This window comes from Chrysemys picta, chromosome 13, assembly GCF_011386835.1.
Source record: "Chrysemys picta bellii isolate R12L10 chromosome 13, ASM1138683v2, whole genome shotgun sequence".
Classification (NCBI taxonomy): Eukaryota; Metazoa; Chordata; order Testudines; family Emydidae; genus Chrysemys; species Chrysemys picta.
In genome coordinates this window covers 54,861,569-55,113,196 of record NC_088803.1, presented here as the reverse complement: position 1 = coordinate 55,113,196, position 251,628 = coordinate 54,861,569, and the positions used below count along the sequence as shown (strand labels likewise).

The 251,628-nt window shown below is 59.8% G+C and overlaps 8 protein-coding genes and 2 long non-coding RNA genes across 37 annotated transcripts; 6 read left to right on the top strand and 4 right to left on the bottom strand.

Moving 5' to 3' along the window:
- Positions 1-25,046: 25,046 nt before the first annotated feature.
- CD40 (CD40 molecule) lies at positions 25,047-32,828 on the bottom strand. Of its 3 annotated transcripts, XM_024108846.3 has the most exons (9): positions 32,670-32,827; positions 30,338-30,419; positions 29,979-30,104; positions 29,618-29,764; positions 29,262-29,355; positions 27,586-27,647; positions 26,890-26,997; positions 26,259-26,284; positions 25,047-25,711 (listed from the first exon to the last, which is right to left on the bottom strand). In XM_024108846.3, exons 1-9 carry the CDS (start codon positions 32,715-32,717, stop codon positions 25,535-25,537), a joined length of 870 nt encoding a protein of 289 aa, XP_023964614.2. In that variant the 5' UTR covers positions 32,718-32,827; the 3' UTR covers positions 25,047-25,534. The 3 variants fall into 3 exon arrangements, with proteins under 3 accessions (XP_023964614.2, XP_042698450.2, XP_065422488.1); XM_042842516.2 differs by lacking the exon at positions 27,586-27,647; XM_065566416.1 differs by lacking the exon at positions 25,047-25,711 and having other exon boundaries at positions 25,737-26,284; positions 32,670-32,828.
- Positions 32,829-45,234: 12,406 nt separating this feature from the next.
- On the top strand, positions 45,235-67,713 carry NCOA5 (nuclear receptor coactivator 5). 3 transcript variants are annotated; one of them, XM_005304830.5, is made up of 10 exons: positions 45,333-45,486; positions 51,040-51,226; positions 51,786-51,893; positions 56,045-56,111; positions 59,762-60,112; positions 60,378-60,493; positions 60,951-61,077; positions 62,948-63,147; positions 64,175-64,495; positions 65,489-67,713. In XM_005304830.5, the coding sequence occupies exons 2-10, from the start codon at positions 51,064-51,066 to the stop codon at positions 66,151-66,153; spliced, it is 2,118 nt and encodes a 705-aa protein (XP_005304887.1). In that variant the 5' UTR covers positions 45,333-45,486; positions 51,040-51,063; the 3' UTR covers positions 66,154-67,713. The 3 variants fall into 3 exon arrangements, with proteins under 3 accessions (XP_005304888.1, XP_005304887.1, XP_042698451.1); XM_042842517.2 differs by lacking the exon at positions 51,786-51,893; XM_005304831.5 differs by lacking the exons at positions 51,040-51,226; positions 51,786-51,893 and having other exon boundaries at positions 45,235-45,486.
- On the bottom strand, positions 66,406-170,007 carry SLC12A5 (solute carrier family 12 member 5). 3 transcript variants are annotated; one of them, XM_005304829.4, is made up of 26 exons: positions 169,844-170,007; positions 127,019-127,113; positions 126,780-126,911; positions 124,584-124,730; positions 123,021-123,075; positions 118,956-119,086; positions 118,191-118,432; positions 117,884-118,095; positions 107,342-107,509; positions 105,811-105,909; positions 104,749-104,806; positions 101,149-101,323; positions 96,245-96,363; positions 95,674-95,772; positions 95,032-95,151; positions 94,221-94,325; positions 93,671-93,839; positions 90,323-90,518; positions 83,380-83,549; positions 80,592-80,723; positions 80,214-80,321; positions 79,014-79,136; positions 77,459-77,646; positions 76,863-76,877; positions 76,099-76,232; positions 66,406-73,495 (listed from the first exon to the last, which is right to left on the bottom strand). In XM_005304829.4, exons 1-26 carry the CDS (start codon positions 169,980-169,982, stop codon positions 73,404-73,406), a joined length of 3,423 nt encoding a protein of 1,140 aa, XP_005304886.1. In that variant the 5' UTR covers positions 169,983-170,007; the 3' UTR covers positions 66,406-73,403. The 3 variants fall into 3 exon arrangements, with proteins under 3 accessions (XP_005304886.1, XP_065422458.1, XP_065422457.1); XM_065566386.1 differs by lacking the exon at positions 169,844-170,007 and adding an exon at positions 148,693-148,843; XM_065566385.1 differs by lacking the exon at positions 76,863-76,877.
- Positions 157,386-165,653, top strand: LOC135975105 (uncharacterized). Its single transcript, XR_010592136.1, has 2 exons — positions 157,386-157,591; positions 165,216-165,653. It is a non-coding gene; the product is annotated as an uncharacterized LOC135975105 (long non-coding RNA).
- Positions 170,008-173,480: 3,473 nt separating the features above from the next.
- MMP9 (matrix metallopeptidase 9) lies at positions 173,481-201,597 on the bottom strand. 6 transcript variants are annotated; one of them, XM_005304833.5, is made up of 13 exons: positions 201,495-201,597; positions 180,447-180,682; positions 179,833-179,981; positions 179,437-179,565; positions 179,163-179,336; positions 178,832-179,005; positions 177,973-178,146; positions 177,261-177,416; positions 176,405-176,609; positions 175,979-176,118; positions 175,327-175,477; positions 175,063-175,166; positions 173,481-174,398 (listed from the first exon to the last, which is right to left on the bottom strand). In XM_005304833.5, the coding sequence occupies exons 2-13, from the start codon at positions 180,656-180,658 to the stop codon at positions 174,289-174,291; spliced, it is 1,878 nt and encodes a 625-aa protein (XP_005304890.2). In that variant the 5' UTR covers positions 180,659-180,682; positions 201,495-201,597; the 3' UTR covers positions 173,481-174,288. The 6 variants fall into 6 exon arrangements, 5 of the variants coding, with proteins under 5 accessions (XP_005304890.2, XP_005304889.2, XP_042698460.2 ...); XM_005304832.5 differs by lacking the exon at positions 201,495-201,597 and adding an exon at positions 181,062-181,370; XR_006172691.2 differs by lacking the exons at positions 175,327-175,477; positions 201,495-201,597 and adding an exon at positions 181,062-181,354.
- On the top strand, positions 189,042-190,623 carry LOC135975389 (uncharacterized). The gene is made up of 2 exons (XR_010592416.1): positions 189,042-189,426; positions 190,099-190,623. It is a non-coding gene; the product is annotated as an uncharacterized LOC135975389 (long non-coding RNA).
- A 237-nt stretch (positions 201,598-201,834) lies between the features above and the next one.
- On the top strand, positions 201,835-217,265 carry ZNF335 (zinc finger protein 335). Of its 17 annotated transcripts, none has more exons than XM_065566397.1 (29): positions 201,976-202,099; positions 203,731-203,819; positions 204,675-204,897; positions 205,423-205,696; positions 206,187-206,264; positions 206,663-206,992; positions 209,142-209,276; positions 209,361-209,513; positions 209,607-209,865; positions 209,954-210,131; positions 210,219-210,331; positions 210,617-210,635; positions 210,864-210,980; positions 211,068-211,144; positions 211,255-211,415; positions 211,501-211,730; positions 211,813-211,921; positions 211,999-212,093; positions 212,177-212,457; positions 212,689-212,824; positions 212,897-213,283; positions 213,365-213,507; positions 213,786-213,925; positions 214,551-214,654; positions 214,757-214,834; positions 215,145-215,228; positions 215,403-215,468; positions 215,697-215,781; positions 216,465-217,265. In XM_065566397.1, the coding sequence occupies exons 3-29, from the start codon at positions 204,694-204,696 to the stop codon at positions 216,581-216,583; spliced, it is 4,155 nt and encodes a 1,384-aa protein (XP_065422469.1). In that variant the 5' UTR covers positions 201,976-202,099; positions 203,731-203,819; positions 204,675-204,693; the 3' UTR covers positions 216,584-217,265. The 17 variants fall into 17 exon arrangements, with proteins under 17 accessions (XP_065422465.1, XP_065422461.1, XP_065422469.1 ...); XM_065566398.1 differs by having other exon boundaries at positions 204,671-204,897; positions 212,900-213,283; XM_065566400.1 differs by lacking the exon at positions 201,976-202,099 and adding an exon at positions 202,263-203,055 and having other exon boundaries at positions 204,671-204,897; positions 212,900-213,283; positions 215,700-215,781.
- Positions 217,266-233,907: 16,642 nt separating this feature from the next.
- On the top strand, positions 233,908-237,142 carry LOC135972158 (ankyrin repeat domain-containing protein SOWAHC-like). The gene is made up of 5 exons (XM_065565242.1): positions 233,908-233,922; positions 234,858-234,944; positions 235,887-235,959; positions 236,183-236,275; positions 236,599-237,142. Exons 1-5 carry the CDS (start codon positions 233,908-233,910, stop codon positions 236,778-236,780), a joined length of 450 nt encoding a protein of 149 aa, XP_065421314.1. The 3' UTR covers positions 236,781-237,142.
- A 2,354-nt stretch (positions 237,143-239,496) lies between these two features.
- LOC112060131 (iroquois-class homeodomain protein IRX-3-like) lies at positions 239,497-243,751 on the top strand (the record flags this gene model as incomplete). Its single annotated transcript, XM_065565241.1, has 1 exon — positions 239,497-243,751. A coding segment is annotated over one exon (798 nt), but the record flags the coding sequence as incomplete, so codon positions are not given.
- On the bottom strand, positions 242,801-245,969 carry LOC101937577 (E3 ubiquitin-protein ligase RNF182-like). The gene is made up of 2 exons (XM_005304837.4): positions 245,679-245,969; positions 242,801-244,933 (listed from the first exon to the last, which is right to left on the bottom strand). The coding sequence occupies exon 2, from the start codon at positions 244,875-244,877 to the stop codon at positions 244,146-244,148; it is 732 nt and encodes a 243-aa protein (XP_005304894.1). The 5' UTR covers positions 244,878-244,933; positions 245,679-245,969; the 3' UTR covers positions 242,801-244,145.
- Between the last annotated feature and the right edge of the window lie 5,659 nt (positions 245,970-251,628).

Below are 251,628 nucleotides of genomic sequence, written 5' to 3'. Positions count from 1 at the left end.
CAACTGGCTTAATTTAAAAAAACAAACTTCTGCAGGAAGTCAATTAAATCTAACAGATGGTGAGGAACATCTCGGCATCAGCAGATCTCACCATCTGCCATGGCGGAGTGGGACGGAGCTGCCAGATTGGAGGGACCGAGTGCCACTCATCGAGGACAGCTGCTGGGGAGCTGGGGCAGCCAATGGAGACGACTTGCCGGTACCTGTGCTCGCCAGGTGGGCGCTGGGGTCTGTGTGAAGCCACGGCCATGCGCGCATGGGGCCAGCACTCTGCCGCCTGCACTGGGGACTCTGGCTGGAGCATGAAGCTGCTCGAGCCGGGCGCCCAGTTCCCAGCTTGCCATGTGCCTGGGGCAGGAACCCGAGGCCTGAGCGCCACGAGGGTATGGACCTTCTGTCGCTGTCCGCTGGCTTCCAGCATCTGGGAGCGGGGGGAGCTCTAGTGAACCTTGGGCCTCGGCGGGACGCCTTGGTGTCTGCAACTGATGCTTGGCTCTGCTCTCCCCACTGTGCTCGGAGACAAGGCCGGGCTGCCCCAGGGCGAGGGCAGTGCCCCCACTGCTAGCTTCACACCTGCCTCTGCCTTCGGCCCTGGGGAACCCAGCGGCTGCCGTCTTCCCCTGCAGCTCACTCTCCCAGCGGAGAGTGCGGCCGCCAGTGCACGAGGGAGCCCCAAGGGGGCTGAGCAGCTCCCCGGACGTGAGCGAGAGCTCACGCCCCCCACAGGCAGTGGAGGAGGATGCTCTGATTTGCTTCCTTCTCCATGGCTGTGCCCCCCGGCTGCCCCCCAGCTCCCTCATCTCCTGCCCTGTCTCTGTCCTTCCGGCCCGTGTGCTCCCGGGGGAGTTGGGTGTGTGACTCTCCCACCCTCCTGGCAGCTCCTACACCTGCTCCTCTCGCGCAATCAGGATGCGCAGCTCCTTGAGTCTGGCACTTGCCACAAGAGACTTCGCTCTGATTCCTCTTCCTCAATCAGCCCCTCTTCAGGCCCAGCTCCGTTCCACTCGCTGCTGATTGCCCCTTTGTTCCCTGCGATGCCGCCACCGGGGCTCGCCGATGCACTCAGGATGGTGGGTTTCCGCACAAGGCGCTTCCGGCTGGATGTGTTAACCCTTCTCTGGTGTTCTGCCGCCACCGGGGCTGGCCACTCCCTTGGGTTTCTCTTCGCTCCTTTGCTGGGCCTGGGAATGGGAATCCCAGGGAAGGACACTGGGGAGCCCAGAGCCTCCCTAGGCCCTCCCCAAACCTAGGGCTACACACAAAGGCACTGAGCAGGGAGGGCAGCAGCCTCTGACCCAGCCCCCACCTTCACCACCCTCTTGGGCTGGAGTGACAGGACATGGGGCTGGATCCAGGCCAGTGGGACCCTACAGCTTTTCGCATGTGCCCAGCCTGGTGCCAGGGCTTGGGGCCACCCTCTGCCTGCAGCTCCCGCACTGGGCAGAGCGCAGGGGATGGGCACTTGCTGGGGTCCCTCCGGCTCATGCAGCAACTCCCTCGCTCCCTGGCGTGTTGCCAGAAACCCAGGGCCAGGCTGTCTTTGCTGGTGGCCCTGCGCGTGGTGGGAGACGGCTGGACTCGGGGCTGTGTTGGTCTGGCCATGCCTGTACAATGGACACCCAGGAGAGCCTGGTGCCGGGGCTGGTATGAGGCAGGCGAGGGGAGCGTGGCCATGAGCATACCCTCCCAGAGCCAGGCTGGGTGAGGCTGATCTCCCAGAGAGCTGCGGGACATGCCAGGGATTGCTGGGGAGTGGGACAGCTACGTCCCGCTGGCCAGGCCACTCCAGCGCTGGCCCCCTGCATTCACAAGTTCCTTTGGTCCATACAGCGGGCGGGAGCCTGGCCTCGGGGCGGGGGGGGGGATGACTGCGGAGGCAAATAGCCACTTCTCGGCACAGCAATGGGGATCTGCAAACCTGTCGCCTACCAGCTGCACTGACCTGGGCACAAATGAGATCCTCGCTCCTGGGTGCCCTCCTCTGGCCCCTGGCTTTGTTCTCACTCCAGTTCCCTAGGAGCCAGCTCCCCTGGGCACTGCACGGCACTACGAGCCGCGGCACCGGCGGAGGAGGGTAACAGAACCCGCCCCCAGCCCAGCTGCCAGAAAGGGCAGAGCTCAGCGCTTTCATCACCCTGGGAGACGGCCCTTTCCTCCCGCGCCCCCCACGTAAGTACCGCCGGGGCGCCGGCCTGCAGGCTGGGGGCAGGGCACTGCTCCGTGCACGTCTGTCGGCAGGCAGAGTCAGTACCTACGTGACGCTGGGGATGGTTAGAGCAGGATTAACAGTGAGAAAGGGGGTGGAGGGGAGACCCTGCATTCTGCAGGGCTGGGGGGGACCTGGGCACTCTGCATTGTCGTGGGGGGGAACCTGCACTGTGCAGGGCAGGGCTCCCTGGACTGCAGCCTGCTGTGCAACCCCCGTTGGTGGTGTTGCCCGTACTCACAACGCAAGGTAAGACGGCAGCTTTTCTCCTCGTGCTGATGCCCCTGTCGAGGTTGGAGACTGTGCCCTGGTCTCCCCCCTGTTCTGAGCCATTCGAGACCCCAGTCCCAGCAGGCTACGCTGGCCAGGCCCCTCCTGTCTGTTTGCTGGTCAGTGTCTGGGAGATGGCTCGCCCTGCAGGGCCGGGGCAGACCCCGCGGGGGTCGGGGGGGGGGCACTACGGCCAGCCCAGGGGAGCGACAGGCAGCGGCTTTCTGCTGCTGTCCCAGCTGCACCCCAGTGTAGCTTGGGGGGGGAGGCCCCATGTGCTGATCTGCCAGGCTGCGAGGCCCCAGCTCTCATCCAGGATCTAATCCCCAAGGTCCAGTTTTCCACCTGGCCCTGCCTCCTGAGGTGGGAGCACTGCTTGAGCACCCCTTCCCCTCGCTCTGGCAGCTGGCCCTGCTTCGTGGCCACAAGTCCCTCCCGCTTTCCTTACAGCTGCCAGGAGTGCCGTTCCAGGGCTGGGAGCCCAAGGGGTTAACTCCAGGTCACAGCGTGGGGAGGTTTCAGGCAGTAGCAAACATGCAGGGGAAGGGGCTCTGGCTGTTGGTAGCACGGAGGGGAGGGGTTTAGCCTGAATACACCCAGATAAAATCCTGAAACTTCCTATTAACACAAGAGAAGTTCCGAGTCCCGCGGGGCTGAAGGGCTGGTTAAACCCCCTGCGGCAGGGTGCCTGGAGCCGTCCCATGCACACTGCCACGGGGAACATGGCCCGGCGCTGCGCTGGCGGGAGCAGCTGTCCATCAGGCTTCAGCCACACAGCAAAGGCAGCGTGGTAAAGTGCTAATGACGTGCGAGGCACGGGGCGCCAAGGGGCCATGAGGAGAGCGCGGCAGCGCCCCGGTGCCCGGGCAGGCTGTGCTGCTGTGCCAGGGGCCGTCGGACGCGGCCTCTCGGGGGGGCCACTGGGGGCACAGGAGCGAATAGTGCACATGGTGCAGGCCCGGCCTGAGGTGCTGGAGCCTGGCAAGCCGCCCCTGGAACGGCTCCTTGCCCCAGAAGCAGCAGCGGGAGCTGCCAGCCGCACGCAGAGACTGAGGGCCCCCGGGAGCATCGGGGGCTAATGAAGGGGAGGGGCGGGGGGGGAGCTCCGGCAGGGCTGGTATTGACCTGTCCAGCTAGCCGTGAAACGCTCGCTGACCCGCTCCCCCGGTGCGCTCGCTCCATGCTTGAACCGTTGGCCTAACGATCTCAGGCGTCGCCCCATTTTCTGGTATTATTCTTTTCCGTTGTTCCTGTCGCAGTTCAGTAACCATGAGTTATTGAATGTCTGCTCCCTCACTAACTCTTTATTTCCACCTCGGTGCATCGGGGACAGCAGCGCTCCGCTCCGCCCAGACAGAGCATGCGGTGCAGTGAGAAGCCAGCAGGGCTGAACCCCCCGTGAGGCGGAGACGCGCACACGGGTCCCTGCCCCGCTGCCTTCCACACCCGCGCAGGTGCTGCGGGGCATTGCCCAGGCAGAGGGGCTGCCCCAAAAGCTACAACACAGTAAAAACTGGCTAACTCATCGGTCTCAAAATGTAACTAAACAGAGACTAGCCCTGAAGCAGGCTTCTTTCCAGTGGGCCCCACAGGAGTCTTTTCTTGGCCCTACGTTCGTTAACATTTGATATCAGAAACCTGGAGAAAACATATACTCACCACTGGTTACATCTGGCCATGGCACAATAAAGAAAGAGAAGGTTAGGGGGTGACTTGATCACAGTCTATAAGTACCAACCTGGGGAGCAAATATTTAATAATGGGTTCGCAATCTATCAGAGGAAGGTCTAACACGATCCAATGGCTGGAAGTTGAAGCTAGACACATTCAGAGTGGAGATAAGGTGTAAATGTTTAAGTGAGAGTAATTTACCATTGGAACAAGTTACCAAGTGTCCTGGTGGATTCTCCATCACTGACCATTTTCAGTCCAGACTGGATTTTTTTCTCATACATCTGCTTTAGCAATTACTTCAGGGCAGTTCCCTGGCCTGCGTTATCCAGGAGGTCAGACTAGACCATAATGGTCCCTTCTGGCCTTGGAATCGATGACTCTCAGATTTTGCATCCTGCCCTGTCCTGTTTGTTTGTTTGTTTGGGGGGGGGACCCCTGCAGGCTCATGGCTGCTGCCCTGACGGTAATGGAGCGAGTGGGCCTGCTGTCTGGAAAGGCAGCTCTCTGCAGAGCCAGTCAAGCTGCTAATGCCCAGCGGGAGGTTGAGGAGTTGATAGCAAGATGCTGGCGGCTGCACCTGTTCCAGGCTGCGTCACCCAGGTCCTTCCCTGCAGGCAGCAGCTGATGCATTGGCACCATGGCAGCACCCCAGCCCTCTCTGAGCTGTGCTGTGCTGTGCTGTGCAATGACCCTGAGCTCTCCTGAAACAGGCCAGCACATGCTGGGAGCATAGGGCTGGGAGCCAGGACTCCTGGGATCTACTCTTGGCTCTGAAACTTATTTCCTCTGTGTGGGCAAATCTCTCACCACTCTGCCTTGGCTCCCCATCTGCCCAGGGGAGCTCCCTCACGCTGCCTGGCCCAAAGGCAGGGCCCGGGGCAGTGACTGGCTGTGCAGGTAAAGCCTCGAAGTGCTGCGCATGGTGGGCCTGACCCAAACCTTAACCTGAGGCCAGTACATTGGACTGCAGCCCCCAGGGCGCCTGGTCGCTGAGCGCAAACGCCCGGCACAGTGCTACCGCTAGCAGGGCCTGACATGGGGCGCCTGGGCGGGGGATACCCACAGGAGTGGGACCATGGCCGCTGTACGCAGTGCAGCGAGCCCAGCACGAGACGCTGAGCTCAGGTCTGGGGCCACCCTTCCAAAAAGCTGTTGAAAGATGGGGAAGGTCAGAGAAGAGCCACAGGAAAGAGTCGAGGGCTGGAAAACCTGCCTCCCAGAGCGAGGCCAGCAAAGTGCCACCTGCCCAAGGCTGGCTAAGAGGGCTCAGTCCTGGAGCCCTGCGGGAGCTCGCTATGGTGCCCCGGGGTGAGCGGAGCCGTGGGAGGCTGGGTGACCGGAGGCTTTGGTGGGGAAGGCGCTAAGCCGCCGTCTGTGGTGAACCAAGGGAACTGGCCTCGCGGGCAGCTCAGGGACTGCTGGGGCACTGGGGTAAAGTGCAGGGAAGTTTGGGGTGATTCAATGCTGATGGCCCTGTTGGGGAATGGAGGGAGAAGAGCTGGACACTGAATGCACCTGGGCTCACCCTGACTGCCCGTGCAGGGAGGCAGGGTTGGGCGAGGGCGCCTGGCACAGGAGCAAAGGGCTCTTGGATGCTGCTACGCGTGGCTGCTCCATTGAGGTCCCAGGTGCTACGGATCCCTCTGCAGAGAGCTGAGTGGCAGCTGATGCAGACCAATGGGCAGCACAGAGCGGAGAAGGCGGGTGCAATGTGAGGTAGGTTTCCCTATCGACAAGACACTCACTGCAGCTGGCAGGGCCCTGACCTGTCTGCAGCCGAGTCTAGCAGCCCTGAGTGGGGAGAAAGGCATGGGACTGTCCAAGTACCGGGGAAGCAGAGTCTTACCGACACTGTCAGTCTAGCAATGGCTGTTCCCCACAATAAAACTCTCTCTGGTTTAAAGCCCCAGGCCCGGTGCTGGCGAGCCCGGCCTGTCAGGTGCCCGAGGTGGGATGTCCTTTCCCAGGTTTCCGGGTGGGGGGTGTTTGAGTCTGGAGAAGGAGCTGCAGACAACCGCTGGCAGACGGGTTACGTGTCCGTAGCTACGTGCGGAGAGCTGGGCAGGCGGCGCGTGAGTTGAGCAGACAAAGGCAGAACGAGATCCAGTGGCTGGAAGCAGAAGCCAGGCAGCTGAGATGCAACTTTTACCAGAGATTGGCACAGCTGAGCTAGGGCCTGGCTCAGTCCTGCGCAGATAGGAACCGCAGCGGCGAAAGGAGCAGAACATGGGGCTGCTGCTCCCAGGAGCCAGCGCCCCACACCCGGAGCTCCACCAGCGCAGCTGTACCACCCCCAGCCCTGCCCACTGGGGTGGACACCAGGCTCACCAGCAGCTGTCCCTGGTCACGCTCTTGTGTTAGCCGTGTGCACGCCCCCAGTTGGGAGATGCAGAGAGCTGCGTGGCAGGGCTGGGGTGGGGTTGCGGGCGGTACAGCTGCACCAGTGGAGCTGCCGGTGCAGGGCGCTGGCTTCTGGGAGCGGCAGCCCCATGTTCTGCTCCTTTTGTCGCTGCGGATTCCAGGAGAGCCCTGCAGCTCCACAGATACTGATTTATCTCCACGAATATCCGTGGCCACGCAGGGCTCTAGCCATGGTGGATTCGCTGTTGTTTGGAGTCTTTAAACTGGACTGGATGCCCTGGAACGGAAGCTCTGGGGTGGCTGCAGGAGTCCCTGGGTGACGTTCTCTGGCTGGGGTTTTGCAGGAGGTTAGACTGGACCCCTTAGGGCCTTAAAAATCTATGAAACCTGGAACTGCCCCCCAAGTGGTGCGGACCTTTGGCTTCAGCTTGGTGAGCGATGGCTGAGGCCCCTCTCCGTCGCTCGTCATGCCTGCGTTTGCACAGGCAGAGCCCCAGGCCAGATTGGGTACACTTAGCGGGACGTCCTTCCACGCTTCAACTGGGGTTTGTGCTGCCCATGGCTCAGGGGAGACGAGGAACCAGCTCTGCAGCAAGCAGAGATCTTGCATCCCGTGGCATGGAGCACTCGTGGGTCCACTAACCTGGCTGCCCTGTAGCATTTACAGCAAGATCCTGTGCCTGGTTGTAGGAGATTAATATTCTTGTGTAGCTAACAGGGGTTAGAAGCTCACCGATTAATTTGATCAGAGGAAATACGGTTCTTGTCCCAGAACCAGGCTACACGGGGTTTTCTAGGACCCCTGGGATGTATGGTGAGGACACTCACACTTATTAGGGTTACCATCCGTCCGTATTTCCCCAGACATGTCCGGCTTTTGCATCTCTAAATAGCCGTCCGGGAGGAATTGGTAACAAGGTTAAAATGTCCAGGGTTTTTTTCTCCCTCACCTCCCTCCCATGCAGAGTGTGGCTGCTGATTGGGCGGCTGGGCCGATTGACCCGCTCCCATTGGCCTCCAGCAGCCAGAGCCCTCCCCTTCGCCCCCCTCCCTCTGTCTGCAGCCCTGTGTAACACACAAACCGACCCACCGGGCAGCGTGTTTTGTAAACACGTGGAGCCAGAATGGTAAGGGGAGTCGGGGGGGAGGGGCAGTCAGGGAGCGGGGGAGTGTTGGATGGGTCCCCGGCCTCCCTCCTCCGCGCGTCCCCCCCCGTGAGTCCCCCCTTGTCTGCTTGTACTGCCAGAGCCAGCAGCAACTGCTGTCTGCTGCCCCCAGGTCCTAGTGCCCCCATCCACTAATGGGAAGACAGGCTGCCCTTACCCTGCCCTTCCACCCTAGCCCCGAGCCTCTCCAATGCCCCAAACCCCTGAGCCCCAGACCTCATCCCCCCACACCCTAATCCTCTGCTCCATCCCTGAGCCCTCTCCTGCATCATGAACCCCTCATCCTCAGACCCACAGCCCTCACCCCTGCATCCCCTCCTATCCCCAAACTCCCTCCCAAACCCCCTCCCCCTTCCCACACACCCCCTCCTGCCCTCAAACTCCCTCCCAAAGCCTGCACCCCCTCCCTTTGCAGCACCTCCCACCCCCAAACTCCATCCCAGAGCCTGCACCCCTCACCCCCTCCTGCACACCCACCCCCTGCCCCAGCCTGGAGCCTGCACCCAGCACCCAAACTCTATCCCAGAACCTGCACCCCTCCTGCACCCTAATCCCCAGCCCAGGACCTGCACCCCAGACCTCCTCCCCCCACCCAACCCCCCTTCCAGAGCCTTAGGCAGGTGTGGGGGGGGTTCTGGGCACCACCAAAATTTCTACAACCCTGCCACCCATGCGAGTGGCTAAGGGTTGGGGCAGTCAGGGGACAGGTAGGGTCCCAGGGGGGTTCTCAGCAGGGGGCAGTCAGGGGACAAGAAGCAGGGGGGTTGGGGTTCTGAGGGGGGCAGTTAGGGGGTGGGAAGTGGGAGGGAGTGGATGGGGGCAGGGCTAGGGCGGGGCTTCCCCCCATGTCCTCTTTTTTGATTGTGGAAATATGGTAACCCTAATTTAATGCAGCTTTAAAGACTTTGATTGAGCTCAATAGGCTACAGTCCTTGCCAGCCCATGCTTTGGGGGTGCAGCTCTAGGCCACGTCAGACAAGCTGCAGTCATTGATACGGCATTGAGAGAGTAGGGCTACCATATGTCCGGATTTCCCCGGACATGTCCGGCTTTTCGGTCTATAAATAGCCGTCCGGGGGGGATTTTTAAAAATCTAAAAATGTCCGGGATTTCCCCCCGGTCGGCTATTTATAGATAGAAAAGCGGCGGCCAAGCGCCGCTGGGCACCCAAAGCCCCTTCCCGGCTCCCCCCATCCCCTGCAGCCTTACCATGCCGTCCAGCCCCGCAGCTGTCTTCCCCCTCCTCCCCTCCTCTGAACGCTCCGCCCCCTGCTCCTCCCCCTCCCCTGCTTCCTGCGAATCAGATCTTCGCAGGAAGTCTGAAAAGAAGCAGGGGCAAGCCGGAGGCAGCAGCAGGTAAGCTGGGGCGTGAGGAGGAGAGCTCCGGGGAGGCGCCGCCCTGGCCGAGCGGCTCCCTTCAGCCCAGGCCGAGTGGCGCCCGGCTGCCCCAGCGGCTCCGGCCCAGCTCGGGCCCCAGCACCCCCAGCCCGGACCCGGCTCGGGCCCCAGCAGCGCCGGCTCTGTCTACCCAGCAATCAGACACCCGTGGCTGGCCTGTGCCAGGAGACGGCTCGTGGGGCGTGGACTAAGGAGCTGGTTAGTTGTGGTGTAGACATTCTGTCCCACGCTGCAGCCCAAGCTCTGGGACCCTCCAGATCCTAGAGCCCAGGCCCCAGCCCAAGCCCAAATGTCTACACAGCATGAAACAGCCCCTCAGCCCAAGCCCCGTGAGCCTGCGTGGCAGTGTAGACATACCCACAGAATCAACCCTAACCTACAGCTTCTCCCCGGGGCTGGCTTCTGGCTAGGCCTCCCAGGGCACAGCCACTCCCGGGACACGGGTATCAGCCTGGCATCCCCCGGCTGCCACACTGGGACATGTTCAAAGTGCTGCCACAAGATGCTCTGTGGCAGCAACCACCCAGCAGGGGGCAGCAATGGTGAGATGCCAGTCACGGCGTGTACCCGTGCCGTGTACAGCTGCTTTGGGCCCCCGGCGTGTGCACTATCGGGAATGTTTCAGAGTAGCAGCCGTGTTAGTCTGTATCCGCAAAAAGAAGAACAGGAGGACTTGTGGCACCTTAGAGACTAACAAATTTATTAGAGCATAAGCTTTCGTGGACTACAGCCCACTTCTTCGGATGCATATAGAATGGAACATATTGAATCTATCTCCCCTTGTAAGTATTCTCACACTTGTTATCTAACTGTCTGTCTGTACTGGGCTAGCTTGATTATCACTTCAAAAGTTTTTTTTCTCTTAATTAATTGGCCTCTCAGAGGTGGTAAGACAACTCCCACCTGTTTATGCTCTCTGTATGTGTGTATATATATCTCCTCAATATATGTTCCATTCTATATGCATCCGAAGAAGTGGGCTGTAGTCCACGAAAGCTTATGCTCTAATAAATTTGTTAGTCTCTAAGGTGCCACAAGTCCTCCTGTTCTTCTTTTTACTATCGGGAATGTTGGCCAGCCAGGCGCCACCCTCACTGCACAGCCCTGTCCTCGGCCCCACCTCCGCCCATGCCCAGCAGGGCCGGGAACTGCAGCCGGAGACCCTGCTCCCCACGATGGTCTGCAACGGGACAGCTGCAGTCAGTGCCAACCGAGGAGCTGCCGAGCCCTCCGGTGTGGGCACACATGGCACGGTGGCACCTCCCCCCTCCTCCTCCAGTCTGTCTCCTGGCCCCCACCCCAGGGAGTCACACGCTCTGCTCTAGGTGGGACCGTCTGGTACATAAACCCGGTCCCTGGAAGACTCAGTCCATTTTTTTCCTTTAACCTTGAAATGCAATTTCCTTCCCCAAGAACCCTTTCCCTGTAAACAACATCTCTTTAGTGAGATTACAGTGAAAAAAGCCTGCACTGCCCGGCCCCTGGCGCTTTATCACCTGGGGAGCCCCATCCGTCACGCAGCCGGTGCATTCCTGTGCCCCTCCCCCACCGTCAGCTGATGGTCTTTTCATCGTTTTTACAGATTTATTTTACAATAATTTAATTTCATCCTCAGCCCCGGGAAGACGGATCAGCCCCTGATGTGACTGGGGCTTCAGAGCTCGATCATATATTTCCTTCTTCCCCGTGAAGCTCTTTCTGAGGTTCCCAGAGCAGCTGCGGATGAGAGTCTTTAAACAACGAGGGATGGATGGGGTGTAAGTCCGGCCGGGCTGGTGGTGGAGGGGTGCTGCGCTGACACCGACAGGGAGGCGGCACGTCCCTCTCCGCCTTTGCCACAATCTCACCCGTTCTTCCCTTGCCCACCCCCGAGCAGCAGCCAGCACCAGCCCATGAACTCCAGTCCCCTGCCAGCAGGAGGCGCTGTAGGATGCGGGGCAGCATTACTGGCGGCAGCTCCCCCTACTGCTCTCTCCGCAGGGGACTGTCTGGGCTTGTGCCTGTGGCCCAGGGCCTGATTCTGGGGGTGCTGAGCACCGCAGCCCCCACTGGCATCTGTGGGAGCCAAGGGCGTTTAGGGCCTGGTGTTTGCGAGCGCGGGTTGCTGGTCTGTGCCAGGGCCACGTGAGCTGGGGAGTCGGGGTCCGGCTGGGCCCGTGGGTCTGCCTCAGGGCTCTGTGCACCACACAGCTGCCCCACAGCCATCCCGCCCCTGAGCCGGCTGCTTCCCGCTGCGTGCGCAGCCTGCCAGCTCCAGGGCAGAGCCCCGTGGGCACGCTCGCCCCCCCAGCGCGGCCCCGCCTTTCCGTGAGATGTCTGTCTAATTTATTGCAACAAGGCTGGGTGTTGGCACAGGCTGGGAGGGCACGGCTGTGTCTGAGGGCTGGGGTGAAGGGAAGGGGGGCAAAGCACTGGCTGAGCCCCGCCCTCACCCCCAGATCCAAATCAACCCTGTCCCCCACCTCGGTCAAGCCCTCCGTCTGCCACAGGTGCATGAGCTGGGGGGCAGCCGCACCTCTGGCTTGACATGGTTTTCATCACATCCAGGGTTACAGTCTGGGTCAGTGGCTCTCCGCACCCCCACTGCACACATGGTTCTAGCCCCACATCTGTGCTTGCAGGAAGTCAGGTTGATGAGATGCCCATTGGGCCCATGGGCTTCAACCCCCCCACCCCTGCTCGGCCCAGACCCCTCCCTGCACACGAGGGGGTGCATTCGTCTCCTCCCCCCCCTTGCTCGGCCCAGGCCCCTCCCTGCATGTGGTTGGGCGGACTGGGGGCATCTGAGGAAGGAGGTTTCTCCTCTTTCTGAGACTCCCTGCAGACAATGTGACCTCGCTGGGAGCCGTACCCGTCTAAAACCAATGCACGGCCAGGGAAGTGCAGCGACTTCCCCTCGGCCCCAACAGGAGGGGGCACGGGTGCCAAGTTCCCGCAGGGGACAGTGCTTTGAAGGGAGTGAGTCCCTTGTGCCCTGCAGCAGGACAGCCCTGCCCAGTGAGAGCAATTTCTACAGGAAGCCCCGTGGTGCCCACACTGCCAGCAGGGCCTGCAGCTCGGCTGGCAGCACCGGATCCGGCGCGAGCCCACGGAGCAGGGAGACGACCAGCTGTTAGGAAAGCACAGCTTGGAGCTCACCCAGCCGCTCTGGTCCACAGGGCATGTGCAGCGAGTGCCAGGCCTCGGTCCCTGCGTGCCATTGCCTGGAGTCCCTGCGTGCTGCCTGGGCACTGCCTGGAGTAGCTGCATCTAGCACAGTGGGGCAGGCGCGGGCTCTGCAGCCCCCTCTGTGGTGCCGCCTTAGTGGAATGAACTGGTTTCTATGAACAGCCGGTGGTACCCGGTGCTGCCCGGGGTCCTGGCGTCTCCTCCAGTCCTGGCCACCGACAAAGGAAGCACAGAGCGATTTGCTTTTCCAGCTTGGGAAGCGGCTTCTGCAGCGAAACTTTCCGTGCTGATGGCGGCTGTTTGATTCTTGCCTTTGAACCTTGGCGGCCGCCTCAGCCTCCTGACCTTGCTGTTCCCTGCTTCAATGGGAACCGTGGCGACGAAAAAGCCGAGGCGGGCTCTGCGCCTCCCAGCCGCGGGGTCCAGACCCGCCTCGCCAGGCAACTGCCCTTGAAACTCTCCTTCCCGTTTAGCCTTGAACGAACTGACGCAGCCTTGCGACCCGGCGGGCAGCGGGCGCGGGGGCCCCTCTGTGCAGGCAAACTGCTGAGCGATGGCTCATGCACCACCGGCCCTTTCGCTCGCTCGGCTGCAGCTTCCCTGGCACCTCGGCGGGCGTGGGGTAGCTGGGGAGAGCTGCTGACTCCTTGGCACCGGTGGTGTCTGCGCAGGAGGCACGAGGGCCGTTGGGCGTCTGGCTGCCATGCTGGGCCAGTGCTAAGGGCCACAGGCTGCCAGATGGCCCAGGGCTCCTGGCCAAGCCCATGGGATGTGGGAGCCTGCAGGTGACAGGAACATGGAGACGGGTGGAGGTGCTGTGCAGAGCTCGGTGCTACTGAGGACAGGTGTGTGCGTCCAGGCCATGACGAGGCCTCACTCCTTTTGCCCTTCTAGCCTTCACCAAATCTGCGTGAGATGAAAACACAAAGGCTGCTCCCTGGCATTCGGCCCAAAGCGTCTCTGTGTGGGCAGCACTGCTCAGCTGCCTGGCCCGGCTTGGAGCCATGGGCACTGGATGGCACAGGGCACCAGCTGGGGAAAGGACCCCTTGCTTCTCCCCTTCTGCTGATTGGTTTGAGTGCTGCCGGGCCCAGAGTGGCTGGGAGACTCTGCTGCCAACATCATGGATGAGTCCCGGGCATCACCAGGCAGGGTCAGCCCTGAGGCCCATCCATTGCGGTCTCTGCTCTCCGACAGGCACCAGCTGTCTCGGAGGCCGATGTAACACTGCTGTGGGCAGATGTGCTGAGTGAGCTGTTCTCTTTCTGATTCCCTGGCTCGGGGGGCCACATTCCACCCCCCCACCCCCCGTTTGCTCTAGCTGGCTGCCTGCCGGGGAGCGGAACAGGCCTGGAGGCTGAGCCGGGGAGCTCGCGTGGCAGGGCAGGGGAGCTGACAGTCCTGTCTCCCCAGAGCTGTCAATCTGGCACCCTTCACCAGAGCCAATTCCTCAGCCATCCCCTCCTTGCTTGGTGTTTATTAGAGCCGTAGGAACCGGTGAGCTGCTTTTCCCAGCATTCAGTCAATCCCCAGACCAAAAGCTTTGCTAGCTGTGCAATCTGAGCAACCTTAACTCTGCCCCTGCAGTGATACCAGCCACCTTCCCTTGCCCCATCCTTAACTCTGCCCCAAGGCAGAGGCTGCCAGCTCTGATGCATGTCACTGAGAGCAGCAGGGCCAGGCCTCTGCTGCAGAAGGTCCATTCTTGGATCAAAGCCGTCTCCTAGCGGCCGTCAGGAGCAGCCAGTCTATGGCTGCGAACACCCTAATCGTAGCGGTCAGCATCCGTGACCTTGCCCTGGCTAGCCCTCGGTGCTGCCGACGTAAGACGGCTGAGTCTGCGGCTGCGGGGTGCTCGTGGGGAGACGCGGGCTCTCTGTGGCTCAGAATGAATTCAGCTGTATGTCTGATTGGCCAGTGCGCTAACATTGGCTCTGTTCATGGCAAGAGTTATAATTTCATGATCTGGGCCTAGGAGGTTTGGATACATAGAGCCATTAGCTTTGTATTTAGTGATACTTGAATAATTGGTGTCACATCAATTAGAGCAGCTCTCAGACACTGCAGTGATAAGTGCTTTACAAAAAGCTCCGGCTGATGTAGACAAGGAATCTTAATGAAGAATGGGGTCTGATGGCCGCCAGCTTGCTGCCTGTCTGAGCAGGGCGGCACCCACCGCGCTCTTCCTGCGCATTGTGGGAGGGCACAGAACGCAGGCGCTGGCAGAGCGGCAGCGGGACGGCACCGCTGCCGTTCTGGGGGGCTGCGCTGCTGAGATGAACGAATGGCGAGGCAGCGGATGGTGGTTTGAGGGTTTTTCCTCTGGCAGGGTGTAGGGAGATGTTTCGGCAGGGGATGGGCAAAGGGTGTTTCGGGTTGAGACTGGGTGTGTGGATCGGGGTGCAGCCTAAGGCTGGAGAGTTCCTGGAGCTGGCGAACGCCCTGGGGGGTTGTGTGTACTGTGAGGTTGGGTGCACACGTACCCTGCTGCTGGTTAGCTAAGGGAGTGGGGGGTGGGCATGGGGCTTTGTGTCCATCTGGGCAAGGGGAGACTCCGTTCTAACTTGTGCTGGCTGGTCGTGGCTCTGGCTTGGGCTGCGGGGGCAGCTTGGGGAGCCTGTGTAGAACTTAGGAATTCTGGCTGATGATAGGAAATTGCTGTCTCATTAGATGTGCTGTCAGCCATGTGCTGTACCACATGTTCCTCAGCCCAGAACAAGGCGAGTCCTTAACCCTAACGCCTGTGCCCTGGGCACCGAGCAATGGGTTTGCGAAGGAGGGAACCCAGCCTGACCAGTTTGTCTGCAGGGCTGGGGCTGGGCTCAAGCTGCTAGTGGCTGGATTTGAGACGGGGCGGGGCTCACGGAGCAGGGGAGAGAGGCAGGGTGGCCTCCTTAACTGGGGGACCAGCTGAGGTCCAAGGAAGCTGCCTTGGAGGAGAGCAGGAAAGTGAGACTTCCTGGTTCGAGGAGAAGCTGTGAGCTGCAGGAGGAGGACCCCGGAGAGCTCTCCCCTGCACCCGGAGGGGTGAAGAAACTGAGGCAGGTTTATGGGTCTGTCTGGCTCTGTGTCCTGTGCTGTCACAGTAGAGCTTGTGCCACGTCTGTCTGGGTGTCTGGGCTTCACTCTCACGTGCCCTGGCTGGAGGGGAGACGTGCAGACCCAGAGTGGCCCTCGCGGTCGGAGCTCTGGCAAAGGATGGGCATGAGCTAGTGGGGAGTCTGGGGGTCAGCACTGGTCCTGGAGGCCTGGTGAAGGGGGGACAGAGAGATCTTGTGCCCAGGCAGCTTGCCGGGGAGACAGCGCTGCAGCCCGTTGAGCGCCAGGGAAGCCAGCGGGTCCAACATGTTGGGAGCCTAGTGCCCCAGCCGGAGGGAGCTCGCCCAGGGCTGGGTGACAGCAGGTGATCGGGACCCTCCACCCTGGGTCAACAGGGAAGAGCCCTGCACAGACCCTGACTAAGGTAGGGAGGTCTCATTGTGCCAGGCTCGGCTGAGATCGGGGGCGGAAGATGGGCCCTTCCTCAGAGACAAGGGAAGGGAAGGCAGGATTCTTATCCGCGTGGTGCAAATGGCTTGCTGAGTCCAGCCTCTGAGACTTACCAAGGGCCGGCAGAGAGTCTGCCAGGGTTGGGACTGACCCCATCTGGCCTGATCCCAGGCCAGTGCCCCAAGTGCCAGCCCCTCCTTCCTCTCCTTGCGGCTATGATTCGGGTTGGCGGGGCTGTGTGTGGAGTTAACCTTCCCCCTCTCCCTGGGCACTGCCCTGCCGGAGAGACCCACCATTCCTTCAAGCTTGGCTGGAAGGTGCCTCAGGCAGCGAATGTGGCCCTGCCTCTTGAGAATTTTCCTCTCAGCTTTAAATTCCAGGCAATTGCACCTTGGTGCTTTCCCAGGCACACCCGCACTGGGACATCTCCTGCTGCGTCACCCCGTGCGCCAACAGCCACTGCTTCCCGGTCACCGTGCGCTGAGACTCCGCCTGAAGGAATGTTCCTCCCCGGCGTTGGGAGAGGCTGGGTACGCCAACACCCCCTTCGCGTCCCCAGGCTGGTCCCGTTCAGGGGCAGGGTGTGGAATCCCAGCCACCATGATGTCTCGGAAATCTTGGTCAGGTTTGTCACTTTCCAGCCCTGCTGTGGATTAGAGGCAGAGGTAATCTGCAGATGACAAATATTCCCAGCAGTAAATATTTTCCCCACCCTCATCCTTCTACAAGCAGATAAGGTGGCAGCGCAGAGGCAATACAGTTACTGTAGAGAGAGAAACTCTTCAGCAGCCTTAAAAGTCTATTGTGTCCCTGCAATTATTTCCAGATAAACAGAAGAAAGCCAATAAGCAAAGAATGGAGCTGCATGCTGCTGCATTGGGTCTGACGATGTTATCTCCCACTCACACACATCTCCAGTGCACGGGAAGAGGGGCTCTCACTGCTGGCAACAATGAAATCATTGTCCAGAGACAAAGCTGGGTAGGGGCGAGATTGAAGTTTCACAAAACAGCAGCATTAACCACCCTGCATTTTATTTGCTTAAAATAAACCTCGCCACATTGAGAACAAACCCCCAAACTTGTCTCCTCCGCTTGGCTTCCCTCAGCAGTTCTCAGACATGCCCCCCGTATGCGTGCACAAACCCAAGCGCCTGTGTGCACCCCCGTCCATCCAGTCAGTTACTCCTGGGGCGGGGAAGGGAAGGCAGAGGGAGAGATGGTGATCCCACGTGGGGAGGGCTCAGACAGCAGCCTCGGCCAGCCCACAGCCGGGAGCCATAGAATTGGGTGACTCTCTGTAAGAAATGGGAGACCAAGGCTAGAGCTTGCCAAAGGGGCCATCAGTTTTGGTGCCTGATTTGAGACATGAGCTCGGCACCCGGATGCCAGCCGTCACCTCTGAATCTGGGCCCAGGGCCCCGTGAGAACGGTCAGAGTCCCCGGCGTTAAGGGGAGTGGTAGCTGTGTTAGTCTGTATCAGCAAAAAGAATGAGGAGCCCTTGTGGCACCTTAGAGACTGTAGCAGGGTGGTCACCCCGCTCTTGCCCTGAAGGGCTTAAAACAGCCCTTGGAAAGGCCTGGGGCAGGGGAAAGGCTGGGCTGATTGGGAAGCAGTCACAGCTGTGGCTGGCTCAATGAGGGCCCAGCTGGCCCTTATAAGAGGGCTGGGGCCAGACGCCAAGACCCCCTCTCTCTAGCTACATGGAGAGAGAGCAGGACCTGGCTGCCTGGGAGCTGAGGAGGGTATCTGGGGTGGAGCAGTGCCGGGGAAGGGCAGAGGGCGCTGGGGAGCTCCAGCCTAGCAGAGCCCCAGGCTGCAGACCGAGGTGAGGGCCCACGAAAGGGTCCTAGGGTTAGGGTTAGGGTTAGCCTCTGCTGGTCTGACCTCCCCCTGCCTTGCCGATGAGGAGTGGTACACACTGCCGTCGGCCCCAGGGAGCGGGGGCTAGACGATGACTGACAGTTGCCACTGAGGCAAGGGAGGGATGGGGTGGGGGTTCCCTGGGGAGGGGAGACCCAGACTAAGGGGGTACTGCCAGGGGGCAGAACCCTCATCTAGAAGGGCACTGGGGTCCGGGAGGGACATGGGGCCAGCGGCAGGCGAGCCGGCAGAGGGCACTCTGGGCTGAAAAGAGCTAATTCCCTGGACAACCAGCAGGAGGCGCCGCACTGGTGAGTGGTCACTCCGCCACAGACACTAACCAATGTATTTGGACATAAGCTTTTGTGGGCTAAAATCCACTTCATCAGATGTATGCAGTGAAAAATACAGTAGGAAGATATATATGCACAGAGAACATGAAAAAAGGGGGTTGCTGTACCAACTCTAACAAGACTAATCAATTAAGGTGGGCTATTATCAGCAGGAGGAAAAAAAACTTTTGTAGGGCACATTCTGATCATCTCGTTGGAGCTGCACAACAGGCCAGGGAACCCCCTGCATCCTCCAGCCTTCCCAGCTCCGCCCGTCACATCTGATCGAGCTACCGTGGAACTGACCGGCGCGCAGATGCCATGGAGAGAGAGGTACAACTGGCTCCCGCGAATGAAGCTGCCTGTAGGTAGGGGCTCTGGGAGACACCTTGTTTTCCCTGTTTGATAAACGCTTGGGAGAGATTTCTCAACATTAACTCACCCTGAGGCTGCGGATTTAACTAAAGCGAGTGCTGCTGGAAAGGGGGGGGGGGGGGAGGCTGACAGAGTGTCTACACAGCAGCTAGGGCCGGGGGTGAGCCTAGGCTGGAGAGTCCTAGCCCAGCCCCAGATGCAATGTCCACATGCTATTTTTAGCGCACTAGCTCACAGCCCCCCAGGCCAGGGGGTTGCTCCCCCCTGCAGGGTAGCCATGCCCAGGAGTGCCTGCAGGCAGACAGCTGAAGCGGCGCACCTGGGGCTCACTGCGCCTGCCCCCTTTCCAGGACTGGGCAGGCTGTGGGGCCGCGGTAGGAGGCCCTTGATAGTGCCGGGGAGGGGGGGGGGGGCAGTGGGCAGGTTGTAAAGGCTGTGCATGGCCCAGTGGCCTCCAGAAGCACAGCACCCAGGTCTCTGCAGGGCACCCCCGTGGGGTGCCATGGGGCGTGGCGGGAGCCAGCATGACTGTGCTGCAGCCTTCAGCATAGCCGGCAGGGGAGCTGGATGAACGGGATGTACTGGGGCCCAAACGTCTCTCAACAGGCCTGGAAGGTCCTCGACCTGCGGCTGGAAAACCCTGTCTGGCTCCTGCAAGCTCCCAGCTTGAGTCAGTGCGTCCTCCCTGCCCCTCCTCCAAGGGGAGGTGTTAAGTCAGAGAGGCCCCACCCTGGGCTGTTTGCAGAGACTGGTTCACACCCAAACAGATACAAGGATGAGTTTAAATAGACTCAGTGTCTTCCTTGGGATTGGGGAAAAACAGCCAGGAGCTTTGGTCCTCCAGGGCCCAGCCCTTACTCCTTGCTTGGAGCCATGGCACTGCTGGGATTTCTGGTGCCTCTTTGGTGGGCATGGGACTGCAGTGGTGACTGTTGGGGTTTCTCGGCCTTTCCCCTAAGACTCCATGTGCAGAGCTGGGTGGGCCCTTGGCGCTGCTGGTGCACTCTGGGGGAGCCGTAGGAGGGACAGCGTAGCGCAGGGAGACTGGCGTGCTAGGGAGAGCGCAGTGTAGGGCAGGGGGCTGGACAGGAGGGAGTGGGACATGGGTCCCTGCCCAGAGACAAGTGACGGCTGGAGACCTGAGACCTGCCTGGGCAGGGGGACCCTGGACCCATGGACCGCTGGGCAGGAGGTGATACAGGAGGAGAACGCTCCCCCCGGGCAGCCAGCGCTGGGCGTTGTTCCCTGGTGCATCTCTCCTGGTTCGGGCATGGGTATGTGGAGGCTCCCGCTGGCTCTGGCTCTCCTGGCCACGTGTTCCTCGCGCGTGGGCTGGCTGCTGAGCGATCTCCGTGGGCCAGCGGGTCTGTGCTTGCTGTGGAGCGTGGCTGCCATAGAGGCCCAGGTCTCCCGGGGAAGGGGGGCATGCTCGTCCAGGGGAGGGGGTAAAACCTTGGCTTGGCCCCAGGGGTTGGCAGAGAGCTGCATGTGGCGTGTGCTCTCAGCCTGAGTGCTGCGTGGTGCCGGGCGGGGAGCTGATCCCCTCCGGCCCCATGCCGGTTCCTGGGGCTACGTCCCTGCAGGCTGCACTGAGTTGCTCTGATCTGGGGCCAGCGACTGCGCCTCCCGGCATGTCACTTTGAGCTCTGGGGAGAAGCCCCGGTAGCTTCCTGCGGTGTGCCAGCACTGCAGGAAGGCCTGGGGACCCCTCCCACTCCCCGTTTCTGGGGCTGCTGCCGGGCGGGGCTGTTACAGTTCTCAGCCCTTTTGGTGCCATTGCTTTTCACTGACTAGTCAGGGTCTGCCCCGCCCACCCTCCATTGCCCACCCTCGCTCTGGGCTCCCAGCAGCGCTGCCCAGAGCAGGAGCTGAGTGACAAGGCCTGGGAGCCTTTAACTACATAGGAACGAGGAATCATTTTTCATTGCTTCCTAATAACAGCAGGACAGAAGTAAGTGACTGGTACAGTTCGTTCGCTCAGTAAAGATTTATACAATCACTTTATCCGGTAATTGGTATTCTGGGGAGAGCGGGAGCTGCGGCTCCACAATCCCCTCTATTTGTTTTCTCTCTTTCTTTCCCCTTTTCAGAATGAGTAATTCTGTCCCTCACAATCCCATTTAAACTGAACGGCTGCAGAGTGAATAATTAGTTACATTCAATTAGGTCTCCTGCGCGCTCCCTTCTCACTTCAGGGGACAGACGCGCTAATGAGATGGCACATGTCTGACACGCGGGAGCGGGTATTAAACACACCGTGCCTGAGGAGAGATGGGGCAAGGTGGGCACAAGCTGCTCAGACAGCAGTGGGGGGGCAGGGCCCTGCCGACCAGCTCAGGGGGGTAAACAGGGACGCTGCATTTTCTCATTCCCTTTCTCCCTGCCTGGCTCACTAGGAGGCTGCCACCCTCCTTCCCCCAGCAGTAGGAGAGGAGCCTGACCACAGACACAGCTCCCCCCGTCACTGGTGCTGTCTCTTGGGTGATCTCCTGCATGGCTGGCATGGGCAACAGCCCTGGTCCCTCCCAGCCCCTGGCCTGTTGGCCTGGCCAGGGGCACTAGAGGCCAAGTGTTCCCCTGACCTATGGGTGGCAGAGCCTTCGGGGTCACTGGGGGCCTGGACTCGGGCTTCTCTCCACAGACAAGGGGGCAGGAACTTACTTCTTTCTTGACACAGAAGCTCAGGCTCTCCGTGATCACCTGACTCCGGAAACTGGAGCTTTCAGAAAAACACCAACCCTTGCAAGAGCTGCCAGCTGGGGCAGTCCAACCTGAGAGTTCCCCGGGGCAGGCCAGGTGCCACCGTTAACAGATAGTCCCCTAGGTGGTGAGAACAGGGGCTGACCTTTCACCCCAGGGTCACCAGTCTGACCCCAGCCCAGTCCCAACAGCTGCTCAATGCTGTACCACCTGCTGCGAGCCAGCCCGGCACCCGTGTGAAATTCACTGGGATGGACGGAGTAGAGAGGACACGAACCACAGGTGGAAAGCAGGGCCTGTCACGCCACCTGCACTGCCCTGCAGCCCCAGTGTGCCAGTGCCCTCCACCCCGCCATGCCAGCCCCCCAGCCGCAGCACCCCCAGGGTCTCTACCCAGTCTGCCAGCGCCCCAGCCGGGATGGAAAGCGAATGCCTGCTGCCTGTCCTTTTGAGTAAGGCCAGAGCACCGGATTGGCTGCCCTCCTCTAGCCACGCCCTCCTCGAGGCCACATGACCCATCACACCCACAGGCTTGTGCCAGCAGGGTCCGGGTGATGCTCCCCTTAGTGCGCACCGAGGTGCTGGCAGAGCCGGGAGTGCAGACGCCCAGCTGGCTGCAGTGGACAAGGGGGGCCCAGGTGTCAATTCCAGGGCCAGGGGCCAGGCAGGGAGTTCGCCTGTGGCACCCGGACTGGGTGCTGCTACTAATGTGCATTGCTACTAATTCGCCATCCCAGCCTGGGGCAAGCTCCCAGCTGGAGAACATCCTTCCCCGTCATAGGCCAAGACAGTGACCTCTGAGGGGCAGAGACTCGCCCGAGGGCACGGGCCTGGCAGCGGGGTGGGACCAGCAGTCAGCGGCGAGGGGTGTGGCTGGCTGTGTTAGAAGGGGGGGGCTCCGCAGGGGACAGAGACAGAGGGGCGAAGGCCTGTTCTTGGGGCAGTGTTGAATTTGTCATTTTCCTCCCTGAGTCCAAGCCATGTTTGTGCCTGCTGCCCAACCCCCTGGCTGGATCCTGCCTGCTGCCCTGGCGAGCCGTAGCTGTACTGCTGGGACCTGCCTGCTGCCTTGCCCCAGGTGAGAACCCAGCTGGGCAGCGTGCCCCTGAGGGCAGCCCTGTGTCCCCCCCGGCACTGGGCTCCTGGCCTGGGGGAGGCGTGTGGAGAGCAGGCTATGGGTTACCCCTTTAAACCAGGAAAGCTGCCAACAGGCTTTTATCTCCCTTATTACACCTCACATTAGGTTTTAAGAGGGGCATTAAATAACGTGCCGCTGCCTTTACCGTCCAAGTCATTCTATGTTCCAGCTGCTTCTGGTGCTGTGATTTACGGCCTCTCGTATTGTGCACGCTCGGGCACGGCCAGGTCACGTGCTCCGGCCATTTCCCCGCTAACTTGGGCCTCCAGCCAGGGAGGCGGGGAGACGGGACTCCATTAGAAGCCTTCTGGCGCAGGGCCTCGGCTAAGCACCGGGCGCCTCGGGCTCTGCCTGCAGCGCCCTCAGTCGGGCCATGCGCTCCCCGCAGGCAGGCAGCTGTAAGCAGGGCACCGGCCCAGCTGCACGGGCGGCTCCTTGCAGCCCACGCTTGGCAGGAGCCACAGGTCTCTTCTGGCAACGGCCAGCTGGGGCAATTTCTCTCTCCTCTCCCCCCCCCACCAAAGGCACAGCCACCAGCCCGGCCCTGGCACCCCATCTCCCCCGCGGGGCCGGCCTGCGTCACCTCCAGACTCGGCTTTTCTAAACACACCCTGCAAATGAGGGGGAGCACCAGGGCTGGCTTTAAGCCGATTCACCCGATTCCCCGGAATCGGGCCCCGCTCTGGGGGTCTTTGGCAGGGGGGTCCTTCGGTGTCGCGGAAGACCCGGAGCGGATCCCCCACTGCGAAGTGCCGCTGAAGCCCCAGACTGCCGCCGGGTATTGGAATCGGGCCCTGTGGGTCATAAAGCTGGCCCTGGGGAGCACATCACCTCCCCGATCCAGCCCCACACCCTGGGCCCTGCCCCGCCCTGCCATGCAGGGACAGTCTGGGGGCAGCTCCCCAGCAGCTGGAGCTGGGGGGGCAGCCAGTAATGCCCTGTATGGCTCTGGGGAATGGGGGCGTGGGTGGGAGAGCCGGGGGAGCGTGGCACACTGCTGGAGAGCTTCCTTCCTGCCGTGGGTCTAGTTCCCAGAGCTGGGCTCGGACGCAGGCTCCTGCCAGCCCCCAGCCCCGTGCCCAGGCCCCTCTCACCTAGTGCCTCCTCCCGACATATTCTGCTGCCTGTTGGGCATCTGTCACTCCTGGGGCAGCCACTGCTCCTGGCAGGGCCACACTGGACTTTGCTCCAGTGCTCGGCAGGCCAGACCCTGCAAGTCCTGTCTCCTGCTGAGCAACTCCAGGAGTGGCCTCGAACCGGCCAGGGGCAGGAGGGGCCTGGAGCAGGGGCTGAACGCCCTGAGGGTCGCTCTGTTCAGCTGGGGGGGGGGGGGAGTCTCAGGGGAGGGGTGCAGGCCCCCAATCTATCCTGCCTGGATCCAGAGAATAGCAGGGCATGTTCATGTCTGGCATGGGGAACGTGGAGCTCTGAGTCTGCTCCTGGCCCCGGTTCCGCGAGCTGGGCAGCAGGTCTGCTAATGGGCTGAGCAGACTCCCAAGGAGAGACTGAAGGAGACCCTAATGCCGGCAGTGGGCCGCGGTGCTCACACACTGTGAGGATAATTATCGTTTAAATACCAGCTTTTTGTCAACGGTGTGGTGGAGAATAATTGAGCATAATTGTTCCCATTGTAACGGCAACAGCAGAGTGAGGAGACGGAGAGGAGCAATAACCACAGAAATGTCAACCTGTCGGCCATAAATATACCGGCTCCTTCTGAAGGTTGGCTCCACGGGGGGTGGAGAAGGAGGGCTCGGCCCAGCTGGGGGGCAGCAGTGGAGAGCCAAGCACCTGGCGTGCATGCATACCAGCATCCGCACGCATGTCTGCATGTGTTTACGTGCATGGCAGTATATTGTGCACGTGCATAGGGGTGAGTGAGCACGTGTATACCAACAGGTGTATGTGCACGGGGGGGGGGGGGGGGGAGTGTGTGCACACAGGTGGGGGGGTGCATGTGTGGGGCCATGAGACTGGCTTTAACTAAAGCGAGTGCTGCTGGAACAGAGGCAGGTGTCAGGCATGGGGGGGATGCACTGAGAGGGGTGGAGTGAGCCCCCTCTCCGCCATCCCTGCCAAGCTCCTGTCTCACCCCCGTTTGGTGCGTGCCGGGCCCTGGCCCCTCATTGAGCTCAGTTAAAGCCCCTCGTACGTAGCAAGGCAGGAAGGATGTAAGCACAGAATCGGCGTGCAAAGGCTGTATTCACAGGGGATGGAGGAATCAACAGCTGTGAGCAGTGCACGGTGCTGGGGTAGGGGGTGCTGCCCCGCCACTGCCCACAGTGGCATCCCCTATGTCACGGAGTGTGGGGGAGTTAGGGCCCTGCACCCCCGGCTTCCTGCGATTCACTGCGACTCTCAGCCAGCCAGTAAAGCAGAAGGTTTATTTGGATGACAGGAATACCGTCCAAGACAGGTCTTGCAGGCACAGACAACAGGGCCCCCCTCAGTTAGGTCCATCTTGGGGTCCCAAGGCATCCCAGCCCAGCCCCCCTTGGGAGGTCAGAGCCATCTCTGCCTCCCAGCCATCTCTCCAGCCTGCTTCCCACACTCTGCTTTCAGCGACCCCTCCCACAGCCTTTGTTCAGTTTCCCCGGGCCCCGGAGTCACCTGACCTCCAACCCCCTCCTGGGTTCTCATGTTACAAGCTCAGGTATGTTCCCCCGGGCCGACTCCCATCCTCCGATGCAGACCATCCTAGTCACACTCCCCTGTCAGCATTCCCACACCCCAGCAAGAACAGTCCCAGTTCGTCACACCCTACACCAGGGGTTCTCCACCAGGGGACACGTACCCAGGGGGTTACGTACACAGAGACTGCTGGGGGTATGTCAACTCATCGAGATATTTGCCTAGTTTTACAACAGGTACATAAACAGCACTAGCGAAGTCAGAACAAACTGAAATGGCACCGTAACAAGGACTTGTTTATACAGCTCTATGTATATACACTGAAATGTAAGTACAATATTCCTATCCCAGTCGCTCTCGTTTAGAACGATATGGTCCCCATGAGAAAGTCAGCCGTTGTGCAGTACTAGTGCACTGTGACGCTTTTGGGTTTCTATGTCTGATTTTGCAAGCAGGTCATTTTTATGTGAGGTGAAACTCGGGGGTATACAAGACAAATCAGCCCCCTGAAGGGTACAGGAGTCGGGAACGGGTGAGAGCCCCTGCTCCACCCCGCTCTCTGTACACGCCCCTGAATGCTCTGCTCCTGGGTGTGCTGGGCCCCGTCTCACTGCCCCCTGCCTGGGGCCGAGCCAGGGAGGGGAGGAGGGCGCTGGGTTGCCCCATGGCACAGCCCGCTGGGCTGGGCCCTGCTGTGTGCCAGGCGGAGGAGGCCAGCCCTGGCTGTGTGCTGGGCAAGGCAGATGCTCCCCACGACAGGGCTTCACAGCCTCTCCTGCTCCGAGATGCGGCTCTCCTTGCCGTCCTCCTGGGCTACAGGCTGGCGCCCCAGCAGGGTCTCCTGGACAGGGAAGTCTTGGCGCTCGTCATGCTCCTCGCACACCACCACGACTGGCGCCTGGCGCTGTGCCAGCACCACGGGATCCAGCCGCTCCGGGCCCTGCCAGGCGGGGGGAAGGTGAGGTGGGGGGGAAGGTCCTGCCGCAGCCCCTCGAGCTGGCACAGTGTGGGGCTGGTGGAGACCCACGCCTCTCCTGGGCTCCTGCTGCCCCCTGCTGGGCTGCTGCGGGATAACCAGGGCCTGCCCTCTACCGGCACAACCCCCCCTCCCCCATCTCCAGGGGAGACGCTCGGACGCTGCCCCAGCCCCCGGGAAGGCCCCACTGCCCTCACCCCACCGCAGGGCGGTGTCCCCTCGGGGCAGGGTTTGGGACAACACCCCTTTTGCCCCATGAGGACAGGGCCCAGGCTGGCTCCCACCCCAGGGCATCTCGCTCTCCACTTGCTCTGTCCTCCCCTCTGGCCCGTCCCTGCCCCTCCCACCCCAGCGGGCAGCAGAAGTGACCCAGGGCCCGGTGTGCCGGGTGCAGCCTGTCCCTGTGGGCCGGGAGGGGGAACCCCCTGCTTGGGGCCAGGTCCCTGACTGCTCGGGCGCATGGCAGCTGCTTTTCTGCCCCGGGGAGTGGGGGCGGCGCAGGGTGACGTACCTGCTTCAGTCTGTGCTGCTGGAGACCTAGACAGGGAATGGGGAGAGTGAGACTCCGGCCAGGCCCAGCCCAGACACCCCATGGCTGGCGGGGGGGGAGAGCCCCGGCCAGGCCCAGCCCAGACACCCCATGGCGGGCGGGGGGGGAGAGCCCCGGCCAGGCCCAGCCCAGACACCCCATGGCGAGCGGGCCTTGGGGGCGGGGGGGGAAAGAGCCCCGGCCAGGCCCAGCACGGCGTGAACACGTGCTCACGATCTGGGCTCTGCCATTGTGCCCCTGCTGCCCAGGGTGCTACAGGCCAGAGCCATGGTGGGAGCCTTGACTCAGCCTCTCAGAGCGCCCAGCCAACGCTGGCGGGTGGGTGAAGCAGCAGGACGCCCTGCTGGGGGGAGCCGGGCCAGGCTGGCACTGCCATGGCAGTCTGGCTTTAGCACACGTGGGCCCCAGGACCGTGAGGTTTTCCCCCAGAACAAGCTGAACTGTGATGCCTCGAGCCTGGGCAAGTGGTGGGCTCGGCCGTGAGTGGTGGAGGACGAGCACCCTGCTGTGCCCAGGCCCTGGCCCAGCCCAGGAGTGGAGGGAGACGCCTGCCCAACCCTCCCTCCGTCCAGCCAGCGCCCCCCATGCTCACCTTTCTGATACAGGCAGAAGAGAATGAGCCCCACGAGAGAGGCTGCAATAATGGCCATAACAGAGATCAGCACTGGAAAGCGGCCGCGGCTGTGGCCAGGGCCAGGCTCTGACAAGAAAAGGGAGATGGCTGCTCAGCCCTGTGCTCCCAGCGTAACGCCCTCCCCCCCCACACTGAGCCCCTCTCAATCACACCCCAGCTACAGCACCCACTGCTGGGGAGACCCCACCACCACCACCAGGAGCGGCAAGGACCCCATATCTTCATCCAAAGGGAGCCTGAAGCTCCTTGCAAACTGTATTGTGTCTGCGGGAATCAACGTGTCCACCAGTGAAATGCAGCCAACTCTGGGGAGGACCTGGCAGCTTTGTTCAGCTGCACAGCACAGACGGGGACTGGAAGGGGGCAGAATGGACTCGCCCATCCGGCGCAACATGCTCGCTCTGGCAGAACGTGCTGCGGAGCGTTAGCCGCCACACGTGGCCAGGCCCTCGGTTCTGTCACCCACGGGCAGCAGGTGCAGCAGCGCCGCACGCCTTACCTAGGGTAAGCACAAGGGCAGACTGGCACAAGGTTTCCCTCACCAGAATGCTGGCTGGACTCGGGCACCCTGGGGTTCCCCATCCAAGAACTCATCCACCTGGGATCTGCACAGCTTGTGCACGCTGACAGCGTCACAGGCTCCTTGGCACTTACCACAAGCCACATCCAAGCGGTTTGTCCCAGGCACCTTCTGCACCAGCCCCAGTGTCTCGCAGCTGCAAAGAGGGGCAGAGCTGCGTTCATATCCAGAGCCAGGAGGGCAGCAAAGCACCCTGCATGCGGGCACTGGGGAAGCATGTCACACAGGGAGCAGAGCTGCTGCAGTGAAAAGGGCCCAGAGCTGTGCGCTGGTAATGCACTGCAGTGCATGGGGTGAACAGCATGGACCAGACCCCAGGGAACTCTATGGGCTGGACCCCAAGCCCCTTCCCAGCGGTGTAAATCCAGAGCGAGTCCCTGGCTGCAACTGCATTCACACCTGGTAGCCAGGCCAGAGCTGAGGAGGCGGATGTGGGGAGCTACCTACAGGGAGGGAGGGGCCCAGCTGGGAGCCTGTGCACCCAACCACGGGATTGGGCCCTGCCCTCTGCTTGAGTAGCAGGGAAGGGAGTGTGATGCCCTCCCTCAGGCATCTCCCCGCAGCCACCCATCAGCTGTGGGTGTTTGCCCACTGGCCTGCTGCTGAGATGGGAAATACCTGTGAGCTGCAGCAGCTGCCCCTATGCCTGGCCCCAGGCGCTCTCCTTTGATCCCTGGGCCACAGGGACATGGAGCATGACGTGCACAACAGGCCGCCTGGGAACCCCCAGAGCACCTCAGCAAGGTGCTACTGGTACAGCCCGCGGGCTCTTAGGCTGCTCCAATGGGGCTGGCCAGGTGACGTGAGCTCACAGGTAACCCCACCTCTCCAGCAGTGCGCCCGGCTCTGGGGGGCTCACTTCAACGAGGAGGTTGAGCAATTGGGAAGGGCTCGGCAAAGAACTTGGAAACTGACTCGGTGCTGCCTCCAGGAGAGCCTGCCACAACGTGATGGGGTTAGTAGGGCCAAGAGATGGCTGAGAGGTGACTTGGTCGCAGTCTCAGGCCCTACGTGGGGTGATGTCTGCTAGCAGACCGAGGCCAAATGAGATCCAGCTCGGGGGGGGCGGGGGGGAGCTGCAACTTGACAAACGCAGCCAGCAATCAAGGTGCAAATTTCAAGCAGAAAGTGTCATTACCCTGGGAGCAGCTTTCTGAAAGACAGGGGGACACGCAGCCCGGGGACTCTTCAACGCAAGACCAGCTGTCAGGTTCCCAAAGATCCCCCAAGTGGTTATGGGGTGTGCCATGCAAGGGTCAGCTCTGCTCCCCCCCAGTGGTTATGGGGGGTGCTATGCGCGGGTTAGGGTTCTTCTGGCCCTTGCGTCTCTGCTGTGCAGCTGGAGTGGCGCTGGGCTGGAAGGGCAGCTCTCCAGGGCGCATGGCCAAGGGACGGGCCCTGCAGCCCAGCTCCACTCACCCATGTGCTGCACACTGCCCAGCTCCAGTGGTGGCGAGCGCAGTAAAGGGGAGGAAGGCAGTTGCTGGGCATGGCAGCCGAGATGACAAGAGGGCTGGTGTGCTCTGCTTACCCCTGCGCCCGCTCTCCCGCCCTGCGCTCACAGCCCGTGCCATCCCACCCAGGCCCTACCAGGGCTCATGTCACCTGCTGCTGCACCCCCACCCCACTCTGCCCACGCCCCCTGCAGCAGGCGCTGAGCTGGCGTGAGCAGCACGGGCTGTGTGGTAGAGAGAAGGCCGGTATGGGCGCAGCCTCAGCTGCCTTTGAATCAGGGGTGTCGGGTCTGTACCTTGTCCAGGGGCGGCACGGCTCGGAGGAGGAGGAGATGTTGGAGAAGGTGCCATGTTCACACGGCACGCAGACGGTGTCTGAAAAGTTGTCGGCTGGAATGGAGCAGAGTGGGCAATGAGCAGGTCAGTGTCATGCCAGGGGAAGGCAAGGTGGTTTGCAGGTGCCAGGCTGCAGCAGCTGAGTGATTGCAGCCTGTGTGCATCTCCCCCTTGATGGGGAAGCCTTGGTGGGACTCTGATCTGGGGGGGGGGGGGGGAATGATCCTGGGCTGGGCTGCGCTGGGCTATGGTGAATCAGCTCCAGCCCTGGCCCCCAGCAGGGGAGCTCTCTGGCTGGCTCGGAGCATCACCTCACCTTTCCAAGCAACTCCTTCGCCTGGCCTGCAGGCCGTGATATTCAAGCAGGTCTGGCAGTCGCGGCTGGAGCAGTACATGCCCTGCTGGCACTGGCACTCGGCATTGTGCTTGGTATCCCCGGGGCTCCTCGTGTCAAGTCCAGCATCTGGGCAAAGGGGATGAGAAACGTAGACAAGGGATCAGCACTCCAGGGAGTCGGTGTCGGCAGCACCTCCTGCCAAGCAGGTGATGAGCCTAGGATGGCAGGTGAGCAGGGGGTGGGTGCCAGGCTGCACGGACCCCGGGAGCCCCTGAGCATTAGCCAGGAGGCCTGGTTTCACCCCCCACCCCCAAGAATGAACACCCCCAAAGGCACCTACTGTGATCGCAAGATCTGTGGGGGGTGCAGTGTCTCTCCTTGGTCCAGCTGGACTGGAAGTGTCTCTCCTCGCACTGCTCGCACTCAGTGTTCCGCGAGGCAGTGCAGTCAGACCGCACCTTGAGTCCTGCAATGCAGAGCACAGCAGGGTTTGCTGCAAGCCAGGAGGGAGTCTGTCAGCGAAGAACAAGCAATAGACCCTTCCAGAGGTACCCAGCACTGCCAGACCCAGCCTCTCCCAGCAGGAGGTGCTGTAGGGACGAGGTAAGACTGAAAGCCCGGCTCCACCAGGAGAGCGAGGCAGACAGTCATGTCCATGCCCCAGCCATGGCTGCCCGGAGATGGGACACTGTTCCATACCTGGCGCACAGCGGTGGCAGCACCTGCCCTCGTGCGGATACTCCTGTGGGGTGCAGTTCAAGTCGCTGCCAGACGCCCAGTGCTGGAATAGAAGAGAGCAGCGAGCTCAGCCAGACGGGTCCGTGCTCCATGACTCCCCCCATCCCCCGTTCTTCCTCGCCCCCCTCGCTCCTGCATGCAGCTCGCTTGGCCTCTGCGTCCCAGGCACTGCGCAGATGCTGCTCCCTGCACTCTCACCAACACCCACTTTAACCACAGACCGTTGCACAGCTGGGTTCAGCCGCCTCCGCGGTGCCAGGCCTCCCTTGAAGTGGGATCCCACCAGTTCCGGTGTGGTATCCGGGGCACAGCTCTCTCTCCTGCTTCACCTCGCAGCTAGTGAGCACGGTGCCGCCCGGGTGCGGCCAGGCCTGCAGTCAGAGCCCTGGCCAGGCAGCTCCAGCCTGTGCCAACAGGGCAGGCCTGGGCGCCACTGACAGGAACTCCTGTCCTGCCTGCCCCTGCCCACGGGCTGCCAGCTTCAACCCCTGCGGCGGGGGCAGGGCACAGAGCAGACCCAACTGCCCCTTCCTCCCACAACCGCGGGCCATCCTCCCAGGTGAAGGGGGGCTGAAGGGAGGAGCCTGTAGGCACTGGGGCAGCCCTGGTGTTCCTGGGGACTCGCCAGAGTCTGCCCCAGGGGAGCCTCTTCTCCCACCTGTGACACAGCAAGCCCCAGCCCTGCACTGGCTCACAGGGTGCAGCGGGGCTGGTGCCCAGGAGTGGCCAAAGGGCGCATGCTGGCAGAGCCCGGGCTGCCCCGGGGAGCTCTCTGAGAAACAGGATTTGGGCTGAAAGGGGAACCGAGAAGAAAGACTCTGACATCCTGTGTCACTAGCAGCCTCCATGTTGGGAAGGGGAACTGAACGGGGCCCCAAACCCCAGCCTGGGCCGGGCCCCTGGTTTGCCAGCTCTCCAGGATTGCCCTGGAGTCTCCAGGAATTACAAATGAATTGTTAATCAAAGATTATGTCCTGTGCTGAAACCTCCAGGAATACATCCAACCAAAATTGGCAACCCTAGCCCCTGCGTCTCCCCCACCCCCCAATGCCTAGTTCAGGCCCATGCTGCAGGCCTGGCCCAGCCCCTCCCCACATTTGGAGAGTGGAACCCGGGAGCCTCTGCTTGGAACCTGGCAGCGCCCGCCCCAGTGTTGCGTGTTCAGCGGGTTGGGGAGCACCCCAGCGTCCTTGGGGCATGCCCCGCTGCCTCAGGCCGGTGTTTGCTTTTGCTCCCTTGCAGGCCCGGGGCTGGTGCCTGTTGCATTCCTGGGCCCGGTCACAGCTTGTATCCTCCCCCAGCACCTTCTTTGTTACCCAAAGCTGCCTCTCCTGCCCCTGATGTCCCTATGCCACAGTTACGCGCCCGGACCGGAGCCGGGGGCCCGGAGCAGCACAAGGGCAGTGGCTGGGTGTGGGCTCAGCTCTGTCTCTGTCTCTGGTGGTTGCTCCAACCCCCTAGTTCAGAAAGAAAGTGAAAGTGAAGCCAGCAGCCTGGCTAGAGGGGAGCAGGACAGCAGCCTGGCCCCGGCTCCGGCTGGGCCCTTTGGACCGGGAGTAGGGACGCCAGATCCTGCCCTCCCTCCCCAGTCCCCACTACATCCCAGTCAAAACCTGGAGCCCCTGGCGTGCCAGCCAGCAGGGGGGAGAGTCTGGGGGGCAGGGAAATCAAAGCAGACAAAGGGAAATTCCCAGCCACAAAAATGAGGAACCAGCAAACTGCCAGGCCAGAGCAGGAGCCTTGGCTCTCACAGATTGTGTGAGCCCAGGTCCCCCTCAGGCAGCTCCCCGAGCCCAGGACAGGGCTGGGGGATACGTGCTCCCCTCCCTCCCCTCGGGGCTCTCTCCCCCACCCCAGGGGCAGAGCCTGTAAACGCCCCTGGGCCCGCCCCGCCCCACACAGCTGGGTATATCCTGGCAGCTCCAGGGCCAGGGATGTAGGGCAGGATCCCGCCCTGTGCGCTCCCGTCGAGGGAGCGGATCCCGGCCAGAGGGAACCCCGCGTCTCGCCGCCACGCCCCAGTCTGTCGCTGGAGCTCCCTGGCCCCCTCCTCCCATCGGACCCCGACCGGCCCCAGGCTCGGGACTCGCTCTGCCAGCGAGGGCCCAAGGGAGGGGACGCGGTGCCGGCCCTCTCGCCCCTCGCTGCCTGGCCAGGGCAGTTGGCTCGTAGCCCCGCCAAGCCCCCCGAGCGCCCCGCGGGAGCCGGGCTCTGCGCGCCGGGGCTCTGCGCTCCGGGGCTCTGCAGCTGGGGCGCCATCGCCGGCTTCCCAGGAAAAGAAACTGAACCTCACCCTGAGCAGGCAGCCCCCGAGCAGACAGACCAGGCAGCCGGGCAGCATGATGCCGCTGGACCGTCCGCGAACAGCCGGGAGGGGGGCGCGGCGAGCCGCTATAAACTTCTCAGCTCCAGACCCGCCCAGGAAAGGGGCTGGGCGGCCGCTCCCCGAGCAAACTCCTCCTCGGCATCCACCCCCGGGGCTTGCCTGGGCCAGGACCTCCCCTGGCAGCCGTGGCCAGGGCCCCGGGCAGGGCTGTGTGGGCAAGGCAGCCAGGCCCTGGCCGAGCCCGGGTCCCCAGGGGTACAGTGGGGTGCTGAGAGCCATTAGGCCGAACGGCAAACCCCGGCTGTGATGGAAACCAGGTCAAGCCAGGGGGTGTGACCCCCCTACCCCCCGCCAGCACCCGTGTCCCCAGGGCAGACCGGGCCACCGCCCCCACAAGGCCCTGGGGACAACAGCGGGGTCCATCAGTGCCGGGGGCCGCTAGGGGCTGGGGCACACCATCACTGATGGGGAGCAGCAGAGGTCAGTGCACTGGGGTCCCTGGTGACCTGCCCCTGAGGAGAGAGGGCGCAGGCCGTCTGGCCCACCCAGAGAGTGTGCGGGGGGCGAGTGGGGCGAGCGCACGGCTGCCCCTTCTGCCCGTGCTAAGAGTCAAGCTGCCAGGATGACTATGAATCACCAACGTAATGTGGCCGTGAAAAAGGCCAGTGCGAGGCTAGGATGTACCAGGCGAAGCAGCTCCAGGCGCAAGAGAGGAGCATTAATGCCATTCCACGGGGCCTGGTGAGCCCACAGGTGGAATCCTGTGTGCAGGGCTAGGCACCCGTGGTCAAGAAAGATGAATTTACACTGGAGCAGGGGCACAGCCAGAGAAGAGCGACTAGGTGCCCAGGAGACCGGAGGGCCGATTTTATGAGAGGAGCCTGGAAGAGCCTGGCTTGGTTAGTCTAGCAAAAAGCAGGCTGAGCGAGGCTATGAGTGTGCCCTGGAAACACGCTGGGGGTGAACCCAAGCGAGGGTGAAGAGCTATTGAGACTAAAGAACAAGGCAGGCACAAGACTGAACAGCTAGAAACCAGCCAGGAACAAATTCCAGCTGGAAATTAGAAGGTTACTGACCATCAGAAGCTGAGTTTCTGGACCAGCCTCCCAGTAGGAGTTCTGGAGGCAAACAGTTTTACGAGAGAGCAGGACCAATGTATGGTGTCCCTAGCCTCTGTTTGCCAGAAGCTGGCAATGAGCGACAGGGGATGGATCACTTGGTGATTCCCTGTTCTGTTCATTCCCTCTGGGGCACCTGGCACCGGTCGCTGTCAGTAGACAAGATACTGGGCTAGATGGACCTTTGGTCTGACCCAGTCTGGCCGTTCAACACACTTGTACAAGGTGGCTGCTTGCGATGGGGGGCAAGGCTCGGCAGCTCTGGCCTCACTTTGGGTTTATGTCTGATGTTCCTAAAGCTCATGCTTCAGGGTGTCAGCCAGCCACCGGCAGGGAGCTCCCATCCCCGTTGTTCTAGGAGGTTATTTTTTAATTTCCTTCCTCTGAAGCATCCAGGTTGGCCCCAGCTGGAGCTGGGACATAGGGCAGGGAGGGCCGAGCTTGGAGGTGGCACCGAACAGTCTCTCTCAGTTGCGTGGCTGGCTGGGTCTTGCTCACCTGCTCAGGGCCTCCCTTATCACCGTGTGGGGTGGGGAAGGAATTTCCCCCCAGGTCAGACTGGCAGGGATTCTGGGCCTTGTTCACCTTTCTCTGCGGGGGTTGTGGGGGGGTCACTTGCCAGGATTAGCTGGGTTTAGCTCACTGAATTCCTCGCCACAGCAGGGACCTCCGACATGGGGCCCCTCACTCCCGCCTATTCTCCGCCCGTGCACAGAACAGTCTAGGCCCCCAGGGGCTGGGATCCTTCGGGCTAATTCCGGTTGCTGGGTCAGTGTGTGGGTGCTGGGTGGTGTTGGTAGCCTGCGATAGGAGGTCAGACTGGATGTCCGGTGGCCCCTTCTGGCGTTAGACTCTGTTCCAGGAAGCCTGTTCAGTTCCTCTTGGGCCTCTCTGTGCCGTCAAGCCCCTCACAGACCCCCCGAGATCGCAGTTGGGCCCCACAGAGTCAGCCTCTCTCCACAGAAGCCAGCCCTCCAGCCCTCCTCAGGTCTGTGGCTTTTCTCCCTGTGCCCTGGCTCTCAGTGAGAAGGCACCTCGGGTTGGATAGTCTGGCTCCCAGCTCGGCCTGTTTGCTGTACCCCTCTCCAGCAGCACAAGGTGGGTGGGAAACCAGGTGTGTTGGGATTCCCCAGTGTAGGGGAACCCCACTGTACAGTCCCACCACAGTTAGCTCTGGCCCCTGGCATGTTAGGGGTGTAGCCGAAGCACAGCTGCACTCCAGCAACTCCAGCTGGCAAACCAGCCACAGGGAGCCACTACCAGTCGGCCCTAAGGCTGCTGCTCGGGGTGCTGGGGATTGTGCGGGACCCACGGCTGAACCCAGACCAATTCATTGCCTCCAGCTGAGTCAGCTCTTGAACTTGGTCTCCTGACGGGCTGCTGACTCCAGCCGCCCTGGCTCCCTGAGCCGGTACCATGCCTGCAGCTGGGCCCATTTCCTGCTCTCGGCTGCCTGCTGCTCCTGCCTCTGTGGTCCTGGTCTCCTGCTCCTTGGCCCAGTTCTCATCTCCAGGGTTTGGGCTCGGGCACACTCCCTAGAATTGGCATTTGGCTTCTGGCCCCCGACTCCGGCTTGCTCCCGGGACTTGATAAGTTGGCTCCCGACTCAGGCTGCTTCCCATCCTGACCATTAGGCAAGGCTGCCCACAGCCCGGGCCTTAGCAGGATAAAGCCCCCTTAGCCAGTCCCAGTGGAGGGCTCCATCCGGTATTGCAGGGTGACAGCCCTAGAGCTGCCATGGGCAGGCCCTTGTCTCTCCGCTCCAGGACTGATGCTCCTTGCATTCAGCCCATACTGGTGCTGGCCTGCTTGGCTGCCAGACCCACCCTGCAGACTGTGCCTGTCCCCGTCCTGCTCCCCAGTGGATGGCTGGGGTTGGATTAGTTGGGTTCCCTGGACTGTCTCTCTAGGCCAGGGGTCGGCAACCTTTCAGAAGTGGTGGGCCGAGTCTTCCTTTATTCACTCTAATTTAAGGTTTCACGTGCCGGTAATACATTTTAACGTTCTTAGAAGGTCTCTTTCTAGAAGTCTATAATATAGAACTAAACTATTGTTGTATGTAAAGTAAATAAGGTTTTTAAAATGTTTAAGAAGCTTCATTTAAAATTAAATTAAAATGCAGAGCCCCCCCCGGACCAGTGGCCAGGACCTGGGCAGTGTGAGTGCCACTGAAAATCAGCTCGCGTGCCGCCTTCGGCCCGCGTGCCATAGGTTGCCTACCCCTGCTCTAGCTCTCTCCAGGGTCCTTAGGATCATTCATCTCCAGTCACAGGGAGTTGTGACTCCCTCCAGGTTCCTATCAGCTGTGTCAGTCACCTGCAGGTCCTGCCCCCCTCTCTGGGCCAGAAGGAGTCTGTAACTATGCCTGAGCAATTCTGGGAAATCCAGCAGCTGCCTGCAGGCTGGGATCCTGGGGCCCACATGCAGGAGGGGGTGTTTGTGCTTTTCCTGCTAACTCAGCCTGGAAGCAGAAGCTCGAGGTTTCAGTTCAGTTTCTTGCTGTGGGTTTCAGTAATTCCCATCTGGGATTAAGCTGTGAAGACAAAATGGAGACCCCCATGAGGGCACAATATCCACCCATAGGGCCCCCCCAACAAGGGGATAGTGTCTCCCCAGAGGACCCCCCCTCCCCGAAGGGGGCAGTATCTGCTTTCAAGGGCCATGAACACAGAAAGAGGGGAGGACAGAGACTCCAGCAGCTCATGGTGAGTGTGGGAGACTCCTGTACTGCCTCCCTGCTTGGAGAAATTCCCAGGGGATGTGGCGAGGGCCCTGTGGGTTCCAGACTCTTCTGCTTTCTGCAGAGGAGAATGTCCCAGGGAGTTCCTGTTGCTTTGTGCATTTCCCACTGCACATTCATTGTAGAGAGGAAACCCTGGTAACAAAGGAGAAGCTCGTGCAAAGGTTTATGCCTCAACGCCCCTGTAAGAATACTCAGGACACATGAACACAGACCAAGGTTACAGGGAGCTGTCTGGCCCGCGGCTGCGCCGGTGCAGCGTGCCCCTTTCCCGGGTGCCCGCGGCTGCGCCGGTGCAGCATACCCCCCTCCCGCGTGCCCATGGCTGTGCCGGTGCAGCGTGCCCCTCCCCTCCCGTGTGCCCATGGGTGTGCCAGTGCAGCGTGCCCCTCCCCTCCCGTGTGCCCATGGGTGTGCCAGTGCAGTGTGCCCCTCCCCTCCCGTGTGCCCCCCTCCCGCGTGCCCATGGCTGTGCCGGTGCAGCGTGCCCCTCCCCTCCCGTGTGCCCCCCTCCCGTGTGCCCATGGCTGCGCCGGTGCAGCATGCCCCCCTCCTGTGTGCCCCCCTCCTGTGTGCCTGCGGCTGCGCCGGTGCAGCATGCCCTGTGCTGAGGACCAGTCCCAGGGCTCACAGGTGACATGAGTGGTGCCTAGGCCTCATGCTGCTCTGAGTGCATTCAGCATGGCTCACTGCGCTCCACGGAGGCATAAAGCCAGTGCCCCCCACCACCCCACCCAGCCGCTGCTCCTCTAGTGTTCTCCTTTGCAGAGCTGGCCAGGGAGAGGAAGTCGAATCGTTCTGGCTGTTGTGGGCGGTGGCTGGGAGCCACGTGACTGGACACTCACCCCACCCTCTGCCGTCATTTCCCAAAAGTGACTCTTGCTCACCAAATATAAACTGCCCCAGGGGAGATCTCTTGAGAGCCATCATGCAAACGGCAGTCGGGAGGAAGGGGATTTCTGGGCTCAGTGCCCTGGCCTTGGAAATCCCCTGTGGAAGCCCCATGCTCACTGCTGGGGAGGAAATGTGGTGGGCCTCATGTGAAGTGACTGCTCTGAGTAGCTCAGGGACCCCTCACACCAGGGGTCTGTGGAGGGCTCTCATCCTTCAGTGCCTGTAATTTCCCAGCACACACTCCTCCCAGCCTCTGAATCCCAGACACCAATTCCCATCAAGGCAGTAAATATCTTTAGCACTTAAAGTTATTCCAATGAACTCAGGCTCTGGATCAGGGCCTCCTGGAGCTGACAGCAGGAACTTCTAGGCCAGGCCCCTTTGAGCCAAAACAGCAGAGGAGCTCTCGAACTAGGGCAAAGCTCATTGTCTCCTCTCTTGTTCCTGGGAACACCTGGGCTGGGGCTGACGGGCTTTGCCGGGCAGTGGTGTGAGGGGAAGGTGTCAGGTCTGGGCGCACGGGATGATGGAAAAGTTCATAACCTGCTGCCGTGTTTATTCATTTACCCACGTGACAAAGCTGCCATGGCTCTTTAGCCGTGTGCTTAGCTGACATCACCTCAATGCACGGGCTGGTGTCGGTGTAAGCGGGGAATGGCCCCGCTGTTGTGGGGAACTTTCCTGGCGTATGCACTACCCCGGTGAAATGGGCTAGCGAACGGCTCTGAGTCCTCGCTCAATGCACGGGCTGGTGTCAGTGTAAGCGGGGAATGGCCCCGCTGTTGTGGGGAACTTTCCCGGCGTATGCACTACCCCGGTGAAATGGGCTAGCGAACGGATCTGAGTCCTCGCTCAATGCACGGGCTGGTGTCGGTGTAAGCGGGGAATGGCCCCGCTGTTGTGCGGAACTTTCCTGGCGTATGCACTACCCCGGTGAAATGGGCTAGCGAACGGATCTGAGTCCTTGCACCCACTCCCTTCACCCGCAGGCCGGCCTGCCCTCGCGGACTCCCCTTCCTTCCTCCTCATAACCCCAACACGGCTGGGCCCAGGATTCCTGGGGGGCTCGACCCCCAACCTTGTCGTGGTCACTTAGGGCAGGGACTAGGGTGGCCCCACTCTGGGGTGCTCTCTCCACACTGGATGCTTCCCTGACCCACTGATCATTACATACAGTTCAAAGCAAATACAATTTATTAAACAGCAACCAATTAAAAAAAATGAGGAAAAAATGGGAAAAGTTAAAGGAAAACCCATCACCTCGCTCTGTGGTACGGGGACACCACAAACAGCATCTCTGGAGGACAAGGGAAGTTCAGTCTGTTCCTCACCTGTCCCAGGCCCTGGCTGTGCTGCAGGGACGCTGCGGGTCAGACACTTGCTCTGGCGGTGGCCACACGCCTCAGGCTTTAGGTGGCAGGACCCTTCTTCGCAGTGTCAGCCTCTCCCCTTCCCCCCCACCCCCCCCGTTGGGGTTACGATCCCCCTCCAAGTCTGGCCTGCAAGGCCTCTTGGCTGGGGGTGTCTCCCTGCACTGCGCCCACTGCCCAGGGTCCCCCTTGCTCTCCCCAGCTGCTCACTATACCCAGCTCTGGGGGCTCCAGCTCCACTCTGCCATAGCATAAGAACATAAGAACGGCCGTACTGGGTCAGACCAAAGGTCCATCTAGCCCAGTATCCTGACTACCGACAGTGGCCAATGCCAGGTGCCCCAGAGGGAGTGGACCTAACAGGCAATGATCAAGTGATCTCTCCCCTGCCATCCATCTCCATCCTCTGACAGACAGCGGCTAGGGACACCATTCCTTACCCGTCCTGGCTAATAGCCATTAATGGACTTAACCACCATGAATTTATCCAGTTCTCTTTTAAACGCTGTTATAGTCCTAGCCTTCACAACCTCCTCAGGTAAGGAGTTCCACAGGTTGACTGTGTGCTGTGTGAAGAAGAACTTCCTTGAATTTGTTTTAAACCTGCTGCCTATTAATTTCATTTGGTGACCCCTAGTTCTTGTATTATGGGAATAAGTAAATAACTTTTCCTTATCCACTTTCTCCACATCACTCATGATTTTATATACCTCTATCATATCCCCCCTTAGTCTCCTCTTTTCCAAGCTGAAAAGTCCTAGCCTCTTTACTCTCTCCTCATATGGGACCCGTTCCAAACCCCTAATCATTTTAGTTGCCCTTTTTTGAACCTTTTCTAGTGCCAGTATATCTTTTTTGAGATGAGGAGACCACCTCTGTATGCAGTATTCGAGATGTGGGCGTACCATCAATTTATATAAGGGCAATAATATATTCTCTGTCTTATTCTCTATCCCCTTTTTAATGATTCCTAACATCCTGTTTGCTTTTTTGACCGCCTCTGCACACTGCGTGGACATCTTCAGAGAACTATCCACGATGACTCCAAGATCTTTTTCCTGACTTGTTGTAGCTAAATTAGCCCCCATCATATTGTATGTATAGTTGGGGTTATTTTTTCCAATGTGCATTACTTTACATTTATCCACATTAAATTTCATTTGCCATTTTGTTGCCCAATCACTTAGTTTTGTGAGATCTTTTTGAAGTTCATTCCAATCTGCTTTAGTCTTAACTATCTTGAGCAGTTTAGTATCATCTGCAAACTTTGCCACCTCACTGTTTACCCCTTTCTCCAGATCATTTATGAATAAGTTGAATAGGATTGGTCCAAGGACTGACCCTTGGGGAACACCACTAGTTACCCCTCTCCATTCTGAGAATTTACCATTAATTCCTACCCTTTGTTCCCTCTCTTTTAACCAGTTCTCAATCCATGAAAGGACCTTCCCTTTTATCCCATGAGAACCTAATTTACGTAAGAGCCTTTGGTGAGAGACCTTGTCAAAGGCTTTCTGGAAATCTAAGTACACTATGTCCACTGGATCTCCCTTGTCCACATGTTTGTTGACCCCTTCAAAGAACTCTAATAGATTAGTAAGACACGATTTCCCTTTACAGAAGCCATGTTGACTATTGCTCAACAGTTTATATTTTTCTCTGTGTCTGACAATTTTATTCTTAACTATTGTTTCGAATAATTTGCCCGGTACCAAATCGCACTGCTACTGCTGCTCTGCCTCCAGCTCCCTGGGCTGCTTCTCTGGCCCCTCTGGCGCTGGTTGCTGCAGCTCTGCTCCCAGGGCAGGTCTGCTCTCTGGGCTGCTTCTGTGGCTCTGCTCCCAGCACTGACCTGCTCCCTGGGCTAGCCAACCAAAAAAAAATCCACTGAGTTTTAGTAAGGGGCCAAAAGTCCCCTTACATAGGGTTACCGACTGTCCCACACAGCTTCCATAAAGGAGGCTCACATGTCTCTAACTCGCTCACACAACATTATCCGACTCTCATGAGAGCTGGTCTTTTCCTAAAAGCCCCAGCTCCTGGAGTCAGGTGATGGTGGCAGAATCTCTGCTTCCATTTACAGTTAAGGAACTTATCCTGACCATCCTGTTCACTGAGTAAAGCTCGACACTAGGCCCCTGAAAGGCTCTTGCACCAGGCACCAGAGAAAAAGGACCCAGCAAGTTTTAGTTTGAAGCTGGTCTCATGACTGTTTGGAACCTGGCTCATGATGCTCGAACCCTTGGGAATGCTGCTGCTGCCAAATGCAGACTGAGGGCCTGACTCTGGGCCGATCTGGGGGTAAGGGCGGCTGTTAGCCGCATTGCACATATTGGATTGTTGTAGGGCTGGCGTAGCACTAGGAGGAGGTTAGCCCTGTGGACCATCTTAGCCTTAGAGATTCTCCCACCTCCCCCTCTTGCCTCAGCACACCCCTGTGTGTGTCCGTGCTAGGCTGCTCCTACCCCAGAGCAGCGTGAAGGGCCCGCAGCAGGGGGCCGAGATTCCCAGTTAACGAGGCTAGGCAAGTACTCGGCTGCCCATGCTGGTTCCAGCTCTGAAGATTTAGGGCAGTGGTTCCCAAACTGGAGTTCATGAACCCCTGGGGGTTCACGAAATGTTACAGGGGGTTCTTGGGAAAACATTCACTAATGGCGGACAGAGCTGTCCATAGGGACCCCATAGGGCCAGCAGCCCAGAGCCCCTGGACTTCCAAGACCTAAGCAGATCAACGCAAGCCTATCACACTGAGGAGATTTAAACTTCAAGACTCCTTATAAGAAATGGAAAGGGACGTGGATATTTTTTGCTGTTTTTAAAATTAAATAGGTAGCTAGTGTGCTTCATAATAATTTTAAAAACAATAAGTTTAAGCTTTGTTGTAACGTGCGTTGTTTATCTGGACTGCTTAAGACCTGAATGCTTGTGAGGGGGGAACTCTTCAAGTTGTCTTCTTAAATACCTTCATGCTGTTTCACATCTGATACTCCTTGCTGAAACATAGGAGCCTTGTCTTATAACAGGCTTATTCAAAATGATACAAGCTACGAAAGGAAAGTGAGATCTTGAAAGAGTGTTGCCGTTTTCATAATGTAATAAAATACTGTAATGATGAATAATAATGAATAATAAATAACAGGAGTACTTGTGGCACCTTAGAGACTAACAAATTTATTAGAGCATAAGCTTTCGTGGACTACAGCCCACTTCTTCGGATGCATACCGAAGAAGTGGGCTGTAGTCCACGAAAGCTTATGCTCTAATAAATTTGTTAGTCTCTAAGGTGCCACAAGTACTCCTGTTCTTTTTGCGGATACAGACTAACACGGCTGCTACTCTGAATAATAAATAGTGTGTAATAAGCATGTCATAAAAACAAATTTTATATTTCCAAGATCACTGCTTTTATAATTTATACTCAGGTAAAGGAGAAAATCCCTGGATATATTCATTTTTACGAGGGGGTTCGTGAGACTTGACATTTTAGTGAAAGGGGTTCACAGGTTGTTAAAGTTTGGGATCCACTGATTTAGGGTCTTGTGGCACCATCTAGTGGCCACTGGACGTTTCAGCTGCTCCATGTCTGCCTCACAAACACGCTTGCTTTGTAAGTATTTGCTGTGAAAACTTCAGTGTGGCTCTGTCAGCAAAACCAGGAGAAAATCTCATTTGCCCCCATTCCAGTGGGAATGGGCCACTGGGTTCTCACTTCCCTGGAAACAAATCCGCATCCAGCGAGGCTCCCTGGATAATGCAATGGTGTGGCTTATTGTTAAGACTACATTTTAGTCACAGATACTTTAAATAAAAGGTCATGGTCAGTAAACAAAAATTCACGGCCCATGACCTGTCCATGACTTGTACTATATACCCCTCACTTGCCCACTCCACCTCCCCCATAGACGTAGCACATAGGTCGATGCAGTGTCCGTGGACACTGTGTTGCTGACATCGACTGTTGCTGCCTTTCAGAAGCCGGCCCACAATGCCCCACACTGGCAGTTAAAGCGGTGCAAGTGCTCCTGGTGAGGACGTGCACCATCAACACAAGGAGTGTAGTGTGGACGTGCAAAAGCAGTTTAATGACTGTGGTGGTTGTAAATCGACATAATCTAGGTCGACTTAATTTTTTAGTATAGTCTTGCCCAAGGTGTCACAGCTAAATACAAGGTGGAACAGATTGTTTAGCAGAAGTAGTTAACACATATTCTAGTGTAAGGGACCATGCAAGGTGAAGTGGCCTGTCAACACCCCTGCAGTCATAGGACAAAAAACGGGGTTAGTGAGTTACAGATTGTTGTAATAAGCCATAAATCCAGTGTCTTTCTTGAGACCATGATTTTGAGTGTGAAGCAAAGCTTGAGCAAATGTACACGTCTTTTCAAGGTGTTGTGCAGGTTTCCTTTGAGGACGAGGACTGAGAGGTCAGATATGGAGTGATCACGTTGTGAAAAGTGTTCGCTCACAGGCGATAGGATGTTTTGGTCCAACAGAAGTTAGATCAGTAAAAGATATGACCTCACTCACCTAGTCTCTCTAATATCCTGGGACCAACTTGGCTACCACAACACTGCAAACAACATAGCAAGCTTGACTGCAGTCTGGAAATACCTGCAGAGTGTGAACTTGACGTTTAAGGTGCATAGGGTATCACTGAGGAGTAATGGGATGAAATTAAGAGCAGGGAGCCCTTCTGCCCCGTTTTGGGGATTACCCAAGAGGCACAGGGTGAATAACTACCACCCTGCTCACAGTGTGAGGGAGCCTTGTCTGTGCCCACGTGAGGAAACTCATTCAAAACTACCAGCTGCTGCCAACACAACTGCCCCATTCCGGGCTCGGCAAGCCCGCTCTTGCCCTCTGCAGGCTAGCAATTTGCAGACCCAAACCCGTAGGTTCCCAGAGTGAGGCCTTGGACCAGAGAGAACTTGTGGCTAAATCTGGGGGCTAAGTATCCCCACAGAGTTCTGCTCTGGCTCCAGGGCAAAGGACCCTCCAACCTGTCTGGACACCCCAGTGTGTTCTACATGAGTGCCCAGTCCCTCAACCTGTGGACACCCACAGTGCGCACAGATTTACTGCCTCTGTGGAAGCAGCACCCCGAGTTCGCTAGCTTCACCTCAGTTCACTGCACTCCTTAGCACGCAGCACTTAGGGCATGTCTGTGTTTTAATGAAATTGCTGTACGCCGATGGGAGAAAGCTCTCCTGTCAGCATAGTTAACCCATCTCTCCAAGAAGAGGTAGCTATGTTGACAGGAGAAGCTCTCCCGGGCCGATGACGTAGCACTGTCTACACCAGGGGTTAAGTCAGTATAACTGCGTCACCATGTGGTGCTCCTGGCTCGAACCGTCCTGACAGAGAGATGCATTGGGTTGTGGAAGCCCTCAAGTTGGCATGGCCAAGCTCTGGAGAACGGGCTGGGCATGGTCAGACCTTAGATCCCAGGGTAAGGTGGGAACTAAAGAGGCTATTCCAGCTCCACCAGCTGTGATCCCCTGCATGGCCCTGTCTACATCCCTGTTATTGCAGTGGCTGTGGGAGTGCCAGTGTAGACAGGCCGGTGTCTTTCTGCCGCTTTGTCTAGCCCTGTTCAGAGAAAAGTGTAGGTTATGTGGTGATAAAACCACATGTGCCCTGTCTGCTAGTGAGCCCCCACAGGTAACACAGGTGGGGTCCCACTACTGGTAGCGATGGTGGCAGATTTCCCTCGAGAACTGTAGTGTAGCAGGCCAGGCTTCGTTCCAAGTGCACGGGCAGCGACTGCTAAATGTGACATGGGCAGTGCCAGGCTGGCTCAACAAGGGCCCAGCCCAGTGCAGCACCACATGCCTCAGGAGAAGGGGCAAGAGCCTGCAGTTGGAGAGGAGGCTGGAGGGCTGTTTGGGGCGGGCCTAAGGAGGATAGAAGTTAAATAAACAATAAGATATGGCAATATACCTATCTCATAGAACTGGAAGGGACCCCGAAAGGTCATCAAGTCCAGCCCCCTGTCTTCAGTAGCAGGACCAAGTACTGATTTTGCCCCAGCCCCCTAAGTGGCCCCCTCAAGGATTGAACTCACAACCCTGGGTTTAGCAGGCCAATACTCACACCACTGAGCTGGGGATAGGCTGTGGGGGATGGAAGGGAGGTTGGGCCAGGGGAGGAATTGGAGGAGGTGGTTGGGAGGTGACCTGGGGGAGGGGAGGGGAGCTGGGCCAGGGGACCGACTGGAGGTGACCTGGTGGGGGGAGGGCAGGGCCAGGGGGGAAGGAAGGGGGTGCTGGGGGCGTGGCCCTTGGAGGGGGGGGCAGACTGGGGGAGGAGGGGGGGCTGGGGCAGAGAGCCCATCGTGGTGACTACAAGTCCCCCCAGCATGCACCGGGGCTCGCCCGAAGGCCAGGGGTTGCCGCGTTGCATGCTGGGATCCTGAGCGGGTTGCCATTTCCTTGCTGCCCCCACGACGTTGCCTCGGCTGTCATGGCGGAAGCGGCACGTGACTGTCTCTGGGGCCTGCCGTAAATCGCGGGGCTGTCGCAGCGCCACGCCCCCCCTTCCGGCACGGCAGCGCCTCGCTTCGCCGTGCGGTCCAGTGGCGGTTGGGCGGGTCGGTTGGCGCCTTTGTCCTCGCGGCGGAGCTGAGCGGCGGCCTGAGGCGGAGAGCGGGCTCCGGAGCAGCGGTAAGTGCAGGGGGTGGGGAGAGGGGCCGGGCCGGGCCCGGGGCCTTCGCTCCCTCCGGGCTGGCGGCGGCGGCGCCCCGTGGCCTGGCCAAGGCCCGGCCGCCTCCTTGGGCTGCCGCCGCTCGGGCTGGGGGCGGCTCGCCAGGCTGCCGCCGTGTCCGGCCGCCGCTCGTGAGCGGCCCAAGCCGGGCTGGGCCTGGCGGCGAGTGGCCGGAGGTCTCCGGGCCGCGGGGCCTGTGAGCGCGAAGGAACCCGCGGCGGCCGCGCCCATCCCCGCGGCGTCGGGCTCTGGTCGGGGAGCCGCGTGGCGGGGGCGGCTCGAGCTCGGCGAGAGGCAGGTTCCGAACTTCGCCCGATGGAGACTCGTGCGGGCGAGGCGGCCTGGCCTGGCCTGGCCTTGGCGGGGGGAGCCCCGCGCTGCCCGGAAGATGCTGGCGAGTGAGACGTCTTTATACGCACGTGCCAATATTTGAATAAAAGTCTGTATTTAAAAATAAACTTCGGGGGACATGTGTTAATTTTTCTGGCCTTCCTGCACTGCTAATTTCCCCTCCTCCCCCCCGCTGATGTAAAACTGCTCAGTTGTGTCAAGCTTTTTATACACACCGATTTGTCCTGGTCTTTGAACTCTGCTAAACATTGGGGTAATGTTTCAGGATCAATATGCTGAATCTTGTAATCAAATGTATTTGCTCCTGAATCCCCTCGTGGACAGGGGCAGGTTTAGTAGCAAATAGGGAAACTTTTTCTAACAAATAAAAAGTGTCCAATTAATTGCTGTGGAATTTGTTTTGACTTCAAAAAAAAAAAAAAAAAAGGTTTCTAGTTCTTTTACCTTGGGAGGGGGAAAGACTTCCATATGCAGACTGAATGTGATTAGTATCATGAATTCTTCCTGGAGGTGTGGTTTTCAGTTGCTTAGGGTTGAGTTAGTTTAACGCAATTGGAAAAACACCTTTTTTCCCATCAAGATGTGGCCTTAGCATGCAAAAGGTAGCTCCATTACCTCTGCTCCTCAGAGCTTTGCAAAGCAGCATGAATTTAATACACTTTGGGTCAGTTTCACTGAAATGTCAACTTTGTGTCTTACACTGTGCTGCTTGGAAAAGCCATGAGCAGGAGCAGGGCCAAAGAGACTGGCATTAGTCACAGGTGAGGAGGGCACCAAAAAGGGTGTAGGCAGGGATAGACTGTGGCTGTGTCTACCCTAGAGACCTTACAGTGGCACAACTGTATTGCTGCAGCTGTGCCGCTGTACGGTCTCCTGTGTAGCCTCTCTATGCGGATGGGAGAGTGTCTCCCGCCAACACAGTGCTGTTTACACCGGCACTTCTGTCGGTGCAATTTACATCGGGCAGGGGTCTGTTGTTTTCACATCCCTGAGGGGCATACGTTTTACTGACAAAAACGCTAGTGTTAGACCTTCTCCCCAGTCCCTGCAACAGCCAGGAGGCTTTGGATAGGAGATCCCTCCCAATGGTTAATTGGATGGAACTTCAGATTTAAGATCCCTACTAGCATAAACCTCATACAAAACGTGGAGCCCCTAGCAAGGTCTGGGGGTGGCACTTCATTAGCAAATACAGAACTCTTTTCCCACATTCGTGACAGTTAAAAAGATGATGAAGGATGAGCTGGACTTCTTGCCATGGCATTAGCCTGCCCTGAGGCCACCATCGCTATTAGCTAGAAGTAGCCATGAAAGTTATGGTCCTGTAGCCAGTTGGTGTCTAGTAATTTTTTGTAGCCGTGCTTTTACAAACTTGCATATGTTATTTCAGTGATATAGAATATGGTATCATATCCAACTTTCTCCTCTGTCACTAGGCCAAAAAGTGTGAAGGTGCTTGTGAAATGCTAAACCCTTAGTTTTGTAAACAGATTAGAGAGATTTGCCATTTCTAACATTTTACTGCTTTCTGTCTAAAGGCAGGGGCAAAAAAAAGGGGGGAGGGGAATGGGGAAGGTAGGGTGTATTTACTCGTTCCATCAGTAAGAACAGAAACAGCTGAGTACAGTGCTCTAGGAGAGTGAAATTCTCCCATTCAGCGTTCTTCCCACCTGCTCTTTTCCTTCTCCTTTGGCTTGTCTGACCCAAAGCCACCTGTCTGGAGGAAGAGCTGCTTTTCCTAGGATAGAATCAAATTCCTGCTATTTACTTTCTGCCGGTACATCATAGACAAGTTTCCACTCTCTCTAGCAGAGGATTGGGTTCAGTGCATTGCCACTCTGAGATTTATTTTTTTTAAGCTTTCTTTTCAAGTGACCTGTGCTTGTGCCCCCTATCAACACTGGGACTCCTTCCTTAGCCTCCCTTAGTTGGATTCTTAGAAGGAAGCTGAATGGGGAAATCGTTCATTTTCCTGAAGCAGTTTCCCTGCAGCTGGGACATGACTCTGATAGTCTCAGTATTAAGAAACTGACCTTACCCATGTCTTCAACTAAGAAGAGAAGACAGCAGCTGGGAACAGTAAATAGTCTCTCATTGAAACCCTATACTAACTACTTTTTAAAGTAGAGTTTAACATATGGGACATGCAGATTTCAAAGGTTACCTGAAAAAGGAAAAGTGTGTCCTTTTTTGCTGCTTTATGATGTTGAAAGAACAGGATTTTTCATCCTAAAGATTTTCTACGTGATTTTTATATTAGAAATCAAGATCTTTTCCAGCCCGCTTTTGCTGTAGGACTATGGACACCTGGAGATTAGTAGGGTTATGACATCTCAAGAGACTGAAACTTGGACAGTTGAGTAGGGGGAAAGGATTTTTACTTTGACTATTTAAAACTCTTGTTTTATACCTGTTTGTTTAAAATGCCTGAAAACAGTTTCAGGAAAAACTCATTAAATATTCACGCCACCTACCTCTTCAACTGATGAGTGTCAACACTCAGCTAGTCTTCCTGTAAAGACAGGGTGCACAAGATGTGGTATTTCTGATATTGAAGGTAAATAAACAACCCTTTCAGGCATTCTTTATACATTATAAAGAAGCAAAAATTGACACAAGCACATCTTTTCCCTTTGCAGTTCACTTGTGTAAGTGAAACAAATATTGTTACTAGCCTTTCAAACTTACTATGAATATAGATGCGAATAAAGAACAGGAGTACTTGTGGCACCTTAGAGACTAACAAATTTATTAGAGCATAAGCTTTCGTGGGCTACAGCCCACTTCTTCGGATGCATATAATAAATTTGTTAGTCTCTAAGGTGCCACAAGTACTCCTGTTCTTTTTGCGGATACAGACTAACACGGCTGCTACTCTGAAACCTGTCATAGATGCGAATGACCTTCAGAAAAGGTCCCTTGATATTACAAATTCTGGAGTGGTTTTGTGACAGAATGCCACTTTTTTTTTTTCTGGCACAATTATGTGGCACTAAAAAAAAACAGTGCAAACCCATTTTATCTTTTAAGGAGTCTAACTTGCTTATCCAGAGGCTAGTCTTAAAAGAAAACTACACTGATTGTAATTAGGATTTGTGGTTGCAGGACTAGTCAAACTATGACTCATAACTAAATATAAAAGGATTTTATTGGTGTGTTCAAAATTATTTTCCCAAGTAATTTCTTAATTTTCACCCCTCCTACCCCCAAAATAAACTCCCATCCCAGCAAAACCCCCACTCTTCACTCCTGGGGGTGAACTCTCCATGTGAGAGATGGTTAAAATCCCTCTATTAAACAACTACCTATTTGCAGAGACTAACATTTAGTGTCTTTAAGCCTATTCTGAATTTTTTGCTTTAGGGTTTTACTGATTTTTTTTTTTTTTTTTAACCTAAAGTTTTAAACCCTGCCTATACGTTAGCGGTGATAGTTTCAGTATCTCTTAGAGTGAGAGTTTAATGCCAGAAGGGACCACCAGATCATGTAGTCTGACCTTCTGTATATCACAGGCCTCCAACACCACCCAGCACCCCCACCAGGCTGGATAAAATTCAACAATTTTATTTGAAAATAAAAAAAATCTGATTTTTTTAATTTAAATTGGATTTTTAAGTTTGTGATAATAAATTTTTCTTTTAAAAATTAAACTTGTTTCAGATGAAATCTGAAATAATACAGTATGTTAGGGCCTAAACTACTTATACTCTCTTAAAACATTTAAATAAAAAATAAATATGTGGAATCTATGAGCAGCTATCAAAAACTTGGAGTTAAAAGCTGCTTTTTTTTATATAAAGAGAGAATCTGGGAAAAACTTAACTTTTGTGGTCAAGGTTTATAAATATGGCACAATAGGTTATACTGTATTAAGGGCTTGTTTTGTTTACTAACATACATTTTATGTGCTGTTTTGTGCATTTAATTAAATTCCAGTTATTCTAATACACCCGGACATAATTTATGTGCAAAAAGTTAATTATCTAGTAAATAAACAATATATCACCATTTTCTAACATACTAAAAATATACAATTAAGATTAAGAAAATAATAAGCTTAATAATTGCTTAAATGTCTATTGTTATAGTATACCCACCTAGGTAGTAGGAAGGTATATAGAATCTAATGTAAAGGTTTTTAGTTGTAAATCAACATGTTTTAATGATTATACCAACCAATGCAAGTGCACTTTTCTTTAGAAAATAACTCAAGTACAAATGGAAAAGTTCATTAAAATGGAGCTTTCCACTTGATTTAAATTAATCCAATCTGACCCACACGAAACCCCAAAACCAAAATTAGGCCAATGTATCATAGTCCCAAGGAGATGTTGCTGGTATCTCTAGATTTGTCTACAGTAAAGAATGTTTATAAAATTCTACTGTAGATATTACTGGTGGAGATGAATAAGTGGAGAGTCTTTGTACACTAGGGAATTTTTAGACCCGGCTTCAGTAGTAGATGATTTCTTGCTGAGGAAGCAGATTGGGACACAGGAAATGAACCTCGGTGTTGGTATGAATGGGAGATCAGATTTTCACTTATTAGATCATTCTACTTTATGTATTTTGGTTAAGTGATTCAATTACTGACAATTCAAAATATTTTTTTAATTAATTGTAGATTTTTGAAAATCTTTTTTCATTCATGCTAGTGCTGTTATATTTGTCTCATTTTACACTGCTACTGTGAAGATGTCTGTTTCCTGTTTGTTTTCTCTATTTAATTAGTATTTTTTACCAATGTACTGAATTCTTAGATGCTGCAGTGGTGGGCCCTGTAGAGAAGCCTAAGATAGTTATTCACTAATTAGATTTACTGATTAGGATGTTCCTATATAAAGTTACTGTTTTCTTAGTTTGGAATTGAACTAATGAAAAAATATCCTTAGAGGGATCAATCATGGATTTAAAATTAAGAGTTTAGGCCAGTAATTTCCTTTTAGCAGGACAGGAAGATCAAACCCAACACGACGTAAGATACAGTTTTCTGCCAAACTTCCAAATCATCTGTGTAAGGATTTCTCTTGAATGCAGCTTGCTTAAGGCAGACCCTATTGGCCTCTAGTCTGCAAACATGTTAACTTTAACCTTGTTCCAATGTAATTGTAATTGTCGTGGATGTGAAATGATATGCATGGCCATTTTTCTTTTTTGCGAAGAGTTGCATTTGGAACGAAAACAAAATGGCTCGAGGACGCACGAGCAATAGCATCAAACAGAGCGACTTCACTAACAGCACCAATCCACAGGATTTAGAGAGAAGACTTTTTGTCGGCAATTTGCCCACAGACCACATGACCCGTGAAGAAATGGAAGAGATATTTTCAAAATATGGCAAAATCAGGGGTTAGTATTTTATTTTGTTATGGCTGGGAAATCATAGTCAGAAACTTAATTTTCATGCCACATCTGATGATAATGAGAAGGGTGACAGTGAAAAAAGTGACCTTTAGTGACATTTCTTTATCTGCATTTTCCCTGAAAACTAACTTCCTTTAGTACAACCGAAGCCTAAGGCATGTTAGAGCTATGGCAGTTTCTCTTTTATCCTTTTGGGTTTGCAGTATGGGACTATACCAAACAAGTCTATACTTTCTAGGGCTCTCGTATTCTCTTAATTGGATCTTGGTCACTTTAGTGCCTTTTGATCACTGTCTTGTCAGAAGAAGTTGGGCTGTTATATAGCATTTCATAATCGCCTTAGCAACATTATTTTCCATTTTTTGTAAATTCTCCTTCGTTTTGGTCCTGGTTAACTTATTTGAGTGTTCCTATTAAGCTTGGATAGATGTTCTTGGGTAAATCCCTTTGCTTGTTCAGCCCTGTGGGGTTTATATAATGGCCTGCATGTGGTAGTACTGTCCCTTAGTTGTAACTGGTCTTGCCCTGCTATTAATTTTTCCAGCCCTCAGCATGTTCCATGGCTATGGGTTCGTGCAGTATGAACGTCTAGAAGACGTCCAGGCCGCTCTGGACGGTGAGAAGGGTCGCCTTTTTAAAGGGTATAGATTAGGTAAGGAAAACTGCTCCATGCTACTCGTACTGATGCCAGCATGCATTTGGGTAGAAAGAAGGCTTTTTCTTTTAAAGATCTATGGAAAGACCATTGTGTGAAACCTGCCTTGAATATTAATCTAAATTTGTATTAGGCACTGTATATTTTTTGAGTTTTGTTCTAGTCTTGTGTGTGGTACTCTGCTCCCTCTTGATATTTTGATCTTTCTCCAAATTTATTTTTATATTTTAGTATTTAAATAGCACTATAAGCATATGTAAAGCACAGCATAACAAGTAGTTGGTGCTAAACCAAAAAAATCTCTAGTGTTCACCGGCCCTTACTGAACTTCATTTTTTAAATCCTTTGTTATTGTATGTTAGACGTCATCTTGATAGATAAAGGGAATTGATCACATAACTAAAAGTTAGTGTGGTTGCTTAGGTGAAAGTGATCATGACTTGATTATATTTATGTGCAAACAGAATAAATTAATATAAGTCAACTGGAGAGAGAATTTAAACAGAAAAATGTGAATTAAAATTGATGAAGGAAGCAAGAGAATACAAGGAGAAATCTATGGCCAGCAGAGTTAAGGACAGTAAGGAGGAGTTGAAGATATTAGGAATGAAAGGAACCCTGACAGTGGTATTGGCCCATTTCTAAATGGAAATGGTAGAATTGTCAGTTATGCAAAAAAGACAGTTCAATGTTCAATAAATATTTCTGTTCTGTATTTGGGGGGAAAAGCCAGATGTAATCATCATATAGTAATAAAGAAATACTTTCCATTGTAGCTAGTAGTTGCTGTTTAACATCCTCCTTAAGGTTAGATGCTTTTGAATCAGGGGATATGGATAACTTGCATGGCTGAGGAGCTCTTTGGACCATTAATGTTGATTTTTTTTTTTTTTTGGATGTCTTGGAAAACTAGAGAGGTTCCAGAAGACTGGAAGAAAGATAATGCTGTGCCAATATTTTAAAAGGGTAATTGGGATGACCAGACTAATTATAAACTTGTCAGCTGAGACTGATCCAGGCAAAATAATGGAACAGTTGATACAACATTTGAATATACCAAATTAAAGGAGGGCAGTCCAATTAATGCCAGTCAGCATGAATTTATGGAAGATAGATCTTGTCAAACTAGTTTGATATTTTTTGATTAGTTTACAAGTTTGGTTGATAAATGCAGTAGTGTTTATGTAATAAACTTCTGAAAGACCTTTGACTTGGTTCCGCACAGCAATTCTAGTAAGAAACTAGAACAATATTAAATCAACATGGTACACATTAAATGAATTAAAAACTGGGTAACCAATAGTTAGGCCTCAAAACATAATTGTAAATGGGGCATGATGGTTGAGTGGATGTGTTTTATAGTGGTGTCCCACAGGTATAAGTTCAAGGCCCTATGCTATTTAATATTTATATCAGTGATCTGGAATAAAATATAAAATCATTATTGATAGTTTGTGTCATCTGCAAAAATGTGGGGAATGGAATAATTAAGGCTAGGTCACTGATATGGCGTGATCTGGATTGCTTGGTAAACTGGGCACAAGCAAACAATGTGTTTCACTACAGCCAAATGTAAGGTCTTAGAGGAACAAAGAATTAAGGCTGTACTTACAAGGATGGGGGTCTCTATCCTGGGAAGCAATGACTCTGTAAAAGACTTGGGGGGGCAATGGATAATCAGATGAACATGAGCTCCCAGAGTGAAGCTGTGGCTAAAAGGGCTAATGCGGTGTTGAGGGAAATACTGTGTAGGAGTTAGGAAGTTAATATTATCTCTATATTCAGTACTGGAATACTGTGTACAGTTCTGGTGTCCACAATTCAGATGATGGAGAAGGTTTAGAGAAGAGCCAGGAGAATGATGAAAGGCTTGGAAAACATGCCTTTTGGTAAGGCCCAAGGAACTCAGTCTAATTAGCTTAAAGAGAAGGTCAAGGGGTGATCATCGCAGTCTGTAAATACACCTACATGGGGAACAGAAATTTGATAGAGGGCTCTTCAGTCTGGCAGACAAAGGTATAACAAGATCATTGGCTGGAAGATGAAACTAGACAAATTCAGACTAGAAATAAGGTGCAAATTTTTAACAGTGAGAGTAATTAACCATTGTGACAACTTACCAAAGGTTGTGGTGGATTCTTCGTCACTGTACATTTTTAAATCAAGATACATTTTAGAAAAACCTGCTATGCTGTAGTGCAACCACAGCTATTGTATTTGAAAGCAGAAATTAAGTCAAGAACATCCTATGGCCTGTGTTGTGCATAAGGTCAGACTAGATGATCACAACGGTTCCTTCTGGCCTTAAAATCTATGAAAATCTTCCAAAACACAAGATTTTAAGTTTTTTTCAAAAGGTGTTTTGTAAATGTTAAATATTTAATCTGTAAATGCTGATGGCACCAAATAAAGTTTTCTTGAAAACTGTTCATTTTTCAGAAGAGAAGAATCCTTTAAATGTATGTCCAGTTTGAAGACATAAAATCTTAAACTAAGGAAGCAGATAGTGTTGCACTTAAAGGGTTACATTTGGTAAAAGAATATCCTGCAATGAAAAGTCAAAATGCAGTGAAAACAGTACTACGTTAGATATACATTTTCTGTGTGCTAAAGTCGAATGTCATGAACACATAGGGACCTCTTAAAAGAAACCAAATAATTTAACCCCATTTTTGCATTGCACTAAAATACTTTTACAAATACACTGAAACTCCTTTAATTGTCTCCCTGATAAATAGATCTGTTCAGAGAATAAATGTCCAGCATACCTAAAGGTAAATACGGTAGAAAGTTGCCACGTTAAATAGACAAAACGCCCATCCATTTCTTAAACTAATGTATCTGTCTCAAATAATATCCTGTGAATTTTTATGCCACTGGTTTCTTGGGTTACCACTACTTAATGCACAAATGGTATTTGCCTTTTCATTCACTGTCAAAAGAGAGAACACATCCTTTCTTGTTTAGAGTAAGAATGAAGATTGAAACTAGCATCTTTGTTTTAATTTTAACTAAAATTCAGCATGAAAAGCTTGGGAAATGAAGGTAGATAGTAAAGCCACCATGTTTCTGCCTCCAGAACTCTACATGCCTTGTTTTTGTTTGTTTTTCCAAATGCAGGAAAATTGAAAGCTATACATTATTTAAATACCTACTCATTACTGTTATTTACACTGTTAAATCCTCAAACAAGTGGTACATGTAGCATTTAGGTGACTTTCTTTTTTTAAAGGTTCTCATGACTGAGAACAAAACGTCCTAAACCAGCCATTACTCTGGAGTGGTTTTGTTCTTGCCCACATTCAGATAATAACCTCATCATCTCTCTGCTACCATGGATGTTTTCATCATTTCTCTCCAGACTAATATTATCAGCTGTTTTGGCTGAACTTGTGTTCTTGGGCTCCCTAGTTCTCTTGTGTGTTCCACTCTGAACACTTCAAGGAACATTTTCTGTGCAGTTACTCAGACATTAACAATTTTAAAATGTCTGATGTCTGCATTTATTTGCATCACATTGACTTGATGGTGTTATGACTGCATGAAGTTCACTTCATGGGGTAGTTTTTACTTCAAGTCCCTTGGATCCTTCTGCCTGAGAGGTGGAGATTGTGCAATTTGATGTCACAACAGTCCCTTGGAAGTCAATTGAACTTGTTTTTGAGAGCCCTTGGGTTCTTTTCCAGAAGGATGACAGCATCCTCCATCGAACAGGACTGGCTTTGAATTTTGAGATGAAGTGTACTAGCCAACAGCTTTCCATTCACGAAGGATTGTCTGACTCTTTACTTTTTCTCCTGGAATCCATGGAGCTGCATGCTGTTGGTCCACAGACTACAGGAGAAAGAGGTGGTGTTCTCTTATGGGACAAGGAGTCTGGACATGGGTCTAAACATGATAAAGGGATAGAATTTCATACAAACTGTCCACTTCTTTTAGCTGGAAATCACAGTAATCCATGACCAACCCGTTGCATTGTACTATCTTAATTTTAATAAAAATAATTAAAGTGACAATGCCTCTTGGCTGAATGGATTTCCTTGCACCATATGGCTGTCTTTGAACTTTTATTGCTTTAATTTAAAATGTGCTGACGATCTCTTTTTTGTTCCATAGCATTGAACAGATGGGTTGATTATTCTTTTCAGATATTAATAAAGCAGCGGAAAGAAGAAATATGAATAAGGCTTCATCAAGGTCCAGCCCATCACGAAGGTAAAGTACCTGGAAGCAGTGAGTTATACTAGGAAGGTTAGGCTTTAGGGTATGAGCCCTCCTTCCTCTGCTAAATGTCTAGTTTTCTTCCCTCACCACCACCTCCCCAACAGAATGGAGACACTCAAGTGAACAGTTAGAATGTGTCCATCCCTTCCATGTGCGAAGGGCCTCACTGGTTCCAACAGCTCAGGAGGCACAAGGGAAACCTTGTGTTTGCTGCTGTGACTACAACTGGATGCTGCATTTTGCAGCATAGGTTGTGTGAAATTTGTTGGGGAACGACTGCTGTTTGTTCCTGACTCTTAAGTGTCAGGGAAACAAGGCGTCTATAGAGAATACAATGGGTATATAGCATTCGCCATGCTGTGCAACAGAGAATACCAGCACTTTACATCTTCTGATGTCGAAGGCTTCCAGTGCTCACATGAGCCTGGAAAATGATTATGCAGACAACGCACACTACAGGGAGAGAACTTCCCTTTCTGCATGTGCACTTGTATCATACCGTCATCCTTCTCTGTACAGTTACATTGGGGATACTGGGCATCTGCCTACTTTTCCCACGCATCCCTCCCCCAATAAATAGGCCCAATGTGTACAGTCCCTGTGTGTCACTCTTCTTGTGCAGTCACACAGCAGATTGAGAAGAGACACATGAATTAACTACATTGCAGGAGGAGACTCCTGAATAATGTCCATGTTTTACTATGGATTGTGGGTGAACACTGCAGTTACATTCTGACGCAGTATGCATCTTCTCTGGCTATACTACAGAGCTGTGTACACATAGGGAGAAATGTCAATGTTAGTACTGAGAACTGTACGAACACTACATGTAACCAGTCTCCAACATCCATGTTTCACAGCTACACTGCAAATTGTATCGTGTCTGTGTCAGGAGAGATTCCATGTTCCTGTACATAGATACAGTGGGCCACAGCTGGCTCCCGTTTATGGCTATGTCCAGTTACAGGGGTGTCCCGGCAGATACTGTGTATCCCTGTTTGTCATTGAGTGTGGTCAACACTATCTTCAGTTACACTAGAGATCTTGGGCGAATACGTTCCTTCCTGGACCTTATAGAAGGAGTAAGAAGTGTATGGGGTTTCCCGTGTAAATCCTGAATGTCTGGGGATACAGAATGCAGACGTATACTGTAAAATTTGCTGCATTTATACTACAGAGCACAAGTGGATTTATAGAGCCCGCTGCCACTTGGCGTCGGGCAACATTGCAGGAGCATGCAAGTGCAGGCCGCTGCCTCTGGGCATTGGGCAATGCTACAGGAGCATGTGAGAGCAGAGGCCGAAATCACTGGGCATCAGGGTACGGGTGATGCCACAGCAGCGTGTGCGAGCACAAGCCAATGCCGCTGGGCATTGGGGTTCAAGCGATGGCGCAGGAGCATACGCGAACACAGGCCGATGCCACTGGGCATTGGGGTTCGGGCAATGGTTCAGCAGCGCGTGCAAGCACAAGGCCGATGCCGCTGGGCATTGGGGTTCAGACGACGGCACAGTAGCGCCAGCAGATTTGCGGAGGCTGATGCTATGGGCATCAGGTAACGCCGCAGGAGCGCGAGCGGAGGCTGATGCCACAGGAGTGCAAGCAGATTTGCAGAGGCCAATGCCTTGGGCATCAGGTGAGCAGGAGTGTTTGAGCAAGCAGCAGCTGATGCTATGTGTGAGTGTTTGCATCACCGAGGGCAAACAGCTGTTGTGCATCCTTGTTCACGATGTCTCACTCCACATAATGGATGGATGTGGCCTGTATACCTGTTTAGGTAAACAGAGTGGGAATTAATACCATATACAATGCAATTACATTGCAGTCTTGGGTGGTTGTATTGTATTCTACCCTATGGCTTACAGCAGGATATGGGATACTCTGTATCCCTGTGTCTGACTGTACTGTAAATTCCAGGTGGATGCAGTGGTATCTGCTCTGGTTTCACTGCAGATTACAGATGAGAATACAGGATGTATTTCCTCTAGTTATACTGCAGAATGAGTGGGGAATACTGTGTGTATCCCTAATCTAGTGTGTGATTACACTACACATCGTTGGTGAGGATATGCTCTATATCCTGTCTGTATAAAGTGTAAAGCAGGAGGGGAAACTGTTTCCCTGATATTGAGGATGGTTACACTATAGATCATGTTCAAATATGGTGCATCTTCTCGTATATCACAGGGAGACTGTATCCCTGGTGCAGATACATTCTGATCACTGGAAAACACTGTATATATTACCTGTGGGTAAAACAATAGTTCATGTTACAGGATACACACTGTATCTGGCTTATAAAGAAAGACCACAGGGAATACTGTGTATCCCTTGGAAGCAAATGGTCAAAGTTATTACATGGAATCCACATAACTTCCTCACTGCTCAGAGAAGAGGGGCATAGGAAAGTAATCATCAGCTGGGTTTGGGTAGGTATCTATCAACTTGGTATTGAAGCCTGAACCTCTAGCTGGCTAATCCTGATACTCACTCTCCAACTGATTCCGAAATGAAATTGTCAGCCATGTAGAACTTACGGGAGGGACTTGCCTTCGTCTTGCTGTGAAAGAAACTATAGTAATGAATAGCATGTTCTGTACTTCCTTCAGGACCTAGGCTAGTTAGCCAAGGGGAATTTAGCAATTGGAAGTGTTGGTTAAAAATCTCAATGAAATACTTCCTTTCAAGTGTTTCTCTTCTCACAATTGTAAGTGGCCTGCAGATGTTTGCCATGTGAGAGTACATACTGCTCTGCTCGAAGCTCAGCACTTCCATTCCTAAGGCGTACTATATGTTTATGGCTTAGAGTGGATTGAAGGCTATGCTAGATCTGGAAAACAGAGCATTATCTGGGAAACATTTTATTTTGGAAAAAAGAAGCATGCAGTCTTTCACCTCTCTTTCTGTGTACTTCTGACTGAAGATGGCATGCTGCTGTACTACAATTAAAAGCCTGAGTGAGAGGAGACATTCAGGTACCATTGGGAATCATGATCCTGCTGATGATACAGACCTGGCTCGGTTAGTACTGTCCTAACATGGGGCATCATGCAGTCACACTGATTTCCTTCAGGGAACATCTCATCACTGTACAGAATCCAGCCATATGGTCTTCATGATCACAACACACATTTTCATAAACGTGGCAATATTGATGGAATTGTTTCAGGGATTCTGCTCTCCTTTTTCAATTCAATGAATTAAAACGGTCCCTTTGACATTTAACTACAGTGTCCTAGTGGATGGGAGGACGACACCCGGGGTTCTGTGTACCAGTTGTCTGAAAAACAAATGTTTTGCTTGAAAATTCCTCACTGGCTGTGAGGCTTGACATCTTTGAGTGATGGTTTCTTAGCTGCCTGCCTTTGTCTTGCACAAACATCCTGCACTTCTAGTGGTGGTCCAGATAGGGTGTTTTCTGGAGCTTGCTGGGCTGTGCAAGGCATTTGAATAAGAAACCTTTTCAAAATGCCTTGACACAACCCTTTGGACCTGTCTCGCTGCTTTTGTTTTGATGGGGAATAGGAGGGGAGGATTCCGCTGCTGAGCAAAAGGTTTCTGTGGCCACCCCAGGTAAGAGGTCTAGGGCTGACAGTGCTCGTGCTTTTTGTCTAATGGCATTTCCCTGGTACTTTCCTCAGAGAGCCATATGCGTATGGGGATGGCCGAGATGCGAGACGTGATCGCTCCCCTATTCGGGGGAGCCCACGAAGAGAGCCAAGGGATGGTAGAAATGGCCGAGATTCCAGAGACGCTCGAGATATTCGAGGTAGAGATGTACGTGATCCCAGAGATGCTAGAGACCACCGGGACCCTAGAGATCTGCGAGAGCCCCGGGACATCAGGGATCCTAGAGATCTGCGAGAGCCCCGGGACATCAGGGACCCTAGAGATTTACGGGACCCCCGGGACATTCGAGACCTGCGTGACCCACGGGATCCTGTGTATGATCGATATCGGGATGTGAGGGAGCCACGGGACCCCGTGTACAGGTATCTTATACTACTGGATTGGAGCTCTAGTGATTTGCTGCCTCTCTTGTGGTGATGATACTAAATTGGGACCTGTTGGTCCTCATACAGATTGTGGTAGTTTGGCCATCTGGAGGATAGCCAGGTACGTATTTTAATGATTAACCTGGAAGAGTGTTTGCATGCATTATGTTGGGAAGAGTTGGGGTTGCATGAGGGGATGATGTTGGTGCCTGGAATTTTCACTTCTGAACATACAGCAGGCTGTGAATCGTTTGCTTTGCAGAAGAGATGATTCTTATGACCGTTACCTTCGCCTGGAAGACTATTACCGGAGGAAGGATGACCCTTATTATGATCGTTACAGAGACCACTTTGACAGAGCCCCTTTGAGTGCAGAAGGTCAGTTTTCTTCTCCTCCCTGCACCCCCTGCCCCACCCCTCCAATACAATTTTTTTTTAACAAGTATAGTGTTATAGGCAGGTTTTCATATTCTACCACCTGAAGATGGTGGAAGGTTGCATCCAGCCCTGAAACGAGTAGTGCAGCAGATCTACCTCTGAAACGGTGGATTGCTGTGGGGGTTGGGCAGGCTGGCAGGGATAGCTCAGTGATTTGAGCATTGGCCTGCTAAACCCAGGGTTGTGAGTTCAATCCTTGAGGGGGCCACTTAGGGATCCTGGGCAAAATCAGTACTTGGTCCTGCTAGTGAAGGCAGGGGGCTGGACTTGATGACCTTTCAGGGTCCCTTCCAGTTCTATGAGATAGGTATATCTCCATATATTTATTTATTTTAATTCTGAGTGGCTAGATTGACATTATTCACTTCCTCCATTTCCATGGCTGGCTTTCTTTCAGAGCGTCTGAAACGTGAGGAGCGACGCAGGGAGGAGCTATACCGGCAGTACTTTGAGGAAATCAAGAGGCGCTTTGATTCAGAGAGGCCTGTGGACTGTTCTGTGATTGTGGTTAATAAGCAGACAAAGTAAGAAGCTAGTTGCTGTGACCAGTTGTGAGCCTCTGAATAGAGGGACGCTATTTGCTTTGGAATAAAAATTACCCTGGATTTTCAGGGCAGTTTCCATTGTAGCTGCTATTCGGGAGAGTAGCTTTTGAGCATTTAAGAGTGTTGCAATCAGTTTCTTTAATTCTTTTGACAGCAGATATTCTATTTTTGTTGGGGTGGGAAAAACTAAGTGTTTTGGCCTTGAAAATCTATTATTCTGGGTTTCCCACACACACTTCCTGTAACAGCCTGGTACTTCATTGATATAGGGCTACCTGAAATGGCCTGTGGTTACGCTTCTCTTCATTATTAATTGAATTATTAATTATTGATTAAAAATTAGCACTATGCAGTAGCAATAAGGGCACACATTAGATGGATTTAAAACTGGCTGACAGATCCCCAAAAGTATTTGTCAGTGGGTAACCATAATTAAATGGGGCTGTTTCTAGTGGGGGTCTGAAGGCAGCAGTAGTAGGCCTGATGCTAGTTGATATTTTCGTTAATGATCTGGACGTAAATATCAAATTTCTGCAGATTATGGAAAAATTGGCAGAATGGTAAGTAATGATGGCAGGGCAGACATGCAGAGCAGTCTGCATCACTTGGTAAGCCGAGGGCTTGTTTTAAAAATGTGTTTTAATACAGCCAAATGTGAGGCATACACACAGGAACGAAGAATACAGGCCATACCTACAACTACATCCCGACTCTGACAAGGGTCTAGGTGGGCTAATGGACAAACAACCCAGCATGCGCTCCCGGTGTGTCTCAGAGCTAGTGCCAACCTTTGGTTGTATAAACGGGAGTAGTGAACTGGGAGGGGATGGTACCTCTGTGTACAGCATTGGTGGGACTGAGGCTGGCTACTGCGTCCAGCTCTGGTGTCCATATCGTCAGAAAGATGTTGAAAAATTAGAGGGGAGCAGAAGAGAGTGACAGAAATGATTCGAGGGCTAGAGAAAATACCTTACAAAGAAAGACTTAAAGAGCTGGGTCTGTGTAGCTCATCAAAAAGAAGTTTGAGAGGTATCTTGATTACTGAGTACTAAAGGGCAGAACAAAAGCCAGTGGCTGGAAGCTGAAGCCAGACTAATTCAAATTGGAAATAAGGCGCAAATTGTTAACGGGGTGATTAACCGTGGGAACAAACTCCCAAGGGAAATGGTGGATTCTCCATCTCATGATGTTTTCAAGACTGGATGCCTTTCTTGAAGATGCTTTTAGTTGTATACAAGTTATTGGGCTCAGAACAGGGGGAACTGAGTGAAATTCTCTAGCCTGTGATATACAGGATGTCAGACTAAGATGTTCTAATGGTCCCTCCTGGCCTTAAAATGTATGAATCTGAAGGGCTGAGACGGGATTGTAAATCTTAGGTTCTGAAGCATTTGTGTTCTTTTCTATAGCTTGTTGATCAATGGTTCATGCTAAATTAGTCGTGTAGTCATGCTTTTAGCTCAAAAGAAGTGACTAAGGGAAGATCTACAAAACCAGCCCTCTTTTGAACAATCCAGACAGGCAGATTCCAATTCCTCTCTGATCAGTAATCGACCCATACTCCCTATTTTTGGTTGCGCTTAATATGGTTTTTGGTGCATGCAGATGTCAACAGGCTTCCAATTCCTGTTGTCCAAAGACACTGAATGTAGCTGGACTCGGTATCTGCTCTTCTGGAAGCTGCTGGGCCTTGTGCACATACAGAAGTTGCATCATCAGTTTAACTTAAATTCAGTTTTGAACAGAGTTAAACTGATGCAAAAAATGAGCCTGGAGGTGATGGAAGTGAACACACGAGGGTTTCTGTACATTGCTGGCATATAACGTGCACTGCTTTTGTTTTGTGTAGGGAGTATGCCGAGTCAGTGGGGCGGAAGGTGCGGGATCTGGGCATGGTGGTGGATCTGATCTTCCTCAACACAGAAATGTCACTGACTCAGGCCCTGGAGGACGTGGGCAGAGGAGGGTCTCCTTTTGCCATTGTCATCACCCAGCAGCACCAAGTTCACCGCTCCTGCACCGTTAACATCATGTTTGGCACACCACAAGGTACAGAGGCCACAATGGCCTGCTGGTTCAGATCACTCAGAAGTGCTAGAAGCACTTCCAGTGCTGCCTCAGAGATTCTTCTCTCAAGCAGAAAACCACACAAGACAGAACACTTCCTTGCTGTGACATAAATAGCTATTAATGACCGAATGCCTGTATGAAACAATGTTGAAGTGAACCTAGATTTCCCACTGTGAGGGAAAAGAGCAGTATGGCTCCGTGCTCTGTCTGCAAATCCCAGTATTTCTGGTGTGAAGCTCTGGGCAGCTTTTCTTTAGATGCTGAAGTCCTTCTCTGCAAGTATTATTCAGAGTGTGCGCCAATTCTTAGATCTATGCCCTGGTCCATTCACCTTTCTTCTTGTGAGACAGAATGAATGGCCACAACCTCCTTAAAGGTGCCCCCAAAGGAGACAGTTGGGCTTGTGCTCTGTTGTTTTATGATGTATCGTGGCTCAAAAGACCTTTTTTTTTTTTTTGGCTGCTTATTGCTCCAGTACTGCTGCTGATCAGAGCTTTGCCTGGAATCAGCAGAGTGAAATTCACAAGTGTGGCTTTTCCCACTGTTTCTATTAGAACTTGTGGCAGCAAGGAAGTTGAGAAGAATCAGGTGAGTGATATTCTGCTGTTTGGGAAAGCTCTGAGCAGCAGCAGAAGAGAGGCAGGTACTGGGGCTATTCATGGGGAGCTAGGGGCGAAGTAGCAGAGACCATCCCCTGGTAGTGGTTAGATGTATTTGTATGCAATGTAAGGAAGAGAGCTGCTTTCTTCCTACCAATAGGGGAGTTTTGAGGAAGATCATCTTATGTATCAAACACCTAAACAGGCTAATATGAAAGGTGTTACCCTGGTTGAGAACCACTTCTGTAGTTAGTGGTGCTGGAAAATGTTCCAAGCCCAAGCTTGGATACTAAGAGTTGCTCCTGCCTGTTCACTCTGATCTGCTGATCCAGGTCAGCAGAAGGAGCACCTAATATTTGCACCTACTATCAGTGGGGTCCAAATAGTGAAAGCCTCTCTTTGTGCAGAACATCGCAACATGCCCCAAGCTGATGCCATGGTGCTTGTGGCAAGGAATTATGAACGCTACAAGACAGAGACCCGAGAGAAGGAGCGTGAAGAAATAGCCAGACAGGCTGCCAAGATGGCAGATGAAGCAATTCTGCAGGAACGCGAACGCCCACCACCCATAGAGGAAGGTGTCAGAGGGGGCCATCCGCCAGGAATCCAGACTCTCTTGAACCTGCTGGCAGACAACCGCTATCTAACTGCTGAAGAGACCGATAAAATCATCAATTACCTGAGAGACCGGAAGGAACGAGTACTTAGAAGTACTGACTCTCTGCAGGGTAAGTTATCTGTCATGTTCACTCCAATGCTAGGTACCTTAACAGGCCTTTGAGGCAGAGATGTCTGTTAGTCCGTGTCTACGCTACCAGACTTTGCTGGTTCAGCTGTTGGTTGGGTGGGGGGTGAAGGTGTGATTTCTGAAGGACCGCTACGCTAGCAGAAACCTCTAATGTGGGCACAGTTACACTGGCAAAACTGCGCTGTTCCCTGTGTAGCTTGTTTTGCTTGTGGGAGGTGGCTTTACGACAGTGGCAGAAAGCACAGCTTTGACGGTACAGCTGCGCCCACATGAGTGCGTTGCCAGTATGACATGCCAGCTCTCCCTTCTCAGTCGAATGCTCTCGGCATAGACATAGCCTTAGAGTATTGAGGCTGTCCTGATCATTCAGGGATCTCCCTGGGGTGTTAGATTCTCTCTGTGAGATTGCAGGGATACACCAACTGAATAGACTTGTCATGTGAATGGAGATGGTTCTGTAAGTGACATGGCCTGTGTTCTGCTTCCATCCCACTCACCTAGAGTAGTTCAGTCCCACCCGTTTAGAGGAAAGGGCAGTAGTTGACTTGCATGGCTTGGTAACTATACCCCTCGGGGCTCCTCTAGGATGCCTGTGTGACGAAGTGGGACTGTTCTTAATGTTTCCCCTAATACTGTGTGGGTGCCTCAGTTTCCCCTATGCATTCCCCTGTGCATTTCTTAAGCCTCTAGGTGGTGGGATAAAGGCCAGTGTGCATAAATCACCGACCCTCTGAGACAGGGGGATGCACACTGGAGGGTCGGTGCACACCTTTATGCACACTGGAGGGTCGGTGATTTGTGCACACTGGCCTTTATCCCACCAGCTAGAGGCTTAAGAAATGCACAGGGGAATGCATAGGGGAAACTGAGGCACCCACACAGTATTAGGGGAAACATTAAGAACAGTCCCACTTCGTCACAGCCTGTTCAGATGGGCCTGCAGAGAATTCACCGTTTTCTTTTCTCTTTCCAGCTCCATTGTCGAGACAGTCTCTCGGGGCGCCTTCGGGATCGTCTATGACCAGCCAGGCCAGCCTTCCAAGCTCTCAAACTCATCAGAGCACTCAGCCCCTGGTCTCGGCCACCTCTGCTACAGTGTCCTCCACTAATCCCCAACAGGAGCTGCAGGCAAAAATCCTCAGCCTCTTCAACAGTGGGGCTGCTGCTGCAGCGGCAGCAGCTGCTGTAGCAAACAGCAGCTCTGCAGCTTCCACAGCCGCTTCAGGTGGCACTCAGAACCAAAACTATGCCAATGTAGCCAGCAATCAAGCTCGGGCAGTGCAGCTCAGTGCTGCAAGCTTAAACCAGTCTCAGCAGAGAACACAGGTCCCTGGTCCACAGCTTCCTGCCCTCCCAGGCTCCACAAGGAACACCGGCCCAAGACCTGGAGCATCTCAGCCAGCCCAGGTACATTATGGTCAGCACCAAAATCGTCTGCCTACCCCTAGCAACATAGCTGTTCAAAGGCCCGTATCCTCGTCAGGTATCAACTTCGATAACCCCAGTGTGCAGAAAGCCTTGGACACCCTAATCCAGAGTGGCCCTGCGCTCTCCCATCTGGTGAGCCAGACAGTGGCCCAGGGGCGAGCAGGACCCTCAGCCCCGCAACCCATGGGCTCCTACCAGCGACACTATTAACATCTAGCTGCCGAGCCAATTTCCCTTCCCTTCGCCATTACCATACTCGTAGCTGTTTGAGTCTTTTGTCCTAGACCCAGGGCAAATGCCCTTGAAGATGCATGTCCTCTCCCTCTCTGGGTCCTTTGCTGTCCCTAGGCCACTTCTGCCTCCGCAGTGGCTAGAGCACTCACTCCAGTAGGATTGCTGTTGAGTGTGTTGCTAGTGCCCCTCTTCCCCTTGGTTTGGGTTAGCTGTTTTTGGAGACGAGAGCTCTGCTCTGTCAGTGACAAAGGAGTTCAGAAGCTTCTGTGGGTAGTTGAATTTTGGCCTCGATGGAAGTTGCTGCTATTCCAGCCCACCTGCGTTTCTCGCTCTTGGTGGTTGCCACTACAAGTAATGTTTGCACAGCATGTTACACCATGCCTGCAGTCTGTAGTCAAGTCTGGAGAGAATTTCACAAGGAGCGTATCAGAACAAAGTGGCTTCTTGAACTGGGTTTGTCTGAGACTGATTCCCCTCCCCCTTAGAAGCATCTCTTGCAGGGGTGTGAACTCTAAGATGGTTCTGGGTTGGGTGGCTAGTGGTTAGACCTTCCTCAGAGGTTTGGGTGGGCAGTATTTGTGTGTGGTTTAAAAAAACCAAACCATATGAGCCAGATATGGGGAGAGCTCCCTGGTGGTGCTGTAGCAGCTAAACTCAGGGAGCATGAGCAAGACTTGACCCCCCAGGTAAAGCTGGGCAGTGAGTGCAGTGTGGAACTCCCACAGCAGGGACAAAGACTTCCTGGCTTAGTGAGGCCAGCAATGATCTGCTTGCCATACCCAGGAGTGAGGAGCTTTCCAGCTTTTGTTCTGGGTACAGTGGCAAATCCAAACACCAAAACTTCTTACTCAGGCCAGAATAGGGAACTAAAAGGCTCTGTCAATTCTCCTGGACTCAGCAGCCAAGTTTACAAGCAGTTTATTACATGTGACACAAGTTTTTGTTTGGTTTGGGGCAGTTGACTACTGTAACTTTATCAACAGCCCAACCACAGAAGCCCTAGTCTGTGTGCAGCTCCCCCTCCCGGAATTGGGTACCGCAGGCTCCCTGGTGGGGAGTGGGGTCTCTACGCAGTGCCGGAGCTTTGCAGACTCCATTTGATTGCTGGTTAGGTTGGGTTCTGTCGCAGGTCGGGGAGGCAGTGCTGAGAGGGCTCCTATGTTTTTTATAAGTTTCCAAACATTTTAGTAGCAGCACTGGATGCTTTTGTGGAAAATCAGGCGGAGATTCCTGATCCAGTTTTTAACCAGTGATGCGTGTTGTTAGGGCATGTGGCTTCTCTGGCTAGATCATATCTAGTGCAAAAGGGAATGCATAGCCTCTGGGGCTTCCTGGGGGAGGCAGGAAGAAACTGTTTAGAAAACAAAGTTCCTGGAGCAGCAACTCTCTCTGTCCTGAATGGTTTGTGTTCTGGAGCGTTTTTCTTTCTGTGCTGTTAACAAGAGGACATTACTTTTTAATAAAATTGGCAGGAAAAAATATGATGTTGCGTGTTTGACACTAACCAGCTTGAGCATTAAATTGAAATAGATCTTCCCTAGGAGTTGCCAGTGGTCTGTTTCCTCAGGTAACCTGCTTTATGGCTTGTCTACATGGGGAATTCACAGGGAAGCTAGTGAGGGTGTAGACTGAAAACCAATAGCTATTCCTCACTTGTTCTCAGGTGGGTGATCTTATTCTGCACTGAGTGCCTTTCTGTAATGGAGCTTGATCCACTATTAGCATGGAATAACAATATCCACACAGGGAGCTTTCTGGGCTTTTTCCTCTGCATCGACAAGCCTGCAGCCACTGGCCAGTGCCAGATGCCAGTGAGAAAGTGTGAAAGCCCTTTCTTGCACCTGACTCTGTAATCCTATTGCATGGGGCAGGGGAGGTTATGGACTTGTCTCAGATTCTCAAAGTGCTTTTCAAGTATTTATCCTCACACCATCCTTGTGAACTCCTGAATTCACATTGCCAATCTGTAGAAACCATTGGTCTGTGCCCACTTCTCAGCAGAGTGTGAGTGGGTGTGTCAGCAGCATGGAGGCCCCCAGTGCACTGCTGGGGAACTGAACATAGGGCATTGGAAGATGGGAGGCTAGTGATACCAGTGAGAGTCATTTGAAATGTCCAAAAGTTCTCTCTCCAGGCTGCTGTACCTGCGAGCCCCTCTGGTTCCTGCTACCAGGCATGCAGCTGCCACATGGAAAACTAGTGAAGTGTTGGTCATGTGCTGCAGCACCCACAAACAAGTGACAATTCCCCACTACAAGTGGTGAAGGGTGTAATAAAATCATTTTATTGCATTTTGTGCAGACAGGAGTCTAAAAAATTAATACAATAAAAGCTGTAAAGCATTAACGGGAGCATTCAACAAGTGAGGAGCCACTCCTCTGTTAATATCCACAGAGAACACAGGGGGGCGATATTGAGGCGGCCCAATACAGAATACTGAAACACTCGCACAGAAATTAAATGCAAGCCTATTACTCTTTTCTTTTGGTTTGCAACCTATTTTATTTACAGAGTTTAAACTTCTTTGCATTGCTCTGCACACAGATTCTTTAAAACACAAAGCATACTAGGTCACTACATGTCTATTGAAATATTGCACTTGGAATAAAAGTCATTGGAATGGATGTAAAACATCTAGGTACAGTGACTATAAAGTTTATTTAATGAATTGACTTTGTTGTGGTAACATTCATAACAAATATATTGCACATGTAGCACAGAAAAGTGTTTTGCAACCAACAAAACCTCAAACCTCTGGATCCTTCCACTACAGGTCAATCCTGCTATGCAGTGGAGTCTTGACTCTTCTAGTGCAACTATTGTACCCTAAGCAGTATCTATAGTCACCTGAACCGCAGGAAGGATGAACACCATTGCCCAGTGCAGCCTCTGCCTACATCTGTAAACATGTTCTCAGAGGGTTTGTAACCTGGACCAGGGAATGCTTGGACTGGGCCTAACCCCCCAGCTTGCACTGGGAGGCCAGGTAGCGGGCTGGGGAGTGGAGGTTGCCCCCGTTTTAACTTGTGAGGAACTAAAGAGCTTTCCTCTGCTCTGGCTAGAGTAATTAGAGTGGTTCCCTGAGCAGGGGGCCGAGCCTTGCACCCAGAGCACCTGCTCTGCTGGGGGGGGGGGGGGGGGGGGGGGCTGTGCTCATCCTTGCAGCTGCATACAAGGGCTCGCTGTAAAACAAGCCCCATGGGTCAAGACCTTCCTGCCCGCTCTGAAAACCCTGAACTGTCTCCACATGTGCCAGAAAGAGACTCCGGTTTCTACCACAGGACACGATCTTTACCAAGACGGAACAGTGGAAGGGTGCTCCAGAGGGAGCTGCACACTCACAGAGGCCAAACGTGCAGGGGCAGAGCTGGGTTTGTAAACTAACATGCAGTGCTGTCTGCTAAAACTGGCTCTCCAGCCCCGGGCATGGGGGACTTGCTGAGGAAACCAGCACCCTCTGCTTGCCCCCGAGGAGTTTGGCCAGGCAGTGCTTTTGAGAGGCAACAATGCACATGTGTGTTCAGAGCTGTAGCACTGGTCTTGCTGAGCCAGGGCCGGGGATGGGGGCTCCTTTGCCTTTCACTGTCTCAATGGGGTCACTTGCCAAGGGGATTGTGTGCTACCCCCCAGCACTGGTGGAGCGATGGCTTTCCAGGAGGAGGGAGGGAGGGAGGGAGAGGGCCCTGGCTGCCATGGCTGGTTTGAGCAGTGGATGTAGCCCTGCTCTGAGCGGGTCTAATGGATGCTTTGTTTAAAAGGGGGCTGGCAGCCTGTCTGCACTAGGGTTTCCAATGCCACAAGGCAATGCAGGGATGGGGGCAGGGTGTGACATGCCCACGCGTGAGCTCAGTGCTGCCGGCGGTTAGTGCTAGAGGAATCATGAGACAAGAACTGTTCAGTCCTGATTGGAGGGAAAGAGCCAGGACTGAAGGGCATCTGCGCTGAGGGAGGGGGACAGCACTGGGGGCAGAAAGGAGAGGAAGGCGGGCCGGGGGGCAGCTGGGGGACCTGCAGGCAGCAGCAAAAGCCAAAGGAGAGTTTTGCAAGTAACATCTATGACTTCTAGCCCTGGGCTCAGTCTGCTCTTGGGAACCTTGCTGCTATGGAATGCTGTGAGAACCAAGCCATGGGAAGGGGCCTGGCTTATGGGGTTTTCTCACAGCAGCCCCTAACTAGCCCAAGCTCTTGCTGTGAGAAGCAGCCATGACCCCCTGACCCAAGCTTAAGGAAACCCTCCTCCAAGCAGACACCTGCCTGTTCATTTCAACGCAGCGGCCTCGGGGCTGAAGCACTCAGCAGAGCTGCTGGTCAGTAATTGTCCAGGGTTGGGCTGGGCCCCTGCATCACCCACTTCCCGCCAGGAGCTGGGCCCAGTGCTCGGCATCGATTCCCCATTAAGAGCGCGTGGGCGCAGCAGCGGGCACACATCCTCTGCCCGGGTTTGAAGCTGGGGCTGCTGCACAGAATAGTTCTGCCTTTCCCAAGCAGTTTGGCCGCCACTGGGGATGAGCCTGAACTGCTGCTGGGCGGGGAGGGGGGCGGTGGCACTTTGAGGGAGCCGGGGCCTAGCAACAAATACAGATGTGAGGGCTGGGGCCATCACCGAACCTGGCCTAGGCGAGCAGATGCTGGAGTGTGAGCAGGGAGCTTCAGCCCAAATCACTTCCTGCTCCAGTGCCCTCCCCTCCTTCCCCATGGGGCCAGTGCTGGGGTGTGATGCCAAGGGCCCACTGGAGGAGGATTTAGGGCAGGTGCCCACAGAAGACCTTGTTCCCTCTCGCTGTTTCAGTGGGAAGGAAGTTGAGGGCTGGCAGCTCTGTGGGAGCTGCCGCCGGGGCCATTCACGCCCACAGGTTTGAGTCTATTGCCAGGGAGCGCTGGGCACGGGATGCTCTTCCCTAGAGAGCATTGAGCAAGGGCAGCAGGATAGGAAAGGAAGGGGGCCTACGGGGAGCCAGCACTGTCTGAGAAGGGGCCCAGCTGCCTTCTCCAAGGGGAGTCATTGTACGAGACGTTAGCCCTTTACTGGCATCAAGCCATGGGCCTCTGAACCATCTCCCGCCTGCAGAAGGCACAGGGCTGCTCCCGTGGCAATCTGCACGGGCCCATTCCCAGTGCTGCAATGGAGGCTAAGAGGTGGGTCTGGGGCTCAGCTCTGGGCCACACGTCTGAGCAGTGAAGCTGCTCCGTCTCGGCTGGGGGAGAGGCCGGCGCAGCACGGAGAAGGCCCGCCGGAGCAGGCTGCACTCAGATTGGAAGCTCAAATCTGCTGTGAAACAAGTTCAGAAAATTCTGTAACTTCTTTTCCCTGAAAAGACTAAGCAGCAAAATTCAAAGAGAATGACCCCATGAGCTGGCCCTCCCCATGGGACGCGCTATAGGCCAGAGACGCTGCAGCCTTCACCCCCGCACGTGAACGACGAGGAAAAGCCGCCCTCTCCAGGGGGAGCAGCCTCAGCAAAACCTCTTGGAGCTCACGGGCCTGGGCCCCAGACTGAGCCTAAAAGCTGGAGCCAGAATTCACTGGCGCTAGCGACTCCTTGCATCTCTCAGCATAGATATAGATCTCTAGATATAGACTTCATCTGGGGCTAGGAACATAAATATGATCACTTTAAAAATACACATACAGTATTATGTACATTATATACAGCAGGGCAGGCGCCCGGGCTGGGCGAACCCTCTGCCCTCCCGGCCTCCACGTCCGCTGTGGTTCCTAGAACTATTCACATTGGTTAAAAGCGCCTCAGTTTCTCAGTAAAGTGAGAGATGCTGAGGGGGGAGGAGGGACTGGGACCAAGGTTTGACATGTCTAAACAAGCCCACAGCCATGTGTGCAGGTGCAGAGCTGCTCATGGGCCCATGTGACCTGGGGAGGCTGCATCCCAGCCGGGGACTGTCAGTGACCTGCTGCTGGTACAGGGGTGGGCCAGGGTGGGGGGTGAGATTGAGCTGATTTGCATATTTATAAACTTTGAATACCTATGGTCTTTACCCAGCAGCCCCTGAAGCAGCAACATGGCTTGGAGGAGGTTGCCATGGGGGAGAGGACACAGGGGGCACGAGGCTGAGGAGGGTCACAGGGAGGCTGTTCATGCCCATGCCGTGGGCGCTGGACTCATGCCCGGTCCCATGCATGGTGTGGGGGGAGGGACACAGGCCTCCCGTCTGGAGCTGCTGTGCAGCATGGCTGTGCATGGCACTAGCCAGACGTGCGCCCCTGCGTTCCCAGGGCTGTGCAGCGCGTGCGAACAGCATGCAGTGAGCGCGCTGCCCCAGCCCAGCTCAGGCACCACACCCTGGAGCAGGTGAGTCAGGGTGGGGCAGCCACGTGGGCCTGTGCTGAGCGGGGGGTGGGGGGAGGAGAAAAACTTTGTCCATGTCCCCACTGACACCCTCCCTGCCCCCCGCTGGGATGCAGCCCCTGGCCAGGTCAGGCCCCTCTCACCCAGCCGGTGGATCTAGGGCACCTCACGACAACGGCAGCGTGGCGCTGTCCTTCGCTCCGACGCACTGCAGGACCTGCCTCCTCCCTGCCCAGCCCTGCAGCACTCACCTGTCCCAGCCAGCACGGGGGGGCCACAGAGTGTGGCTGTGGTTTCCAGGGACGGGCAGCAGGAGGGCTGCGCTTTGCTGAGCCCACCTTGGCAAGAGGCCTGTGGCTGGCACTGCAGGTGCCTGGGAGCGGTGGGGCGAGGCGAGAATGTGGGTGGCCTTGCCCAGGCGAACGGGCTCCAAAGGACACGTCAGCAGGCGGGGCAGGGCAGCAAACGTGTCCCACAAACCTCAATGTGTCCAACTATAGCAGAGCGAGGGGGAGGGAGCCTTGTCCCAAGGGCCCAAGGCACCCACGCCAGCCATCCGGGGGCTCCGCGGAAGCACTGACTGAGAGCCTGGCCAGCCCCCCTTCCTGCCCCACACGGAGGCCAGCGGTGGTGGTAATGCTCCAGGCCCTGGGGCTCAGGCTCAGAGCTACTGTCTCTATTTATATATAAACAACCACCGCAGGGCTGTGCTGGCGCGATGAGGAACAGCGGCGCTGGTGCTGGTTGCTCCTGGAGTATCAGGGGCTGCAGTTCGAATGGAGCGAGTGGGGGGCATGGTGAAGTTTCTGAGCACCAAGCACAAGCAGAACCACCCTCCTGCCCCCCCGGAGCCAGGTGCAAAGAGGTCGGTGGGGGTCTCTCAGGGTGCAAAAAAACTTCTTCAGCTCAGCAGTTGGTGTTTCAGGAGTAGATGGTGATGACTTCCCGGCCCCCGCCGCGCACCAGCATGACCCGGTCCAGGTGCTCCGTTAGCACCTCCAGGAACTCCATGTCTGCAGGGACGTGGCTGTCAAGGCGGAAACCAGACCCAGCTCCGGGCACGGCTCAGCAGACACCATCTAGGGGACCAGATGGCCCGATTTTATAGGGACAGTCCCGATATTTGGGGCTTTTTTTAAATGGATGCCTATTCCCCCCCCCCCCCGATTGTTCACACTGTCTGGTCACCCCGCACCATTGCTGGGCCCACTAGAGACCGAGGGGATGGGGCAGACACAGGGCCTGCCCGGCTGGCTTGGCCTAGCCACCTGGCGGCTGCAGGAGCTGAAGGGGCAGGACCCGGGCTCAGGGAAGCACTGGGCTAATGACCTGGGCTGGCTGCCCCACCCCTCAGGGGGCACCTCAGACTGAGCGTCAAGCACTGGGTGGTGGGCAGGGGCGGCTCTATGTATTTTGCTGCCCCTAGCACGGCAGTCAGGCTGCCTTCGGCGGCGTGCCTGGGGGAAGTCTCCGGTCCCGCGGATTCGGCAGCAAGCCTCCGGGACGTCCGCCGGTCCCGCGCCTTCGGCGTACCCGCTGCTGAATTGCCGCCGAAGGCGTGGGACCGGCGGACCTCCCGCAGGCATACCGCCGAAGGCTGCCTGACTGCCGCCCTCGCGGTGACCGGCAGGCCCCCCCTGCGGCTTGCCGCCCCAGACACACGTTTGGAGCGCTGGTGCCTGGAGTCGCTCCTGGTGGTCGGGGCTCTGCATGCGCAACCCCCCGCCTCAGGCCAGCAGATTGGCTGAGTTAGCTCTGCTGTCACAGGCCTCCACCAATCAGCTACGCCACACCTGCCAGTGCCCGGGCCCCCACAGTGCAGGGCCAGGGACTGGGACAGCCAGGTGCCACTGGAGCTGGTGCTGCCGGAAACTGATGGGTGAGGGGGGTTGCACGCGCACCCACGGCTGTGTGTGTGTGTGTGTTTGTGTCACTGTGCGCGCACCCACAGCTGTTCGTGTCACTGTGTTCGCACCCATGACTGTATGTGTGTGTCTGTGTCGCTGTGCATGCACCCATGGCTATTCGTGTCACTGTGTTCGCACCCATGGCTCTGTGTGTGTGTTTGTGTCGCTGTGTGCGCACCTACGGCTGTCTGTGTGTGTCTGTGTCACTATGTGTGCACCCACCGCTGTCTGTGTGTGTTTGTGTCACTGTGCGCGCACCCACAGCTGTCTGTGTGTGTCTGTGTTGCTGTGCACGCACCCACAGTTGTTCGTGTCACTGTGTTCGCACCCACGACTGTATGTGTGTGTCCGTGTCGCTGTGCATGCACCCACGGCTGTGTGTGTGTGTCTGTGTCACTGTGTGCGCACCACAGCCGTGTGTGTCACTGTGTGCGCACCCACGGCTGTCTCTGTGTGTCTGTGTGACAAAGTGGGGTTTTTTCTTGTTTTCTGTGGAGTTTCAATGGTTTGCATGCAGAGGGGGTGGGACTCAGTTTCCCTGGGTGTTACTGGTTTAACGAGGGGAGGGGAGAGGGAGTTTGTTTTGTAGAGGACCGGAGAGAGGACTTGGGGACCCAGCCGATGGCTGGGAGGATGGATACCCCAGCGACCGGTGACCTGGCGACCTGGTGACCCAGAGGCCCAGCTGAGGAGACACAGCCGGTTCTGGCCAGTGGGCGGACAATGGGCTGCAGAGTGAGGACCTAGTGACCTAACCAGCTGGTTCCAGCCAGAGGACAGAAGCGAGGAGAGGAGGCCCCGGTTTACGACCCTGTTTACCTGGAGAGAAGACAATGGACAGAGGCGGGGCTTGAGGCTGGTGATCTCAGATGCCCAGCTGGGAAGCAGAGCGACTTGGGGCTGGAGAGGGGGAGCAGGCAGCGCCCACCTGGATGCAGAGAGACCGGGATGTGCTGTCTTTTGCCAATGTTATAGCCGATGCTTTATCGCGGGGCAGGGACCCTGAACTTCCCCAGGTCACTGGCTAAGTGACCCTGCTCCGTTCAGCCTCGAAGTGGGGAGAGATGTGACGAAGTGGGGGGTTTTCTTGTTTTCTGTGGAGTTTCTGCACGCACCCACGGCTGTGTGTGTGTGTCTGTGTCGTTGTGCGCGCACCCACGGCTGTGTGTGTGTTTCTGTGTCGTTGTGCGCGCACCCACAGCTGTCTGTGTATGGTCTGTTCCTGGCGGGCACATGGCACTGCTCTTCCTGTGCCCATGACCCTGCCTCTTCCCAGCAGGGGGTGTGGTGCTAACGGCTGATCCTGGTGCTGAAATGCCCAGGGGTGGGTGTTTCCCATGCAGGCAGCGGGCAGGGGCCGCCAGGGCCCAGCCACAGCCCTGTTGGCCCAGCCTGTCTCACCAGCCTAGCGAGGCTGGAGTGGGGGAGGGTGGGAGAAGCTGCCAGGCGGTGGGAGTGGGCAGGCACTGCCATGTTTTGATGGCACTATCCCAGCTGCTGGCGGGTGGGAGGAGGCATCGGGCAGGGCAGGGAGGTGCCACTGAGGCAGCCCCTCATCCCTAGCACCCCCTGCCCGCCCACACCTGGGCTCCCCCTTCAGCCGCACTCAGCCAGTGCCAGCAACACCCACGGCAGGAAGATGGGGCCTAGCAGGGGGCCTACAGGGCACATGGCTGGGTTTGCGGCTGCCAGCGGCCAGCAAAGGATACAGTTCTCATCCCCCTTCCGGTTGCGGGGTGGACCTGGCATGTTCAGCAAGACCAGCTTGGCGTTCTGTGACTTCTTGACGATGACCTCGTTAAGCTTGACGGCTGTGTGCATCCGCCGCACGTTGGACTGGTTCCTGGAGGAAAAACGGGTGGGCAGGCTTAGGGGGCGGGGCAGGGCCCAGGCCCTTAGAGCTGGGGGAGGGACACAGAAAGCCCCACCCACACAGCTGTGTCAGATGGGGGAGGGGCACAGAAAGCCCCACCCACACAGCTGTGTCAGATGGGGGAGGGGCACAGAAAGCCCCACCCACACAGCTGTGTCAGATGGGGGAGGGGCACAGAAAGCCCCACCCACACAGCTGTCAGATGGGGGAGGGGCCTTCCAAGAACAAGCAACTCCTGCACGTCTCAAGAGGTGCCCGAGGCAGCGCTGGCCCCTGGCTGCCCCCGCCAATGGGGCACGCTTGGGGCACTGGCCAGTGCTGGGGCTCTGACCAGGCTCAGCCAGACAGGTTCAGTCTCTTCCCCCTGTTGGCAGAAAATGCTGTGTGGGGCAGGCAAGGACCCCCGGCAGGGGGCGGTGTGTGGGGCAGGCAAGGACCCCCGGCAGGGGGCGGTGTGTGGGACAGGCGAGGACCCCCGGCAGGGGGCGGTGTGTGGGACAGGGGCGCAGACCCCGCACTGGAGTGGCAGGATCCCGCAGCCCCCACCTGCTCCCCTCCGCACTGGGACATGGAACACACACACACACAACTCAGACTTACAGGTTCTCCCACTCCCTGCGGCAGCACAGGGGAAAGAGAGAGAGAGCTCGTCAGCACCGCGTTGCCTCGCCCCAGCCCCCACCTCCTGGAGCACATGCTCCTGTTCACCGCTCAGCTCCCATGTCTGCCAGCCTCCCCCTTCCAGCAGCCCTGGGCACAGCGCTGTGCTGGTCTCCACCAGCTCCACACCCACCCTGCTCAGCCCAGATCTGCCAGGAGCAGGGCCGGCTCCAGGCACCAGCTCAGGAAGCAGGTGCTTGGGGCGCCAATGGAAAGGGGCGGCACGTCCGGGTCTTCGGCGGCAATTCGGCAGCGGGTCCCTCAGTCCCTCTCGGAGTGAAGGACCCGCCGCCGAAGAGCCGCCGATCGCGGCTTTTTCTTTCTTTCTTTTTTTTTTTGGCTTCACCGCTTGGGGCGGCAAAAAAGCTGGAGCCGGCCCTGGCCTTGAGCTCCCCGGCCTCCGTCCGCCAGCTGTCAGGCTCAGCTCTAGTGCGGACACAGGCAGGCCCATGCCAACGCTGCCTGGCTCAGCTGGGGACCAGTGTCTGACGGGGGGTGCAGTGCAGGGGTCTGGGGCCACCCCGGGGGCAACTTACGGCTTCATGTTGAAGAAGTCCTTGATGCTTTCGGGGCTGACGGGGCTCTTGCTCTTGTTCTTCTCCGCAACAGACTTTTCCTTGGTCCAGGTGAGATGCACCTTCTCAGGGGCCGTCTCCACCTCGTCACTGGGTGACTGGGGGCTGCTGGCGAAGGCCGTGGCGTTCTTATCGTGGATGAGCTGCACCTGCACAGAGAGAGTGGGTGAGAGCGGTGTAATGTTATGAGTATAATAGAATATCTCATTGAAAGGGGACAGGGCCAGAAAGACCTTTAATTAACTCACAGACTGACCTGACCCATGCGTGAACTTTAAGGACTGGTTAGGAAGATCTGTAAATGACTAGAGCTTTGAAATGCGAGTCTGCATTGTTAGAGATCTCAAGGGGAGGTGTTTGCTCAGGTCTTGTGATGTAAGCAAACAAGTCTTGTCTATTGCTATAACTTTAATTCAAAGATCAAAAAAGGAATATTAACATTTATGATGATACTTGAGTGAAATAGTATTATTGTCTATATGTCTCTTTGAAGGTTGTGGTAACCTGTATCTGAACTGTTTAATGGATAAATTACCCTGTGCTAATTGCCTGAATGTTTGGGAGAAGGAGAGTTAAACCTATTGTTTTCTCAGACAGAAAGGCTGCTGGAAATGTATAAGAACCCTGGGACATGATCCTACTTCATCTCAGATCTGCTTTGGGTTTCAAGAGGGGGAAACTTTAAGCCACAAGGATTGAGATCCCCAGTCACTGACTGGAGCCACCCTGAATATGGACATTGGACTATAACCTATGGACTATATCTAAAAGGACTTTTGGCAACTACAAGATCACCTCTGCTATGTATCTGAACCTCAAGAATTAAATTCAAGTCTGTCTGTATATTGATCTTTTAACCAACTCTCTCTCTTTTTTCTTTTTTAATACATTTTAGCTTAGTTTATACGAATTGGCTATAAGCGTGTATTTTGGGTAAGATCTAAGTTATAATTGAACCTGGGTATGTGGCTGACCCTTTGGGATTGGAAGAACCTTTTCTTTTATATGATGAGATAAGATTCTCAGTAATCATCATCACATCTGACAGGTGTGTCAGGACGGAGGCCTGAGGCTGGGCACTTTAAGGGAACTGCATTGTTTGGACTTCTGAGTAACCAGTGAGGTACTATAGAAGCTGTTTTGGGCTGGTTGGTAAATCTAAGTATTGGAATAACCACCAGCTTTTGGGGTTTGTCTGCCCCGTTTTGTTTGCAGTTCACCCTGATTGAGTGACCTCAGCTGGCTCCCACGGGCAGCACCATCAGAAGCAGGGAGGGGTCTTCCCAGCCCCCCATCCTGCCATATCCCTGGGCCCCAGGTCCATGTCACTTGGCCCTGCCAGCCCAGACCCCGCAGTACTCAGCCCCACCCTGCAGTTCAGTGCCTCCATAGTGCCCCCAACCCCCCAGCACATGGCCCCCTTCAGGTGCTCGCTCCCCATAACCCCCCAGTTCTGCAGCGTCAGACCCCCAGCTCCCCATCCTGTGGGGCTCGGCCCCCCAGCATGCAGCCTTACCTCCTCCTCCGGCTTCTCCTCGCTGTCGCCCACCTGCTCCTCCGGGACGCTCAGCCGCAGCCGGGGGTTGGCAGGGTTCTTGCGCCGGATGGAGCCGCGGGACTCGTCCGTGATGCTCTGGATCTGCGTGGGGAGGGATGGAGATGGGAGGTCATTGAGCAAACCCAGCATGCCACGGGCCAGAGACCAGCAGCACAGAGCAGCATATAGCCCACTCAAGCTACTCTGTCCCTGCCCCACCCAGTGATGGGGGGCACTGGGGGGGGGGGCACAGCCGAGGGCAACTCAAGGCTGGCCGGAGGGAAAAGAGTTCAGGTCTGGTTTGGTGGGGCAGGGGGTCACTGCTGGGGGGAGCTCAGGACTGACCGGGGGGGAGGTCACTGCTGGGGGGAGCTCAGGGCTGGCCGGGGGGGGTCACTGCTGGGGGGAGCTCAGGGCTGGCTGGGGGGGGGTCACTGCTGGGGGGAGCTCAGGGCTGGCTGGGGGGGGAGAGGGTCACTGCTGGGGAGCTCAGGGCTGGCTGGGGGGGTCACTGCTGGGGAGCTCAGGGCTGGCTGGGGGGGGGGGAGAGGGTCACTGCTGGGGAGCTCAGGGCTGGCCGGGGAGGGGGGGGGGAGAGGGTCACTGCTGGGGGGAGCTCAGGGCTGGCCGGGGGGGTCACTGCTGGGGAGCTCAGGGCTGGCCGGGGGGGGGTGTCACTGCTGGGGGGAGCATAGAGCTGGCTGGGGGGGGAGAGGGTCACTGCTGGGGAGCTCAGGGCTGGCTGGGGGGGTCACTGCTGCTGGGAGCTCAGGGCTGGCTGGGGGGAGCTCAGGGCTGGCTGGGGGGGTCACTGCTGCTGGGGAGCTCGGGGCTGGCCGGGGGGGTCACTGCTGGGGGGAGCTCAGGGCTGGCCGGGGAGGGGTCACTGCTGGGGAGCTCAGGGCTGGCCGGGGGGGTCACTGCTGGGGGGAGCTCAGGGCTGGCTGGGGGGGGGAGAGGGTCACTGCTGGGGAGCTCAGGGCTGGCCGGGGGGGTCACTGCTCAAGGGTCTCAGGCCCAGCCCCAGCTGCGGAGCCTGCACCATGGTTACTAGCAGCCCCCCATGGCTCAAAGGGCCCAGCTGGCTCGGCAAAGCTGCTGCCCCGTGGGGCGCAGGCCCCAGCGTTCTGGGGCAGGAACCAGCCCAGGGCAGAGACAACGCCCAGGGAGCCCAGTTACCTCTCGCTCCCGCTCGGTCTTGGTGAGGTGCATCTGCTTGAGGATCTCCGAGCGCTGCTCCATCACCAGGGTCTTCTCGTAGGTGTAGGCCGAGATGTCGCTCTCATGCTGCAGGGACAGGACGCGCCATCACCCAGGGAGGGAGCTCGGCAGCCCTGGGCCTCAGAACCACCAGGGACATGGGCAAGTGCCCCCCGTTACCCAGGAAACACCTGGCTGGCCCTTCCCCTGCAGCCCCTCAGGGACCCCAGCGCTGGGCCTGGGCAGCTCCGCACCCACCTCTCAGGGCAGTGACTACGCACAAGGTCCAAGCCAGCGGCCAGCCACAAGGCCAGGGAGCCAGGCTAGGGAGGGGCTGGGCCGTGCGAGGGCTCTCACCATCTCCACCACCTCCACCTCGGCTGTGATGCGCAGGTGGTACAGGAATGTCGTCAGGTCCTTCTTCATCTGGATGCTGTTATCGTCCATCTGCGCCACCGTGAAGATGCGCATCTTACATTTACGCCAAACCTGCCAGGGGAGACGGAGCGCTGGCAGCCTGCCCTGCATGGAACCCTTCCAATTCCAGCCTGGCCGGTCCAGCAAACAGGGAGAACTGGCCCCCAATCTCAGCCCGGTTGGCTCACCACAGGGGGGAAACGGTCCCCAATCCAAGCCTGGCTGGCCCACTGTGACGACATGGGGGAGTTTCTTGTTTTTCTTGTTTCCTATGGGGGATTCACTTGGTTTTCCTATGGTTGGCACACAGAGGGAGTGGGATTCAGTTTCCCTGGGTGTTACAGGTTTAATGAGGTGATGGGAGAGGGAGTTTGTTGGCACACAAGACCAGCAAGGGAACTTGGGACCCCAGCCACTGGTGGGGAGAATGGATACCCCAGCGACGGGTGACTGGCGACCTGGTGACCCAGAGGCCCAGCTCTGGCCAGTGGAAGGACAATGGGCTGCAACGAGAGGACCCCATGACCTAACCAGCCAGTTCCAGCCAGAGGAGGGGCGGAGGGTGGAGAGGAGGGGAGGCCCAGGTGACCCTGTTTACCTAGAAAGAAGACAATGGACAGAGGTGGGGCATGGGGCCGGTGATCTCTAATGCCCAGCCGGGAAGCAGGGGGGCTCGGGGCTGGAGAGAAGAAGCAGGCAGGGGGCCAACTGGGATGCAGGGAAGACGATGGGGAATGTGCTGTGCTGAGGGAGGCCAGGCCTGAGGGTCAGAGTTTTTCCTGTGCTGGGTTCAAATACTCAATAAACCCTCCTGTGTTACGCTGGCTGAGAGTCGCGCCAGTCTAGAGAACAGGGGGGCATCAACCCCTTTGGGGGGTGGAGGCCCCGGGGGTCCAGAGCGAGGGGACTCCCTGAGGGGGCCCACGGCAGAGACAGACGTGCTAAGGCTCAGAGAGGTGCGGCTCCAGGAGGTAGAGGGGCCTGACCCTGAGAGAGAGTGGACCCCCGAGAAGGGCTGTCGCACTGAAAGGGGCACCCCCACGGACCGCACGGGGCCAAGAGTGGGCACGATCTGTGAGTCCGTGACAACTATAAAGGCCGGAGAGTGTAAAGAGGGGGTGGCCAAGGTGTTGTACCTGGGTCACAGGGTGGGGAGCGGCTGTATATGGCCAGAACTGGCCAAGTGGTACTACCGGAAATTTATACCCCCAGCTGCTCACCGCTCCCAGCGTCGCAGCGACCAGGAAGGGTCAGCCGGACAGCATGGGCTGTCTGCACGGGAAGGGGCCCTAAGCCAGGACCCAGTTTGTGTGAACTCGGTACCAGACAAACCCTTCCTGGGGTCCGGTGCCGCAGGGCTGCGCGCGGTGCTGCTGCAAGCCAATGCCAAGGGGGAGACACACCCGACTGATACCTGACCAAGACACCCCTCCCCAGGGACTGGAACGGGCCACAACTGAGAGCAGGCCTGGCCGCTGGGTGGGCTCCTGGCTCCATCTGTGTCTATGGGGACGGGGCTTTACCTGAGCCCTCGCCTCTGGCATGGCTGCAGCTGCTGGAAAGGGCTAAGTCTGCCCTGCCAGGGTTCTGTTAATGGGACTGCAAATGTTCTCGCTGATCCTGTGCCACGAAAGGAGCATCCGCACTGTGCCAGGCCGGGGGAAGCAGAAAGGACTGAGCACCCGAGGGCACCGCCAAGGACTGAGCACCCGAGCGTCAGGGGCAGCGTTCAGCATGGGCTGCGGCAGGACACTGGAGGCTGTGCTGGAACTGGGCACGCAAAGACCCCGCAGCTCCCGCCTGGGCCTGACAGAGACCGGGCGGGGGAGGTCACAACTTTCATTGGCCCTTTGCTTCTCTGTGCCGCACACGGGACTTCCCAGCACCGTGGCCGGGGATAACCCAGCCGCCTCGGGCTGAGTCCTGGATCCCCGAGGGGGTGAAAGTCTCTGACCAGGGCTCTGCACCATGGGGCTCCCTGGCAGAGCTTACGGCGTCAAACCGGAGGGCTGGAGCCGGAGGCGTTGAAGCCACATGGCCAACCCTTGTGGAACAGTGTGACCCCGTTGGGTGCTGCCAGGAGACGGTTGACAGGCCGCAGAGTAGCACAGATCCTGTGAATCATGATGGGGCACCCAGCCCCCCGATCCCAGCCCGGCTGACATGCCAAAGGGGGGGGACACCAGCCCGGCTCCCCACCCTGATCTCCCTGATCTCCCCACCCTATCGATCTCAGACGGTCGACAGGCCACAGAGTAGCACAGATCCTGTGAATCATGATGGGGCACCCAGCCCCCCGATCCCAGCCCAGCCCGCCCGATCCCAGCCTGGCTGACATGCCAAAGGGGGGGACACCAGCCCGGCTCCCCACCCTGATCTCCCCACCCTATCGATCTCAGACAGTCGACAGGCCACAGAGTAGCACAGATCCTGTGAATCATGATGGGGCACCCAGCCCCCCGATCCCAGCCCAGCCCGCCCGATCCCAGCCTGGCTGACATGCCAAAGGGGGGGGGGACACCCCCCTGATCCCAGCCCAGCTCCCCACCCTGATCTCAGCCCCCCCAATCAAAGCCTGGCTGTCATGTCAAAGGAGGGAAAATCCTCCCCCTGAGCCCAGCCTTGCTGGCATATAAAAAGGGGGACACTCCCCCGATTCCAGCCCAGCCCCCCCCTCCGGTCCCAGCCCGTGCCCCTGATCCCAGCCCAACCCCCCCTTCCACAGTACCTTATGGTGCCGCAGCAGGAAAGGCAGCAGCATCAGCATCCCCCCGTCGTGGACGATCCACCAGACGTCAATGTGGCCCTCGGAGAACCGCTCTTGGTTGCCCGGGAACATGGCAACATTCTTGGTGACCAGCAGGGCCAGGTGGCCGGCCGTGGTCTCCCGCACCAGCTCTGTGGGGAAGGGCTGTGGGTCAGGGCAGGGGCCGTGCAGAGACCAGCCCCGTCCCAGCAGCGTGAGGGGCTGCTGACCCACCAGTGCAACGTCCTCCCGGCTCCCACCAGGAGCGCCAGGTGCGTCCCAGAGCACTGCATCCCCAGGGAGCACGGCAGGGGCTTCTGGACTTCATCCTCCGTCCCTCTGCAGTGCCCAGCATTTCCCTGAGGGGCCTGCTGCCAACGGGGAGAGGCCGCCAGAGCCCTGGGCCCCTGCTCAACGCCAGCTGGGGGCTGCATCCAGCTGCTGCCTGGCCCCCACGCGCCCGGTACAAGGAGCATGTAGATCCATGGCGGGGTGATCACACCTGGCATGCACACGCATGCACACGCATGCACAATCCACCGCTTCCTCCCAGCCTGCAGGCAACACCGCGGGGGGAGCTTCTGGGTGGCTTTGCTTTTACTCATTTGGGGGTCTGTGGGTGTGCGCAGGTGTGTGTGGCTGTGTGTGCACACAGACCTTACTGAGGGGAGTGGTGTCTCAGAGTGGAGCTCTGCATTGAGCGCTGGATGCGGTAGGGCTGGAGTCTCTTCTCTCCTGTGGCAGTGAGTTCCACAGGCCAGGTATGACCCCCATGAGGTTCTGCCTCCCGCACGCCCTCTTGGTCAATAGCTTCCTGGTCCCAGTGGGATGTGGCTGTCATGGGACGCCGAGGGAGCCGGGGCGGAGCCCAGCATGGCAGTGGCCCAACGCGAAGCAGGGCCTAGAGGGCTGCGCGGCTCGGGGTCCCCAAGGAGAGGAACGAGCCAGTGCGTTCGCACAGGAGCACAGCTGGCGGCCACGGAGTGATCCCAGGAACGAGACTGACCCCTCTGCTGTTAGCGTGAAATGAAGAGGGGCCCCATAGTAACCCTCTGCAGCTGCAGCAAGGACTGGGCTGGCTCTCAACAGTGTCCCACTTCCTGCTTTGGCCCACGCAGCCGCACCAGAACCAGAACCTCGCCCTCCCGGCCCACAGCCCTGCTGCTGCCCCCACCCCCCGACCCACAGCCCTGCCTCTGCCCCCGCCTCCCGGCCCAGAGCCCTGCCTCTGCCCTGTGACGAACTGGGACTGTTCTTGCTGGGGTGTGTGAATGCTGACAGGGGAGTGTGACTAGGATGGTCTGCATCGGGGGATGGGAGCCGGCCCAAGGGAACATACCTGAGCTTGTAACATGAGAACCCAGGAGGGGGTTGGAGGTCAGGTGACTCCGGGGCCCGGGAAACCGAACAAAGGCTGTGGGAGGGGTCGCTGAAGCCAGAGTGCTGGAAGCGAGCTGGAGAGATGGCTGGGAGGCAGAGATGGCTCTGACCCCCCAAGGGGGGTGGGCTGGCATGCCCTGGGACCCCAAGCTGGACCTAACTGAGGGGGGCCCTGTTGTCTGTGCCTGCAAGACCTGTCTTGGACTGTGTTCCTGTCATCCAAATAAACCTTCTGCTTTACTGGCTGGCTGAGAGTCATGGTGAATCGCAGGAAGCCGGGGGTGCAGGGCCCTGAGTTCCCCAATACTCCGTGACAACTGGTGGCAGCGGTGGGATCTACTGCACCCCGTGGACGGCGCTTCCTGCAGTAAGTGACTGGGGAGCAGTAAAACGAAGGGGGATTGACGGGGACCAGGCACGCTGAAGAGTGGGAGAGAGACGGTTATTACCCCTGGGAGTGTGTGACCAGCGAGAAGGACTTTTGCAGTAACAGGGTCCCCCGGGGGGATCGCAGCGAGTGGTCCCAGGGGCGGAGGAGTCTGCAGCTCGACCCTGGCAGAGAGGTGGTGACCTCGAGAAGGGCTGGCACACTAGGGGTCCCCCTGGGAACTGTGGGGAGCTGTGAGCACACAGGCCGGTGAGTGGCCAGCAGGAAGATGTATGCCCAGCGGCTTAAGAGCGACCTGGTGGAGCTGTGCAAGCAGAGGCGGCTGCGCATTGGGAGGCTCACCAAAGAACAGCTCATTGCCCAGCTGGAGGCGGAAGATCGCGCGAATGAACCGATCCCTGTGTCTCAGGGAAGCAGCCTGGCAAATGCAGCGCAGGCACCAGTGTCTGTCCCAGCTGGGAGTGGTCAGCCGGCTGCTGAGGGCTTCCCGAGACCCCTCCTTCCTATGCCTAGGGGAAGGGTGGGGAGGAGCCCAGCAAATACTGAAGGCGCCGTGACCCCCCCGGCCAGCAGGGGGTCCCCCCGGCGAAGCTCGCCGGCCAGCAGAGGATCCTCCCGGCGACGTTCAGCATCCGGGGAGCGGAATTGGCTGGAATGGGAGAAAGAGCTAAAACTGAGGGAGCTGGAGGATCGTGAACAACAGAGACAGCATGAAGAGAGACAGCGTCAGCATGAACGGGAGGAGAAAGAGAGACAGCATCAGCGTGAACGGGAGGAGAATGAGAGACAGAGACAGGAGAATGAGAGACAGAGACAGGAGAATGAGAGACAGCATCAGCGTGAACTGGAACTGGCGAGATTGAAGGGCAGCGAACCCCCGGCTGCGGTGAGTGAGGGGGGACCCAGGACTGCACGGAGCTTTGATAAGTGCATCATGGCCCCATACAAGGAGGGGGAGGACATGGATGACTTCCTGGAGGCCTTTGAGACGGCCTGCGAGCTGCACCGGGTGGATCCCGCGGACAGACTCCGGGTCCTTACCCCCTTACTGGACCCCAAATCCGTGGCATTGTACCGCCAACTGGGAGAGGCAGAGAAAGGGGACTACGAACTATTCAAAAGGGCCCTGCTACGTGAGTTTGGGCTGACTCCTGAGATGTACCGGGAAAGGTTCCGGAGTCAAGATAAAGCCCCTGAGATCTCCTATTTGCAACTAGCCGTCCGCATGGAAAGATACGCCAGCAAGTGGGCTGGTGGGGCCCAGACGAAGGAGGACCTGATTAAACTGCTGGTACTGGAGCAACTGTATGAGCGGTGCCCATCCGACCTGAGGCTGTGGTTGGTGGACAGAAAGCCAGAGAACCCGCGACACGCCGGGCAGCTGGCCGATGAGTTTGTAAAGAGCCGGGCAGGGGGTGGCAGGGAGGAGCCCCAAAGGAACAGGCCCGCCGCGATGCAGAGAGAGAGTCACCCTGGGACCTACCAAAGGGGGAATATGGGGAATCCCCTCCCACGGGGAATGCCCAGCGTCAGGGACAACCGACCGGCTCGAGGGGACCCACAGGACATGAGCTGCTATTACTGCGGCCGAAGAGGCCACGTTCGGGCCCAGTGCCCCAAGCTCAAGGACAGACTGAGCAGACCGAACCCGCATAGGGTTAACTTGGTAGAGGCCCAGACGGACGAGGGGCAGGCTTCTCACGCAAGAGGGGCTGGCAGCTTATCAACTGCTCAAGAGAGAGAAGGGCCCCAGGCCAGCTCCTCTAGGGGGCTGGATGCCCCAGACTCAGGGTTTTTGGTTTATACGGTGGGCGCGGGGCTGTCCCTCCGGAGAGAGTACCTTGTTCCCCTGGAGGTGGATGGGAGGAAGGTCAATGGATACTGGGATACGGGCGCAGAGGTGACGCTGGCCCGGCCCGAGGTGGTGGCCCCAGATCAGGTGGTGCCCAACTCCTACCTGACCCTGACGGGGGTGGGCGGAACACCAGTCAAAGTGCCCGTGGCAAGGGTACACCTGAAGTGGGGGGCCAAGGAGGGCCCCAAGGATGTGGGGGTACACCCGTATTTGCCCACTGAGGTATTGATGGGGGGGGACCTGGAGAACTGGCCAAGCAACCCCCAAAAGGCACTGGTTGTGACCCGCAGTCAGAGCCGGCGAGGGGCCCTGCGCCCTGGCCTTGGGGGGGGTGCCTTGCCTGAGGCGCAGGACCCTAACCTGGTGGGGAGGGAACGCCCAGGGACGCGGCTCAGGGAGGCTGCAGCTTCGGACCCAGCGGGCGAGAAAGAGCAGGTGGCCATCCCTGTCCCAGCTGCTGAGTTCCAGGCCGAGTTACAGAGAGACCCCTCCTTGCGGAAGATAAGGGACCTGGCCGACCTCAATGCGGTACAGACCATGGAACGAGGTGGCCGGAAAAGGTTCCTGTGGGAGAAGGGGTTCCTGTACCGAGAATGGGCTCCCCCAGGGAAAATGGAGTCAGGGGGGATCAGGAGGCAGCTGGTGGTACCCCAGAAGTATCGCCGCCAGCTGCTGTGCCGGGCCCATGACATTCCCCTCTCAGGGCACCAGGGAACCTGGCGTACCCAGCAGAGGCTGCTACGGAGCTTTTACTGGCCTGGGGTCTTTGTTACTGTCCGACAGTACTGCGGATCCTGTGACCCCTGTCAGAGGGGGAGGAAGGCCTGGGACAAGGGGAAAACAGCCTTAGGACCCTTGCCCAGCATAGAGGAGCCTTTCCGGAGGGTGGCCAAGGTAAAAAGGGCGGCTCTGAACCAAGAGAGCCCAAAGCACAGACCTCCAGACTGGAGCGCTGGGAGAAGACCACAGCCCAGTTGGAACCCCAGAGGTATGGGGGTGGAAAAAGGGCACAGGCCGCATAAACCTTCCCACATGCGAACTGCGAGTGCCATCAAGCACCCCCGACCTAAGGGGGGGCGTGGAACGGAAGGGGCCTGGTGTGATTCTCACCAAGGAACTGGAGGGATGCGGGGGCATCCATGGGAACGGGGGTAGGTTCGAACTTCCCCGGGTCACTGGCTAAAGTGACCCTGCTCAGTTCGGTCTCGAAGGGGGGAGAGATGTGACGAACTGGGACTGTTCTTGCTGGGGTGTGTGAATGCTGACAGGGGAGTGTGACTAGGATGGTCTGCATCGGGGGATGGGAGCCGGCCCAAGGGAACATACCTGAGCTTGTAACATGAGAACCCAGGAGGGGGTTGGAGGTCAGGTGACTCCGGGGCCCGGGAAACCGAACAAAGGCTGTGGGAGGGGTCGCTGAAGCCAGAGTGCTGGAAGCGAGCTGGAGAGATGGCTGGGAGGCAGAGATGGCTCTGACCCCCCAAGGGGGGTGGGCTGGCATGCCCTGGGACCCCAAGCTGGACCTAACTGAGGGGGGCCCTGTTGTCTGTGCCTGCAAGACCTGTCTTGGACTGTGTTCCTGTCATCCAAATAAACCTTCTGCTTTACTGGCTGGCTGAGAGTCATGGTGAATCGCAGGAAGCCGGGGGTGCAGGGCCCTGAGTTCCCCAATACTCCGTGACATGCCCCCGCCTCCCGGCCCACAGCCCTGCCTCTGCCCCCGCCTCCCGGCCCAGAGCCATGCTGCTGCCCCCCTCGACCCACAGCCCTGCTGCTGCCCCCCTTGACCCACAGCCCTGCCTCTGCCCCCGCCTCCCGCCCCACAGCCCTGCTGCTGCCCCCCTCGACCCACAGCCCTGCCTCTGCCCCCGCCTCCCGGCCCAGAGCCCTGCTGCTGCCCCCCCCCCGACCCACAGCCCTGCTGCTGCCCCCCTCGACCCACAGCCCTGCCTCTGCCCCCGCCTCCCGGCCCACAGCCCTGCTGCTGCCCCCCCTCGACCCACAGCCCTGCCTCTGCCCCCCCCTCCCGGCCCACAGCCCTGCTGCTGCTCCCCTCGACCCACAGCCCTGCCTCTGCCCCCCCCTCCCGGCCCACAGCCCTGCTGCTGCCCCCCCCCGACCCACAGCCCTGCCTCTGCCGCCCCTCCCGGCCCACAGCCCTGCTGCTGCTCCCCTCGACCCACAGCCCTGCCTCTGCCCCCCGCTCCCGGCCCAGAGCCCTGCTGCTGTCCCCCCCCCCGACCCACAGCCCTGCCTCTGGCCCCCCCTCCCAGCCCACAGCCCTGCTACGCCAGCCCTGCCCCCCCGACCCACAGCCCTGCTGCTGCCCCCCCGCGACCCACAGCCCTGCCTCTGCCCCCGCCTCCCGGCCCACAGCCCTGCCAGGCCAGCCCTGCCCCACCCTCCCGGCCCACAGCCCTGCCTCTGCCCCTCCCTCCCGGCCCACAGCCCTGCCAGGCCAGCCCTGCCCCACCCTCCCGGCCCACAGCCCTGCTGCTGCCCCCCTCGACCCACAGCCCTGCTACGCCAGCCCTGCCCCCCCGACCCACAGCCCTGCCTCTGCCCCCCCCTCCCGGCCCACAGCCCTGCTGCTGCCCCCCTCGACCCACAGCCCTGCCTCTGCCCCCCCCTCCCGGCCCACAGCCCTGCTGCTGCCCCCCTCGACCCACAGCCCTGCCTCTGCCCCCCCCTCCCGGCCCACAGCCCTGCTGCTGCCCCCCTCAACCCACAGCCCTGCCTCTGCCCCCGCCTCCCGGCCCAGAGCCATGCTGCTGCCCCCCCGACCCACAGCCCTGCCTCTGCCCCCCCCCTCCCGGCCCACAGCCCTGCTGCTGCCCCCCCCGACCCACAGCCCTGCTACGCCAGCCCTGCCCCCATCCCAACCCACAGCCCTGCCTCTGCCCCCCCGACCCACAGCCCTGCTACGCCAGCCCTGCCTCTGCCCCACCCTCCCGACCCACAGCCCTGCCGCTGCCCCCCTGACCCACAGCCCTGCTACACCAGTCCTGCCCGCCACTTCCGACCCACAGCCCTGCCGCTGCCCCCGCCTCCCGGCCCAGAGCCATGCTGCTACCCCCCTCGACCCACAGCCCTGCCTCTGCCCCCGCCTCCCGGCCCACAGCCCTGCTGCCCCCCCCTCCCTCCCCACAGCCTCCTGGGCTAATTGAGGGTTTACACAGCACCAGGCACTGCTGGTTTGTCCCCTCCCCTCCTGCTCCCCCCAGCTCCAGATCCGCACGTGCGGGACCGGGCGGTGGCCGTGAACCCTGCTCAGAGTCACGGGCCCCCAGGCTGGCTCATACCAATGAAGTTCCTCCAGGTCTGGTGATCTTCCTTCTGCCGCCAGTTGCGTGGCCACCCCACCAGCACAGTGTTGTGCTGCAGGCCACCGAGCCCGCTGGACTGGATGAGGTGGGACACGCCATCCCGCAGGTTGGACGAGATCACGACCTGGCAAAAGCCTTTCACCTTCTCCGCTTCCATCAGGCGGCGCAGGGACTGCCCCGGGGAGAGACAGGGAGGGGAATTAGCGACAGCAGAACAGCACAGCGTCCCGGGGCCGTCCCAGGAGCAGCGGGGACACCGCAGATGCCAGCTGCACCCAGAACCCTCCATGAGCAGGGTCCCCTCCCCGGGTCCCCTGGAGCCATGGGCCTGGGCAGCAGGCGAGGCAGGCAGGGGTGTGGGCAGAGGGAGGGCAGCGTGCTGGGTAGAGGGCACATGCCAGAAGTTCACAAATCCCCCGTCAGCCAGGAGCATGGGGGCGCTGCCTTGGCACTGCCAGGCAGCATGCTGAGTTAGCGCGTGCCACCCTCACTGTCTGTGCAGCGCTGAGGGGCGTCCCTGTTGCAGGCCCGACGGGCAGGGAGCGCAGCACTTAGAATTATTTACTCACAAAAATTATAACATGTCACCAAGAGGAGAAATTGTTTGATTACAAGCTCCTAATCTTATTAGGGGGAAGCCCAGCCGTGCGCTCCCCCGGCAACCCAGCAAGCAGGGCACGGAGCAGCCATTTCATGCTGCCACTGGACACATCCCCTCCCCCTATGCTGAGCCCCACGGCTTGCCCCGCCCCCCCCGTTCACATCCCCCCCACTCTACGCCTCGGCTCCCCCCCCCCAGTTCACATCCCCTCCCCCATCTCTCCCCCCCATGCACATCCCCTCTCCACACTCTACGCCCCAGCTCCTCCCACGTGCACATCTCCTCCCCCATCTCTACACCCCAGCTACCCCCCCCCCATGTACATCCCCTCCCCACACTCTACACCCCGGGTCCCCCCCCATGCACATCCCCTCCCCCATCTCTATGCCCCAGCTCTCCCCCCCCATGCACATCCCCTCCCCACATGCTACGCCCCAGCTCCCACGTGCACATCCCCTCCCCACACTCTACGCCCCAGCTCCCCCCGTGCACATCCCTGGCATTCTGGTGATGCACATGTCCGCTGTCCCCCCCCCCCCCCGACCCACAGCCCTGCTACGCCAGCCCTTCCCCCCCATCCCGACCCACAGCCCTGCTACGCCAGCCCTTCCCCCCCATCCCGACCCACAGCCCCGCCGCTGCCCCCCCACAACCCACAGCCTTGCTACGCCACTCCTGCCCGCCCCTTCTGACCCACAGCCCTGCCGCTGCCCCCCGCCCTCCCTCCCCACAGCCTCCTGGGCTAATTGAGGGTGGGCAGCGTGCTGGGTAGAGGGCCATGCCAGAAGTTCACAAATCCCCCGTCAGCCAGGAGCATGGGGGCGCTGCCTTGGCACTGCCAGGCAGCATGCTGAGTTAGCGCGTGCCACCCTCACTGTCTGTGCAGCGCTGAGGGGCGTCCCTGTTGCAGGCCCAACGGGCAGGGAGCGCAGCACTTAGAATTATTTACTCACAAAAATTATAACATGTCACCAAGAGGCGAAATTGTTTGATTACAAGCAGGCTGGGGTCAGTGAGACCTGGCTCAGTGCGGACGCCGGAGTCCCAGGGCTGTGCTCCGCTGGGGCCGTCCGGTGCCAGCTGCTGTGAGCCAGCTGCGACCCATGGCAGCCAGCAAACCCGACAGTAGTGCCAAGCGGGGGGCGGGGGCAGGCCAGGCTGCTGCGGGTGTGGGGAGGGGGATCTGGGGGCTTTGCGAGGCCCTGGGAGGGAGTGTGCAGCCAGGAAGTGTCCCAAGAGGAGGCTCTGCGCCCAGGCCAGCGCACCATGGCACGGAGCTCCTGTGTGGGCTGCAGGCCCTTGGGCGGGAGTAGCCTGGAGACGGGGGCGCCAGTGACTGAGGAAGGGAAGCGGCACCGGGGGCGGGTGTGACGTTGTGCACTCTATATGATTTTATATAAATATGCTAACGAGTGAATATAATGTAACTGGAATATGCTTCATGCAAAAGGTCTCTTGTGAGGTATTATTACAAAGCTTATCATCTACTGAGTGTGATCATCCTATTTGTATGAATGTATCATTCTTGAATTTGAAGCTAGAAATATGAAGTATAACTCTGAGTCCTATTGTAATTATGCAAAGTGTGGGTCATTAATGGTGGTTTGGAATCTTGATGACTCCCATTAACCAGGACAATTGACTGGATGCTCTGTTTGCAGGCCGGCCTTCCTGTGAGTCAGGCTGGAGGAATGAAGGCTTGGGGTCTTACAGTGACATGTGATCATGTCACCTGAACTGGAATCCATCTTTAACCTGGTATCTTTCCATTGAGAAGGAGGGGTGGGAACCCAGAGAGGGACAAAGGATTCCTGCCTTATGCAAAAGATATATAAAGGGGTGGAACAGAACAAAGAGGAGGGGCCATCATGAAGTATCCCCTAGCTACCACCTGAGCTGGAACAAGAGCTGTACGAGGGGAAAGAATTGTGCCCAGGCCTGGAAGGTGTCCAGTCCAGGGCCGGTGCAACCCATTAGGTGACCTAGGCGGTTGCCTAGGGCACTACAATTTGGGGGGCAGCGACCATGGCGGTATTTCGGCGGCGGGACATTCCACTGCCTCTGTGGGAGGTGGCATTTCGGGGTGGGACCTTCCGCTGCCTAGGGCAGCAGAAAAGCTGGCGGCGCTCCTGGTCCAGTCTGAGGAAAAAACTTACTGAAGCATCTCTGAGAGTGAGATTATCTGTATTCAGTTTGATTAGACATAGCTTTGCGTGTTTTATTTTATTTTGCTTGGTGACTTACTTTGTTCTGTCTGTTACTACTTGGAACCATTAAATCCTACTTGCTGTATTTAATAAAATCACTTTTTACTTATTAATTAACCCAGAGCATGTATTAATACCTGGGTGGGCAAACAGCTGTGCATGTCTCTCTATCAGTGTTATAGAGGGCGAACAATTTATGAGTTTACCCTGCATAAGCTTTATACAGAGTAAAACGGATTTATTTGGGTTTGGACCCCATTGGGAGTTGGGCATCTGAGTGTTAAAGACAAGCACACTTCTGTTAGCTGCTTTCAGTCAAGCCTGCAGCTGTTAGGGAACGTGGTTCAGACCTGGGCTAGCGGGTCTGGCACAGCCAGGCAGGGCACTGAAGTCCCAAGCTGCCAGGGCAGGAAAGCAGGGGCAGGAGTAGGTTTGCACATGAGGTGGCAGCTCCCAAGGGGGTTTCTGTGACCCAACCCATCACAGCGGGGGTCTTACTGCTGGTGCTGCCCTCACCTCCTCCGCCCGCTGGGCCTGCAGGTGATTATCCAGGAAGGTCCCTTCCAGCACAGAGCCCACGATCGTCAGCCCCTTGCCGGCCTTGAGCTGGGAGGTGAGAGACAGGAGCTGCGGGTGCACCACGTTCTGCTCCTGATCCACTCGGACCAGAACCAGCAGCTGAGGCCTGGGAAGGGAACACCCTGGGGTTAAACACTGGCCACGCTCAGCCCCCACACCCTGTACCACACCCGCCCCAGGGGATCAATGAGCCTCCATCCAGTGCCTGCCATGCGCCCCGGTCACACAAACCTTACGGCCCCTAGAGGCAGGGCGCCCCCCGTCCGTCTGCACCCCGGAGCTCAAACCCTCTGCCCCATGCACCCCTCCCCCTTCCCCCACCAGTCCCAAGCCGCACCGACCCTGCCCATGCCCCAGGATGTGAACTCCTGGGCAGGTCTCTCCTCTGGAGCTTCCTAAGTGCCCGTCCTGCCCACCGCCCACTCCCTGCTCTTCGCCCCGTTACTGGCTAGAGGCAGCTCCAGCCCCTCGGCCGCCCCGCACTCACCTCCAGTTCTTGGTGTGCGGGGGTCCCTCCTCCAGCCGAAGCAAAGCGTAGCGTGCCGCACTGAGCGACAGTCCTCGGATGCCATCGCCCCACTCCTTCTCCGCTCTGCCAGGGGAGGGACAGGGGCACTCAGCGCCGGGCAGGATTGGAGGCCAGCCCACGCTCTGGGGGCCAGCTCCCCTCTGAGGGCAGCTGGGGGGTCCTGGGGCAGGCTGCAAAGGGCCAGTGGAAGGCCCTAAGCACTAGAGCGCTAGTTTCCTGTCCCAGGGTGCCACCAGCTCTCGCCAAGGCAGCTGGGCTTAGAGGGGGGAGCCAGAGGGCACCAGGAAAGGCAGAGAGCGGGGGGGCTCCCTAGGAGGGGGGACCCGCTGGGAGCTGGGTGGCTGCTGATTGACTGAAGCTCGGACAATCCAACAGCCTGACAGAGCCTGTGGCGGCTTGTGAGCTGGGCAAAGCCCTGCCCTGCTGCGCCCCATCTCCCACTTCACTTGGGGCCAGCGTCAGAGCTCCTAACATGGGCCTATGGGGAGGGGTCTGGGGACTCCCTGAGCGCCCGGCAGCAGAGCTGGGACTAGCAACCAGGGCTCAGGGCTCCCAGGGCTTGGCTCTTTTCCAGCCCAGGCGCCTGCTGTTTCCCAGCACGACGGAGCTTAGCGGGCGCTGGGTTGACCACGCTGCCGGCAGGGCTCTGGGGAACTCCTGCCCTGCCCTGCCCTGCCGCGGGCTCCGTTCAGCCCTGTCGTGGCGGATGCCTGAGCCCAGGAGCAGCTCCCCCGCCCCACATGCCCCGAGTCCGGGGTGCCACACTCACCCCCTGTATTCGATGTACTTGTAGATGAGGCCGGCGATTAGCATGGCCACGAGAGCGTAGTACCAGGAGCAGATGAACATCAGGGCCAGGCAGAGGCTCATGCCCAGGAAGGAGAGTGTCCTGGGGAGCGAAGGGAGCTCTCAGCCCAGCCCCACGACACCAGCCTCCCAGCACGCAGAGCCCTGCCCCGGCAGCTCCCCAACCAGCGCCCCAACCTGCCTCTGAGGTACTCCATGGCCCTGGCCGCCAGGAAGGACCTTAGGGGAAGGGACGCTGCTCCGGCTGGGAGTCTGGCTGCCTGGGCAAAGCGCAGGTCCTGCTAGCCCTGCCCAAGCCAGGCCCAGGCGAGACCGGCCTCAGCTAGCATTGCGCCTCCTGGCCTCCATCAGCGCGGGAGCTGCCTGCCCTTCCCTACTGTTCAGGTGATCCAGCCCCTGGGAACCAACCTCCACACTGCACACATGGGGAAACTGAGGCTCCGAGTGGGCCAGGCCTGTTCCACATGGCCCAGTGGGAGCAGCATCCTGAACTCATGCTCCCGCTCCCCTGCATGAAGCAGCAGGGCCCATCCCTGGGCGGCAGCAGCGCCTGTCAGGAAGGGCAGGGCCCCGGGACGGGATCCTCCTGCAGGCCAACACCCACCAGTGGTAATATCGGAACCGGGGCCGCCAGTTGGGTGTCCTCAGCAGCGTCTGCACCGCGCACGCCAAGTTGACAAACATGTAGCACATCAGGAAAAACCTGCAGGCGAGAAACAGAGACGGTGCCTGAGCCTTTCACCTCAGAGCCAGTGGCGGCCTGGCCCCGGGAACCCCAGGGATGGGTGCGGGGAGGTACCATGCCCGCGCACTGGCTGTCCCAGGGGGCCCTCGGGGATCCCAGCTGCTGCCAGGCTCTCTGGAGGAAACGGCAGCTGGCAGAATGGTGGCCAAGAGACAGGGGCCGCATCCCACGTGGGACTGTCCTCTCCTGCCAGCGAGGGGCGCGCTCGCCAGTGCCGGAGCGGGCACATCTCCCTGGCACCCCCGGGCGGGGCGCTCCTTCAGCCAGGGCCTGGGCAAGCCCAGGCCGTGCCATGCAGGCACAGACATCACACAGCTAATCCCGATGGCACCGGCCGCAGGACAGGGGGCCGCATCCTGAGTGGGGGAGTGTCCTGGCTGGCCCAGTCTCGGGGCGGGGGTGGGGGGCGCAGCCAGAGCGCGCTGCCTACATGGAGAGGATGGGGGCGACCTCGTCCAGGGAGGCGATGAGGATCCCGATCTCGCAGATGCAGGCGGTGAGGAGCAGCGCCCAGGTGGGCTCCCCGTTGGCTTTGCCGTGGCCGAAGACCTGGGTGGAGAGCGAAAGAGACGAGCATTAGGGTGCCTGGGAGGGGAGGGGATGACCCTGCCCATTTCCCATCTAACGCCCACCGGAAGGCCCTGGCATGGGGCAGGCACCCCTAGCAGCTAGCACAGAGGGGCCCCTGCTGGTGGCGTCTGCCCCACAGCCAAGGAGACAGAACGCCCCAGCTACCCCGGGGCAGGGCCAGGCTGCCCCACCTGGGCACCGGGCAGTCAGCCCCGGGGCTGCCGCAGGGACGCCGAACTCAGCTCCGGGACAGGCACGAGACTCGGGGGCTGGCACAGGCCCACCCCTGCAGGACGCATGTGTTCACGGGGACGTGGCTCGCTCTGGGTACCAGGGCCTGACAAGTATAGAGCGAGGCAGAGCCCCTGCCGAGGAGCCTGCAGGCACTGGCACGGGTGGGAGCTGACAGCGCAGGTCAGGGACAGACGAGCGAGGGGCCACGAGAGGAGACGGAGATGGAGACAGGGCATGGACTGGGGGGCCCAGTGGTCGGTGGGTGCCTTGGCTGCGTGTGGGGACCTGGGGCAGTAGCTATGCAGGTGTCTTGTGGGTGTAGCCATGGCAAGGCCTGACCTATGGCTGTGGAGCAGGCCCTCCAGGCTGAAAGCAGGAGGCTCTGGGCCCGGCTCTGGGAGGCCACGGCCCGCAGGGGATGGCACAGCCTGGTCGGCCCAGCCATGCAAACTTCTCCCGGCCCTGGGCAATTCTGGCAACAGCCAGGCCCGGTGCAGGTGCCACCCATCCCCCACACACACTGCCCCAGCTTAACCTGTGCCTGCCTGGGGGGCTGGGGGCTCGCCCCCTCCACTGGCCACCCCAGCACTCAGAGCCCTTCTCTGCTTCCCGCCCTGCCCCCTGCATTCGAACACCCGATCGTACTGAACAGAGCGCGGGGCAGCGCTTTGGTCACTGCCCATCCCCCATACATAGGGCCCCCACCCCCCGACATTTCCACTCCATTTCCACTCCTAGCTACACCACTGGCTGTGCGGCTCCAGCAGCACCTGGGGGTTGAGGTGCCATGGGGAAGATGGGGGCTGAGGCAGAGCCGGGGGTCGAGGTGCCATGGGGCAACAGGGGCTGAGGGGGATGAGGCAGAGCCGGGGGTCGAGGTGCCATGGGGCAACAGGGGCTGAGGGGGATGAGGCAGAGCGTGGGGGTCGGGTTGCCATGGGGAGGTGGGGCAGAGCCGGGGGTCGGGGTGCCATGGGGCACAGCCGGGGGTCGGGGTGCCATGGGGAGATGGGGGATGAGGCAGAGCGTGGGGGTCGGGGTGCCATGGGGCACAGCCGGGGGTCGGGGTGCCATGGGGCGACAGGGGCTGGCACCACACACTTCCCAGCACCACACGGTTCTGATGCCCGTCGACTGGCAGCACTGCTGGGCTCCTGCTGGGGACAGACCAGGCCATATGGCCGATGCTGCTCTCCGCTCCCCAGGGAAGCTGGTGCCCTGTTAACGGGGCGCAGGGGTGGAAGGGACCTGAGCGCAGACGGCTCCACCCAGCACACTGGAAACGGCTGGGACGCTCCCAGGGCAGTTTCCTGTCCAGCCACAGGAGCAAGGCCCCCCAAGGAGGCACCAGGTTGTCCCTGCCCCCCGGGCATCCCCCGTGCAGCCCCACGCTGTCCCGCAGTGGGGGCCGTGTCTGAGAGGAGGGGTCCCGGGGAGGCAGAGCCGTGTGAGCAGGGAGCTAGAGGACACGTCTGCTTGCATTAGCAGGAGAGGCGGGGTTCCTCAAGCGAATGCTCAGAATATGGCTGGCAGGGCGAGGGAGCGAGTTTAAAATTAGCCTGTTCTTCCCTGGGGGGAGCTGTCGGTTTGGATTTGGAGAGATGAGGTTCTGGGAACACATCTTCAGCGAGCAGATGAAATATTAACCAGCACAACAACAGCGCGCTGGGCACAGGCTGACCTTCCCCAGCACGCTCCTCTCCTGCCTCTCCAACCTGCCAGAGCTCTGCGGCTCCCAAGCTGCCGGGCCTCCCGCCCCAGGACTCCCGGCCAAAGCTCGGGCAGCTGCCCGGGCCCGGGCCAGGAGCAGGCACAGGGAGCAAAGCGGGAGCCAGGCTCGGTCTCCTCAGCCGCAGAGATCAGTAGCTCTGGTTCTGCCGGGCCAGGGAAACGCCAGGTGCCAATGGGCAGAGGCTGTTCCTGGGGTGCAGGCAGAGTGATCACCCACCCGGCACCTGCTCCCTCCCACCCACCATTCCCCATTCCTGCCCCCTCCAGCAGCCTGAGGGCAGCTCTCCCCCCAAGCCTGGAGCAGCTGGTAGCCTGCTCTTCCCTTCTGGCTGTTCCAGCCCGAGGAGCTTAGCTCCTTGCCCAAGTGCCTGGGGACCCGCCCGGTGAGCTCCCCGAGCTCCCCACACCAGCCCAGTGCGGGAGCGGCCATGCCGTGTGGATGGGGAGCTGGTATCTCTGTGAGCAGGGGTGGGTTGCCCCATCCAGGGCTGGCTTTAAGCCAATTCACCCGATTCCCTGGAATCGGGCCCTGCGCCTAAGGGGGCCCCACTCCGGGGGTCTTCAGTGGCATTTCGGCAGCGGGGGGTCCTTCAGTGCCGCGGAAAACCCGGAGCAGACCCCCCGCCACCGACTATTCCAGTCGGGCCCCGTGGGTCATAAAGCCGTCCCTGGCCCCATCACCGATCTCCCTCCCAAGCTGCTACGTCAAAGCCAGTTCCAGCAAGATCCAAGCCAGGGTTGAATCCCAGCACCGCGTCCCCGGACAGACCTCCAAGCTCACCCAGGTCACAGCAGCTGCGAGGCAGGAGCTGCCCTGCAAGTGGGCCCAATCCCCAGCTGCCAGGCAGCTCTCGCACAGGACCGGGCCTGCTGCACGAAAGTCTCGCGCAAATGGGCCACGGTGCAAGCTGGGAGGGACACAGATGTGCTGCGCAGACGCTGCCAGACCATGCGGGCTACTGCTCGGCTGGGCACGCTGGATCGCCAGAGAGCCAGCCGGGGGCTCAGCCTGCCGGGGGCTCAGCCTGCTGGGGGCTCAGCCAGCCGGGGGCTCGCTCAGGGATCCGGCCTCGGAGCAGCACTTCCTTTGTCACAAACCGTGTCAGCAGCCCAGCCGCCCTGCAGAGACCCGGCCCACGCCGGCGGAGGCACATCTGAGCTCAGCCACTCATGAGGGATTCAGACAAGGGCAAGGTGACTTTGCTCCTGCAGGAGCCAAGAGCCTGCCGGTTCCCTGTGCAGCTACGTTTCCACTCCCAAGCTTCTGACAAGGCCCCAGTACGACAAAGTGGGAGTTTTCTGTCATATTTTTATGAACCCTGTGTGTGCCTCAGTTTCCCCTGTGTTGTTACCGGGGTGGGGGAAGGACTGTTGCTCTCAGGGCAGGCTAAGAGACATAGGTACGAATGATGTCTAGCTGTCTGAGCTTGAATGAGTCATTAAAAAGGACTGGATGAGGCTGATCCCATATTAATGGAGAATGGCAAACCCAATCACCAGGATATGGCCACCTAGGGCCCTCGGCCCAGAGGGAGACGGGTCCCCACCTCTCAGCAGCACCGGGGCCAGGGGGGGAGCTCACAGTGGCCCTCGGCCCAGAGGGAGACGGGTCCCCACCTCTCAGCAGCACCGGGGCCGGGGGGGGGAGCTCACAGTGACCCTCGGCCCAGAGGGAGACGGGTCCCCACCTCTCAGCAGCACCGGGATCCCGCAGGGCCGGTCGGGGGGGGGGGGGGAGCTCACAGTGGCCCTCGGCCCAGAGGGAGACGGGTCCCTACCTCTCACCAGCGCCGGGGGGGGGGGAGGGGGCTCACAGTGGCCCTCGGCCCAGAGGGAGACGGGTCCCCACCACTCACCAGCACCGGGGCCGGGAGGGGGGGGGCTCACAGTGGCCCTCGGCCCAGAGGGAGACGGGTCCCCACCTCTCAGCAGCACCAGGGCCGGGGGGTGGGGGAAGGGGGGGAAGCTCACAGTGACCCTCAGCCCAGAGGGAGACGGGTCCCCACCTCTCAGCAGGGAGGCTGGGCAGACCCCAGCTCGAGAACACGGGATGGGGATGAAGTGAGGAGGGGCTCAGCGTCGGCTGCCGGAAGGAGTCGGGGCTCTCACCTGGGAAGTGACCCAACAGCTCCGACAGAGACCCAGAGTCTGAGCACGGAGGTCTCTGCAGCGTGCCTGGGCTTGGGGCTCACCAGAACAGTCTGTGCTTCAGTCTCCCTCTCTCTGGGCCACCCTACGGCCTCCCTGTGCCGTGTCCAGGGGACAACAAACCCGCCTGTTGTGCCAGCGCCGTGCGAGTGTCACTGAAAGGCGGGGCGAGGTGCAGTCACCCCGGCAGGGCGCACAAGGCTCTGCCAGGGGCTGGCTCAGTGGGACTGGCTGAGCGGAGCTCATGGCGCCGGGCAGGAGCCTGGAGGTCCTGTCTAAGGAGGTGGGGAGGCTGCATGGCCTGCCCGGGGCAGGAAGAGGGAGACCCTGGGGGCTGGGGGGCCTGGCACTGACGGGGCCTGTCCTAGAGACTGTTCCACGGCTGGGGGCGTAGCACCGATCCTGGGCATCCGACACCCCGTCTCCATCCAGGCAGAGGGAGCCTCTGCTCGGAGGACAAAGGGCCATGGGGAGAGACCTGGCGACAGGGCAGGATGCCCTCTGGCGATGGGCATGGCAGTGGAGGTGGTCACTGCTGGCAGCCTGCAGCAGGTCAGCCCCAGGCGAGGAGGGCATGTGCCAGCCCCTATCCCGGGCTCCTTAGGGAGTGGGACAGAGCCGGCGTTAGCCGCAGGGCAGCAGGTCACTTACCCTCAGGAAGGGGACGATCCCGTCCCGGGAGATGGCCTGGAGGAGGCGGGGGGCTCCTGTGAGGCTCTGCAGACCTGCCCCACACGTGGAGAAGAAGGATCCGATAACAATCACCCATGGAGACGGCCAGGCGAGGGTGCCAACCACCAGGTTCCCATTGACAGCCTCGCCAAACCTGCAAGGCACCAAACGTTACTGGGGCAGGTGCTCTGACCTCCAGCCCTAGGGTCGCCCCCCAGAAAGCAGCAGGGACAGTCCAGCGCGACCAGCTGTAATTGGCTTGGCGAGTCAGTCCCCTGACCAGTCAAGTAACGTCAACTGACCGCCTGTTATCACCACGGTCAAGTATCATAAAGTACTCCAGTAAGAATGCCCTGCTGCTGCAATGCCCTTCCTCTCGGCTTGCATCCCAGTGCCTCCCTAGCTAGCCCACTTCAGCGTCCTGAGCACTCAGCCGGCTCCCGGCTCCCGGCTCCCGCCGCCTGTTGGGACAAGGGGGAGCCCACGCACTGGGAGCTGAGCAGTGCATTGCCTGGGCCTTCCTGGAAAAACACTGCCTGCGGGAATGTTCATTTTTGTCTGTGGATCAGGCCCTCCCCCCAGGGGGCTTTGCAAAGCAAGTTAAAAAATATGGTCCCCGCCCCCATGGGCGTAGTTGGGGGGATTGCCCCCCCCCAAACTGCAAGCCTCGGACAGGCGTGGAACTCGCCCCCGACGTGCCCCCCCCCCCAATAGAGAACTCAAACTACGCCCACGCCTGCCCCGCAGACTGACAGCTTACAGTGACTGGCCAAGCATACAGCAGGGAGTCCCAGTCGTTAACCCTGCTCCCCAGCACAAAGGGAGAAGCTGCCCACTTTGCACAGCCATTGAGCAGTGCCAAGAGCTGCCCGGCAGGTGCTTGCCTAGCACACGTGCACGACGATTTGGCTTTGATAGTCGTCATGTGTTTGGTTTGTTTCTGGTTAATTCATTTTTCTTTTGTAACAGTTCAGTCGGGAGTGACATTGGCTATTGACACATTCACATTTCAAGGCTAAGCGCAGCTAGCGCAGAAAGGCAACGCAGGGCCACCAAGGATCAGTTCTGGCTTTAGATCTTCAGTTCCTTGCGTTTCGTGTTTTTCTGAGTTAAAATAACTCAGTTAAGTAACTTGGGTTTTGCTGAAGGCGAAAGTATCTTGGGGTTGCTCTACACCAGAAAATTCCATCGACCCAGCCCCGTGGCGCCGGGTGTGAAAACCCCACACCCCTGAGCAGCGTGGTTAAGTGACCTAACCCCGGTGCAGACAGCGCCAGGTCGCTGGGAGAATTCCTCCGTCGACCTAGCTATGGCCTCCCGGGGCGGTGGATTCCCTGCGCCATGGGAGACCCCTCCCCTCGGTGGAGGTAGCGTCTGCGCTGCAGCGTCTCGGCTGTGCGGCTGGAGCATTTCACATGCAGACAAGCCCGAAGGCTGAGCCAGTGGAGACCAGAAACCCTTTGTCACTGCTCTGTTCTTAGAGCTTTTCCATAGTTCACCATTTTCCACATTATTTGACCAATACTGGACTGGTCAATTGACCAGTCATGTTTGGACGGGTTCATTGTCCAGCCCTGAGCTTTAACCCCAGCAGCCTTGACCGGCGGGTCCCAGGGAGCCTTGGAGAAGAGAGAGGAAAGGTGCTGTGGTGAGGAGAGGGGCAGCAGACACTCTAGTAACAGCCCCCCAGCCCCAGAAGCCTCACAGCGCTGCAGATCTCAGTGTTCTCGGCCTCTCAGCCCCATCCCCTGCTGGGGAAACTGAGGCTGCAGCAGGGGCTGGGAGGGCATGGCCCAAGGCCATTCCCCCTGGGGCCCAGACCTCCCTATAGGGCAGGGAGGGGCTCCCCTTTCTCTGACAGAGGGAAGCCAAGCCAGGCTGTGCATCATTTGGATCATGTCTGTGTTGGCGACCCAAAAGCGTCACTGCAGCACGACAGGCAGCGCTGCCCTAGATACGCAAATCCAGGCTGCACGGCAGCTCCCGGCAAACAGCCCCCTGCAGCAGCAGGATTAGCGGGAGAAACCAGAGCAGAGACATGGCAGAATCACCCAGGGGTGGGGGGGCCACACACGGGAGCACCCCGCAACGCCTAGTTCCAGGTTTAGCCTCTGCGGGCATCGGGACCACTGCCCAAGGGGGTTCGACCACCCCCTCCCCCCAGCCACAGCTCCCCAGCCAGCCCCCACCTGCTCCCCTCCATCCAAACCCACCATCCCCTCCCCCCTGCCACCCTCGATCCAACAACCCCCCCAGCCACCCCTCCACCTATCTGCTCCCCTCCACCCCCTCACCCCCCTTACCCACCCCTTCAATCCAAACTGCCCCCTCCACCCAGCCACCCTCCATCCAACCACCGCCCTCCATCCAATCACTGCCCCCAGCCAGCCTCCAACCTGTTCCCCTCCACCCCCAGCCCCTCCATCGAAACCCACCCCCCTCCACCCAGCCACCCCCCACCCACCTCTTCAATCCAAACTGCCCCCTCCACCCAGCCACCCTCCATCCGACCACTGCCCCCAGCCAGCCCCCACCTGCTCCCCTCCATCCAAACCCACCATCCCCTCCCCCCTGCCACCCTCGATCCAACAACCACCCCAGCCACCCCTCCACCTATCTGCTCCCCTCCATCCCCCCACCCCCTTACCCACCCCTTCAATCCAAACTGCCCCCTCCACCCAGCTACCCTCCATCCAACCACTGCCCCCAGCCAGCCTCCAGCCTGTTCCACTCCACCCCCACCCCCTCCATCGAAACCCACCCCCCTCCACCCAGCCACCCCCCAGCCACCCCTTCAATCCAAACTGCCCCCTCCACCCAGCCACCCTCCATCCAACCACCGCCCCCAGTCAGCCCCCAGCCTGTTCCCCTCCACCCCCACCCCCTCCATCAAAACCCACCCCCTCCACCCAGCCACCCCCCACCCACCCCTGCAATCCAAACTGCCCCCTCCACCCAGCCACCCTCCATCCAACCACTGCCCCCAGCCAGCCCCCAGCCTGTTCCCCTCCACCCCCACACCTCCTCCATCCAAACCCACCATCCCCTCCCCCCTGCCACCCTCGATCCAACAACCCCCCCAGCCACCCCTCCACCTATCTGCTCCTCTCCACCCCTCCACCCCCCTTACCCACCCCTTCAATCCAAACTGCCCCCTCCACCCAGCCACCCTCCATCCAACCACCGCCCCCACCCACCCCCCAACCTGTTCCCCTCCACCCCCACCCCCTCCATCGAAACCCACCCCCCTCCACCCAGCCACCACCCAGCCACCCCTGCAATCCAAACTGCCCCCTCCACCCAGCCACCCTCCATCCAACCACTGCCCCGAGGCAGCCTCCAGCCTGTTCCCCTCCACCCCCACCCCCTCCATCGAAACCCACCCCCCTCCACCCAGCCACCCACCACCCACCCCTGCAATCCAAACAGCCACCCTCCATCCAACCACCGCCCCCAGCCACCCCCCAACCTGTTCCCCTCCACCCCCACTCCCTCCATCCAAACTGCCCCCTCCCCCCACCATTCCCCCTGCACAGCCCTGTCGCCCCCAACACCCCACTGTTGGGCAGCAGCACTCACTTGTCACGGAGGACGACCCCCTCGATACAGGCGCCGAAGAGAATCACGGAGCTGATATCTGTGGGTGGTGAAGGAAAGACCAAGCTGTAGCTCCCCCCTCCCCCATGCCTGGGGACCGCCAAGCGCAGCCACAAGGAGAAGGGGACCCAGGGTCACAGGGCTGAGAAGAGAGGAGCAGATGGCAGGTCCGGCGCCCCATGCAGGCAGAGCCTTGTCAAGGGCCGTGGAGCTCCCGGGGGCCAGGGGAGCATGGCCAGTCTCCACGGCAGAGAACAGGAGCGTGGGGAAAGCGCCGGGGACCACGGCCCCTGCTGCACAAACCCCCTTCCAATGGGGCCTGCAGGACATGAGAGCTCTCAGCACCCGCCCTGGCCACTCCGACCTGCACAGGGGCCGTGGGGACCCGAGAGCACCTGGCGCCCAGCACCCGCCCTCACTGCTCCAACCCGCACAGGGGCCATGGGCACCCGAGAGCACCCAGCACCCACCCTCACTGCTCCGACCCGCACTGGGGCCATGGGGACAGGAGAGCACCTGGCACTCAGCACCCGCCCTCACTGCTCCGACCCGCACAGGGGCCGTGGGGACCTGAGATCACCCAGCACCCGCCCTCACTGCTCCAACCCGCACAGGGGCCGTGGGGACAGGAGAGCACCCAGCACCCGCCCTCACTGCTCCGACCCGCACAGGGGCCATGGGGACAGGAGAGCACCTGGCGCCCAGCACCCGCCCTCACTGCTCCGACCCGCACAGGGGCCATGGGGACAGGAGAGCACCTGGCGCCCAGCACCCGCCCTCACTGCTCCGACCCGCACAGGGGCCACGGGCACCCAGCGCCCAGCACCCGCCCTGGCCACTCCGACCCGCACAGGGGCCGTGGGGACCCGAGAGCACCTGGCGCCCAGCACCCGCCCTCACTGCTTCGACCCGCACAGGGGCCATGGGCACCCGGCGCCCAGCACCCGCCCTCACTGCTCTGACCCACACAGGGGCTGGTTCAGACGCAGACAAGACCCTGCCCCTGCCACCCTGTTCTTGTCCCGGACCCTCTGCCAAGGATACAGACAGCAGACGTTGTGGCGATGGCCAGGATGGTCCCTGTGGGGATGGATTTCTGAGCATCCCGCAGGTCTCCTGATCGGTTGGAGCCGGCCATTATACCTAGGGAAGACAAGGGAACATGCTATGGGGCACCGTGCCATGGAGGGGCGCATGGCAGTGCAGAGCCCTGAGCAAGGCCACTGAGCACAGCCCCCTTCCCCAGGGCGCTGGGCTCCAACCCGGTTCAGAGAGCTGCAGCCGGCAGGTAAGGCCCAGAGCACATGGCACGTGGCCTGGGGGAGCTGAGCAGGCCCTGCCACGGGGGGCTGGCAGAGGGGAGCAGACCTGGCTGCAGGGGGGTGGCTGATCTCCCCTCTCCACACCCGACTCTCCACCCGCAGAATCAGGCTCCAGACGTGCTGATGTGGTTTCTCTCCTCCACCCTTGATTAGCTCAATCTGCGAAGGCCAAGTAGAGGCGAGCGAGCGAGGGGCTGTCCCACCGGGCGCAGGCAGGTGGGCAGGAGGCTGTGAGGCAGCCATGCCATTGGCAATGGGGAGGAGGGCAGGGCTCGTCATTGTGGCTATCAGCCAGGGCTGCCTGGATTCTCACTGCTGTGGGGAAGTGAGGGCCAGGCAGGGCTAGGAGTCCGAGTGGAGCCGACTACAGGCAAGTCCCAGGTGCCCGCAGCACAGCCGGACAGAGAGATGCCTCAGGAAAAGCTGCCACTTGTAGCACGGCCTGAATTATTCATCGGACACGAGTCCATGTAAAAATCATGACAGGCTGGTGAGTGAGCAGCGAGCCGGGGGCTTTCTGCCCCGGGATTCCCCTGACGTCACACAGCTGGGCCTGGACCTGGGGGTTCAGTTCAACCCTCCTGGTCCAAACTCCGCTGGCTGTGGGGTCCAGCTCATGGAGCGTGGAGCAGCAGGAGCGTGTGAGGGCCATGCTGCTCCCAGACACGGCCTCGTCCCACGGGCTGGCTTGGCACTGGCTTTGCCCCACACCAGGCGGCTCCTGGGGGGCGGCTCAGGGGCTGCTTTGCTCAGTTATTTCCGCCCACAGGAGGGGAGCCAGAAATAGCCGAGCGGTGGTGACGTCGGCGCGGAGGTGAGACGAGCTGCCAGCCTGTCTGTGGGGCTGGGGGTGGCTGGGGGAGGAGGAGCTCTTTGATCCTCCCCTGCACCCCCCACGCAGTCACGCTCCGCATGGGAAGCAGAAATCAGAGAGATGTGCAGCCAGACAGACGTGACAGAGCCCCTTGCACGCACACACACATGTGCAGCCAGCAGGTGCGCACATATACATGGGAGCACATGCATACCCCAAACATGTGCCGGCACAGACAAACGCATGCCCACAGAGGTGTGGCACGGCACACCCACACACCCCACACATGTGCCGGCACAGACAGATGCACGCACCCAGAGGTGCACATGGCACACCCGCACACCCACACACCCACACGTGTGCCAGCCCAGCACTCACAGATGCACGCACACATGCATTCGGGCGCATGCCCCCGGCACCCAGCGGCTGCAGCTCCTACCTGTGACGGACGGGAAGTAGATGCCCACCAGCAGGGTGAAGTATGAGGTCATGTCGCTGAAGACGTAGGGCTGGTCCAGGTCGATAACGGGGTCCACGAGGGCCACCGAGGGCACCCCCTGCTTCTCCACAATCACCCCCTTGGTCAGATACGTGCTCCAGAGATTCTCTGCAAGGAGAGCCGGGGAGGGCTGAGTGTTCACACGGGAGAAGCCCCTGCTCCAAGGGCGCTCTGCCATGCCAGCTCCTGCTGCAGACGCAGTGAGGCATCCCCACACGCCCATCACACAGCCCAGGAGACCCCACCCTGCACAGCGCCCCTCCATCCCTGCACTCAGGAACGCAGTCACACAGACTCAGCCCTGACGGCCATCAGACATTGTGACGAAGTGGGGGATTTTCATGCACGGGGAGTGGAACTCAGTTTCCCTGGGGGTTACTGGTTTAACGAGGTGAGGGGAGAGGGAGTTTGTGGTTACAGAGGACCGGAGAGAGAACTTGGGACCCCAGCTGATGGCCTCGAGGACAAATACCCCAGCGACTGGTAACATGATGACCCAAGCAGCCGGTTCTGGCCAGTGGGAGGACCATGGGCTGTAAAGAGAGGACCTGTGACCTAACCAGCCGGTTCCAGGCAGAGGACAGAAGAGAGAAGAGGAGGCCTAGTGACCCGGTTTACAACCCTGTTTCCCTGGAGAGAAGACAGTGGACAGAGGCGGGGCTTGGGGCCGGTGATCTCAGATGCCCAGCTGGGGAGCAGGGGGGCTCTGGGCTGGAGGGGGGAGCAGGCTGAGCCCACCTGGATGCAGGGGAGACTGGGATGTGCTGGGCTGAGGGAGGCCAGGCCTGAGGGTCAGAGAGTTTCCTGTGCTGTGTTCACCTCTCAATAAACCCTCCTGTTTTACGCTGGCTAAGAGTCTAGTGTGACGAACTGGGACTGTTCTTGCTGGGGTGTGTGAATGCTGACAGGGGAGTGTGACTAGGATGGTCTGCATCGGGGGATGGGAGCCGGCCCAAGGGAACATACCTGAGCTTGTAACATGAGAACCCAGGAGGGGGTTGGAGGTCAGATGACTCCGGGGCCCGGGAAACTGAACAAAGGCTGTGGGAGGGGTCGCTAAAGGCAGAGTGCTGGAAGCAGGCTGGAAGGAGGCTGGAGAGATGGCTGGGAGGCAGAGATGGCTCTGACCCCCCAAGGGGGGTGGGCTGGCATGCCCTGGGACCCCAAGCTGGACCTAACTGAGGGGGGCCCTGTTGTCTGTGCCTGCAAGACCTGTCTTGGACTGTATTCCTGTCATCCAAATAAACCTTCTGCTTTACTGGCTGGCTGAGAGTCATGGTGAATCGCAGGAAGCCGGGGGTGCAGGGCCCTGAGTTCCCCAATACTCCGTGACAACTGGTGGCAGCGGTGGGATCTACTGCACCCCGTGGACGGCGCTTCCTGCAGTAAGTGACTGGGGAGCAGTAAAACGAAGGGGGATTGACGGGGACCAGGCCTGCTGAAGAGTGGGAGAGAGACGGTTATTACCCCTGAGAGGTGGTGACCTCGAGAAGGGCTGGCACACTAGGGGTCCCCCTGGGAACTGTGGGGAGCTGTGAGCACACAGGCCGGTGAGTGGCCAGCAGGAAGATGTATGCCAAGCGGCTTAAGAGCGACCTGGTGGAGCTGTGCAAGCAGAGGCGGCTGCGCATTGGGAGGCTCACCAAAGAACAGCTCATTGCCCAGCTAGAGGCGGAAGATCGCGCGAACGAACCGATCCCTGTGTCTCAGGGAAGCAGCCTGGCAAATGCAGCGCAGGCACCAGTGTCTGTCCCAGCTGGGAGTGGTCAGCCGGCTGCTGAGGGCTTCCCGAAACCCCTCCTTCCTATGCCTAGGGGAAGGGTGGGGAGGAGCCCAGCAAATACCGAAGGCGCCGTGGCCCCCCCGGCCAGCAGGGGACCCTCCCGGCGAAGCTCGCCGGCCAGCAGAGGATCCTCCCGGCGACGTTCGGCATCCGGGGAGCGGAATTGGCTGGAATGGGAGAAAGAGCTAAAACTGAGAGAGCTGGAGGATCGTGAACAACAGAGACAGCATGAAGAGAGACAGCATCAGCGTGAAGAGAGACAGCGTCAGCAGGAACGGGAGGAGAAAGAGAGACAGCATCAGCATGAACGGGAGGAGAATGAGAGACAGAGACAGGAGAATGAGAGACAGCGTCAGCATGACCTGGAACTGGCGAGATTGAAGGGCAGCGAACCCCCGGCTGCGGTGAGTGAGGGGGGACCCAGGACTGCACGGAGCTTTGATAAGTGCATCATGGCCCCATACAAGGAGGGGGAGGACATGGATGACTTCCTGGAGGCCTTTGAGACGGCCTGCGAGCTGCACCGGGTGGATCCCGCGGACAGACTCCGGGTCCTTACCCCCTTACTGGACCCCAAAGCCGTGGCATTGTACCGCCAACTGGAAGAGGCAGAGAAAGGGGACTACGAACTATTCAAAAAGGCCCTGCTACGTGAGTTTGGGCTGACTCCTGAGATGTACCGGGGAAGGTTCCGGAGTCAAGATAAAACCCCTGAGATCTCATATCTGCAACTAGCCGTCCGCATGGAAAGATACGCCAGCAAGTGGGCTGGTGGGGCCCAGACGAAGGAGGACCTGATTAAACTGCTGGTACTGGAGCAACTGTATGAGCGGTGCCCATCCGACCTGAGGCTGTGGTTGGTGGACAGAAAGCCAGAGAACCCGCGACACGCCGGGCAGCTGGCTGATGAGTTTGTAAAGAGCCGGTCAGGGGGTGGCAGGGAGGAGCCCCAAAGGAACAGGCCCGCCGTGATGCAGAGAGAGAGTCACCCTGGGACCTCCCAAAGAGGGAATATGGGGAATCCCCTCCCACGGGGAATGCCCAGCGTCAGGGACAACCGACCGGCTCGAGGGGACCCACAGGACATGAGCTGCTATTACTGCGGCCGAAGAGGCCACGTTCGGGCCCAGTGCCCCAAGCTCAAGGACAGACTGAGCAGACCGAACCCGCATAGGGTTAACTTGGTAGAGGCCCAGACGGACGAGGGGCAGGCTTCTCACGCAAGAGGGACTGGCAGCTTATCAACTGCTCAAGAGAGAGAAGGGCCCCAGGCCAGCTCCTCTAGGGGGCTGGATGCCCCAGACTCAGGGTTTTTGGTTTATACGGTGGGCGCGGGGCTGTCCCTCCGGAGAGAGTACCTTGTTCCCCTGGAGGTGGATGGGAGGAAGGTCAATGGATACTGGGATACGGGCGCAGAGGTGACGCTGGCCCGGCCCGAGGTGGTGGCCCCAGATCAGGTGGTGCCCAACTCCTACCTGACCCTGACGGGGGTGGGCGGAACACCAGTCAAAGTGCCCGTGGCAAGGGTACACCTGAAGTGGGGGGCCAAGGAGGGCCCCAAGGATGTGGGGGTACACCCGTATTTGCCCACTGAGGTATTGATGGGGGGGGACCTGGAGAACTGGCCAAGCAACCCCCAAAAGGCACTGGTTGTGACCCGCAGTCAGAGCCGGCGAGGGGCCCTGCGCCCTGGCCTTGGGGGGGGTGCCTTGCCTGAGGCGCAGGACCCTAACCTGGTGGGGAGGGAACGCCCAGGGACACGGCTCAGGGAGGCTGCAGCTTCAGACCCAGCGGGCGAGAAAGAGCAGGTGGCCATCCCTGTCCCAGCTGCTGAGTTCCAGGCCGAGTTACAGAGAGACCCCTCCTTGCGGAAGATAAGGGACCTGGCCGACCTCAATGCGGTACAGACCATGGGACGAGGTGGCCGGAAAAGATTCCTGTGGGAGAAGGGGTTCCTGTACCGAGAATGGGCTCCCCCAGGGAAAATGGAGTCAGGGGGGATCAGGAGGCAGCTGGTGGTACCCCAGAAGTATCGCCGCCAGCTGCTGTGCCGGGCCCATGATATTCCCCTCTCAGGGCACCAGGGAACCTGGCGTACCCAGCAGAGGCTGCTACGGAGCTTTTACTGGCCTGGGGTCTTTGTTACTGTCCGACAGTACTGCGGATCCTGTGACCCCTGTCAGAGGGGGAGGAAGGCCTGGGACAAGGGGAAAACAGCTTTAGGACCCTTGCCCAGCATAAAGGATCCTTTCCAGAGGGTGGCCAAGGTTAAAAGGGCGGCTCTAAACCAAGAGAGCCCAAAGCACAGACCTCCAGACTGGAGCGCTGGGAGAAGACCACAGCCCAGTTGGAACCCCAGAGGTATGGGGGTGGGGAAAGGGCACAGGCCGCATAAACCTTCCCACATGCGAACTGCGAGTGCCATCAAGCACCCCCGACCTAAGGGGGGGCGTGGAACGGAAGGGGCCTGGTGTAACTCCCACCAAGGAACTGGAGGGATGCGGGGGCATCCATGGGAACGGGGGTAGGTTCGAACTTCCCCAGGTCACTGGCTAAAGTGACCCCGCTCAGTTCGGTCTCGAAGGGGGGAGAGATGTGACGAACTGGGACTGTTCTTGCTGGGGTGTGTGAATGCTGACAGGGGAGTGTGACTAGGATGGTCTGCATCGGGGGATGGGAGCCGGCCCAAGGGAACATACCTGAGCTTGTAACATGAGAACCCAGGAGGGGGTTGGAGGTCAGATGACTCCGGGGCCCGGGAAACTGAACAAAGGCTGTGGGAGGGGTCGCTAAAGGCAGAGTGCTGGAAGCAGGCTGGAAGGAGGCTGGAGAGATGGCTGGGAGGCAGAGATGGCTCTGACCCCCCAAGGGGGGTGGGCTGGCATGCCCTGGGACCCCAAGCTGGACCTAACTGAGGGGGGCCCTGTTGTCTGTGCCTGCAAGACCTGTCTTGGACTGTATTCCTGTCATCCAAATAAACCTTCTGCTTTACTGGCTGGCTGAGAGTCATGGTGAATCGCAGGAAGCTGGGGGTGCAGGGCCCTGAGTTCCCCAATACTCCGTGACATCTAGAGAACAGGGTTGCATCAACACCTTCGCGGGATGAAGGCCCCGGGGGTCCAGAGCGAGTGGACTCCCAGAGGGGGCCCACGGCGAGAGACAGACGTGCTAAGGCTCTGAGAGGTGCAGCTCCAGGAGGTGGGGGGGGGCTAACCCCGAGAGAGAGTGGACCCCCGAGAAGGGCTGTCTCACTGACAGGAGTCCCCCCACGGACTGCACGGGGCCAAGAGTGGGCACGATCTGTGAGTCCGTGACAGACATGTCAGAGGGGGTCTGAGAACACTGCAGTCGGTCCCCCATGACCGTCTCAGCCTGACCCCTGAGGATGTGCCTACAATGCGGCTGGGAGCGAGCTCTCAGCCTGGGGCCAGATCAACCTCAGCCTAGACCAGTCCACACAATCGGTCACTTCCTAGACACTGCAGTGCTAATAAGCGCTGGTCACATAAACACCACCCTATACCGGAAACCTACTGACCACTATACTTACCTACATGCCTCCAGCTTTCATCCAGACCACACCACACGATCCATTGTCTACAGCCAAGCTCTGAGATACAACAGCATTTCTCCAATCCCTCAGACAGAGACAAACACCTACTACAAGTCAGGCCCAACAAAGAAAGTAACAGAACGCCACTAGCCGTCACCTTCAGCCCCCAACTGAAACTTCTCCAGCACATCATCAAGGATCTACAACCTATTCTGAAGGATGATCCCTCACTCTCACAGACCTTGGGAGACAGGCCAGTCCTCGCTTACAGACAGCCCCCAAACCTGAAGCAAATACTCACCAGCAACTTCACACCACACACCAAAAACACCAACCCAGGAACCAAACCCTGCTACAAAGACCGTTGCCAACTCTGTCTGCATGTCTATTCAAGGGACACCATCATAGAGCCAAACCACATCAGCCACACCATCAGGGGCTCGTTCACCTGCATATCAACCAATGTGATATATGCCATCATGCGTCAGCAATGCCCCTCTGCCATGTACATTGGCCAAACCGGACAATCTCTACGCAAAAGAATAAATGGACACAAATCTGACATCAGGAATCATAACGTTCAAAAACCAGGAGGAGAGCACTTCAACCTCTCTGGTCACTCGAAAACAGACCTAAAAGTGGCAATTCATCAACAAAAAAACTTCAAAAACAGACTCCAACGTGAAGCTGCAGAACTGGAATTAATTTGCAAACTGGACACCATCAGATTAGGCCTGAATAAAGACTGGGAGTGGCTGGGTCATTACAAAACCTAAAGTTAATTTCCCCAATACTAATTTCTCCTACTGTTATTCACACCTTCTTGTCAACTGTCTGTAATGGGCCACTCTCATTACCACTTCAAAAGTTATTTTTCCTGCCTTGGTATCCTGCTGTTAATTGATTTATCTCATTAGCCTGACCTCACACTTGGTAAAGCAACCCCCATCCTTTCATGTATTTATACCTGCTCCTGTATGTTTCACTTCATGCATCTGGGTTCTAGCCCACAAAAGCTTATGCCCAAATAAATATGTTAATCTCTAAGGTGCCACAAGGACGCCACGTTGTTTTTACAAATGGTGCAGCCATTACGGCCCAGCGAAGGCTCACCCGAGCTAGGATCCAGGGAGTAGGTGGGCTTGGGCCCAGCTGTTTAGCCAGAGCTGCCACAGGTGCTACATCAGCCACATGGCTACTATTAGCACACTACTGCAAGCCCTGCTAGCACAAGTCTGTCTACCCAGCTGGGAGACTCGCTCCCCACTGCCGTGTGGACACACCCTCATAGTCAAAGGTCAGTTAACCTGTGAACTGCTTTGTCAGCATTAACTGTGATCACTGTGGACTTCATGATCTCCATATACACATCCAGTCCCTTTGGGATCTCTGTGACATCCTGCGGCAGCGAGTTCCACAGGTTAATTACACAATGCGTGAATAAGAATTTCCTTCATTAGTTTTGAGTTTCCCACCTGTCAGTTTCACTGGCCGTTCCCTGGTGCCTTTGCTGTGGGACAGGGAGAATGGACGCCCCCTTTCTCATTGCTCTGCCCCATCCAGGACTGGATAGACTGGTATCCTGCCCCCTCTGCTCCAACCCTCTCGAGGGTTACAATCCCAATCTCTGCCAGCTCCCCCCACAGCTCAGTTTTTCCAGCCTTGCTCGTTCTCGTCACCCTTCCCTGACCCCCCAGCTGCGTGCGACGGGGGCCCAGCGCTGCCCACAGGATCCGCACCATCGATTGATGCAAAGGCGCTGGAACATTCCCCGTGTTATTCTCCACCCCGGTCCTTGTGCAGCTCTTCTGCCTGCAGCTGCGCATTGAGCAGAGGTCTCCATTGCTGTCTGCAGTGGCACCCAGCTCCCGTCCCTCGCCGTTAATCTAGCCCCCTGGGTGGTGTGAGGAGTTCAAATTCTCCGCTCCACCACACGTTACTCACCCATCCTCCCTGCACCCAGCGCCTCCTGCCTGGGGGAGCACCCCCTATGGCACCCTGGGGAGACCTCCCCCTTGGGACTCCTCTCTTCGCAGGCCTGCTCAGCACAGCTGTGGGGATTCAGGGTACCCTGAGCCCGACACCCCCCCCCGGCTGCTGCCAGGGTCTCATCGCTCTGACAAGGGACCCAGGACAGGGCCACTGGCCGAGATCAGCAGCTCCAGCCCGTCACCACACTCACAGCTGATGGGGGGACCGGGACCAGGCCCTGATGCAGGCACTGGGGATCCCTGCACAGGAGAGCAGCCAATGGCAGCGGATCCGAAAGCCAAGAGGCTGGGGCTGAGCCTTGGAAGACAGGGAGACGCTCCACACCCCTGTGGAGATGCCAGCTCAGGACTACGTGCTGCCACTCTAGAAGCACATGTAGTGGGTCAGCACCATGGTGCCCCGAGCCACCCCGGCCAGGGGAGAAGTCCCCGCACAGCCCACGCGCTGGCCCTTTGGAAGATGCTGCAGGGGCTGGCTGGGCGTCCCCCTGCTGGATTCCCTACGGAGGGGCCAGGGAGGGATCCCAAATCCAGAGCTTCAGGAGAGGCTGATCCAGCCCTAGCCCCCACTGGGGGTTCTCTCAACCCTTCCTCCTGGTCGCTTGCCCTCCCTTACCCGCTGTCTCTGCTCCTTGTTCCAGGTCGCTACCCTTCATTGCTGGGAAGAGACTGCCAGCCCCACTGAGCCGTCATCCTGCATCAGCCCCAGCCAGGACTGCCCTCCGGGTGAGCCAGCCCAGCTCCCTGAACCTTGCCTCAGGACCGGGACCCATTCTGATGCCTGCCCTGCAGAGTCCCCAGCCCTGCCACACCTCCTCCCTCCTGCAGCCAGCGGCCCCGGCACCAACTCTCCATCTCTGGCCTGTCGCAGGCTGGGCCACTGGCTGTGGGCTCCCAGACTCCCCTGGACTGGCCAGCCTTTGCCATCCGCTGCCCACTCCCCAAGAACACCCCACCCTGCAGGAATCTGGGCGTGCTGCCCACTCGTGACCCTTCTGTCCTACCCACTAGGCAAGGGCTGTCCCTGCCCCAGTAATCTGAGCTGCGGACACTTCTCAAGTGCATCCTGAACATCTAGTAAACGACGTCCATTGAATGCCCCTTATCTGCCATGGCAGCAATCGCCTGAGAGCGCCAAGCAGGTTAGTCACGCCTGGCTTCCCATGAGCCGTCGGAGAGAGACACGAGCACTGGCAGAGCCTGGTGCCCGAGCTCCCCTGGCTCCGCTGTGCCCACGCACCCCTGCCGCTCCCCCCCGCGCCAGCCCAGCGCAGAGTCGCTTCGAATGATACTTCCCAGGACACACAGCCAAGAAGTGCAGCCTGGCCGCCCTCTAGCACAAACCGCAGCACGGTGACTGAGCTGTAATGAACCAGCCACAGGAAGTCAGGGCGAGCTGGGAGCTGTGTCAAACGCACCGAGGCCCAGGGAAGAGCGAGGTTAGAAGCCATGCACGGGAGAGGGACAGCTGCAGTCCCAGGGCTTGTGACCAGCTCCCGCGCCTGAGCGCACGGCTTGGTGTAGGGCTGCTTCTGGACTGCCATCCAGCTGGGCAGAAGGCTGGGTTGGGCTCCCAGTGCCCGGGCCAGGGAACCCCCCAGAGCTGAGCCCAGAAGGGTCTGCAGCAAGGGGGGCGGCTCTCCCGCTGACTATCAGGACTGTACCCGAACCGGTGACCTGCAAAGGGAGCCCCAGGCCTGCCCCTTCCATCTCCCGGGGGCAGAGGGAGAAGCCTGAAGGGCAATCTGGGGTTGGGGGCACCTCCCCAGCGTCACTGGAAGCTGGGGGGCTGCAGGGGAAGGCTGGTTCATTCAGCCCGGCGCTGTAAGGAAAATGCAGCACTCCCCTGAGAACCAAGCTGCAGCTGCCGTCCAGCAAAACCAGACTCCAAATCCCGGGCAAAACACAAGCGCCGTATTTTCAACGCAGCCAACAGCACCAGCCCGGCTCCCTGCCCCTGGGCACCTCCCCGGGCACCGCGGAGATTGCCGGGCGGCTGCAAGGGACAGATCTGCCAGAGGCTTCGCTACAAGTCGCAGACGCGCACTGAGCAGGCTCAGAAGTGATTGTTCAAAGACTCCTGTCGCTATTATTGTCCAGCTGCTTTGCCCCAGCCATGCTGCCGGGGGCGGGAGGAAGGCTACTGTGCAGGCTGAGGGCGGGAATAAAATCCTCCAGCCTTTTACAATTCTGACGTGGCTGCAGAGATTTCCCTCGGACTCCGGTGCCCAAATGGGGTAAGTCTCAATGTAACTCCTGAAAGCAGCGAGCATCTGGAACCAGGCCGCAGCACCACAGCCCCTCTAGTGCCAGCACCACGCGAACAGTGACCCCGGAAAAGCAGATTGTAAACAGCTCCTGCCGCAAACTTCACCCGCACTTCCTCTGTCTCTGGCCCCATTCCAGAGGCCTGGGTACTGAACAGCTTCTGCTAATCTACATAGGAAAGCAGCAGATAAGTAACACCAAGGGGGCGATTACTTCTCTCTGAACCTCAGATCAATATCAGGTCTTCCCCGGGCCAAGAGGAAACAAAGAGCCAATTCATTCAGCTCCAGCCCTGAAAGGCTGTGGGAAGCCGATGCACTGTGTCTGGCTCGAAGGGCGAGCCCCAGAGGCACTGAATCTTGGTTCGCCCCATGGCTGTGGGAGATGCACCTTCCCAGGACAGCTACAGCCCAGACAAGGTTCTTCCTCACCAGTGACAACATCTCCACTGAGAATGGGCAGGAAGAGACACAGCGGTGAGCAGCCCTGCATGTCAGCGTGCCCTACTTAGGGGGGCAGGTCCTGCTGCCCCACAGAGCCACCCTCCCAGCCCCCCTGCTCCAAAGCAATTGGAAGGTGGGAAATGAGCTTTCCTCACCTTTCAGCTGCTGGCAGGGCTGGTTTCTAACATGCACAAACTTCTCATGATCTCCAGCACCTCTCCTGACCCATACACAGCTCTGCTGGTGCCCTTCAGGCCTGACCCCCAGCCCCCAGCTGCTCCAGTTCTGGGCTTTTCCTTCCCAGAGGCTGAGCTGGGCTCTGGGGTGACCAAGCAATAGGTCACTCGGGAGCCGGAGGGGGGCCTGAACCAGCGCTAAGCCCAGGTCTGCCCTGGTGCGAGCCTGGGTCTGTCCACTCTCCCTCCCCCGCGCGGCTGCTCATACCTTTGATGAGCGCACTGGCAGCGCCCGGGATGCCCTGGATCTCGGTCACGTTGTTCCTCAGGAAGTACTCGTCACAGGTGGCGTTGAGGAATTTGGAGGTGCAGAACAGCTCCCACAGCTTGGAGCCCACTGTCTCGTTCCCTTCCAGCACCAGCTTGGCACAGATGTCGAAGCCGTGGCGCGACAGCGTCCTGTTACCCAGCAAACAGATCCTGGGGGGAGAGGACACAAGCAGAGAATGTACCAGAGCCATCTCCTGCCCTGCGGCAGCCTGGGGGAGGCGGGAGGGTGCTGCGCTGCTACTCACGGGAAGCTGGGGGGGTCGATGGCAGACTTGATGACCCCAGCGTAGATGGCCAGGATGGAGAGGATGACGCAGCCCAGGAAAACCAAGGCAAACTTGTTGACGTACTTGACCCCGACGAACACCACCGTGGCCATGCAGGTGAGCACGCAGGTGCCGTAGACACGCATGTTGTTGAGCATGGCCGCGGCCTCCTCGCTGGCATCCTCTCCCTCGAAAATGGCCATGGCGGGGAAGATATAGGCCTGGGAGAGAGTCACAGCCAGCATCAGCGCCTGGCCCAGCGCAGCCCCCACCCCCCAGCTGCACTGGCCAATTCTCCCCATTGCTCAGGGTGATTACAGCCATGCCCCAGGACCGGCCAGGATCAGGGCCCCCGTGTGCCAGGCTCAGCACCTCACAAGAGCCAAAACCATGAGATTTTAAAAAATGATGTTGTGTTTTGTGGTTCCGACCCCCACCCCATCCTCAGAGTGTGTGGGTCTGTGAGACAAGCCGTGCTGCCCACGCCCCCACATGTATTGGCTTTGGGGATCTGGGGAGCTCTCACCCCATCTGCCTGTCCCCCCCAGCCTCTCCTCTGCTCCTCTGGGGCTCTGCCCAGTGGGGTCCCCATCCAAGCCGGGTGCTGGGGGGGACAGAAGTGCCATCCTGCCCCCATTGCGTGTGGCTGGAGTGCTGGGCCAGAAGGTTGCTGGGTTACGGACCCAGGGGGCTGCAGGAACAGCCTCCCCCAGCGCCCGCTCAGAGGGGCCCAGCCACACTCACCAGAAGGATCTCGATGGTGCCCAGGATGTACATGGCTCCCGCGAAGGTGGTGCCCAGGTAGAAGCACAGCCCCACAGCCCCTCCGAACTCGGGCCCCAGAGAGCGCGAGATCATGTAGTAGGAGCCACCCGCTGGCAAAGAGAAGAACAAAGGGGGTTGGGCCCCACTGCAGGAGCCTGGCACGCGCCTCCTGTCTCAGGAACAGCTCCCTTTGCCCCGTGCCGGGCCGCTCGAGGGCACCAGGGCTCTTTCGACCTGAGCAGCGCCGAGTCCCAGCTCCAGCTATCCTTCCTCAGGCCGGGGGAGCCACTGTGGGTCCAGCTCTTGCCAGGCAGGAGAGGGTGAGGGGGCAGGGCGAGGACAGGGCCTGAGCTGTGGGGAGGGAGGGGCAGTTTAGGGCTGTCTCCCATCCCAGCAAGGGAGGGAAGCAGGCCCCTGGAGACCCTGCCAGACCCTTGCACCCTGGCTCACGCGGAGTGGTCTCTGGCAGTGGCCGAGCTGCGGGAGCTGCAGTGGGGGCAGCTGCCAGGCTGGGCTCTGTCCCACCTATGCAGAGCTGACGGCAGCAGATCGCCTGCAATCCAGCAGCCGCAGGAGGCAGCAGCCGGGCCGTGGACATGCTCTGCCAGCTGCGGCAGGCTCTGGGGCCCAGGGAGCGTGGCTGAAGGGCCTGCTGCAGCAGGTGAGAAATCCAGTAATGACACCGCTGGACACAGAGCTGTCAGAGCTCAGCCAGAACCGGCCAGCAGCCCGGCCCCGTGGGGACAGGACCCCGCTGCTCTAGCAGCCTGGGACCCAGGGTAACCCCAACCCTCTCACAGGGGGAGGGGCACAGACCTGCTCCCAGCATCGTCCAGAGCTAATTCCCCTGCCCCGCTCAGTGCGCGTGTGGCTCTCAGCCCACTGCTCCCCCCCAGCCCCATACCCCGACCCACAGCCCCTGCCCCGACCACCCTCCCTGGGGTCTCAGCCCACTGCTCCCCTACAGCCCCATGCCCCGACCCACAGCCCCATGCCCCGACCTAGAGCCACCCTCCCTGGGCTCTCAGCCCACTGCTCCCCCCCAGCCCCATACCCCGACCCACAGCCCCTGCCCCGACCCCAACCACCCTCCCTGGGGTCTCAGCCCACTGCTCCCCTACAGCCCCATGCCCCGACCCACAGCCCCTGCCCCGACCCACAGCCACCCTCCCTGGGATATCAGCCCACTGCTCCCCTACAGCCCCATGCCCCGACCCACAGCCCCTGCCCCGACCCAGAGCCACCCTCCCTGGGGTCTCAGCCCACTGCTCCCCTACAGCCCCATGCCCCGACCCACAGCCCCTGCCCCACCCAGAGCCACCCTCCCTCGGGTCTCAGCCCACTGCTCCCCTACAGCCCCATACCCCGACCCACAGCCCCTGCCCCGACCCACAGCCACCCTCCCTCGGATCTCAGCCCACTGCTCCCCTACAGCCCCATACCCCGACCCACAGCCCCTGCCCCGATCCACAGCCACCTTCCCTGGGATCTCAGCCCACTGTTCCCCTACAGCCCCATACCCCGACCCACAGCCCCTGCCCCGACCCCAACCACCCTCCCTGGGGTCTCAGCCCACTGCTCCCCTACAGCCCCATACCCCGACCCACAGCCCCTGCCCCGACCCCAACCACCCTCCCTGGGGTCTCAGCCCACTGCTCCCCTACAGCCCCATACCCCGACCCACAGCCCCTGCCCCGACCCCAAGCACCCTCCCTGGGGTCTCCACAATCTCCCCACCAGTCTTTGCAGGCAGTTACCATATGGCAGATTCAGCTCATTAGTCTTTTCTCCTCACTCAGCCACCTCCCGTTTTCTTGCTGTTCTCTGGACCCTCTGTTGTGTCGCTATGTTCCTGGCAGCAAAGTGCCCAGCCCCAGTGGCCGGATCCTCTCTTCCCTGCTCATGGTGGGTCATTTACATCCATGCCAAGCCAGTGTGAATGTGGCTGCCCAGGGCCGTGCAGCTCCCCAGGGGACATTTCATAAGCTATTTTACGTGTAACCATAAACTCCAGCTTCAGGAGAACTGGGGGTACATGCAGCCCTGGAGCGACCCCCTGAGTTTATCTCCAGGGCAGCGGAGGGCTGGCTTCCCCCACACCGGCCATGCCCTGCCTGGGGCTCACCGTGACAGGGCGGCTGCCTCTGGACTGTAAGAGCAGCCCAGTCTTCATGGTCCAGCTGGTTCTGTGCCTCCCTGCTGAGACTGTAGTGCAGAGCGGGCAGGCGAGCTTGTGATGTGGGAACTGGTACTAAGACACAGGGCCACTGAACAGCCACAGGAGGGGACCAGCTGTTAACCCCCGCTGAGCTGGGCTGGATTCAGTCTGGGGCCCTGCCTGGGGAAGGCTCTGAAGCGTGACAGCGACTCCCTGAGCCAGCCACTCCCTGGAGCACCAATGGGCCACAGGCAAAGTTTGGGTTTGGGAAGATCAAGTGCCCTTTTGGGGGCTCACCCAGCCAGGGTCTCCCTGGTTTGCTCCCCCACTGCCTCAGTCTGCTTACAAACCCTGTAATGTTCCCCACCCTCTTCTTAAAGGGACAGCTCCCATTAACCCAAGTGCAGCACTAAAAACACCACAAACAATAAGCAACATCCAAATTCACCCCTCAATTCAATGTGCTGCAGCATAAAATCATTCCCAGAGCGATTCCCTGGCCCGCCCGTTACATGCCATACATCCCACCCACACCCCTCTCATCCCACCAGTCGGCAGCGCGTTTGAAAGCCCACCTTCGGATGTGCATGCCGTTACTCTGTACGCACAGCAGCCCATCGGGGGAGACACAGCTCACACTGTGTCACCGGGTTACACAGCTCGCTGGGAGCTGGCACTAGACTGCTGGGTCTCTGGCTTTCTGGCTCTGGGAGCAGCCTGTTGGCTAGTAGTTAGAGACACCACAGCCCCGTGTGGCTGTACCACTGCTTGGCTCTCTGCAGAAGCAGAACCTGGTCTCTTGGGAGCGAAAACTGCCACTTGAGATAAATGACAGCGCACTTTGGCGCAGAGGCAGTAGTAGATTAAAATGCCTGTAGGTGGGCTAGCCACTGGCTGGGGGTAACTAGCCCCATAGGTGGGCTAGCCACTGGCTGGGGGTAACTAGCCCCATAGGTGGGCTGGGGACTCTCTGTCACAGGGGTTAGACAAGCTGTGACGAAGTGGGACTGTTCTTAATGTTTTCCTCATTTTCCCCTATGCAGTTCTTAAGTATCTAGGTGGTGGGATAAGGGTGTATGGTTGCTGCAGAGCAAAGGGCCCATGTACATAAATCTCCTAGCAACTGATGGCCTGGGCCCCTCCTCTGCAAAGGTGCCAACTGAAGGTGTTGGAGACAAAGGGATCAGGTGACCTCCTGGCCTGGGAAAGAGACAAAGCCCAGAGAAGGAGGGACTGGACGGGGCTTGTAGTTGGAGCTACCTGGGGACTAGGAGTGAGGGCAGACGGGTTGTCTGGCTCTCTGAACCCCATAATGGACCCAGCCGAGGGGTCCCGTTCACCGCTGTATCTACAAGCTCTGTTTTAGACCGTGTTCCTGTCATCTAATAAACCTCTGTTTTACTGGCTGGCTGAGAGTCACATCTGACTGCAAAGTGGGGGTGCAGGACCCTCTGGCTTCCCCAGGACCCCGCCTGGGTGAACTCGCTGTGGGAAGCGCATGGAGGGGCATACGCTGAATGCTCCCAGGAGGTGAAGCCGTGTGAGCTTCTTGCCCTGAAGACGGTCTGCTCCGAGGGAGAGGAGGCTCCCCAAAGTCCTGACTGGCTTTGTGGGGAGCAGTTCCAGAGCATCGCCCGGGGACTCCGTGACACAAGCCCAGAATTCAGCACATTCCTTCCAAAAGCCAGCGGCTGATGGTCTCTCCCACCAGAGATTCAGGGTCTATGGCTGCTCTGCCTGGTGTGGCCCTGCCCAGCCGTGCAGGGTGGTAGCTGCGGGGGGTGGCTGGGGGACCAGGCTGCTAAAGGCAGTCAGCACCTGATGATGCAGTCAGGGCAATGATGCGCAGCGGGGAGAGGAGCAGCCAGGCCCAGCCCTCACCCTACCTGGCACAACGCCGTTCGTAGCGATGGCACTCATGGAAATGGCCGTCAGCATCGTCTGCAGAGAGGAAAACCACAGTGTTAGAGGCACCTCGGAGCCAGGCTGCTTCCTGTGCCCCAATGGGCCGGGGGCACCAGGCCGGGGGCCGGGAATAATGCAGCACCCGGGAGGGGAGCAGTAACTACGGACCTGGGGGAGTGTCACTAGTGAGGGGGGCCAGGAATCGGGCAGGCGTTTGCCTGTGTGAGTGACGCCAGTCTGACCATTTGTCGTGGGGCAGGGGACGAGCAAAGGGCTTGACCCTAAGCCCATTGCTGAGTTTTCGGACCTGGAAGCTGAATTCAGCCCCGGGGTTATTCCCCAGGCGCTCCGCCCCTGGGCTGTGGGTCCCATGCCAGCTCCTGCCCCATGTGCTCCTGGGTGAGCTAAAGCTTCAGAGGTGATCCCCCCAGGACGGAGCTGGGACCCTTTAGAAGAGAGGCTAACAGATTGCAGTGCATTTGGAGGGCTGCCCAGGACTGCTCTCCTCTCTAAGGTCTGGTCTGCGCGTCAGACCTATGTTGGTGCAACTACGTTGCTCGGGGTGTGAAAAATCCACAGCCCTGAGTGACGCAGTTACACCGACATAGCCCCCAGTGTAGACAGCGCCGGGTCCACCGACATAGCTACCGCCTCTCGGGGACGTGGATTAACTGTGCCGCCGGGACAGCTCTCTCCCATCGGCTCATTAACCGCTACCGCAGCGCAGCTGCGCCGGTGCAGCTTTTGAAGTGTAGACGGGCCCTCAGCATGCGACCTGGCTTGTCTTGCTCCTAAATAGCAGAGGGCCAATGGGAGGGCAGGTCGCCCTGCAGTGTGGCCCCCACCAGGAAAGAGGGTTTTAACATGAGGGTTTCCTAGTCTCTGGCGACCCTGCTGCATGGGGGGGGCACCATCTTGGAAGCGGGGGCCCCTTGCCACCCAGCTGCAACCCTGCCTGAACTGCACACACAAAAGCTGTGTAACTGCTCTGCACAGGGTGGGGGACGGCCCACAAGAAGGGGGTGCTGGACTATCCGATCCTGATCCCAGGAAATAAACTCCCCAAGAAGTAGCCGCTCCCCTCAGTGGGGCCCCCAGGCAGCACACTCCCGCCTGTCTCCAGGCTCGATAGAACTGGGACCAGCTTCTGGCTTGTAAAGGCTGGTTTCCCAGCGAGGTGATGGGTTTGGGTCGATCAGCTGTGTCAGCATTCAGTGCTCCCATCTTGTTCCCTAGTAACAGGGGGCTGGCTGGCTCCAGTCCTCCAGGATGTTCTCTCTTTAGCTGCAGTCTCCCTCCGGCAGTACTCCTTCTTCCTGACTCCTAGGCTGAGCCATGTTCATGCAAACAGGGGAGGTGAATTATTCCTCCCTGCCGCTCCCAAGGAACTCCAACCCTTGACCTAGGCCTGTCCATTCAGTGCTGGGCTCTGCCCGTCTGGTCTAACCCCACCTGGACGGGACACTCCGCTGCCGGAGCACAGCAGAGCTTACAGGTCTGGGGTGACAGCTGCACGGCAGGGCAGGGATAACAGCATCACTCACGCAGGAGCAGCAAAGAATGACCATGCAGAATGACTCCATGATGCCAGCAATTCCCACCACCCAGGTGAGGCGCAGGAAGAGGATCACCCCAAAGATGTTTTGCAGGCAGGGCAGGTAAACGCCCATGAAAGTGCCCATCCGCGGAGCCTACGGAGAAAAGCACGGCGCCATTAGACACGAGGAAGGCAGCATCAGCTCCTCCACAGGCCACAAGGCCTTGGAAAGATTTGCCTGGGAGGGTCAAGTCTCTGGAGTCCTGGTGCAGAGACAACTGGGGGGGGTCACGAATCAAAAGAAACGGGGGGGCTCATTTGCTCCATGCCTCGCCATGGCAGCTGTGGAGAACGGTTCAGAGGGGAGGGCTCAGACAGAGCTGGCAAGGGGAGCTCCAGGGCAGTGCCTGCCTCCTGGCACGGGGCATGCATGGAATAGGACAGGGAGAGCGAGTGAAAGAAGGCGAGGAGGATGCAAACACGGTTGCTGCAGAGGATCGCTACAGCCACCCTGCTGGAGACAGGCCTCTGCCACCCCTCTCTCTGCACAACTGGGGGGCTTTTCGTTCCTTCCCTGCTCCTCTGCACAGGGCTCCCGAGACGCCCCCAAACCCACCAGCAGGGATCGGTCTCGGGGATCAGAGCCGTTCGTTTCCCTGCTGGAACAGTGCCAGCTGCAGCCCAGGCTGCCCCTCGCCGTGCGGCTGCTCACACAGGGAGCCGGCAGGAAATCACAGGGACAAGGCACTTGTTCCCGGCTGTGACGCTTTGGAGCCCACGGTGCTGGTGGCTCGGGGCTGCCCACTTAGGGCCTGGCTACGTTGCAGAGCTCCATGGATTGCAATGTACCTGGCTTAATCACAGCCCGCCCGGTGGTCCAAGCCACTGGCGGGGAGGCAGGGGGCCATGGCAGCTGCCCGGGGTGGCTGTGCCCGTGACAGCCCGGGGCAGCCCGGGGCACTTCGGAAGGCCTGGTGCTTGGGGATCTCTGCAGGAAGCGATGCAGACATCAGGCACCTCAGAAGGGTCAGGTGCACCTGGGCCCACGGCAGCGCCGTGCTGATCTTGGCAGCAGCAGCATGAGCCACGTCCCGCCCACCTGCGACTGCAGCAAGGACTGGGAGATGGGGGAGGGTCCCACTCCAGGGAGGAAGGCCCAGCGGAGGCGGTAGGACAGGCCCTCCTGCTAGTGCACGCGAGATGGACCCTGCCCGGAGAGCCCTGGGAGCTGGAAGTGAGAGCGTGGGAATTCCTGAACTCCCACAGCCGCAGAGAACCTCGCTCAGGCCAGAAAATGCAAATCGAAACCAGGAGCCTCCAGATCTGGGCAAGTGGGAGCTGCTGGGCCCCTGGCCCCTTGGCGGGAAGCCGCACTGCCCGCCCAGGGACTCAGCGCCAAGCCTGTGAGTCCTGCAGGGAGAGGGCGAATCCCACTCGCTCGCCCGCTCCCTTGGCCACGTCTGTGTGGCTGTGCCATGGCTTGGTACTGACGTGCAGGGGCAAGTCCCTTGGGAGAGAACCCACGGCCCCTGAGAGCAGCCCCAGAGAACCCCACCCTGGCACTGCCCCACGCCGGCAGCCCCAGAGAACCCCACCCCAGTGCTCCCCCATGCCGGCAGCCCCACAGAACCCCACCCTGGCACTGCCCCATGCCGGCAGCCCCAGAGAACCCCACCCTGGCACTGCCCCTCACCGGCAGCCCCAGAGAACCCCACCCCAGTGCTCCCCCATGCCGGCAGCCCCACAGAACCCTACCCTGGCACTGCCCCATGCCGGCAGCCCCAGAGAACCCCACCCTGGCACTGCCCCTCGCCGACAGCCCCAGAGAACCCCACCCCAGTGCTCCCCCACTCCAGCAGCCCCAGAGAACCCCACCCTGGCACTGCCCCATGCCGGCAGCCCCAGAGAACCCCACCCCAGTGCTCCCCCATGCCGGCAGCCCCACAGAACCCCACCCTGGCACTGCCCCTCGCCGGCAGCCCCACAGAACCCCACCCTGGCACTTCCCCCCCATGCCAGCAGCCCCAGAGAACCCCACCCTGGCACTTCCCCCCCATGCCAGCAGCCCCAGAGAACCCCCCAGGCCCCCCACTCCAGCAGCCCCAGAGAACCCCCCCAGACCTCCCACTCCAGCAGCCTCAGAGAACCCCCCCAGACCTCCCCACGCCGGCCAGCGCTGGAGCCCGGTACTGACCCCCCTCACCTGCACAGGTTTCTTTTTGGCTCCATCGTTGTTCTCCGCCTCCTCATGCTCCCGGCTGCCCTGCGGCAGGTTGGTGTAGTTCACCAGGCCACTCAGCAGGGACGAGACCATGGGGCTGGTGTCCATCTCTTCCTGTTAGGGGCAGCGACAGGTGAGGGCGAGGTACCTGTCCTGAGCCGGCCGCGCCCTCCCTCCACACTACCCCCCCCCCCCGCGGCCCCTCCTGCTCGGTGCCCTACCTCGAAGAGGGCCATGTTCTTCCCGTCGTACTCCTTGCCCTTCTCCAGGTCGGTACTGTTGATGAAGGGACTGCTCTCCTTGGGGTTGCCATCGCCTGCAGAGACACAGAGATCAGGGCTTGGGCCAGCCACCCCCTTCCCCCAGCCAGCAGCCCCACCGTGCGGCTCGCCGGCTCACCCGCCCTGCTGGTGCTGCTCCCGCCCCGAGCTCCAGTCGCCCCAGCCACCCCCAGCATGGCCCCAACCTGCCAGCAGCCATCGGGGCCCCACAGCCCTGATGCCAAGGGCAGCGCTGGGGTTCTCGGGGGCACGAGAGTGAGAGGCTGAATCCTCTTCCGAATGCGCCCTCCAGAGCTGGCTCAGAGCCCACTGCCCCGGGCCATCAGCGCCCAGGGAGGGGTGCACGGGCACTGCTGGGACAGGGGGGAGAGTCACCCAGCCATGCCTCGACTGCAGGGAACAGAGCCAGGGAAAGCAGCCAGAATCCCTGGGCGGCCTGGCCTTCTCCACCAGAGTCCCCTGGGATTTATAGCCAGCACCCCCGAGCTGCAGCCCTCCTGCTCCTGCGGGAGCCTGAGCCCCCCAGCACCACTGCTCAAAGTCACTGGGCAGCCGCCAGGGAGGGAGGCCTGGTGGGTACTAGCCTCAGAGCAGTAGGCTCTGTGCCCTGAGCCCCAGCAGAGGGAGTCATGCCTCCAGCCCCCGTGCAAGGGGATCCACGCCCCGGTGCCAGCACTGGGATTCCCAGCCCCCGTGCAAGGGGATCCCCGCCCCAGCACTAGCACTGGGATTCTCACCCCCGTGCAAAGGGATCTGTGCCCAGGTGCCAGCACTGGGATTCTCTCCCCCGTGCAAGGGAATTTCCAGCCCCCTGGGGTACAGCCCCCAATGTATTTAAGGCACCTCTGCCGGTTTGCTTTGTGAGCAGTGAGTGCTGAGAAAAGAGGCAAAATCCTGGCTCCAGTGCACAGGTCGGTGAGTAAGAGGGCACCGGGGCAGCCCTGCCTGGCAACTGGGGCAGGGCTGTGACGCAGTAGGGAGTGGGGCGGACTGACCTGGGAATGTCATCTAGTTTTACTGGGACTGTCTGCATGGGGGATGGGAGAACAGGGGGTGACTTTAGGTGAGGGACGATACCTGAGCCTGTAGCCTGAGCCAGGAGAGGGGTGGGGCCAGGTGACACCTTTGCCCGGGAAACTGGACAAAGGGAGAGGAGAAGCCAGGGGGTGGGGAGACAGTTGGCTGGAGGGGGTTTTCAGTTTGGGGCTGGCTGGGAAGATGCAGGAAACCCCAAGCTCCTTGCCCCCCAGAGGGACCTGGCTGAGGGATCCTGGTTGTATCTACAAGCCTTGCTTGGAACTGTATTCCTGTCATCTAATAAACCTTCAATTTTACTGGCTGTCTGAGAGTCACGGTGAATCGCAGGAAGCCGGGGGTGCAGGGCCCTGACTTTCCCCACCCTCCCTGACAACTGGTGGCAGAGGTGGGATCTGCGGCACCCCGTGGATGGCACTTCCTGCAGTAAGTGACTGTGAAGCAGTAAAACGAAGGGGGATCGACGGGGACCAGGCGTTCTGAAGGCTCAGAGAGGGACGGTTTCGGGGGACGATTAACCCCTGGGAGTGTGTGACCAAAGAGGACGTTTGCAGTAACAGGGTCCCCCTGGGGATTGCAGTGAGTGGTCCCAGGGGCGGAGGAGTCTGCAGCTCGACCCTGGCAGAGAGGTGGTGACCTCGAGAAGGGCTGGCACACTAGGGGTCTCCCTGGGAACTGTGGGGAGCGGTGAGCACCCAGGCCTGTGAGTGGCCAGCAGGAAGATGTATGCCAAGTGCCTTAAGAGTGACCTGGTGGAGCTGTGCAGGCAGAGGGGGCTGCGCAGTGGGAGGCTCACCAAAGAACAGCTCATTGCCCAGCTGGAGGAGGGAGATCGCTGGAATGAACTGATCCCTGTCTCTGAGGGAAGCTGCCTGGCAGATGCAGCGTGGGCCCCAGTGTCTGTCCCAGCGGGGAGTGGTCAGCCGGCTGCTGAGGGCTTCCTGAGACCCCTCCTTCCTATGCCTAGGGGAAGGGCGGGGAGAAGCCCAGCAAATACTGAGGGCACTGTGACCCCCCCGGCCAGCAGCGGATCCTCCCAGCAGAGCTCCCCATCGCTGGATCTGAGGCGGCTGGAAGGGGAGAAGGAGATAAAACTAAAAGAGCTTGAGTTGAGGCAGCAGGAACTAAAGGAGAAGCGGGAAGAATGAGAGAGACAGAGGCAGCATGAGCTGGAGGAGAAAGAGAAACAGCGTCAGCATGAACTGGAGCTGGCGAGGCTGAGGGGCAGCGAGCCCCCGGCTGCAGTGCGTGAGGGAGGACCCAGGACTGCACGGAGCTTTGATAAGGAGGGGGAGGACATGGATGACTTCCTGGAGGCCTTTGAGACGGCCTGCGAGCTGCACCAGGTTGATCCTGCGGACAGGCTCCGGGTTCTCACCCCCTTACTGGACCCCAAAGCTGTGGCATTGTACCGCCGACTGGAAGGGGCGGAGAAAGGGGACTATGAACTATTCAAAAAGGCCCTGCTACGTGAGTTTGGGCTGACTCCTGAAATGTACCGGGAGAGGTTCCAGAGTCAGGATAAAACCCCTGAGGTCGAATATTTGCAACTAGCCATCTGCATGGAGGGATACGCCAGCAAGTGGGCAGATGGGGCCCAGACAAAGGAGGACCTGGTTAAATTGATCGTACCAGAGCAACTGTATGAGTGGTGCCCATCCGACCTGAGGCTGTGGTTGAGGGACAAAAAGCCAGAGAACCCGCGACATTCAGGGCGGCTGGCCGATGAGTTTGTGAAGAGCCAGTCAGGGGGTGACAGGGAGAAGTCCCAAAGGAACAGGCCTGCCACGATGCAGAGAGAGAGTCACCCTGGGACCTCCCAAAGGGGGAATATGGAGAACCCCCTCTCGAGGGGAACATCTGGCGTCAGGGCCAACCAACCGGCTCGAGGGGACCAACAGGACATGGGCTGCTATTACTGTGCTCAGAGAGGCCCCATATGGACCCAGTGCCCCAAACTCAAGGACAGACTGAGCAGACTGAACCCACACAGGGTTAACTGGGTAGGGACCCAGCCGGACGAGGAGCAGGCTTCCCGGGCAAGGGGGGCTGACAGCTTATCAACTGCTCAGGAGAGAGGAGGGCCCACCACTGCCGGGTGTACCATGTGAATATGATGAAGCCATATTATGACAGGGGGAATGTGGTGTTGGCCGTATGTGGACATTGGGAGGAGCAGGGAGATGACCATTAGTAGATCTATTCCCTGGGACAAGAGCTGGTTCCCCCCTGGAAACAATTCCCCTCTTGGATCAGCTGACCCCGGCCCAGCAAGCTGAGATTGGAGGGGTGCTGCATCTGTACCGACGGCTGTTTTCCAACTAGCCTGGACGCACTAATCTGACTGTCCACCGGGTGCAGACAGGATCGCACCTGCCTATAAAATGCTCCCCCTTCCAAGTCACAGGGAAAACTGCTCAGGACCTGGAAAGAGAGGTCGGGGGCATGCTGGCTTTGGGGGTGACCCAGCCGTCTTCCAGCCCTTGGGTCTCGCCGGTGGTGCTGGTCCCCAAAAAGGACGGGTCGATCCGGTTCTGTGTGGACTATCGGAAGCTCAATGCCATCACTGTAGCTGATGCCTACCCCATGCCCAGGCCTGACGAGCTCCTAGACAAGCTGGGAGGCGCTCGGTACCTGACCACCGTGGATCTTACAAAGGGCTACTGGCAAGGGCCGCTGGATGCGGATGCCAGGCTGAAATCCTCCTGTATCACCCCTCTGGGACTCTATGAGTTCCTGACCCTGCCTTTCGGCCTCAAGGGAGTGCCGGCCACCTTCCAGCGCCTGGTGGATCAGCTACTGATGGGGATGGAGAGTTTTGCTGTGGCGTATATTGACAACATCTGTGTCTTTAGCCAGACCTGGGAGGACCATGAGTCCCAGGTTAGATGAGTGCTGGACCGACTCCAGGAGGCTGGGCTGACCGTAAAAGGTGAGAAGTGAAAGGTGGGGATGGCTGAAGCATCTTACCTAGGTCACCGGGTGGGGAGTGGCTGCCTAAAGCCGGAACCAGCCAAAGTGGAGGTGATCAGAGACTGGCCCGCTCCACAAACCAGAAAGCAGGTCCAGGCCTTTATTGGGATGGTGGGGTACTATCGAAGGTTTGTGCCCCACTTTAGCACCATAGCTGCCCCCATCACTGGACTATGCAAGAAAGGGAAGTCATACAAGGTGGTCTGGACCGAGGAGTGCCAGGAGGCTCTCCGGGCGCTGAAGGAGGCTCTGGTCAGTGGCCCAGTTCTGGCAAACCCAGACTTTGACAAGCCCTTTTTGGTGTTCACCGACGCCTCAGACACGGGACTGGGGGCGGTGTTAATGCAGGAAGATGAAAAGAGGGAGAGACACCCCATCGTGTACCTGAGCAAGAAGTTGCTTCCCCGGGAGCAGAACTACGCGGCCATCGAGAAGGAATGCCTGGCCATGGTGTGAGCCCTCAAGAAACTAGAGCCATATCTCTTTGGGCGACACTTCACCGTGCACACCGACCACTCTCCCCTGACCTGGCTGCACCAGATGAAAGGAGCCAACGCCGAGCTCCTGAGGTGGCGCCTGCTCCTGCAGGATTATGACATGGACGTGGTCCATGTGAAGGGAGGTACCAACATGATAGCGGACGCGTTGTCCCGGAGACGGGGCCCTGAACTTCCCCAGGTCACTGGTCAGAGTGACTCCGCTCAGTTCAGTCTCGAAGAGGGGAGAGATGTGATGGAGTAGGGAGCGGGGCGGACTGACCTGGGAATGTCGTCTAGTTTTACTGGGACTGTCTGCATGGGGGATGGGAGAGCAGGGGATGACTTTAGGTGAGGGACAGTACCTGAGCCTGTAACCTGAGCCAGGAGGGGGGTGGGGCCAGGTGACACCTTTGCCCGGGAAACTGGACAAAGGGAGAGGAGGAGACAGGGGGAGGGGGGTGAGTTGGCCTTAGGGGGTTTTCAGTTTGGGGCTGTGACGAAGTGGGACTGTTCTTAATGTTTCCTCTGAATACTGTGTGGGTGCCTCAGTTTCCCCTATGCATTTCTTAAGTCTCTAGGTACTGGAATAAAGGCCAATGTGCATAAATCACTGACACTCTGTCTCCTGGCAACAAATGGCTGGGGTCCTTCCCCCCTGCAAGGGGATAGCTAAAGGTGAACAAAGAGATCAGGTGACCTCCTGGCCCGGGAAAGAGACAAAGACCAGAAAGGAGGGGCTGGAGGGGGTTTCAGTTGGGAGCTGGCTGGGGACGGGAAGTGAGGGTAGATGGGATTGTCTGGCTCGCTGGGCCCCAGAATGGACCTGGCTGAGGGATCCCATTCACTGTACCTACAAGCTCTGTTTTAGACGGTGTTCCTGTCATCTGGTAAACCTCTGTTTTACTGTCTGGCTTAGAGTCACGTCTGACTGCGAAGTGGGGGTGCGTGCAGGACCCTCTGGCTTCCCCAGGACCCCGCCTGGGCGGACTTGCTGTGGGAAGCGCACGGAGGGGCATATGCTGAATGTTCCCAGGAGAGACCCAGGAGATGAAGCCGTGTGAGCTTCTTGCCCTGAAGACGGTCTGCTCCGGAGAGAGGAGGCTCCCCAGAGTCCTGACTGGCTTTGTGGGGAGCAGTTCCAGAGCATCGCCCGGGGACTCCGTGACGGGGGCTGGCTGGGAAGACGCAGGAAACCCCAGGTCTGGGATCTAAGATCCTTGCACTCCAGAGGGACCTGGCTGAGGGGTCCTGGTTGTACCTACACGCTCTGCTTGGGACTGTGTTCCTGTCGTCTAATAAACCTTCTGTTTTACTGGCTGGCTGAGAGTCCCGGTGAATCGCAGGAAGCCGGGGGTGAAGGGCCCTGACTCCCCCACACTCCGTGACAGGGGGCGGTCAGACGGAGCAGGGCTGGTCTGCCAGCAGAGTTGGCTAACTACGCACGGCCTTGGCCCGGGCCCTGCCGTGTCCCCACACATGCACCAGGGTCACCCGGCATCAGAGGAGAGCCATCAGCCCTGCAGTCTGAGCAGCTCCCTCAGGACGCTCCCCCCACAGCCCAGGGATCCAGGCCCCCACAGAGGGACAGCGCATGCACCACCCTCTGGACAGGACCCAGCTGCTTTGCACTCCACTCCCCATCCCCATCCGGGCACGGCGCCCACCCAAGCATCGAGGGCATGGGACTGCAGCCAAAGAGCACAGACATCAGCTGAAGTGAGTCGTGTGATGGGAACAGACCCCGGCCCGGCGCTCCCCCAGGCCAGACCCAGCCATGACACAGCCACGCCACGGCCTATTCTGCCCGAGCGCGGGGCCCTCTCCTGGGAGCCAGGGCTGCTCTGGGAAGGGCCCAGGCTGGCTGCCCTGAAGGCGACGCAGAGTTGATGGGCCTGGAACTAAACAGGAATTGCTTGGGGGCCAGCCCACATGGGAAGCAGAGCAGAGCAATGGGGCAGGGGCCGCCAGCGCCCAGGGCGACCCGCTCCATCTGCAGCGCCGTGAGGGGAGAGCCGCAGTCTGGAGGCTCCTCGCACGGCCCTCTGTGAGAAGGATCTTGCAGGGGCTGCGTGGGAATGGGCTGAGCAGTGTAGCGAGGGGACCTGTCGGGGCGCCAGGTCCGGCTAGAGCAGCGTGATGCTCACAGCTTCTCTGGGAAAGGGCCTGGCTGTCAGCAGCACTGACGACCTCGCTCTGAAGGAACCAAGAGCCAGACAGAACAGTACTGAGAGCTGCAGAGCAGCAGAAATAACTCAGGGTGGGAATGCAGCACCTGGGGCGGGTGCTGGTGGAGTCGTGTGTTTTGAAGAGCACTGGCACAACCAGGGAGCAGCAAAGGGGGGTGGCACTGAGCAGTGCCAGGACTGCCACGAGCCCAGCCACAGAGCAGCCATCCCAGCACCCCACCCCTGCATGCCAGTCCTACCCTGAGCGCCCGCAGGGGAGCAGACCGAAGCAGGCCCTGGGAATTGGCCGAGATCCACACAGACCCCGGGGACACTGGCAGCTGGAATCCAATGAGAGCAACTCACTCGACTACACAGCCCGCTTGTGACAGAGCTGTCTGCGCCCCCTGCGGGGGGAGGCTGGAGCTCCTGGGGGCCTCTTGGGCAGGGAGACATGGACTGCTCAGGGGGACCCCGAAACCAGCTGTGCACAAAGCACCCCACGGGACAGGCGAAGCGAGTCCATGGACAGGGAGAGCGCAGCCGGTGGTGCAGGGAACCCCCTGACAGCCCAGCACAGCACTGCTCTCGACGGCTGAGTTCAGGTCAGGGGCCTCTGTCACGGAGTGTGGGGGAGTCAGGGCCCTGCACCCTCACGTCCTGCGATTCCCCGGGACTCTCAGCCAGCCAGTAAAACAGAAGGGTTATTAGTCGACAGGAACACAGTCCCAAGCAGGGCTTGTAGGTACAACCAGGACCCCTCAGCCAGGTCCCTCGGGGGAGGCAGGGAGCTTAGACCCCAGCCTTGGGGTTCCCTCCATTTCCCCCAACTGCTCTAAACTGAAACGCCCTCCAGCTGTCTCACCCTGGCTCCTCCCCCAGCCTTTGTCCAGTTTTCCGGGTAAAGGTGTCACCTGGCCCCAACCCCCTCCTGGCTCAGGTTACAGGCTCAGGTATTGTCCCTCAAGTGAAGTCACCCCCTGCTCTCCCATCCCCCATGCAGGCAGTCCCAGTAAAACTCCCCTGCGACATCCCCAGGCCAGTCCTCCCACTCCCTGCTCCGTCACATCTCTCCCCCCTTCGAGACAGAACTGAGCGACAGACGGAGCTTGAACCAAGGGGTCCCTGCAGCTTGGCTGGGCGCTGGGCTAACCAGACTGGACTGTGCTTTACCCTTCAGTTCTCTGTGCTACCCTCAGGCCTGCCTGGCCCATGTGCCAGCTAATGAATAAACCCGACTGTGGGACAGCGCTGTGTGAGTGTCACTGCCAAGGCTGGACCAGGGGCATCTGTACGAGTCTCCCTCAGGGACCCGCTGACGGAGCTCATGGGGGGCTGCAAGCCCAGAGGTGTCTAAGGAGGCAGTAAGCCACACGGCCTACCCTGGAAGAAGATTGAGACCCCTAGGAGGTCTGGCACATCAGCGGGGTTCGTCCTAGAGACCGTTCCCAAGCTGGGGCCGTACACCAACCCTGTGGGTCTGTGACACCCTGTCCTCGCCCTCCCCAGTGGCCCTGCCCGGAGGAGGTACAGCCTGTTGGTGATGTCATTCGCAATAGACAGAAGCGAGCGATTCCAAACTACGTCCCGTTCCTGGAGCAAAGGGTGCCTGGGCAGCGAGCGGGAGACGGGCAAAGCGAGCCCAAGACCACGTGTGTCAATCACAACCGCACCAGAGAACTGCAGCCTTCTGAGCAAGGCCTTGGCAAACGTGGCAACCAGCCTCTCACACCTTCGCGAGGCAGTGATTCATCCGTCTTCCCCAGCCATGGCAGCCAAGGGGCTGGCAGGGCAAACTACCCGCTGTCCACAGCATTGGCGCAGGAGCGCGGTTTGCCCAGTTACTGCAGGGGGGAATTAGATCTTCACACGCTGCAGCAATGCAAAGCCTGGGACAGATCTTCACTGGATGTAAAGTGACAGTGGCTGAGAATCTGGCCTCAGCTCCGAACCCAACCAGCAGCTCCAGGACTCTGAGCAGAGCCAGTCTACAGCCCATCCCTGCGGTACCAAGCCCCACACAAGCTGCAGATCTGCACACACCCCTGGGGAACAGCATCACCCCCATTTTATGAGAGGAGTTGGTGCACAGATCTCAATGAGTGCTAGGTACTTAAATTGCTGGGAGGATGGAGGCCAAGGTGACATGCTCAAGGCCACACAGGGAGCCTGTGGCAGAGTCAGGGACTGAACCCAGGTCTCCAGAGTCCCAGGCCAGCACCCTGCCCACTGGGGCAGCTTGCTCTTACCTGCTGTTACTGTCACACCTGTCAAAGGGAACTGTGGGCCTGCAAATCAGCCCCCTGCCATTTGGGTGCCTGACTTGAGAGCCCAGGTACCTGTCCCCAAGTGACAGAGAAACCAACAGTCAGAGCATCAGACGCCAGCAATCTTACCTGCCTACCGTAATCCCAGCTGAACCACCTATTCAGTAAGTGTTAGTCTAACCTCTGTTACTCCCCACCTCACACACGCAAATCCTAGGTTATAGTGACCGTTTCACCCAGGCATGCATACCCATCCATCTCAACTTTCCTACAGGTGCTACCCAGAGCTCGGGGGGGACATACAAACATGCGATAAACTGCACACTGAATAGACCCTTGGCCGAACGAAGTGTATGTGCCCATCACACGCAGGCTCGAGAGGCTCTGTATTTAGCTACATCTGTCACAAAGTCCCCGGGCGATGCTCTGGAACGGCTCCCTACGAAGCCAGTCAGGACTCTGGGGGAGCCTCCTCTCTGGGAGCAGACTGTCTCCAGGGCAAGACGCTTACACGGCTTCGACCTTCCTGGGTCTGACCTCAGAGCATTCGGCATCCCCTGCCCCTCCGTGCGCTTCCCACAGCGAGTCTGCACAGGCGGGGTCCTGGGGAAGCCAAAGGGCCCTGCACTCCACCTCCACAGTCAGATGTGACTCTCGGCCAGCCATTAAAACAGAAAGTTTATTAGACGACAGGAACACAGTCCAAACCAGAGCTTGTAGGTACAGAAACTGGACCCCTTAGTCAGGTCCATCTTGGGGCCAGGGAGGCCAGACCCCGGGTCTGGGCCTCCCTCTCTTTCCCCAGCCAGCTCCAAACTGAAACCCCCTCCAGCCCCTCCTCTGGCCTTTGTCTCTTTCCCGGGCCAGGAGGCCACCCAATCTCTTTGTTCTCCAACACCTTCAGTTGTCACCTTGCCGAGGAGGGGCCCAGGCCATCAGTTGCCAGGAGACAGGGTGTCGGCCATTCCCTGTGCAGACAGCATCACACTGCTGCCCTGCAACAATCACACACGCCCATCCCACCACTCAGATACTTAAGAAATGCATGGGGGAAACTGAGGCACCCACACAGTATTCGGAGAAAACATTAAGAACATTCCCACTTCGTCACAACATCTCCATTCAGAAACAGCCCCAGCGGCCACACTGGAATCACCCACTCTGTTACTAACGGGCGAATCTCTGAAAACAAGATTGCCAATTTCCTCCTTCGAGCCGCAGTGATGCTGCTCAGAGCGAAGCAGGCCAGACACCGACAGGGTGGGCAGCCTCCCCGCCCGTGAGCGCTGCTGACCGGGACAGGAATCTGCCCACGGACAACGCTGCCAGGCACTGTGCACGGCGGCTGTTCACAGGCAGAAGCCCAGGGGAGAGCGGCTGGATTCCCATGGCTGAGCCCAATGGGCTTCAGCTGAGTCAGGACCTGGAGGCCTGGAGAGGAGGGTGAGGGAGGGGAGACCGGAGGCTGCAGGGAGAGATCCTGCCATAATTCACCGGGACTCTCAGCCAGCCAGTAACACGCAGGGTTTATTAGACGACACGAACACAGTCCCAAGCAGGGCTTGTAGGTACAACCAGGACCCTTCAGTCAGGTCCCTCGGGGGGGGGGGGGCTTAAACCACAGCCTTGGGGTTCCCTCCGTTCCCCCAGCCAGCTCCAAACTGAACCCCCCCACCCCCCCCAGCAGTCTCACCCAGCCTTCCCCCGGCTCCTCCCCCAGCCTTTGTCCAGTTTCCCCAGACAAAGGTGTCACCTGGCCCCAACCCCCCTCCTGGCTCAGGTTACAGGTTCAGGTATCGTCCCTCAAGTGAGGTCACCCCCTGCTCTCCCATCCCCCATGCAGACAGTCCCAGTAAACTCCCCTCCCACATCCCCAGGTCAATCCACCCCACTCCCTGCTGTGTCACAATGACTCCTTTCTGGGGCAGAAAGTTAATCTCATATAGAAACACAGAACTAGAAGGGACTGAGAGGTCCCTAGCCCAGTCCCCTGCACCGAGGCAGGGCTACGTATTAGCTAGACCAGTGGTTCTCAACCCTTCTGTTCTGGTGACCCCCTTTATGACCCACTTCCTTAAATAGCATTCAGTAAACTCTGAATAATACTCAGAGCCAGCGTTAGGGGTAGCAAGGAGGGCAACTGCCCAGAGCCCCATGCCACAGGGGCCCCCGCGGAGCTAAGTGACATGTTTCAGCCCTGGGCAGACGGGCTCGGGCTGCGGCTGGAGGCCCCGCTGTGATGTGGGGGCCCTGGGCAATTGCCCTGCTTGCCACCCCCAATGCCAGTCCTGGTGACCCCCCTAAACTTGTCCTGTGACCCCTCCCCCCAGGCTGAGAAACACTGATCTATTCTAGACCATCCCTGACAGGGGTTTGTCTAACCTGCTCTTAAAAATCTCCAACTATGGAGATTCCACAACCTCTCTAGGCAATTTATTCCAGGGCTTAACCACCCTGACAGTTAGGAAGTTTTTCCTAATGTCCAACCTAAACTGCCCTTTCCGCAATATAAGCCCATTGCTTCTTGTCCTGACCTCAGTGGATAAGGAGAACAATTTATCACCCTCCTCTTTATAACAATCTTTGAGGTACTTGAAGACGGTTTATCATATCCCCCCTCCCTCAGTCTTCTTTTCTCCAGACTAAACAAACCCAAGTTTTTCAATCTTCCCTCATAGGTCATGTTTTCTAGACCTTTAATCATTTCTGTTGCTCTTCTCTGGACTTTCAGGAAAGATGTGGACAAATTGGAGGAATGTGTCGCCCAGAACTGGACACAATATTCCAGTTGAGGCCTAATCAGCACGGAGTAGAGCGGAAGAATTACTTCTCGTGTCTTGCTTACAACACTCCTGCTAATACATCCCAGAATGAGGTTCACTTTTTTTTTGCAACAGTATTACATTGTTGACTCATATTTAGTTTGTGATCCACTGTAACACCGAGATCCTTTTTTGCAGTACTCCTTCCTAGGCAGTACTTTCCCATTCTGTATTTGTTCAATTGATTGTTCCTTCCCAAGTGGAGTACTTTGCTTTTGTCCTTATTGAATTCCACCCTATTTATTTCAGACCATTTCTCCAGGTTGTCAAGATCATTTTGAATTCTAATCCTGTCCTCCAAAGCGCTCACGACCCCTCCCAGCTTGGTGTCGCCCACAAACTTTGTAAGTGTACTCTCTATGCCATTACTCAAATCACTGATAAAGATACTGAATAGAACCGGACCCAGGACAGATCCCTGTTGGACACCACTCGATATGCCCTTCCAGTTTGACTGTGAACCATTGATAACTACCCTCTGAGTATGCTTTTCCAACTAGTTGTGCACCCACCTTACAGTAGCCCCATCTAGGCTGTATTTCCTTAGTTTGTTTCTGAGGTTGTGAGACTGTAACAAAAGCCTTACTAAAGTCGAGATATATCACATCTACTGCTGCCCACCCCCACACACCGCCCCATCCACAAGGCTTGTTACCCTGTCAGAGAAACTCCCTCCTCATGGGCACCCTGGCTTTGGGGGAGGCGTGGCTGAGGAGACAGAGGGGAGCTTTGGGGCGGGCAGCCGTGGGAGGAGGCCCAGGGGCAGGAGTAGGAGGAAAGAAATGGGCCTGGGGTTGGTACCACTGGCAGAGCAAGGGGGGAGTGTGGGTGAAGGAAAGAAGAGCGAGATGCACATAGCAGCCCTAGGGGGCAGAGGCAGGTTAGGGTCCTACCTGGTGTCTCCTGAATGCCAGGGAATGAGAGGTGCAAGGTCAGCAATGGAATCCGCTCCTCTGTGGGCTTCCAGCCGCCAGAGGTGGAAACCCCACACAGCGGCTCTGGCTCTGTCCAGAGAACAATGCTGCACCCCCACCCCTTGCCCCAGTACCCTGCACCCACACCCTGCTCTAGGCACTATGCTGCAGTCTCTGGAGAAATGGCTAGAGACGCTGGCCCCACTCCCCCGGAGAAAGCATCACTGCAGGCAGTGGCTGCGGCTTTCTCCCTTTAGCGAATGGTGCAGGGGCTGGAGTCACACGATCACAACCAAACAAACTAGAAGAAACGAGGGTGAAAACGTCCAGCGAATCCCCACAAGCCCAGGGGAGCAGCACGGACCAAGTCTGGGAAGGGAGAGCAAGTGCCACAACTCGGTTCCTGCAATGCCAACAGGGCCAGTCACTCAGAGCCCTCTCCCCAGTGAGCCAGGGAGAGCAGCCAGCCCCTGGTGGGACCCACAGGGCCGGCTCGTTAGGAATGAGCTCCCCTCACCAGACCCCGGCTCTGCACCGGCCATACGGAGCCAGAGTTGGAACCCAAGAACTCCTTGTCTCCGTCAGCGAGCTGGGCCTGGGGCGGGCGGAGATGGATGCTGAGTGTCTGTTACATGACTAATCTCTCCCCAGAGCCTAGGAGAAGGAGACAACCTGCCTGGGGAGATCACAGATGCCGTGTGAGTGCCCCAGGCTGCATTGCCCCATTCCCAGTGCCACCGCAGGGGGATGACAGGTAGCCGCAGCCCAGCTCTGTGCAAGGGGATGGGGCGCAGGCCAGGCGCAGCCCTCCACCCCGTGCCTGGGGAACACGTCTCCAGGTGCCCTGCAGCGCCCCAGAGCCAGCGATTGCAGGATCCCACCCCATTCCCCCGACCTATTGCTGTTAAGAGGCAGCGGAGAGCGCCCCAGAGAGGGGGCGAGGCCGGGGAGCAGGGGGCTGAGAGCAGATGCCAGGGCAGAGCAGTTCCCTTCGCCCAGCACCTCGCAACGCGGAGACACGGGTCCGGGCCGCAGCATCACCGGGCTGGTTTCCATGGCAACAGAGAGCAGGAGTGAGCGGTGGACACGGCAGCCCTGGCTCCCCCGGCTCTTATGTAACGATTGCGCTGGTCCAGCCGCGGCCACCTGGCTTGCGCCTCACGCTGGAAGGGTCTCGGTGGCTGCAGACACCCCTCGGGGGGCTCCACCCTGGAGCTCCCTGCACCCACCCACAGGTCACCCCAATCGTCCCACACAGGGCCTGCGGGGCCAGTCAGCTCCTGCTGCTCTGGTGTGTCACTGAAACCCCACAGGCTGGCACCTCGCCCCACATCTCACCCCCCCGCCCCACGTGCCAGTCCCACATCCTACCCCCCTCCACCAGTACCTAGCCCCACAGCCTAACCCCCCACCCCATGCACCAGCACCTAGTCCCACATCCTACCCCCCTCCACCAGCACCTAGCCCCACAGCCTAACCCCCCCGCCAGCCCCACATCCTACCCTCCCCCCGGTGCACCAGCCCCACATCCTACCCCCCCACCCATGCACCAGCACCTAGCCCCACATCTTACCCCCCCTCCGCCAGCACCTAGCCCCACATCTTACCCCCCCACCTCATGCACCAGCACCTAGCCCCACAGCCTACCTCCCCTCTGCCAGAACCTAGCCCCACATCCTACCCCCCCACCCCACGCACCAGTCCCACATCCTACCCACCTCTGCCAGCACCTAGCCCTACATCCTACCCCCCCACCCCACAGGCTGGCATCTAGCCCCACATCTTACTCCCTCTCCGCCAGCACCTAGCTCCACATCCTACCCCCCACCTCACGCGCCAGCACCTAGCCCCACATCCTACCCCCCCACCCCACGCGCCAGTCCCACATCCTACCCCCCTCTGCCAGCACCTAGCCCCACATCCTACCCTACCACCCCACGCGCCAGACCCACATTCTACCCCCCTCTGCCAGCACCTAGCCCCACATCCTACCCCCCCACCCCATGCACCACATCCTACCCCCCTCTGCCAGAACCTAGCCCCACATCTTACCACCCCACCCCACGCGCCAGTCCCACATCCTACCTCCCTCCGCCAGCACCTAGCCCCACATCCTGCCCCCAGCCAGCCCCACATCCTAACCCCCCCAGCCAGCTCCAAATCCTACCCCCCCCCCCACACCATGGGCTGATAAAAACCAGCCCCAAAGCCTCGGGGCAGCAGGGCTCACCAGGAGAGGCAGGGGGCGGTCTCCCTGAGCTCAGGGCTGCCCCTCCCATGGGAATGGCTCGGGCTAATCCAGACCCAGGTGGATCCTGCAGGCCTTGTCCCCTCCGCCCCACACATCTCTGGCCCAGGAAATGCCAGGCAGCACCGTGGGTCAGTGCGGGAACTGTCTCCTCTGGCCATTGCGTGAGAACGATGCTGGGAATCCCCGACCCAGACACTCGCAGTCATGGGCCTGACGTGTCGAGCTGCAGCCCAGGGAATAGCCTGGCGTGCGGGAGAGACGCAGACACAGCCTGAGCTCAGGGCCAGCTCTGTGCAGGGCCCTCCCCGCGTGCTCCCTGCTGGGTGCAGGGCCAGGCCCGGAGGGGAGAGGCTGTGGCACCCACAAGGCAAGAAGCCTTGTGCAGACTTGGAGGGAGGGAGCTGGGTGGGTCACAGGTGCTGCCCAGGGCAGTGTCTTAGGGCAGGCCTGGGCCAGGCAGGAGTCCCCGGGGAATAGCTAGTTTGGGTAGGATGGACCCTGCAGTTTGTCCCGGGGATGTGGCTGGGTTGGGGGGGGCTCCCTAGGAACTTGTCTGCCGCTCCATTCCCCAGCCAACCCCTTGCGCTCGCTGGCAAGCTGGATAAATGGGAATCACAGACCTGAGAGGCGGCAGCGCAGGATGGGAGCTGTCTCAGCCAGAGGAGGCCCACATGGGACTGTGCCAATGCAATGCCCCCCAGAGTGCTCCAGTCAAGGTGTCCTCATGCACTGGCCCTCCCTGCCCCCCCCCCCCAGCTTGGATCTCCCTGCAGAGCCTGGCGGGGGCTGCACAGGCCCTCAGAGACCCCCTCCCCCCCGGGGCCAGCTGGGGAACAATGAGAGCGCAAGGCGGGGGAGCTGCATGGGGTAGGAGACAGAGAGAGCAGTAAATGGAGCAGGACCCTGTGGTGGGGGTGGGGACACAGGCTGCCAAGGGGTCTGAGTCTCTCCCCTCTCCTTGCACAGCATGGTGCCCCCATGTGGGTCCCATGGGAGGGCCTGCTGGGCCCTCGCCCAGCCCCTGTGTCCATCCATTCATTACTCAGGGCCAGAGACACCAGAGCTCACAGCCCCAGCAGTTCCCACCCCAGCAGCCCCGGGCCCGGCTCAAGAGCCGGTCCACGCCCCAGGCCCTGCCAAGGGATGCGCTGGGGGGTCTCTGTGCACTGGGCTGCCACCATCTGGAACCAGCATGCCAGACCGTCCAGCACACTCACAATGGCCTCCGACAAGCCCTTGGCCACGGCCCGGAGAAGCCCCTGGGCTCTGGCTGCTCGCGCCAGTGACCATCAATCATGCTGCCAGAGTGGGGAAGGAAGGTGGGAAAGCGGCTTCCCCATGCGGATAATCAGGAGCACGGGCTGTAGGCTGGGGGTTAGGCTGCGGGGGTACAGGCCACGTTCAGCCCAGCCAGAGATGCATACACGCTGCCCCCCAGCCAGGCAGTGCCAAGTCCTCTCGGGCTGGAAGGAGTTAAGCACCGCAGGCTGCCGGGGTCCCAGATGATGGATGAGCTCCCGGCTCCTGCTGGAGACCATTTTGCCGCAGAGGGGCTGGTGCAGCCTCTTCCCGGCAGCTCGTCACACCGTTTGTGGGCTGTGCGGGCACAGCAGGCAAACCAGGCACCGCAGCCCAGCTCGGATCAGCCCAGCCCCGTGCCCTCGGCCCCCAGCTGGGTCTCTCTGCCCCTGCTCCTGCTCCAGCTCGCACTGGAGTGACCTGACCTCAGCGAGGTCCTGTCCACTTGACAGGCTGGGCCACGGGCGTCTCCCCATGGGTGCAGTGACACAGGGCACTGGGGCCATGACCGAGACCCTCTGACTTCTCTGGCGTGAGGGCTGCCACGCTCAGCCGCCTGCAGGTGCCACCAGCCCAGAACTCAGCCCAGTCCAAGCCCGAGGCACAAAACCCAGGGGGAAAAAGGGGGTCAGCAGCTTGGGAAGCTCCAGGCACAAGCCCCTCAAGGCTCTGTGGGGCTGGGAGCGTCGCGGGAGCTGCCCAGGGGAGAGCGGGGTCGGACCCCCATGGCAGCTGAGCAGTGAGCAGAGCTGGGGGGGCACAGGGCTGGCCTGTCCCTGCCAGGGTGGTGGCCCTGAGACGAAGAGCCAGAGGAGGAAGCGCAGGCTTCCATTCCCTGCTCTAAGCTTCCCTCCCTCCCCTGGGAGCACTCAACCTGAATCGGCCGTTTAATTTGCTGTGGCGCTTGGCAGGGCTTGCGGCTGGATTACTGGCAGAGAAACAACAGCCCCAGCGCGGGTATCGGCTAATCCCCTATCAACGCAGGGCGAGCCGCCGGCTGGGGAGGGCAGAGCACAGAACACGTGCCCCAACCTCCCTGCATGCCCAACTACAGGGGAGGGCGCATGAGCTGCAGCCCCCTGGCAGGGGCTCCTGTGGGGCTCCCCGACCTGGGCAGGGCAGCAGTGAGGCGCTGTGACTGTCTCTGCCACCCCCCAGCAGTGGGCGCTACCTGGGTCGAGGCAGGGCCAAGGCGGATGGTAATTTGCCTTCCTAACAGCTTTTCGTTCAGTCTTAAATTGGGCTGGAAACGTCACTGCCCACTGAACACGTTACATGGGGGGAGCCCAGAGCCAGACCCCTGAGGAGCTAACTGACCAGAGCAAATCCCTGAACCCCAGGGGTGGGGGGCCAGGCCGATGGAGCTGCCTGCACGCACAGTGGGGTCAGCATGCCCTTCCCTGGCACTCCCCCCTTGCTCGTGCCCAACAAGCGCCTGGAGGGGCTGCAGGACACTGCATAGATGGGGGCAGAGCCAGCAGCTCCAAGAAGCTGAGACCAGGCATGAGCAATGAGGGGCGTCTGTCTGGAGGGCCCATGGGGGTTCCACAGGGCACAGCCAGGACAGGAGGGCAGGCCCGGGGTATGCAAGGCCCAGCCTGCATGCCCTTGTATTGCAACGGTGCCTGGAGTCTGGTTAACAGTGAGCCGCTCCCCAGGCCCGGCCTGGATGCTGGAATGGGGCTATTTATAGAAAGGGAAATCTCCCTGCACAGCCCCCTCTGCTATACCCACATCACGCCTCCCCAGAGCCCTGCGGGCAGCCCAGCCTTCTCCAGCAAACGCGCCCAGCTCTGGGCACCGGGGTTGGGCTGGGCCAGGCTGCAGCAAGTGTGATCTGGGAGCCAGGTCCCACCCAACGTGCTCAGCCTCCCCACGGCCACACTTCCCTGCAGCATCTGCTCCTCGAAGGGACGGCCCCTGACAAGGCCCTTTCCCCAATCTCCCTCCTCGAGCCCCCCACGGAAACAGCTGAACACATGGCCAGGCTTGGGGGGGTACTAGCACCTGGGCATGTGCAGCCCCATCCCACCCAGTCTGGGCAATTCCTGTGCGAGCTCCACTGGCAGGGCTGTGCCTGCCTGGGGCCCAACCCAGACTGAGGCCGCACAACTACACACATCAGCAAGGTGCCCCCCCCCCCCCTGTTCTCAGGACAGCCCCTCCCCCACCCCACCCCAGTGGAGACAAACCATAGCAAGCTTCCCAGCTGCATTTCCCCCCTTGGCCATGAGCAGAGACACCCCTGCACCCTCTCCACCCCCCATCGCTTGCCAACAACCTGCTGCTTCTCCATTTAATCCCTGTATTTACCTGCCTCTGGTCCAACTGCCCCTGCCCCCAGCAGCCCCTGCGGGTCCAGGAGCTGGCTGACTCGGCTGGCTGAACGGGGACACTCTCCCCCACCCCACGGACTGATCGTGTAGGGAAGCACCGTAAGAAGTGCACATGAATTGGCCACGGGTGCTTTCCCCTGTAGGAGTCCCTGGCTCCCATCCAGGCCCAGGGCAGGGGACCGGCTGGCTAGGGGGAGAGGAATGGGGCCCAGGGCTTTCCCCTGGAGGGAGCAGGGCCTGCTTGGTGAGGCAATGGACTGTTCCCAGACCCGAGAGCCTGCAGCAGCTGGGGCAGCCCACCAGCTCCACAGGCAGGTGCTGATTCCCCTTTCCAAGCCACCAGGCAGCCGCTCCTGGCCCAGGCAGGCTGAGGGCACAGGTGGGTTCGAGCCAAGCCCAGACAATGTCCCTGGCCTACAAGCAGCCTTGCCTGGCCTCTCCTGGCTCCTCGAGGGGCTCTCTAGGCTACTGGGTACTTGGGGAGTCACCATCCGCATGCACGGCACCGCCCCAGTGTAGCGAGACCCTCCCCCCAGCTAGCTCCCTCCCTCCCTCTCCCCCACCTCCCGACAGCCCCCGTTATCTGACCAGGGTCGTGTCCATGCCACGCAGGGAGGTTTTACAGGGACTTTGTGGCAAGGCAGGCAGCAGGCCCACGGGACGCCCATCATCGACTGCGATCCCCAACGGGGCCCGATCCTGGCGGGGCCTCTGCACGCTCCCACCGACACATCAGAAAGGATCAAGTTTGCTCAGGACTGGCCCCCAACCCTGCTTGGCCCCTCGCTGGCCCCGTGGGAGCTGAGCCGCTTTGCCATCCCATGCCCCAGCCAGGAACCACCAAGAGCAGCCGGGGCAGAGGCCCCCCAGGAGAAAGCTGGGGCCCCAACCCTTCCCATTTCCCTGTATTTACACAGACCCTACAGCCGATTGGGGGGCTCTTGCTTGGAGCCCCCCCTCTGTCAGCCTTTTGTCACCCTGCACAATCTCTGGCCCCTGGGCTGGCTCCAAGCACACAGGGGGGTGTCAGCCTGGGGGGATGCGGGTGGGTCCCAAGGGGAGCGCAGGCTGTGCTGGGGGTCAGCTGGGCCCCTCCATTCCCGCAGAGCTGCCCCCCCCCCACCCCGGCCGCGGGGTCTCGGGTTCCAGTCTCGTTACCTGACCCGGCGGGGCAGCCAGCTCCGGATTGCAGCCCAGGCGCTTGGCCGGCTGCAGTTAAACCGATTCCCGACCTGCGCCCACTGGCGGACCCGCCCCAACTCCCCGAGGGGCCGCCCGGGCTCACCTGGCGCTCTCCCGGGCAGGCCAGGCCACCTCTAGCCAGGTGCGAGCGCGGCCTAGACACGTCCGTGGGGCGGGGAGCGACCGGGCCGGGCCGCGCCGCCTTCGGGACGCCGCGCTGCGGCTCGGGAGACCCGGCCCGGCCCCCACCTGGCCGGGGACAGGCCACAGAAGGGAGCCGCGAGCCAGACCGGCCCCAGCGCTGGCCTCAGGGTCCCTGGGGCCGGGGGACAGGACTGGAGCTCCAGAGCGGGGCGCCGGCCCTGAGTCAAAGCCGGTCCCCGCGGGGCCGGAGCTGGAGCCCCCCAGAGAAACGCCGGATCCAGGGAACAGGGGGCGGGACCGGGTGTCCCCACCCCACACTGGGGCTCTCCAGCGAGCTCTGCCCCCGGGACCGGCGCCTGGCGGGCGGGATCCTGCAGCCGGGCTCCAGTGACGCTCCGCTCCCAGGCACCGGGCTCCAGGGACCCTGCGCTCCCCGTCCAGGGTTCGCTCCTGGCGCTCTCAGCTGCGGCCGGGCCCGGTGGGGCAGAGCCGGCCCCACGGAGCACAAGGGCCAGGTGCCCACGGCACAGCTTCGGTCCCAACGAGAGCGTAGAGCGGAACGGCTCCCGGGCAGGGCGGGCTCTGGGGCAGCCGAGAGCCACCCCCGCCCCGGGCTCCCCACGGAGAAGGGCCGCCCCCCCGCGGCAAAACTCCCCCCCCCGCCAACTCCGCTGCAGGCAGCCTGAGATTTCTGCAGAGCCTGCCCCTGCGGGCTGCGTGCGGGGCTGTGCGGGGCGATGCGGGGTCCGGTGCCGGCCCGGCGGGCTGCGTGCGGGGCGATGCGGGGTCCGGTGCCGGCCCGGCGGGGTGGGCTGGTCAGGCCCGGGGCTGGCTTTACCCGGCTGTGGCATTTACACACAGACACCTGCGGAACGCAACGCGGGCTCGCCCCGAGCTCTGCTGGAGGCTCGAAGCTGCGCACGAGCCTGCAGGGCCCGGGAGTCCCGGCAGCGGAGCTGGTCCCTCGGGGGAGCCCAAGGGAGCGGAAAGGCCAATGCGGCGCGTCCTAGTTGCAGCCGCTGAACGGGAACCGAGTCTGCCCGGTCCCCGGCCGCGGGGTGCCCGGATCGCGCTGCGCACAGGGCTGCAGCGGCCCCCACCCTGCGCACCAGCCCCCCCGCAGTGAGTCTGCAGCGCACGGGGCCGGGCGGGCTGGCGGGGGCCGGGCGCCCGCGGCTCGAGCTCTGCGGCTGCAGACCGGGGCGAGTCACACGCCGAACCGGGAACGGGACTTCAGCACCTTGGACAGGCCCCGCTGCGGGGGGAGCCGGGGCTCTGCCAGGCGGACTCGGACCCACAAACCAGAGGCAGCGAAGCCCCCGCGGGGCCCGGCGCCGGGCTGGGGGACAGGCTGCCTGGCAGAGCCCCCGGCATGAACTGGCGGGAGCGTCCAACTGCACCATGCGGCAAGAGAGCCCGACACCCCCCTCCCTCCCTCCCCCGCGCCCGCCGGCGCAGCCGCCCCGGGCCCCCGCCACGGGCACGCGAGGGCGGCAGCCGCGAGCCTCGGCCAGGGCAGCCCCCGGGGCAGGAGCCCGCCCCCCCAGCCGAAGCTTGGCCGTTTTCCGCGCGGGCCGGGCTGCGGGTCCCGGGCACCTGCCGGCTGCGAAGCGCCGTTTGACGCCCGCACCGGCCGGCCGCATTCCAGCGCCCTGGCCGGGCGCAGCCACACGCCGGCACGAGGCGCGGGGCTGCCCCGGGGATCCGCGCCCCGACCGCGACCCCCCCCCCCAATTCCCGCCCCTACCTTGGGCCGCCCCCCCCCTCGCCGTCCTCGCCCTCCGCCAGGCTGTTGAGCATGGCGCCTGCTGCCCGGTGCCTGCTGCTCGGCGGGGCTGGGGGGCCGGAGCGCGCTGCACCAGCCGCCGGCTCCGCGCCTCCGCCGGTGTGGGAGGAGGCTGCAGTGCGGGGGCCTCGGCGCACAGACTCGCTCGCTAGCTCCGGCGCGCGCTCGGCGGCTCCTGCCGGGCGGGGCGGGGCGGGGGGGGGAGTTTGGCAGCCGCTCTGCCTCGAGCGGGGGGGTCGGGGCGTTCCGGGGACCGCGGCTCCCCCCGGGCCGGCCCCGTGCCCGGAATGCAGCAGCGGCGGAGCCCCAGGTCCCGGGGGGCTGCACCCCCCAGCACAGGTCGCCCCAGGGGGCGAGGCGAACCGCGGGGCTGGCGGGCTGGGGCGAGGGACAGGCCTGGGGGCTCAGCGCCGGGGCGGAGGGGAGAGACCCCGCTGCAGAGCCCTGGCTCCCGGCTCTGGCCCCAGCCTCAGCCAGGCAGCTGGGGGGCCGCTGCCAGCCGTGGGGCCAGCGAGGTCTAGCCAGGGGGCGAGCTGGGAGTGCCCAGAGAACAGGTGCAGAGCTGCCAGCTCGGCCTCGTCCAGCCAGCCCAGCCCAGAGGCCGATCTCTGACGGCCAGCGCCAGACCCCTGGCTGGGCAGTGCCCTCCTGCAGCGGGCACCCAGCCTTCTCCCGAGAGCCCGAAGGGCTGTGCCCTCAATGGCCCCTTGGCAGGCAGCAGCTGGGGCTCCCTGGTTGCTGCAGAGAGGGGCCCAGAGGGGCCCTGGGGAGGCCACGGAGATGGACTGACTGTGCCATGCCATTGCTGCACCCTGCCCAGGCGGGGACAGTGCCTCTGGTCCTGCCATCTTTCCCCAGAGCTGCCGTGGGGCTCGCGGGAAGCCAGGCCTGGCTGGTCCGTGCAGGAGCCATGGCAGAGTTCTGAAGGGCAGGTTACACGTCAGGGGTGACAGTCGACGCTCATGGAGCCAGCCCAGCCCTGTTGCTCAAGCAGGCTCGGGCCCTTGGCCACTGACGAAGCCCAAAGACCTCAAGTGGAGACTGATTCTACAACGCCAGCTTTGCTCTGGCCTAGTGCCTGCGCCAATCATAGAATCTCAGGGTTGGAAGGGACCTCAGGAGGTATCTAGTCCAACCCCCTGCTCAAAGCAGGACCAATTCCCAGCTAAATCATCCCAGCCAGGGCTTTGTCAAGCTGGGCCTTAAAAACCTCCAAGGAAGGAGACTCCACCACCTCCCCAGGTAACGCATTCCAGTGCTTCACCACCCTCCTAGTGAAATAGTTTTTCCTGATATCCAACCTGGACCTCCCCCACTGCAACTTGAGACCATTGCTCCTTGTTCTGTCATCTGCCACCACTGAGAACAGCCGAGCTCCATCTTCTTTGGATCCCCCCTTCAGGTAGTTGAAGGCTGCTATCAAATCCCCCCTCATTCTTCTCTTCTGGAGACTAAACAATCCCAGTTCCCTCAGCCTCTCCTCATAAGTCATGTGCTCCAGACCCCTAATCATTTTTGTTGCCCTCCGCTGGACTCTTTCCAATTTTTCCACATCCTTCTTGTAGTGTGGGGCCCAAAACTGGACACAGTATTCCAGATGAGGCCTCACCAATGTCGAATAAAGGGGAACGATCACGTTCCTCGATCTGCTGGCAATGCCCCTACTTATACAGCCCAAAATGCCGTTAGCCTTCTTGGGAACAAGAGCACACTGTTGACTCATATCCAGCTTCTCGTCCACTGTGACCCCTAGGTCCTTTTCTGCAGAACTGCTGCCTAGCCATTCGGTCCCTAGTCTGTAGCCGTGCATGGGATTCTTCCGTCCTAAGTGCAGGACTCTGCACTTGTCCTTGTTGAACCTCATCAGGTTTTTTTCGGCCCAATCTGTCTAGGTCCCTCTGTATCCGATCCCTACCCTCTAGTGTATCTACTACGCCTCCTAGTTTAGTGTCATCTGCAAACTTGCTGAGAGTGCAGTCCACACCATCCTCCAGATCATTAATAAAGATATTAAACAAAACCGGCCCCAGGACCGACCCTTGGGGCACTCCGCTTGAAACCGGCTGCCAACTAGACATGGAGCCATTGATCACTACCCGTTGAGCCCGACGATCTAGCCAGCTTTCTATCCACCTTACAGTCCATTCATCCAGCCCATACTTCTTTAACTTGGCGGCAAGAATACTGTGGGAGACCGTATCAAAAGCTTTGCTAAAGTCAAGGAATAACACATCCACTGCTTTCCCCTCATCCACAGAGCCAGTTATCTCATCATAGAAGGCAATTAGGTTAGTCAGGCACGACTTCCCCTTCATGAATCCATGCTGACTGTTCCTGATCACTTTCCTCTCCTCTAAATGTTTCAGAATTGATTCCTTGAGGACCTGCTCCATGATTTTTCCAGGGACTGAGGTGAGGCTGACTGGCCTGTAGTTCCCCGGATCCTCCTCCTTCCCTTTTTTAAAGATGGGCACTACATTAGCCTTTTTCCAGTCATCTGGGACCTCCCCCGATCGCCATGAGTTTTCAAGGAGCCCTGAGCCCAGGGGAGGCCAGTGACCGAGGTGCCCTGCCCCACAGAGGCAGTGGATGGGTGTGCCTTGCAGGGGTGCAGCAGGAGATGGACTGGGTGTGTAACTCGCTGGCCTGCAGAGGGAGGGAGCAGGGCTTGCGAGTGGGGCGCTGGTGCTGCCAGCAGCCAGGGAGAGGTTCCCCGGCCGGCCCAGACCAGACTCCCTCACGCTGTGGGCAGGGGGCAGCGATTCCCCTCGAGCAGCCCCGGAAGTGTCACCCTTGGCCCTGCACAGGACACAAGAGGAAGTTGGCTGCACCGCAAGGAGCCCAGTGGGAACCCCTGCCCTTGGCTGCAGAGCATCCCATAGAGACAGCCCACGGGTGGTCCCTCAGCTCAACCCGGGCCTGGGGAAGCCTCCCACAGCCAGACCTTGCTTCCTGCCCTGCCCCCGGAGGTGGGGGGACTGGTTCAGGGAGCCCCCTCCCCAGCAGGGCCACCTGCTCTGTGCAGATCCATTGAGCTCCTCCTTGCTCCAGCCTCAGCCTCTGGGAGTTTCTGGAGCGGGGGGAGGGGGCTCAGACCCGCTGAATCCAGGCGGATCCCAGGGACAGGATCCCTCTGCAGCTGCCGGGTCTCCTGAGCTGGCTGAGATGGCGCCAGGCCGCAGGCAGCAGTTACTCCTTGGCGGCTGTAATTAATTCTTTACTTTCTCCTGGTGTGTGGCCAGCTGCTCTGTCGGCTCTGGCTCACGCCTTGCAGGGCTCACAGGTCCTGACCTCCCCGGCCAGCCCACTCAGCAGGATCCGCCCCCCTGGGCCTCAGCATGCCCCCCAGTCTGCCGCGGCTGGGTGCCCCGGAAGCGCTGGGTCTCCGCCGGGCCCATGGCTTGCAGCAGCCTGTGTGCCCAGCCCCCTTCGCAGTGGGGACAAGACTCCCCAGCTTTGAGTGCGCATGCTCAGGGCTGGGGCTCTGCAAGCTGCTAACTCCAGCCCAGGGCCCCCCCTTCCCCGCTGGCAGCGGAGGAGTCGCTAAGGGAGGAGTGAGTCAAGCACACCCCTGGGTTCGGGGGTCCTCGGCCAGCTGCTTCAGCCTCCGTGCCTTGGTTTCCCCACCTGTGCCGGGGGGATCAGGCCCCTCCCATGGGCCTGAACTGCTCCGTGTCTGGCAGGCGCTTTGGGCGCGTTCCCAGCACTGCTCCAGGCTCACCCCACCCACTGAGGTTCCCTTGTCCTGCTCTCAGCAGCCCTTCACCCCTCTGCTGCCCAGGTGCTTTCTGTTCTGGTCTGGACCCACGTGGGCCAGGCTGACAGCCCAGGTGCCAGTGTCTGCTCCTCTCAGGCGCTCAGCATCTCCCTCCCCAGCCCACAGAAGGGCCCCATCCGCCCCCATTGCTCTGGATATTCCTGGCAGAAGGAGCAGCGCTGGAGCTGGTGCCTCCTGGGGAATTTGCCGGCTGCTTTGCGAAGTCACATTTCATCTCCTGAATGGTGAGAGGCCCTTGGGAGCCTGCTTCGCTCGGCCCCCGGAGCTGCCACCTCACTGCCACTAGACTCAGCCTCCTGCCAGGCAGAGCCTCCCTAGCCCCGCTCAGAGCCAAGGCAGCAGCTGCAAGGGGAGGAGGCCCCTACCCGGAGGAGAAACCCCTGGGAAATCCTGAGGCCCCAATGCCCTGGGGGGAGGGAGCTGGAGGTGCCAGGGTGTGGGGCAAGGGCTGAGGGGCACGGTGACTCACCCCAGCGCTCTCTGTGGGCAGGCCAGGGAGTCCTGAAGCTTGTGACCTGTGGCCGTGGGCCTGGATGCCATGGTCACAGCATTGAACGACCCCCAGCGCAGTGCCCTGCCCTCCTGGACTCTGCTGCTCCCCTCCCCGGGAACTGGGCACAGAGCTGAGGGGCTCCCTGCCCAGCCCAGGGGTGGATGTCACAACGCCCAGCCCGGAGGAGGCACCTGGGGTCACCGGGAGGAAGGGCAGAGCCTCCAAGCGAGCTGAGGGGGAAGAGCTGCTTTGCGGGGCCCTAGCCACTGGAGGCTCAGGATTGACAAACGGGCCTCAGGGGCCTCACGCCCTGGCCCCCCTCTGTGCCCCACCCCTCTGGCCGGGCGGCCGAGAGAAGCCTTCACCCCCAGCCCACTCTGCCCCCAGGGGCGGGAGCTCCGACTGGCAGTGGGACAGCAGGAGAAGCTCCAGTGCTTTGCACCCAGAGTCGGCCAGGCCTGCGCCTGGCGCCCGGGGTGAGGCCCCGGCCTGAGAGCAGGGCTGTGGCGGGCAGTTGAGACGGGCACCCCCAGACTCAATCCCTTTCCCCAGAGCCAGCACCTTGGGCAGTTCCAGGCCCTGGGCAGACAGACACACAGACAGGCTGGGCACAGGAGCGGGGCAGGCAGCCCAGCGAACCCTGCCAGGCGTCCGGCCCCCAGCCACAGCGGTTTGGCTTCCAGGGATGAGGAGGCAGCAGTGAAAGGGATTTTCCTGCTCCACCAGCTGGGGGAGGGGGCGTGAGCACGTGAGAGATTGTTAATCCCTAATCCCGATTAGCAGCAGCTCGCTGGGGCCTTGCCAGCCGCCCTGCTCCCCCTGCCCCACAATGGAGAGAGCCCCATGGGGCACGTCACACAGCATAGGGGGCACGTCACACAGCATAGGGGGCATGTCACACAGCATGGGGGGCACGTCCTGCAGCATGGGGGCGTCACAGCACAGAGAGGGGGGGTCCATGGTGCAGGAGGAAGGGGGGAGTCTATGACACAGGGAGTGGGGAGCAGTCTATGGTGTAGGGGGAGGGGCCACGGCAGGGGAGCTGGGTTTGGTTAAAATGACTCAAACCCTTGAATGTGCAAAGTGGAGTCACACCCCCAGGCTGGGGAAGGGTCCCATAATCCGGGGGGCAGGGTGGGGGTGAAGGTCAGAGAGGGAATCTCAGGGGAACTCCCCCACAGGGAGTCGGGCAGGCTGAGGGCCAGTGGGGTGGGGGGAGGGGGAAGGAGGCAGGGCTTGGGGCACACAAAGCCCTGTAATGCGCATCAGGGAACAGCTGGGGTGGGGGAGCTGGAGCTGTGCCCTCATTACTGGGTACAGTTCTAAGCAGGGAACGCCATACCCAGGGGAGGGTCTGTGCCGAGGGCCATGCCACGGGAGAGGGTCTGTGCCAAGGGGCCGTGCCACGGGGGAGGGTCTGAGCCAGAGGGGCCGTGCCATGAGGGGAGGGTCTGGGCCGAGGGGCCATGCCACAGGAGAGGGTCTGGGCCGAGGGGCCATGCCACGGGGGAGGGTCTGAGCCAAGGGGCCGTGCCACGGGGGAGGGTCTGCGCCAGGGGGCCATGCAATGGGGGAGGGTCTGCGCCGAGGGACCGTGCCACGGGAGAGGGTCTGCGCCGAGGGGCCGTGCCATGAGGGGAGGGTCTGCGCCGAGGGACCGTGCCATGAGGGGAGGGTCTGCGCCGAGGGGCCATGCCACGGGAGAGGGTCTGCGCCGAGGGACCGTGCCACGGGGGAGGGTCTACGCCGAGGGGCCGTGCCACAGGGCGAGGGGTCTGCACCAAAGAACCGGGCTCTGGCAGACAGCAGGGATGGGAGCTCTTTGGCCTGGCAGAGGCAGGCTGCTGGAGTCAAGCCACAGAACAACCAGCCCCCTCAACCATCACAACAAGCAAAGCACCTCTTCCTCCGCACCTGCGCACTGTCCCCGCAGCTCCCATGACTGGCCCCATGGCCAGGCCAGAAGCCACAGTGCTCTGCCCGAGCCGAGCCCTACCTGCGGTTCAGCTGAACACAGGCGCAACCTCCTGCAATTCTCTGCTTCTCCGAGACACCTGCCCCCTGGGATCCCCCTGGGCCAGGAACCCCCAGATGCCAGCTGCGGCCTGTGGCCAGGAGTCTCTGGTTCAGCCGTCACATCCGCCCAGGGGGCCAGGCAGAGCCGAGCCTCACTGCATGTAACCCAAGTGCCCACCTCACTGAGGGCCTGTCCCAGGAGCTGCTGGGGCCGTCTCTCCCTGCCTGGGCCATCTGGGGTTCACCGCCCCCTGCAGCAGGAGGGCTGGGAGCCTGGACACTCCTATCCTATTTTATATTACCGTCCACACTGTTTATACAAATGTTCCATCTTTAAAAATCCCTACTGAGCTCTTGGCCTCAGGAAGATCTTGTAGCAGTGAGTTCCACTGGTTAACAATTGTACACTCTGTATATCTAATTGTATTGCTTCTCCATGTACTGCCTATAAACCATCTCAGCACAACAAGCAACTTCACAGCCCCCACTCGCTCTGCACCTAGTGGATCTGAAACCCGGGTGAGGGGCTCGGGAACCAGGAGAAGGAACAGTTGTCACTAAGGGGGCTTTGTGTTGCGGCAGCACCTGAGGCCGTTGGGTGAGGGTCAGTAATGGCTATTCCTGCCACGCTGGTGCTGCACACAACCCAGAGCCAGGCCCTACCTGCAGAGTTTGCAGCTCATGTCACAAGATACAACCCTTAAGATCAGCAAACAATGGGGGAGGGGAACAGGGCTCTGGCTTCAGGTGACACTGCGCTATATGGTGCACGCAGCCGCATCTGGCCCGTCAGGAAGGGTTTGCTCTGAGTCTAGGTGAGAGTCAAACTCTGCCCCCAAGTGTGTCACTGTGTGTGTGTCACTGGGCATGTGTCACTGTGCGTGTGTCAGTCTGTGTGTGTCACTGTGCATGTCAGTGTATGCGTGTGTCACTGTCAGTCTGTGTGTGTGTCCGTGTGTGCGTGTGTCACTGTGTGTCAGTGTATGTATGTGTCACTGCCAGTCTGTGTGTGTGTCACTGTGCGTGTCCGTCTGTGTGTGTGTCACTGGGCATGTGTCACTGTGCATGTGTCAGTCTATGTGTGCCACTGTCAGTGTGTGTGTGTCACTGTGTGTGTGTCAGTCTGTGTGTGTGTATCACTGTGCATGTCAGTGTATGCATGTGCCACTGCCAGTCTGTGTGTGTGTCAGTGTGTGTGTGTTATTGTCAGTCTGTGTGTGTGTCAGTGTGCGTGTCACTGTGTGCGTCAGTGTGTGTGTGCTACTGTCAGTGTGCATGTGTGTCACTGCGTGTGTCAGTGTGTGTGTGTTACTATCAGAGTGCATGTGTCGGGTGCATGTTGCTGTCAGTGTGCATGTGTGTCAGTGCGCATGTGTGGGTCAGTGTGTCAGTGTGTGCGTGTCACTGTGTCAGTGTGTGTGCGTGTGTCACTGTGGGCGTGTGTGAGACGCAGCGGTTTCCTGTGGGTTACATGCTGTTCACACACATCTCAGGCCCCCAGGGCTACAGGCAGATCCCGATCGGGTGCCCCCCGGAGAACAATGCAGGAACACTCAGCATGGCACGCGATGTGCACTGCTCTGGGTGACAACTGGACACTCACAGGGCCCGGCTGGCCACTGCAGCTGGGTGCTGCTATCGCTGCCCTGCTCTGTCAGGCTGGCAGTGCCGCCCCCATCACCGCTCACCACAGCGCGGTGCCATGAGCAGCAGCAGCGCTGGCACCAGTGGATCAGTAGCACAGGGAAGAACCAGGATCTGTCAGAGCCACGGACCTGGACCTGGCAACCTCCTGATTCCCCAGCCCCTGCCAGCACCGAGAGCCTCCCGGCCCCAGTGAGAACTAGGGGAGCAGGCGTCCCAATGTTATCGGGCCTCCCCCCAATATCGGGGCACACACACCCCAAAAATATCATCCGGATTTGTCACCCTTGCTCTGTCTCCCCAGCCAGACCCTGCACAGCAAAGGCAGCAGCACTGGCAGCGTGGAGGGAAGAGCTGGGCAAGAAAGGCGAGCTCTGGCTGGCAGCATCATGGTGCCCACCAGACCTGGGGTAGGCCTCTCGGGTACAAAAGCAGCAGGGCCTGGGGCTCCCCCCATTTGCCATGCAGAAAGCCCGGCAAGGCCCCATCCCAGCCCCCTGATGGCGCATAGGGCATGGGCAGGGCAGAGGCTGGGGTGGGGCCAGCAGGCCGCTGGCACTGGGGGTGGTGCTGCTGCAGACATATGATAAGGGGAGACGGCGGGCGGATTTACAGCCGTGGTGCTGCCTGCTCCGGTAGTGTCGCCCGCTCTGTTCCGCCAGGTGCGCTGGGGAGACAGGCAATAAATCTCCAATTTAATAACCTGGTCTCCCTGGCGCAGAGGCCCTGACCCCACCAACCCCGCCGGGACTGGGCCGAGTGGCTCCCGCCCCACAGCTCATTGGAGGTGCAGCTCACCACTTCACGGCTCTGCTGCCTGCAGGCAGACAGACATTAACCCTGAGCACCCCTGCTGGGGCTGGGAGAGACGGCCAACCTGGGCCCCCACCCTGCACCATCAGCACAGCCTGCCGGTACCGGGACGGACGGTAATGCAGCCATTAATCCTTAGCTGTTTCCTGTTCCAGGTGATAGGAATCACCCTGGCGCCGGGTCCTTCCCCGCCCCACACAGAGTTCACCACCGGCCCTTCCGGGGGATGGGGCGTCATTGCCACCAGCGCAGGAGAGGGAGGTTAGAGGTGGGGACAGTCTGCGATCAGCCAAGGCCAACACCTGGCAACCAACTTCAACTGCGTGAGAGGCACTCCCCAGGCACAGGGGCAGCATGGAGAGCTCTGGGCAGCACAGGGGGTTGGGGGGCAGCACAGAGGGCCCCTGGGGCCAGAGGAGAGTTGGCGGCAGCATGAAAGGCACCTGGGTCACAGGGGGTTGGGGGCAGAGACAAGGGCTCAGGGGGTCACAGGGGAGGTTGTGGCTGCGGGTCGGGAGTGAGGGGCACCGGCAGAACTGAGGAGAGCCCAGGGCTGGGCTAGCAGGGGCTGCGGGTCAGGAGTGAGGGGCACCGGCAGAACTGGTGGGGGCAGGGCTGGCCTAGCAGGGGCTGCAGGTCGGGAGTGAGGGGCACCGGCAGAGCTGGGGGGCAGGGCTGGACTAGCAGGGGCTGCGGGTCGGAGTGAGGGGCACTGGCAGGGCAGGGGGGTGGGGCAGGGCTGGGCTAGCAGGGGCTGCGGGTCGGGAGTGAGGGGCACTGGCAGAGCTTGGGGGCAGGGCTGGGCTAGCAAGGGCTGCGGGTCGGGAGTGAGGGGCACCGGCAGAGCTGGGGGGCAGGGCTGGGCTAGCAGGGGCTGCGGGTCAGGAGTGTGGGGCACTGGCAGAGCTGGGGGGCAGGGCTGGACTGGCAGGGGGCTGCGAGTCAGGAGTGAGGGGCACCGGCAGAGCTGGGGGGCAGGGCTGGGCTAGCAGGGACCGGAGGTCAGTAGTGAAGAGAGCAGCCTGGGCCTTGGGAGGTAAGAGAAGGCCTAGGCCGACGCTGTGCCCTGGATCATGGACAGGTGGCAGGGGCAGAGTCCAAGCAGGGCTCCGGGAATCTGAGCCCCTTAGGCTGCTCTCGGGGTCCTTCCCGTGCCTCAGCACTGCCCCCCAAAGCCGCTCTCCTGGCACCCACTGCAGCCAGCTCACCTCTGCCACAAGCGCCACCTGCCCAACACAATCCCCGTCCCTGTCACTTCAAAGGAGGCCCCAGGCTCCCTGCTGGGGACAGGTCCCATCCCAGGGGAGCCCGGTACTCCCGGCCCTGCCCTGGGGCTGGCTGGGCCCTGCCCCCTCCTGCTCTGCTTGCCCGCACCACACGGGCAGTGACTTGTGGAGAGCGGCTGCCCTGCAGGGACGTGCTCGGAATGGGAACAGCAGCAGCTGGGAGCGGGCGGCACTGGGAAATCTCCGGACAGCTGGGAGCAGGGAGGAGTCGCAGCTCAGCAGGTCTGGGGGGATTATGGGGCACCCAGCTGCCCCCCCCTCCGCCAGCCTGCCTGGGAGCCCCCTGCCGAAGCAGGGCGCTGGCTTTTCCCCGGATTCTCCCCAAGTGTCGCAGAATCAGTCAGAACGGGCCCATCGGCAGGGAACCCCAGGGCAGCCCCCCGTTCCCCCCAGGCCAGGCCCCTCCCCACAAGGGCCCCACAGGCCAGTCAGGCCCCTTGCCCCCCAGCTGCTGCAGGGCAGGATCTGCTCATGGGGGCACCAAAGCTGGCACCTGCCTGAGTGCTGCCCCGGCCAGTCCCCTCGCCCCCAGCCCCCTTCCTTCCAGATGCCAGAGCTGATCCCTTTCCCTGCAGCTCAGCACAGCGCCCCTACTGCGCCCTGCACCACTGCCTGCAGCACAGCGCCCCCTGCTGCGCCCTGCCCCACTGCCTGCAGCACAGCGCCCCCTGCTGCACCCTGCCCCACTGCCTGCAGCACAGCGCCCCCTGCTGAGCACAGCGCCCCCTGCTGCGCCCTGCCCCACTGCCTGCAGCACAGCGCCCCCTGCTGAGCCCTGCCCCACTGCCTGCAGCACAGCGCCCCCTGCTGAGCCCTGCCCCGCCAACCGCAGCACAGCACCCCCTACTGAGCCCTGCCCCATTGCCACCACCCCGCAGCACAGCGCCCCCTGCTGCGCCCTGCCCCACTGCCTGCAGCACAGCACCCCCTCCTGAGCCCTGCCCCACTGTCTGCAGCACAGCGCCCCCTGCTGCGCCCTGCCCCACTGCCTGCAGCACAGCGCCCCCTGCTGCGCCCTGCCCCACTGCCGCCACCGCGCAGCACAGCGCCCCCTGCTGAGCACGGCCCCACTGCCTGCAGCACAGCGCCCCCTGCTGCGCCCTGCCCCACTGCCGCCACCCGCAGCACAGCGCCCCCTGCTGAGCACGGCCCCACTGCCTGCAGCACAGCGCCCCCTGCTGCGCCCTGCCCCACTGCCTGCAGCACAGCGCCCCCTGCTGCGCCCTGCCCCACTGCCGCCACCGCGCAGCACAGCGCCCCCTGCTGAGCACGGCCCCACTGCCTGCAGCACAGCGCCCCCTGCTGCGCCCTGCCCAACTGCCGCCACCCCACAGCACAGCGCCCCCTGCTGCGCCCTGCCCCACCACCCGCAGCACAGCGCCCCCTGCTGCGCCCTGCCCCACTGCCTGCAGCACAGCGCCCCCTAACGCCACAACAGGGCACTTTGTATCAGACCTGGTTACGGCACAGGGCTCTGACGGAGGAGGACTCTGCCTGCCTGGGGCAGGAGTGTCCCTGGGTTTGGGGTTTGCGCCTCGTGTGCCCTGCTCACCTGACCCCCTGCCTCACATGCGGTGCCCAGCTCCGATTCCCCTACCCGTGCGGCAGGGCCCCCCTCTCTGAGCAGGGGACAGGCACGGGGCAGCTAATGGGGGGGACCTGCTCAGGTGGGGGAGGAGCTGCCTGCATCCCAGCCCTCTGCCCTCCCCTGGCTCAGCCTCACGCTCCCCCCGGCCAAGCACCACCAAGAGAGGTAGGCAGATTCCCCTGACAGGCACACAGCACGTCTCCATGGTAACCACCGGCAACCCCAACCCCGAGCAACGGAGCCCTGTCACCCAGCCCCCCGGGGGATGCCGATGCAGCATCCCCTCCAGCTGGCCCAGCTCTGTGCCTAGCAGCCCCCGCCCCACTCTGGACAGCACAGACCCCTCCCCCGCCACAGGGCTGGCGAACAGCTCAAATGATCCCAATAACATTAGGGAACAGCGCGAGAGAAATGACACTGGGCCTGGTTTCCATGGAAACAAGAGAGTCTCCTTATCCAGTTTGGTACCATGGAGATTTCCATGGTGCCACGGCTGTATTTGACCATCTTTTCCGTAAACCACGTTTGTGTGTCACCACCACCTGTGCCCGGGGCTTTGCCTCCCCCTATGCTACCACACACCCTCGCCCACCTGCCCTGAACCCCCACGAGCCTCCCCACACATCTTGCCTGCCCCCCCATAGCAGCGCAGCGGGGAGCAGGGGCTGCCCATGCCATGGGGCTGGGTCAGGAACAAGCCAGGCTGGCTACGGTGAGTCTAGCAAACCCAAGGCTGGCGTGGGGCGGGAATCATGGGGGGTGGAAGGCACATGCAGGAGACTGGGCCTAGGGCTCCCTCAGGTTGGGTGGACAGGATGGGCATTGGATTGGGCACCCTCCAGTCACTGCCCAGCCCCCTCCCTGCCCAGCAGAGTCCGGCTCCCACCCCCGGCGAGACGTTCTGGATCCATGGTGCACAGGACCCACACCCGCCCCATGGCGCAGCCCTGCTTCCCGCCCCCCACACCAGCTGGGCCCCTTGGCACCATGTCCCAAGCCAGGAATATGCCAGTCACGGAGCTCAACCCCCCCCCAAGCGGAGTCAGGGGTTGCCACAGCAACCAGGTCCTTGCTGGGGTGGGCAGCCTCCAGCAACTAGTTCAAGGCTTTATTTTAAGAATCACTTTGAATCTGAGAATCTCCCCCGGCCGCCAAGGGAGGAGGGGAGAGGGGGTAACCCTGCCCCTCCATCGGGCCCCGATCTGCCCCTGCGCCAGGGACAGGGAGCAGCAGGACGGGGGCAGGTGTTAATCAGGCCCCACTAAGGAGCCTACCAAGAGCGGGATCCCTGCAGTCCTGGCTGGGCCTGGCAAAATCTCCCATGCAGGCCGGGGTGTGGAGGGAGGACAAATAGCAGGCGACTCACTGCTCTGTGGGGCACTGAACCAACCCCTCAGCACCCGAGGAGGGGCCTCGCCCGAGCCCCACACAGCATGTGCTAAACCAGCTCCTCCCCTCTGCCCGGACGGCCGCTGTGACCCAGGCCACCGCCTGCCCCTGATCTGCACAGCGCCCCCCACATGGTCACCCCCCCTGCCTGGAACAGCCCTGCCCAGCCCCACATCACAGCCCCCCTTCCCCAGCTCAGCCCTGCCCAGCCCCCACATTCCCTGGCACAGTCCCCCCGCCCATTGCAGCCCTGCCCCATGCCACCCAGGCCCCAAGAAGAGATGTGGGGAGGGGACACTGAGCCAGGTGTGTCTGTGCCCAAGGGTAACCCCATGGTAGGTTGGAGCCTCGGGGGGGAGGGGTCCTTCTGGACTCACCCCCACCCCAGAGTGCTGCAGCCCCTGGCCTGAGGCAGTTCTGGGCTCATCTGTGTTGGGAAAACCCACAGCAGCTGCAGGCAGCGGTGCCCAGCTCACGGGGCATGGACACGAGCAGTTGCCGGAGGGGGGTAGGGACAGGGGGGTGCTGAGTGCACCGGGGGGACAGAGAGTTAAGGGCAAGGGGAAAGGAGGGAACTGCAGGGGGAGGGGAAGTGCAGAGAGATCGGGATAGAGAGGACTGGGGGTGCAGGGAGGGGGTGGGGTGCAGGATGGGGTCAGGGTGCAGGGAGAGGACTGGGGATCCAGGGAGAGGGCTGAGGGTGCAGGGAGGTGGTGCGGTGCGGGTGCAGGGAGGGAGCTGGGGGGCTTAGGATGCAGAGAGAGGGCTGGGGGTGCAGGTGCAGGTGCAGGGAAGGAGCTGGGGTCAGGGTGCAGGAAGAGGGCTGGGGTGCAGGGAGGTGGTGGGGTCAGGGTGTAGGGAGAGGGCTGGGGGTGCAGGTGCAGGGAGGGGGTGGGGTACGGGTGCAGGGAGAGGGCTGGGGGTGCAGGTGCAGGGAAGGAGCTGGGGGTGCAGGGAGGGAGCTGGGGTCAGGGTGCAGGAAGAGGGCTGGGGTGCAGGGAGGTGGTGGGGTCAGGGTGTAGGGAGAGGGCTGGGGGTGCAGGTGCAGGGAGGGGATGGGGTGCGGGTGCAGGGAGAGGGCTGGGGTGCAGGTGCAGGGAAGGAGCTTGGGGTGCAGGGAGGGAGCTGGGGTCAGGGTGCAGGGAGAGGGCTGGGGTGTAGGGAGGTGGTGGGGTCAGGGTGTAGGGAGAGGGCTGGGGGTGCAGGTGCAGGGAGGGGATGGGGTGCAGGGAGGGAGCTGGGGTCAGGGTGCAGGGAGAGGGCTGGGGGTGCAGGGAGGTGGTGGGATGTGGGTGCAGGGAGCTGGGGGTGCAGGGTGGGGTCAGGGTGTAGGGAGAGGACTGGGTGTGCAGGTGCAGGGAGGGGGTGGGGTGCGGGTGCAGGGAAAGGGCTGGGGGTGCAGGGAGGGGGTGGGATCAGGGTGTAGGGAGAGAGCTGGGGGTGCAGAAAGGGGATGGGGTCAGGGTGCAGGGAGAGGGCTGGGGGTGCAGGAAATGGCATGACGGGGGTGCGGGGCAGGGAGGGCAGTGAAGCAGGTGCCTGGGGAATTGCTTTGCATTTGCAGCCCTTTGCTCCCCGCCCCATGTGGGGCCAGAGAGGGGATCCTGCACATCACCCCTAAGGGATCCCAGAGACACCCCCAGACTGGCCCCTTCCCCCCATGGCTCTGTCGCCCCCACACAGATGGCTAGGCCCGGCCACTGCCCCTCCAGTACAACCCCAGGCCCTGTGGGAGGAAAGATGCCCTGAGGAGGGGTGAGTGGGGGGCTCAGGGCAGGGCAGCAAGTGGCTCCCCCCAGCCCAGCTCCAGCCTGGCCAGATGGGGTCGCAGGCTGCATGTGGCCAAGGGTGACCCCTGGTGGCCAGGGAAGGAGGCTCCAGCTCTCACAGTCGGGGAGCAGGCAGGAGCCGGCCCCTCTGGGCTGGGCCGGGGCAGGGACCCTCAAGCCGCTCTCCAGCACCGCCAGCCCGAGGCCAGAAATCACCAGTCCCAGGCATGCTCTTGGGCTGTGATTTCTGAGCCCCCGAGTGTGTGGGTGTGTGCGCTGAATGAGTGTGTGCATGGCTGCATTGTGTGTTGTATGAGCATGTGTACTGTGGGTGTGCATGTGCGTTATGTTGTGCACTCTGTGTTTGTGCATTGAGTGTGCCCGTGTGCGTGCGACAGCTTGTGCTACAGCTCGCTCACGTTCATAGGGCACACGGCGGGTTTGGTCCCGCTGACCCGTTGTTCCAGGTGCTGCCCGGTGAGAGGGCGGCCCTGCCTGGTCACAGTCTGGTGTAGAGCGTGGGGGGCAGCGGGTAGGAAGCTGGAACTGGGCCCCACCAACCCCAGAGGGGCCCCCGAGCGTGGAACCGCTGTGAACCCCGCTGAGCTGGCAGGGGAGCGGGCTGCTGTCTGGAACAGCCAGGGTGGGTTCCCCCTCTCTGGCCACAGACACCTGCTCCATTTGCTCTTAAAGGGGCAGCTCCCATTACCACAGCTGGTAACACCACTGCCGAGGCTTGGCACCCCACACCTGCTGCAGGCCCCTCCCTTAGCCCTGACAACAGCTCTAACAATCACATCGGCGTCGCTCCTGGAGTCAAGTGAGCAGGAGAATCTCAGCTTCCAGTTGTAATGAGCAGCAAGTTTCTAGCCCTTATGGCTGCAAAGACAGTCTGGGAAAGGTGGCCTGAGCACGGCCCGTGGGCCTCAGTGACGCAGTGGCAGAGCAAGGCCGGAAGTACTCGGGTTAACACCTCATGATCTCGGCGCCCTCGGGGTCAGCGGTTCTACAGCGCACAGCTCATCAGCAGGGCTGGACCCTAAACCGTCACTGTCCCAGCACTGACCTCGTCCACTGCAGCTAGCGGAGCGGCGGGGGGCGGGCGGGTAGCAGCTGCTGGCCTCTCCGTGGGGCAGCCCCACAGGAACACCCCCCGCCCACAGGTCACCCTGTGTGAGGCAGCAGGGCTCTTGTGCTGCGGGGTGCAGGGCCTGGTCTAGCATTACAGACAACACAGCGGCAGGTACCACCAGGATGGGGCTGCGGGACCAGACCTGGCACCTGTCAAAGTCAAAGCAGGAACCTCTAGCGTGGGGCACATGGTCTAGCAGCCAGAGGGGCCAGGCATTAGTCGGGGGGACAGAAGGGGGACATGATAGCGGTCCTCAGATACCTGAAAGGCTGTCACAGAAAAGCTGGAGAAAAGCCGTTCTCTCTGGCCACCGAGGGCAGGACAGGAGGCGATGGGATCAAACTGCAGCGCAGCAGATTTAGATGAAATCTCAGGTGGTCCATGTGAGGGGGAGGGCCAATGTTATAGCCGACGCTGTACCACGGGGTGGGGGCCCTGAACTTCCCCAGGTCACTGGCTAAGGGACCCTGCTCCATTCAGCCTCGAAGGGGGGAGAGATGTGACAAAGTGGGAGATTGTCTTGTTTTTTCCTTGTTTTTCCAATGGTTTGCATGCAGAGGGAGTTTGTTGTTACAGAGGACCGGAGAGGGAACTTGGGACCCCAGCCAATGGCCTGGAGGATGGAGACCCCAGCAACGGGTGACCTGGCGACCTGGAGACCCAGCTCAGGAGTCGCAGCCGGTTCTGGCGAGTGGGGGGGACAATGGGCTGTAAAGAGACGACCCCAGTGACCTGACCAGCTGCCAGAGGAGGGCTGAGAGGAGACGAGGCCCAGGCGACCCAGTTTATGATCCCGTTTACCTGGAGAGAAGACAATGGACAGAGGCGGGGCCTGGGGCCGGTGATATCAGATGCCCAGCTGGGAAGCAGGGGGGCTCTGGGCTGGAGAGGGGGAGCAGGCAGAGCCCACCTGGATGCAGGGGGACTGGGATGTGCTGGGCTGAGGGAGGCCTGGCCTGAGGCCTGAGAGTTTCCTGTGCTGGGTTCAGACGCTCAATAAACCCTCCTGTGTTACACTGGCTGAGAGTCGCTCCGGGCTAGAGAACAGGGTTGCATTGTCCCCGGCGGTCCAGAGTGAGGGGACTCCCTGAGCGGGCCCACGGCAGAGACAGACATGCTAAGGCTCAGAGAGGTGCGGGTCCAGGAGGTGGAGGGAACTGACCCCGGGAGAGAGTGGACCCCCAAGAAGGGCTGTCTCACTGAAAGGGGTCCCCGCACGGACCGCACGGGGCCACGAGTGGGCACAATCTGTGAGCCCGTGACACTCAGGAAAAACTTCCCCGCTATAAGAACAGTCGGACAATGGGACAGACGCCTGGGGAGGGGGAGGCTCCTTCATGGGAGGTTTTCAAAAGGAGGCTGGAGCCGTCTGTCTGGGATGGGTCAGACCTTGGGGTCTCGTCTAACCCTATGGGTCTAGGGCACAGCTCCCGCCCAGCGCCCGGCTCCGGGGACAGTCCCGGCACTTCCCGCAGCGGCCAGCAGAGGGCGCCCCCTGCCCAGCATTTACCCAGCGACAGGCTCCGAGCCCCGAGCTGCCCCAGCCCGCAGGGAACCGAGCTCCAGCAAGCGAGCTCCCCTGACCCCCAACCCAGACCCCCAACCCCTGCCCAGACCCCCAACCGCCAACCCCCTACACTCCCAACCTAACCCCCACAGCCCCCAACCCCTGCCCAGACCCCCAACCCCTGCACAGCCACCCGACCCCCACAGCCCCCAAACCACCAACCCCTGCCCTGACCCATGGCCCCCAAACCCTGACACTGACCTCCCTGTGACCCCCAAATCTCAGCATTGACTTCCCTTCTACTCCCAACCCTAGCACTGACCCCCACAACCCCCTTTGCTCTGCCCCAGCCCACTGGGCTCCTTTGGGGTGCCAGGCAGGGCTGTATTGTTAACCTCAGCCCGGCCAGGGGCTCCAGTCCCCTCCCCCTCCCAGTGAGTCCCCTTGGCATGGGGGCAGGTCCCCCAGCAGAGCTGGCGCCTTCCAGCCTCTCGGTCGCTCCCCAGGGCTCTCGCCTCCATCTCAGCCCCATCTCCTCGGCCAGTGCAACCTGCCCACGCCCTGCCGGGCCGGCACTGGCACCGTGCCCAGGCCAGAGCACAGGGGACAGGTCCACGGGCCACACAACACAAGCCGCACACCCACAGCTCCAGGCATGTGACAACCCCGCCCCCAGCCCCAAAACCACTCAACCCAGGGCCGGCTCTAGGCACCAGCAAAACAAGCTGGTGCTTGGGGAGGCACATTTTTAGGGGCGGCATGGCCGGCGCCAGAATGCCGCCCCTAAAAATGTGCCCCGGCCGCCCTAGCTCACCTCCGCTGCTGCTGCCATGGCGCGCGAAACAGCTGATTCGCGCGCTGCTGCTCCCCCTCCCTCCCAGGCTCTCAAACCTGGGAGGGGGGGAGACTCCGAGTGGCCGCGGTGCGGGCGCCGCTTCTCCCCCTCCCTCCCTCCGTCCTTCCTAGGCTTGAGATCCTGTGGGGAGGAGGCAGGGCTGGGGATTTGGGGAAGGGGCGGAGTTGAGGCGGGGCCGGGGGTGGGGTAATTAAATAAGGTGGGGGGCGGCCAAAATTGTTTTTGCTTTGGGCGGCAAAAATCCTAGAGCCGGCCCTGACTCAACCCCCAGCACATACCCACCCAGCCCGGATCCAAAATACCCGCGCGTCTCTGCTCTGAGCCCCTCGGCCCTGCCGCGCGGGGCCAGATTCACCAGGCGCCCTGCAGACGTCTCCGCCAGGTGCCCTTGGAGAAGGCACAACTCACAGCTCCGACGCAGCGGGCGAGGCGCAGCCCCCTGGGTTTCTGAGATCGATACGGCTCCAGTGACAGGGCCGGATACTCAGCCAAGAGCCCTGTGCTCTGGGTCACGCTGTGCATGGGGAACTGCCTCGCTCCAGCCCAGGGTCCGGAGCCATGCAAGCCCGGAGGGGGAGCGCAGCACTCCCTGCTCCCAGGGGCCAAATGCTGAGCCCTGTGCAGGAGCTGGCAGCCCTTCCGGCACGGAGACCCCCCCAGCATAGGCCCCACTCCGGCCAGACTGGGACGATCCCAGCACTGCCGGCTTCTCAGCCTGGTGAGCCTGAGCAAGTCCCTGCCCCTCACTGCCACCTGCATCACCCTCTAACGCGGGGCACACCACGCACTGCACCAGCCAGACATGTACTGTGCAAAGCTCCCTGGGACGGGGCCAGGACTAGAACCCCGTCCTCTCCCCAGAACAGGCCTCCGCGAGCGCCCGCAGCTGGCAGCACCAGCCAGTGCCTTTCCTCTGTGGGCTACACGCAGAGCCAGGACTCACGGGGGCACATGCCCACGTGCACGTAGACCCAGGGCGTCACAGAAGGGCTCACATGTGCACGCACACAGCCAGGACGTCACACTCACACCCATGGGGGCACACACAGCCAGGACGTCCCATGCACACGCACACACACGTGCACGCACACAGCCAGGATGTCCCATGCACACGCACACACACGTGCACACACAGCCAGGACGTCCCATGCACACACGTGCGCACACAGCCAGGACGTCCCATGCACACACGCACACACATGTGCACACACAGCCAGGACGTCCCATGCACACGCACACACACGTGCACACACACAGCCAGGACGTCCCATGCACACACACACACACACACACGTGCGCACACAGCCAGGATGTCCCATGCACACACACACACACGTGTGCACACAGCCAGGACATCCCACGCACACGCACACACACGTGCGCACACAGCCAGGACGTCCCACGCACACGCACACACACGTGCGCACACAGCCAGGACGTCCCATGCACACACACACACACATGCACACACAGCCAGGACGTCCCACGCACACACACACACACGTGCGCACACAGCCAGGACGTCCCATGCACACACACACACGTGCGCACACAGCCAGGACGTCCCATGCACACACACACACACATGCACACACAGCCAGGACGTCCCATGCACACGCGCACACCCAGGATGCCACAGCTCCGACTTCCCACACAGACCCTGACAGACACTCTAACCACCAACCATTAACTGCCAGGCTCAAGTCAAAGTCATGCACAGAAGCCAAATGCCGCCCAGGCTGTTCTCTGCTCCCAAAGACGGGCAAAATGGCAGCCAGTGGAGGGGGTGGCAGGCTGGACATCTGACCCACCGCCTCCCCAGGCAGACGCAGGCTGGTTGAGGGCCACAGTTTGTCATGGTCTCACCCTCCACTATCGGGAGGCTCAAGCGGCACAGTCAGCACGCTGGGCCCATGGCTGACTATGGGATGTGTGTGAGCTGAAGGACATGGAGTCCAAGTCCTAGAAGTGAATAGCGGGGGCTGGACTGGGGGGCACCAGCAGGGCGGTGGGGGGAGCCCAGGGCTGGGCTAAGGGGGCTGCAGGTCGGGACTCGGGGGCACCCGCAGGGCTGTGGGGGGCTGCAGGTCGGGAGTGAGGGGCGCTGGTTTGGCTGTGTGGAGAAGTTCATGTGTCTGGCTGCTGCCCGGAGTCTCTCGCTCTCAAGAGCCCTGGCTGGGGCCAGCGGGCGCTGCCCGTGGTGGGTTTTCCCCTGCAGAGTCACCATTCAGCAGGGGGCCAGGAGCCCCGCCGGGTGCTGCGTGTGCAAGGGGCTGGACAGGTGCTGCAGCGCCCCCCCCCCCAGCACATTCCTCGGACCCTGTGCCCATCCCAGCTCCTGGGCAGGCGGCTCCCGGTTCAGCTGAGAGGAGCCAGGCCCAGTCAGGCGGGTCCCTGCCCCCAGCGGGCAGGGATGGAAGGCAACTAGTGCCCGGCTCCTCTGGAGAGAGCCAAAGGTTACCCAGGGCAACCAGCCATCTCCCTGCCTACCGCCCTTCCCCAGAGCGGAGCCCAGCCCCCACGGGACCCACAGGCACTTTCCCTCTTTCCAGTCACAGCAGCAACTTTTGCTCCAAGCCACCGGCCAGGCCACATCAAAGGCTGCCAGGGCCAGAGCCCAGTCAGGTGCCAGTCACAGGCCTCAGGAACCCGGCTCCTCTCAGACATGGCTGCTGATGCAGCCCGCTGCCCCACTGCCCCAGTGGGGCAGCCAGCCCCGCCCACCCCACCCCAGCCTCGTCCCTGCCCCCCACCGGGAGGGCTCCTGGCAGGTCACTGTAGCAGCCAGCCCCTCTGTGCTGCCCCAGGGTGCCCGCACCGTGCCCGCCGAGCATCACTTACCTTTGCTGTCTTCTCGGGAGAGGCTGCCAGGCTGGGCCCCTTGCAGGGGGGCGGCATCTCCATGGAGAGCGGCAGCTGCCTCTTGGCAGGGGGCCCCCTCCTCCCGGGGCAGGGCCGTGACGGTGAACCTCTGGCTCATGCCCCAGCAGTGGCCGGCGAGCGCTTCGCTGGCTCCAGCCTCTCGTCTCCACAAGTGGCTGCCGAGGCACCGGCTGAAGAGACAGAGCGGCTCTCCCTCAGCCGCTGCCAAGGTCCTAGTGCCCTCCTGGCGCTGTTCTGCACAGGCCCCGGCACTGCCATCCCCACGGGGACCGCGGAGCCTGCGCTCAGGAGCCACACAGCCCAGCCATCCCCCGGGCCCCAGGCTCCCCGGCCAGAGCCAAGCCAGACTTCCCAGGGCTCCCGCAGCCCTGCTGAGGGGTCCAAGCTAGAGCAGCAGCACCCGCCGTGTCTGGGCAGGGCCTGGCGTCGGGCTCCGCAGTGCCCCATGGCCTGGACTTCCCCACCAGCCAGCCCTGCTGGGCACTGCAGGCGCGGTCAGGGCAAGGAGCTCAGCAGCTGGAGCAGGGGGCGGGGTGGGAGGCAACAAGGAGGCAAGTGGGGCAGCCATGGCTCGGGGGGGTCAGTGGAGAGGGTCCAACCCACCGGCTCAGGGGCTCCCCGAGGCCGCTCACGATTCAGCTCTTCTCCGTTGGGCTGGGGGACAGGGCCTGGCTTGCGGCATTTTGCTCGTTAGGTGGTCCCAGGGCCAGGGTGAGTTCTGGAATTACAGCTCCAGCCCCATCCCGCCCCGCATGGTGCATGAGGGACAGATTAACCCCAGCTGGGCAGCGGAGGGGGGCAGAGATGCCCAGGCTCCACTCTCATTTGCCCAACGTCGCCAGGAAACCCCCAGTCCTGACTGGGCCCCTTGGGCCACGTGTCTGTAATGCCTGGGTGGGGGGAGGCCAGTGGGAGAGGGCTCAGCAGAGTGGAGATGCGCCTGCATTTGTGGCAGCATCTGTCTCCATGGTGACAGTGTGACATCAAGGACGCCATTGGCCGGGTTTCCATAAAGGGACTTTGCAAGACACGAGCGGGGCGTGTGTGTGAGAGGAGGTGACTCCACGGGACTGGTGTGGGGCAGGGATTTGCCCCCAGAGCCTTCGCACCCGTTTGCTCTGCAGCCAAGACTGAGCAGAGCACCAGCTGCGTGGTGATCAGCGGGCACAGGCCTGAAGGCCCTCACCCCAGGGCCAAGAGGATGAGACCTCCCAGGCCCATGTGGGGTGCACGAGCACCTCGGAGCCTCAGCCTGACTTCTCTGTTCTGCAAACCTTCCCCTTCCCCCATCTCAGCCTTATTCTCTACTCAGGGCCCCACCCCCACCTTGCTGGTCCATATGAACTGCCCCAGGGGCAAGTACAACCTCCTTTTTCTCCCCAAACACCTACATCGAGCTTGGAGCAACACCTTCTACTGGAACATCCAGGCCCCACTCTACCTGCTCCCAGGCACCAGCCCCCAGCCACCCCTAACACTCTACTAACCATCCTACTCTGAGGAGACTCGGGTCCTGAGACCAAAGCTGGGACCACTGGCTTCCTGCTGAGGGTGGCTGCATTCCCCACCAATTCAGCCCCCTGGCTGCTCACTCTGGACCCCCACTAAGAGCCCTCTGGCCCTGGAGCAAAATTTACCCAGCTCCAGAGGGTGCAAGGGAGGGACGTGCGGCTGGGGCAGCGTTGTGCATCTGGCCATGCCTCTCTGATGAGTATGCAAATCACATCAGCCCTCAACTTTCCCCTATCACCCATAGGGGGAGGCAGAGAACACCATATGCAAATAAGCCTGGCAGCCCCTAGCAGCACAGCCTTAATCCTCCTGCTTCACCTCTAGAGGGCACCAAGGAGCCGCCGTCCCGGCAGGCTGGCTACTGCTGGTCCGCAGCGGAAGACGGGAGGTTCTTAACCCCGAGAGCTGATGCTCCATGTGACGAACTGGGCCTGTTCTTACTGTGGTGTGTGAATGCTGACAGGGGAGTGTGGCTGGGATAGTCTGCATCGGGGGATGGGAGTCTGCCCGAAGGAGAATACCTGAGCATGTAACATGAGAACCCAGGAAGGGGTTGGAGGCCAGGTGACACCTTGGCCCGGGAAACTGAACAAAGGCTGTGGGAGGGGTCGCCGAGGGCAGGGTTTTGGAAGCTGGCTGGTGAGATGGCTGGGAGGCAGAGATGGCTCTGACCTCCCAAGGGGGCTGGGGCGCCCTGGGACCCCAAGATGGACCTAACTGAGGGGGGTCCTGTTGTCTGTGCCTGCAAGACCTGTCTTGGACTGTGTTCCTGTCATCCAAATAAACCTTCTGCTTTACTGGCTGGCTGAGAGTCATAGTGAATCGCAGGAAGCCGGGGGTGCAGGGCCCTGAGTTCCCCCACACTCCGTGACACTCCAATACTCCTGTTAGTCTCAAAGGTGCCACCGGGCCCTCTGTTGCTTTTTACAGATTCAGACTAACACGGCTCCCCTCGGATCGTAGACTATTGTGGCCAAAGCTGCAGGGGGTGACGCTGGTGCCTGGGGTGGCACTCAGAGCTCCCCGCAGCGAGAGCCCGTGAGAACGACCGCCCCAGCCCAGCCGCGTGGGGACAGTCAGACTCTAGACCAGAGAACTCTGCTCTGCTCCAAGGACTCACTCCGGGAGCCTAAGGGCTGGGCTGCAGATTGGCAGCCAGCAGAAGGAAGGAGTGGGGCTTGCGGAGCCCGAAGCGAGGCGCTGGTGGGCGAGTTTCCCCCGGTGGTTCCCTCGCACTGTGAGCAGGTGATAGCGATTCACCCTGTGCCCCTTGGGTCACTCTGAACATGTCACCCCCAGCCAGGGCACGGCGGCTGCAGACGGGTCGGGGTCTCAGGCCTGCTAGAACTTTGAAACCCTCCAGGCCAATTTCCTGTGCAGTGCGGGCGGGCGGAGATCCATGCGGCTGGGATGCCGTCCCTGCACCAGGAGACAGGGAGCATGCAGGGGCAGGCGGGAAGGAATAAAACCGGGGGGCAGGGGCACCAGGAGACGTTAGAGGAGCATGGCAGACGGGAGGACGGGAGAGGGCTGGTGTCGGGATGGTGCTGGGAGGGCGACACTCTGCGATGTTGGGTAGAGTCCCTCTGAGCTGGGCTGGATGCCCAGCGGAGCTGAACTGTGACCCTGAAACGATCGGGCAGAGATTGGGGGGGGGAGGGGCGAACAACCCTCAACAGCCAATGAGAAAATAAACCCTGGTGATTTGGGGTGAATCTCTTGATTTTTAGGCCAATTGCAGGAGCTTCTGGAGTCTCTCCTGAGCTGGGGATGCTTGGGGTGGCCATGCTGCAGCCCCCACCATGGCCCCCCACCCCTGCCCCATCTCTAGGCCATCCCCATCCACCTCCCCACAGCAACATGCCACCTTCACCTGTGGTGCAGCCCCCAGCCCCACACCAACACTCCCTGCACTCTCTGCATCCCCCCACCGCAGGGGGACCATGGTGCCGGAGAGGAGAGGTCTGGAAGCCCCGGCCCCAGGACACGGGAGACACTCTCCCAGCCCCCGCCCTCCCTGGTGCCTGCCCCCAGCCAGCTCTGGGTGGATGGATGGACAGACAGAGCAGCACCACACACCATGTTTCTCCAGGATTCTCTTTATTAAAAATTTGCACGGTACAAAAATGGCAGCAGGAGAGAGAGCGAGGGCCGTGCCCAGCACTCCCTGCGCCCACTGAGGCCGGTGGCACCCGCCAGGCCCCCAGTGCGCGGACACCAGCTCCTGAGCAAACCCAGACAGACAGACACGGACTTAATCAACTTCGGAAAAAGACAAAGTCGCTTACAAATCTCTGAGCAGTTTGCACCAGGCAAACCAATCCGTGCAGCACACGCAGGCGGGGGCCGCCACCCGCAGAGACCCGGGCCAGGGACAAGAGCCTTTAGCTAAAGCATCCTGTTCCCCCCACCCCACCCAGGATGCAGCTGGCGCTGAGGGACCAGGATATTACAGCTCCCAGAGGCTGTCGCCTCTAGATCTCGTTTGCCCTGTCCCATTAGAGCTGCTGCCCAGAGTCTCTGGAAAGCAGGGCCCGTCCCTCCCTGGACCCACCTGGGGCTGGAAGGCAGGCCCTAGGCAGAGATTCCACGTGCCAACTCCTCCACTTCCCCTGCCGGCCTGGGGCTGCCACACGGAACGAAACAACAAAAACCAAGAGTCTGCAGGAATGAAAGAGCGACTGGCGCGGAGAGGTGCTGGCCGGCTCTGGTGCAAGGATGAACGAGCGGCTGGTGGGGAGAGGTGCTGGCCCATGCCGGGCCGGTTCTGGTGCAGGGATGAACGAGCCGCTGGCGGGGAGAGGCGCTGTCCGGCTCTGGAGCAGGGATGAACGAGCCGCTGGCGCGGAGAGGCGCCAGTTGGCTCTCGTGCAGGTGAAGCCACCTGGGCCCTACTGCTCCGGGCAGTTCAGGATGTCGTATTTCACGTAGCCCACCCGCTCCACCTGGTAGCGCGGGGTCATTCGCCAGTAGAAACGGTCCTGGCAGAAGTGGTACTTTCCTGGGCCAGGGAGGAATGCAGAGGGAAGGGGTTAGCGTGAAGGAGGAGCTGTGGGACCTGCCTGCTCCCAGGCTCCGGGGAAGCCACGCACAGCCCCCACTCCCCAGCCCAGCTGAGCGCTCGGCTGGCTCAGGGCAGTGCCCCAGAGAGCGTGTGCGGCCCAGGCCCAGCACCTTCCTGGAGCCAGCCAAAGGGCTCCGAAGCCACAGGCTCTAGTGTCTTCGAATGGCAGCAACAAGGAGCCACCAGGCCAGGCCTCAGCGAACCATCACCCAGCCACGGGGCCCCAGAGACCAGCCCCGCCTGCCCCCCCTTTCACTCCGGAGCAGTGGCCCTGGATAGCGCACCCAAGGGCAAGAGCAGAGTGCTGGGTGGGGAGCGCAGCAGCTCTCAGGCAGAGTCGGGGGCGCTGTCTCCCCAGGACTCCCCGGCCCTGGGCTCGTGGCACAGGCCGATCCTTCCAGAGCCAGGAGAGGGTCAGACTGGGGGGTGGAGGGTGGAGGGGCCGGCCCTAGAGCCGCAGGGTCAGCCTGGCAGCCTAAGGGCAGTGCCAAGGTGCCATGGAGAGCTCCCTCGCCCGGCTCCGCAGAGCCAGGGCCCCGCACTCAGGTCCATCTCGGCCCAGAGAGAGGCCCCGCGTCCCAGAGCCCAGAACCCTTCTCACCTTGGTAGAGGAAGACATCGTGGGCATTGAGGGGCACGCCAGCAAAGGTGTCATCAGTGAGACGTGGGTAGCCCTTGTCCACCTTCTGGACTTTCACGTCCAGCCTGTGGGGAGAAGAGCAGCGCTGGCTCAGGCGCCCACAGACCCGGACGTGGGGCCCTGCCTATGTGGGCCTCTGTCACAGGGGCAGGAAATGAGCTAATTCCCTGAACCCGATGGCCCCCCCGTCCCCGTCGGCCCAGCACCGACCGCACACTCACTCACCTCCAGTACTTCTCCCCACTGAAGAGCAGCACTTTGCCGCGCCCCCTCTGCAGGGCCCCTGAGATCCGCTCTGCCTCCTTACCGATGCCCAGCTTCTCGATCCCGCGGGGGCCCGTTACGCTGCTGCCCGTGTACACCCAGAAACGCCGACCTGCCACAGAGACACGGTGCTAACAGGACAGCCCTGGCCGCGCGAGAACATGCACCCGCTCAGCCCACGCACGGGCACCACAGTCCAGCGAGCCCCCCAGAGGGAGCAGAGTGGCAGGGCACGGAACTGCAGCCCACGCTGGGGAAGGACCAGTCCCTCAGTCGGTCACTACGAGAATGACCACTGGGCCCCTCCCCCCACTTCAGGGTGCCCAGGGCTCTAGTGACCAGCTCGGCCCCGTCCCAAGCTGCTTGGTGGCTCCCAGAGAGAGGCGCTGGGGCAGATGCTGGCACTGACTGACCCCCGCATGCAGCAGCCAGCCCTGAGCAGCCCCCAGGCTTGCGGCAGGGCAGGGTGAGTGTGGGGAAGCTGGGGCAAGAACCCAGCATCGGTGCAGCAAGGGCCAGGCCAGGCCTCCAGTGAGGGACACCCAGGGCACCAGGCAGTGGGTCTGTAGGGGGCCGGGAGGTCCTGGCAAGCTGGGCAGGTCCCAATCCTCACCCGAGAAGAAGTAGAGCTTCTTGGTGAGCAGGTCCTGGAAGGCGGCGTCGATGAGGGCCGGGAGCGCTGGCCATGTGGCCGAGATCCGGAATGGGCCCTGAATCGCCCCCTTCCGGGATACAGAGCTTTTCCAGAAATTCCTGAGGAGGCAAGATCCCAGTGTCATGCCGGTAGCATGGGGGTGAACCCCAGTGCCCCTCCACCCCCAGAACCCCCTGCCAAGCTCGGCCCTGCTGCAGCAGACGTGGGGGTCACACTCTAGGGGAGAGGGGACCCCACTGGCTCCCTTCATCAGCAGAGGGCTGGGAGCGGCTCGGCTGGGAGCAGGGGCGACTTCAGGATTAAATGCCCATGTAGATACCAAGGTCTGGGCTCCCCTCATCCCTGTGCCCCCCACCCCCGCCACAGGCCGCAGGGCTCGCTCACCCGCCCTTGAAGAAATGCAGCTCCCCGTTGATCTCGGTGATGGCGTCGAAGGAATTCACTTTGCAGGCATCACTGCTGGGGTCCACAGGGCTGGGCTCAGTTGGCAAGGGATAGTCATCATCCGTGGCTGTGTCAGGCTCTGCTGTGGTTGCCTGGTCAGGGATGTCTGGCGCCTGGGTCGTTGGTGCAGGACCAGAGCCCTGGCCTGGGAGACGGGAAGGAACATAAGGCCAAAGCCACAGGAGAGGGGCCCATCTGCTGGCGGGGCAGGTGATACCGGGGCCCCAGCAGGGCAGAGCCGCACAGCTGGGACAGGCCCCACGCAGGTGAGCCAGAGGCCCCGTCTCCTGCTGCCACCACGTGGGTCACGCTGCCAGCGCTTTGGGCTTGGAACAAGCCTGTCTGGAGCAGTGGGGAGCTTGACGGGTTCCCATTGTGTGCCCTGGCACCCAATTCCTGCAGCGGGTGCCACCCTTGACAGGGAGGGGCAGGGGAGATCTCAGAGACCCAGGCATGGCTCCCGAGCATGGGCTGCAGCCTGTCATGCATCCCTGCTACACTGGCATGGAGTAGTCAGGGTTGCCATAGAAACTGGCATCTCCATGAATACTGATGGAAACGCTGAGCCAGTGACATGTGCAATAGGGGGCCATTTCTCTTTCCAGGATCCGTGCCGTGGCCCTGCGCTGCCGCCCACCCCTGCCCACGGCCCTGCCCTACCATCCACCCCGTCCTGCTGCCCACCTTGCCCGCGGCCCTGCCCTGCCGTCCACTCCTGTCCTGCCACCCACCCCTGCCCACGGCCCTGCTCTGCCACCCACCCCTGCCCGTGCCCGGGCTCAGGGCACGTGCTCACCATAGAGGAATTGGATGCCGCTGACATCGTCTGGGTGCAGGTGGAAGTCCTTGATGTAGCTGTACATGGGGTACATCAAGGCCTCGCGGACACTCGAGTGGTCCAGGCCCAGAGAGTGGCCAAACTCATGGGCAGCAACCAGGAAGAGGCTGTAACCTGAAACCCCAGAACAGCTGTCAGGGTCCAGCCAGCCCCACCTGGCCCTGGGGGTCTGACGCCCACCCCCCAGCCACCAGCCGGCCCCCACTGGCCCCGGGGGTCCGACACCTGGCCCAGCCTTCCCCCACTGGTCCTGGAGGTCTGATGCCCCCCCCACCAGCCAGCCCCGCCCGACCCCGGGGGTCTGACGCCCACCCCCCAGCCACCAGCCGGCCCCCACTGGCCCCGGGGGTCCGACACCTGGCCCAGCCTTCCCCCACTGGTCCTGGAGGTCTGATGCCCCCCCCCCACCAGCCAGCCCCGCCCGACCCCGGGGTCTGATGCCCCCCCCACCAGCCAGCCCCGCCCGACCCCGGGGTCTGATGCCCCACCCCCAGCCAGCCCCACATTGCAATCCAGAGAGCCCTGACCAGCCACCTGCTGCAACACATGCCCCAGGGGGCTGAGGTGCAGCAGCCGTAGCTGGGCTGAGGCCAGGGTCCGTGACTGCTTCCTAGAAAGGGCCCCGTGCGGGGCAGAGGTGAGTGGCCTGGGGCCCAGGGAGCGGCCGTACCTTGGTCGGGACAGAAGCCCCACTTGTGGTCGGTGTCGTAGTTGCTGGTGGTGGCACACCAGAGCTTCCCGTCCTGCCGCCCCTCGCTGGTGCATGCGCTGTATGTCTGGCCCAGGAAGGTGAACGGGAACACACACGGGTCGCCCTGGGAGTTCCCGCCAATCACAGCTGTGTCTGCAGCACAAAACCAGCCGGGTGAGCAAAACTCCAGCACCCTGGCGAGGGGGGGGGGGGTAGGGGCACCCCTAGGCTGCCTGGGCCCCTCTGAACAAGGAGACATCCTCTGGGGCAGCTGCCACTGCAAACACAGACTCACTGGGGGGCCCCAGAGGGCAGGGGGCACAGAGTATGGGGAGGGCAGCAAGGGCCTGGCTTCTGAGGAGTCTGGTGCTAGCCCAGCTCATGCGCCTGCCCCAGGGCAAGAATCCTCACGCCAAACGGTCCTGGGCAAAGAGGCCAAGGCCAGCAAGTGCCAAGGTGCATGAGCCAGGGGTGAGTGAGCCGGGGGCTCCCAAATCCAGCCCCCTCTCAGGCTTTCTGTGCAATTGGCCAGGGCTGCGAGCAGCCAGGGCGGAGGATGCCGTGGGGCTGCACGCTGGGCCATGCACTCGCAGCAGGGCAGGAGTGCTGACAGCCCGAAGCAGGGCCCAGCTAAGCAAGAGAGGCCTCCAGGTTACAGGGCTGGAAGAGGCCCCTGGGCAGATGGGGAAAGCGCCCAGCTGCAGCCCTCCAATCGTCCCCAAGGGAAGAGACTCCTGCAGAGCGCAGCAGGGCCGGGGGAGGTGCTGTGCCCTAGGGGGCCACCCCATCAGCTGACACGGCTATTGCCCGAACAGTCCCGCCCTGCGCCCCCCAGTACCTCTGTTGGGGCAGAACCCGTATTTCTTGTCCTGGTCGAAGCTGGCGGTGGTGGCGCACCAGCGGTAGCCGTCAGAGCGCCCTTCTGTGGTGCAGGCATCATAGGACTTCCCCTCGAAGATGAAGGGGAAGACGCACTTGGCACCGTCGCTGTTGCCGTCGTAGGTGTAGAGAACTATCCGAGAGATACAGAGAGCGCTGGAACGTCTCCGCCAGGCAGGGGCCTCTGGACTCACAGCAACCCCTCCACCCCAGTGCCAGGGAACCTGCCTCCCGATATCCTCCCTGCCCGGGGCCCCGCCCCAGGGCTGCCCCAATGCGCTGGTACTCACGCTCGCTGGGGCAGAAGCCGTAAACCTTGTCCGTGTCATAGTTGGCGGTGGTGGCGCACCAGGGCAGCCCGTCGGAGCGCCCCTCGGAGGTGCAGGTGGAGTAGGACTGTCCCTCGAAGGTGAAGGGGAAGTGGCAGGCGGCCCCGTTGGCATTCCCGTAGCTGGTTTTCACCACTGGTGGGGAGAGAAGAGGGGTGTGGTTCAGGGGCTGCGGCTAGTGCCAGTGGGAGGGTGGGTTCCCCAGCCAGGCAGCGACCCTGGAGTCTGGCCTCACCTATCCCTGTTCCCAGCGTCCAGAACTCGTCGTCATCGAAGTGGGCATCTCCCTGAACCCCTTTGCCAGGGGGGAAAGCGTGGGCCAGAAGTCCGTCCTTCCCGTCAAATGGATACCCGTCACCGTGCTCTGGAGACAGAACCCCACAGTCAGCCACCCGCCTGGCTCCTGAAAGCCCCGTCTGCCCAGAGAGAGCAGGGCGGAGATGGCCAGACCCCCCTACAGACGTGCCAGCCCACGCACCCAGCAAACACCATGCTGCCAGGGGCTGCCGGGAGGTGTAAATGAACAAGTATAACCCAGGAAACCTCCCCCCATGCCTGCCCTTTGGCCCCCTCACGAGCCCTGCCGCAGGCACCCCACACCCCACCCACCCGCCCTTAGAGAGGGGCTCACCCTGGGCGCCAAACTGGATCATGATATCGGCCTCGCCGCTCTGCAGCCGGGTGAAGGTGAGCGGGGTCACGTCACTCCACACCTTGAAGGCCCGTGCGAAGGCATCGTCTATCACAGAGGCGTCCAGGTCTGGGGAGTAGTTTATTACCCTGCCGGGGTGGGGGTGGGGAGGGAGGAAGCCGCACAGGGTCAGACCCGCAGGGCTCTGGTGCCCCAGAGTAACCCCCCAGCCGCAACTAACCACGCAGGGAGGGGACACCTGAGACACACAGGGGACCTGCTGCAATCACGGGACTCAGTCCAAGGCCTCAGGTGCTCCAGCCCGATACGGTGGCCAGCAGAGCCCAGTAGTGCCATGGCACAGAGCCGCGCCCGCCCCCCCCCCCGCCCCCCCGCTCCGGCCTGGGCCTCCCTAGGCCAGGGGACTGCCGGGGACCTCAGCCCAAGCAGGCTGGAGGACATTACGGCTTAGTCAGCGCTGCAGCTGTAGAATCAGCCTGCCTGGCCTGGGGCCAGGGCTCTCCCTGCCTGCCCCCAGGTGCAGTCCCTGTCTGTGGGGCATCGCCGGTATTTGGAAGTCCAGGAGAGGCCTGGGAGGTAGGGGGGGGGCTCACCGGTAAGTGAGGTCATTGTGATCCCACTTGAGGTCTCCTTCGAAGGTGAGGAAGCTGCCCACGTCGGGGACGCCGCAGCGAGGTGCTCGCATGGCCTCCATCGTGCTGGCGTCCAGCTCCCCCGTCTCCTGCAGCCCCAGCTTCTTCTGCATCCTCCGGAGTGCCTTGCCCATGGACAGCTGCCTGCTGCGGGTCTGCCCCTCGGACGCCATGTAGCCGAAGCGCAGCAGGTAGCTCTAGGAAAGGAGAGATGGTCAGAGGGGCGGGCAGCGCCGGGCAGGACTGGCAGTGCCTGCTGCCACGACAGGACCAGCTGGGCTACCCAGAGGGGAAGTGACCCATCCCTGAGCCCTCCCCATTCCCAAGGAGACTCCCAGCTTTCCCCGGCCCTGCATCCAGGACACCCCCCTCCTTTCACGAGAGCGGTGCAGCCCTCCAGCCTGCTCGCCTCCATCCCTCCTTTGCCATGGATGGGGAGACAGCCAAGGCCCTGAGAGTGGTCACTGGGCTCATCTTGGCAGGGGACCCACGAGCCCACTGTCCTAACAGCCGACCCGCTGCACGGGCACCGGGCACCTCAGGGATGCCCTGCTGGGGGTCCCAGCCCTTACTCACTTCTGCAAGCTGCAGATCTGTCCGATTGCTGACCAGCTCCCCCGGGAAAGTGATCACAGCCTGGGGCTTGGAGTGGAGTGGTGCAGCCCAGCAGGTCAGGGCCAGGAGCCCCATGGCGAGCGGGGCCAGGAGAGTGAGCCCCATGGCGAGGCAGTGGGCTGAGGTTGCTGGGCTGTCTGTCTGTCTGTCTCTGGGTACCCGGCTGCCCTGCGGCTCTGTGCCGAGCAGAGCTGACAGCGAATATTTATGCTGTGGAGGGGGGTGAGTCACTCAGCCCCTCTCCCAGCCGAGGTGACTCAGGCCCTTGGGGCTTTGCTCAGCTCTTTAACTATTTCAACACCTTGTTTACCAAAACACGGCCCGCAGGAAGCAGGACATCCTGTGAGGCAAGAGCAGTGGGGGGGGGGGGCCTCCTCCGTGCCAATGCGGTGCCGGGGCCGCCCAGCTGGCAAGCGGCACACCGGGGCCTCCTCCCCAGGCTTCGGCGCTGGGACGCTCCTGGCCTCTGAAAGTCATCACAAAGTTTTGCTGCCCGAACCTGGTTCCCCCAATGGGTTTGGGGCGACAGCTCCGCCCCCAGGCCCTGCATGAATTCAGGGCTGGACTGGGGCCAGGTGTCTGTTCCTTGGCCCAGCTCCGCGGGGGTAGAACGAGCAGAGAAGAGACCCACCCCTGAAGTGGGGAGACACCCAAGTTAGCGCTGCAATGGTACTGCTGTGAGTGGAACCTGCAAAGACCTCGTAGACCCACGTGCATAGTCAGATCCACCCGAAAACTGGCCTGTCAGGGCAGCACGAAGGGTGCAGCTTGTGGGGCAAGTTCGGGGTAATTTGATGCAGGGGGCTCCAGATACCGGTCCCCCAGTGACCTATTCCGTAAGAACATTTTGACTTCTAGGCCCTCAGGATGCCCGTCCAGCTCCCCATGGGTCGTCCAGCCCAGCCCCCTGCCTCGGCCGCAGCCATACCAGCTGTCTCTTGTGCCAGGAAACGGTGCCCTATGGGAGGGGTGGGGGGCACGGTCAGGTGGAGCAGCGTGCCCAGGGTGCCCAGGCATGGCCGACTATGGTGCTTTGTGGTACAGGGAAGGGAGCTGCCCACACGTGCACTGCACCAGTGCAGAGCACCAGGGCACGGCTCCCACAGTCCTTTGCCGCCGACCCCCTTGGGTCTGCTCTGCAGGAGTCTCCCCTCAAGCCCGCGCAGGGACAGGCTGGCCGGCGCCTGGGGGAAGGGGCAGAGATTACCCCTTTTCTCGCAGGTCACTTTTCCCCACATGTCGTTTCATCAGCACAGACTCAGGTAGGCTCCGGCCCCAGCGAGCGTGCCCTCCTGGCGCAGAGCCAGAGATCAGCCCAGCACGTGGCCCAGATGCTGCCTCGGCGCAAGGCTCCGTGGGCCTTTCCCACGTGTAACGACTGATCCCCCAGCCCCACTCCCTGCCCCGCCGGCTGCACAGCGCGTCACGGCCCTCCCTCCACCCTGGCCAAGGGGGCAGACGCCTCGCCCGCGGGTCGCTGTTTACACTTGGTGGGAACCGAGTGACGGAGGGGAAAGCGAGCAGGGCAAAGGAGGGAAAGGAAGGTGGTGGCCGAGAGGCAGCTCAGGCCCCACTGACCAGGACTTTGGAGCATCAGGGTGGCCAGGCTGGAGCAGCCCAGGGACTGTCCGTCTGCTGCCCTCTCACCAAGAGGGGCCAGTGGCAGCTGCCTGTGAGGCTGGTGCAAGGCCCCTGGCTGGGGAGCCCGGCCAGGGCAGCTCCCTCCTGCGCCGTGGGGAAAGGCTGGCTCGCGCCCCAGGCAGGACGGTTTGGCACTGGCTGTTCTTGGTACCTCAGGGAACCCCTCTGGGCTACTGGCCCCAGAGAGATCTTGCGGCCTCACAGGCCGCAGGCCAGTTGTGTGAGACCATCTGTCAGCTGCGATGAGGGTCCCTCGCTCCCTCCCGCCTTGAGAGTGGGGGCCCACGCCCCAGCTGCCCTGGAGCTGGCCCCGCCCTAAGCTGAAGGTGTGACGAAGTGGGACTGTTCTTAATGTTTCCTCTGAATACTGTAGGGGTGCCTCAGTTTCCCCTATGCATTTCTTAAGTCTCTAGGTGGTGGGATAAATGTGCATAAATGGCTGATACTCTGTCTCCCTGGCAACTAATGGCCGGGGCCCCTTCCCCCTGCAAGGTGATAGCTAAAGGTGTTGGAGAACAAAGGAATCAGGTGACTCCCCTGGCCTGGGAAAGGAACAAAGCCCAGAGGAGGAGGGGCTGGAGAATTTCAGTTTGGGACTGACTGGGGATGTGGAGTGAGTGCAGACATGGGTGTCTGGCTCACTCCCCGCCCCGAAATGGACCCTGTTGAGGGATCCGGTTCTCTGTACCTACAAGCTCAGTTTTAGACCGTGTTCCTGTCATCTAATAAACCTCTGTTTTACTGGCTGGCTGAGAGTCACGTCTGACTGCGAAGTGGGGGTGCAGGACCCTCTGGCTTCCCCAGGACCCCGCCTGGGTGGACTCGCTGTGGGAAGCGCACGGAGGGGCATATGCTGAATGCGCCAAGGTCAGACCCAGGAAGGTGAAGCCGTCTGAGCTTCTTGCCCTGAAGACGGTCTGCTCCCAGAGAGGAGACTTCCCCAGAGTCCTGCCTGGCTTCGTAGGGAGCCGTTCCAGAGCATCGCCCGGGGACTCCATGACAGGAGGCTCCCAGCTGGGTCACTCTCCACAAGGAAAATCTCTGCAGGCCCCATCCTCCTCCTCAGGCCTGGGTCGGGCTCGGGCGGGTGCGGCCCAGCTGCGGCCTGAGGGATTTTCCTGCCTTTCCCCCAGAGGCCCTAGGGTGAGCTGAGCTGTTCCCGCAGCCCCCCATCTCGGCTGATGGGTTTGAGCCTCACCCCGCAAGGTCCAGTCGCTTACACCTGTGCCAGGCCCTGGCCGACACAGGGCACTGCCAGGGGGCCGGGGGGTGGAGAGGAACGGGTCCAAGAGTTCATTACGCACCAGCCACACACAGGCCCCGGGAACTATCCCTCCCCCTTTAAGGGCCGGGGGGACCGTTGGCAGCAGGTGTCCGACACCTGCAAGCCAAAGAGCCCATCCTTGTGTGCAGATGAGCCAGGATCGCTGCAGGAGTCGTGGTTTTCCACGCAGCTAAGAGACATGGCAGCTCTCCCCAGCAGTGGGGCGATGGCAGAGAGCAGGCCAGTGCCAGCTGCACCTGGCAAGGAGCCCTCCTCCCCCTCCAAACACAGTCTGGGAACCCAGGGATGAGAAATGGGGCCGGTTGCTTCATCTCACACCACAGGCTGCAAGAGTGACGGGGAGGAAGTTACTAACCGAATGAAGAACACTCTTCCTCCTTGAATCACTGCTCTGCACACATGCTGAGCTCATCCCATGGGAGCCCCCCGCCCCAGGAATCCCTTCCCAGCACTAAGCGCCAGGCACCTATAGACCCCCCAGGTGCTTTGCAAAGCAATGGCGGAGACGCTCCATGCCGCAGGCGCTTCTCCCAACCTGGGCACCTGCAAACTCCACAGCCCAGGGAGTAGCTGGGGGGAGGGCGGCAGGCTTGGGGGGCTGCTTCAAGGCTCCAGGGCTCCACCTGCAGCCGCAGGCCATGGGTACCTCAGCACATCACGCCAATGGCCCTGGAACAATTTCTATAGTGCGGGTGGTGAGAGCCATTGAACCAAACTGTAAACCCTGTGTGTGATGGAAACCACTTTGAGCCAGGGGGTGCACCCCCAGCACCCCTAGTTCCAGCACCTGGGCATCAGGCCCAGCGCCAGCTCCCTGGGCTCGAGGGCGGGGGCAGCAGAAGGGGGATTATTTCCCTTCTCTTGCTCGCCCTCTGTGCTGGGAATCCGCCTTCCCGGGACACAGAGCCCAGACAGCAAACGGGCTGTAAGGGGGGAGCCAAATTCCACAGTGAGACACTTCGGCCCCTGGCTGGTTCACTTGGCACTCGGCTGGGAATCCTGCACACTGCCAGCCAGGGTGGTGCCCGCCCCCAAGTCCTTACACGAGGTGCCCCGGGCCAGCAAGGATGGCAAAGCCTTTTGAGAAAAACGTTTCAAGACTTGGCCCAAACAGCCCAGGAATCTGCCCAGGGCGGTTCCATGGTTGGGCTATGCAGGCCAGACCAGATGGGCACAAGGGTCCCTCCTGGCTTTGCATCTCTGAAACCACACGGAGGCTCCTCTCCCCTGAGAACGTGCCAGTCCGGAGCGGCCGCCCATGCTCCAGCGATGTAAAACTCCCAGCGGAGCCACCTCTGGCCCCTAGAAATCCCTCGGCTAGATGGACCTTTGGTCTGACCCAGTATGGCCATTCTTATGTTCTTAGCCCTTCTCCCAGGGCCCCAGCCGGTCTCCTGTCCAGACTCACCTCCGGGGGGAATGCCATCCCCCCGCCCTCAGACCCCTGCGATTCCAGCTGGATCCGGGATTCTCCTCCCTGTCCCGCCCTGGCCTGTTGGGAACCCCGCTGGGAGCGGACAGACGCTCAGTGGCTGAACCGCTCCCGAGCGTTTCTGCAGCCTGGGGCCCGTTGTGGCATCTGAAGGACGCGTTGGGGCAGGGCACTGGCTCTTCCAAACGCATGAAGGCAGGTGCAGCCCATGCCCAGCCCCTGTGCACGTGAGCAATGCCCAGCCTACGCTCGCCTCTGGCCGGGGCAGCCTGACCCCGCTGGCATGGGCCCTGGCTCTGCAGGCCTCCCCACGCGGGGAGGGGGGTTCCCAGACAGGGCTGCGCGTTCCCCCCAGCGGGGTCTGGCTGGCCCCGTGAGAGCGGGTCAATCACTGAGAGTCGGGAGTGGACACCAAGACACAGTGCAGCTGGCACAGAGCCCGAGGCTCCCGGGATCCTCCCCGGGCCAGCCGCTCCCACTGACTCACAGCCAGGCTAACACAGCTGCTGCTGGCATCAGCACCTGGGGATTTTCGGGTGACTCCTTGGAGCCAAACAAGAAGAGGCCAGGGCAGAGCAAGGGTAGGGAAACTTCGCCCCCTCTGTCTGGAGCTAGCGAGCCTCCATGGAGGGCGCCCGGGGAATTCCAGCACAAGCCCGGGGGCGCCTCCCGTCTGGCACACACCCAGCCTGCGCCGCAGGCCCAGCAAGCGAAGCCGCGGCCTCCAGGTGTGACGAAGTGGGACTGTTCTTAATCTAGTCTTTGAATGCTGAGTGGGGAGTATTGACCTGGAAGGTTGCAGGGGAGTGTTGCTGGGACTGTCTGCATTGGGTGTGGGAGACTTTCCTTCAGGGAGGATACCTGAGCACCTAACATGAAAACCCAGGAGGGGGTTGGAGTCCAGGTGACACCTCTGCCCGGGAAACTGGACAAAGGCTGGGGAAGGAGCCCGGGGGAGGCTAAGGGAGACGGCTGGAGGGAGTTTCAGTTTGGAGCTGGCTGGGGAGCTAAATGGGGCTCTGGCCTCCCAAAGGGGCTCTGGCCTCCCAAAGGGGCTCTGGCCTCCCTGCCCCCCCCCAAGATGGACCTAACGGGGGGGGGGGGTCTTGTTGTCTGTACCTGCAAGACCTGTCTTGGACTGTGTTCCTGTCATCTAAATAAACATTCTGTGTTACTGGCTGGCTGAGAGTCATGGTGAATCGCAGGAATTGGGGGTGCAGGGCCTGGTCTCCCCCCCACACTCCGAGACACTAGGCCAGGCCAGACCCAGGTTCCAGCTCTGGTGCTGCACACCCCCAAACCAACAGAGCAGCTGTCTCTGCGCAGGGGAGTCCCAGGCCGGCCTCAGAGCCAGAGCCTGGGAAGTGGTCAAGATAAGCAGGCAAATGAGTGCCAGGGAAGGGGATCTGGCCCGGGGGAAGGGGGTGCAGGCAGGCGTTTCAGAGAGGGGGGCTGTAACTCGCCCGTCACCCACATACAGCACTGCGCCGTCCCCCAGGTACCTGCACCTCGGGGCCAGAGCTCCAGAGGGGTCTAGGGAGAAACGCGCCTGCCCAAAGGAAGGTGAGGAGAGCCGTGCAGAGGCAGTCAGGGAACAGAGGGCTGGATGCGGGGTGGGGAGAATCGCTGTTTCATCCCAAGAGCACCAGGGGCAGGAGAGAGGGAGGAGGGACCCTGCAAGCCCCTGCATGGACCTGCTCTCTCCTGGGGTTTGCAGTAGCCCAAAATCTTCCCAAGGCCCAAGTCACCAGAAAAGCAGCACAACTCCCCTTCCTGCAGTGCGTCAGCCTGGAGTCCAGCTCCCACCAGCCGAAAAGGGAAGGAGCCCAGCGTCAGCTGCCCACCAGCCTCTTACTCACAACCAGATCTTCCTGCCAGACACACATGTTGGGGAAGCCCCCTTCCACCAGCCATACAAGGGCCCCTGCTGCAGGAGGCTTCCTGCCCGCTGCTGCAGATACCCGGCTAGGGCCGATGGCTGGCTCCTGCAGAGGGTAGCATCTCAGGAACCTCCTGATCTTACACACGAATGCTGAGCGAGCACCCCCAACCTCCCCCAGAGGTGCAGAGGTGAGGGGCCTGGGGATTTCCGGCAGGCTCTGCAGAGCAGAGCGGGTCACCTGGACAGGAGCATTACAACCTCCCCAGGCACAGCTCAGGGAACACGCAGGGGAGGCTGCACGCCCGCGGCCCGGGGGAACCCACTGGGGGTCAGAGGCAGGAGGCCAGCAGTTATCTGAGCCACAGGGATATCCTTCCCCCATGGCCAATCCCAGCATGCACAGACCAGAGGCAGCCCCTCGACTCTTAACAAGGGAGAACTGGAGGGGTGGGGTGAGCTGTGTTCTGCTCTCTGAGCTACATGGGTCACATTCTCCAGCTTCTCTCCAGCACCAGTAGGGCTAGAGACTCTTTTAAAAGTGGTGTCACGGATCCACAGGGTCAGGGCTACGGCCCCAGCACTGGAACAGTCTCTAGGAGGAGCCTTTCAGTGGGCCAGACCCCTCGTCTTCCTCCAGGCGAGCCCCCCGTGAGCTCCAGCCGCAAGTCCCACAGAGACCCTGAGGGAGACGTGTACAGTCTTCGTGGACTAATGCCCCAGGCCCAGCATTGGCAGTGACACTCACACAGCGCTGTCCCACAGTCAGGTTCATTCATTAGCTGGCACATGGCCCAGGCAGGCCTGAGGGTAGCATAGAGAACTGAAGGGGAAAGCACAGTCCAGTCTGGTTAGCCCAGCGCCCAGCCAAGCTGTAGGGAGTCCTTGGTTCAAATTCCGCCTCTCTCCGTCTGTCCACCCTCCTTGGTCAAAATCCGGTGTTCCCCCTCGACTGCTTCAGAGCCCACACGTAACCCCCCGCCCTTTGTTCTCCAGCTGGGGAAATGCTGCTCGGCGTCCTGCCGAGAGGTGGGGCCATCCACGGTCCTTGGGTGCCAGCTGTCAATGACCAGGGAATTGGATCTGCCATTGTGTTCGCAAGAGCTCCATTGATATGGGACCTAAGACCCAGACAGCCGGGCGTCATTCACACCTGTGTCTTAGCCCGCCCTGAGAGCAAACCATCCCTTTCCACCCACTAGGTAACAATGCAGCACATGGGGAAACCGGGGAACACACAATATTATAAAAAATCCTCACTTTGTCACAAATGGAAACTGAGGTTTACATGTAATCACCTGACTCCAGGAGCTGGGGCTTTAAGAAAACACCCAATACCGCAAGACTTGGAGACCCTGCCTTCAGTAAGTGAAAATCCAAGCCCAGGGAAGCCAAGAGAGGGGCCACACTTGCTCTCTCCCACTAATACAGAGGAGGTAGCTGTGTCACAGATTGAGGTGTCGGGGAAGAGGGCTGGAACAACCTCATTGCGCTGGAACTGATCAGTTCCTGGGAGCAGAAAGTAGAGCCAAGAGCTCAGAGGGGGCCTAGGAATAAAGCGGCAGAGCTGCTAACCAGACCAGGCAAACTCATTACCAGCAGCTCCTGCTGCAGAGGACGGGGTAGCAAAGGTCGTGCTCGGAAAGGTGGGAATTGCAGGGAAAGTGGGACGGGGAAGGCTGTCAGGCAGCTGGAGAAGGGAGGGGATGAGAGCAAGGGGCCAGGGGCAGAGTCCTTCATGATCTCAGACCTCCATGGATGGGTACAGAGAAAGGGGGCGAACTGCTGCATTTCGGAGCCCTGGGGAGCCCGTGCAGGAGGGAACCGCAGCGTGAGAACAAGGGGGTGCACGGAAGGGGAACAGCACGGTGCAGAGCCTGAGCAGGGAGTCAGCATCTTGTGAGGATGACACAGCACAGAGTCCGGGACAGAGCAGCTCAGGTTGCCACACAAAAGCAAAATCTGAGGACAGGAAGCATCTGTAAAAGCAGGCAATGTGCTGACGGACGGCAGGGACGCCACTCAACACCAGCCAGGGCTGTGTGGGGCTCGGGGTGCAGCCAGGCACCCGGACCCTGGGAATGGCAGGGTATGACTGTGACAAAGTGGTAATGTTCATAATGTTTTCTCTGAATACTGTGTGTGCCTCAGTTTCCCCTATGCAGTTCTTAAGTCAAGGTGGTGGGATAAGGGGGTGTAATTGTTGCAGAGCAAAGGGCCGCTGTGCATAGGTGGCCGGCACTCTGTCTCCTGGCAACTAATGGCCGGGGCCCTTCCCCCCTGCAAGGGATAGCTAAAGGTGAACAAAGAGATCAGGTGACCTCCTGGCCCCGGGAAGAGACAAAGCTCAGAGGAGGAGGGGCTGGAGAGTGAGTCAGTTTGGGGCAGGGGCAGAGGATGCTGAATGCTCCAAGGTCAGACCCAGGAAGATGAAGCCGTGTGAGCTTCTTGCCCTGAAGACGGTCTGCTCCATGGGAGAGGAGGCTCCCAAAGTCTTGACTGGCTTTGTGGGGAGCCGTTCCAGAGCATCGCCCAGGGACTCCGTGACAGTGATGTTCTGTACCCCCACGTTCATCCTTATAAAACGATTGTGTGGTATCCAGTGGAAAGTTTGTCATGTCGGGTGTCTTCGGAAGGCTCTGAGCACTGAGCATTGTTGTTATAGTGATGTTATAGTAACTGTTGTTACAGTAATGTTATCGGTTGTAGTTTCATGTATATAGTTATGAGGCTGAAAATCTGTCCTCATGGCTTAAAACAGGCCCAGGCAAAACGCTCCAAGAACAGAAGGGCAGTTCACACCTCATCAGGGCATGGATGGGACAAACCCAGCCCAGCCTCACCGGAACAAAGGACACTGGCCTAGGCAGCAACAAAGGATCTGTTGGACTTCGAGTGAGTCACCCCCCTTCCTGTGGTCAGTTTGGGACAGCGATGAGGTAATGCTCACCTGACTCTGAAGGGGGGAGGGGCAAAGCCAAGAGGGAAGAAAGAACATGATAAAAGGGAGAGACATTTGCCATACTCTTCCTCGCTCTTCCACCTCCATCTACAGCCACCCCCACCAAGCGACTGAAGCGCTGATCAAAGGGGAGAGCCTGGCTGAAGGGCGACCAGCCAGCCTGTGGTGAGAAGCATCTACGTTTGTAACGGCATTGAAAGTGTTAAGATCAGCTTAGAATGTGTTTTGCTTTTATTTCATTTGACCAAATCTGACTTGTTATGCTTTGACTTAGAATCACTTCAAATCTATCTTTGTAGTTAATAAATCTGTTTGTTTATTCTACCTGAAGCAGTGCGTTTGGTTTGAAGCACGTCAGAGACTCCCCTTGGGATAACAAGCCTGGTACAGATCAATTTCTTTGTTAAACTGATGAACTCATATAAGCTTGCAGCGTCCAGCTGGCATAACTGGGCACTGCAAGAAGGAGGTTCCCAGGGTTGTGTCTGGGACCGGAGATAGTGGCTAGTGTCATTCGGTTGCACAATCCAAGGAACAGCTGACATGCCAGAGGCTGTGTGTAAACAGCCCAGGAGTGGGGGTTCTCACAGCAGAGCAGGGTAAGGCTGGCTCCCAGAGTCAAGGACTGGAGTGACCTAGCGGATCACCGGTCCAGATAACACCAGAGGGGAACGTCACACAGGGATGCCACCCAACGCCAGCTGGGGCTGCATGGGGCTTGGGGTGCAGCCAGGCACCCACAGACAAGGCACCTGGGAGCCCACCTTAGCCAATGCGAGCGCAAGCCAAGCACAAACCAGACAAAAGGGCAGCAACCCCCCGCCTCCCCCTACCCCCAACAGCATGGCAAGCTGCATCAGCCAACCTGCTGGGCACAGACACTGGGCCACGGGGCATGCTCTCCCCCTGCCGCTGGGTGCAGCATGTTGAACTCATGCCCACGGGGACCCAAGGGCACACTAATTTTCACGGGGGCACTGGAGCAGAGCCCCTCTGGGGGCAGCTCCTGCTGGCTCGGTCACAGAAAGGCTCGTGCTGCAGGTCCTACACCTTCAAGGAAACACGCTGGGAGCAGAGGCCGGAAGCAGGTCAGGCACCAGCACCTTGGCTCCAATGTCCTCGGTTTAGGGCTCCAACCTACCAGCCCCCGCCCTGCTTCCCAGCTCATCCAGGGCAGGCTTAGAAGGGGTTTGCTGAAGGGGTGAGGGAGATCTGCTGGGATCCTTCAGTGCTTGTTACCCCTGTGACAGGCCCCCCAGTGAGCCCCTCCCCCGCTGCCTCCATCGCACACCTCAGCACCCTCCGGTGACAAGGGGCAGGGCCCCTGCTTGCCAGTGCAGAGCACAAGCCGTGGAGCTTTCGAGCAGACAGGTGCCCACGCTCCCTCCTGTGCTGGAGCAGCAGGGCCAAGGCGTTCACGCCATGCAGCACTGGCCTGAGGGGACCGGGAACCCTTGCCTGGTGGTGAGAAGCACAAGGCCAGAGCTCTGTGCCAGGGTGCAGGGCCGGCCATGGTCAGACACCCCGGGGAGGGCACCGCCATGACCCTGGCCTGTGGTAAGTCCAGTGGATGGAGTACAGCAGGGTCAGCACAAGGTGCCCACTGCAGCCACCCAACTGCCCCACACCCTTGATGCTCCTCACGATCCCTGACCCCTAAGAGGCCACGCCCCCTCCCCCCGCTCTGGCAATGAGCCCAGGCTCTTCAGAGGGGCTTTGTCTCCACACTCCTCTGCAATAGCCTTGGGCAATTCCCCTCCCGCAGCTGTGCCTCAGTTTCCTCATCTGTGGAGTGGGCTCAGTGACGCACCCGCCCCTGCAGGTGTGAGACGCTGCCCATCAGCCTGATCTGCCCTGGGCTGCCAGCAGGAACGGCGCAGCCTGCGCCGTGGCATTTCCCAGCCCGGGCCTGCCCCTTCTCCATCCCGCCTGCTCTGGAACTAGGAGTAAACTCTCACAGCAGGTGAAAGGGGCCCTGAGCCAACCCACCCATCCCCACAGCCAGGGGCTGACTCACTTCCAGCACCACCCTCAGACAAGGAAATTCCACCAAGCTTATCAGCGACAGGGCAAGATTCAGCAACCGCTCCCCTCCCACCAACCACGCTCCCCTGCCCCATGGCCCTGCTTAGATCCTGCAGCCCTCTTCTACTGCCACGTCCACACAGGGCTGGCTGTGCCGCGAGACTCAGCACTGTTCGGCTGGGGCCAGCCCCCTGCCTGACCCTTTAGAAAGCCGAGAGGGCCCAGGTCTCCCCTCTCTGCAGCTGGTGCCAAGGGAGCGCCAAACACCCTTTTGTTTCGATAGCACTGCACCCCCCTGAGCCTGGCTAAGTGACACCCTGCAGGTGGCCATCTGCAACATGGTGTCCAGAGCGATGCTCCCAGCCCTACAGCTGCTGCAGGGTGGTCCCTCCTGGGGGGCTTTTCACATCAATTTCACACTGCAAGAGCTGGAGCAACCGCTCGGCAGAGCTAAGGGCCCCATTCCCCCTCCCCCCCAGGGACATGCCAAGCTGCCCCTCCCCTTGGGAGAGCACCTCTGAGGGCCAAGGCACTGAGCCTGGGGGCCAGGCTCTCTGTTCTCTGCTGAGTCTGCCCCAAAGGGGCCAGGCACAAGCAGTGTGAAGAGGGGTCAGTGCTGTCAACGCTTCCCCTTGGGCAACCCACACCGGAGACTCCGACTTGTTTCCCAGGGCCTGGTGGCCATTGCCAGGAGACCTAGAGGGGAGAAGGTCCCCAAACCCCCTCTTCAGCTTGTTCTTTCCTGCATCACCCCTCCCGCCCCATCTTTGGGGACGAATGCACCTCGCCCAGTCCACTCTGCCATCAGTCCAGATGGCACGATCCACACACCGCAGGAGAGGGAGGGCGAGGACAGGGTGTCACGGACCCACAGGGTTGGTGTACGGCCCCAGCTTGGGAACGGTCTCTAGGACGAACCCCGCTGATGTACCAGACCCCCTAGGGGTCTCAATCTTCTTCCAGGGTAGGCCGTGCGGCTTACTGCCTCCTTAGACGCCTCTGGGCTTGCAGCCCCCCATGAGCTCCGTCAGCGGGTCCCTGAGGGAGACTCGTACAGATGCCCCTGGCCCAGCCTTGGCAGTGACACTCACACAGTCGGGTTTATTCATTAGCTGGCACATGGCCCAGGCAGGCCTGAGGGTAGCACAGAGAACTGAAGGGTAAAGCACAGTCCAGTCTGGTTAGCCCAGCGCCCAGCCAAGCTGCAGGGACCCCTTGGTTCAAGCTCCATCTGTCTCTCCTTGGTCAGACCCAGCTGAGAGCCCTGACTCCATCCGGCAGCCAGCTCTCCCCACCTCCTCCCCAGTTCTCTGCTCTGGACCTGGAGACTGTTAGCTCCCTAGGCGAGGCGGAGAAGGCCACAGCCCTCTGGGCCTTGGTTGCTAGGTGTCAATGTCCTGGCGACTGGATTCGCCATTGTCTTCTCAGCCGCTCCACTGATATCGAGACCTCTGCCCAGACTAGGGACACTCACACCTCTGTCTCTTTGCCTGCCCTGAGGCATCAGGTCTAGACTACAAACTTACATGGGTATAACTGTCACTCAGGGATAATCCACCCCCCTGAGTCCCCTGGCATAGACAGCGCTTCTCCTGCCAACACAGCCACCGCCTCTATGGGAGGTGGATTACCTACTCCGGCGAGAGAAGCTCTTCTGTCAGCATAGTAGCATCTTCACTTAAGTGCTACCGTGGTGCAGCTGTGCCAAGCCCTGAGAGCAACTGTCCTTTCCCACCCCACCGGGTAACAATGGAGAATACAGGGGAAACTGAGGCACGAATACAACTCCAAAATATTACAAAATATTCCCACTTGGTCAAAAGGGGCAGGTGGTTTGATGCTCTCAGTCTAACCTAGGGGCCTGCGTCTCACACCGTTCCCACCTGCTAGAATATTAGCCAATAGACTTACTGCATGGCCAACAAGTCATCTCAAAGGGTACCGACAGCAGCTTCCTTCTAGACCCAGAGAGCAGCATTTCCAACAAGGAGCGTTAGCCTGACTGCTATGCAACAGATACAAAAGCCACTGGGCATATGGTGATATGGTAATGAGAGGAATTGGGGCTTCATGGAGAACAAATCTTGCCAGACAAAACTGATGTGTTGTATTTTTTAATCTAAAAGTACAAAAGCAGTGGAGGGAAATGGTAGATACAACATACATGGATTTCAACAAAACATTTGACACAATGGCTCAAATTCTCAGCTGCAAAATTAATTCAGACTGGCTTGGATACAAACAAGGCCATATGGACTAACAGTGGCTGTGAGCCCATCAGTAAACGGCCGAGGATCGAACCAGGGAGGCAGCGACTGGAAACCGCAGGGGTGTGCAGAGCCAGTCTTGCACTAATGATCAGCAAGGCGGCGTGCACACCACACTGTGCAGATTCTGGGAATGCCACCAAGGCCATTTGCAGGGGCCTAGAAATTTGAGAGCTGGGCAGAGAACTGTCACATGCCCCTTTGGGAGGGGCAGGGGAAGAGTTTGGAGCTGCACATCTCCACACCAGACATGAAGCTAACATGGTTAAAAAGTCTAGAACAGACAAGGCACCTTGCCTTAAGCACATTCAACTGGCGATTAAAATCTGCAGCAGTGCCAACATCACACCTTCAGCGGCTCTCAAACTTCTGTTCTGGCGACCCCTTTCACACAGCAGGTCTCTGAGTGCGACCCCCCCTTAAAAATTTAAAACACTTTTATATTTAACACCATTATAAACACTGGAGGCAAAGCGGGGTTTGGGGTCGAGGCTGACAGCTCGCGACCCCCCATGTAATAACCTCGTGACCCCGTTTGAGAACCCCTGCCTTAAATCCTAGTGTAGACGAGACCAGCATAGAGAGTGGATAGGGCTTGGTGCAGTGTATGCCACCTTCTGGGGAGATCCCCTCCAGATTCCTGACCAGGACTTTGGAAAGGAAAGACTCCAAGGTGGGGGGTGTTTGCTTTGGGCCCTGAGCAGGACTGCAAATCAGGCAGGTGCGGAGCAGCCCAGCTGGTGCCAGGGGAGCTGCGCTGCTCAGCAGGGCAGACGCCCAGGCAGCAGGGATGTGCGGAACGAAGAGAACAGGGAGCTCCTTGGGCACCGCACGGCGCTCGCTCCCCTGGGCCCTGCAGCACACAGCCCAGCTCTCACTCACCTTCTTGTTTTTACTTATTTTTCAGTAATCTGCTGATTTCCCCCCTTTCCTGAGCTAACCAATGCTGATGAATCAGCAACCCCACGAGGGGCTGAATCCGGTGGGCTGGAGCAGCGGCTCCGAGGTCTCAGGTCCTGGGAAGGAAGCCACAAGAACAAAGTCTAGGGAACAAAGCAGCCAGAAGAGCAGTTCTCTGTGTGGAAAGGGGCCGGGCCATGCTGCTGTTAGCACTTTTAACCCTGAGTGCAGCCTGAAAGGGCCCAGCGAGAGGGACTGACCAGCCAGTCTCCCAGGCAGGTGGCTTACAGCACAGCCCGGCACCCACAGCCATTCCCAAACCGTGCTGCAGCATGGCTGGTGTCGAAGCACAGGGGCAAGGTTACGAGTAGGCAGGCCGGTCAGAGCGCACGCACCAGGGGCCCTCGCTCACTTCCTTGGTCCCTGGGTGCTGTCTGCTCCTGCCTTCAGCCTCAGTAGTTAAGGCCCGGGAGTCACATTTTGGGGCTCCCTGAGCACCTCTTTGGATGCATCTTTCCTCCTCAAATACTTTCACGGTTACAGTCCGTAGTGCAGCTCCGTAGGTCCTGCTGGGCAGTTCTCCACCCTGAGCTCCTACTCCGTCCTCCTCAGGTGGGGAACTCCTGCAACATGCGTGCCATCCTATGCCACAGCCTCACTGGCCAGGGGAAGAGGTGGCAGTATGGCATTCCCTGTCTTTGCACCAGCCCCGTGCACACAAATCCCAGATGAGTGCAATTACATCACGTGGGCACAATCTCTCTGAAGCTGTAGGAGACGGCCCTTGGGCATGATTCACAGCAGGGGCACCGAGAAACAGTGCCCAAGATGGGGGGGCCCGGCTTGCTCACCGAGCAGTATAGGAACAATCCCTGGGAAGCAGTCCTGGCATGCCCTTCTGGGAGGTGGTCTCTGCTGCTGGGAAGGGGCGGAGTGGTGAAGCAGCTGAGTGAAGCAATGTGGTGTGAGGAAAAACCCATTTCCTGGAGCAATGGTTGTTTTGCTCAACATTTAAAAAAAAATGTGCTGATGCAACCGCCCTCTTCCCAGGTGGAATATAAATATAAGCCTTGTTTATGTAGCTGCAGGGCATTAATCCACTTCTCCTTAATCAGGGTTTTTCTGTTGTTGTTTTAAAAACGAGGAACAAACATCACTGGTTACAACACTCATAGCCTAGTGAGCAGTCCAGTGACAACTCACGGAGCTCAGAGTGTTAGAGGAACCACACTGCACTCAGCACTATTCTGAGACTGGGTCAGAGCCAGATTGCACCACGGGGACTGTGATGAACTGGGACTGTTCTTAATGTGTTCTTTGACTGCTGAGTGGTCTTTGAATGCTGAGTGGGGAGTTTGGCTGGGACAGTCTGCATTGGGGGATGGGAGACTGGCCTTGAGGGAAGATACCTGAGCATGTAACGTGAGAACCCAGGAAGGGGGTTGGAGCCAGGTGACACCTCTGCCCAGGAAACTGGACAAAGGCTGGGGGAGGAGCCGGGGGAGGCTGGGTGAGAGAGGCTGGAGGGAGTTGGAGTTTTTGAGGAGCTCTGACCCCCCCAACGGGGCTGTGGTGCCCTTGGGACCCCAAGATGGACCTAACTGAGGGGGTCCTGTTTTCTGTGCCTGCAAGGCCTGTCTTGGACTGTGTTCCTGTCGTCTAAATAAACCTTCTGCTTTACTGGCTGGCTGAGAGTCATGGTGAATCGCAGGAAACCGGGGGTGCAGGGCCTTGTGTCCCCCCACACTCCGTGACAGGTATGCTACTGGGGTAGTTTCAGCCTCTCCATTTATAAAGCCACCTCGCTTGTCAGCACAGCTGTCAGCCTCTGCTCACTGAAGCCCCAAAGGCGGGAACAGCTGGGGCACATTAGCAAAGCCGAGATTCAGAGTTGAAGGCCAGATGGGACCATCAGATTGTCTCGTCTGACCTGCTGTATCCCACAGGCCAGAGAACCTCCTTACCCCTGTACTGAACCAGTAACTTGTGCATGTCTAAAGCGTCTGCCATTGGCTCCAGTTTGGATCTGAAGACATCAAGAGATGGAGAACCCACCACTTCCCTTGGAAATTTGTCCCATGGTTAATCACCTGCATGTTAAACATGGTTCTTATTTCTCATCTGAATTTGTCAGGCTCTAACTTCCAGCCATTGGTTCTTGTTCTGCCTTTCCCCACTATGTCCTGAAGAGCTCGTTAACCCAGTCTTTGCTCTGTGAAGTACTTATAGCCACGATCAAGTTCTCCCTTGATCTTCTTGATAAGCTAAACAGATTGAAGTCTCTCACTTTAAGGCACGTTTCCCAGCTCTCAAATAATTTTGGGGGCCCAGGTCTGGAACAGCAGGGGGTATTGAAGATCAGGAGGGAGGTGCATTAGCAGAGCTGGGGAAAGGCAGGGACAGGAGGCTGAACTATGCCTGGCTTGAAAATGCCATTAGTTTACCTGCAAGCACACAACATTTTAGAAGGGGGCCAGGCCCCCATGTCCAGCCAAGCCATGGCCTTTAGGTTGGTGGAGGGTACGGGTCTCTAAACCACACCAAGGGCCAAAGGAGATGGGGAGCAAAAGGTGACTTAGAGAAGCCTATGGGGTGGACTACAGGAATAAGTCCCTCCGGCCTGTTCCACCAGCTGGGGGATACCAAAATTCGGCCTGCTCCTACCATCTCCCTTCCAGCCCTGGGACATCCCCTCCACCCGGGGAATCCCCAACTGACCCCTTAAAGCAGCTGGGCAGAGGGCCATGCAAGAGGAACTAAATTAGTTTGCATCATTTGATGTCCAGTTCCCCGCCCAGGGAGCAGTTCATGCTCCTGTTCCACCCCAACCTAATCCAGCCCCAGGGCCCCAGCTCCAAGCTGTCACCCGCCGGCCGCAGGCAGACTGAGCTGGTGTCGTGCTCCAGGCTCTAGGCACAGGCTGTGGTTTGAGGACTGTCAGGACAGAGCTGTGAGATTGTAAGCCTATTACACAGAGCATTCATTGCAAGGGGCAGTCACCTGTCAAGGGAGCCCCTCACATCCCACCCCAGAGAGGCTGCTTTCGCCACCACAGGCAGGACACACTGTTTCAGAGTAGCAGCCGTGTTAGTCTGTATCCGCAAAAAGAACAGGAGTACTTGTGGCACCTTAGAGATGCATCCGAAGAAGTGGGCTGTAGCCCACGAAAGCTTATGCTCTAATAAATTTGTTAGTCTCTAAGGTGCCACAAGTCCTCCTGTTCTTTTTGAGGACACACTGTGTTGTTATGGTGATGTCACAGGTCTGAGGGCTGCTTTCTAGAAAAGAAAGGCAGATGAGATCCCTGCTCCCCAGGGGCCTCCAGCAAGACTGAGCTCTCAGTGCCATGGGATTCACAGAGTAATGTGCAGGGCCTGATCCAATCACTCGTGCCTCATTCCAGCCCAGAAATTACTTTCAGCTCAGCTGTCCCACAGAGATCGATGGGGGCATAAACCTTTCAGTGATGTATTTAATTAGCCTGAATAAAAGCCAGATAAGAGATGCAAATGTAATTTGCTGATGGCACAGTGGAAGTTACTCTTCTGCCCTCTGGTGGGCACTTGGCATCTGCCAAGAAACAGGCCGGCTTCCCCTCCCGTCCGCACGAGTCGCAGGGCTGATTCATAGGCTTACTGCCCCAGCCAAAGAGCTCCAGGTAGCGGAGCAGCTACAGCACAAAGCCAGGGCTTACTCCCATCATGCTCTTCGGTAAACTGACTGCTGCCCCCATCAGAAGGGCAACGTTGGCCTCTCACAGGGACAGTGCAACGGGGACCAGTCTGAGTGCGCTTCCCTCCATGGAGTAGGAGCACAGAAGAGAGAAAGCCCCAAGTAGGGAGTGAAGTGAACAAGGAGCACCCCCCCACCACACACACACACACACACACACACAATGTTTTACTAGAGCCTATGGGACCACAGGAGACCCATGAATCACTCACTCAAGTAACAGTGAGAAGCTCTCTGAAGTCTTAATGCCAGTTAACAAGACCATGAGATCAACATGCTGTCAAAAGAGAAGCCAGCAGAAGAACTCAGTCCAGGTTATCCTTCTGCCTGCAGAATTCAGTACCAGCTGAATGGAAGCCAAGAAGCCAGAAGAAATAGCTAACAGTGTCATTCTCTGGTGGGTAACAGTGGACCAGACCCTCGTATAGATGAGTACCTCCTGTTCAGGAAGCCCACACGGATAGAAGACTGTGGGAAAGTTCAGGGTACATGGCTTCCAGTCCCATAACCCCCCCATGCTTAGCTGGAATAATGACACATCTGAAAGCCGGTTTCCCTCTCATCAACCTGCCCAGGCCCAAATCCCAGATTGCTTCCCCTCGAACATAGGCACAAAGGCAGGAAATCACCTGGGCCAATGATGCCATCAGCTGTGTGCACTCCAGTACCGCAGAGATGAGTGCAGCATGCTGGCCAAGACGGACCAACTGATCTCACTTAGAGGTTTCCATAGCACCCATCAGCATCATAGTTCGGATGTCGGACAAATGCAGAATGTGAACACAGGTCCTGGCCAGCAAGCAGGAAGAAACAATTCTATGTGTTAAATGTGATTATATTTGCCTCATTGGCGATTTTGTATGTTCAAAAAGAAGAACAGGAGGACTTGTGGCACCTTAGAGACTAACAAATTTATTAGAGCATAAGCTTTCGTGGACTACAGCCCACTTCTTCGGATGCATATAGAATGGATCCATTCTATATGCATCCGAAGAAGTGGGCTGTAGTCCACGAAAGCTTATGCTCTAATAAATTTGTTAGTCTCTAAGGTGCCACAAGTCCTCCTGTTCTTCTTTTTGCGGATACAGACTAACACGGCTGCTACTCTGAAACTTTTTGTATGTTCAGTTACTGACCAGGAATCTAAACAGATTCGGTTGCCTTCCCCATTCCGTTCCAACACATCCGGAACACGTGTTACCACCAGCCTAAGGCATCACCACCTAGTCCAGTGATTCTCAAACTTTTGTACTGGCGACCCCTTTCACATAGCGAGCCTCTGAGTGCCACCCCCCCTTATAAATTCAAAACACTTTTTATATATTTAACCCCATTCTAAATGCTGAAGGCAAAGTGGGATTTGGGGTGGGGGCTGACAGCTCGTGACCCCCCATGTAATAACCTCACGGCCCCCTGAGGGGTCCCGACCCCCAGTTTGAGAACGCCTGAACTAGTCCTTCAACCCTCTCCACCCACAAGAGGGCAGAGGGAGGGGAGGGAAGAAACGACTTCCTCTTTAGATCACTACACCAGAGATTCCCTCCGCCCCAAGGGATGCAGAGCTGAGCCCTGGTTACTACCCTGCGTGTTGGGAAACAGCCTGGGTCTAAACTCAATTTAAACACTGCTCCACCTCAAACAGGTCGCAGTTAGTCCCCCCCCCCCCCCCGCGCACCGGAAATGTAGTTTAAACAGGATTTAGCCTCATTCACACTGGCTAGTCAGCCCACGTTAGACACCATCTGACCCGTTCCCTGGCAGGATAATACCCCGGACGCTGCTAACCCCGGACGCGGCTAACCCCGGCGGCTGTATGGCTCACCCGACAACAGCCATGAAGCTGGGACCGGCCAACTCGTTTCACCTCAGACCGCAGCAGTCGCGAAGGGGCGAACACGTGGCCAGAAAGCAGGTTCCAGACACCTGCTTGCTCCTGTTTCCCCCACTCCAGTCACTCCTGATTCCCGCCGCTTCTTCAGGAGAGAACAAGCAGGTCTCTCCCTCGGCATTCACACACACACACACACACACACACACACACACACACACAGACACCCACGCGCGCGCACACACACAGACACTCACAGAGATAGACACACCCACGCGCGCGCGCACACACACATAGACACCCACCCACGCGCGCACACCCACACCCACCCACTCAGACACGCGCACACACCCACTCAGACACAGAGACACACCCACGCGCGCGCGCACACACACACAGACACGCGCGCGCGCACACACACACAGACACGCGCGCGCACTTACAGCCGCTGCGGATCTGACCCACTGAACACAAGCCGCCGCTGCTCCCGTGACCGACTCCTCGGGCGCTGAGCCCGGGCGGAGCCGCGACTCCGGCCTGGGGGGGGGCGGGTCCCATCCCCCCCCCGGGCAGTTCGCAGCGGGGGCATCAGGCGGCGGCGCCGGGCTCTGCCGCTGCTGGAGGGGGCGGGGCCCGGTCAGCGCGAGCAAGGAGCCGCCGCAGCCACGTGACCGGCGTGACCCCAACGTTCAGGGTCTGGCCATCACCATCCCCGCACGTCGTGACGTCCTGTGCGTGCGACTTCACAAACGAGCACTCTGATGCTTCCGCTGGGGAAATATAGTCCCAGGGGAGGCCTTCTCTTGGCGCGGGTGCTCGGGGCTCCGGGACAGGAGGCGGTTCGGTGCCGGGGACGGGGGCCGCCCCAATCGGAGGGTGTGGCCGTGGGAGAGCGGGCCCCTCCGCCCTCGGTGCGGTGAAGTAAGTAGTCCGGCGCGGGGTCCCGACGGGAAGATCCCTCCGCGGGGGATGGCGGCCGAAGGGATGCCGGGTCCGGGGGCGCCGCGGCCGCCGCAGCAGGACGCCCCGAGGGCCGGGGCCAGGCACGGTGAGGGGGCGGCGCTCAGGCCCCGGGGCCCCGGCTTCCCCCTCCCCGCCGGCGCTGCCGGGCCGCCCGAGCGCGGGGACCCCGCGCCAAGATGGCGCCTGCCCGAGCGGGGGCGCAGGCAGCGCCAGGGGCAGCCCCGGCCCGGCCCTCCCTGGCGGGGCCCTGCGGGCGGGCGGGCGCGCGGCCGGGCCGGGCTGGGCCGAGCCGGCCCCGGGCTGCGGGGTCACGGCCGGGCCGGGCCGCGGGGCAGCGCTGGAGGCCGGGTCCTGCCCTGCTGCATTGTGGGAGAATCCGGCCGGGGCCGGGCAGGGCAGCCGGGGCTCGGGCTCGGGCCAGGGCAGCCGTCGGGAGCCTGCTCCTGCCTCTGACACCGACTCGTGCCGTGACCCTGGGCCCGTCACCGCCTCGACCCCGGGGCTCTGAGGCTGCGCTCACCGGTGTCCGCAAAGGGCGTTGAGACTTTCAGCAGGAAGGCGTTAGTGGAGGCAGAGTCCGGTCCTGCCTGGCAGCCCCTGCCCCAGGCACTGGGCAATGGGCAACCGACAGACAGAGAAGCGGTTACTTGCACAGCAGGGAGCTTCCGCCTGCAGCGCCCTACACTAGCCGAGGGGAAACGCCCTCTGCCAGGGCCCAAAGCACAAAGCTTCTCTACAGTCGCTTTTAAAATTATGAGCAGTGAGGTTTCTCCGTCAGTCACATAACTTGTGTATTCAGCACCATGCCATTAAGACCAGTTGTGGGTCTACATTTTGTCTGGCTCTGTACTGCACAAGAGCAGTGATTAACGCAGGGAGACTTGGAGTCTGGACTCCTGGGTTTTTTGTTCTTGTCTCCATTGCCTGACATGAGAACATGAGAGCGGCCAGACTTGATCAGACCAAAGGTCCATCTAGCCCAGTCTCCTGTCTTCCAACAGTGGCCAATGCCAGGTGCCCCAGAGGGAAGGAACAGAACAGGTGATCATCAAGTGATCCATCCCCTGTTGCCCATTCCCAGCTTCTGGCAAACAGAGGCTAGGGGCACCATCCCTGCCCATCCTGGCTAATAGCCATTGATGGACCTATCCTCCATGAATTTATCTAGTTCTTTTTTGACCCCTTGGCATTCACAATATCTTCTGGCAAAGAGGTCCACAGACTGTTTGTTGTGTGAAGAAATACATCATTTTGTTTGTTTTAAACTTGTTGCCTATGAGGAGTCCCAAGTCACTTCACATTTCTCTCCTGTGGTGTATTTCTTTGCAAAATAGCAATAATGATGCTTTCCTACTTGGTGGTGGTGTGTTATGAGGTTAAATTATTATTGAGGTGGGCAGGAGTGTTTGTGATGCTCTGATGAGGCTCCAAAGATGGGCAAAGCATTCCCATTGCTTGTTTACTGTAATGTTCACCTCCCTATGAGTTCTGTGATCAGTGTCATGTGAGCTGGCTGGAGAGACTGTGGTTGCGGATCCTCAAGTAGATTAGTCATTCCTTATTCGGGGGGGGGATGCAACCTCTGTATTCGACCGCCCTGCATTCTCCAGCTGAGCCACTCTTCCTGCTAATATGGGTAAAAGTGAGTGAGTGCAGGCTAGGCTCCCACCCAACGCTCATCTGAAGTTTGGTTTTGCTTTTTCTTCCCTTGGCTAGGATGAAAGTTTGGCATTTCCTGGTTGCCTTCAAGAACAAGAGTAGGAGACGTGTCAGGCTGTAATAAGTCCTGAGATATTGCTGCACCGGTATGTTTCATGCCTGGACCAAGTTTTAGTGGAGTATGACGGGGGTGCCCAACCTACGTCCCATCAGAGCAGTTCATAAGGCCCACGGCTGCTTCATTAGCATTTTGTCGTCATGTTTACATCATTTTAGTTTACACGTGTGTAAATAGGCTGTTTCTATGTACAGTATTGTCTATCTAAATAATATAAAACAAGCTGAACTTCAAATATAAAATATAGTCACCTGTATTGATTTATTAAAATATGTGGAATTTGTTTGGCCCACACAAGGTTGTGCTTAGGTTTATGTGGCCCTCCTGTGTAATAAGGTTGGGCACCATGGGAGTACGGCTGAAATATTGAGCTTCACAGCCTAGCTATGGGACAAGGGGAGGAAGGCAGGGTGGCATGAAGTAGAGTCATTGGCTTGGTCTACACAACATACTTACTTTGGAATATCTATGAAAAATCCACACCCCTCAGTGATGTAGTTACACCGACCTTAACCCCATGTGGACAGCGCTATGTCGGCGGGAGAGCTTCTCCGCCAACATAGCTACTGCCTCTCACAGGGGTGAATATATTAAGTTGACAGGAGCACTCTCTCCGTCAGCATAAAGCATCTTCATCAGACACTCAATTTGTAGTGTAGACCTGCCCCTAAAGACCGATCATGGTCTGATGTCTCCTCTCCCTCGTGAGAGCACCCCTGCTGTATGCATTGGGATACCTATGTTATGTTGATAGATTTATTTTGTGCCAATTACTGTGATATCTAGGTGCCGGTCATCTCAGGCGGGTGGAAGGCATGGCAGGATGTTCTGTGCCCCCAGTGCACAGCAGGTCTGACTGCAGCACTTCCTCTTGCCTAGGTAGGGACCCAGGGAAATTGGGCATGGAGGCGGAGGAGAATGAAGTGGAGAGCAGCAGCGATGCGGCCCCTCATCTGGCACAGGAAGAACCTTCAGAGAGCGGGCTTGGTGTCGAGACCTCAGAGGCCATGTCCGCGGACAGCAGCGATGCTGCTTCAGTGCCCATCCTCTCAGAAGCAGATGAGTCTGGTGTGGGGCAGAGCTCAGACAGCAGTGGGGTCTCTCTGGTATGGAGTGGGTCTGGAAACCCCTTTGGGATGGAAGTGAGGAGGTGGCTGTGATTTTGTAGATGTATGTAAGTTGTCAGACTCTGAGAATACTGCTGGTATCCTTCAGGGAGTTGGATCTTTGACCCACCCTAGGTGGGAGCCAGCCCTACACAGCACAGGGCAGAGTGGACCACAGAGCCAGGTCTGCTTGAGAGGTCTTCTACAATACGGATATACACACCAGGTTTGTGCCTGCCAAGCCAAGGGGAAGAGCCCTGCCTACCTGGCTGGATTAGCAGGGAGGGGAGTGCATCTTGTGTCTCTGAGGGCATCTTCTAGCTATACCCCAGGGCTGAAGGGCCGTCGGCTTTTCCGGCTTCTGCCATCACTTGTCACCCTCTTGTGGGGCCCTTTGGGACCTCTCTTCTGGGCAGGTGCCTCCAGCGTGACAAGATGCTGATGTGGCATGCAGCTACAGGTTCGCTCCTGGGGTGGCTCAACAGAGGCCTCTAAAGTGAGCTCCCCGGCCTGTCTCTTTTCCAGGAGGAAGTGTCGGAGAGCAGCTCCAGCACAGATGCTATTCCTAGGGTCTACCTGCCAGACTCTTCCTCTATCGCCCAGTCTACCCTGGTCTCCAGCGTCTCCACAGTGAGCCAGTCCATTATGGTATCGGAATCCCCACAGGTCCTGGTTCACTCCAGCGTCATCACCGATGGGGCCACAATGGTATCGGACTCCACTGCATCCACCTCCTCGGACCTGGGCTCTGCCATAGACAAAATCATTGAGTCCACAATTGGGCCTGACATCATCCAGAGTGAGTGCATCACCAAGTCAGTTGTTGCCTGCTCCCTTTCCTGGAGCCCCAGGGATATGGCCTAGCTCTCCGGGTCATGTGCCATGGGCTGGGCAAGGGGGACAGGCAGTGGGGGAAGGAGCTGCTGCTGTAGTGAAGACTCAAGGAAACCAACTCAGTCAAAAAGGAAATCCCTTTTAGTGGGAGACTGCTCTCCCTTGCTTTCCCTGACAATCAGAAGTGGTGCCTGCTGTTCCTGGCCTTACCACTAGGTGGTGAAAGAAGGGACTTGCAGGGCAGCTCTCCATCACTGCTGGAATGGGTTTCCAGCCTCAGTCCGTCCTGAGTTCACAGCATTAAGTCCATGCAGCAGCACCTGTGCAGCCCCCCAGTTAATTTTCCTCACCTTCCCGCTTCCCTCCCTGACTTCCTAGAAGAATGCCTTGTCTTGTTAATTATCGGCCTCTACAGTCGGTCCCCATTACCCTCTCGCTCTCCGTTCCCTTCCTAGGCTGCATCGCCGTGACGAGCGCTGAAGATAGCGGTGCCCAGACTACCCAGTATCTCATTCTGCAGGGGCCTGATGATGGTAAGTGAATGCTTCTGGGTCCTCCAGTGACATCTGCTTCTGAGCCCTTTTCCCATTTCCATCCTTCTACTACAACAACAACAACGGCCAGTGATCCCTGTGGGGGAATTGTACAGAAGCACTGGTTGTGGGGAGAGTTCTTGGCTACTCTAGTCCCAGTTTCTCCCAGCAGGGGGCACTGTAGGCAGCAGCATGGGAATGCTGTGGGGAGAGCTCCTAGTCACTCCAATCCCCTCCCCGCAGGGGGTGTTGTAGGGGGCAGGGCAGGAGCACTGGCTACGGGGAAGCTCTTGGCCACTTGAGCCACTGCCTAGTAGTGTGAAGTGTGTGTGTGTGTGTGTGTGTTTGTGTAGCCGTGAGGGTTCGGTTTCCTTGGTGAGCTCTTGTTGGTGCTTTAGGTGCCCCCATGGTGTCCCAGATGGCCACTTCTGCTCTGGCCAACAGTTTGGCAATAGAAGCCATAGCCGATGGACCCACCTCCACGTGCCTAGACCAGCCTGGCCCTTCAGACCCTTCCGAGCAGTCTGAAATACTGCAGCTGCCCACACAGCCGGATCAGGCCAGAGAGGCAGATGCTGGGGAGGAGCCAGACCAGCCAGACCTGGAGAGCTTGGAGGAGATGATGGAGGTGGTGGTGGTACAACAGTTCAGGTGCAAGATGTGTCAATACAAGAGCATCTCCAAGAAAACTCTCATCAACCACATGAAGGAGCGGCACTTCCAGCCAGGTAGGGGTGCTGCCATCTCTGGGAGGCTTGTATACCAGGTGGGGTTGCTGTGTGGGGGAGGAGAGGAGTTTATATATCAGGTGGGGAGCAAGGTAGTTAATGTACCAGGTGTGGGCACCGCTGACTCCAGGGAGGTGGCTTATAACGGCTCTGTTGTAACTGGAAAGAATCCAGACTTACATCAGTGTAACTGAGGGCAGAATTTGGTTTTATGTAATTCGTTTACTGAGGACAAAATATTTCAGCCCTTAATTCTGAATTCTCCTGTTGGGGAGAATTTGGCTCTGAATACACCTCTACCCTAATATAACGTGACCCAATATAACACGAATTCCGATATAATGTGGTAAAGCAGTGCTCCGGGGGGGCGGGATAGCACACTCCAGCAGATCAAAGCAAGTTGGATATAACACGATTTCACCTATAACGCGGTAAGATTTTTTTGGCTTCCGAGGACAACATTATATCAAGGTAGAGGTGTATATAATTACTAGAAATATGAATGACTAAATATCACCTTCCACAGCTTACAAAATAAAAATCTACTTTAAACAACTCTGTGAAAATAAATAATTTTAAGTCTAAAGCTTTTGATTTGGAGGGTAATGAATGTAATGCCGTTTTAATAAGAATAATAAAAAAAGTCCAGAGGTGATCCTGGCAATAAGGCCAGTGAGCCTAACTTCAGTACCTGGCAAACGGGTTGAAACTATATTAAAGAACATAGAATCATAGATTATTAGGGTTGGAAGGGACCTCAGGAGGTCATCTAGTCCAACCCCCTGCTCAAAGCAGGACCAATCCCCAACTAAATTCCTAAATGACCCCCTCAAGGATTGAACTCACAACCCTGGGTTTAGCAGGCCAATGCTCAAACCACTGAGCTATCCCCCCAAATTATCAGACGTATAGTTAAACACAATTTATTAGGGAAGAGTCAACTGGGCTTTTGTAAAGCAAAATCATGCCTCACCAGTCTATTAGAATTCTTTGAGAGGGTCAACAAACATATGGACAAGGGTGACCCAGTGGATATAGTGTACTTGGACTTTTAGAAAACCTTTAATAATGTCTCTCACCAAAGACACTCCAACAAAGTAAGCTGTCAGTGGTAGTAAGTGCAAAGTAAGGAACATTGGAAAACATAATCACAACTATACTTACAAAATGCTGGGGTCTAAATTAGCTGTTACCACTCAAGAAAGAGATCTTGGAGTCATTGTGAATAGTTTTCTGAAAACATCTCTGCGTGCAGCAGCGATCAAAACTGACTGTTAGGATCCATTAGAAAAGGCAGAAAAATATCATCATGCCACTATATAAATCCATGATATGTCCACACCTTGAATACGGAGTGCAATTCTGGTCACCCCATCTCAAAAAAGATGTATTAGAATTGGAAAAAGTAGAGAGAGGCAACGAAAATGAGAGTAAAAAGACTGGGACTGCCCAGCTTGGAAGAGAGACGACTAAGGGTGAATATGGTAGAGGTCTATAAAATCATGACTGGTGTGGAGAAAGTGAGTGTTGTTTATCTCTTCACATAACACAAGAACTAGAAGTCACCCAATGAAATGAATAGGCAGCAGGCTTAAAACAAACAAAAGGAAGTATTTCTTCACACCACACACAGTCAACCTGTGGAACTAGTTGCCAGGGGATATTGTGAACTGGGTTCAAAAAAGAACTAGATCAGTTCCTGGAAGATGGGTCCATCAATGGCTATTAGCCAAGATGGTCAGGGACACAACCCCATGATCTGGGTGTCCCGAAACCGCCCACTGCCGGAAGCTGGGAGTGCACTACAGGATGGATCCCTCAATAAATTATCCTGTTCAGTTAATTCCCTCTGAAGCATCTGGCCCTGGCTGCTGTCGGAAGACAGGATACTGGGCTAGATGGACCATTGGTCTGACCCGGTATGGCCGTTCTGATGTTCTTTATAAACCAGGTAAGGATGCTGATGACTCTAGGGGTGGGAGAAAGGGGATTTCCATAGCAGGTGGGTGTGCTGCCATCTCAAGGTGTGAGTGGGGTGCTGCCATGTCTGTGAAGGGATGGGTGGGGTGCCGGCTCCGTGACACACCCCAGCTTGACTGGTGAGAGCAGAGTGCGGCCCAAGTGATTCTCTTACTGCTTTCTCTGCCAGTGGCTGCTGCTCTGGCCTTGAAGAAGGGGCGTCCCCGGAAGGGGGGACCCTCCCCAAAGCCCCTGGAGGAAGACGTGCCGGAGGAGGAAGAGGAGGATGATATCATGGATGCTGGAGCCATTGATGACCCTGAAGGTACAGCCCCTTCTCCCCTCTGGCCAGTGCTGCCAGCCGCTGCTAGGGTCTGTGTCTTAACGCCTCGGACCGTTCTCCCCACAGAGGACAGTGATTATAACCCAGCCGAGGATGAGCCTCGTGGGCGGCAGCCCAAGTACAGCCGCATTGTCCCCACGTCGAGTGAGGAGAGGCCACGCCGGCGGCCGGGGAGACCCCGCAAGTTCCCTCGCCTAGAGGACATGCCGCAGCCTGAAGGTAGGGGGTTGGAGAGGACCGGCGGGCCCAGGCTGGCGGAGGGGGAAAGCAGGGATAAGGCTGATCCTGACGTGCTGGGTTGCTGTTGGGCAGGTGGTGAGGAGGAGCCCTTAGTCACGTCCCAGAGCACTCTGAGCAGCGAGCTGCAGAACTCCGAGGCAGCCAGCTCCTCCGTCCTGGAGAACGGGGCCAGCGACAGCCTCGTGGAGCCTAGCATCAGCCAGTCGGACTCGGAGAACAAGGATCCATCCTCCAACACAGGCCCTGAGGAGGCTGAGACCGTGCCCAGGAGGCGAGGCCGGCCCTCCCGCCGCTTCCTGGGCAAGAAATACCGCAAGTACATCGGGCGCAGGTGAGGGGTGCTGAGCTGTGGCTGTACCCGCGGCCGGGCTGAGAGCCTGGTTACCGTCACGGCACTGAGCACCGGCTCTGCTTTGCAGGTACTACTACAAGTCCCCCAAGCCTCTGATGAGGCCCTACCTGTGTCGAATCTGCGGCTCACGCTTCCTCACGCACGATGACCTGCGCTTTCACGTCAACTCGCACGAGGCCAATGACCCTCAGCTCTTCAAGTGCCTGCAATGCAGCTACCGCTCCCGCCGCTGGTCCTCCCTTAAAGTGAGCACGGCCCTGCCCCTGCCCCGCCCCCGCCCTGGGGGGAGCCGCCGGCTCTGGGCCTCATGGCCTGCTGTTTACCTCTTACAGGAACACATGTTTAACCACGTGGGCAGCAAGCCATACAAGTGTGAGGAGTGTGACTACACAAGCGTGTACAAGAAGGATGTCATCCGCCACTCAACTGTGCACAGCCGGGACCGGTGAGTAGAGTGGGGCCCTGGGACTGATCCCTGTGTCTTGGCCAGGCAGCCCCTTCCCTGTGCCCAGCTCCCCTCTGCCCCCATGTGCTGAGCCAAGCAACCCCTCCCCCATGATTCCAGATGCAGCCAGTGCTGAGCTGAGGCGGCAGGATCTGCTTCTGTTGCCTTCTCCCTTCCCAGCACCAGGGGCCCTCTTGGGCAGTCACTGGGTGGGAGGGCTGGCAGGGTGGGGTCTCCGACTCGGGGAGCGTCTGACCCAGTTTGTTTTTCTTCTCTCTCTGTCAGGAAGAAGAGAGCCGACCCGGTGAGTTCCCAGCTCCCTGATGGCTTGTGTCTTAGCCCCAGTTCTCACTGGGGGCCTCCAAAGCAGGGGCTACCCCAGCAGGCTTCTTTCTGCTCCCACTGCCTGGTAGATAGGGATGGTTCTGGGCTGACTGGAGCCCCAGATCTGGCTGGTGAGGGGGCTGAGAGAGGCTGTCAGTGGCTCTCTCATCCAGATGGGCTCATCTCTGCGTCCTCTCTCTCTCTCCAGCCCCCAAAGCTGAATTCGTTCCCCTGCCCGGTGTGTAGCCGAGTCTACCCCATGCAGAAGAGGCTGACCCAGCACATGAAGACTCACAGCACGGAGAAGCCACACATGTGTGACAAGGTGGGGGAGGGGGCATGGGGGGGAAGGGGGGACAAGATGCACCCCAGGGCCTGGATGGGCAGTGAGTGCCGCTCTGTTCTGTTGCAGTGTGGGAAGTCCTTCAAGAAGCGCTACACCTTTAAGATGCATCTGCTGACGCACATCCAGGCCATTGCTAACCGCAGGTAGGAGCAGGGGGATTCCCGGCCTGTGTCGGGCTGGCCTTGGGTCACCCCTCCCAAAGAGTTCCCAGGCATCCTGCCCCGAGTAATGGGCCAGTCTCCGTCCCTGGCAGGTTCAAGTGCGAGTTCTGTGACTATGTCTGCGAGGATAAAAAGCTCCTGCTGAACCACCAGCTGTCACACATGAACGACAAGCCGTACAAGTGTAGCTTCTGCAAGTACTCCACCTTCCGTGAGGACTTCCTGGTGTCCCACATGGCCGTCAAGCACACGGGTGAGAGCAGCCCTGCCTCCTGGGCCTTGGGCCAGCCCCTCCCCTCAGCTGCTGGCTGACCGCTGCCCCCTCTCTCTGGCTGCAGGGGGGAAGCCGTTTGCCTGCGAGTACTGTCACTTCACCACCAAGCACAAGAAGAACCTGCGCCTGCACGTGCAGTGCCGCCACGCTGACTGCTTTGAGGAGTGGGCCCAGCGGCACCCCGAGGAGCCCCCCTGCCGGCGCCGCCCCTTCTTCACCCTGCAGCAGATCGAGGAACTGAAGCAGCAGCACAGCCAGGTGCAGACTCCCACAGAACCCGCAGCCAGCCCACCGGTGAGTACTGTGGCCCCCGGCCTTCCTGCCTGCCCCCCTCCCCTCAGGCGTGGGCATGCTCTCAGCTGTTTTCCTCATCCAGGTTTCTCTTGGCCCTGTGACCTACCACACAGTGCAGCCCCTCCCGACGGTGGAACCCTCCATCCTTTCCCAGGATTCCTTGGGGGGAACCACCATCATTTATGAGCAAGGTGAGCTCCCAGGGAAGAGAGAGGGGCCTACCTGGGCGGGCACAGTGCATCTCACCTGCTCTCTCTGCCTCTCCCAGGTGTGGAGGGATCGGCAGAGCTGGCCACGCAGACAGCGCTGGATCTCCTGTTGAACATGAGCAGCCAGCGGGAGCTGGCCACAGGCTCCCTGCAGGTGAGGTCACAGTCCCCAGCACAGTTGTGAGGGGAGCCCCAGGCCGGACCCCAGCTGACCCCTCCTGTCTGTCTCCTGTGCAGGTGGCCGTGGTGAAGTCCGATGGCTCTGGAGTGGCGCAGGCCCCTGAAGCCCAATCACAGCAGGAGGAGGAGGCAGATCTGGATTCCACCGGGCAGCAGCAGAAGATGGTGACGCTGCATGTGGCTGAGCATGGAGAGGCCTTAGTGCAGGAGGCCTATGAGGAGGCGACTCTGGGGAGCTCTGAGCTGCAGCAGATCACCATTCCTTTCGGGAGCACAGCGGAGTACAGCATCATCACGCCCGTCAGCGAGGAGATCCAGGCCCCAGAGACTCTCTACAGGTCAGTGCCAGCTCTGCTTGGAGGTGCCAAACCAGCTGCCCCTGCCCTGGGTCCCAGAAATCCGATTCTGCTCCAGTTCCGAGTATGTTAGTCATGTGGCTGTCTAGGGCTGCCTTCCCTGGAGGAGAGTGCCCCTGCTCTCACCCTGCCGCCATGGTCAGGGCAGCTCTGTGCTCGAGGGGAGTGGGAGAGCCCTGGGGACCCCTCTGACCCTGCCCTCTGCCCCTGTAGCGAGGAGGAGAGCCCGACAGAGCCCACCCATACAGTCGTGGTGAGCGACGCCATGATGAACGAAGCGCTGAAAGAGCACAGCGGTCACTACATCATGTCGGCCAGTTTCCCAGGGAGCCAGCTCCATCACGTCGAGGTAAGAGGGGCCCGGACTCCTGTGTCCTGGAGGGGTGTAAGCCAGTGTAACTCTCAGGGTCTTCTCTCCCAGCAGCTCAGTGGGGACCCTGCCCTCTCACCAGGGGAAGGCCAGGAGGCCCAGGCCTCTGGCGGCAAGTGGCCGATGCTGCAGTGCCTGGCCAGGCAGCTCCGAAAGAACTCTGCCTTCTCCCCAGCACCAGAAGGGCAGGCAATCCCGTCCGCAAAGGTCAAATGGCCCGCGCTGCAGGGTGTGGCCAAGAAGCTGTCATGCAAGATTTCTACAACTAAGAAGCTGTCGTGCAAGATTTCCACAACTAAGAAATTCTCGTGCAAGATTTGCACGGCCATGTTCACAGGGAGAGCAGAGATGGAGAGTCACAAGAGGGCACACGTAGGGCCCAACACCTTCAAGTGTCCAGACTGCCCGTTCACAGCAGCTGTGTGGCTGGAGGTCCGGGTAGGTTGGCCGGGCACCCAGGGGCTGGGTGGGAGCCTGGCATTGGCAGCTGGCTGATCTCGCGCTCTCTCCTGCCTCCAGAGTCACATGGCACAGCACGCCAACCTCCGACCCCACAAGTGCTCCCACTGCAGCTTTGCCTCCAAGAACAAGAAGGACCTGCGCAGACACATGCTGACGCACACCAATGAGAAGCCCTTTGCCTGCCAGATCTGCGGGCAGAGGTGGGTGAAACCAGCCAGGGCCCTGCAGTGCCTCCAGGAGGGCTCTGCAGCAGCCACCTGCCCCTGGACGTGCCCCTCCCACTGGGCCTCTGGTCTCTGAATGAGCCTCCTGTTCTCAGCCTGGCCCCTCCTCCTCATTTCCAGCTCCCAGATCTTGGCAATGCAGAGCTGGAAATGAGGAGCCAGGCCTCCTGCCCTGTGCCTTCCAGGGAAGGGAGGGTGTGAGAGGCCCCGCTGCCCTCAGCAAGCTCCAACCCCCACTCTCGCTGTCCCTGTAGATTTAACCGGAACGGGCATCTCAAGTTCCACATGCAGCGTCTGCACTGTGCTGAGGGGAAGCGGCTGGGGCAGCCGGCAGCCACCACCCAGCAGACCATCATCCTGAACAGCGATGAGGAAGCGCTAGCCACGCTGCAGAGTAAGCTACCTGCTTTCGCTGACGGTCCAGGGGTCTGTGCCCAGGGTTGCCTGTCAGACCATCTTGGGCTGAGCACTTGACGCAGTTCGTAAGCTAAGCAGGATTGGACCTGATCAAGTCTTGGATGGGAGATCCCCTAGTGAAGCTGCAGGATGCTCCAGGGAGCAGGCGGGAGCGCTCTCCCCTTGCAGCCAGTGCTGACCCGAGTGTCCCAGCACGGTGCTACGGGACAGGGGGCTGCAGAGCAGTGTGGATGACTCAGTGGGGGGTGCTCTCCCTTTGCAGCCGGTGCAGTGCTACGGGGTGAAGACAGCTTTCTTAGGGTCAGTTCTGGGGGGACAGGGGCACCCTGCTGCAGCTACTGCTGCAAAGGCCCTCTTGTGAATGACCGTCCTCTGCTGCCTTTATTGTACGTGTCAAGCTCTTAGCCCCAGCATCCGTGTTACCTTCCAGTTTGGGCCGTTCCATTTGACCTCTTTTGCTCTGGCTCCTGAGCAAGTGGGGTGAATGGCTTGTGCCCGGCTTGCCTGCTGGTGTGCCTCCAGGGCTTGGGGGTAAGGGCGGGGGCGGGGGGGGTGGGATGGGGGATAGTGGTGGCTGAGGATGGCTTTCTCTCCCTTCCCAGCGGCTTTGCAGTCTGGCCAGGCAGTGCTGGCTCCTGAACGGCTGCAGCAGGCTCTGGGGCAGGAGCACATCATTGTAGCACAGGAGCAGAGCATCACAAGCCAGGTGAGTCAGCCAGAGGCCTTGGCCAGCCACACAACCCACCCACAAGCAGTGGCCTGTCCCCACTGCTCGGAGGGGCTGGGCTCAGCTACTGCTGTCTTGCAGGAGGAGGCCACGTACATCCAGGAGATCACAACGGCTGACGGGCAGACGGTGCAGCACTTGGTGACCGCCGATAACCAGGTATGGGGGGAGCTGCTGTCCGTGGGGTGCTGCGGAGAGCAAGCGAAAGTGCTGCAGGGGCTGATGGGAGTCTCCTGCAGGGAGCCCCGGGGGAGGGCTGGTGGGGACTTGACTGGGGTGAAAGGAACCAAAGGGAAACTGCAGCTGAATCTCAGCATGGAGGTGACCCAGGCTGAGCCAAGTTCCCCAGGGAGCCTCAGTGCTTGAGCATCTCAATGCCAGGCTGGAGAGACGCTGGAAAGGTGCAGCAGGGCTGTGTCCCGTGCGGCCTGCGGCAATGCTGTGGGCTGAGTCTCTCTTTCCCCTGTAGGTTCAGTACATCATTGCCCAGGATGGCGTGCAGCACCTGCTCCCCCACGAGTACGTTGTTGTCCCCGAGGGGCATCACATCCAGGTAAGGGCCCTGGCCCTGGCTAGCGGCCAGATCGTGTCCTAGGTTGTGGAGTCCAGGATGGAGCTGGGGGCGGGGGTCCCTGTTCCCTTGAAATCCAGGCAGGTCTCCTCCATGTGGACGAAGTGACGAGCTCCCCTCCCCTTCCCAGCTCTCACTCCAGCTCTTGTCGTTCAGGTACAAGACGGCCAGATCACCCACATCCAGTATGAACAGGGCAGCCAGTTCCTCCAGGAGCCCCAGGTAATGGAGCAGCCACGGGCTGGGCCAGGCCTGGGGGGGCGCATGCATCCGGAGGGGGAGGGGATCCCACCGCCTGGGCATTAATAGCTCAGCAAGAAGGTGAATAGCAGGTTAAACAGCTGCTGCTTTAGCCAGCTGTGTGGGGGGCCTGCGCGGCCTCTGAGGGCTCTGCTGCAGCAGGGCAGGGTGAGCCCCCGTCTGATCCGTCTCCCTCTCTCTGTTCCCCAGCAGATCCAGTACATGCCGGTGTCCCCAGAGCAGCAGCTGGTTACCCAGGCTCAGCTGGAAGCCGCAGCGCACTCGGCAGTGACAGGTACAGAGTCAGGGCTCCCTGCTCTGCGCCGAGCCCAGCCCGTGGGTTTGGCATGCTGGGTCACAGGAAAGGCTTTGCCCGGAATCCATGGCAGCAGATTCAGGGGGCGTCCCAGCCCCAGATGGTGGTAACATAGTTGTTCCATCTCCCGGCTGCTTTGACACGAGCTAGCGGTCTCAGTCACAGGCTGCCTTCAAAAGCCGCCCACCCCGGTTGCTAGCAGGCTTGGCAGGGCGGCCGTGGTTACCCAGCTGCCCTCTTGGCAGGGCACAGGGAGCGTGCACCCTCACTTAGGAGAACAAGCCAGGTTTGCTGCTGCGAGGGGCTGTGCCCGGGAAGTGCTGATTCCCCGCGCTCAGTGTTGTGGGTGCCCCAGGCAGAGCCCAGTCTCCTGCTGCTATCCCCTCTCTTTGCTGGATGGAAACGCCTCGGGCGGACCCGGCTTGGCAGGTGGTGGTGGCAGCCCAAGGCCAGCACATCTCCTGGAGCCACAGAGCATTGTAAAAATGCTTTCTCCCCCCCTCTCCCATGCAGGCTTTGGCCACCCCACCTGTCCTGTGCACCTGGCAAAGCAGTGGAGAGCGAGTGGGTGAGGGGCCCCCAGCAAGGACCCCCTTCCCCGCCTCCTGGGCTGGGGCAGCAGCAGGGCTGATGCCGCTCTCCCTCCCTCCCTCTCTCTGCAGCAGTGGCCGATGCGGCCATGGCCCAAGCCCAGGGCGTGTTCACCACGGAGGCAACGGCTGAGCAGATCCAGCAGCTGCAGCAGGGAATCCATTACGATGTCATCACGCTGGCGGATTAAGGGCTGGGCAGATGCCGTGGGCCAGCCCTCCACTAGCCCGGCCGGAAGGGGCTCCAGGGGCCAAGTCTGAGCACCCTCTGGCTGGGGTTTGCTATTGACTTGCCGTGTGCAGCCGGAGCGCCGGGTCCTGCCCCTCTGCAGCGGCTGCTGTCTCCTACGCAAGGGCTGCTCCCCTGGCAGGCATGTGGCTGAGGGGCTGGGGCGGTGGCGGCAGGGCCCTGCCTGGGGCTGGTCTCTGTCGCACCTGACAGTCCCGGCTCCTTTTTCCTGCGTCGTGTCCTCGAGTTGCGCCTGCCTGCCATACAAGGTCCTGGCGTGAGATGGACGCTGACCCCAGCCGTGTCGTGAAAAGGCTGGGCAAGGCCTCCTGCTGTTCAGTTGTAGCCGCCGTGCTGCCTGCCCTTGGTGTAGGGCTCACAAGCCTGGCCCTCAGAGTGCCTCCCCCTTCGGCTTTCCTGGCCTGCAGGCAGGCAGGCATTTCTCAGACTCGGCACGGGGAGAGCAGAACGACCTGGAGCGGGAACCACAACGGAAGAGGCAATAGCTGAGATGTTCTATTTTTCTTCCAAACAGAGACGGACTCTGCTGGAGAGAGCTGGTTTGTACAGGGTGGGGAAGGGGGAGCAATGCGAACCATCTGAAGCTTTGAATCTGCTTATGAATAAAAAGGCATCGGAGTCGGTCTGGCCCACGTGTGGAGTGGGGCTTGGGGCCGCAGGGGCCTTGTGCTGACATGCAGCGCCCTGGGTCTGGCACAGCCTCCCTCCTTGCACCCTGGGCCTGTGTGTGTCTGTCAGGGGGGCTAGTAAAGTGCTTCCCTTGCAGCCGCCACCTGACACCATTCGCCGGGCAAGGAAGGGCTCCGTGGGCCTGTGTTGGAATTCCGGAGGTGAGCCCCCCACTGGCTTGAGCTGCTTGGGGACGGGGGCAGGGGGCAGAGCCTCCCACGGTGGGTACGAGTCCTGCGGGCTGTGGCAGGCAAAGCTCACGCCCATGAGCGGTTGCCCCCAGCCGCAGTGACCTTGACTGTAGAGCGCTGAGCTGCCCTACCCAGCCGCTGGTGCTGTGTAGTGATGAAATTAATGGAGTGGTAAATAGCCTTAATCCCCTGTAACTCAGTCCCAAACTACACAGGCTGCCCCTCCCTGAGCGGATTGTGGGGAAGTATTTACATGTGATTAGAACAGCTCATCTCGGAGTCTTAGTTCTGTCCGTTCGCATTACGCTGATTATCCACAGAGGGGACTCGAGTGTGAGCCCTACCCCGGCCTCCAGCCCTGCCTGCTCCTGCAGCTGAACCGCACAAGGCGGCCACCTCCCCGCGTGTGCAAAGATGAGCTGCTGCCGCATAAGAGTTGGGGCAAGTGGGGAGCTGTATCTCCCACCCCAGGAACGGTGCTGGTTCAGTGTGAGCCCAGGTGTTCCAGGGCCAAGGGGCAGAGAGCAGGGCCCCTGCTCTCCTCTGGCTGCCCCTGGGTGACGTATTCTGGCTGAGCAGGGTGTGGGCTTGCAGCCGTCCCAGTTACTCCTCCCTAGCTTGGCCAAGCCTCGTGTGGCGCTGCGAGGGGGAGCTGAGCCAGGACACGCGTTTGGGTTCCTCAGCCCAGCCGGCCTGGAGATGACTGCATGGCTGTGCTCTCGCCTCCTCATCTCGCACCAGCTCCAGGCTCTGGACTGGCTATTTCCTCACTGCCCATCTCAGCTGTGCAGTCTGGACAATGGCCCTAAGGCCCTGCAGTGAGAGGGGCTGGGCTCGCTCCAGTGCTTTGAAGAGGGACAGGTTGTGATGTGCTGGGATACGCGACAGGAGTGCTGCTGGGTCATAGGATAGACCCCATAGGCTCCCAGGCTGCAGGAGCTCTCAGACCCCACCACCCCCTTCCTGCTCCAGCCAGGAGCACCCTCCTCCCTGCCTGTGGAGCTCCGCAGCACCTCTGACCCATCTGGCTTTAGGCGGCAGAGAAAACCCCACTCTCTGGGCTGGGATCCTGCTCCTTGCGTCAAGCCAAGGAAGGGGTGCACCCTCCCCTCCCCAGCAAGGAGCCCACTCAGCTGCCCCCGCCCTTCCCTGGGGCTGGGCAAGAGACTTTGTTCCAGCACATACCAGGCCATGAGCTAACCCCACTGCCCTCATGCCAGCCCGGCAGTGCTGGGACCAAAGGCACCAGCAGGGCCCTGGCCTGCCCTTCTACGAGCGAGCGGCCTGTGGCAGGGACCTCGGCCAGGCTTCCCCTCGCCCTGCCGGCCGGAGGAGTTTTCCCTTGGCCTTGGGGGGGGCGGTGCCTGAGCCCCTGCCTGCACGGCCGGCCCCCGCCCTGGACGGACCAGCCCCGTGCCTGGCTCCTGCCGCCAGAGGCTCCCAGGCCCCCCTCGCAGCCTGCCCCCCAGCCCCTAGGCTGCAGCCCCCCCACCCGCAGCCCCCCCGAGCCCCTAGGCTGCAGCCCCCCCCAAACCGCCCCTAGCCTGCATCCCGCCCCCAGCCCCTAGGCTGCGCCTGCCCGGTTCTCGCGCTCTGGGCGCAGCCTGTCCCGCGCGCAGCGCTCCGGGAGTGTCCCGGGGCTGCCCCCAGCCCGGTCGGTCGCCGGGGGCTCTGGGAGCCGGGCCGGGCCGAACCCGGCGGCTGTACTCGAGCGGAGCTCGGGGTTCGATACCCGGGACGGGCCGCTCCTCTCCGGGGCGCAGCGTCCTGGGCTGGCCCGTGCGCTCCGGGCCCCGCCCGCCGCAGTGCCCGGCCCAGCGCGGAGCGCAGCTGCTGGAGCAGCGCCGGCCGCCGGCCCCGCTCGGGGACCCCGCTCCCAGGTGAGCTAGGGCTGGGGGGGCTCGGGGAGGATGGTCCCTAAGGAGTCCCCACAGCCTCGGGCACCGCGGGAGCTTCCAGCCCTGCCTTGGCTGCCTCCTGCCCGGCGCCGGGGGACCCGGGCCCCAAATCCAGCTCGGAACCAGCATTTCAGCCGCCGCCCCAGGGAGAGACTCGCAACTCCCCCAGGATCGGTGCTTGGCCCTCGGGGAGACCCTGGGCCCATTGGAGACACCCCCCACCCCAGCATTAGTGTTCAGCCTGGGGCTCAAGCCATGATGAGAAACTGGAGGGAGTTCAGAGAAGAGCAAAAGGGCCGAGGTTCGGGGCTGAGACGAGAGCCTGGGCCCCCCACGTGGGTGGGCGAAGCCTGGGCTCCAGGGGCACCCGGGTAGGTGCCAAGGGAGCTGGAGCGGAGATGAGGGCAGACTATGGGGCTGTTGCCAGGAGCCATGGGCTGTGAGGGGGCGCTTGGCCTGTGCAGGCCCCCCCAGGATGGTGTCACTGCTGAGCGTGGGCCGTGCGCTCAGAGCAGCACAGGCAGAACGTGCTGCCAGACGGGACCGGGCTTCTCTTTGTGCTTGGCCCAGGGTGCTCTGGCCCTAAGACGGAATGGGCGAGAGGCCTGTCGTGGCTTGGGGCCATGCTGAAGTAGTTGGGGGGGCTGGCACTAGGAGGGGCAAGGGGGGTGCCATGCTAGCTGTGCTGTGTGCACAGGGTCTGGGGCGGTAACCCCTGTGCTAGGCAGGGTCTGGGCCTCCACCAACTCGGGGAAAAGGGGGTGGCAGTGATGGCGTTTGTCCTTCCCCTAGGAGAGCTGTGGAGATCAGCACCTGGAGACACCACCGCGCTTGTTGCTCATTAGCCTGGGTGACCTTCCCGTTCCCTGTCCCTGGCCAGAGCTAAGCGGGTTTGTTACATGTTTAATATCCTGAGAGTGTGATTAGTCGGTGTTTAATTACGGATCCAACCTGGGAGATAATCCACGTCTGAGCAGGGAGTCGCGCCGGGCCAGTTCCCATCTGGGCGCTCCTGACTCCCAGGCCCCTGCCCTAAAACAGCTGCTCACAGCTGCCTGAACCAAGCCTCTCCTGGCTGCTCCCCAAATGCTCAGCTCCAGCCCCCCTTGCCTGGGCTCCTTTGTCCCGTTTCTCCTGGGACAGTTCCCAATGGAAGCCGGAACGTCTCCGCCTCCTCCCTCAGCACATCCTGCCAGAAACGGCCCAGGCTGGGGGGGCTGCAGCCAGGGCAGGATATCGGGGTTTGTGTTCCTCTCTTGTTTGTTCCTTTGCCTCTCCCCTGTGCTGACAGGAAGGGGGTTTGGGCTGAGCAACCGATTCGTTAACCATTTATCAGCCCCAGCCAGAGTGTTTCCAGCCCTCGCTCTGACCACAGGCTTCTGAGAGAGATGCCGGCTGCCTCTCATGGACTGTGGGCGATTTCAGCCAGCAGTGGCCCCTTCCACACCCCTGGGTGCGTGGGGGCCAGCCGGCTCACTCTGGGGCTCCAGGCAGGCCCTTCTGGCCTGGATCCAGAGCTGGCAAAGGTGCTGTCCCCCGCCTGGTCCTGTGCAGGGCTGTGTCGGGAAGGGGAACCAGGTGGCCTCTTTCATTTGGATTCCAACGTCTGGGTGGATGAGGTCGCACACAGGGAGCTGCTAGAGAGGCTCATTGTCATGCCGGGTGAGAGTAGAGCAGGGAGGAATGGTCACAGTTCTCACCATGTCACAAGGTCAGAGCGGGCTGCAAGGTGCCGTGCTGGGACCTGTGTTGTTTAATCTCGTTATTAGTGATGTGAGCAGGAGCTGGGCAGGGTGCGGGCAAACGCAGCAGCTGACGGGAGTTCGTCTCACTTCAGCTGCCAGCTGGTGGGTGCTGGTCAGTGGGTGTGCTGAAGTTAGACAAGTGAGGAAATACAGCGTAATTTTTCAAAAGTGAGGTAGTTTCCCATCGGAACGACTTCCCGGGGCCGGAGTGGGTTCCCATCACTGACTCCTTTAAATCCAGACGGGAGGTTTCTCCAGGAGCTCTGCTCTAGGAATGGTTTGGGGGCAGGTCTCTGGCCCAGTCAGACTGGATGATCACAGAGGTCCCTTCTGGCTTTGGAATCCAGGAAGATGGTGGCAAATGGGAGTCAGTGGTGATAAACACAAAGTGATGCACATTGGAGGGGACAATTTGACACCTCCCGGGGTCTAGATTAACGGCGAGGGACGGGAGCTGGGTGCCACTGCAGACAGCAATGGAGACCTCTGCTCAATGCGCAGCTGCAGGCAGAAGAGCTGCACAAGGACCGGGGTGGAGAATAACACGGGGAATGTTCCAGCGCCTTTGCATCAATCGATGGTGCGGATCCTGTGGGCAGCGCTGGGCCCTCGTCGCACGCAGCTGGGGGGTCAGGGAAGGGTGACGAGAACGAGCAAGGCTGGGAAAACTGAGCCACAGCACAAGCACCAACGAACGGCCAGTGAAACCGACAGGTGGGGAATTCAAAACTCATAAAGGAAATTCTTATTCACGCATTATGTAATTAGCCTGTGGAACTCACTGCCACAGGATGTCACTGAGCCAAGAACTTGGCTAGATTCCAAGGGGGATGGAGATCCCGAATCTCCAGAGATGTCACAGTTAATGCTGACAAAATGGTTGGAAGAGTTCCAGGGTCTGAACTGATCTTTGACTATTGGAGATCAGGGTGAGACCTTTGTGGGGGTCCGTTGACTGTGGGATCCTTGTGCCTCCCTCTGACATGTCTGGGGCTGGCACTGTTGGAGACTGGGGCAATGGGCCTCGGGGCTGAGCCTGTCTGGCCGTTCCTGTGTCCCTCCTGGTGCCCTTTTAATGTAAACCTGGCAGGTGCCAGTTCAGTGTAAGAGTGGGGCTCGTCTCTGGGAGCCGCGGCTTCACCCAAACTGGCCCGGCCCCGCTGGGTGACAGCTCTCTGGTGTGCACTGGCTGAGCCGACCCCCTCGGGCTGGCATGGCAGGTGCTCCCGGAGGACACTGCCTTGGGGGCTGTTGAGCAGGGGGGAGTGGCTGGGCCCCCGGACCCCTTCCAGCCCCAGGGCCCCTGTACAAGGGGTCACTTTAAACCCAGTGCTCCCTCCCCTCCCCCCCGGGTAGTTGTCAGCTGGCAAGTCTGGGTGGAGCCCTGGGAGGGGGTTCCTGTCTGGATGTCTGCTCTGGGGAGATAGGGCTGTGTGTGATCCCAGCCAGGCCAGCCCTCCTCTCCAGCACTCTCCCCAGAGAAACCCCCGCAGCCAGGGGGTCCTGGCAGCTCCCTTCTGCCCTGGGGAGCAGCTTCCAGCAGGTACCAACACGCTGAACTAGTGACCTCGAGCTGCCGTGGGCTGCTGGGCACTCCAGCCTTCCTGCCTGGGGGGTGACCCTGCCTGCCCGTGGGGCTTTGGGGCTGCTTGGTGGGGGGTGACTCTGCCAGCCCTTGGGGCTCTGGGGCTGCCTGGGGGGGTAACCCTGCCTGCCCGTGGGGCTCTGGGGCTGCCTGGGGGGGTAACCCTGCCTGCCCGTGGGGCTCTGGGGCTGCGGGGGGTGTGGGGGGTGTGTGTGACCCTGCCTGCCCGTGGGGCTCTGGGGCTGCCTGGGGGGGGGGTGACTCTGCCAGCCCGTGGGGCTCTGGGGCTGCCTGGGGGGGGTGACTCTGCCAGCCCGTGGGGCTCTGGGGCTGCCTGGGGGGGGTGAAACTGCCAGCCCGTGGGGCTCTGGGGCTGCCTGGGGGGGGTGACCCTGCCTGCCCATGGGGCTCTGGGGCTGCCTGGGGGGGTAACCCTGCCTGCCCGTGGGGCTCTGGGGCTGCGGGGGGGGTGTGTGTGTGTGACCCTGCCTGCCCGTGGGGCTGCGGGGGGGTGACCCTGCCTGCCCCTGGGGCTCTGGGGCTGCAGGGGGTGGGGTGACCCTGCCTGCCCGTAGGGTCAGTCCCATGCTAGCTGCATGTTTGCTTTGGTCCTGCTGGGCGCTGCGCAGAGGCCCGGTGCGGTGCTGCGTAGCCCCCAGCTGTTAGCTCTGGCCCCCGGAGCTACGTCTACACAGGGCTAAAACCCCGCGGCTGGCCTGGGCTCTGGCTGCGGGGCTGAAAATCACCGTGCAGACGCTCAGGCGCCCTGCGGGGTGGGAGGTTCCCAGGCCTAGTTCCAGCCCAAGCCCAAACGTCTGCATGGCGATTTTTTCATTCCGGAACCCGAATCAGATGACCTGGGCCAGCCACAGCCATGGGGCTTTTATCCCTGCGCAGACGGACCTGGGTCTGCTTGTTCTGGTGTTTGTGGCTGGGTGACCAGGCATTTCCTCAGCCTGGAGCAGGAGCCGGAGAGCCTGACCCGATGGGGAGGGGAGCTCTGCGCTGGGAGATGGGGCAGGAAGGGGTCAGTCAATAGAAGGGAGTTCTTCTCGGCATGATCTTGATGTTGTCCTGGGGGACTCACCGCCACAGGATGTTAGGGAGGCGGGGGTCCCATGGGGCTGCAGTGACACTGGCTGCCGGGATGCTCTGCGGGACAGGAGGTTTCCAGCATTTCGTGCTTTGTTCTGGTGGGAAAGGGGCCAGAACACGGGAATCCAGCTGCTGCCAAGAGCCTGGATGGGGGCAGCTGGACGGGGCCCCACTGGGGAAGGGACTGTGGGTGACCCCCAGGAGTCCCCGTCCCAGGGAGGTCTGAACAGGCCCTGCCCTGCGTGACCCGGCCCTTGTCCCCACAGCTCAGCCCCACGAGGCCTTCATGGAGCTTGGGAAGAAGCTAGCCCTGGTCCGGCAGGGGGAGGTGAGTGTGGGCATTTCCTGGTCTAAGCTCAGCCCCCGCCCCCGGGAAGGGCTCTGTGGGGTGGGCATCCCCGGGGCCCAGCGGGGGGAGGGCGTGGGTGCACCAGGCCGTGACATGCTCTGATCTGATCTGACCCACAGGGCGAGAAGTACGTGGTGCTGAAGCGACGCTCCCAGGGAGCAGCGCCTGGCCCGCCGGCCGGCATGGCCCTGTGGGAGGCCCCGCGGGCAGGGCCAGAGGAAGAGGCTGCATTGCCCCACATCCTGGTCACTGACTTCAGTGCTTCGGTGAGACTCGGGGAACCTTCGCCCGCTCCCTTGGCTCCCTGGCCCCTCCCCAGCACAGCAGCCCCCCACATCCCCTGCCCTGGGAGCTTGGGGAGGGCTCTGGGCCCCAGGGGGAGGGGAAGGAGGAGGGGGAGAGCTCTGGGCCGGGGCCCCAGCATGGAGCCCCAGGGTCTCTGTTTCACTACAGCCCCCTCAGCCCCAGGCCCCTGTGCTCCCAGCTAGTGGTGGGGACAGACCCACAGGCAGCTCGTCCTGAATTGGGGGGATGGTATGTCTCCTGGGGGGCAGAGCACTGCAGCCTGGGGCAGCCTCGAGGGGGTCCCTGCTACAGCCCCCGACCCACAGCCGGAGTCCGAGCCCCCAAGAGCGGCAGAGGAGGATGCAGAGAGCGTCTCCAAGGTGAGGGGTGCCCGGCAAAGTAGCCAGGGGCGGTGGGAGGAGCCGGGTCTGGGCCCCCCTGGGATGCCCTGGGTAGAAGGTATCTGCCCTGGGGGGGAGGGCGGGGTGTGCTGTGGGAGACACCCCCGGTGAATGGGCAGAGAATGACGTGTGTTGGTGGGGGACCGTGGTCTTGGGGGCGTGGGGGAGCGGGTTAGAGCCCCAGGTGTTTGGGGGCGCTGCAGACGGTGATCCCGAGCAGGAGTCTGGGGTCACTGGCAGCTGCCAACGCCCGATTTGCCCTGCTGGCGGGATACGTGCGGGAAAGGGGAACCCGACCCTAGTGTCTCCAAGGACACGTGCTGGGTGCTCCACCAGGAGGCAGCGCTGAGTGGCTGGGAGCTCCTGGGCTCATGGGGGTGCTCTGGGCTGTGCTGTTGAGGGACTGAATGGGGGGGCTGGGGAATTGCAGGGGCTGGGCCAGGCCCTGGCAGGGATTCTGTGTCCCCTGCAGGCCCCAGCACCCGTGGGGCAGCCGGGGCCCAGTGCCCCGGACATGGCGGTATTCCTGGCCCCGCTCCAGGGAGCAGACAGATCCCAGGGGCCTGATCCCGGCGCCTCTTGGGTCACTGCCACACGGAACCCGGGTAGGTCCTGGGCTGCGGGGAGCCTGGCACGCGGCCGCAGGGCTGGCAGGCAGGACAGGGAGGTTCCCCAGAAGTGGGCAGTTCTCCAGCCCCTGGAAGGTGGGGGAGGAGGTGGGGCTGGGGACTGCCCCCAGCTGTGGTGTCCCTTGGTGCCGTCAGAATGGGCAGTGGGCACTGGCTGCAGCTGCGTCACTCCCCCGGCCCTCCTGGCAGCCCCGTGCACCTCCCTCCCTCCTTCCCTCTGCTCTCCCGGCAGCCGGAGTCGGAGCAGGACGCCTCCGAAGATGGAGGGAGCAGCCTGGGCTCCAGCTCTGTGGCGGTGAGTAATAGGCAGGACGGGCTGTCGGATGCCCAGGATCGGTGCTACGCCCCCAGCCGTGGAACAGTCTCTAGGACAGGCCCCGTCAGTGCCAGGCCCCCCAGCCCCCGGGGTCTCCCTCTTCCTGCCCCGGGCAGGCCGTGCAGCCTCCCCACCTCCTTAGACAGGACCTCCAGGCTCCTGCCCTCCTGCCCGGCGCCGTGAGCTCCGCTCAGCCAGTCCCACTGAGCCAGCCCCTGGCAGAGCCTCGTGCGCCCTGCCGGGGTGACCGCACCTCGCCCCGCCTTTCAGTGACACTCGCACGGCGCTGGCACAACAGGCGGGTTTGTTGTCCCCTGGACACGGCACAGGGAGGCCGTAGGGTGGCCCAGAGAGAAGGAGGCTGAAGCACAGACTGTTCTGGTGAGCCCCAAGCCCAGGCACGCTGCAGAGACCTCCGTGCTCAGACTCTGGGTCTCTGTCGGAGCTGCTGGGTCACTTCCCAGGTGAGAGCCCCGACTCCTTCCGGCAGCCGACGCTGAGCCCCTCCTCGCTTCATCCCCGTCCCGTGTTCTCGAGCTGGGGTCTGCCCAGCCTCCCTGCTGAGAGGTGGGGACCCGTCTCCCTCTGGGCCGAGGGCCACTGTGAGCTCCCCCCCCACACCGGCCCCGGTGCTGCTGAGAGGTGGGAACTAGGGCGTCGATTAATCGCAGTTAACCCACGCAATTAACTCAAAAAATTAATTGCAATTATTCGCACTGTTAATCGAATACCAATTGAAATGTATTAAATATTTTGGATGTTTTCTACATTTTCAAATATATTGATTTCAATTACAACACAGAATACAAAGTGGACAGTGCTCCCTTTATATTATTTTTATTACGAATATTTGCACTGTAAAATGATAAAAGAAATAGTATTTTTCAGTTCACCTCATACAAGTTGTGACGAACTGGGACTGTTCTTGCTGGGGTGTGTGAATGCTGACAGGGGAGTGTGACTAGGATGGTCTGCATCGGGGGATGGGAGCCGGCCCAAGGGAACATACCTGAGCTTGTAACATGAGAACCCAGGAGGGGGTTGGAGGTCAGATGACTCCGGGGCCCGGGAAACTGAACAAAGGCTGTGGGAGGGGTCGCTGAAGGCAGAGTGCTGGAAGCAGGCTGGAAGGAGGCGGGAGAGATGGCTGGGAGGCAGAGATGGCTCTGACCCCCCAAGGGGGGTGGGCTGGCATGCCCTGGGACCCCAAGCTGGACCTAACTGAGGGGGGCCCTGTTGTCTGTGCCTGCAAGACCTGTCTTGGACTGTATTCCTGTCATCCAAATAAACCTTCTGCTTTACTGGCTGGCTGAGAGTCATGGTGAATCGCAGGAAGCCGGGGGTGCAGGGCCCTGAGTTCCCCAAAACTCCGTGACTACTGGTGTCAGCGGCGGGATCTACTGCACCCCGTGGACGGCGCTTCCTGCAGTAAGTGACTGGGGAGCAGTAAAACGAAGGGGGATTGACGGGGACCAGGCACGCTGAAGAGTGGGAGAGAGACGGTTATTACCCCTGGGAGTGTGTGACCAGCGAGAAGGACTTTTGCAGTAACAGGGTCCCCTGGGGGGATCGCAGCGAGTGGTCCCAGGGGCGGAGGAGTCTGCAGCTCGACCCTGGCAGAGAGGTGGTGACCTCGAGAAGGGCTGGCACACTAGGGGTCCCCCTGGGAACTGTGGGGAGCTGTGAGCACACAGGCCGGTGAGTGGCCAGCAGGAAGATGTATGCCAAGCGGCTTAAGAGCGACCTGGTGGAGCTGTGCAAGCAGAGGCGGCTGCGCATTGGGAGGCTCACCAAAGAACAGCTCATTGCCCAGCTGGAGGCGGAAGATCGCGCGAATGAACTGATCCCTGTGTCTCAGGGAAGCAGCCTGGCAAATGCAGCGCAGGCACCAGTGTCTGTCCCAGCTGGGAGTGGTCAGCCGGCTGCTGAGGGCTTCCCGAGACCCCTCCTTCCTATGCCTAGGGGAAGGGTGGGGAGGAGCCCAGCAAATACCGAAGGCGCTGTGACCCCCCCGGCCAGCAGGGGGTCCCCCCGGCGAAGCTCGCCGGCCAGCAGAGGATCCTCCCGGCGACGTTCGGCATCCGGGGAGCGGAATTGGCTGGAATGGGAGAAAGAGCTAAAACTGAGGGAGCTGGAGGATCGTGAACAACAGAGACAGCATGAACGGGAGGAGAAAGAGAGACAGCATCAGCATGAACGGGAGGAGAAAGAGAGACAGCATCAGCGTGAAGAGAGACAGAGACAGCATGAACGGGAGGAGAATGAGAGACAGAGACAGCATGAAGAGAGACAGCGTCAGCATGACCTGGAACTGGCGAGATTGAAGGGCAGCAAACCCCCGGTTGCGGTGAGTGAGGGGGGACCCAGGACTGCACGGAGCTTTGATAAGTGCATCATGGCCCCATACAAGGAGGGGGAGGACATGGATGACTTCCTGGAGGCCTTTGAGACGGCCTGCGAGCTGCACCGGGTGGATCCCGCGGACAGACTCCGGGTCCTTACCCCCTTACTGGACCCCAAATCCGTGGCATTGTACCGCCAACTGGGAGAGGCAGAGAAAGGGGACTACGAACTATTCAAAAAGGCCCTGCTACGTGAGTTTGGGCTGACTCCTGAGATGTACCGGGGAAGGTTCCGGAGTCAAGATAAAACCCCTGAGATCTCATATCTGCAACTAGCCGCCCGCATGGAAAGATACGCCAGCAAGTGGGCTGGTGGGGCCCAGACGAAGGAGGACCTGATTAAACTGCTGGTACTGGAGCAACTGTATGAGCGGTGCCCATCCGACCTGAGGCTGTGGTTGGTGGACAGAAAGCCAGAGAACCCGCGACACGCCGGGCAGCTGGCTGATGAGTTTGTAAAGAGCCGGTCAGGGGGTGGCAGGGAGGAGCCCCAAAGGAACAGGCCCGCCGTGATGCAGAGAGAGAGTCACCCTGGGACCTCCCAAAGAGGGAATATGGGGAATCCCCTCCCACGGGGAATGCCCAGCGTCAGGGACAACCGACCGGCTCGAGGGGACCCACAGGACATGAGCTGCTATTACTGCGGCCGAAGAGGCCACGTTCGGGCCCAGTGCCCCAAGCTCAAGGACAGACTGAGCAGACCGAACCCGCATAGGGTTAACTTGGTAGAGGCCCAGACGGACGAGGGGCAGGCTTCTCACGCAAGAGGGGCTGGCAGCTTATCAACTGCTCAAGAGAGAGAAGGGCCCCAGGCCAGCTCCTCTAGGGGGCTGGATGCCCCAGACTCAGGGTTTTTGGTTTATACGGTGGGCGCGGGGCTGTCCCTCCGGAGAGAGTACCTTGTTCCCCTGGAGGTGGATGGGAGGAAGGTCAATGGATACTGGGATACGGGCGCAGAGGTGACGCTGGCCCGGCCCGAGGTGGTGGCCCCAGATCAGGTGGTGCCCAACTCCTACCTGACCCTGACGGGGGTGGGCGGAACACCAGTCAAAGTGCCCGTGGCAAGGGTACACCTGAAGTGGGGGGCCAAGGAGGGCCCCAAGGATGTGGGGGTACACCCGTATCTGCCCACTGAGGTATTGATGGGGGGGGACCTGGAGAACTGGCCAAGCAACCCCCAAAAGGCACTGGTTGTGACCCGCAGTCAGAGCCGGCGAGGGGCCCTGCGCCCTGGCCTTGGGGGGGGTGCCTTGCCTGAGGCGCAGGACCCTAACCTGGTGGGGAGGGAACGCCCAGGGACGCGGCTCAGGGAGGCTGCAGCTTCGGACCCAGCGGGCGAGAAAGAGCAGGTGGCCATCCCTGTCCCAGCTGCTGAGTTCCAGGCCGAGTTACAGAGAGACCCCTCCTTGCGGAAGATAAGGGACCTGGCCGACCTCAATGCGGTACAGACCATGGGACGAGGTGGCCGGAAAAGGTTCCTGTGGGAGAAGGGGTTCCTGTACCGAGAATGGGCTCCCCCAGGGAAAATGGAGTCAGGGGGGATCAGGAGGCAGCTGGTGGTACCCCAGAAGTATCGCCGCCAGCTGCTGTGCCGGGCCCATGACATTCCCCTCTCAGGGCACCAGGGAACCTGGCGTACCCAGCAGAGGCTGCTACGGAGCTTTTACTGGCCTGGGGTCTTTGTTACTGTCCGACAGTACTGCGGATCCTGTGACCCCTGTCAGAGGGGGAGGAAGGCCTGGGACAAGGGGAAAACAGCTTTAGGACCCTTGCCCAGCATAAAGGATCCTTTCCAGAGGGTGGCCAAGGTTAAAAGGGCGGCTCTAAACCAAGAGAGCCCAAAGCACAGACCTCCAGACTGGAACGCTGGGAGAAGACCACAGCCCAGTTGGAACCCCAGAGGTATGGGGGTGGGAAAAGGGCACAGGCCGCATAAACCTTCCCACATGCGAACTGCGAGTGCCATCAAGCACCCCCGACCTAAGGGGGGGCGTGAAACTGGAGGGGCCTGGTGTGATTCTCACCAAGGAAGTGGAGGGATGCGGGGGCATCCATGGGAACGGGGGTAGGTTCGAACTTCCCCGGGTCACTGGCTAAAGTGACCCTGCTCAGTTCGGTCTCGAAGGGGGGAGAGATGTGACGAACTGGGACTGTTCTTGCTGGGGTGTGTGAATGCTGACAGGGGAGTGTGACTAGGATGGTCTGCATCGGGGGATGGGAGCCGGCCCAAGGGAACATACCTGAGCTTGTAACATGAGAACCCAGGAGGGGGTTGGAGGTCAGATGACTCCGGGGCCCGGGAAACTGAACAAAGGCTGTGGGAGGGGTCGCTGAAGGCAGAGTGCTGGAAGCAGGCTGGAAGGAGGCGGGAGAGATGGCTGGGAGGCAGAGATGGCTCTGACCCCCCAAGGGGGGTGGGCTGGCATGCCCTGGGACCCCAAGCTGGACCTAACTGAGGGGGGCCCTGTTGTCTGTGCCTGCAAGACCTGTCTTGGACTGTATTCCTGTCATCCAAATAAACCTTCTGCTTTACTGGCTGGCTGAGAGTCATGGTGAATCGCAGGAAGCCGGGGGTGCAGGGCCCTGAGTTCCCCAAAACTCCGTGACACAAGTGCTGTAGTGCAATCTCTTTATCGTGAAAGTGCAACTTGCAAATGTAGATTTTTTGTTACATAACTGCACTCAAAAACAAAACAATGTAAAACTTTAGAGCCTACAAGTCCACTCAGTCCTACTTCTCGTTCAGCCAATCGCTAAGACAAACAAGTTTGTTTACATTTACAGGTGATAAAGCTGCTGCTTCTTATTTACAATGTTACCTGAAAGTGAGAACAGGCGTTTGCATGGCACTTTTGTAGCTGGCGTTGCAAGGTGTTTACGTGTCAGATATGCTAAACATTCGTAGGCCCCTTCATGCTTCGGCCACCATTCCAGAGGACACGTGTTCATGCTGATGGTGCTCGTTACAAAAAATAATGCATTAATTAAATTAGTGACTGAACTCCTAGGGTGAGAATTGTAGGTCCCCTGCTCTGTTTTACCCACATTCTGCCATATATTTCATGTTATAACAGTCTTGGATGATGACCCAGCACATGTTGCTCGTTTTAAGAACACTGTCATAGCAGATTTGACAAAACGCAAAGGTACCAATGTGAGATTTCTAGAGATAGCTACCGCACTCGACCCAAGATTTAAGAATCGGAAGTGCCTTCCAAAATCTGAGAGGGATGAGGTGTGGAGCTACTTTCAAAAGTCTTAAAAGACCAACACTCCAATGCAGAAACTACAGAATCCAAACCACCAAAAAGAAAATCAACCTTCTGCTGCTGGCATCTGACTCAGATGATGAAAATGAACCCGCGTCGGTCCGCACTGCTTTGGATCGTTATCAAGCAGAACCCGTCATCAGCATGGAAGCATGTCCCCTGGAATGGTGGCTGAAGCCTGAAGGGACATATGAATCTTTAGTGCATCTGGCACATAAATACCTTGCAACGCTGGTTACAACAGTGCCATGCAAACGCCCGTTCTCACTTCCAGGTGACATTGTAAACAAGAAGAGGGCAGCATTATCTCCTGTAAATGTAAACAAACTTGTTTGTCTTAGCGATTGGCTGAACGAGAAGTAGGACTGAGTGGACTTGTAGGCTCTAAAGTTTTACAGTGTTTTATTTTTTAATGCAGTTATTTTTTGTACATAATTCTACGTTTGTAAGTTCAACTTTCACGATAAAGAGATTGCACTACAGTACTTGTATTAGGTGAATTGTAAAATACTATTTCTTTTGTTTTTTACAGTGCAAATATTTGAAATAAAAATAATAATATAAAGTGAGCACTGTACCCTTTGTATTCTGTGTTGTAATTGAAATCAATATATTTGGAAATATAGAAAACATCCAAAAATATTTCAATAAATGGTATTCGATTATTCTTTAACAGCGCGATTAATCGCAATTAATTTTTTTAGTTGCTTGACAATCCTGGTGGGAACCCATCTCTCTCTGGGCCGAGAGCCATTGTGCAGCCCCCCTACGGCCCTGACATGCCCCGGTGCTGCTATCTGTCACTCTCTGTGTCTCCCCCCCCCCCCCAGCTGGACCCTGTGGAGAAGGAGTGGCTGCAGGGGGTGGCCAGCGGGCACCTGCTCACCCTGAGTCACCTGCTCAAACAGGAGCCGTCCCTGGCCACCAGGAAGGCAAGTCTGGCCCTCATGCCTGGCCTGATCTGCTCAGCTGGGCTGGGGAAAGTGGGAGGGGCTCTGGGCCAGACCCGCTGCTCTTGGGCAGTGTGGGGGGCTGCTCTGTGTCCCGGAAAGGGGGGCTGCCCCAGCCTTAACCCGAGCTCACCCATTTTCTCTCTCTCTCTCTCTCTCTCTCTGCTCCCTTGGGACGTGCTGCAGGACTTCACCTCGGTGAGTACAGGGCCATGCCAGGCCCATGCTCCCTCCAGCCCTGACCGGGCGGCTCAGGCTGCAGCTTGGGGTGGGTCGCGCTGCCTTGCGAATCCCAGAGGGGCCTGGGGCAAAGTCAAGCTCTTGGGACCCCAAACTCCTGAGAAATCCCAGCCCCTCCTGCAGCTAATGAACCCACTGCCCCACACCTGCCTGTCCCCTCCCCGCCCTCTTGCCCACCCCCCCATCTACAGGCTCTGATTTCCTGCTCTCTCTCTCTTCCCCGTTGCTGACCTGCTGGGCTCTGGTTCCGGTGCGGCTCAGGGGGTAAGTCGGGGCAGGTGGACTTGGCTGCTCCCACAGAGGCTCGGAGCGGGGGGTGTTGGGGTTGCTGCAGGTTGGTTGAGCCCTGGTCCCTGGTGGGAGCCCCGATGCCCAGCAGGGAGCCCGGAGGGTCTGGATGGGAGCTCAGCCCAGCCCTGGGGGCAGTAGCAGAGCAGTCCAGCCAGCAGCCCGGTCTGTAGGGAGAAGGGGGCCCGAGGCCCGAAGAACAGCTCCCTCCAGGGGTTTCCAAATCCAGATGTCTGGTGGCTGAGTTTCCTGCCCCAAATGGAAGGTTTTAGCTGCCCTCCCCCTCGCTGGACCAACACCGCGCTGGCTCCGGGGGCCCCATGCGATGCTTCTAACATGTCTCCTTCTCTCCCCCGTCCCTGTTGCCCATCCCTGCTGGCGCCGTCTCCCGTCTCCGCTGCCCGTCCCTGTCGCCCGTCCCTGCTGGTGCCGGCGCCCATCTCCGCTGCCCGTTCCCGCTGCCCGTCCCTGCTGGTGCCGGCGCCCATCTCCGCTGCCCGTTCCCGCTGCCCGTCCCTGCTGGCGCCGGCGCCCATCTCGGCCGGGAGCAGTTTGTAAGTATGACCCTTCTGGGACCCCAGGATCAGCCTCGCCCCCTCCCTGCTGCATTCCAGGGCCGGGCTCCCTGGCTCCTCGCCAGTGAGCTGAGCGCTGGCAGATGGGGCGCAGGGCAGGGGCCCCAGCGGGGCTCTAGGGCAGAGTGGGCAGATAGACTCAGCTCAGGGCTGGGAGTCAGGACTCCTGGGTTCTGTTTCTGAACGTAGTGACCCCCCCACCCCGGGACAGCGCCCCCTTCAGCCCCACGGGAGGGTGCCATGGAGCCGGCCAGGGGAGAGGTGCCGGTGTCTGTGTTCTGCCCACGTTCCCCACTGGAGGTGCGATGCAGGTAGATTTTTTGCCCAGGATGAGTGGAGCTGGGGGGTGGGGCAGAGGTGGTTCGGCCTGAGCCCAGCATGATGGGGAGCAGGGTGAGTGAAGGTGGGCTGGGGGGGCCAGCAGGGGGTCTGAGCCCACATGGGGGGAGAAGGGTTCTCTCAGGGGATGGGCAAGGGTGGGGGGCAGCAGGGGGTCTGAGCCCAGCATGGGGGGAGAAGGGCTCTCTCGGGGGATGGGCAAGGGTGGGGGGCAGCAGGGGGTCTGAGCCCAGCATGGGGGGAGAAGGGCTCTCTCGGGGGATGGGCGAGGCTGGGGGGCAGCAGGGGGTCTGAGCCCAGCATGGGGGGGGAAGGGCTCTCTCAGGGGATGGGTGAGGCTGGAGGGCAGCAGGGGGTCTGAGCCCAGCATGGGGGGGGAAGGGCTCTCTCAGGGGATGGGCGAGGCTGGGGGGCAGCAGGGGGTCTGAGCCCACATGGGGGGGGGGAAGGGCTCTCTCAGGGGATGGGCGAGGCTGGGGGGCAGCAGGGGGTCTGAGCCCAGCATGGTGGGGGAAGGGCTCTCTCAGGGGATGGGCGAGGCTGGGGGGCAGCAGGGGGTCTGAGCCCAGCATGGGGGGGAAGGGCTCTCTCAGGGGATGGGCGAGGCTGGGGGGCAGCAAGGGGTCTGAGTCCAGCATGGGGAGGGGGAGGGCTCTCTCAGGGGATGGGCGAGGCTGGGGGGCAGCAGGGGGTCTGAGCCCAGCATGGGGGGGGAAGGGCTCTCTCAGGGGATGGGCGAGGCTGGGGGGCAGCAGGGGGTCTGAGACCACATGGCGGGAGAAGGGCTCTCTCAGGGGATGGGCGAGGCTGGGGGGCAGCAAGGGGTCTGAGCCCAGCATGGGGAGGGGGAGGGCTCTCTCAGGGGATGGGCGAGGCTGGGGGGCAGCAGGGGGTCTGAGCCCAGCATGGTGGGGGAAGGGCTCTCTCAGGGGATGGGCGAGGCTGGGGGGCAGCAGGGGGTCTGAGCCCAGCCCTGCCTCTCCGCGCAGACAGCGCTGCACTGGGCGGCCAAGCACGGCAAGGAGGACTTGGTCTCGCTGCTGGTGGCTGCAGGAGCCGATGTGAACACGCGCTCGGTGAGTTCCCGGCGGGCATGGGGAGGCGGGCGGGCGGGGGGTTCGGGGCCCTGTCCAGCCCCAGGCAGCAGGTCCCAGCAGGGGCTCTGCCAGCCCCAGGCCCATGGCCTCCTACCTCCCTGAGTGGGGCCCGGAGGGTGGGGTCCCTGGCCTGGGGAGCTGAGTGCCAAGTGGGGCAGAGCCCGGAGGGGGCTGTGAGCAGCGGGGGGGCGGTGATCCATATGTGCCTGGCTCTAACGGGTTCTCCTCTCCCCCTCCCCACGCTGCTCCCCATGCTCGGACCCAGCACGTGAGTACCTGCTGTCTTCCTGCCCAGCTGCTGTGCGGGCAGGAGGAGCCGGGGGCATGGGGGCTGCCGGGGGCTTGCCAGGACACCAGGCGGAGGGGGCTGTGCTGGGCGAGGGCCTGAGCTCCGGAGGGATGGGGCATGTCGGAGGAGGGGTGGCGGCCAGAGCCCCACTGGAGCCTGCACTGCGCTGGCAGCGGGGCACTGCATTGGCAGCGTGGCACTGCATGTGCAGGGCATGAAGGGTTAACTGGAAGTGGGTCCTGGAGCTCTGCACTAACCCTGTGCTCTCTCCCCCCCCCCCGAGCAGGGCGTGAGTATGCAGGTGCCCAGGGACGGACAGATGGACGGACCTCGCAGCAGGCTCCTCAGGACAAATTAGGCAGTGGGCACTGGTGCCCGGGGGCGGGTGATTGTTGCTGGAGCAGGACTGGATGCTGGGGGGTCTCACTGGGAAGGGTGGGGGTGGGGAGATCATTGGGGGCTGTGCTGTGGAAGGGGGCATTTTTCAGGGCCGGGGGGCCGCTCTGAGGGGGTGATGCCCACGTCCCCCGGGTGGGGAGTCTCCTGGGCAGCCCCATTTCCTTCCTCCAGGGCTTGGCCGGGGGTCTGATGCCACCGGTCCCTCGTGTCCTGATGCCTCCATGTCCCCCCAGGGCTACACCCCACTACACATTGCTGCTCTGCACGGACACCGCCAGGTCATGGACCTGCTCGTCCGCAGCTACGGTGAGCAGCCCCTGCCCCAGGGACCTGCCCCCCGGCCTGGTCCTTCTCGTGGGAAGGGGGGTGGGCGGGGCTGAAGCCAAGGGTCCCCCCCGCTGGGTGACCCGTGTTGGGGAGGGGGTCACGGACCAGGACTTGGAGCCCTCTTGGTGCATTCTCCATCCTGGGGCCAGGCCGCCGGGGGGGCAGTGCCCGGCAAGGGGGGTTGAACCGTGTGTCCCGGCAGGTGCCAAGCAGAACGTGCGGGATCACAGTGGGCACCTGGCCAGACACTACCTGGGAGCAGAGAAGCCGCTGGACAGTGCCGCCACGCTGCCCCGTGAGAAATGCCCCTTGTCTGTCTGTCTGTCTGTCCCCCCTTCCTGCAGGTCCATGGAGGGGGGCCGCAAGCAGCGTGTGCATGGGGGGTGGGGCACCCAAGCGAGGGCGGGGCTTAGCCTGGCTGCCTGGGGGGAGGGGCCGTGCAAAGGGCTGGGCACTCCCTGCTCGGTGCCACCATGTGCACCCGTTGAGCTCAGCTGTGCCCCAGGGCAGGAGACAGGACAGGGGCTGCCAGGGTGTGTGTGCGGAGGGGGCTGGGGGTTGTAGCCCTGCTGGGAGGGGGCCGTATCTCCTGCCCTGACCCTGCCCTCTCTCCCCCAGAGCTGCCAGCAGTGCGCGGCAGGAACAGGGCGCTGGCCTGTCTGCTCTTGCCCAAGGGCAGCGGCCAGGCCCGGAAGCGCTGGGGCTCTGCCGAGGACCTGACGGAGGAGGAGGAGCGGGGGCAGGCACAGCACCTCGCCGTGCCAACCTCGTACCGCGCCGTGCGCAAGTTCTCCCGGTAGTGGGGCCTGCTCTCGGCCCCTGCCAGCCCGGCCCTAGTGCCACCCGCTGCCAGGGGCTCAGGCTGCCCCGAGGGCAGTGGATGGGCCCTGCTAGCGTCTGCCCGGCTGGAGCAGGGGCAAGAGGCGCCGTGTTTCCCAATGTTCATATTAACACAGCACACACACACCCCCGGCTGCCCCTCGGTCCTGACCCACAGCCCCTGCTGTCCCGCCCTGGTGATTCCCATCTCCACCGACATGGCGCTCGCTCGGTTACTGCCGGGTCTGCCAGCGCCAGGCGCCTCGCCCAGCCCGGGAGCACCACGCCCCTGCAGCTCTGCTGTTTTCTAATGGATCCTGACGCTGAAATAAATCACTACGTGCAGCTGTGGGTCCACGTCTGTGTCAGCCCCGGCCTGGGGGGCAGAGTCCGGAAGGGCCCTCGGGGTCAGGGGCCCCTCCCACCGGGGACTGAGTGAACGGCGGGGCTGAGGGCAGCGGGATTCCTGCGACCAGAGCCTTCGGGGGCAGGGCGGGTGGCCCCAGGGTGCGATGCTGACGTGCACACGCCCATACCCACCACCTCGCCCTGCTGCTGGGGTCTCCCCTGGCACCGCCGAGCAGCTGCTGCTGTTTGGAATCTGTTTCCCAGGCCCCCCTGCCCCTGCCCTCCCCTCCAGGGCTCGTCTGCCACCTCCCTGCAGCCCAGCTGGGGCTAAGCCCAGCTCAGCTGCACCCCCCTGCCTGGGGAGGTTCTGCCCAGGGCTCAGTGATGGGTCCTTTCACCTGGGCCCCTCTCACTGCTCGCAGCTGGGCTCAGCGCAGCCAAGTAGCCCAGGGCGCTGCCCTGAGGATCCCCAGAGCTATGGCTGCACCTGGGGTGGGGGGGCCAGGCAGCAAGGTGGGTTCTCTCCCCTGTCCCCACAGCAGCCCTGGCTTCAGCCCCCGCCCCCACACTGGGCAGGGCCCAGGCAACTGCCGGGCGTCCCTTCCTGGGGGGGCCTGCTGGGCGGTAGGTCGCAGGCGGCCTGACTTCTTTCACCGCAGGCCCCCCCTGGAGCACCAGTGCCAATACCAACGGCTCCTCCAGCCTCGCCCCAGCCCTGGGCTGAGGCATGTGCCACCCCAGCGCTGCCTCCCCAGGCCCACCACTGCTGCCCTCTGGTCACCCCCGTGGGCCATGAGGCCAAGCCCATCCCCCCCTCCAGCCCAATGGGGGCTGGGCTGGGGACGGTTATGCCCCATGTCTTGGTGCAGCAGAACCCCACTGTGCCAGCCGGGCACTATCGCCATACGCACGGGGCTCCTCCGGCCTGGTGCCACGTGTCACCCCCGGGATGGCCGGCACGGGAGCGCGGTCGTGGCATGACCATGGCATGTTGGACTTGCAGGGAACCAGCCGTGCTGGGGGATTTACCACCCAGACAGTCTGTGCGGGCACTTTAACAGGAGCTGGCACCAGACTGCTAGTCCTTGCTAAGCAGCTGTCAATCACCCTGCTGGCCCCACACGGACCCTCCCCGCCCCCAGCCCCCTATAAAGCTCCGTGCTCTGGGCTCCTTCCCACTGGTCCCAGCAGCATGGCGGCAGCACAGCTGGTGTGGGGGGAGGCTCAGGGTGGCAACAAGCCGGGGGGCCCCAGAGGAGCGTGGGGGGCCCCAGGGCTGCCGCCTCCCCCTCACCACGCTGTCCTGCAGCTGCCCTGCGCCTACCCGGCACCACAGGACACCGACCTGCTGCCACCGCACCTGAGTCTCCTGGCACAGCCAGTAAGTGACAGGCCGCCAGGCCTGGGGTGTTGGGGAGGGGCAGGGGGCTGTCGCCGCCCCTCAGGGGGTGCCCTGCACGTGGCCCCCACCCCAGTGGGAAAAGCGGGGGGCGGGCAGTTCGCTGCACCCATTGTGGCAGGGAGGAGGGCAGGGGCCGAGCACCCACTGGCAAAGCGTCTGCCACCCTGAGCTCAAACGGGAGAGGAGGCTAATGGGTGGCTCAGGGGCAGGGAACCAGGATTTCTGGGGGTCTAGCCCTGGCACTGGGGGGGGGACATTGCAGGCGAGTGGTTACAGCCGGGCATCACTGCTCACTCTGCTACTCACGCCTTGGTCCCCTGCAGCCAGCTGTACACACGCTGCCCCAGAGACTGGGACTTGCCTGCCTCCCTTCCCTGTGGGGTAGCAGCTCTCCCTGTTGTGGGGTGGGTAGCTGGCTGTAGGGGCCCGCTGAGCCCCCCCCCCCACCAAACAATAGTTCCCAGGAGCTGTGGTCGTGCCCTCCCCATTGGCTCCGGTGGAGGCCACAGCGCTAGCCTCAGGAGCAGGGGTGGGTGCTGGGAGCCCCCTCCAGCAAACCCTAGGGGGCTGCCTGTGGCTTTCAGTACTCTGGAGTGGGGGGCAGAGCTGGGCCTGCCCCACAGACTGTCTGTCCCCAGGATCAGCTCTGATCTGGCAGGGCTGGGATGATCCCATGTTGTTTCCCCCCACACACACACTGCTGGAGCAGGCCCAGCAGAGCAGTGGGCTAGCCTGGGGGTGTATCCATAGAGCCCAGCCTGCCCCCCGGACAGAGCCTAGAGGGCAGGGGGGCCGCTGAGGGGCACTTCCCCGTGTGCTCAGCACAAGAGCGGAGAGGAACTGGGAGCCCCGGCAGGATATGGGGGAAGGACACTAGATTGCCCGGAGCAAAAGCCCCGCTCTCCCCTCGGGGAGCAGATACCAACAAATGTGCCAGTCCCGTGTGACTGAACCCTGGGGCAGGGCTGGGAGCTCATGGCTTGGGCAATCCACCAGCAAGCCCCTTCCCTGCCCATGCCTCGGCAGGGCCCTGCAGCCACCTCTGCACCGAGGGCTTCACCGCCCTGTCCTGTGCCTTCCAGGTGACGGCTGCTTACAACCTCCAGCCCCTGCTCCTGCCTGGCCCCGTGCTGTGCGCCCCCTGCTTCGGCCAGGGCCTGCCCGCAGAGCTGTCCCGAGCCAGGGCGGCCACCTCCCGGGAGAGCACCAGCGCCCTGAAGGCCTGGCTGGGCCAGCACTTGAGGAACCCCTACCCCAGCAAGGGCGAGAAGGTCATGCTGGCCATCATCAGCAAGATGAGCCTCCCCCAGGTCTCCACGTGGTTCGCCAACGCCCGCCGGCGTCTCAGGAAGGAGAAGCGTCTGCGTTGGGCCCCCCGCAGCAAGTGGGACAGAGATGCCAGCGAGGGCGAGGCGGAGTGCGAGCAACAGCAGGGCGAGGGGCCGGGTGGCAGCCCCAAGGGGGTCAGCCCTGGCCCCTGGCTGGAGTCAGAGCACCAGCGGCCAAGCCCCAAGCCCAACGCTGCTGGGCTGACACCGGAGACGCAGCCCCAGCAGCCCAAGCGCTGGTGTCTGGCTGAGACCGCGACGTGCCCCCGGCAGGAGCAGAGCTGCCGCCTGCGGCTGGAGGTGGCACCGCCCGGCTGGGGCCTTGGGGCGCCAGGGGGAGCCACGTACGTCCTACACCCACAGCTCAGCCTGGCCCTTCCCTGGCACACCGAGAGCCACCGGACGCCCCCACTGTGACGGCAGGGCCCAGGCAGCAACCGGCCTGGGACTCACAGCGGGGGGCGGGGGGCTCTGCCCACGGGGACCCAGGCTGTGGACAGGCCCTCCCAGGTGTTCAGTGGTGCAAGAGGCGGGGGGGCTGTAGAGTTGGGGGATGCTCTAGGGTAAAGAGTGAGTCTGTGGGGCAACAAGGGCCTGGGGGCTGGTTCCTTGCGTGGCTCCCAGAAGCCAATAAAATATGTCGGGGGAGGGGGAGCCAGGAGGGGGCTGGAGGTTGGGGAGGGAGAGGCCAGGGGGCTAGAGCCTGCAGCTCAGGGGATGGTGGGGGAGGCCAGGCGGAGTGGGTTTGAATGGGGCCCAGGCCCCAGCCCGGGCGAGGTCGCTCCCATTGGGCTGTTGCCAGGGTTCTCACCAGCCCCACAGGATGGCAAGCGACAGGGCCAAGGGGGGCAGTGGGGCCAGCCCCACGTGCTCAGGCCAGAAGTCTGCACTTCAGTCACACTGTCCCCAACCTGGTGCCCCCACAGCGCTCCCCTCGGGGGGCTCAAAGCCTAGCTGGGGGCCCGGGGCGGTGCCCACACAGCCGGGGCACTTGGGCTTTGCCGTGTTCTGTCTAATAAAGCTGAATAAGCAACTCGACATCACCAGCCTCTTCCTGCGTGTGTGGTACCAGCCAGCAGGCTCCATCAGCCCCCCACCCCGACCTAGGGACCCTACTGCCAAGAGCTGGGGGGACGACCCCCATCCGTGGCGGCAGGAGGGCTGCAGCCCCTAGTGACTTGGCCTCCACTCCACTCACAGCTCAGCTGGGGGCCTGGAGCCCCCCCCCAGGGGCTGCGACAGTTTGTAGCGTGGAGTGCTGCCACCACTGAACAAAATTGTAAACCCTGGGTGTGATGGCCCCACGTCCAGCCAGGGGGGTGCAGCACCCCCAGTTCCCACACCGCTGCCCCCCCCCCCACCGGCCTATGGGGCTCAAACATCCATGGGGCAGGAAAAGCCTATGGAACAGCCAGTCACAAGAGGCCTCCCAGCACCCAGGTGTCTTGGGCAATGGCTCCCCCCAGGGGCCTTGGGGGTTACTCCATGGGGCGGGCTGGGGGCCGGCGTTGAGAGCTAGCAGGGGGTCGTTGCAGTTTCTCTGGCAGCGGAGAGCGCTGCCCCAGGGAGCTGACCGGGGACCCCACAGGCCAGAGGCAGCGCCGGGGCCGCCCCATTCCGCGCTGACGCTGTCTGAGTTTTGGTCAGGTCTCCCCATGAGCTCCTGCCCCCAAAGTCAGGGGCTCCCCCTCCCAGAAACAGCTGCCTGCCACATGCAGCAACAGAACTGTTCCACCACGCTCCCCTCTGCAGGCCCAGCCAGCCCCACTCCCCACAGACATCCCCATGGGCAACCCCCAGCCAGCGGAGCGTCCTGGGGGCACTGAGAGCCAGGCAGCAGATGGGGTGAGGGACCTGGAGAGGCTGGGGCAGGTTTCAGGCTTGTGTGGCTTCAGTTCTCACTGGTGGCAAAGGGCATCTTAGCCGCAGGAGCAGCACGAGCTGGGGGGTGGAGCATGGAGACCCCCCTCCCTCCCCCTCGCTGATGGCTGAGGGTTCCTGGCACACGGGGCTGATCCTGGGCTGCAGGGTGGGAAGGACAGGCATCCTACTGTGGGCAAATGCTTTGCACAGCCCTCCCTGTGACAGCCAGCACGAGTGCCAACATGGCCATGAGCCGGGCTCTCCGGGGCCCGGTTCTCCGGGGCTGAGTTCTCCGGCGCCGGTTCTCCAGAGCTGAGCTCTCTGCATCTGAGTTCTCCGGCGCCCGGTTCTCCGGAGCTGAGCTCTCTGCATCTGAGTTCTCCGGCGCCGGTTCTCCGGGGCCCAGTTCTCCGGGGCTGAGTTCTCCGGCGCCCGGTTCTCCGGAGCTGAGCTCTCTGGGTCTGAGTTCTCCGGCGCCCGGTTCTCCGGAGCTGAGCTCTCCGGGGCTGAGTTCTCCGGCGCCCGGTTCTCCGGAGCTGAGCTCTCTGGGTCTGAGTTCTCCAGCACCCGGTTCTCCGGGGCCGGGCTCCACAGCTCCATGGCCGTGTGTGGCTCACCGGGGATATAAATCCTCCTGCTACTGCAGCGAACCGTCCATTACAGCCGTGGTGGGGTCTAGATTATAGCCCGGCTGCGGACCGTGGAGACCACGCAGCTGCTGGGGAGTCCCAAAGCCAGCAGGGCAGGACGCAGCCTCACCTCTGTAGAAGGGTCTGGCCGGCCAACAGCCCCAGTAACACGCAGGGCAGACACGGCTAGCAACAAGCCTGTGGTTTGCACCGGAAGACGCTCCAAGACAAAGAGTGAAAATAATGATCACATGGGCTGGGGGCTTCCTCCTCCATCCCCCCCATGCTCCAGCAGCCGGGTCAGCGAGCTCAGGGGCACAGCAGGAGAGAGCAGAAGAGGGTGAATCTGAGGGCGGGCGGGCAGGGCAGGCCCTGCCTCCCACAGACAGTCCCCAGCCCCCCAGATGAGGAATAGCACCGACACCAAGGGGAGCTGTAATGCTGGTTTTTAATGTCCCTAAGAACTAGGAAACAAAAATCAAAAATAGACTTTCCTTTGCTTTCTTTGATAAAAGTAATAAAACGGTTAGCGGGGTTAAATTAATCCTTAAAAAACAAAACCCAAGGAGGTTAAATAAAGCCCAGAGGGCTCTGGGTAAAAACCACAACGACTACAAAACAGCTGCAAAGACGTTTTTACACACAACAAGAAATTCCTTTTCTCTGCTTTTCTTGTATATGGTAAACAGCTTCGGCAAACACGGAACTCGCACATGTGGAAAGGAAACATGGACGCTACGGAAACAAACCCTGCAGGGAGCCTGGTCGCCACGGACAGAACTATTGACCCTGTGAACACGGAGCTGGGTTCTGTGCCCAGCCAGCAGGAAGAGCCTCTGGCCCCTGCCGGCTTTTCTCTTGGAAACGACAGGCTTCAGCCAGCTGCCAGGGACCTGCTAGGCCACAGCTCTGTCTGTCAGTCCGTCCGTCCTTCCTTCATCCGTCCCAGCTCCAGCTGCCTCTTCCTCAGAGCTTTAGTGTTTGAAGGGGCTACAGACTCTTCCTATGACTGCGACGTTTGGCTTCTTTGCCCCTCGTCTAGGGCAGCAGCCGATCTTCTTCCCACGGGGCATAAGGCGAGGGAATCTCCCTCCACTCGGGTGAGGAAAGTGGCCTTGCAGGTTTACAGAGGAAAGCAAGCAGTGTGGAGCTGCCTGAAGAGAGTCCCCCAGGCCTGGCACTACACAGCCAGCAGTCTCTCCACCTGCCACATCAAACCTCCCCTCCTCTGGAGCACTGTTCCCTTCGCCCCCTGCTGTCTGTCCCCACACACTGCTCTCTGCAGATTAATTGGCATTGGTCTCCCGGCTGGTGCTTTGCTCTCCGCCCGTCTCCCGATCTTTCTCTGCTGTCGAGGAAGAGGTGGAGGAGGAAGAGGAGGTGGAGGAGGAACCCGTGGAACTGAGGGTCCGTCCCGAGTGCTTATAGGCTGTGACGAGCTCCTGCAGCCGCTCTGGCGTGGGCTCCCACTTGGTGAAGCCTGCGTTGTTTTGTAGGAAGATGATAGCAGTGTTGTGCACGGCTTTGTAGTACATCTCCTCTCTGCAAGGGAAGACGACAGGTGCTCAGTACTCGCTTCGTGTCCAACCAGTCGCTCAGCTGCACCTGGACCCTCCCACCCTGCCATCTCCCGTCTCCCTGCAGTAACTGTGGGGGCTGGCAAGCCCTGAGAGGGGATGCTCTCGGCCAGCCCCAGGCACAGGGCACAGCCTCGGGGAGGTCCAGGCAGTGCAGGGCCAGGGCCTGGTGCCTGCAGGACACAGGGGAGCAGCAGGCTCAGGTGGAGGGGAACTCGAAGATCTCACGGCACAGACACTGGCAGAAGCTGTAAAAGACACAGAGAAGGAGGGTGGAGGGCACCAGGCTGACCAGCACGATGCCCAGGTTGTGGCGCTCAATGAGCAGGAGGTAGATGCCGAAGGGCAGGGAGCTGAAGTAGATGAGGCAAAGCATCCAGAGGATGAAGTGGGGTATGGCATGCCAGGTGCAAGAGCGGCATTTCTGGATGGGGCCGCGGCAGGGCAGCGAGTCCAGGCTGGTGGGGCGGTACAGGCGTATCATGTCCAGCATGCCCAGGCCTTCGGGGGGCGCCACGTCCTCTGGCACCTCCAGGATGGTGATGACCAGGCAGTCAGAGGAGCTGCGGGAGGGCTCCAGGACGCTGGGGCACAGGATGACCTCAGGGGAGGGCAGAGTGCCTCGCTTCTGTGCCCGCTCGTGGTATGTCAGCACTGCCAGCACCTTGCTGTCATCCTGGAGCAGCTGCACGTCCTCCTCGGGGACCTGGGTCTCCTGCCGGCAGAAAGGGCAGCTGAGCAGGCGGGGCGAGGACTCCCCCATGGCCACCATCTTGCGCAGGCACTTGGCGCAGACCCGGTGGCAGCAGCTGAGGAGCTTGGGCTTGCGGGCCCGTGCGTCGTAGCGATTGTAGCAGATCTTGCACTCCAGCTCGTGCGCCGTGAACACCAGCGGCTGGCAGCTCTCCAGCTTGCCATCCTTGTGGCTCATGGTCTCCCTTCCGGAAGCCGCTCGGAGCTCCTGGAGAGAAGGTCCTAGAGCCCAGCCTGGGGAGAGGGACGGGGAGACCTCCATGAGTAAAGGGTTTGTAAGCAGAGTCCCAAGTGCCCTGCCCCTCCCTCGGGGCCTCCAGCAAAGCCACCCCAGGCTAGAAAGGGTGAGGGGCCTCGTTCGGGGCAGCAATTCAGGGGGCTGTGCAGTGCAGGGAGCCAAGGAGAGCCCTTCGCTCGGACCCTGCCCTATCCCGCCTGGGCTGGCGTGCGGCCCCGGCCTCCTGGCAGGTGTGCACATCACAGGACGTCATCAGAGCTGGCACCTGCTGCCCCTGCACCGAGCCGTGGCAGCTGCCTGGGCAGAGGCTCTGAGCTCCCTCCCTGGGGCGGCAGCGACCAGCCCCCCGGCTCAGCCAGGGGCCTAGAAGGTTTGTGCAGGGCCCAGCCGCTGTGCGACCCAGGCTGGGACACTGCAGCGCCTGCGTGTGCCCGGCACGGCTGGGGCATGGCGCGGCGAGGGCTGCCCAGCTCCCCGGGCACCGGCCGGTTTCGAGAACCTGGGGCTGCCGCCTCTCAGGTAGAAGCAGGAGCCCGCGCCAAAGGCCAGGCCTGGCAGCGCCGGGCACCCGGGGCCCCGTGGGGAGCGAGGCAGAGGCCTGAGACCCCCGTCTGCGCCCCTCCCGCCGGACGCGGCGCTGGAGCCGGGCAGGGCGTGCCGGAGCGGCCCGGGGCAGGGCGGGGGAGCCCGGCCCCCTCCTCCCGCGGCCGGCGGGTCCCCCCGCGGGCCAGGGCCGCTCACCTGCTCGCCGGGAGCCCGGGCTGCGGCGGGGCCGTGTGCGCGCCCCGTGGCGCCGGCCGAGCCCTGCCCGGCCCCGCGCGCAGCCGGCCCCCGACGCACGGAGGCTGCGAGCATCCGCCCCGGCGTTGGCATGGCAGCGAGGAGCGGAGGGGCTGGGGGGACCGGCCCGGCCCGGCTCAGCCCCTGGGGAAGGGAAGGGGCCGCCCCGCCACCCGCCGCTGCTCCAGCCCTGCCCCCTCGCCAGGACGCAGACGGGCTGTTGGGCGGGGGAAGGGAGACGAGCGCGCGTGGTGGGGGGGAGAATTGGTAAAACGCCGCTTGAACCGTTACTTGTATTGCTCAGACCAGGGCCCCGCTGTGCCCGGCGCTGTACAAACACTAACTCCCACCCCCACTCAGTGGTTGGCTTGGGGCAGAGGCGGCTGCAGGCAGCTCCAGCAGGGCTTAGTCCAGCGTCGCTCCGCAGCCCTGCTCAGCTGCGACAGGGCTGATAACGACTAACCCCTGGGCCTCAGTCATCCCTCCAGCTCGCAGGGCAGACCCAGCCTCAGCCGCGCGTGGCAGGCCTGGAGGTGAGCAGGGCCCCAGCTCCCATCCTCAGAGCTGCACTCCAGCGGCCTAGGGGCACGTTATGCAAGTGCAGAATAAACCCTCTTCATTTCCTAGGCCTTGGGCCCAACACATGCTGCTTTCCCGGAGCTACGGTGGTGCTGTGCCACCCCCCAGGCCAGGCCAAGGGCGGTTCTCCGAGCACAAGGCTTTCACTCCAGGCAGGGCTGGCACAACCCATTAGGCGACCTAGGCGGTGGCCTAGAGTGCTACAATGTGGTGGGTGGCGACCGCGGCGGCATTTCAGGGCAGGACCTTCTGGCGCCTAGGGCGGCAGAAACGCTGGTGGCGCGCCTGACTCTAGGAAGATATTGCAACAGACAAGCCTGAGCCCAATCCCGCCTGGCCGCTCCTCGGTCTCTCCTCCCAGGGGCTGCAGGGAGCCCGCCCCAGGAATGAAAACGTAAGGGGCGCAGGTGACTCAGACACGTGCCATCTGTCCTAGATCCCAGACCTGAAACACTCCACTCAAAGCACCTGGGATTTCTAGGGAACTAAAGAGCCCCACACCCAGCACAAACCTGCCTGCAGCCTAGGACTCCATCACAGATGTAATCTACCACTGGGGCATCCAAGCTCCTCCCCGGGACTGAGGCAGGACCATGGCCCAGCTCTCTGCCCTGGCCCCCTTTCCCCATTGGCACACTGCACTTTCGCTGTCGAGTTTCTGCTGGAGCTCAAACCAACCCAATTCCTTTTCGCACCCCTCTTTATGCACCAGGATCAGCTCGGGGCAAAGGATGTCAGGCAGCCTGGCTCCCTCAGGTGGAAGGGCAGCTGCAGCAGCTCCCACCCAGATCAGTTCTGTCGCACATTTGGAGTGAAATCCAGTGCTGATGAAGGGTGCTGGATCGACAGCCCTACAAGACAGAGGCGGAGACAGCATTGCAAACACCCCTCCTTGCCCGTGCAGCTGCCAGGGAGACAGCACAAAGCTAGCGAGGCAGCAGTGCTGAGGACAGGAGGGAGAGAGTAGAAACTGACCTGAACACCTAAGCGCCGGGGGGCGGGGGAGTAGGAGATGGGTGCATAATTATCCTCATTTCCTAGATGGGGAACTGAGGCACAGGGCGGCTAAGGTCAAAACTTCCCACTAATTTTGGTGCCCAATTTGAGACACTGGTATCTGGTTTTTCAGAGTGCTTAGCATTATAGAGCACTGTTTATGTTCAAAGCATCGCTCTCGGTGACTTCAGTTCAGCTCTGAGCACTGCAGACCCAACCATCTCACACCAGACACCCAAAAAAATGAGGAATACAGTTAGTGGCCACATGTGAAAAGTCTGGTTTCAATGACTTGCCCCGTGTAACAGTAAAGTACTTCGTGGCTCAGGCAGGGACAGAATCCAATTCTCCAGGGCAGCATTCAACTCCCTTAACCGTGAGTTAAAGGGGAGACTACCACGGGCAGTACTGAAAGGTGAAGGGTCAGGCTGGAGGGAGTGGAGTTACTAGTGGAGTTCCTCAGGGATTGGTCTTGGGACCAATCTTAATTTAACATTTTCATTCATGGCCTCGGCACAAAAAGTGGGAGCATGCTACTGAAATCTGTGGATGACACACAGTTGGGAGGCACCGACAATACAGAGGACGACCAGGATATCACGCAAGAGGATCTGGAAGACCTTGAAAACTAGTGTAATAGAAATGGGATGAAATTTAATAGTGCAAAGTGCAAGATCATGCAGTTAGGGACTAACAACAAGAATTGATGTTAGAAACTGGGGGCATATCACTTGCAAGAGGCAGAGGAAGAGACCTGACTGTACTGGTTGAGCACAGGATGGCTATGAGCCGCCAATGTGATCTGGCTGTGGAAAAAGGCTAATGCAATCCTAGGAGGAAACAGGCGAGGTATTGCCATTATACAAGGCACTAGTGAGACGTTATCTGGATTACTGTGTGCAGTTCTGGTTTCCCCATGTTTAAAAGGGATGAATTCAAACTGGAACAGGTGCAGAGAAGAGCTATTGGGATGAACCGAGAAATGGAAAACCTACCTTAGGAGAAGTGGCGCAAGGAGCTTGGCTTGTTTAGCCTAACCAAACAAATGCTGAGGGGAGAGGTGATTGTTCCCTATAAATACATCAGAGAGACAGACAGCAGGGTTACCTAAGTAAAGGACCACTTGGCACAAGAACAGATAGATCCAAACTGGCCGTCAACAAGTTTAGGCTTGAAATTAGAAATCAGAGGAGTGAATGTCTGGAACAGCCCCCCAAGGGGAGCAGAGGGGGCAAAAAATGTAACTGGCATCAAGACTGAGCTCGATTATGGAGCTGATGGTATGATGGCACTGCCTACAATGGCGTGTGCCCTATCTGTGACTGATAGCAGCAAATATCCCCTAACAGCCAGAGATGGGGCACTCCTTGAAGAGGGCTGAGAGTTACTAGATAATTCTTTCCAGGTGTCTGGCTGGTGGGTCTTGCCCACATGCTCAAGGTCTACCTGATCACCATACCTGGGGTCAGGATGGAATTTTCCTCTACGTCTGATTGGCAGAGAAACTAGGGATTTTTCACCTTCCTCTGAAGTGTGGGGCACGGGTCACTTGCAGGTTTAACCTGGTGTCAATAGTGCATCCTCTGTAACTTGAAGTCTTTAAATCATGGTTTGAGGACGTCAGTAACTCAGCGAGAGGTTAGGCATCTATTACAGGAGTGGGTGGGAGAGATACTGTGGCCTGCGGTCAGATTAGATGATCATGATGGTCCTTTCCAGACTTAAGGCTGAGACCATCCTTTCTTTTCCTGAAATTCCCTGCTTCATTCACTACACACCTTCCAACTTGTGCAACAAATGAGGCTGATGTGTCTGCCTCCTTCCCTACACCTGTGATTTATCCCCAGAGCAGGTCCATTCTGCACACTGAATGAGGCAGGGTCCTGCGGAAAGAAATAGTATGTGATCATGTAATTGAAGACTGTATCATAATGCATATGCCCAAGAGGGCAGAGTTAAGGTTCCATGGGCAACCTTATTCTGGCATTTACTGGGTTTTGAGTGCTTGACTTTGCAACCTTAATGTTCTTTTAATGTAGCTTGTGTGTGCGCACGTGTGTATAATTTCCTAGGTATTTAAAAGAGCAAACAGAAACAGTCCCCCCTCGAAATTCCATCATATGGCATCATAGTGACATTGGCATGGTTCATCAGTAGGGCTAGAACCTGTATATCCACCACAGACCTCTGCCACTTAAACTAACGGAGTAACTGATAGCAGTAGTGGGTTGTCACCTTCCACCTGGCCCAGCACTAGAGAGGGTGTCACACTTTGCCAGTGGGTTTCACAGATATTCAGACAGCAGACGAGTGGTGAGACTCTAAGATCTTGGGTTCCATTCCACACTCCGTAGAGACGTGTTCTGTAGTGCACAGACTCTTCAGCCCATTCTCCCTAAGTTTGTCTCTTCCACAACCCTGGCTCCTTGTCCCCAGTTCATTCCCCTTGCCTCTCCAGTCACAGTCACTACTCTTCAAGTTTCTCATCCCAGTCCCAAAGCCCAACAAATCACAGCTCCCCCTCCTCCAGCTCCGTTTCCTTATCTTAGCCAGCCTCAATACCCCTCCTAGCACCTCATCTCTTCCCCTGCCACTGACAGACTTCCTCCAAATCCAATCTCAATCATCTCCCCAAACCCCTACCCAGCTCTTGGTTCCAGTCTCTTTGAACAGCAAATCCCAGTTCTCTCATCTCAGCTCTCTTCTCTCCCTTCCCACTAGTTCCTAGTTCCAGTCTGCTTATCCAGCCAGCAATTCCACCCCTTGCCAAGTCATCTGATCCGTCTTGTCCCCCCATTTACCACACTGGCTCCCCAGTCTCCTTGCACAAGCATCCCTCCCAGACTCCTGGTTCCAATCTACTTTTCATCTCGCTTTTGTCCCCTCTTCATTCAGATCAGACAGCTGCTACACGCAGGGGGATCATTGAGGGCACAGGAGAGAGGCTCCCTGCTCTCAGTTCCAGTGCCCAGCCTGGAGCAGATGGGAATAATCTTTACAGGAAATCCTGTACTGGATCGTGTTCAGTCACTTGGGGAGCTGGTGCACAGGCAGTCCAGTAGGAGCGGAGAGGCGGGAACAAGCTCGATTGCTCGGTGGAGACGGCACAAGTCCGCTCAGTGAGGATGGAATCTTGAAACAACTGCTAAAAGCAAAGAAATCTCTGCCAGGCATGTGCAAACTGCCATTTCCCCAAAGGTTTACATAACTTGGCCGAATTTGGATTTTCACAATAACGGCGTAAAGGTCCATCCTTTCCACAACACTGCGGTTACCTGCCTGGCGTAGTTCAAGTGTCTGCTCCAAAACAGGGAGGTCCTAGAGCTTTTCAAAGGAATGGTGTCAGAATTTATGAACACGGGCAAAACAACGTATTTCCCTCTTGCTTTGTTCTAAGAAAGGGCTGAATCATTTTGGCTGAAATTTTCCAAACATTTCAGCCTGAGGCAGACCGCTGTCACTGCCTCCTCCTCTATAGAGCCACAAGGCAACTCTGCTCTCTTATCTACCCTCTCCCGCAATGCACGAGATCTTTGCCTTTAACCTTAGCTACCCCCTTGTCCTGACAATACTCAGGTGCATATTTAGGGATCTCCAGTGACTCCTAGTGAGTTCATTACTGGATACAGTCTTGTTCTCCTGGCCACACTTAAAAAAGGATCCTGAAAAATCTGAATGGTTCAGAAAAGAGCTACAAGAATGATTTGAGGCCTGGAAAACCTGCCTTTACACCTTACAGCGTATGACCCAAGAAGATCAATCCATTTAGATCAGAGAAGATTAAGAGGTGACTCGCTCAGTCTGTCAGTACCTGCCTGGGGAAAAGGGCTCTTCAATCTAGCAGACAAAGACAGCACAAGATCCAATGGCTGGAAGCAGCCTGGAAATGAGGCACACATTTTAACACAGAGGAGAATTAATCACTGGAACTTACCTAGGGATGTGGTGGATGCGCTAATATTTGGAGTCTTTAAATCTAAAAGATAAGCCTTAGCTGAGCCAGCCGTTATGGGTTTAATGCAGGAAAAGGCAGGATTATACAGAAAATCAAATTAGATAAACACAATGGCCCCACCAATCTATAAATCCTCCCGGACTGCCCTCTAGGCCTCTCTGACCAACATAGCTGTGGCTTTATATCATTTCAGTTAAATGTCCCAAACCCCAAAAAGCTGCTCTTGGGCAGGTGCCTCCCCAAGCCAAACTCCATCCTCTCATGTATCTCTGGCTGCCATCATGGTCTCCAGTCCTGACATCATCTTCACCCACATTTGCACCCTGGCTGAACAGGATCTCATTCACAATGGTCTCAACTACACTGTATCAGGCCTCTCTC

Coding starts and splice junctions, on each gene's coding strand:
- CD40 (XM_065566416.1), bottom strand. CDS start 32,717: ATGCTGCCCGGCTGCCTGGTCTGTCTGCTCGGGGGCTGCCTGCTCAGG. Junction 29,765..29,978: donor CCACAGATCTTGCGATCACA/GTAGGTGCCTTT, acceptor CCCTTTGCCCAG/ATGCTGGACTTGACACGAGG. Junction 27,648..29,261: donor CCGTGCCGCCCCTGGACAAG/GTACAGACCCGA, acceptor CCCTCTTTGCAG/CTGCGAGACACTGGGGCTGG.
- NCOA5 (XM_005304830.5), top strand. CDS start 51,064: ATGGCTCGAGGACGCACGAGCAATAGCATCAAACAGAGCGACTTCACT. Junction 61,078..62,947: donor GTGGTTAATAAGCAGACAAA/GTAAGAAGCTAG, acceptor TGTTTTGTGTAG/GGAGTATGCCGAGTCAGTGG. Junction 64,496..65,488: donor AAGTACTGACTCTCTGCAGG/GTAAGTTATCTG, acceptor TTCTCTTTCCAG/CTCCATTGTCGAGACAGTCT.
- SLC12A5 (XM_005304829.4), bottom strand. CDS start 169,982: ATGAGCCAGAGGTTCACCGTCACGGCCCTGCCCCGGGAGGAGGGGGCC. Junction 96,364..101,148: donor GGATCGTCCCCTTCCTGAGG/GTAAGTGACCTG, acceptor CTCTCCACCCAG/GTCTTCGGCCACGGCAAAGC. Junction 95,773..96,244: donor GTCGCCCCCATCCTCTCCAT/GTAGGCAGCGCG, acceptor TCTCGCCTGCAG/GTTTTTCCTGATGTGCTACA.
- MMP9 (XM_005304832.5), bottom strand. CDS start 181,205: ATGGGGCTCACTCTCCTGGCCCCGCTCGCCATGGGGCTCCTGGCCCTG. Junction 179,566..179,832: donor GATCCAGTTTGGCGCCCAGG/GTGAGCCCCTCT, acceptor TTCTGTCTCCAG/AGCACGGTGACGGGTATCCA. Junction 179,006..179,162: donor CGGCTTCTGCCCCAGCGAGC/GTGAGTACCAGC, acceptor TCTCTCGGATAG/TTCTCTACACCTACGACGGC.
- ZNF335 (XM_065566393.1), top strand. CDS start 204,694: ATGGAGGCGGAGGAGAATGAAGTGGAGAGCAGCAGCGATGCGGCCCCT. Junction 206,265..206,662: donor TCTGCAGGGGCCTGATGATG/GTAAGTGAATGC, acceptor TTGGTGCTTTAG/GTGCCCCCATGGTGTCCCAG. Junction 215,469..215,696: donor AGTTCCTCCAGGAGCCCCAG/GTAATGGAGCAG, acceptor TCTGTTCCCCAG/CAGATCCAGTACATGCCGGT.
- LOC135972158 (XM_065565242.1), top strand. Junction 234,945..235,886: donor CCGATGTGAACACGCGCTCG/GTGAGTTCCCGG, acceptor ATGTCCCCCCAG/GGCTACACCCCACTACACAT. Junction 236,276..236,598: donor CAGTGCCGCCACGCTGCCCC/GTGAGAAATGCC, acceptor TCTCTCCCCCAG/AGCTGCCAGCAGTGCGCGGC.
- LOC101937577 (XM_005304837.4), bottom strand. CDS start 244,877: ATGAGCCACAAGGATGGCAAGCTGGAGAGCTGCCAGCCGCTGGTGTTC.